Source organism: Schistocerca cancellata, chromosome 1 (genome assembly GCF_023864275.1).
Source record: "Schistocerca cancellata isolate TAMUIC-IGC-003103 chromosome 1, iqSchCanc2.1, whole genome shotgun sequence".
Taxonomy (NCBI): domain Eukaryota; kingdom Metazoa; phylum Arthropoda; class Insecta; order Orthoptera; family Acrididae; genus Schistocerca; species Schistocerca cancellata.
Window position 1 is genome coordinate 62,159,498 of NC_064626.1, and position 288,358 is coordinate 62,447,855.

Below are 288,358 nucleotides of genomic sequence, written 5' to 3' on the forward strand. Positions count from 1 at the left end.
GAACGGTAGCAAGGACAGGGTCGGCAGCTGTGGCTGTAGCTACACGACGAAAATCAATGGGAAACGATTCGACCACGTCATCGGTTTCCGAATCAATGAACATGCAAGCAAGTTCGGAGGAATCGAATGCTCTATCCTCAGCAACGGGCAAACGGGACAACGCATCGGCGCTTCCGTGCTTAGCAGTGGACCGATACAAGATATCGTAGCGGTACTGCGAGAGGAAAATAGATCAGCGAATGAATTTCTGCGCTGTATGTGGAGGTAAAGGCATGTTGGGATGAAAAAGCGATGTCAAAGGTTTGTGGTCTGTGATTATGGTAAAGTGACGACCATACAAGAAGTCATGAAAGTTTGTAACACCAAATACGAGCGCCAATGCTTCTTTCTCGATCTGTGAATAATTTCTTTGCGCAGACGAGAGCAATTTGGACGCAAAGGCAATAGGGCGATCGTGGAGCCATCTTTGCGCGCAAGCACAGCACCGATCCCGAAATCCGATGCACCCACCATCAACAAAAGGTGCTTCCGTGTATCGAATGGCGTAAAGCAAGTATTGGAAAGCAGCACCGATTTCAACCGGCGAAAGGCGCGTTCGCATTCCGTCGTCCAGACGAACGGAACACCTTTACGGCGTAAGCGATGAAGCGGAGCTGAAATGGAAGAGGCATGCGGAACATATCGGTGATAATAGTTGATTCTTTCCAGCACACTCTGTAGCTGCTTCAAATTCCGCGGCGAAGGCAAGTCTTGTATGGCACGGAGGTGCGTGAGACTGGGATGTATGCCTTGGGCATTGAGAACATGTACCAGGTATGGAAAGACACTAGCAAAAAAACACACATTTGTCCTTCTGTAACCGAATACCATTGTGTCGCAAGACCTGAAATAATGTTCTGAGATTGGCTAAATGTTCTTCTTCCGTCTTTCCGGAGATCGCAATATCGTCCAGATAGTTTGTTGCAGTAGGGATAGATATCTAGTTAGGGATAAATATCTAGTTTGTAGATATTGCTGAAACAATGCAGGGGCGGATGCACACCCGAATGGCATTCATTTACATTGATACAAACCAAGATGCGTGTTAACCACCAAAACGCGCTGGGATTCTTCGCCCACCGGTATTTGCAAGTACGCATCTGCCAGGTCCAACGTCGAAAATTAATTGCCCGGGCACAGTTTGTGTGGACTTCAAGGCAACAGTGAATCCACACGTAGTGATTGCTACTTTTTTGACAAAGTCTCAATTTTCCCGAAGGTTTTGGCAAAATTACTAAGGGTGATGCCCAGAGAGAAGCCTGCACACGTTCAATTACTCCTTGTGATTCCAATTCGTGTAATGTTTTTACAACCTAATCACGCAATGTGTGGGGATTTGTGCGCACTCTGAAAATTTTCGGTTGTGCGTTTACTTTCAGTTCCAAATGTGCTTTATATTTCTTAGCGCAACCGAGACCCGGTGCAAAAATGTCTGCAAATTCTTCACATAGACGAGAAACACTGTCTGAAGGCACAGTCTGGTTCACTGATAGGACCTGATTTATTATAGACAAGTTAAACAACTGAAATAAATCGAAACCAAACAAGTTCACTGCAGAAGAAGAACGAAGGATGTAAAATGACACAAGTTTAGTTTGTCCTTTGTATGTTGCAAAAAGGCTGCACTGTCCTAACACAGGGATTGGTTGATCTGAATAACTAGTTAACTTAACATTTGTGGCATGCAACGGAGGTGTGCCCAGCAGTTTGTAAGTGTCTTGATTGATTAGTGAAACTGCAGCTCCAGTATCGAGCTGGAATGGTATCACTTTGCCATTAATGTCCAAGTCTACAAAAATCTTACTGTCTTGCTGATGACAAAAGCGACTGTCTCGTGCAATGTGAACTTACACTGGTACAAAATCACTTGCGACTTTACGGGAGTTCCATCGATGTTGCTGCACACTCTTTGTGGGACAAACACAGTCACTGTTAGAGAGAGTGGCACTGGGAGGAGTGGAATGAACGACATGAATTTCCATGGGCGAAGTTTGACGAGCCTGAATATCCTTGGTTTGATATCGTTTCCAGCGCGAAACAAAGGGCCTGGAATGGTTTTCAGTTTCCGATCTGAACTTTTTCTGGCAAACACTATGAACATGTCCTTCTTTATTACAGTAAAAGCAAATAGCTTGGCGTGACGGACAATTCTCACGCGAATGTTTAATAGCGCACCGTGGGCATGATTTGAGCACTGCATTTGCTTGCTGGCGCAGTACACGTGGCTGCGAGCCTGGTGGCAGCGGCGCGGCCGGGTGCGAGGGCTGTTTACTGTTCCATGCAGCTCACGCGGCGGACCGGTTAACCTGATACACGGCCGGCGACGATTCAAATGATTCCTGAGCAAAGTCAAGTGTGTCCTGCCGTTCCAGTATGTCCATCACTTGTTGAAGGGAGGGATTGACTAGTTTCAAAATCTGTTCCCTTATACGAACATCAAAAACGTTCTGTGGAATTGCATCACGTACCATAATATCTGAATATGGGAGTCCATACTGACACTAAAAAGCACAATCCCTAGTAAGGCCTTGCTAGGTTGCAACCCACTCCCGATTAGTCTGACCTGCCATACGTTTTGTACGAAAGAAGGTATACCGTTTCACAACTACATTGACTGATTCTTTGAAATATGCATGTAATGCAGACAAAATTTCTTCGTAGATCAGAGTTGCTACGTCGCGCCGGGGAAATAATTTGACTATCACACGGTAGGTTTGCACACCGATGGACAACAAAAGAAAAGGCTGCCGCTCGTTACCTTGAATTCTGTAGGCGGCGAGATGGAATCCAAATTGGCGTGACCACTCCGTCCAGCTTTCCAGTGCAGCATCAAAAGGTCTTAAGGTCGGTGCAACTGCGTGTTGCGGCTGCGTTAGCGGTGGAGCAGCGGCTGCCACATCGTTTTGCATTGCACGTTGACCCTGGACGAGCTGTCCAAGGGCATCCAGTAAGGCCTGTGTCTGCTGATTCTGTAAGCGATAAAATTCGGACAGTACATCTGGAGATTGTGGCAAAGCCATTACACAATTAAATCAGGGCAGTATAGATAAGAAGACCGTTTTTACACTCGTCGCCAATTGTTGTGTTGGCAGAAGAGCCAACACTGTGTTACTAGAGGAGGCCGAAATGCACACGTCTTAGCTCACACAGGCTGGCGTGAGGAGGGAAGAACTATACTGACGTGAGGTGTGGAACATGACAAGGAATTAGAATTCAGAAAGCGGACGTAATTAGTTTGATACTTAACTTTAATCCATTAATGATGAACGTCGTTCTTGATGGTACATTAGTCACAATAGTATCTGTTCAGAATACATTCTTGAATATAGTGATTGAATATGGCGCCTTACTAGGTTGTAGCAAATGACGTAGCTGAAGGTTATGCTAAACTGTCGTCTCTGCAAATGAGAGCGTATGTAGACAGTGAACCATCGCTACCAAAGTCGGCTGCACAACTGGGGCGAGTACTAGGGAGTCTCTCTGGACTAGACCTGCTGTGTGGAGGCGCTCCGCTGCAATCACTGATAGTGGCGACACGCGGGTCTGACGTATACTAACGGACCGCGGCCGATTTAAATGCTACCACCTAGCAAGTGTGGTGTCTGGCGGTGACACCACACTTTCCAGAGAAAAAGAGTTCTTAAATAGTGGGACAGACGACAGACGGACACGAGAGAGTTCCAATAAGAGTTCCATTTGTACAGATTGAGACACAGAACCCTAAATATGGTATCATAGTGGTGCAAACTGTAAATACGTAATTGGAAATGTAGAGCCTCAAATGCTACCTCGCAGTTGCAAAGCAATTCTATAGATTCTCATTTGTGTGTTCGAGGGAGAAGAATACGAGGTCTGTTCAAAAAATTCCGGAACTTCGTCCACAAAATTTTTCTACAGTTACCTTTTCACTTGTTATGCATGTTCTCCTTCGAAATACTCTCCTCCACATTTGATACGCCGCTCTCAACGCCGTTTCCACTTCCGGAAGCAGTCTCGGTATGCCTTTTGCTGGATCGCATGAAACGCCGTCACCGAATTTTCATTTATGTTGCCTACCGTTGCAAATCTTCATTATTTTAACGGCGATTTCACCAATGAAAATAAAAAAGGTCTGGAGAGTGCGGAGGATGAGGCAGCACAGTGATTTCATTTTTTGTGCAGGGATGAACTCGCGGGTGCGTTATCGTGATGCAAGAGCAATGAATTGTCTCGCCACGGTTCAGGCCCTTTCGTTCTGGCTTAACCACAAGCGCCGGAACGAAGATGAAGAATGCAAGAGAAGAGAACAGAAGGCGGTGAAACGACGTCGGGCAATGGAGCGCTGCTTAGGACCGCACCACGACAAGAGCGGCCTCTGCATGAGGAAAATTCACAGTTCAAAAGAAGTTCTGCATCACCTCGGTTCTGAGGGTTCCGGAACTTCCACAGAAAATTGGAATAGAGATCAACATAAAAATCATTTCCGCCCTTTTTATTGCTCGTGAGAACCACTCAGTTCATGTTGAACCACCATACAGCAAGACCTTCATAGGTGGTGGTCCAGATTGCTGTACACATCGGTACCTCTGATACCCAGTAGAACGTCCACTTGCATTGATGCATGCTTGTATTCGTCGTGGTATACTATCCAGAAGTTCATCAAGGCACTGTTGGTCCCATTTGTCCCACTCCTCAACGGCGATTCGGCGTAGATCCCTCAGAGTAGTTGGTGGGTCACGTCGTCCTTAAAGAGACATTTTCAATCTATCCCAGGCATGCTCGATAGGGTTCATGATTGGAGAACATGCTGTCCACTCTAGTGGAGCGATGTCGTTATCGTGAAGGAAGTCATTCACAAGATGTGCACGATGGGGGAGCGGTTGTCGTCCATGAAGACGAATGCCTCGCCAATATGCTGCCGATATGGATGCCCTGTCGGTCGGAGGATGGAATTTATGTATCGTACAGCCGTTACCACTACCGGCGTACGTCGGCGCTACATAATGCCACCCCAAAACAGCAGGAACCTACTCCTTGCTGCACTCGCTGGACAGTGTGCCTAAGGCGTTCAGCCTGACCGGGTTGCCTCCAAAGACGTCTCCAACGATTGGTTGAAGGCATATGCAACACTCGTCGGTGAAGAGGACGTGATGCCAATCCTGAGCGGTCCATTTGGCATGTTGTTGGGCCCATGTTCACCGCGCTGCATGGTGCCGTGGTTGCAAAGATGGACCTCGCCATGGACGTCGGGAGTGAAGTTGCGCATCATGCATCCTATTGCGCACAGTTTGAGTCGTAACACGACGTCCTGTGGCTGCTCTAAAATCATTATTCAACAAGGTGGTGTTATTGTCAGGGTTCCTCCGTGCTATAATGCGTAGGTAGCGGTATTCCACTGGCGGTAGTAGCCCTTGGGCGGCCTGAGCGAGTTATGTCATCGACAGTTCCTGTCTCTCTCTGTATCTCCTCCATGTCCGAACACTATCGCTTTGGTTCACTCAGAGACGCCTGAACGCTTTCGTCGTTGCGAGCCCTTCCTGGCACCAAGTCACAATGAGGTATTGAGCGTCTACGCATGGTTGAACTACAGACAACACGAGCCGTGTACGTCCTTCCTGATGGAATGGCTGGAACTGATCTGCTGTCGGACCCCTGCGTCTAACAGGCGCTGCTCATGCATGGTTGGGTACATCTCTTGGCGGGTTTAGTGACATTTCTGAACAGTCAAAGGGACTGTGATACAATATCCACAGTCAACGTCTATCTTCTGGAACTCTTGAAACCGGGGTGATGCAAAACTTTGTTTGACGTGTGTATGAGTGCCACTCTTGCCAGCTTCGGCCTCTCAGTATTCGGAGAGTGTTCGTGTAAGTAGACTGTTTAGTTTTGTATGTTGGTAATGCCACGTAGTGCTGTGTATGAAAATCGCTGACTGCGCTGTGTGCAGTCTGTATCTGTTTGGACTCTTGTTGGAATATTCGCTAGTGTAGTGTTGGGCAGTTGGAGATGAGCCGTCAGCGGTGGTGGATGTGGGGAGAGAGATTCCAGAGTTTTGAGAGCGGACAATCTGGACGTCTGTTCGTCAGAAAAAGGAAATTTGTAAGACTGAATGTCAACAACTGATATATATTATGACTTTTGAACACTGTTAAGGTAAATACATCGTTTGTTCTCTATCAAAATCTTTAATTTGCTATGCCTATCAGTAGTTAGTGCCTTCAGCAGTTAGAATCTTTTATGTAGCTGGCAGTATTGGCGCTCGCTGTACTGTAATAGTTCGAGTAACGAATATTTTTGTGAGGTAAGTGATTTGTGCAATGTGTAGGTTTTTGTTAGTCAGTGCCATTCTTTTGTAGGGATTATTGAAAGTCAGATGGCATTGCCCTAAAATATTGGGTGTCAGTTTGTAATGTTGATGCATTAATTTGTTCTGAAAGCGGTGCTGATATCCATGACAATAAAAGCGGGTTAAAAGCTGTGAGCTATCTGGGGAAGTTAACCTTGCATTACTGAGCAACTGTTTCACCAGGTATCCAGTCTAGCTTACCAAATTCCCAACCAGACTAACATTAATTATAATCTTTTAATAGTCATCTTACGACAACCAGTGATATATATATATATATATAGATGAGAATTTAAATAAGAACAAATAAATCAGTTTATATTTCGACATTTATTTTAACATTGATCATTGTTCCGTTAAAATTTCAGCATATTAAACTTGATTCGTAACTAAACTGGTGCCTTATATAGGATTCTGAAAATGTGAGTTTGTAATCTGACGGAGCACATCAAATATGGAGCCAAGATTGGGAGACTGCATACAACACTGCATTCATAAAATAACAGACGAAGAACGTTGAAACATATGCAAGAGGAAATTAACCACAACCAACCGATTCAATTTTCACCCAAAGAAGTTACGTTCGTAGCACAATCCTGTCAGTCATGAAATTACCACACACTGGTATACTAAATTCATACTAACTCTCTGTGAAATCTTCCCGAAAAGAATAGCTGAGGGCTACTTTGATGATTACACCACATCCTTCACGTGGTTAGCTTGGTTTACGCAAAGAGTGTCACTTCACAATAATTCTGATAATTAAAATAAATTACATCACAACGCAATTTACAAAAGAAAAACCTCGAACTGGTTACTATCGTCTTACTATTAACCTGATGGGTCGAACAATTGTATAAAGAAAAGTTGCTATATTGATAAATATTGTCAAGACGAGACGTTATAATCTCACGCACATTTGCATTTCAGATTGATAATCTTAGTTAGTTACAGCTCACAACACGTGGTTCCACTTTACTCACAAAGTAGTGACAAAGCAACTACTGGAAGATATTCTGAACTTCACATTCGAATTACACTGCGTTACAGTTTAAGATAACATTAGATATTTTAGATCTAAACCTGAAATGAAGGTGATTAAATTTTCAGTTAGGCTTAACTTAAGAAATCCTACAGACTTAGCGAGACGCGCTTAGCCAGAGATCTTACCACTTCAGACGATCGCCGAGGACAGACTGGCCTGGAACCCTACCGAGAGTGCTTCACAGATGCAAACGGAAGTGACCAGAGAGGCAGCTTCCTATACCAACATGACAAGGGACGGACAGGACCGTACCAAGAATAGAAACCTCTTTGCTTTTAGAAAGCGTAGCTACCTGTTGCGACGTTGGTCCTACTGTTCTCTAGCAGACAGGATTGTATGCTACCATCGAGCATGCAACTAGAAACACATTTGTTTATTCATCCTTTCACACAGAAGGGAAGGGGCATGACAGTATCTTATAATACGTGGTATATAAAAGAAAGCGGATGTTGGTTCCGTATGAGACTGTGTGACATGAATTACGTGTATACTATGTTTTAAAGTGTAGTAATGCGACAGATCGTTCTTGTTTATGTGTAAAAGTAACACGTTCCACTGCTTAGTCTCCTCCTAGATAGTCCGAAACACCACAGTAAATTTAGAAGTGGAATGTATGCCATAAATGACAACAGCTTAAAGAAATTAACATGAAAGGAATCCAACAGAGACCTTTCAAGTTTAGTGATGATCAGAATAAGTAAAGAGAAAACTGTCTGAGTACGTTGAGTTTTACTCGTCTGTTTCTGTACCAAATAACGTAAGAGTTTTTCCAGCACTGTCATTCTTAATTTTCAAAGGGGAAGTTCCATTCGCACAGGAATAGGTATGGCGCTGCAGTTATTAGTGATCCAGAAACTTGCATCAACATTGCATATAGCAAACGACTCTAATTTATGCAATTTTAATAAACATTTTTGGAACAGTGATTAAAATTTTTAAATTTTTTTTTTGTTTTTAAAATTCAGTCTTAATGACACCACATATGTTACAAGAACATAGGTGACCGGTTTCGGTCATATCACATGACCATCATCAGATCCATGGCACCCTTCGAAGATGGTAGGTGGAGCACTCTTCTCAGCTGCTGTGATGTCAACTCCATCTTCGAAGGATGCCATGGGTCTGATGATGGTCATGTGATATAACCGAAACGGGTCACCTATGTTCTTGTAACATACGTAGTGTGATTAAGACTGAATTTTAAAAACAAAAATTACTCTAATTTATATTGCATGTCTTCCATCGCTTGCGACAACATGTTGTCAATTTTCTTATTTGTAATAGAAACTATTAATGTTATTTTGCTTGAACCTCTGTATAGCATTCGGAGAACGCATCATCCTTTAGGCAGGGCCGAAAACGAATCCTTCTCACATTTTTCTGCAAATTTCGCAACATGTCCCGATAGTACTATCGATTAACTATTTACCCCTGTGTCACGAATTAATGATGAACTACCCTTCAAAGTGAAAGAAAACTATCACCATGGCTTCGAAATTTGACCTCACACGCTTTTTGCCGATCCCGTGTGAAGACCGAACCTTAGTCTCAAGATAATAACTGTAGATCCACGTCTCATCTGCAGTCATATTTCTCTTAAGGCACATCTTGTTTTCATTGCGTGATCCAAAAACTTCTGACAGATTTCGAGGCGAAGGTCTTTCTGGTCGTGACTCATGAGCCTGGGACTAACTTGGTGGCAATACGATGCATTCCATGATGCTATGTTAGGATTTCTTGACATGATCCACCTGAAATGTTATATTCTTATGAAATCTCTCCAGTCGTCTGTCTTAGATTGGTACGCACAGTTTCGTTGACGATCCTGACATGAGCGTTGTCGGTAGACGCGAAGGGAGCCCTAAACGAGTGTCAGCTTTAACTTCCGTCAGGCCATTTTTAAACCATGTGAACCATTCGTAACACTGATTAAGGCGTAAGCACTCATCACCGTAGGCTTCCTGCATCATTTCGTGTGTCTAAGTGTCCCTTCAAAATTTAATGCTGTCGCATTGCTCCTCTAACTGCATCTCGAAATTCGCAGCATGTGTGACACAACGTTATACGCAACGCAGCACTGAACAATAACTAACGGACATGGAACAGTGATACTTCAGGTACTTACATATTAAAAATAGACGATGCCAACCGCATTTCACTCCATCATACTACTGGCGCGAATTTACGAATGCTCCGGATTTTTATTGTTATGACCTCGTATTGGCGTTTCACAGACACACACAAGTGTAAGTGTACATTGCTTCTATAAAACAATGTGTGATAATTATAGGCAAGCACTGAGGGTGGGAAAGGTCTACAAGTAAAACTGTTGCAGTAAGAAGAGTACAAATATACTGCGAAACTTGTGTTACACGTGGTGCTGCCGCCGTTAACAGTACGCGCTGCATTTAACACTGTTGCAACGTGTACAAGACTGAAAGTACACGAGCCTTTTAAGGGGCTCCGAAAAGGCTCAAAATCATGAAAAGTTCAATTTTTACTTTTTTGCGTTTTCTGAATCTGCAGACTATTACCTTTTAATAGATATATAATTTATTCCATTCCGAAGACTACAACTATTTTTAATTTTTTTTTGAAATGTGTTCTACATGGGCGTGACCCACTGTGGCGCTGTTAAACTGCTGTCAAATGGTGTTATTATTAACGTCCGTGTTCATCAGGTACATTTTAGTGATGTGAGATAATGTATGTGTTGTGGCTAACCTGTGATGGTTCAATATATATCGCTGGTGTGATTGTCGATTGTTTCATGTTTATTTACTCTGTCGTTATCTCGAAAATATTCGTAATTAATTCTGTTCCCTGAGTCTCTGTTTTGTTGAAGTATAATAATGAGTAAAAGTAAAGTTATTAGAAATCCTCTGAAGGCTTTTGAGAAAAGGAGAAACGTTGGAAAGCCAAAGGTGTAAGGTATTTAGAAATATGGGAATGAAGATAGGTTCTAACATGGTACGAGCGATGCTTGCTTTAGACAAGGAACGCCTTCGGGCTCCAGACAGGGCTGTAAAGAGTCTAGAAATACAAGCAAGAGTAAACAGGAGGAGGAACAAGAGGAAGCTGGAGGAGGAGTTTGCAGAGGATGAAGATAATCCATCCTATGGACCTGGAATGCACTAAAAAGTTAATCCAATCTTTGTCGCTCGATTCCCAAAACTTTTATTTTCTCATACTAATTACATGTTTTCTAAGGATCTTCCAAACGTATTTGTTTCAAACTTTCAGTAAATGTTACACAGTACCTTCTGCATAATTTAACACAGCCTTTTTCCAAAAAACTGTATATTTTTGAATATGTAAATAAAAAATTGCAAAAAAATGTTGTGAATTTTCATTACAATTGAAAAAAAATCATCTTTAATAACTGAACTAAAATTTTGTAAAATCCCTGTGTTAAGTTGTAGCCCATATTCCAATAAATAATCTGTAAAAAGTTCAACTTCCTACCTCAAATACTTTGTGAGGAAAGATGTAATTATTTTAACATTGCAAGTATAGGGCGTTCCGGAGCCCCTTAAACCATGTGACCAGTTTTATGGGGTCGACTGTAGATACAGCGGCTGTTCATTTGCCACACCTTTACGGACGATCGGAGAGCCGCTCGATGCCGCGCCTCGTCGCTGTTGATCAGCTCCGTGGCCTCCACCTGCTGTGTACGACGGCGCTCTTTTGCAGACGAGGTGAATCGCCGGCTGCCCTCGGAAAGCCGCGCACCGGGGCTATTCAGGAGCCGCGCACTTCATCCGCGGCATGAAAGCGGGGATCTGAAAGTAGCGAGTTGTCCGGCCCCGTGAATGGCCGGCACAGAACCTCCGCTCTGCAAGCGCCGGCACCCCGGATACCGCGGCTGCTGGAGCTCCAAAAGAGGCCACGCTCTGAAAGGCCAGTGGTTGTCAGGAAGCAGCTGCGCAGCGGATAGTTCTTGTTTGTGCAACTTTGACTTCAGATTGCTTCTTTTAAAGGTCAGGGCAAGCGAAAGCTTACAACGATTCAAGTTGGAAAGCAGAATATCTCACGCCACTACGTCTGTCTAGTTACAGGTAAATCACAACGTGGTTGCTTTTAGTTCGGTGGATGTTAATCTCGAGAAAAATATGGAATAAATGTCCTCCTTCAGTACAAAACTATAGTTTTATCAAAATGACACGAAGTCTTGTTGTTTTTTTTATGATGGTAGTATGGATATGACGATTATAAGTAACTTACTTAACATTTGTGTAGTCATATGACCAACGTCATTGACCAGAATTAGCTCACTGACCTTGACCTAGGCCATTCACTTCTCAATGGCATCATTAACCCATGCACCCTTTTCGATGACGTAATAATAATTATGAGGTCACAAATGGCTCCATTTTTTGATGAGGTTATCAAGAGACGAATGTGGGGAGTTGGCAGGAAATTATAAAAAAGTAATTAAAGATGGCATTTGTTTTCAGTATTTTACCTTCTGATGGATCATATTTTGAATAAATATTAGCATTTGAACTCACTGCATTTTAAATTTCACAATAAACTTAATTGCTGCTGTAACAACGAAGTTATTAATCAGTTATTAAAGTGTTGATTCATTTTCTCATACAATAGAAATTCCAGGATGCAGGATGGAATAACAATATTGAAAGGATAAATTGATACTCACCCTACACAGAGGAGGGCTTTTGACTCGGTGCTTCCTCTAACAATAATTAAGCTTTCAGATGAAATCCTTTTTCTGAAGACTGTTGGTTTATTTACTAACTGTATTTCATTAATTAATTATGTAAAATTAAAAAGATAAGTGAATGTTACTTGTTATATTATCAAAATATTATATATTTATATAGCTGACATTATTGTATGCTCCAAAATACAAAACTCTGAGAGTAGGATTGAAATGCTGCAAGACTTAATACATACTTGTTATTGTTTCTGTTGTTGTTGTTGCTCCAAATCAGTTTCTTAGCAGTAAGATCGCCATTTTTTCACCTTTTAAACACCACTACTGTTTATACAATTATTATTAGTATTATTATCTTCTTTTTATTTAAATTATAACTGCTACTGTTATCAACATTGTTTACTTCAGAACGGATTCTTGGTGGCACAGTAGACCTATCTTTCTGTATTAATGAAAAAATGAACATTTGCATTGTCATTTACTTGGTGACTGTCTCATATGCAGTATTCATTCAAATTCTTTTGCTATCACATAGGTTTGTATCTTTTGTGTTCCTCGATTATGCCATGCTCTCATGTTCAATCATTGAAACTTAAACCCATGACAAACTTAAGATTTCCTTCTTTCGCTAAGGCAGTCCCTAGCCATCGCATTTGTGATAAAAATTGTTCACATTTTTATTTACAATTATGTGATGAAGCTTGATTAGTGCAATTTACCCATACATGCTTACCTGTTTACATCTACCAATCTTTTTCATTATTGCCTGGAAAAAGATAGGCAAGCATATTTTTGCATTTTATTTACATATTTTACTCTTGATTAGTTTTGAGGAACTGCATAACAGTAACTATAAAAAATAAATGAAATAATGTTTAATTAAAAGTAGCTGTGTAGGGGTATGTGGTGGCAACATTGTCACATTTTCTTTTAATTATACACCACTTTCTTCAAAATATGCGTTTCATTAGGATACCTAATAACGGAATGTCGTTGACAGTCAGGATGTACTAAAGAGTCTCACTGGGATGATGTACCAATATTAAAATGTTTCCTTATCTCATGTATTCCCGAAAGAGAGGGGTTACATAAAACTTAACAAATCTTTGTTAAAAAAAAGAGTTTTATTTTGCTCATTTCTTTCAAAAAGAAATTTTAACATGCCAATAAGTAAATAAATAAATAAATAATAAATAAATAAGTTCGAGTAGGACTAGCACTTTCAGGGTTTTCTACAAACTTAATTATGGATATAGACAGGTCATCTACAGGTTTCCGTTTGTGAGTTAGCGAGTATTAACGATGAAGTGTAGACCTTGGTATTTTACATAATTTTCAGTTTGAAATCTGTGTCATTTGCTGAGTAAAGGGTCTTAAGACGAACTGAAAGACAGATGGGCAACAAATGGAAAAAAATCAACAAATGAGAAAAATATTTTTTTTCTGCGATATAATTACATATCAGCAACTTTTCGATATTTTTTCGTTGCTTGTACTGTGAAACCTTGCTTCTTGCCAAATTACGTGATTCTGGGTCAACGGGCAGTACTGCATACATTTTGATGAGTAAGTTTGCGAGTGTGACAATATGAGATATAAATAACCCTATGTTTCGATTGCATTGACTTAAAATCTCAAGTATTTTCCACCATTGAAAGACCGTAGACCTTAGTATTTCACATGAATTTCAACTTGATACCTGTACGCGTTCCTGTGAAAAAAGGGGTCTTTACAAACGGACAGATAACTACAAAGTGATCCTATAAAGGCTACGCACGGAACCATAAAAACACATTTCTTTCCTTTCATTTTTCAACATCGGGTCCGTTCCGCTCACTGCTGTCATCTGGGAATCCTCGCAACTTGCAATCACGCCACCATTGTTAGAGCAACCTCACATTTTACTCTTTAGTCACAGGATCATATTTTTCAACACACATTTTCGGTCGGAATGCAGGAAGTGTGGGGGAACTCTTGTCCTCAGTGTTATGCTCGTCACATTCTGGTAACAAGTGTGGTGTCACCGCCAGACACCACACTTGCTAGGTGGTAGCCTTTAAATCGGCCGCGGTCCGTTAGTATACGTCGCACCCGCGTGTCGCCACTATCAGTGATTGCAGACCGAGCGCCGCCACACGACAGGTCTAGAGACACTTCCTAGCACTCGCCCCAGTTGTACAGCCGACTTTGCTAGCGATGGCTCACTGACAAATTACGCTCTCATTTGCCGAGACGATAGCCTTCAGCTACGTCATTTGCTACGACCTAGCAAGGTGCCATTACCAGTTACTATTGATGCTGTAAAACATGTACCGTCAAGAGCGATGTTCACCATTTATCGATTGAAGTTAAGTATTCCACAGCTACGTCCTTTTTTGCTAGTCCAATTTCCTTGACCTGTTCCAGACCTCACGCCAGCCTGCGTGAGCTAAACGCATGCCTTTCGGCTTCCTCTAATAACACGGGGTTGGCTCTCCTGCCAATCCACAACAACAAGTCTTTATACCACTTAAAGACATCACAAGCCATGAAACTTGAAAAATTGGTAGGAAATTTAAAAAAAAAAACTAAAGATGGTGGTGAGCGGCAAATTAACCCCCCCCCCCCTCTCTCTCTCTCTCTCTCTCTCTCTATCTCTCTCTCTTTGCCTAACGTAATGCGTCCCTCTTCTCTTCTCAAACCACGATGAAAATTCAAACGTGGGTGTTTGGATAGGGGACGAAGGGGATGACAAGTATAAGAAATCGAATAGTACTGACACTAGTATCATATGCATAGTATTTGAAATGTGTCATTCCCTTTCATTTCTAATATCAGCTTCGGCTACAAATATAAGAAAGCAGTGCAGTGAGTGATATTAACAGATTAGTCTATCGGCTCTTTCCGGACTTGTTTCGTGCAAGGCATATGACTACCAAGCAATAAAAACTGTGATATATGCAAATATACAGAGTAGACGATGTATCGTCATCACACCAAATAGCTTTTTGCCCTGAAGGAAAGGAAATAATGCATCAAGAAAATGCTTAGCTAGAAGGGGACATTAACTAAAAAGATTGCCGCCACTGATCTAACTTCCTTCGTTACGAATATATGAATATCAGTGCGACTTTTTAAAATAGCGTCCTATATAATTTACTTAGTAATTCCCTTTCTATGCTTAACACCTGTTCAACAGCATATCACAATAGCATTCACATGAATATGACGTTATTTAGAAATTTAATAAGAAGCTGACTTAGACTGTCGTGTCCTAACATAGGGTGCAGGTACCCGTTGTTCACTTGCTGACGCTAAACAAATGGAAGCACAAGGAAAATGTATGCTGCCAATTCAGTGAACCGTCTCCATGAAGGTTCGTGTGAGTACAATGCACACCAACAAAGAGAAGGTAGAAATTTCACTCATCTATGGGGTACCTTAGTGAGGAGAACAGTAATTGCAGCAATATCTTGTTAATTACCTTAGAGGTACATTTGTAATACTTTTAAACTTCATGTTATGTACAGTAAAAACAGTTCTAGATTAAAAACTCCACCATCATTACTTGTCTTTTATTATGGTTGAATGCAAGCGAAATGCTAAGCGCGCAGAGGAACTCTACATAGATCGATGTCTTTGTAAGTCCTCGTCTTCGCAACAAATTTTTTTCGTGTCTTGTGGTGACGTTTTAGGAAGCGGTAAGCTACAATCAAAGGCAACGCAGTAGTCGTAGAATTCGCACAGAAGAATCAGTCGAAATTTCTGTTCTCGCTTTTGATGCAATGAATTCACATGCGAACAGACGACAGTTTCAACGGGAGATTGACATTCCCAAAACTAGTGTACGTAGTATTCCGACTTAGTGCACTTAGACTAATAATTGTATAGAAATGATTTCCAGAATCGTGTAGAGATGTGTCAGTGCTGACAGCAGCAGGTTCCCTACAACCAGAACAACTTCTCCAATGTTCTTTTACTAATGAATGTTCCATTTCAAACAACGGGCAGGTAAATACAAAAAATCGTAAATCCACGATTGCGTAGACAAGTGGAACATCAGCGTCAGTGGAGAGTTAATATATCTTACGTGGAATGCTAGGTGCTTAATCATGGCCCTTATTTCATCAGTGGTAACCTATATGGCAGGGCACGTGTGAACTTTCTCACAAGAATTCTTCCTCATCTTCTGGGTGAAGCGCCGCTGAGAACCGAACTGCTTACCATTACCAAAATTATGGATGTCCAGCACCTAATGCCTCACGTCCATGTCGAATTCTGAACCGTAGGTATCTTGCTCGACGGATTGGTCGTGGAAGAACAGTGGATAGGCCCTCATGGAATTCTGACACCTATGAACTTCTTTAATGCAGAATGCATAAAAGACTGTCTACCTCGATATTACAACTACTCCATAGAACATCGTCTATCGCAATATTCCGACAACGCCAGAGAACAGCCAGGAACGTATTGTGCTTGCACTTAATTCTCTTCAGAAGGCACCAGTGGAAGCAGCCACGAATTCTTACAGTCAACACATGTACCAATGTATCGCTGTCAGTGGTCATCACCATGAGCACCTTATAATGTTCTACCCGCGTCTGTGACCACAATGGCCTTTGGTGCTAGTGGTATGAAAGATCCGCGTTTCAATTATTTGTTAACGAACTTTCAGCATGCTGGAGTAATTGCAGAGCAGCAACTTGTGTTAATCAATGCAACGGAAAAATATCAAAAGTTACAAATTTCAGTTTTACTTACTTAATGAATAGTGTCGGGTCGGGACTCATTTTCGAATCATCCACGTAGAATTTCCCAAAATATAAGATACACGTTAAGATAACAAACATACATATGTAGCAAAGTATTGTACGTTCTGTAACTGTTTATTTTCAATTTTTTTTTAAATCTTGGATGTTTGTTATATTGAAATGGTTCTCATATTTTGGGAAATACGATTTTGATTATCTGGAGGATCTGAAATTGGATTCCGACCCGAAACTGGTCATGAAGAAAATAAAAGTGAAAATTTCAACTTTGGCTGTTTTCCGTTGTATTTCTTATTAAGTTGAATGTCGGGCTTGCGGAAAATATGGTTCGTTTCTGTACAGATCCTGAGAAGATGTAGTGGATTACCGAACAAAAAATGTGAAGTGCTATTTAAAACAGACGTGTATGTCTTCGTAATGATTAAAGTCACAAAAGAGGCCGTCATGCTGGTTAATCCTTCTCTTGTAGGTAAATATCATTTGCATAATACTTTTGTTATTTTTCTTGCGGAGAAAAAGTTATGTGTGCCGGCCGAGATGTATGGAATAACTCATTGTTGTAGTAGTTCACTCTCTGTTCTGTCGTTTTATGAGGAAATATCATTATGTTATCAACGTCGATTTATATCGACTGAGAAGAAGGGCTTCACTACGAAACTGATGGTGATGTTCCACTAGATTTAAAAAAAGCTTTAGAGATCAAAAATTGAATTACACAACTGGAAGACAAAGAGTTCTCCAAAACTTGATATTGGTATTGTTGCGGTTTCCAAATAATTGAAGTATGATTAAGCGGTTAATTGAAATATTTAGGAAAGATTACTGCATGTAAAAGTGATACCAAAAATATGTTGGTGTTAAAGATATTTAAACAAAAACTACTTTTGTAAACTATTTGGAAGAGAACGACGAAGCATGTCTGTGACATTATACAGGACATATCAAAGATATGGAATCACGAGTGCAAAGCAAGCAACAAATACTAGAAGGGAATGTGTGTAAAATGCTTAGTTTTCGAATTATCATTGAAAGAGCAAATTAAGTAACGCGGTGCAAGTCATCCAACAGCTTTGCTAAATGGTGAAGTGAGGTCAATATGGAGTTTGACATTCCAGTTAACTGGTAAATAGTTGGCTTACAACTTGTAATTTGTGAGTTGCTAATGTTTCGTCAAATTAACTTGCCAAAACTGGATCATGGCCCACAGGTTCGGCACATTACATGTTTATCGTGTCTGTAAGCGTTTCTAATTTGTCTCTACGATTAATGATACGAGACGAATATTTTTTCGCTAGGCAAACAGCTTATAGACTGTGAAGCGACCGTCAATACTGTCCTCTAATACATCTTGTGTCCACTGCGAGCAGCCTCAGCTTTTACGTTCCAGAGTGACACGGCATATCTGATGAATTTGTCATGAACATTTAGAGACCCATCAATGAGAGCAATCCCCATCCTTGAATAGCTTGAGAGGTATTAGCCCAGCGAATCCCAAACACTTTCAATGGGATTAAAACCTCGATGGCTGACTGTTGATGGAATTCCAGTGAAATCTTCACATTGTGCAACAATTAAGCTGCTTCGAGCCGCCTATTTTCACCGTAAATGGGAGAAAATACTCAGTGAGGCAGGACTATAGCGAAAGAGAAGAGAATAAAGGAAAAAGAAAGTATCACATACGTCCATCGGAGCTTATTGCTGACCACACCAGCAGTCCGTCCCCGTAACATCACGATACTGTGTAGTCAAATTTGAGGTTGTTTTATGTACCACGCGTTAACAGTGTAAACATACATTGGTAGTGAAGTTGGACACCAATTTACGACTCGACAGGGAACGAAATATGATTGCACTTACTGAGAACCCTACCTAAAGATAGGTTTATTATTTGTGATATTTTCCTCAAAAATTTTGGATGCTTAATGAATTTTTTTAACTGTCACATTGCCAACTGGAAGACTGCAACTTCTGCAAATGTTTGTGTAATTATTTATTACATCACGATAGATTAAATATACATAAAATATTCACTTGCTGAATCCGGCTAATGTGAATATTTTATATACATTCAAACGATGGTGACGTAATAAATTATTACACAAATTAATATACAGAGTACTCCTCATCTTCACCTCGCGGGATATCCAGTGGTCACTTCATTATATACGGGTGACTAGATGCTTTTGGTCAGATAGTGTATACAGGTTATCCCAGGAGGAATGGTAACTATTTTAGGGATACGACAGCAAAGATCATTAGAATATAAAAGTGCAGTAAACATGGGCTCTAAAATGCTTACCTTGCGAGAAATGGGCACAGCATCGTCTTCAATTCTGTGATCAAATCTCTTCTATTGCAAGATCTTTGTTTTCCATATATTAGTAGGAGTAATGTGGACCGAAACCAAAGTAAATTGTCTAGTAAACGTGGGCTGCAGTAGTTCGGTAGACCAGGAGCAGATGCTTATAGCTCTTGAAGTATGCACTTGAGGCCGTGTTTACTGGACTTTTTCGCTGTTTTGGTCCATGCTGTCACCTCTCAAAATAAGAAAAGCTAAGAGCTTGCAGTGGAAGATATTTGTTTCACACTACCGAAGATAAAGGAAGTGCTTATAGCTCTTAAGATATGCGTTTTAGAGCCCATATTTAGTAGGATTTTTGCCTTAGACTGGTCCTTCCTGTCATATCCCTTAATACGATTCTTTCGTGGATAACATACATTTCGCAAGCCACTGTACAGTGCATGGCGAAGTGTACTTTTTAACAACGTTACCTGTTTCCTGCCTATTTCATTTCTGTATTAAGAGAGAAAATGACTGTCTATGCGCCACTGTACGTCTCCTAACCGCTCATTGCCCCCACGTGAGATATACTGTGATATCAGCGTGATAGTCACAGTCATCTTCGAATAAAAGTTCTCAGAACTACCCAACAAGGTTTCACTAGAACTACGTCGTCGTCTTCTAAGGATTTCAATTTAACTTCCCAGAACACTTCAGTTACACTTACGTAATGGCTCTGCCGACCTGTTACGGTCGTAACAGCTCGTCTCTGAAAAGGCCCAATGTCTGCTGTCACGTCTGCTTACACTGGAGCAGCAGACCATGTCTTGTAGGAGACTTTCTTTACAGATGCACTGCATTTTGTCAGACCCGTTCCAACTAATCCCAGTCTTCTATTCGCATTTCTTAGTGATGATTTACGTAACCATCCCATTTACTATCGCGTCTTACAAGGAAACATCACAATCTTGACCTCATATATTCAGGAGAAAAAGCACATTGCAAGACATCAGCCTCATAAATTGATACTGCGTGTAAATTTCGGCCATAATTCAGACTGAGTGCAGCTTTTAAACTTAGGCGCGCACTGGATGTTTTTCACACGCTGCGCCCCACTGCAGCCACTTGATGCACGGGCGCGAATAAGTAAGAAGAGCGAGTAAGAGGTTTGTCAAATACTGCTGTGACATGGGTAAGACGCTTCCTTCACTGCATGAGAGTGCGCAGTTCCTAACTTGTAACTGGTGCCAGAGATCTCTGACCTTGGAAAATTTTTAAGTTGCGATTCATAAATGCAGTATAAATGAATGAAAGGAATGAGTGTGGCATTAAAGAATTAAGTTAAGGCTATTTAATTATTGACATCACTGTTGACCGTAATTTTCTTTGGGTTTTAAACCTGACACTGTCAAAATGAGCTACGTTTCAAGGAGATGGCCTAATCTTACACATGACTGACCTGATTAAATTGTAAATCGAAAATTACGAATATATGTTTGAAATGACGTAGATCTGGGGGCGATGTGGAAGTTATGTTGTGCTTGAAGTATCAAGTTAGTCAAGATTGTTAGCGATTTTTTTTTATTCCAACGACCACGTACGACAGATCTACGCTGTTATCATCGGATCTTGTAACCATATTAGTTGTACATGACTGTTACAACACTGAAATTAACATAGCGATGTTGCATCAAATAAAAGGTGGTAGGGAACATCAACATGCTACCAAAAAGGAATAAAATAACACAAATTAAAACAACATACAGCATGTTGTGCTAATATCCCACCACACTGGCGACCTAGCCTTTGTAGTGCATACTAGCCATTCTGGTGTCAAGCGGTTAGTGTATGCTGGGATATTAGCACAACATGCTGTATGTTTTAATTTGTGTTATTTTATTTGTGACATGCTAATGTTCCCTGTGACGGAAACTTACTGGCGGATTATAACTGTGTGTCGGACCGAGACTCGAACTAGGCACTGCTCTGCCAACTGAGCTACCCAAGCACGACTCACGACCCGTCCTCACAGTTTAAATTCCGCCAGTACCTCGTCTCTCACCTTCCAAACTTCGCAGAAGCTCTCCTGCATACCTTGCAGAACTAGCACTCCTGGAAGAAAGGATACTGCGCAGACATGGCTTAGCCACAGCCTGGGGGATGTTTCCATAGTGGAATATGACGTTTTATTTGACACATCATCACTATGTGAATTTCAGTGTTGTACTATAACAAGCACGTACAACTAGTAATGGTACAAGATACGATGACGACAGCGTAGATCTGCCGAAAGTGGTCACAGTAACAAAGAGAGGCGCTAGCGATCTTGGTTAGCTCGAAATTTCAAGAATAATACGAAAATCATTAACATAGTAGTACTTCGGTTGCTTAGCTTTATTCATTTTGATTTTGAGCCGTATATATACAGGGTGAGACATACTGAACTATATGAAATAAAATCTTCATAACTTCTGAACGGTCTACGTTCGGACGTTCAACTGCACGTTTGGCCGCGGGGCATGATGGGAATTGGCATGCGCAGTATGGTTTGGTTTAGCGACGAAGCACGCTTTCATGTGGATAGGTTGATCAATAAGCAAAATTGGCGCATTTCGGGGACTGAGAATCCGCATTTCACCCTCAATGGGTGACACTGGTGTCTAATGTCCAGTCAGGCAATAATCGGTGCGATGTTTCTGGATGGCACTGTGACTACCGAATGGTACGTGATTGTTTTGGAAGATGACAGTCTTCCGAAGTAAGAGTGATTTCAGGTGTGCCGCAGGGGAGTGTCATAGGACCGTTGCTATTCACAATATACATAAATGACCTGGTGGATGACATCGGAAGTTCACTGAGGCTTTTTGCAGATGATGCTGTGGTGTCTGGAGAGGTTGTAACAATGGAAAATTGTACTGAAATGCAGGAGGATCTGCAGCGAATTGACGCATGGTGCAGGGAATGGCAATTGAATCTCAATGTAGACAAGTGTAATGTGCTGAGAATACACAGAAAGATAGATCCTTTATCATTTAGCTACAAAATAGCAGGTCAGCAACTGGAAGCAGTTAATACCATAAATTATCTGGGAGTACGCATTAGGAGTGATTTAAAATGGAATGATCATATAATGTTGATCGTCGGTAAAGCAGTTGCCAGACTGAGATTCATAGGAAGAATCCTAAGGAAATGCAATCCGAAAACAAAGGAAGTAGGCTACAGTACGCTTGTTCGCCCACTGCTTGAATACTGCTCAGCAGTGTGGGATCCGTACCAGACAGGGTTGATAGAAGATGTAGAGAAGATCCAACGAAGAGCAGCGCGCTTTGTTACAGGATCATTTAGTAATCGCGAAAGCGTTACGGAGATGATAGATAAACTCCAGTGGAAGACTCTGCAGGAGAGACGCTCAGTAGCTCGGTACGGGCTTTTGTCAAAGTTTAGAGAACATACCTTCACCGAAGAGTCAAGCAGTATATTGCTCCCTCCTACGTATATCTCGCGAAGAGACCATGAGGATAAAATCAGAGAGATTAGAGCCCACACAGAGGCATACCGACAATCCTTCTTTCCACGAACAATACGAGACTGGAATAGAAGGGAGAACCGATAGAGGTACTCAAGGTACCCTCCGCCACACACCGTCAGGTGGCTTGCGGAGTATGGATGTAGATGTAGATGATTTCATCTACATTACCCAGAGTGACCTGGTTTCGACAAGATCTGGTCCGTGCAAGTTAGAGCTCGACCCCATTGAAGCAGGAGAGTGTCTGATGTCCTGAAGGAACACTTTGGGTGCCGTATTCCGGCTCTGGGATACCCAGAGACCACTGGCATGGGCCTCGATTGGCTGTCATATTCCCCGGATCTGAATACATGCGACTCCTCTTTGTGGTGCTATGTTTAAGACAAGGCGTACAGTAATAATCACAAAATCATTGATGAGCTGCAAACAGCCATTCAGGAGGTGATGGACAGCATCGATATTCTGACACTTCAGCGGATCGTGGAGAATTTCTATATTGGTCGTTGTCATATATCGCCAATGTTGTCAGGGATATCGAACATGTCATAACCTAAATGCGAATATCTGTAGTGACGCTTACTTGTTGAATAAAGTGTGTACACGCCGTAGTTTGTAACGAATTTACGTTTTTTCCATATATTCAATAATTGTCACCCTATACCTGCACATCAATCCAAGAATATTCTTAAAAGATATTAAATAAATTTGTTCGTGAGATTGACATAGTACGTACTTACATTGCTCTCCTATTTTTCCAGTAGGGAGATGTGTCCACCTCCCCCTCCTCTTCCCTCACCTTCGGAATTCCGCGAATAGGACTACTCTCACTTTACTTCAGCAGTACAGTACTCCGCGATCGGGTATTACTCGGTTGAAGTGGGCGGAGAGAGAGATAAGCAACCGGTGCGCGCGAAGTTTAAAAAGCTGCTCATTCAGAGTGTCGTAATTGCATACTATCAGAACTGCGGCCCAAATTCTCGGGGGGTGGGGGTGGGGGTGGAGGGGGTGGGGGGTGGATGAGGGGGGATCGGTGGCTAGGACCGGTGTCGTATAAGTGTACTTTTTTCTCCTTCAAAATATGTCCAGTTGCCGATGTTTCTTTGTTAGTAGTACCCTATACACTGTCACACCTCCTAGTATCGTGTCTAACATCCTTTCGCCTGGCCTAGTGAAGGAACTTGACGTGGCATGTACTCGACACGTCATTGGAAGTCCGCTGCAGAAATATTCAGCCATGTGGCCTCTATAGCCGTCCATAATTGCGATTGTGTCGCGGGACAGATTTTTGGGCACGATCTGTGTGGTGTCACCGCCAGACACCACACTTGCTAGGTGGTAGCTTTTAAATCGGCCGCGGTCCGCTAGTATACGACGGACCCGCGTGTCGCCACTGTCAGTGATGGCAGACCGAGCGCCGCCACACGGCAGGTCTAGTGAGACGTACTAGCACTCGCCCCAGTTGTACAGCAGACTTTGCTAGCGATGCTACACGGACAAATACGCTCTCTTTTGCTGAGACGATAGTTAGCATAGCCTTCAGCTACGTCATTTGCTACGACCTAGCAAGGCGCCATAGCATCTGATAATTAATATTGTGAAGCCTGTGCAGTAACGAGAAATGTTCTACAATTGTGGATTAAAGTTAAGCATTCTACCAGTTACTCTTGTTTTGCTAGTCTTATTTCTCTGACCTGTTCCAGACCTCACGCCAGCCTGCGTGAGCTTAATCGCGTGCCTTTCGGCTTCCTCCAAACTCCGTGAATTGGCTCCGGCCAATTCACAACAATCTGACCTCTCGATTATGTGGCATAAATGTTCGATGGGAAAGTCGGGCTACGTGGGTGGCCAAATTACTCACTCGAACCGTCCAGAATGTTCTTCGAACAAGTCGCTAACAATTGTCGCCCGATGACATGACTCTTTGTCATCCATAAACATTCCATCGTTGTTCGGGTACATGAAGACCATGAAGGGCTGTAGATGGTCTCCGTGTAGCCGAACATAACCATTTCCAGTCAATGATCGGTGCAATTGGACCATAGGATCCATTTCATTGCATCTAAACAGAGCTAACACCATTATGAAGCCACCACAATCTTTTGCAGTGCATGTTGACGACTTGGGTTCAGGTCTTTGTGGGGTCTGAACCACACTCGAACCCTACCATCAGCTCTTGCCATCTGAAATCGGGCCTCATCTGACCACACCACGGTTTTTGCAGTCGTCTAGGGTTCAATCGATATGATCACCAGCTCATAAGAGGCGCTGCCATCAATGTTGTGCTCAGGGCCGGCCTTAGCCATCCAGGTGCCCCGGGCGAGTCGTCCAGTTGGCGCCCTTTATTGTATAAATAGCGAACCTGGCAGTGCTTTGCAACACGGTATTTGACTGTTTTCTAGAAATCGTCTTAAGTGGTTAATGGCGTCATCTTATGATCATAACATGGTTTTTTCCATCGTAAATTTGAGTATTTTATTTTTTTAAATGGAAATGAAATCCAAATAATCTGAAAGCCCGCTAAGACGCTCCATGTGAGTCTTGTGTAGCCTGTGACGTCAGTCCAGCCTGCTGCTGTCGCTGCCGTAACAGTCAGTATAGCAGTGATATATTGTTTGGGCATTCACGTTTTGGGAAATTGTCTAAAAATATTGCGTAGTACTGCACTGTACATCTACAAAAACTCCAGAAAATTGTTTTTGCGTGTTCCAAACAAAGAAAAGATGCGTAAAATGTGGTTGAAACAGGCTCGTATATCCCAAATATTTCTTTTCTTTTCTGAAGCACCCCTGTACTAAAGGGAACAAAACAAAACAAAAATTATTCAAATTGGTCAAGCCATTTCTTTGTTTTGGTGAGACTAACACACAACAATTGATTTTTATATATAGGAGGTAATATGTATAACGGAAAAACACTAATTTTGAATTGGGTACCATATTTTTATTGAATTTAATATAACTGTAAGCCATAAACCTATATTTTCTGTCAGTCATTTGTAATGTATATTTCACAGTCTGTATTTTCTTTTATTTGGAGCGACCGGTAGTTTCTGTTGTGAACGAGAGATGGTGCGGCTGCAGTTGCAGTTCTTGAAACAAATAAGAGAGGCGCTTTGGTAGAGCCCGTGCTAGCCCGCGTCAAACATGGATGGTTGCAGACAATACGAAGATTGCATTCAGCATGATTTCTCTTCTGCTACCCCGAATTCATCGCGCATTCGTGAGATTAGCGACGTATGTTGAATGAGACTGAATAATATTTTAGTTTCGCGAAATGGGTGATTGTAAATTGTAATTTTTTTTTTTTTTTTTTTTTTTTTACATGCGTTTAGTATGTGGCGCCCCTTGGGACCCGGCGCCCTGGGCGACCGCCCGGGTCGCCCCACCCTAAAGCCGGCGCTGGTTGTGCTGTTAGCAAAGGCACTCGCGTCGGACGTCTGCCGATTAACGCAAAATTCCGCGCGCATTGTCCCAATGGATATGTTATTCGGACGTTACGCATTGATTTCTGGGGTTATTCCACGCAGTGTTACTTGTCTGTTAGCACTGATTGCACCACGCAAACGCCGCTGTTGTCGGTTGTAATGTGAAGGCCGTCAGTCACTCCGTTGTCCAGGGGAGAGATAATACCTGAAGTCTGGTATTGTCGGCACACATTTCACATTCAGATATGGAATTCCCATGCGTCTAGCTCCAACAACCAATCCGCGTTGAGTCTATTAATGCCCGTCCTGCGGCCATAATCACGCCGGAAATCTTTTTACATGAATCAGCTGAGTATAAATGACAGCTCCGCCTATGCACACACCTTTTGTACCTCGTGTACTCTATACTACCGCCGTCTGTATATTTTCATATCACTATCCCATGACTTTTACCATCTCAGTGTATATCGGATGGTTATAATTAAACTGTGGCTACTCACAGAGCTCCAGTGTGAGCTGTAATTATCGTATGGCAGTGAAACTTCTTAGATATTCTAATGCATTAATGCAGAATCTACACTCGTGGAAATGGAAAAAAGAACACATTGACACCGGTGTGTCAGACCCACCATACTTGCTCCGGACACTGCGAGAGGGCTGTACAAGCAATGATCACACGCACGGCACAGCGGACACACCAGGAACCGCGGTGTTGGCCGTCGAATGGCGCTAGCTGCGCAGCATTTGTGCACCGCCGCCGTCAGTGACAGCCAGTTTGCCGTGGCATACGGAGCTCCATCGCAGTCTTTAACACTGGTAGCATGCCGCGACAGCGTGGACGTGAACCGTATGTGCAGTTGACGGACTTTGAGCGAGGGCGTATAGTGGGCATACGGGAGGCCGGGTGGACGTACCGCCGAATTGCTCAACACGTGGGGCGTGAGGTCTCCACAGTACATCGATGTTGTCGCCAGTGGTCGGCGGAAGGTGCACGTGCCCGTCGACCTGGGACCGGACGGCAGCGACGCACGGATGCACGCCAAGACTGTAGGATCCTACGCAGTGCCGTAGGGGACCGCACCGCCACTTCCCAGCAAATTAGGGACACTGTTGCTCCTGGGGTATCGGCGAGGACCATTCGCAACCGTCTCCATGAAGCTGGGCTACGGTCCCGCACACCGTTAGGCCGTCTTCCGCTCACGCCCCAACATCGTGCAGCCCGCCTCCAGTAGTGTCGCGACAGGCGTGAATGGAGGGACGAATGGAGACGTGTCGTCTTCAGCGATGAGAGTCGCTTCTGCCTTGGTGCCAATGATGGTCGTATGCGTGTTTGGCGCCGTGCAGGTGAGCGCCACAATCAGGACTGCATACGACCGAGGCACACAGGGCCAACACCCGGCATCATGGTGTGGGGAGCGATCTCCTACACTGGCCGTACACCACTGGTGATCGTCGAGGGGACACTGAATAGTGCACGGTACATCCAAACCGTCATCGAACCCATCGTTCTACCATTCCTAGACCGGCAAGGGAACTTGCTGTTCCAACAGGACAATGCACGTCCGCATGTATCCCGTGCCACCCAACGTGCTCTAGAAGGTGTAAGTCAACTACCCTGGCCAGCAAGATCTCCGGATCTGTCCCCCATTGAGCATGTTTGGGACTGGATGAAGCGTCGTCTCACGCGGTCTGCACGTCCAGCACGAACGCTGGTCCAACTGAGGCGCCAGGTGGAAATGGCATGGCAAGCCGTTCGACAGGACTACATCCAGCATGTCTACGATCGTCTCCATGGGAGAATAGCAGCCTGCATTGCTGCGAATAGTGGATATACACTGTACTAGTGCCGACATTGTGCATGCTCTGTTGCCTGTGTCTATGTGCCTGTGGTTCTGTCAGTGTGATCATGTGATGTATCTGACCCCAGGAATGTGCCAATAATGTTTCCCCTTCCTGGGACAATGAATTCACGGTGTTCTTATTTCAATTTCCAGGAGTGTAATTTGTTGACTATGAGCACTGGGCACGTGGACGAGATGCTATACAGCGCCAAATTTGCACCTGGCGGCCAATATTGAAACTAATTTTTTTGCAGTGTAAATTGGTTCTAGGTTAATGCATAAGCATATGCACTAACTTGCTCTTCCATTTGATGGTTGCAGCCCACACTGGTCCTCCGTGAGTAGCAACGCTATAATTATAACGACCGGGTACTTTTACAGTGTAACGTGCTCAAGTGTCACCACTGGTACTGTCTGCTCTTCCTCATTATTATAAGCGTCAAATGGCTCTGAGCACTATGGGACTTAACTTCTGAGATCATCAGTCCCCTAGAACTTAGAACTACTTAAACGTAACTAACCTAAGGACATCACCCACATCCATGCCAGAGGCAGGATTCGAACCTGCGACCGTAGCGGTGTGCGGTTCCAGACTGAAGCGCCTACAACCGCTCGGTCACTAAAGGAGTCATTTTACCTTTAAAAAGAGCTTCCACCCATTACACCATTTGCTTCACCTTACTATCGCCTAATTGCGATATTTTCTTTTTCTCTACCACATGGAACTGTTGTGGCTTGGCAAGACAGCCAAGCCACTATGACCGGTAGCCGAAAGGCACGCGTTTAAGCTCACGCAGGCTGGCGTGAGGTCTGGAACAGGACAAGGAAATTAGACTAGCAAAAATGGACGTAGCTGATGGAATACTTAACTTTAATCCATAATTGGTGAACATCGATCTGACGGTACATGCATCACAAGATAAATAGCAAATGATAATGTCGCCTTGCTAGGTCGTAGCAAATGGCGTAGCTGAAGGCTATGCTAACTATCGTCTCGGCAAATGAGAGCGTATTTGTCAGTGTAGCTTCGCTAGCAAAGTCGGCTGTACAACTGGGGCGAGTGCTAGGATGTCTCTCTAGACCTGCCGTGTGGCGGCGCTCGGTCTGCAATCACTGACAGTGGCGACACGCGGGTCCATCGTATACTAACGGACCGCGGCCGATTTAAAGGCTGCCACCTAGCAAGTGTGGTGTCTGGCGGTGACACCACAGGAACCACTGGGCGGATGATAATGTCGGCCGTACTCGCACTTGGTTCACTGACATGCCCTCTGATTCCCTCTCGAAAGATTTGTAAATAAAATGCTGCCGTTCTCACTCCTGCGTCTCATATTTGCTGTTTCCTTTATTTGACAGCTTATTAGGAAGTACAAGCTCCTCGCGCAGGCCGTGAAAGCTCACGGGGTGCCGGCCTGCCGCCGTGTCATCCTCTGCCTTGTGGCTGCGTGTGGATGCGGTATGGAGGGGCTTGTGGTGAGCGAACGACTGTCTCTGCCGTTTTGCCTACTTTCCAGGCCGTGGGGCCGCTGTCCCTTATTCAAGCAGCCCCTCGGGGCCGAGTGCACTCCGTACTAGTCCTCCCGCGAAGAAGAAATACACTCCTGGAAATTGAAATAAGAACACCGTGAATTCATTGTCCCAGGAAGGGGAAACTTTATTGACACATTCATGGGGTCAGATACATCACATGATCACACTGACAAACCACAGGCACACAGACACAGGCAACAGAGCATGCACAATGTCGGCACTAGTACAGTGTATATCCACCTTTCGCAGCAATGCAGGCTGCTATTCTCCCATGGAGACGATCGTAGACATGCTGGATGTAGTCCTGTCGAACGGCTTGCCATGCCATTTCCACCTGGCGCCTCAGTTGGACCAGCGTTCGTGCTGGACGTGCAGACCGCGTGAGACGACGCTTCATCCAGTCCCAAACATGCTCAATGGGGGACAGATCCGGAGATCTTGCTGGCCAGGGTAGTTGACTTACACCTTCTAGAGCACGTTGGGTGGCACGGGATACATGCGGACGTGCATTGTCCTGTTGGAACAGCAAGTTCCCTTGCTGGTCTAGGAATGGTAGAACGATGGGTTCGATGACGGTTTGGATGTACCGTGCACTATTCAGTGTCCCCTCGACGATCACCAGTGGTGTACGGCCAGTGTAGGAGATCGCTCCCCACACCATGATGCCGGGTGTTGGCCCTGTGTGCCTCGGTCGTATGCAGTCCTGATTGTGGCGATTACCTGCACGGCGCCAAACACGCATACGACCATCATTGGCACCAAGGCAGAAGCGACTCTCATCGCTGAAGACGACACGTCTCTATGCGCCCCTCCATTCACGCCTGTCGCGACACCACTGGAGGCGGGCTGCACGATGTTGGGGCGTGAGCGGAAGACGGCCTAACAGTGTGCGGGACCGTAGCCCAGCTTCATGGAGACGGTTGCGAATGGTCCTCGCCGATACCCCAGGAGCAACAGTGTCCCTAATTTGCTGGGAAGTGGCGGTGCGGTCCCCTACGGCACTGCGTAGGATCCTACGGTCTTGGCGTGCATCCGTGCGTCGCTGCGGTCCGGTCCCAGGTCGACGGGCACGTGCACCTTCCGCCGACCACTGGCGACAACATCGATGTACTGTGGAGACCTCACGCCCCACGTGTTGAGCAATTCGGCGGTACATCCACCCGGCCTCCCGCATGCCCACTATACGCCCTCGCTCAAAGTCCGTCAACTGCACATACGGTTCACGTCCACGCTGTCGCGGCATGCTACCAGTGTTAAAGACTGCGATGGAGCTCCGTATGCCACGGCAAACTGGCTGACACTGACGGCGGCGGTGCACAAATGCTGCGCAGCTAGCGCCATTCGACGGCCAACACCGCGGTTCCTGGTGTGTCCGCTGTGCCGTGCGTGTGATCATTGCTTGTACAGCCCTCTCGCAGTGTCCGGAGCAAGTATGGTGTTCTTTTTTCCATTTCCAGGAGTGTACTTGGCAGTACCGGAAATCGAACCCCCGTCCCCCGCACAGTAGCGATGTACCGTGAACACAAAAATATTAGCATATTAGCATGTAAAGAGATGCGAACCTACATCCTTGGACTCGCTACTTTATATCTTCATTGCGCAACTTTTGGTATTTTTTATGATAAAGAAGAATGCTTGTAAAAGCAGGAACGAAAGGACACAGTCAGCTTCAGGCAGGGGGGAGGCAAGATGTGCAGGGGTCGAGTCCCGAAGCCTGGCCTTTTTTATATTTTTAGTTTTATTTTCTCATTTTTATTTATTTTTTTAATCCTCACAACTTGGCACACAAAAAATGAAACAGAATCGGAGTTCATCCAGTCGTTTCCTCCAACATTTTTTGTTTATCTTATTTTTATTAATTTAAAAAGGAAAACAGGACCAAGAGGGTCGCAAAAGTGAAATAATCAGCGCAACAATTTTCGTGAACGGGACCACGACGAGAAAACCACGTGAAACCGTTAGCTCAACCGATACCTTCGTTAAAACCGTGAGCTGGACCGAGACTCGAACTCGGAACCTAAGCGTTTAGTGGGAAAGTGATCTTCCAACTTTTTTCCTTTTTTAATTCCAAGCAGTTCTGTACATATGGAAAAACAAAAACAAAAAAAAGTGCTGCACCCATGTAGGAATCGAACACGGAATGTGTGCTCACGAACCAGGTGTCTTGGCCACTGTTTTATCCAGAGCAGCCTTCGCTTCACAGGTGACCACGCTACTAATTCTTTTTTAATAATACAGAAAACGTATGTACCGACAGGACACTGTCAGATTCCGGTTGGGCGGAAACACGGTGGGCAGCGGTAGAATTCAGAGGACTGACACCGATGCCTCTTTCCCGCGTTTCACTGTGCTGATCCTTCACATTGTACTAGCCTGTTGTTTTTATCTTTAATTTTATTTTTTTATTTTTTAAACCTTACAAATTCCTGCTCAAAAAAATTGAAACAAAATCGGAGTAGGACCACGAGGATCGGTTTACTCAGTCGACACCTTAACAACTAAATACAAGGTGCAAATTACTGGCGAAAAGCCGCGACATCGTGGCAGGCGCAAACACTTCTACCATGCAGTGACCATATATTGATGGAACGCCAGTGGGTCCCCGTCACCCCCTCCATCTACATTATAATAACCATAGCGGCCCAAGAACCGTGCAGTGGTATTTGACTTTGCTCTCGGAAAGTAGGTGGAGGCTAAACGCAATAGGATATCAACCGAAAAGGCAATCTCAGCGGATCGAATTACGAACGCAGATTGTTTCTTAACCCGATGCCAGGTAGCACTGGTAGGTAAATCTACGACGTAGTTTGTCTATGGTGAGACAGTGACTACACTGATCCGTGACACTAAGTCCAATTTGAAATAAGCGCTCATTGATGGATAACAGATCGTGTATGCTTGTTACCACGAGGATGTCATTGATAAACATGGAACCTACGATGGATCCACAGCGTCTTGCAAGACGTTTGCTGTTGTGCCCGTCCCTCGGCTACGAAGTACAGCAACAGAAGGTACCTAACCTTCGTGATCTAACATCTACATCAACAGCAAAGCTGGTGTTCAGTGCGCATTCGAAACTCACATCACAGACAAATGCGGCATAACGCTGTTATTCGTTGATTGATGCCCATAACCACTGTGCATTGATGCACCACCCTACTTGTACAGATTTCTAGTATTCATGCCTGGTTGTAGTTGGTAATGGACGGGCTTCCTCATATGGCTGTCGAATAATTATTATTTAACTTACACTATAGCTTATACAGTCATGAAATCAGAGGTCAAACTGAAACGGAACAGAAGCTGTCAGAGGTAAGGACCAAGTATTGATTACTGTCTTCCGTAATATTTTTCACATTTTTAAATTACACCAAGGCGCCCATACTGAGATAATTGAAAGAGAAGTAAGGTAAACTGGACGTGATACCTGCACGATTCTATACAGTTCGTAGGAAAGAAAGCGTTCGTCTTTCAGTAGCAGGTCGATGGAGCATCGAAGGCCACGGGGTGTTACGAGGAAGGTGCAGATCATTAATGTTTCCAAATGTGTCATCGGGCAGACGCACGTCGTCGGTTTGTTGTATAATTATGGAACTCTGATTCTGCTCAAGCTTTTTGCCGATATTGCAGAAATAAAATCATTTCTATACGAATCTACAACGATTCCGCAAAAAGAAAAGCAAAGTACGTCGTGAAATTAAACTCTCTATGTTCGTGTGACTGAGATCCAGATATACACTCCTGGAAATTGAAATAAGAACACCGTGAATTCATTGTCCCAGGAAGGGGAAAATTTATTGACACATTCCTGGGGTCAGATACATCACATGATCACACTGACAGAACCACAGGCACATAGACACAGGCAACAGAGCATGCACAATGTCGGCACTAGTACAGTGTATATCCACCTTTCGCAGCAATGCAGGCTGCTATTCTCCCATGGAGACGATCGTAGAGATGCTGGATGTCGTCCTGTGGAACGGCTTGCCATGCCATTTCCACCTGGCGCCTCAGTTGGACCAGCGTTCGTGCTGGACGTGCAGACAGCGTGAGACGACGCTTCATCCAGTCCCAAACATGCTCAATGGGGGACAGATCCGGAGATCTTGCTGGCCAGGGTAGTTGACTTACACCTTCTAGAGCACGTTGGGTGGCACGGGATACATGCGGACGTGCATTGTCCTGTTGGAACAGCAAGTTCCCTTGCCGGTATAGGAATGGTAGAACGATGGGTTCGATGACGGTTTGGATGTACCGTGCACTATTCAGTGTCCCCTCGACGATCACCAGTGGTGTACGGCCAGTGTAGGAGATCGCTCCCCACACCATGATGCCGGGTGTTGGCCCTGTGTGCCTCGGTCGTATGCAGTCCTGATTGTGGCGCTCACCTGCACGGCGCCAAACACGCATACGACCATCATTGGCACCAAGGCAGAAGCGACTCTCATCGCTGAAGACGACACGTCTCCATTCGTCCCTCCATTCACGCCTGTCGCGACACCACTGGAGGCGGGCTGCACGATGTTGGGGCGTGAGCGGAAGACGGCCTAACAGTGTGCGGGACCGTAGCCCAGCTTCATGGAGACGGTTGCGAATGGTCCTCGCCGATACCCCAGGAGCAACAGTGTCCCTAATTTGCTGGGAAGTGGCGGTGCGGTCCCCTACGGCACTGCGTAGGATCCTACGGTCTTGGCGTGCATCCGTGCGTCGCTGCGGTCCGGCCCCAGGTCGACGGGCACGTGCACCTTCCGCCGACCACTGGCGACAACATCGATGTACTGTGGAGACCTCACGCCCCACGTGTTGAGCAATTCGGCGGTACGTCCACCCGGCCTCCCGCATGCCCACTATACGCCCTCGCTCAAAGTCCGTCAACTGCACATACGGTTCACGTCCACGCTGTCGCGGCATGCTACCAGTGTTAAAGACTGCGATGGAGCTCCGTATGCCACGGCAAACTGGCTGACACTGACGGCGGCGGTGCACAAATGCTGCGCAGCTAGCGCCATTCGACGGCCAACACCGCGGTTCCTGGTGTGTCCGCTGTGCCGTGCGTGTGATCATTGCTTGTACAGCCCTCTCGCAGTGTCCGGAGCAAGTATGGTGGGTCTGACACACCGGTGTCAATGTGTTCTTTTTTCCATTTCCAGGAGTGTATGTAACTAACGAAACCCGACCTCACGGCGTATCATTCGATACAGGAAGCCACTGACATTTTGTAAACAAAATGTGTGGGCCTACAAAATACTGCACGACCTATGTGACTGGACTCATAACTATTGGTTCGGCTGTGTGTTATATTTAAGCGTGAAGTTTATGTTGCACAACTTGAATTTTAATATACGGTTGTTGTGAACCCGGTTTCATGTTCTTTGTTATTATGTTACATCGGCATGGTGCTTTCGACACGTAACTTGGAAAGTAATTCCTTGTAATTAATTGTGATTATATTGTGCTTTGAGGTAGTAAGTTTGTGGAGACTTAAGGCGCAAGTGGCATGACTTACTGCTGTTGACAGTTGACATGCGAATAAAATTTGAGGCTGGTATCTCATCCATTGCCATGTGACTATAATTGTCCACGTTAAAGTGAATATTGTGGTATTAACTTAAATTTCAGTCACTAGGAGATAATTTATGCGTGGACTGTTTCAGTATCACAACTTTTTGTCATACTGAAAGAGACCCAGGGTTTTCGATCCCCTTTCACAATTTGGGAATTTCGTGACTTGTAATGGGACTGGTTTGTTTTTATTATTTCGAGCACATGATGGTGCTTGGAGGGAAGCTCACGAATGTAATTACTGTTTTATTTTGTTTTTGCTTGCAAACGACAGCCTCTTTCCTGTGCCTTTCCTTCTTCCTCAAATAGTAGCACCAACGTTTATCTTGATGTTCGGCTGAGTTTAAAAAAATCTACAACTCGAACGGCTTCGCGGTTTTTCCGTTCCTAAAGGCAGAGTCCTAGGGGAGCCGTGTACCGGACTCGGCTGGGGAGCATGTTTGTTCCTTGGGACGCGTTTAGTGAGCTAGGTCTTTCAAGTTCTGCTATCGACTAATTAGGTCGTTTTGATAATATTTTCATGTTAAGATCAAATAACTTCTGAGTAACGGTAAATCTTGTGCCCAGGTGACTATCCATGTGGTGATACCGTGTTCCTTGTTATAACTTTCACGTATCGTGTCTCGAGTTCGCTCTTAATTTCCCAGCGTGTCCATGTGGACACAACTGTTCAATAACTTTGATCTTTCTCCATTGTCAGCTAATAATTATTTTTCACGTTAGCACAAATTCATTCTTGTCAGATTGGATTTGAATTTTTCATTCATTGTTTAAAGATTTATTGTTAACATTCCCATTGTGTTTGTGACAGTCTGTATTGTTAGTACTGCTTTGACAACAGCACTTGAGCAGATTGATGTGAATGTTGTTTTCTGAAGAACTACTCCGTTTTCCCGAGTGAATCTGTTTGCACTAACTCTAAATATGTTCATTGGCAGTTTCGTTTTGGAGAATTTTTATCCATCGATTCACTTTCTGTTTATGAATTGCGTATTTCAGTTGTTTCTATGTTTACACTGTGGGTCAAAAATGATTTCGTCTCTTTTTTTTCTTTTATGTCTCCACAGGGGCCTCGCAGAATTTTTACAACCAAGTTTGACTGTGTAGGATGATTTAGATATCCTGTTTGAGGAAACAAACACTCCTCAGGCTGAAGGAATTTACAGAGCGCTTCCCGATCCAGCAGTTTTTCCTTTACCGGGATAGTTTCATTATTGTCACTAAATAGACGGACAATGTTGTAGCATCCATCTCTGAAGGAGTAGAACTTTTATCATCTGCGAACAGAGAGTCTGCAAAGAAGAAAATAATTCAAGTAAAGCTCCCTGTGATATTACAGCTTATATTAAACACATGGGGACAGTGGACAGGATGGATGAAAATATTGTCGTGAACAGGAAAGGAAAAAGAAATACCTTGGGCTTCACTTTCTTCGTTGATTGACGCAAATGTACATAATGTCAGCGAGTTAAAGACAGGCATAGGAGGTAGGGCTACTCAGCTTACATTCAGGAGAGACATTGTAAAAGTATACCTGAACAGGTTTAGAGGGTGAAGCGAAATTCACGCATTTGGGCATCGCGGTGCGACTCCTCACATGTTAGTGATAAGAAAATGTCTCTCACAAAATTTCGTCTGGCGAGTAGACCCGGCAGAAAAACGACGTTACAGAGTGGCAATCTGGCAACACTGTAACCACATGTATGGTAACTACCTGTGTCAGGAGACGTTAGTCGTGGTGCAGTGGATAGAGTTTTGAGTTAGCATGTAGGAGGTCGATGCTTCGATCCTGAGTTATATATATATAGTAAATGTACAGCGATTGCACCGTGTCCTCTCGAAAACGTTTGCACGTACATACTGCAATCGTAGAAATCGTCAGCTTTGAAAGAAGCCCTTTCCACGTCGTGGACGTGAATTTATTCGCACCAGTTCACCTACTAGATGCGAAACGTGTTTTCTGTGTACCCTCCTCCAGTGGTCCCATAGATTAGTACCAACTACTATTCTTGCTTCGTTCAGGTCCATTACATTTTGTTAGGGCCTTACATTACCAGTAGGACTAGCAACGTACTTTGCGAATAATGTCCAAACTCGGTTACTATTTGTATGTGTTTTTACAATGGTCCCACTAATTATGCCTTTAAACATTGAGTCTGGTAACCGCATGCTGTTTCGTACGTTACTCAATGCATTATTACTTTTATTATTATTATTATTATTATTATTATTATTATTATTATCATCATCATCATCATCATCATCATTATTCTTTCTATGAAATTGTCTATTACCTTTAGGGGAACAACGTAATTCGAAACCGAACATTCCACAATTAGCAGTGTCGGGATGAATCATGAGGGATAATGCGTGTTAGGGGGAATAGCGTGCAGGACTGATGGCGTGTTTATACTGTATGCGCTGTCCACCAGAAAGGGACTAGTTGCTTGCGGAGAAACGCGCCCGTGGCAGACTCCAGTGTACATACCTACACGTATCGAATTTTCTCACTGTAAACCTCTAAACCAGTGTGTAAGACGTATGGCATACAAAAACGATGAATATGTGGATGTTCTTCTGATCCTTGGTGCATCTGATGGTTCAAATGGCTCTAAGCACTATTGGACTTAACATCTGAGGTCATCATCAGTCCTCTAGACTCAGAAATACTTAAACCTAACTAATTGAAGGACATCACGCACATCCATGCCCGAGGGACGATCCGAACCTGCGACCTTAGCAGCAGCGCGGTTCCTCACTCAATCGCGCAGAGCCGCTTGGTCACAGCGGCCGACGGTGCATCTGATAACTGGGCTGGTGTTGCCACTCGTGAATATGCTGCTAGATATCCTCGTCGACGCCATCTAGATAAAAATGTGTTTCGTCATCTGGAGTTGTGTTTTCGAGATCACGTTCTCTCCTTCCACCATCATGTGAAAGAGGTCATCCACAAACTCCCCATACTCCAGCAACTGAGGAAGCTGTTCTGGAGGTCACACACCAAGAACCTCAGCGAAGAAGACGTAGCTTAGCAAGGCAGCTGCATGTCTCGCAACGCACGGTCATTAACGTGGTGTACGAGCATGGGCTGCACCCCTGTCGTTATGCCTTCACTAAACTCCTGCACCATGCAGATCGCCATCAGCAGATGAAATTCTGTGGATGAACAACCGGAAGCCAACGCTGACTTAATGAGCACTGTAATATGGTCGGATGAAGCAGCATTCACTCATGAGGGTGTCTTCAATATGTACAATGCCCACAATTGGTTTGAGGTTAACCCGCACGTCACCCACGACCGTGGATGTCAAGTTCGCTTTGGTATCAATATCTGGACTGGAATATTGGGTGACAGGTGTTTGGGCCCCTACATGTTGCCTGACCAGTTGACTGCAGGAAGGTATCATGCATTCCTCTCAAGCTACATGCCTGATGCGCTGGAAGATGTTTCACTACATGTTCGGTAGAGGATATGGTTCCAACATGATGGTGCACGTCCACACTCTTGAATTAATGTTTGACAGTATTTGGGCAGATCACTTCCAGGGAAATGGCTTGGACGTGGAGGTCCAGTTATATGGCCACCGTGTTCACCAACGTAAATCCCCTGGATGTCTTCCTTTTGCGACACCTGAAGGAGCATGTGTACTCTATTCCGCCGAAAAATGTGAAAGAATTGGTAGCGCATGTTCATGGTGCTCTTGTTACTGTGGATGCAGCTTTGCTGCGAAGGGTCCAGAGCTTTACGATCTGGCGGGTTGCGCAATGTTTGGACGTGCAGGAAGATCGGTTTGAGCATCCGTTGTTCTGAGGACAACTTATTCTGCTCTGAAGGTCATGCACTGCATCATATGAACATTATGATCACTGGTTGCTAATGTGTGGCATCTGAGCGCTCATATTACATGTAGTATACGTGACAAGTAATTGCTGTGTTACTGTACTGTGCTATCATCTTTAGCATCTCCAAATTAATACTGTTTTTGTAGTTATTCTGCCCTATAACAGGTCATTTGTTTCAACTGCCTATTTCTTATTTGTCGAATCACGTATTTCTTATGTTCAGCGTAACAAAATGTTGTAAATTTAGAATACAAGTGATCTAAGAAACAGTGTATATTACAGTACGAAATGTCGGAATGAAATTATCAAATAAAAAAAAAAAAGTGTTCCAACCCAGGAATGATACCTCGATCTCCTGCATGGTAACCCAAAACTGTCCACTGCACCGACTGTAAAGCTCGAATATTATGTGCTGACAGAGGTAGTTATCAGACATGTGGTTACAGTGTTGCCAGATTGCCACTCTTTAACGTTCTTTTTCCGATGGATGCAATCGCTGGACGAAATTTTGAGAAAGACTATTTTTCTATCGCTGGCATATGAGGAGCCTCGCTGCGAAGCCCGAGTCTGCGAATTCGTCCATTCAGTAAAGATCAGACACTGTAATTTAAATTTCTCATTCTTTAAGACTCAGACGATTCTTGCACGTGCACTGGGTAGAGTCCATATGAAGGGACTCAGAATAGCAAACAAATTTCCTTTTATTAAAATAAATTAATAGGACTGTTTCGTCAATCGGAACCAAACCAAAAAAGAGTAGAGACTCTCAAACAAGGTGGTACTCAAACACTAAATTTTTATAAACCTGAAGTTAAAATGATTCCCCAGTCAATAATCAAGGAATAAGATGGTAATCATTTTTTGATACAACGACTGTAGATGCTTAGTGATTCTACAGTACATAGCCGTCCGGAGTGGCCGAGCGGTTGTAGGCGCTGCAGTCTGGAACCGCGCGACAGCTACGGTCGCAGGTTCGAATCCTGTCTCGGGCATGGATGTGTGTGATGTTCATAGGTTAGTTAGGTTTAAGTGGTTCTAAGTTCTAGGGGACTGATGACCACAGAAGTTAAGTCCTATAGTGCTCAGAGCCATTTGAACCAATCTACAGTACATACATCTCAGTAATGCTTTTTCTGACAACTTGCATCACATTTAAGATGCCTGAAGGTAGACCACCTGTCCTCCGAAACTGGTGGCATTGTCGATAGAGGTCATTGTGACAGAGGTGTAATTTTATGTAATACCTACATTTTATTGCTCACAGTTTCCTTTACGGCGTGTCGAATTACAACAGAAGTGACGAGTGGAAGATAGGCATACAAGATTGCCAGAGACCACAAACAAATGGGGTGTGTGTGTGTGTGTGAGTGTGTCTGTGTGCGTGTTAGACAGACAGACAGACAGACAGACAGAGAAAGAAAGAGAGAGAGAGAGAGAGAGAGAGAGAGAGAGAGAGAGAGAACGTCCATGTGGGTGACGATGATAAGGTACGTTGCGTGCCACGGGGCAACATTCGCACACAGCTGTTCCTCACGTGTCGGTAATCTAGTGTGGATTCCTGCATGTGGCAGCACGCGTCTGTGACGCAGCCGAGGCAGTTAACGCGATGAATATGCAGCGAGGGATGCATATTACCATTTCCAAAGAGGGGGAGACCTGCGGTCTGTGCCCACGTACTCCGCACGGAAGGAATGAGAAAAAAGCTTACAATGTCACTGTTGTCTTCGTGGTACCTCCCAACAGTCGGATCTCTGCTTATTCATCTGTTTGTATTTCAACTAATGACGATAAATTCTCTGCGCATTCACTATGATACTTCTGCAAATGGGCACAGCTGAGATATTGACCTGTCCAAAACCACTAATAAGCACTGGCAGGATAGAAAAAGAGCTTCCCATGAACATTTCTCACTGCAAGTGGAAAAGCAGGCTACACAGTTTTCGGACATTCTGAAGATGCTAAAATTGCTATTTTACTTCGTATCTCCTTACACCTTCCCATCTAATAGCAGTTTATTAGGAGCCCTGCCACTTCGTCCCCGATTCCTTAAACGAACGAACGATCTCATTACGTTATAGATAAATTAATATGTTAAAATTTGTCGTTAAGCACGTAAAATTTTTGTAGCTGGAGACGCACAACCCTAACTACGTTGGTTGTGTGAGTTTTAGTTTAACCAACCATAGACTAATCAAGAGCCGAGGGGCATGAAAGGGAAGCAGTGGTTGGGAAGGGAGTAAGACAGGGTTGTAGCCTATCCCCGATGTTATTCAATCTGTATACTGAGCAAGCAGTAAAGGGAACAAAAGGAAAATTTGGAGTAGGAATTAAAATCCATGGAGAAGAAATAAAAACTTTCAGGTTCGCCGATGGCATTGTAATTCTATCAGAGACAGCAAAGGACCTGGAAGAGCAGTTGCAGGGAATGGACAGTATCTTGAAAGAAGGATATAAAATGAACATCAACAAAATCAAAACGAGGATAAAGGAGTGTAGTCGAATTAAATCGGATGATGCTGAGGGAATTAGATTAGGAAATGAGACGCTTAAAGTAGTAAATGAGTTTTGCTATTTGGGGAGCAAAATAACTGATGATGGTCGAAGTAGAGAGGATATAAAATGTAGACTGGCAATGCCAAGGAAAGCCTTTCTGAAGCAGAGAAATTTGTTAACATCGAGTATAGATTTAAGTGTCAGGAAGTCGCTTCTGAAAGTATTTATATGGGCTGTAGTCGCGTTTGGAAGTGAAACATTGGCGAGAAATAGTTCAGACAAGAAGAGAATAGAAGCTTTCGAAACGTGGCGCTACATAAGAGTGCTGAAGATTAGATGGGTAGATCACATAACTAATGAGGAGGTATTGTATAGAATTGGGGAGAAGAGGAGTTTGTGGCACAACTTGACTAGAAGAAGGGATCGGTTGGTAGGACATGTTCTGAGGCATCAAGAGATCACCAATTTAGTACTGGGGGGGGGAGAAGCTTTGAGGGTAAAAATCATAGAGGGAGGACAAGAGATGAATACAGTAAGCAGATTCAGAAGGATGTAGGTTGCAGTAGGTACTGGGAGATGAAGGAGCTTGCACAGGATAGAGTAGCATGGAGAGCGGCATCAAACCAGTCTCTGGACTGAAGACTACCACAAAAACAACAACAACAAGACTAAACAAAAAGACCAGCACTATTTACATTGTTCTTAAAGTCTAATTTTTTCCTAAACTATGTGTTGTACAACGACATAGTTTTAGCATGGTTTTGTGTCCTGGCACTGGTCGTATCGTCAGTTTCGGACGAAGCTGTGGCCTGTGTGCTGCAATCAGGACGTCGACGACGATGTAGGCTGACGTCTACTGACTTACCTTCATCGGAATGAGACAGAGAAAGTCTTCTAAGGTGCTTTTCACAAAAGATTTTGGAACGAACAGCAGTAGTTTTTGGCTTCGTAGTAAGTGAATAACGGCGCGAACGCTTGAGGATAGAATTTAAGAATTTATTTCCCTGTAATTCAAACATATTCGGAGAGGTGTCTCACAGTGGATTTATAGCTTAGCAAAGTGAAGAACACACTTTATATGTTAGTCTCTTCCAGCTACTCCATTGGCCTGAGTTCTATCTTTTGATATCGGAAACAAGTTCTCCGCTTGCGACTCTTTCTGACAATACACAACCAAATACTTTAACCCAGTCAGTGGCAAGTGAAGGAAAGCATTTGTTCTTTCCTATACTGTGTCACACAGAAAACATCGAATATTACTCGTTGCCACTACTAGCGACAAACTCTACAGAGCTTGTTCTTTCCTTACAAGTAGAAAACTCAAGATAGTAACTGTTGATGGGTACTTATCGAAAACTCAGTTGTCCTCCATCGAGGGTGTACAGACTTCTCATAGTTTTTACTGCGTGAGTATCAAAGTGAACACATTGACTGCTCCCAACGATTCGACTGTTGTACTACTCATAGCCGCTTCCTGGTAATGACCCCTCTGACTCACTGTACTGACTAGGATTGCTTTGGTCCTGTGCAATAGTACTGGGAAGTGCTATTCATGTGCGGTTTTCACATGCTGGACTGGTAGTAAGGATGTCTCATTGTTAGCTAATCACAAGTTGTAGTAATACATAGAAAATTATCCACATTATGCTCGTCTAGTGTTTGATAATGAGGACATTAGCGGCTTCCTAACAACTTGGCCGCCATATTCTCCAGATCTGAACACAAGCGAGTCCTTTTTGTTGGGCTATTTTAAAGTCAACAGGTACAGAAATAATCCCGAAACCATTTCTGTGCTGAAAACAGCAAATCAGGAGGTCGTCGACATCATCGATGTCTGCGCCACATCATCGACAATGATGGCAGGCATATCGAACATACCATAACCTAAATTCGAATATCTGTAGTGACACGTCGAATAAAGAGTGTGTGCACCACGTACTTCGTAACTAATTTATGTTTTTTTTTCATATAGTTCAATAATTGTCACCTTGTTTGTTGGAAGTTGCTAGGTGATCTCATTCTCAAGTACTGGATAAATACAGCTTATGTAATTCGCTCGCCATGATTTACGTATCTCAAGACACATATACAGTTTCTAACTGTAATATCTGAATTATTGTTACATACTTTTAGTAACATCGATCGTTTATTAAAATAGATTTAAGTCCCTGGAGCAATTAACCGCTCCAAGGATATGGAAAACGACGCCAGTCAGTTCGTTTTCTAGAAGGTTCTTCAGGTGGATGCCCATAGTTATCGCTTACACCGGTGTCATTAATCTATTGTAGAATTATGGAACATGAACATGTGTCTGACATTTTTGGTGACTTAAGGGGCTCCGGAAAGGCTCAAAATCATGAAAAGTTCAATTTTTACTTTTTTGCGTTTTCTGAATCTGCAGACTATTACCTTTTAATAGATATATAATTTATTCAATTCCGAAGACTACAACTATTTTTAATTTTTTTTTTTTTGAAATGTGTTCTACATGGGCGTGACCCACTGTGGCGCTGTTAAACTGCTGTCAAATGGTATTATTATTAACGTCCGTGTTCATCAGGTACATTTTAGTGATGTGAGATAAAGTATATGTTGTGGCTAACCTAATTTCAGAGACTTAGCAGCACCTGAACTGTTGAAAAAGTGTATTCACGGAAAAACTCAAAACCCCAATGAAAGTGTAAATAGTGTTATATTGTCGAGAATCCCCAAGACTGTATTTGTTGGAATAAAAACACTTCACTTTGGTGTGTATGATGCTGTTGCGACTTTCAATGATGGCAACATTGTAAGGTGCAAGGTATTTAGAAATATGGGAATGAAGATAGGTTCTAACATGGTACGAGCGATGCTTGCTTTAGGCAAGGAACGCCTTCGGGCTGCAGACAGGGCTGTAAAGAGTCTAGAAATACAAGCAAGAGTAAACAGGAGGAGGAACAAGAGGAAGCTAGAGGAGGAGTTTGCAGAGGATGAAGATAATCCATCCTATGGACCTGGAATGCACTAAAAAGTTAATCCAATCTTTGTCGCTCGATTCCCAAAACTTTTATTTTCTCATACTAATTACATGTTTTCTAAGGATCTTCCAAACATATTTGTTTCAAACTTTCAGTAAATGTTACACAGTACCTTCTGCATAATTTAACACAGCCTTTTTCCAAAAAAACTGTATATTTTTGAATATATAAATAAAAAATTGCAAAAAAATGTTGTGAATTTTCATTACAATTGAAAAAACATCATCTTTAATAACTGAACTAAAATTTTATAAAATCCCTGTGTTAAGCCCATATTCCAATAAATAATCTGTAAAAAGTTCAACTTCCTACCTCAAATACTTTGTGAGGAAAGATGTAATTTATAAGCGTTATTTTAACATTGCAAGTATAGGGCGTTCCGGAGCCCCTTAAAATCTCCCGTGTAAGAATAACACATGCATTCCGCTAAGCACGGACGTTTTCAAACTTAAAAAGGCCGTTCCGTTTGTACGTGAGGCATTAATGTAAAGGCGCCCAGTTAGCGCAATGAAACTTAGTATCCGGAAAGTGTTCGGCACAGCTCCAACCTGTCCGCTATTCCTCGTCGTCGCAGTGTTACTGAGATACCTACCTTGGGACGTCTCCCGGCAGACCAATGTCTTGTGTGCTATATCTACCACACAGGCGATGGAGATGTTGATTTCGTGTGGAGACTGTCTCGGAAGACTATCGGACTGAATCAATCGTTCGACGTGTCGTTACCTAACCCGGCTGGCCAGACGAGCGGTTCTAGGCGCTACAGTCTGGAACCGCGTGACCACTACGGTCGCAGGTTCGAATCCTGCCTCGGGCATCGATGTGTCTGATGTCCTTAGGTTAGTTGGGTTTAAGTAGTTCTATGTTCTAGGGGACTGATGACCTTAGAACAGGGGCGGGCAGGAATCCTGCACATGTGCGGTGCACTTGCACGCGTGCGGTTAACAGGTGTTCCCCGTACACACAGGGGCAAGCTGGCCACCCGCTTATCTCTCGTCCCCACCATACCTTCTGTACGCTCCTTCCACTGTAATGCGTTTTGTTTCATAGCTTGCTTTATTGAGTGAATGAATAAGGTTAGTAGGAGTGCTTGAAAGAAATCATGGTTTGAAAGAGTACCTATTACCTACGATACGTTTTATTTAACTATCACAGGTGGAGTTTACAATACGTTTAATATCTGGATCACAATTTCTACATACAGACAAACACAAACAGTTACGTAAATTTTCATCACTGATGTTTGCTCTTAACCGAGACTTATTAATTCAGCAAATGGTTTTCCAGCTCACGCTACATTATGCGTAGTCTTATAACTTGCACATACCGCTGGGCTATTATTGTTGTCGTCCTGAAAACTTGAAAACAGTGCTCCATAAAATGTTAAATCAGTTAGATGAGAGACATGACGAGAGAAAGTCGCAGATCTCTCGTGACAACAGCAACTACGACAAATTCAAATGGCTCTGAGCTCTATGGGACTTAACTGCTGTGGTCATCAGTCCCCTAGAACTACTTAAACCTAACTAACCTAAGGACATCACACACATCCATGCCCGAGGCAGGATTCGAACCTGCGACCATAGCGGTCGTGCGGTTCCAGACTGTAGTGCCTAGAACCGCTCGGCCACTCCGGCCGGCCAACTACGACAGATTCATCTGGTATCGTCAGATCGCTCTTCTTAAGCTCAGTCAATTCCCCATCCGCTCAGAATCCGACAATAAATTGTACTCGTCCTTGTGAAATTTATTATAATAGCCTTCAATACTAAACTTCCGTTGACCAGCGAGAATACTGCCACATATTAAACATTTCGAATTTTCACGTTTTTGCACAAAGAAAAAATGATTCTACCATTACTTTTTAAAAGATAGTAAATCTCCACTTCTCCGTTTCTTGAAATACAACGTTCACTACATAGTGCTCGCTTCGCATCAACGTCCGCAGCTTAGCCTGGCACTACACTGCCGCAACCTGCCGGCTGTCGCCACAGCCCCGGTCGACGCCTGCACGCGAGCAGCACACGTGCAGCGCTGTGCGCTCATGAGCCGCGTGCAACGTTTGCCCGCCCCTGCCTTAGAAGTTAAGTCCCATAGTGCTCAGCCATTTGAATCGGCCGGCCAGACCTTAGCTCGTCTCACACATCTTTCCTGCCTTTATCAATTACCTGACACCAAAAGCACGTATGTTTTCGTAACATTACATTCAGTCCGCAAATTTCCACGATTTGGTGACACACCGTTAAGCACTTATTAAGTTTTTGCACGATATTCGCTGACCACCGGTGAACGTTACCTTAATGTACTCGCGGGAAGATATCAAATCTGAAGAGAGTTTTAGGAGCTAAAAAGGAAGTAGTATAATACTGATACCGTTCGTGATATATACTGCCGACCTGCCGAATAATTCCGGAAGATGTGATTGTTCGCGGATGAAACTCTTGTGTATAACGAAGTCGCATTGACGGAAAACTGTCCCAATCTTTCAGTCATTCCAACGATCCCTTCTGCTCCAACTTAACATTTTCATACCCTGGTGCAGTCAGTGGTACCTCTCCAACAATGCCGCAAGGAGTCAGTCTCAAGTATCATAGGAAAAATCACTCAGACGTTCCGTCCTCCAAACCTCTACCTTGCAGTCGGCAACCGCCCATACACTCTAGCGATAACAGTAAAATACCTTGAGTTTACACTCGGCCCGATATAACCTGGGATCTCCACCTCATCAGAATCCAAAAGAAGGCCCAAAACAGACTAAAACTACGAACAGTTGGACTGGATCCCTCTATTATCTTCATACCTATACAACTCTCCTACTTTCATCTGTGGGAATGTTACGTGGATCTCACTCTCTCCGAAATTTTCCCATTCCTACAAACCCTAGAGCGGCAAGCTCTCCACCTTGTCTTTCATATGTCATCACCTTTTGCAACTCATCCGCTATACCAGTTAATCAATTCTCCACACCTGCTCCAATATTTGCAACGCCTTCGTGTATCCTGAATTTATCGTAAATTTGGGTCCCAACATCATGTAGTCTCCACCGTCCTCGACAAGAGTGTCCTGTTGGCTCGCACCTCTGCCAACAGGTGTCACGTTCCTTTCATCTTCATGTACACTTTCCGATCAGAAGTATCCGGACAAACCACTCTGTAATGCAGAATTGACCACTAGATGCAACCGAAAGTAGCAGTATGAAAGGATGCGGCATTTGTTGCGTTGTCAGCAGACAAGCGTCGCAGCAGAATAGTACGGTCAGGAGACGTCAGTGACTTCGGATGTGGAGTAGTTCAAATGGTTCTGAGCACTATTGGACTTATCTTATGAGGTCATCAGTCCCCTAGAACTTAGAACTACTTAAATCTATGTAAGCTTTCATGGCCGTTGTCACTAGAGATGGGGGATCCGCTCTTGAACTAATTCATAGAGTTGAATCTTTCAAAGGAGTGAACAATCAGTGATTCAGAAAAAAAGAACGGTAGCTCCAAACGTTTCCCACGGCAGAGAGAGAGCGAGAGAGAGAGAGAGAGAGAGAGAGAGAGAGAGAGAGAGACGGAGCATATCAGCAGCGCCTCTGCTGGTCACAGCACAGTGCACGCCACACAACACAGCCAGCGCCGGCCTCTGCCCTGCTTCTTCCTTGGCTGCCTGCATTGTGCAGTGCCCCATTGGATTTTGTGTTTCACATATGCCGTGGCGTCTCTGTGTGTCGTCTGCCGCGTGCAGTGTGGCGCAGCTTAACTTCGCATCGCACTCTGTCGGCGATCGTTTCAGTCGTACGTCCTGCCCTCTGGGCAGTTGATGCGAGCAACAGGACAGAGAGCCACCTAGCGGATAACATAGGAACTACTTGCAACAACCTGCTCGCAAGGGAACGGACGATTTGTCTCGGAGCGGGTGAGTTCACCGCTCCCCCCACCCTCGGAACTCGCCCGCTCAACGCTCACCCCACCGTTCTCGACTCTAGCCAGAGTGTCGAGCAAAGCAACTCAGGTGTCACTCTGGTCTCTGCAGTCTTAGCTCACGCAGTAATACAGCTCGCGGCTCGACCTGCTCGACTCAGTGCTTCTGAATCGGAGTTCGTCTCTACTGGATATTGTTCTTCGTAGTAATAGCGCTATGTATATTACATTATTATGTTATGTATACATCATTTGTTTTTATTTTATTTTTATTTGTTTAAACTGATCAGGTTAGGTTCCTGATGACTCCTCTTACTATAGGATTTTTACTATGGACACTCGAATTTACGCTTTAATTACGAGCGAACCGATAAACGTATCGCGAAATGTGATACACCAATATTTTCCTTGTTTTATTCTGCGTAAGGCTATATGCAGCACTTTCGTTTTACAGTCAAATGTATATATATTTTTCTTATTCTGGTACGGATTTTGCGATTTTAGGCGTCTTCGGAAGGAAACGTTCACTTTAAAAATATATGGCTTGCGATGTATTTGTATGAGGTTAATGAAATTTTAATACATTATAGCCAAATATATTGTTAATGTAAATCTCAAGTTACAACATGTTCCGATCACCCAAAAAACCGCGATAGTGCAAAATAAATCAATAATCAAAAACTTTGTCATATCGTGGAAATTTCAATAAACAATACAAAATTCTTACTCATTATCTGTGTTACTTCAAAATAGGATCAAATAAGATCAAAATACAGGTATAGTACTGGAATAAACCAAGTTTAAAGGGCAATGTGCCTTCCATTTATTTTCTATTGTAAATGAGTGGTGAGTCTTGAAAAAGAGCTAATTCATTTCAGGGAGTGAACAGTTCTGATCCGATCTCTGAAAAGAACAGTTTTGCCCATCTCTAGTTGTCACTGAAGTTAAAATCTTCTGGGTTATTAGGCCGCGTCATGTTTCTTCTAAAATTTTAGAAGAAACATGACGTGGCCTAATAACTCAGAAGATTTTAACTTCAGTACTTTAATCTAACTAACCTAAGGACATCACACACATCCATGCCCAAGGCAGGATTCGATCCTGTGACCGTAGCAGCAGCACGGATCTAGACTGAAGCACCTAGAACCGCTCGGCCACAGCGGCCGGCTGACGTGGAGCTGTGATTCGATGTCATCAGAGTAGCAAATCGATAAGACATATTTCAAAGCTTCTACAGATGCCAATGTAATCTGTTGAGGATACGACTGCAGAAACGCGAAGGAGCAGCCACAGCTAAATGAAGACAAGCCAGACATCATGTACTGAGAGACATGGACAGTAGAGCATTGCTGAGTACGGTTGTAAAACCACTCTGGGATTCCACCATGCACCAGCAGTCCACTAGCACAATGACGGTGCCTTGGGAGTTACAAATAATAGGGTACAACGGTCGAGTAACTCCATATAAACGTCAGGTTTCTGTTGTCAGTGCTGAGCGCATTTGAGGTGTTGTGAAGAGCGACGTTACTGACCAGTGAATGACTTGAAATGAGTGATCTGGAGTGATGAAACACTCTATACCCTATGGCATTCCGATGACACGGTTTGGGTTGGCTAATGCCTGGAGAACCTTACATACCGTTGTGTACAGTGCCAAAAGTGCAGTGCGGAAGAGACGTTACGGTGTGTGGCTGCTATTTGTGGTTATGGTGTGGTCCCCTTAAATGTGGTTAACCAATTACTAAGTACTGAAATACATGAAAACTTCAACAGCATTTGTACTGCGTACATTATAGGGCCATTTCAAAGACGATAACTGTATCAGCATAAGAATGCACCATCTCATAAAGCAGCAAGTATGGGGCAATGGTTTGTGGACAGTAACATTTCGGAAATTAAATGTTCTGCCCGGAAGCCTAACCTGAACCAAATGGAACACTTTCAAAGGAGTTACAGCGTCGACTTCGCTCCAGACCCCAGTGTCAAACAACCTACTCTGGTTTCAGCTAATGATGACGAATGTGCTGCCATTTCTCCAAACATTTAGTAGAAGTGTCCACACCGGAGTTGAATCACTGATAACTGCGAAGAGTGGACACCCCTACCTTAATGCCAGTGACACCTGATCGTATACTTTCTATCAGATACAGTGCGCCGTATCAAATCTTACTTTCATGAAAATATGATTTGTATCCTCAATAATAGTTTTCCTTTAATCCGAACTATTTGATAAAAATTAATGGCTGAGGAACGGCAACATCGGGGTGCGGAGGGGAGAGGGGTGGGCGCCATTGGGTTGCTGATCCCGGGCAGAAATTTTAAACAAATAAAAATAAAATAAACCAGAAAATATAGCAGCAAAACTGAGAAAGCCCTACAAAGGAGGCCCGCTGCATGAAACTGGCAAAATTACCAGTAAACCTTTCAATAACTGAGAGTAAGTGAACTACGGACACACAAACTGGGTGCAAATGTAAAAAGAATGTAAAAATTAGGCAAGGAAAAAGAAAACGGCAAAAGAGGACGGAGCCCTTTAACAGCACCAAAAGCGATTTGGCTCCAGTCAATAGCTGCTGCTTTCGTTTGACTGGGAAGAGCAACGGAACTCTGAAACCTAATACCTTCAACAGCAAAGCAAAGAAAACAGCCTGCAAATATATGGCTGCTGCTTTTCGTTGTTCGATCGCGTCGGTGTTGATATGCATGGGCATGGATGAAGCGGAAGAAGGCGGCAAATTCACATCTTTATACGGCACGGATAGTAGGATATGAGTGTGTTTCACAGCCCGTAATAGAAAGAGATGTTCCCTTCAGAACGCCAGCTACTCACACTAGTGTGTCTTCACTCACTATACAGTCAGTGCTCACCTTATGAACATGAAACGCAAGCCCACCCCTACATCACAAGCAGCAGTCCCTCCAGTAATGGTTCATTGTAACAGCAACTGGGTGGCTTTCTAACGCAGCGCAGATTACAATGTAATTCCAATGAAATATTTATGATCACAGCTCCAGTGTGATACATAGGCTAATGAAACATTAATGGATATTGAAGAATCTTAAACACATTCACAGCGTTGTTCAAATGGCTCTGAGCACTATGGGACTCAACTTCTGAGGTTATTAGTCCCCTAGAACTCAGAACTAGTTAAACCTAGCTAACCTAAGGATATCACACACATCCATGCCCGAGGCAGGATTCGAACCTGCGACCGTAGCTTCACAGTGTGTCTCAATTCCGTTACGGCTCTTCAGTTTTATTGAAGTTAGCACTAATACACTCCTAGAAATGGAAAAAAGAACACATTGACACCGGTGTGTCAGACCCACCATACTTGCTCCGGACACTGCGAGAGGGCTCTGTACAAGCAATGATCACACGCACGGCACAGCGGACACACCAGCAACCGCGGTGTTGGCCGTCGAATGGCGCTAGCTGCGCAGCATTTGTGCACCGCCGCCGTCAGTGTCAGCCAGTTTGCCGTGGCATACGGAGCTCCATCGCAGTCTTTAACACTGGTAGCATGCCGCGACAGCGTGGACGTGAACCGTATGTGCAGTTGACGGACTTTGAGCGAGGGCGTATAGTGGGCATGCGCGAGGCCGGGTGGACGTACCGCCGAATTGCTCAACACGTGGGGCGTGAGGTCTCCACAGTACATCGATGTTGTCGCCAGTGGTCGGCGGAAGGTGCACGTGCCCGTCGACCTGGGACCGGACCGCAGCGACGCACGGATGCACGCCAAGACCGTAGGATCCTACGCAGTGCCGTAGGGGACCGCACCGCCACTTCCCAGCAAATTAGGGACACTGTTGCTCCTGGGGTATCGGCGAGGACCATTCGCAACCGTCTCCATGAAGCTGGGCTACGCTCCCGCACACCGTTAGGCCGTCTTCCGCTCACGCCCCAACATCGTGCAGCCCGCCTCCAGTGGTGTCGCGACAGGCGTGAATGGAGGGACGAATGGAGACGTGTCGTCTTCAGCGATGAGAGTCGCTTCTGCCTTGGTGCCAATGATGGTCGTATGCGTGTTTGGCGCCGTGCAGGTGAGCGCCACAATCAGGACTGCATACGACCGAGGCACACAGGGCCAACACCCGGCATCATGGTGTGGGGAGCGATCTCCTACACTGGCCGTACACCACTGGTGATCGTCGAGGGGACACTGAATAGTGCACGGTACATCCAAACCGTCATCGAACCCATCGTTCTACCATTCCTAGACCGGCAAGGGAACTTGCTGTTCCAACAGGACAATGCACGTCCGCATGTATCCCGTGCCACCCAACGTGCTCTAGAAGGTGTAAGTCAACTACCCTGGCCAGCAAGATCTCCGGATCTGTCCCCCATTGAGCATGTTTGGGACTGGATGAAGCGTCGTCTCTCGCGGTCTGCACGTCCAGCACGAACGCTGGTCCAACTGAGGCGCCAGGTGGAAATGGCATGGCAAGCCGTTCCACAGGACTACATCCAGCATCTCTACGATCGTCTCCATGGGAGAATAGCAGCCTGCATTGCTGTGAAAGGTGGATATACACTGTACTAGTGCCGACATTGTGCATGCTCTGTTGCCTGTGTCTATGTGCCTGTGGTTCTGTCAGTGTGATCATGTGATGTATCTGACCCCAGGAATGTGTCAATAAAGTTTCCCCTTCCTGGGACAATGAATTCACGGTGTTCTTATTTCAATTTCCAGGAGTGTACATTAAGCTGTGTCCCTGGAACATGGTGGAGAGTAGACCCTTACATTTTTTCGATCATATATAAGGGCCTTATCTGCACCGGATTAGGGTGCTTCATACAGCAGAACGTTGCAATATGCGAATTTCTGAAGTAAAATGAAATGTCCGTATGGAAATTATTGCCGTGAGCCCGATTTGGGGAGTTCGAATGCCTGGTGAAATTCTTTTTATTTGACGCCACTTCGACGACTTGCGCATTGATGATGATGATGATGATGATGATGATGAAGACCCCGACCGGAGAAAACCCCGATCCTGTCGGCAATCGAAGCTGGGGCCTCTTCATGAAGAGTCAGCAACGTAACCACAAGACCGCGAACCGCTGTCACACTTTAGAAAATTCTTCGGCACACTCTGATGCCTCCCGAATTGTTGCAATGCGATCCACTCCAATAAAGTACTTGTAGTGGATGCCGAACCTTCGTTGAATGTTCGACATCAGTAGTTGGCGGTAAAATTTGTTTTCTTCAGAAGTCAGAAGACAACCTTCATCTCACTATGTCCGTGTCGGAAATGCGGAATCTCTGGCCTCTGAGATGGAAACACCAAATTCCCCGATCACTGTGGATCGTTGGATTCAGTCGAATGCTCACTAGCCCATTTGGTAGTTCATCCAGATACCACCCGGGCGCTGTCCACTGCTACAGTTAAAGGCAAGTAATTCCATCGCAATTAATTGGAGTTTGAGCTCTATTTAATGTTTATTGAGGACACCTTTTTTCTAATTTTTACTGATGTCCGTCGGAATAAAGATACTTCAGTGGTATGATGTGTGCCATTTACTCCCAAGCAGAGGTATCCCTCCACTATTCTCCACACATACAAAACCCTGATCCAACGCATCCTTTGCTATGCAAATGTTGCACACATTCCCGCCCCACCAGTTTTCTTTAAGTCCCTCTAAATCTTCGAACGCCATGTACTACGTCTCACTTCCTGCATTATTTTACCTTACCCCACATGAATCCTCTACCATCAAATCCCACCCCTTCTCACCTACATCGAACACCTCCACATCTCCTATACTATCCGCAAACTAGATTCCAATAAGCCCAGTGCCTACCCTATACTGCCCACTATACTGCCGCTGCTTTACAAACACGTCGCAACGTCGCTACAACTACACACACTCCACATCATATACCAACGTAGCTTGAACCAACTCCTTCTTCCAGACAAAGAGATCCGCCCCTATGTTTATCCCTCCAGCTTTAACGCTTCCCCATCCATCCCACTCCACGTCACGGCTCCCCTCCCTGCCCCTCTCAGTCCATTCCCTAATCTTCCCTCTTGTTACCACTACCCACTACCCTACCCACACACCATACTCCCCCTCCCACCCTCTGTCTTCCCCACTATCCACCCCAACACCTACCTTAATCTCTATAGTGCTCCTACCTCTCACGCCTATGGAACATATTATCTTCTCCAGAAACGCTTTCCTTCTTCAGCTTTTAAGAGAAAGTGTAGTGCTTCAGTGCTTTTTCTTAGAAGAATTTCACCATTCTGCATACTAATTTTTGAATGTATATAATATCGTTTTTTAGATGTCTTTCTTCGATTTTTAATTTGAGAATAAAATCAGTCCGCGTGTTGTTTTTCTCAATTTTGTTATATTTATAAAAATTGCTCTTCGTTGAAGAGTGTAATATTGTACCGCCGACAGCCTCCCCTCCCCCCCCCCCCTCCCTCGATAAGGGGCTACATGGATGAAAAAAACAAACAAAAAAGGCGGAAGTATTGCATGAAACTTCGACACCCCACACATTTTCTGCTTTTGCTTTGGAAACGACAGCTATACAAGAAGGCTGTAGTCTTCAGTCGTCATATTGTGTTCCAAAGCCTTTTTAAACAGCGTATCTGAAAACCATCGAAAACCCGAAGTGGGACACTAAAATGAGTTTTCCATCTTGTAGAAGTTTTAAGAGTAATACAGCAGGTTAAAAGAAGACAAACGTCTAGGTGTCTGTTACGGGCAGCAGCTCGTTTTATGACATCCTTCCGAACCGATTGGTGGGCTGATATTGTCAAGTTATTTGTAAATTTTACTCGATATTGTAATCGCTGAAGTAACGTCACATACCCTCTCAACCCATGAAGTTTCATTTCGTTCCCTTCTCTCCTTCCAGGTGATTTACTTTTTTTGTCAAGCATTGTATGACAGTCAATCACGCTGTGTATTAACGTTAGTAAAGACATTTGGGGCACTATTTATCGAATGATACTTGTATACAAGGTGATCAGTATCAGACTGAAATGCTTCTAATGATGTTTCGCGGGAGGTTGCGATGAGAAATAATTTTTAAGGAAAAAATCGATACGTTGTGTCTGAGTCAGGCTGCGGCTCGCGTTGGTGGTGTCTGTAGGTTTCAGTCTTCTGTAAGAGGCCAGACGGTATCGTTTAGTTGGCATCGTTCTGGTTCTGGTTCTTCGTCTTCTTCTCGTGTTGACTGGCGCTACTCGGTTTCGCAAGCGTTGCCTGTCCGCTAGTGGCAGCAGCGGCGGTTATCGATATGTAGTAACTGTTGCCCTATCTTTGGGGCGAAGTCGTCGTTTTCTCCGGGTCGTGTGAGTGGAGCAGTTCGGTTGGGGACTCAGGAGGAGCCAGGTCCCCACAATGCGAGGACATGCAGGGACCGCCGGCAGCACGTGTGGACTACCGGATGGAAGGGCTGTGGTCACGAAGGTGCACGACCTCGTCGTAAACCCGGTCCAGCAAGCTTTAAGATGAGTGCATCACAATCCAAAAACAGAAACCTCCTCCACTGTGATATCTCGCGATTCTCCAGTGACTTGGATTCGTGTATTGTTCCATGGTTGCAACTGGTTTATCGGACGTCAGGCAGCTTCAGCAAGGATATCTGTGGTGTCACCACCAGACACCACACTTGCTAGGTAGTAGCCTTTAAATTGGCCGCGGTCCGTAGTATACGTCGGACCCGTATGTCGCCACTATCAGTGATTGCAGACCGAGCGCCGCCACACGGCAGGTCTAGAGAGACTTCCTAGCACTCGCCCCAGTTGTACAGCCGACTTTGCTAGCGATGGTTCACTGACAAAATACGCTCTCATTTGCCGAGACGATAGTTAGCATAGCCTTCAGCTACGTCATTTGCTACGACCTAGTAAGGCGCCATTGCCAGTCACTATTGAGATTATGAATAATGTACTATCAAGAGCGACGTTCACCATTTATGGATTAAAGTTAAGTATTCCACAGCTACGTCCTTTTTTGCTAGTCTGATTTCCTTGACCTGTTCCAGACCTCACTCCAGCCTGCGTGAGCTAAAACGCGTGCCTTTCGGCTTCCTCTCAAAAACGGGTTGGCTCTCTTGCCAATCCACAACAATATCATTACTTATTCGTTAGACTGCCACTAGTCTGAGTTACCATCTTGTCAAGTAAATGCAACTGTTGGCTGCCTATCGCTGGCGAAAGTGTTTGTTGCGGGACCTTCTCAGAGGTTGATTCCTGGAGCACTGTCTGGATGAGTTGCTTGTTTTTTTAATTTTTTGCTATATGCTGTTTTACAGCAGGTTTTAGATATTTTTTATATTATCGCCGTTCTTGGTGTCTAAGGTCTTCAGCCGTGATTGTGGTTATTGGTTTAAAATTGTGATATCGTATTTGTATTTCAGCACTAAGCTTTAAAACCTTATTTACTGCCATTCCTGGCATTCTGCTGTGTGTGGCGACTTACCTAAATATTTCAACACCTGTAAGTTGTAAATTGCAGCGAGTTCTTAAACGATTCTTAATTTATTGCCATTGCTGGCATGTAAGGCCTTCTGCCCAGACCACATAGTCTTGCTTTTAAAACATTATGTGTTGTATATGTATTTAATGGTGATTTGCTAATCGCAACTCACTGGAAACACTGTTATTTACACAATTGTTCATTCCTTCATTAACAACGTGTGGTATTTTTTTATTTATTGTTGAGCGTGGAATTATTGGTTTAAAATAAATTGTGTGTAACTGTAAAGGCAACCAATAGTAACTGATTACGGCCCCGACTACAATCGAAACCGAATCCTGCCTTCCCTTGCCTACCAGGTTTAGGTGTCGTTTCCGAATTAATTCGTATTGAATTTAGGCAGTCACCTAGTTCCGCGCCCGAATTTAATACAGGTGCAATTAGTGTCAATCTTTCTCATACCGTAGATGATAGTGTGGTGTCACCGCCAGACACCACACTTGCTAGGTGGTAGCTTTTAAATCGGCCGCGGTCCGCTAGTATACGTCGGACCCGCGTGTCGCCACTGTCAGTGATCGCAGACCGAGCGCCGCCACATGGCAGGTCTAGAGAGACGTCCTAGCACTCGCTCCAATTGGACAGCCGACTTTGCTAGCGAAGCTACACTGACAAATACGCTCTCATTTGCCGAGACGATAGTTAGCATAGCCTTCAGCTACGTCGTTTGCTACGACCTAGCTAGGCGCCATGACCAGTTTATATTGAGATTATATAATGTATAAACAAGAGCGATATTCTCCAATTATGGATTAAAGTTAAGTATACAAGAGCTTCGTACTTTAATTATTAGACTCAACTCCGTTAACTGTTCCAGACCTCACGCCAGTCTGCATGAGCTTAAACGCGTGCATTTCGGCCTCCTCTAGCAACACGGAGTTGGCGCTTACGCCAACACTACAGATAGCACACGAGAATGCTCAGGCTATGACTCGGGTTCCATCCATATCGCTGTACGTCTTGTTCGGTTTTAGGAAACCACGCGAAGATCTCGTTTGGCGATACCGTTTCCGGCTTCGATGCTAAATAGCTGCGAAACTGCGCGATGTATATATTTTTTTCTTAACAATTATTTCCCAGAACAACCTACCTCTCATCATCCACAGAAGTTTTTAAGACTGCTTCTGACCAGCCTGTATGTGGTCACAGGCTTTCTCAGTGTCAGTGTCAAGTGATACAAAAATTATGCATTTCTTTCTGGATAAGCTGCCGTGATTGGTGGATGGGTCACATGCAGAATTTGTCATAGGAAGAATGGTTGACAGTGAAGTCACACTGACTGACAGAAATAAATTTGTTAGCAACAGAGAAAGATGGTAGGTTATTGTCGACGGAAACGAAGGTGTCATTATTTTCTGGAACACCTGTCCATGCGGTGTGTCGCTACTCACAGTAGGCTTTTTCATTAATGCGACTCACGGATTTGACCTCAGCTGTGTCGGTCGGGCACGCAGTAAGGGAGCCGACGCTTCGGGGGGCGGCGTGACTGATGGCCGCAGCCCAAACATTTGCAGAGCGCAGCCGCTGCCCGCTTTCGGTCGCTGGCTGAGTTTACAGTGTGCGCCACACCAGCATCCCGTGGGCGTCCTTTCACCTGACCTACAGGGACATGCTAACGACCAGTGACCAGCACCCTCTGTAGCTAAGTGACTAAATTTGGAATTCTTTAGCAATCGAAGAGCTGGTAGTAGTACGGTGCCACGTCACGAAAAGCACATTTCAAACAGAAATGTGGAACTTACACTAAAAGGGACTCCAACAGTTGTTATGTGCTTCACTAACATGTACGCACTGAGAGACTCAAATGAATGCAATGAAAGCAACAACATAGATTTAGAATTAGAAATTAAGCGCCTTAACTGGAGATTACAAATCGTAACATTGTTGCTCAGACTTTCATTCCATTCCTGTCGTTCTGTTTCAACACAAATAAAGCACAGTATCAACTTAGGTGTTACTACATCAGACAGGAAAAAGTTCAGTTGACAACTACTTAATGACAATAGAGTCAATACAAATAAAGATTTAGGTTATAGATCAGAACACTCAACGAGCCACTATAACAGGACTGTGAAATTAATGGGCAACTGTAAAGACTGTAGAAATGAAATTTGAAGAGCAGCGCCCATCTGTCTTCAACAAAAATTACTAAAATTAACCGTTCGTACCAAAATTGGGAGAGTCCTTAGAAAATGTAGTCCATCAACAAAAGAGGTGGCTTACAAAACACTCGTTCGACCTATACTTGAGTATTGCTCATCAGTGTGGGATCCGTACCAGATCGGGTTGACGGAGGAGATAGAGAAGATCCAAAGATGAGCGGCGCGTTTCGTCACAGAGTTATCTGGTAACCGTGATAGCGTTACGGAGATGTTTAACAAACTCAAGTGGCAGACTCTGCAAGAGAGGCGCTCTGCATCGCGGTGTAGCTTGCTCGCCAGGTTTCGAGAGGGTGCGTTTCTGGATGAGGTATCGAATATATTGCTTCCCCCTACTTATACATTCCGAGGAGATCACTAATGTAAAATTAGATAGATTAGAGCGTGCACGGAGGCTTTCAGACAGTCGTTCTTCCCGCGAACCATACGCGAGTGGAACAGGAAAGGGAGGAAATGACAGTGGTACGTAAAGTGCCCTCCGCCACACACCGTTGCGTGGCTTGCGGAGTATAAATGTAAAAAAAAAAAAAAAATTATACAAAGCCAGCACGAATGCTGCTAAATTACAAATTGGACCCAAACCTAGTAGACAGCTGAATAACAGTAGCATAGACAGACTGAATTTAGCAATGTATATAGAACGAATTGAAATTGAGACTACTGAGGCTAGTTCCACAAAAGACGCTTAAATAAATTTTAAGCAGTAACGCCAACAAGGCTTCAGCTAGAAGCAGCAAGCTGTAAAATTAATCCTCAGAGCCAAATAAAGTACTGAAGCAGCTAAAATAATAATAGAAAGTTATTAACACAGCTTAAAACGGACAGAGAGAATTTTCTAATATAGGTTAGTCCAACCAGTAAACCCTTCACATTACAGAGGGGGTGACTCAAGCCTGAAGCACATAGTATAAAAGAACCTACTGTACAGCGGATAACTCCAAATAGCAGCTCCTACAGTCCGCACATTAAGACCCTCACGAGACAAGTGCATCGAACTCTCAGCAGTTCCTCTTTCAGCAGATACCGAAGTAGCAACTCCGCCTTCTACCAAATCCGAGCGACACGCTTCTCAAACACGTAAGTTGACGGAGCAGCTCGACACGATACTCAGTTCTGGCAGTTACTTGTAGCGGCCATGTCGCACGTCACTGCCCGCACTTGTGCTTGGACGCCCATACTCCAGTTATCGACTGAGAGGGACCTCCCCCAGATCTCTACTAGGTCGGCACTGCACGGTGAGCGCCCGCCCCACTGCGGGACGAGAAAGAAGCGGCTGCTTGGCTACAGACGAAGAGGTTGTATCGTGCTTTCGATTTCATATCGAAACAGTGCACTAGTCAGAAGTTGCTTCAGTCTTTATGTTTCGATGTACAGCGCAATTCCCCTGCCCAACTTGTGGGCTCCACGCAACCCACAACGCAATAAGATACCACAAGCAAGATTTCCATATATAGGGCTATTACAAATGATTGAAGCGATTTCATAAATTCACTGTAGCTCCATTCATTGACATATGGTCACGACACACTACAGATACGTAGAAAAACTCATAAAGTTTTGTTCGGCTGAAGCCGCGCTTCAGGTTTCTGCCTCCAGTGAGACAAAATGGCGACAGGAGCCGAGAAAGCGTATGTCGTGCTTGAAATGCACTCACATCAGTCAGTCATAACAGTGCAACGACACTTCAGGACGAAGTTCAACAGAGATCCACCAACTGCTAACTCCATTCGGCGATGGTATGCGCAGTTTAAAGCTTCTGGATGCCTCTGTAAGGGGAAATCAACGGGTCGGCCTGCAGTGAGCGAAGACACGGTTGAACGCGTGCGGGCAAGTTTCACGCGTAGCCCGCGGAAGTCGACGAATAAAGCAAGCAGGGAGTTAAACGTAGCACAGCCGACGGTTTGGAAAATCTTACGGAAAAGGCTAAAGCAGAAGCCTTACCGTTTACAATTGCTACAAGCCCTGACATCCAATGACAAAGTCAAACGCTTTGAATTTTCGGCGCGGTTGCAACAGCTCATGGAAGAGGATGCGTTCAGTGCGAAACTTGTTTACAGAGATGAAGCAACATTTTTTCTTAATTGTGAAGTGAACAGACACAATGTGCGAATCTGGGCGGTAGAGAATCCTCACGCATTCGTGCAGCAAATTCGCAATTCACCAACAGTTAACGTGTTTTGTGCAATCTCACGGTTTAAAGTTTACGGCCCCTTTTTCCTCTGCAAAAAAAAAAAAAAAACGTTACAGGACACGTGTATCTGGACATGCTGGAAAAATTGGCTCATGCCACAACTGGAGACCGACAGCGCCGACTTCATCTTTCAACAGGATGGTGCTCCACCGCACTTCCATCATGATGTTCGGCATTTCTTAAACAGGATCGGTCGTGGTGGAGATCATGATCAGCAATTCATGTAATGGCCTCCACGCTCTCCCGACTTTACCCCATGCGATTTCTTTCTGTGGGGTTATGTGAAAGATTCACTGTTTAAACATCCTCTACCAAGAAACGTGCCAGAACTGCGAGCTCACATCAACGATGCTTTCGAACTCATTGATGGGGACATGCTTCGCCGAGTGTGGGAGGAACTTGATTATCGGCTTGATGTCTGCCGAATCACTAAAGGGGCACATATCGAACATTTGTGAATGCCTAAAAAAAACTTTTGAGTTATTGTATGTGTGTGCAAAGCATTGTGAAAATATCTCAAATAATAAAGTTATTGTAGAGCTGTGAAATCGCTTCAATCATTTGTAATAACCCTGTACTCTCGCTCACTACATGCAAAATATTAGTCCTACATAGAAAATGAGCAGGACCTTTTAGTAGGTAATTTAATCTACATCTATATATCTACATCTACATATCTACATCTACATATATACTCCGCTAGCCACCAAGCGGTGTGTGGCGGAGGGCACAATTCGCGCCAAATATCAGCCCCCCCCCCTTCCCTCTGTTCCACTCGCGGTTCGCAAGAGGGAAAAACGACTGTCTGAACGCCCCAGTACGAACTCTTATTTCCCTTATCTTTGAATGATGATCATTACGCGATTTTAAAGTTGGTGGCAATGATGTATGCTCCACACCCTCGGTGAGGATTGGATTTCGGAATTTAGTGAGCAGCCCCTTCTGTTTAGCGCGTCGTCTATCTGCTAGTGTGTCCCACTTCAAACTTTCTATGAGATTTGTGACGCTCTCGCGATAGCTAAATGTACCAGTCACGAATCTTGCCGCTCTTCTTTGGACCTTCTCAATTTCTTGAATCAGACCCAACTGGTAAGGGTCCCATACAGACGAACAATACTCTGACTGGACGAACTAACGTATTGTAAACTATTTCCTTTGTTGAAGGACTGCATCGCTTCAGGATTTTACCAATAAACCGCAATCTAGAGTTCGCCTTACCCGTTACTTGTGTAATCTGACCTAGTTTTCCCTAGGCGCTGTAATTTTGGAGCCGGCCGCGGTGGTCTCGCGGTTCTAGGCGCGCAGTCCGGAACCGCGCGATTGCTACGGTCGCAGGTTCGAATCCTGCCTCGGGCATGGATGTGTGTGATGTCCTTAGGTTAGTTAGGTTTAAGTAGTTCTAAGTTCTAGGGGACTGATGACCACAGCTGTTAAGTCCCATAGTGCTCAGAGCCATTTGAACCATTTTTTTGTAATTTTGGAATTATTCGAGAGAAACATACAAAATTTACCTTAAAATGCGTTTTTCTTGATTAACTGTAACCCATGGCCTCTATCGAGAACGTTTACCAGTACAAAATTTACATTAAAATACATTAAATTTCCTACAAAAATACCTGTTAACTTTTTTTACGTAGGACTAATACACACATCAGAACAAGTTTTGCATCATCTCGGTTCCGCCAGTTTCGGAACCTGTACAGAAAATTGGAATAGAGATCAACATAAACATCATTTCCGCCATTTTTATTGCTCATGAAAACCACACATTGCATGTTGTACCACCATATAGCGAGACCTTGAGAGGTGGTGTTCCAGATTGATGTACACACCGTTACCTCTAATACCCAGTAGCACGTCCTCTTGCATTACTACATGCCTGTATTCGTCGTGGCATACTACTCACTAGTTCATCAAGGAACTGTAGGTCCAAATTGTCGCACTCCTCAACGGCGATTCGGCGTAGATCTCTCAGAGTGGTTGGTGTGTCACGTCGTCCATAAACAGCCCTTTTCAATCTATACCAGGCATTGTCGATAGGGTTCATGTCTGGAGAACACGCTGGCCATTCTACTCGAGCGATGTCGTTATCCTGAAGGAAGTCATTCACAAGATGTGCACGATGGCGGCACGAATTGTAGTCCATGACAACGAATGCCTCGCCAATATGCTGCCGATATGGTTGCACTATCGGTCGGAGGATGGCATTCACGTATCGTACAGCCGTTACGGGCCCTTCCATGATCATCACCGGCGTACGTCGGTCCCCACATAAAACCAGCCCAAAACAGCTGGGAACCGCCACCTTGCTGCACTCGCTGGACAGTGTGTCTAAAGCGTTCAGCCTGACCGGATTGCCTCCAAACACATCTCCGACCATTGTATTGTTGAATGCATACACACTCATCGGTGAAGAGAACGTGATGCCAGTTCTGAGCGGTCCATTCGGATTGTTGTTGGGACAATCTGTACCGCGCTGCATGGTGTCGTGGCTGCAAAGATGCCATGCACGTCGTAAGAGAAGTTGTGCATCATGCAGCCTCTTGCGCGCAGTTTGAGTTGTAACACGACGTTCTGTGGCCGCACGAAAAGCATTATTCAACAAGGTGGCGCTGCTGCAACGGTTCTTCCGAGCCATATTCCGTACGTAGCGGTCATCCATTGCAGTAGTAGCCCTTCGGCGGCCTGAGCGAGGCATGTCATCGACCCTGTCTCTCTGTATGTCCTCCATGTCCGAACAACATCGCTTTTGTTCACTCTGAGACGGCTGGACACTTTTCTTGTTGAGAGCCGTTCCTGGCACAAAGTAACAATGAGGACGCTATCGAACCGCGGTACTGAGCGTCTAGACATGGTTAAACTACAGACAACACGATCCGTGAACCACCTTCCTGGTGGAATGACTGGAACTGATCGACTGTTGGACCCCTTCCGTCTTATAAGCGCTGGTCACGCATGGTTGTTTACATCTTTGGGCGGGTTTAGTGACATCTATGAACAGTCAATGGGACTGTGTCTCTGATACAATGCCCACAGTCAACGTCTGTCTTCAGGAGTTCTGGGAACCGGAGTGATGCAAAATATTTTTTGATGTGGTTAGTTCGTGCGTAGTGAGCGAGAGAATATGAAAAATCTCACGTGTCCTTTTTGAAGGCGTTGTGGGTTGTCTAAAACCTGTCAGCAGGAGCAGCTGAATCAACCTGTGTAAGAGGCTTCCAGAAGGAAACGAACCAGAGGCTGTGACATGAAAACCACTGAAGGGATCATAGTGCCACCGCATACAGAAGGAGTGGCTCCTACAAGAACGCTGAGCCCCAAAACTCGCCGTTACAGGCACGTGGGCATACAGCCACGTGACAACCCACGTGACAACATAATGAACACGTGTGCACGTCGACTGTACACTGGAGGCAGTAGTACTGAAATCTGTGAAATGGAGACTTCAAAAAAATGGTTCAAATGGCTCTGAGCACTATGGGACTTAACATCTATGGTCATCAGTCCCTTAGAACTTAGAACTACTTAAACCTAACTAACCTAAGGACATCACACAACACTCAGCCATCACGAGGCAGAGAAAATCCCTGACCCCGCCGGGAATCGAACCCGGGAACCCGGGCGTGGGAAGCGAGAACGCTACCGCACGAGATGCGGGCAAAGGAGACTTCAGTATAAGAACAAAGGTATGTAGTCCGTTTAGGTAACGGCCTTACCGCAGTGGTTACACCGGTTTCCGTGGGATCACCGAAGTTAAGCGCTGTCGGGAGTGGTCGGCACTTGGATGGGTGACCATCCAGACCGCCATGCGCTGTTGCCATTTTTCGGGGCGCACTCAGCTTCGTGATGCCAATTGAGGGGCTACTCGACCGAATAGTAGCGGCTACGGTCAAGAATACCATCATAACGACCGGGAGAGCGGTATGCTGACCCCACGCCCCTCCTACCCGCATCCTCCTCGGAGGATGACACGGCAGTCGGATGGTCCCGGTAGGCCACTCGTGGCCTGAAGAAGGAGTACTTTTTTATGTAGTCCGTTTGGTGGCAGGAGAATGAGTGTGGGGAACGGAAATTCATTTAATAATGGTTTAAGTGAACGGAGAACTCCCATGACAAAATGAATAGCTCTCTGGCCTCTCCGGTCCGCTGTAGAGGGCGTAGGACTGGTACCAGAGGATCACGTGACTCTCCACCACTGGCTGAAGTCGTCGTATTTAAATGGAGTGAATTTACCAGTCGCTTGCATGATTTCTACACAGTACACAAACGAGCTACCGTAGAGATGATCACACCGCGAATGAACTTGCTCGATATATTGATATATCAGTGCTGAATTGGTTCAGAAGGAATGGTGTACGACATACAGCCAGACGGGGTAAGAAAGTTGGTCTTAAAAATATCCCAGTCTAAAGGAACCAGCGATAGGTATCATGCCTTGCCAATGACAATCGGTTTCAAACCAGACAGCAGTTGCTGCTGTTGGTGTATGCAGTTACACCTCAAACAGTTTACGGGCGTACATTGCGAATGAAGTTACATCGACATCTGGAGTAGAGTTCCTTGCAAGAGGCCAAACCTCTTAGTGACACGCAGGCTGGTCAGTAACAGCCTGCAGGCGCTTAGTGCAGTCACGACTATTGTTTTTTTCAACTGATACAATGCGTCGAGTACTCTGACAGCCATAGAAGGCGTTAAATCCACAGTGTGTGGTGAGTAGTATTAAAGCTGTATGTGTCTCTGTGATTTATTTGAATTGATTTGTGTACAGCGATGTGGGAGTAGAAATTCAGGCTTCCATGAAAATTAAAGAAGTTGTTTGTTTCAACACATTCAGCGACCAAGTGTTCCCCTCTATTTATGCTCTGGATACTCCAGCGTACCATAAAGGCAACAGCCGTGTACACAAGGCTGCTCGCAGACGTTTCTAGATTTGCATGACATTCAAGCATCCTTTTGCCCGGCTGGTCCGAATGGCCCGACAGTTAACCAGACCTTAATCCCATAAATACGCTTGGAACTTATTGGGGAAAGTGGGTGAAACGCGGCAGTCAAAGTCTCCGTCTTTATATATCACTATGCGTTCTAATAGTCAGTGAATGGCTTCTGTTGCATGTGGCGTACATTCAGAAACTTGTCGACGTTCTTTCTGCCCACATTGAGGGCATCCTCAATGGCATTTGTGTGTGATGTCCTCTTGCCATGAGTAATGCTTGGCATAATTACTTCGCACATTAGTGTGGTGAAACTGCTTTAGGAAGCAAGGAAAGTCAGTGTCTAACGTGAAAAGTGACCAGAGACGGAACGAAAGTTCAGATTAGACTAGGATAGGAAAGCAAGTCAACTGTCTCCATTTGCTAGGAGCCGTCCCAGCTCTGCCAGAACTGATTTCAGAAAAGCGTGTGAAACTCATACGTCCTCGTTTGAGGAACTGAACATCACTTACGTTGAATGTGAGCTCTGTATCTTAGTCACGGAATTCAGTAGTCAAGTTAAAGGCTCCGGCTGGACTTCTGCTGCTGGAAAACAAGTCCACCTCCAGTGTTTCACAGGAAAGTGGAGGAGGCGTGTTTCCGATCAGTTCGTCATCGTCTGACTGTGAATCAATGTGCGGACTTGAGTCTAATCTCGTCGCAATTTGTCAAGAAGTGGGGAAATATAACACTCTTCTAGATGGAGTACGACTGCAGCTATTCGAGGCCAGTACAGTGCAATATGCATTACAGTTGTTCGACAGTTTCCTCAAAAGCAGGTGTTAGTTCTCCACCTGTGAGTTTGTCATCACGGAGATCCACAGTCCGTTTCTGTTGCTCAGTGGCCAACGTATCTGGCTGCTGTGCAGAGGACGCGAGCTCGATTCTCAGTACTGCGAGGGATTTATCCTTCATGGGAGATTCGGAGCGGGATGTATTCGGCCATACGACGATGTATCTTATTAACCAGTAGCAGTCCCAAGGTCAAGAAAACCAACATCGATCTTGAGTGCAATGTGCTGACCCCATGCGGCCCCATACCGCATGCAAATGACCCCTTCGGCAGAGAATGACCTGACGTTCGATATTTCCCGATTGGCCCGTCTGAGCAGAGAGAAGCACAGCTTTGGAATTCTACAGGGTTCCGTCTATCGTTCATTGGTTTCCTCGTTGTATGACGTTGATATTCCATCGCGCATCACTGTTGTAACTACCACTTACATGCACACTATATCCGGTTGTACGTGATATCAGACACCTGCCATCATTCCACAGCATCATCTGTGCTGCATCTTTTCACAACACTAAATATGTCTCTGTTTCTCTCTCCATTTCAGTCTTACGGCTATGGAACAAATTAGCCTGTAACAAGCGTCTTATCAAAAAACACTCTGCACTTAAGGAGAGATCATCGACATAACTTCCCTCTGTATGCTTTTCTCATGCCTTTCTCTTTCTGCCTTCTTCTTTCCGACTCTGTGCTATCCTCACCCTATCATTTCTCGTTCATTCTCTGATCAAACAACTTCTTCTCCACATTAATTCCATCTGTAGCGTTGTCATATGCTTCTGCTAGATGTGATTACTCAACTGAACAAGAATGCAATGAGGGAATTAAGTAATATTCATATGACTGGTGTTCCTTAAATTATGAATTTTCAGTACTATATTGTACTGTCATTATTAGTGTGGTTATTTATTATTATTATTAGTAGTAGTAGTACTATTATCATTATATTATCATTGCTGCTAGCCTTCTCGCCACCACCTTGCTCTCATATGTGTTTGGCATATAAGATTCACACATTTCCTCCTCCAGCCCTTTCTGTGTCCAGTTCTTCCTCCCTCATTCGCTCTGTCCACATCATCCTCCGCCTCTGTCTGTTCATCCCCTCTTGACCACCTTCTCTGTCTCATCACCTCTGCCTGCCACCTCTCTTTGTTCAACTACTCCACCCCCTCTCTTCAACCATATCTTCCTCCCTCTCCCTCTGTACATTTTCTCCATTCCGTATATCTGCCTACAATCTCCAGCAGCCATCTCTCTTCCCGTCTCCTCCTGATCGCCCTACATATCTCTTCATCTCTTGCTGTCCATTCCCTCTTCCCCCCCCCCTCTCTCTCTCTTGCCCCTCTCTCTCTCTTGCCCTCCTCTCTCTCTCCTGCCCTCCTCTATGCCTATCCATCCCCTCCTGTCCCCTCACTATGTCTATCCTCTTATTTATCCATTTCAACCATTACCCAGCCAAGCTTATTTGCATGTGTAGTCCCTTCGAAATAGGTCAATAAAGCAGGCCAATACTACTTCCATAACACACCTTTCATGCGTGTTAGCCTGCACATCAGGGGCTGGAAAAGAGTTTCCAAGTACTGCCTGGGACTTTTCCTTAAAGAGATGTATGTAATAGGGTGCACTTGGCCTCATGAGATCAACTGAAGAGCTGTTTGACTGGCAAATAGCAGCTCCAAGGTCAAGAAAACCGACAACAATCTAGAGTACTGAACACATACCACGCCCCCCACCCCCAATGCCACATGCAAATGACGCCTTCGCTAGAGGATGATACAGTGGTCAGTAGGTCCCAAATGGCCCCTTTAAGGATAGAGTAGCAGATATTTGGAGTATTACAGGTTTCCATCTTTCATCCACTGCATTCCTCATTGTCTGACATTCCTCTGAAAACCAGGTCGATAAGGCAGGCTGAAATTACTCGCAACATATTTGTCATGCAGTACAGTGTACATGGCAGGGGCTGAGGAAAGTCGTTCTTGGCCATATCTCTGCTCCTGTTGGAGCTAGGAGGTTATAAACCCTACAGTGCTGATATTTCAGAATCTGGCTGTTTTTGTGACAAATTTGTTTTAAATCGATCCAGAGATTTGAGAGGAGATCCCTGACATTCATAAATAGATGATGAGTTACATATGCATAAGTAGATTATTACTATTGTGACTATTAACTTATATATTGCTCATGTACCATACAATAATAATGTTAACTAACTGAGGTGGTCTGGTTCAAGGTAAGAAAGAATCATATTGCCAAACGAAAAAAACTGCATTTTCAAATAAGTAACCTTTGTCATTTGTATCGTTTGCAGACCCAATTACTGGAGAACATCAGATAGAACATCTGCTTCGAAGGAAAATACAAGCTACCTCATTTTAAGCAAAGATGTGAGAATGATGAAAGTAAAAGTCAAGAAAAAGAGGTTCATGTTCACAACATCATAATCCCGAATTGCAGCTTATCGTCATTATTTTTAAGCTTTTGACTCAGGGGGAAGAAATATAATACATAACAATCTGGACACCCATCTCCATCGCGAATTAGACCACTGGATGTCACAACAGGGCCGGCCACTGTGACCGAGAGGTTCTAGGCGCTTCAGAACCGCGCTGCTGCTACAGTCGCAGGTTCGAATCCCGCCTCGGGCATGGATGTGTGTGATGTCCTCAGGTTAGTTTGGTTTAAGTAGATCTAAGTGTAGGGGTCATAGTGCTTAGAGCCATTTGAACCATTTGTCACGAGAGACAGAACCACCGTTATAAAAGTGGGCAGGGAAAGGTGTTATCAGTAGAGAAGCGGTAACAGCAGTCTGGATTCATCAGGACAGCAACTTACTTCGAACATAGAACAGTCTCTAAACGTCACCTCAGTAGGAAATTTATCAGTGACATTTCAAGCCTTCTTAACTCGCCCAGGTCGACTGTTAGTGATGTGCATGTGAACTGGAATCGCGAAGGAACAAAGTACAGCTAAGACAAGACAGAACAAGTAGAGCTAAGACAAGCCAAGGCAGACTTCATGTACTGACAGACGAGGACCGACGAGAACTGTGGTGAGTGGCTGTAACTTTCTACGGACAATTACCAGCACCTTGATTCAACTGCAGCAATTATTATGCACTACTAATAATTATGTTACAAATACTAACATTACTATGCATCTACGATTCCTTTAGATTATGTTTAGGTCGCTTATTTTCGGAGCACAGTCAAGTCATACACACACACACACACACACAACACACACACACACACACACACACACACACACAACACACAGTTTACTGCTCCTGTAGTATTCCCTACGCTCTGCACCAGATCTGCCTCGCTGTCAGATTCAGCAATACCTTGCTCCCTCGGGACGACATGGCGACAGATCGCAACGCATCGCGTGTTATTGGCTGATTCTTCTCGGGAACTTCCGTGTCCATTTACCTCCACTGTTCATTTACTGAGCCGTAGTAAAATCTGCTGTTTTGAAAAGCGCGCCGCAGCGCGTAGTGTTAAGTTACGTTGTGCAAGACGCGACAGTTGGCTGCGACTGCGACGCTGCCCCCTCCTCTTTTCCCACCCTGGCAGTCGGCGACACGGCCGCAACACGACTGGAGTCGTCCTGTTTCCCAAGCTCCGGTCGGCGGCGGCGGATTCAAATACATAAGAAAAATAAGAATTCCGATTTTCTTGCTGTAAAAAATACTGTATGTTAATGCAACAAAGTTACATCGGCTCCCAGAGTTAGTTTTTCGATACAGATTCTCCTTTTACTTTAAAAAATTAAAAAGTATCTCTTCCGGTTTTGCGTGTTTTTTTCGCTGTATATTACTTCTCTATCAATTGTGAGGAAAGTAAAAGGCACAAAAAATTGATGTTTGCGTATCTTACAGTTTCACATCACAGCTTGATAATGAGGTGTCTATTTTTCCGATATTCGTCACAGTTATCCCGATACTTAATTTACAAGTAACCTACTGCATAAAATTTGAATTGTGTACAGTGAAAAATGTGGTCGCTGTCTACTTTACGAAAGGTTTACGTTAGGTCATATATCGTTGCCGATGAAAAGAAGCTAACATATCGAAATTATTTTTAAAGTTGAGATCAGAATGATATCGAACTCCGTTACCGAGATTTGGGCTCATATATCTCCGGGAGCGTCGCGACTAGCCGCCGGTTCTGTCGACGCGCAACGAGAATCGTGTGGTCATCACACGATAGAGTGCATGTTTCGCTGACACATTTGGACCTAATGAAACCATTTTATGTCATATTTCTCCGGTATGAGTTACTAATATTTCTCCATATGCTCTTGACAATTTCATTTAAAATGCCACGAAGTGTAGGTTTCTTAAACCCAAGTGATCAAGCAGAACCCATTTTCGTGGTTTTGCTGAGGCATCTGAACCTGTTCCAAGCTTTCTTTCTCGTTTATTTCTCTGATACGAGTCCCGAATATTCCTCCATCTGTTTTTGCACATTTCACCTAAAATTCCAATGAAAGATAAGTTTATTAACAATAAGCGCACGCTTGCGTCATTGCATTGTTTCAAGTTCTTGACAACAAGATAGGGTTACACCTTAAACATCTCTAGAATTTTCATTCTGAACGTCTACAGTATACACTGGCAGAAATGTGGAAGAAATAATGTCCGTGCTTGTTCACAAAATTTCCCCAAATTATACTTGTCACTTTCTCCCATGCAGAAACTTTTGGAACAAGCTAAGGCAACTTTCATAGCCGACTGAGTCTTTATTCCCATCCAAATGAACTTCCATATTCTTATATTCTGACAGCATACATCGTTATGGATGACATGAACATTTAATCTTGCCAAGCTGCACTCAAAAGATGACTCCAGGATTTACAAAAGACGAATTTCAATTGTGAATTGAGTCAGACCAGAAGGGCCTTGTAAAACAGTAGTGCACTTTTGGCACAAGTTTATTGAGCACCATCTTCTATCAATGAATTGAAGTGAATGTGACAAATTACTTATTGCAGCATACTGTTTGCGCAATCTGTTGAGAAACGCCTTCCTCAAAAACGAGCATCTATTGATTACTGAAAGCTGTACAACAATCTGGTGGTGGTTTTTCACAACTAGAAGGTATCATCAAGACACCAATCTACCGTTTACTTTCAAAGTGAAGGTATTGTAAAATGTAACTTTCTCGTTGTACTTTAGATTGTTCATTTTATAATGTACTTGCCGTTTTCAATTTTTATCGTCACAAAAAAGAGTAATGCGAAAATTGACCTTAAAGTTCATTTTCATCATTCTAATTCTACATCTGCATGGATTGTACTGATTTTCATAACTGGCCTGAAAAATTTGCATTAATGGGAAAATATTATATATTTCACTCACCTGCCAGTTTCAACTGTGCACCAATTTCTTCCCAAATTCTGTCTCTGAACATAGTGTCTCTATATTTAGGGTTCTTCAAATCGTAAAGGCAAGGATGTTGCGAGACCAGCTCACAGAGAATCACATCCTATGAGTGGCTCATTTCAGTTTTCCTTGACTGGCTCGACATCTTTCTGGCAGCCGTACGTCTTTGTGTCGTGCGACTTCCATCGCAACACTGCTCACTGATGCAGTGCTGCGGCAGCTGCCGCAACAGTCTCGCGTCGCATCCCAAACTCGAACTGCGCATGCGCCAGCAAGCAACTTCTGACGTCACGTAGCGAATCGTCGCAGTCGCTAGTGTGCGTCGCGTCTTGGACAACGTACCTTAAAGCAGTCGCCTTCCGTTCCTGGCGGTGACACCGCAGTGACAATCGCAGCTTTAGTGTCTCCCTCGGGTAAGAAAGGGGAAAAGTTGCCTGTTGACGTGCATTTAACGGGAGCTTTGAGCTCGGCAGTCAGTCAGTCGTCAGCTAGGGGCGAGTCTCGAGCAGTTGGTCAGCCGGGTCAGTGTGGGGCAGTTAGTGTCTGTCGGTCGTCTGGTACGTTAGTATGTGTTAGGCCGCAAGTCTGGAAGGAGGTCAGCCTGTGAGACTGGGCGAGTCTGGTCAGTTGGTCATCCAAGTTAGTCTGGGCAGTCTCTCGTCCGCATTGGTGAGGCGGTTAGTGTTGTTGTGGATTGGCAAGACAGACAACCCCTCCATGACAGGAAGCCGATAGGCACGCGTTTAAGCTCACGCAGGCTGGCGTGAGGTCTGGAACAGGTCAAGTAATTGAGACTAGCAAATAAAGTACGTATCTGCTGGAATACTTAACTTTAATCCATAACTGGTGAACGTCGCTCTTGACGGTACATGTTTTACAGCATCGATAGTAACTGGTAATGGCGCCTTGCTAGGCCGTAGCAAATGACGTAGCTGAAGGCTATGCTAACTATCGTCTCGGCAAATGAGAGCGTAATTTGTCAGTGAACCATCGCTACCAAAGTCGGCTGTACAACTGGGGCGAGTGCTAGGAAGTCTCTCTAGACCTGCCGTGTGGCGGCGCTCGGTCTGCAATCACTGATAGTGGCGACACGCGGGTCCGACGTATACTAACGGACCGCGGCCGATTTAAAGGCTACCACCTAGCAAGTGTGGTGTCTGGCGGTGACACCACAAGTGTCTGTCTGCGTCCGGAGTGCTAGTATGTGTTAGGCCGCCAGTCTGCTGGAGTTTGCTCAGGCAACGGTCATTGGCGGTTGGATCGATCGGTTGGTCGGTCGCGCACTGGGAAACAAGATGACTTGTCCGCCTGGAGCGTCGGCGCATGTGAGGTCGCCACGTGAGTCCAGTGGCTGCACCGTATAGCGAGGCGTAGTGGCTTTGCGGCCGGCACGAGAGCGACAGGAGCCAACCTAAATCAGACTGGCCGGCGCGAGCTGCGACGCCGTGAGACGGGAGATCGGCGCGCCTTCCTGCGTCCGTTGAAGCGGCTGGCAGCGGACGGTTCGGCCTAGCGTTTTGGGGGTGCTGCGCCAGGTCTTCGCCAGGCATAGCAGTTCTTTTAGAAGTTTAGTGATTCATGATATGTATTTTATTTACTTGTTAAATTATACTTGTTTTCTTGGTCAGTCTGTCGTCCGCAGCTTGCCCGCCTGTCTTCCGTCCGCATATGTTAGGCAGTTAGTGTCTGTCTGTCGGTCGGTCTGCCGTACGTTAATAGCTGCCTCTGTCATAGTTGTCGGCTTCGGTGTTAACGAATTTATTGCTTAAAGGCCGAATTCTTGAAATATGTTTCTATCTTGCCTATCATCTTGCGAGGTGGTATATGGGTAATGGAGAGCATGTTGTACATTTTATGTAAGTCTGCATTTTATGGGTTTTATTTAAATAGTCATTTTAGGTTATGAACTTGCCACCCTTCCACCGTAAGAGTCCTTTAAAAAAAATTGCACTTTCGGTGGCAAATAATTTGAGGGTTGTACCATTTCCATTCCTCTTACGGTGCACATTGTTACAAGTTTTTGTGAGTTGTTAAAATTTTTTAGTTTAAAGTAATCTGGTGTGTTGCAGATTTGCACCAGTGTACTCTTTCAGAGGTTGTTGTGAGCGGTCATGACTACGGCCATGCTGAAAGGGAGCAGGCAAGCTTCTCAGCCCGAAGGCTCCTACTGTTAATATTGTTCTTTGCCTCTAAATAAAACTGTAACTTGACATTTGGAGTGTGCTTTTCTGCTTATAATTTTAAATCTGTTTTGAAAAAGCTTTTGGGAATAAATTCACATTTTTTCAAAGTAATTTACCATCAGTTACTTCTTGGCAACTACTTACACGCTCACCTAGTGTAATTAAATGTGTCAATGTTCTTGGAGAATCGCCGGTAGATAAAGTAAATTCCTTAAAAAAAATATTTTGAAAGTTCAATTCACGGTGCAGTAGGGTTATCGGGCATCTTTATGGTTCCGTAGGATCGTCTATTTGACCTACTCCTTTAACTGTGGTGTCAGTTTAGTCACACTTTGCTTTTTCTAAGACTGTATTGCGTAGATGATTTGGAAAATGAAAGTCCTCTTGTATTCTGTTTATGTCTTAAAGTTTTCTGCTATTAAAATCTTTTCATTGATCCTTTCTACGTCTTCACTCGGTTATATATATCCATAGGACATAATGTGGTGTGCCGGTATCGACAGGGTTACAGGGTGACAAGACTGGAACTCGACAAGGACGCTAGAAGCTTGCTTTCTCTACACCTCCGATTGGCTTCCTATCTCTCGGAACACACATGGGACTGGATAGAAGGCAATACCTTTGCCAATGGCGAATGGTCCAAGAAGAAAGCCACCGAAAGGCAGTGCCAGAAATTCCTTCGACTTCCGGAAGTGCGACAACAGAAAGAAAAACCATCTCCCAACAAGCTGGTCATTAATCTAACAACCAAGTAACTGGATGGGCCAACACAAGAGGTGCTGTCCAAGGGCCTAAACTTCGACCCGGTTCCGAGGACCCTGCCGAAACGGGACATCATAAGTGGGGTGAGCAAGCCATAGGGAGACTACCTGAAGAAGCTGCAGAAGAAGTAAAAAGAGACGTCTGCAAAGTACTAGGCAAGGCGATGATGCCGAAGAATAACATTTCGGCGGCAGAACACAAGGCACTACGGGCACTCAGGGAGGACCAGCACACAGTGGCCACCGCCACCACCACGTCTCTATGGCCTCCCGAAGGTCCACAAAGAAGGCGTCCCATTACGGCCTATTTTGAACAACTCGCCGACACATGTTATTGCTAAGCATTTATCACAGATGATGGGTTACGGTCGACATCACGTGAAAAACTCGGCTGAGTTTGTGAAGGTACTACAGGTCATGCGGCTGGAAAATGAAGACCTACTAGTCAGCTTCGGTGTGACATCCTTATTCACACGAATACCGATAGAAGACTCTCTTGCTTTACTCGAAGAACACTTTGAGGAGGATATCATCAACCTCTTTCTCCATGTGCTAACCACTACCTATTTCAAATTTGGTGGGAAGTTCAACGAACAGATAGATGGTGTAGCTTTCGGCTCCTCCCTAGCACCAAGCATAGCCGACCTATGCATGGGGCACTTCGAAAAGCTAGCTCTGGACACGGCTAAACACAAGCCAAAAGACTTCTACAGGTACGTTGATGATATTTTTGTAGTTCGGCCGCATGTCAGGGACAATCTACTAGAGTTCCATCAACAGCTCAATGGTATACATGGAAATATCAAATTTTCCATGGGGATAGAAGAGAACAGAAGCCTACCCTTTCTGGATATCCTGATCACAAGATACGTCGACGGCGTTCTGGGACACGCAGTGTACAGAAAGAAAACACACACGGACCTCTAATTCCAACAGTTGCCACCACACTGCGCAACGTAATTATGTACTCAACACTTTAGTGCACAGGGCCAGGTCCATCTGCGATAAGGCAAATTTGCCAGGAGAATTGCAACACCTCAAGGATAGCTTCAAGAAAAATGGATACAGTGAGACACAAATAAGGAGAGCTCTGTAGACCGACCACAAGATGAGAGAAGAGAGGCCGGGTGAAGACGAAGCAATGGGCTCTGAGTTCTTGCCATACGCGGGTCCTCGAACGGCCAAGATAGCGAGAATCCTCAGGAAACATAAAGTGAAGACCGAATCCTCGCAGCGGGAAAAATCGGACCTTCTCGATTCAACCAAGGATTCACTGGGTCTGACGGCATCTGGTACGTACAAGATCGGATGCGAATGTGGGATGCAATATACAGGGTGATTCAAAAAGAATACCACAACTTTAGGAATTTAAAACTCTGCAACGACAAAAGGCAGAGCTAAGCACTATCTGTCGGCGAATTAAAGGAGCTATAAAGTTTCATTTAGTTGTACATTTGTTCGCTTGAGGCGCTGTTGACTAGGCGTCAGCGTCAGTTGATGCTAAGATGGCGACCGCTCAACAAAAAGCTTTTTGTGTTATTGAGTACGGCAGAAGTGAATCGACGAGAATCCGCGGGAAACAACTCAGTATGAACGTGACTCACCTAAGGTGAACGTTTTCTGTGCCATTTCAGCCAATAAATTTTTTGGTCCCTTTTTCTTCGAAGGTGCTACTGTAACTGGACTACAGTATCTGGAGATGTTAGAGAATTGGCTGTTCCCTCAGCTCGAACAAGAAGCACAACAATTCATATTTCAGCAGGATGGAGCGCCACCACATTGGCACTTATCTGTCCGTAACTACCTGAACGTCAACTACCCGAGGCGATGGATCGGCCGCCAGGCAGCCCGTGGCAGAGCACTTCATCACTGGCCTCCAAGAAGCCCTGATCTTACCCCCTGCGATTTTTTCTTTTGGGGGTATGTTAAGGATATGGTGTTTCGTTCACCTCTCCAAGCCACCATTGATGATTTGAAACGAGAAATAACAGCAGCTATCCAAACTGTTACGCCTGATATGCTACAGAGAGTGTGGAACGAGTTGGAGTATCGGGTTGATATTGCTCGAGTGTCTGCAGGGGGCCATATTGAACATCTCTGAACTTGTTTTTGAGTGAAAAAAAAACTTTTTAAATACTCTTTGTAATGATGTATAACAGAAGGTTATATTATGTTTCTTTCATTAAATACACATTTTTAAAGTTGTGATATTCTTTTTGAATCACCCTGTATAGGACAGACGCAGCGTTGCATCTCACAGCGCCGCAATGAAACACATCGGGCGTGTACGCTTGGGTCAGAGCAACAAATCTGCTGTGGCGGAACACACAAGAAACACACCTTCGATTTCGAGGAAACAAGGAAAATATGCAATACAAACGGTGAACCGTAGTAAAGTTAGCTTTGATAAGCGCGCCGCAGCGCGTAGTGTGAAGCAGTCGCCCTCCGTTTTCTGGCGGTGGCGCCTTTGTCGCAATTGAAGGCTTCGGTGTCTCCCTCTAGCGGGAAAGCGGAAAAGTGGGCTGTTCGCGTGGGTTTAAGCAGTGGCTGAATGGGCTCTGGTGGAGCGTTGGCAGTCGGAGCATCAAGAAGCGACTTCTCTGCCATTGCTAGAGGGACAGCACGCAGACCGCGGCATCAGCGTAAGCGACGCGAGCAGCGGCTCCGTGGTATGGGGCGTTAACTGCTCGTCGCGAAAGGAATCTTCCTGAGCGTGGGTCCGCAAGGGGCCTAATCTGCAGTTCGGCCGTATGCTGTCGACCGGCGAGGAGGTTCTGAAAATCGGCGCGCCTTCCTGCGTCCGTTGAAACGGCTGGCAGCGGGCGGCTCGGCTGAGCGTTTGGAGGTGCTGCGTTGGTTCAGTCCTGGGAGTCGTAACGCACCGGAAGTTGAGTATTGATTGTTAACAGATTTTACGAAGTTTAATTGAATTCAATTTACTTATTTCTTGTTAATTACACCAGCCGTTTTTTTGGGGGGGTTTCCCGCCATTCATTCTCGTCTGCCCACCCGCGGGAAGGTGGTAATATTAGGAAGGGTGGTCCGTTTGTCTCCTTTTGAGGACGAAAAGGGAGGGGGGGAGTCAGAGTAAATCCGTGGTTCGGATTGCTTCTTTCCCCTCCCAGCTTACCTACGGGTTTATTCGACTGTTACTCTCTCCGATGTCTGTGGATGTCTAAGGCACCAATGACTGTACTGTTTAAAATGCAAGGCACTGACACCTGATCCATTCTCTCGCGTGCCATAACTAGTGTTACTAGACTCACGTATAAAAGGTATTCTAGGAAGGAAGAAAAAATCCTTTTCCCTCGTGGTAAGAACTAGTCAATTTCATAACAAATTCCTGCTCATCTGGAAGCTGTAACGTACGTAAATTTGGGTTTTGTATATTTTGCTATAGGTAAGCAAGAATGTTAATGTACGCCGTAGTGGAATTTTTATATTGTCTCTAGTCAGCAAAAACTGTTGTGTGTTTTTCGAATTCAATACATTGTAAGGCTTTTACTCAATATGCTTATGTGTTTTATACAGCTAGTTGGTTATTACTGTGTTAACTTGTCATGCAAAAGTTCGCCATTTCATTACGGGTAGAAATTGTTGCCTTGAAAGGAGAATGTTATAAAAGTTCGCAAGTCCTACCTGGCGAGCGTGTGTGTTTGCCGTAAGTTAACTGGCAGAAATTTGTAACATTTGTTATTTTATATACTTTGGAAATGTTAATATTATTAACTGTGAGTATCCTCCGGTGTGCATGTCTCATGAGTTCTGGTTTTTCTATTTTGAGAACTTTTGTAAACAGGATTGTCTTTAGATGTTGCAGACAAGTTAGATTGTGCGTCATTTAATGAATGGAGTGAAATTCAACAGTAATTTAGCTGAGCTTGAAATATTATACGGCGTCGCGTTGTATACGTTAAATTTCTTGCCTCTACTTGCTTCTTACTGGCGAGAAATTTTTTTGTAATGTTTTAAAATTCCTTTCCTTTCGTAAATTGTGACTTATTTGTTAAATGATTGTAGGTTTTTACTTAAATATCGTAAAGTCTAGCACCAAATTTGAATAAAAAGTATTGTTGAAAATTGTGTGTAATTTCTCCAGTTATTCCTAGGCACCTAGTTCCACTTTACATTTTTTGTGTATTGATTGAGATTAATAACCTTTGGTGAAGCAGTAGTAATTTTACGTTTCAAACGGGTTTTGGGGCTCAGTAATCACCGAGTCCATAGAAATAAGGTTACACGACAACCTAATCAACCGCAACAGTGGCTACCGTCTCGACACAGCCTGGGAGCCTGCAGTCAGGAAAATCAGAGAAGAACGTTCCGTTCCACCAAGGGCCACGGACGGAGCAGACAGACGGACGCCGGGACACGAACCCGCGCACGCGTTCCCCCCACCATCGGCCGCTCCAGGCGCATCGGACGATTCCGCGGGCGCTTGATTGGCCGGCGGCGGGAAGCGGAGAGTGGTCCAGCAGAGATATCAGCCCGCGACCGACGATATCCCGACTAAAATCGAAGCAGTGGCGGTGGAAATAGCCACTGCCACTGGACCCCTAACAATCGTTGCAATCTACCGACCACCACAAGACCAGATAGATGAGGAAGACATAGCCACTCTAGGGCAAATTGAAGGCAAACTCATAATAGAGGGTGACTTCAATGCCAAACATCCTGATTGGAATTCTAGACTAACCTCCAGAGCAGGCGCCAGATTGCAACAACTAGCGCGCAACCACCATTTCGAAACATGGGGTCCAGTCGAGCCCACACATTTTCCAAAAAATGGAGGTAGGCCCGACGTGTTAGACATAGCTCTCACTAGGAGGATTACGGGGTTTGTGACCGCAACGACAATCAACAGAATGTCGTCCGACCACAACCCAGTGATTCTAGAGGTCGACGTGGGAGAATGGGTAGCACTCCCACGGTACCAGACGTCTTACAAACGTACAAACTGGGAGCCATACCGAGAAACTGTCGCCTCTGATATCGCTCGCGCTCCGCCACCTACTGCCGAAACAGTAGAACAAGCGCTACAAGACCTAACAGGTACCATCCTACAGGCAGCAGAAGAGGCCACCCCTCCACAAAGGGATGGCCCGCCGCCGCAAATACAGCTCCCGGAACACTTGCTAGCCCAAATTCGACATAAGAACAGAGTGGCAAAAGAGTGGAAGATCACCAAAACCAGGCCACAAGGAGGCTGCTCAATCGTCTACAGAGAGAGTTGAAGGTAGCGCTCAATGAGCACAGAAACGAGCAATGGCAAAACCGCCTCACAGCCCTCAAAGTAGACGATCACACACTATGGCAAGAAACCAAACAATTCACAAAAAGACGCGCCAGGATGCCGCCACTGCACTGCGAGCGGGGTATGGCCTACAGCCATGCTGAAAAGGCCAACGCCCTCGCCGACACTTTCGAGAAGCAGTTCCAAGCGGCAGAACCCCAGGATGACGAGCATGAAAGAGTGGTCCGTCGTCAGCTGGCTGTCTTCCTCAATGCTGAGGAGGACCCAGAGGACGAAACCACAGTTTTTGCCCCTGAAGACGTGGCAAAAGTAATTAGGTCTCTCCCCTCCAAAAAGGCGCCAGGACATGACAGTGTCACCAACCAGTTGGTGAAAAGCCTCCCACCCACGGCGATCGAACACCTAGCGAACGTCTTCAACGAAATTACTCGTACTCGCGAGTTCCCAGCTTGCTGGAAACACGCGGAAGTGGTCGCGATACACAAACCAGGAAAAGACCCTCTATTCTCGCAGCACTACAGGCCGATTAGCCTCTTGCCAACTCTCAGCAAGATCTATGAGCGCCTCCTGCTAAGACCCATACAGGAACATATTACCAGAGAGCAACTTCTGCCGGATTTTCAATTCGGATTCCGGCGGAACCACTCTGCCCCACAACAGATCATGAGAGTGGTTGAAGCAGCCACAGAGGGCTTCAACCACAGAGGCTACTGCGGGATAGTGCTACTAGACGTAGCCAAAGCCTTTGACTCAGTATGGCATAGAGGGCTACTCTACAAATTGTACACACAAGGGTTCCCCGGGAGCATAGTTAAGCGGATCAAAAGCTATCTCTCGAACAGAACTTTCTCTGTCAAAGTAGAAACAGCCACCTCCACCAAGAGGCGTATTCGTGCTGGGGTGCCACACGGATCGGTCCTGGGGCCCGTTTTGTACAGTCTGTACACTGCGGACACACCAACGGCCCCCCTGGTGCACACCGCCCAGTACGCTGACGATACAGCCTTCTACACAAGAAATGCGAACAAGGACCTGGTCATCCGTAGGCTACAAAGGGTCTTAGATGACACAGAAACTTGGGCCCGTCGCTGGCGAATCACCATCAACTCCGAAAAGACGCAGGCAATGCTGATTACCCGTAGGCTCGAAAGGCGCGAACCTCCTCAACGCCCCCCCCCCCCCCCGCCTCCTTCACCTAAACGGAACCCAACTCCCCTGGCGCAGAACCGCCAAATATCTTGGCGTAACCTTGGACTCTCGTCTTACGTGGAAACCCCACATAGACGAGGTCCATAGGAAGGTCTGCGCCAGAATGTCCATCCTGTACCCAATCCTCAACTCATCCAGCTCCCTTCCCTGCTCAGTAGGAGGGAACGTATACCAGGCCCTGATCCGGCCAGTCATGGAATACGCGTGTCCTGTCTGGGTATACGCGGCGAAGCAGCACCTGGACAAACTCCATAGGCTGCAGAACCGCGCCCTCAGGAGGGCACTGCGTTTACCTCTTGGATTCCCCAACGACGATTTGCATGCCGCTGCTGAAATCCCACTCCTGAGAGAGCGTTTTCAAGACCTGGCAAGGGCCTTCTGTGAAGGTTCTTCCAGGTCGGGAAACGCCCTCATCCACTCCCTAGGTCGGTATGACATGACCCGCGATAAACACAATCGCCCCATGACGATCTTCAACGACTAAGTTGAAGAGAAAATCCCAATATCCATTCCCAAATCCTGCTCCTACCCAAATTACCACAACTATCTCGCCAAACCTCAGGCAAGTACCAGACACACACAGAACAATCATCACATCTCACAGACACCAAAAAGTACAGAAATAATCACACACACAAGTACACAGGGGAGTAAAAGCCGAAAGGCTACAAACTCCCCCTCACACTTCCCCAAAGAGGGGAAAGTAATAGATGAGAGCAGCAGGGATATCCCGACATTCTCGCTCGCCGCGCCAACATGTCTGGACGCCAGAAGGGAAGACGAGGAGAACAAGTTGCCGCAATCGTTAGCCTCCTGGGCCAAGCGCTTCGACTGGACAGCAAGCAGAAGAGGAAGAATCCTCTACAGTGCTTCCGCTGTCAGAAGTTGGGGCACTTCGCCGCGGATTGCACAGGAGTACTCGCGTGTTTGAAGTGTGCAAAGCCGCACCTCACTCGCGACTGTACGAAGCCCAGGGAAGCCGCTGCAACATGTTGTAATTGCGGCGGTTCCCACGCCGCCAACCACCGTGGCTGCAGTTATCTCGAGAGCCGTGGCCGCGGAAGGGAGCGGAACACACACCGACGGCGAACCACTGCGCGAGAAGAGGTGACAAGGAATCGAGAAGCGGCAAATTCTCTACCCGCGCATCACGCCACTGGCACTTCTGCCGGTGCTGGCGCGGGTGGAGGGCTGTGCTGCTGCAATCCCAACAGCATTCACAAGATCGACGATGCTGTCGCCAACGCAGTTGCTGCTCTCAAATCTGCCATGGCAGGTGAGACGGCTGCACTGCGGGACGAGGTACGCCTCCAGCTCGCGCAGCTTCGCTAGTTGCTGGCCTGCAAGTCTCGCAAGGGGCGAGAAGTTACGACTGCCACCATCGCCACGCAGACGGACGCTCTCCCGGCTCCTGCGGTAACAACGCAGGGCCCTGTGGGGGTGCCCGTGGAGGTGGCAAATGAGATGTCTGGGAGGGCCAGCGGAAACAAGATTCCGAACCAGCTCCACCAGCAATACGAGATGACGTGACCGAGGGCCTCGAAACGCCCGCCCGCCCTTCCGAGGACAAGGCGGGCCTGCCGCTGCTGGGAGATGAAGTCACAGCTGCTGCGCCCATCCGAGAACAGGACACAGAAGAGGCGGTCCACACGCCGCCAGCAGTGACAGAGATCACTGCGCCAGAACTTCGAGTATAATGACTTTTCTGGAGACTAGAAATCTACTCTGTAGGAATCAGCATGGGTTTCGAAAAAGACGGTCATGTGAAACCCAGCTCGCGCTATTCGTCCACGAGACTCAGAGGGCCATAGACACGGGTTCACAGGTAGATGCCGTGTTTCTTGACTTCCGCAAGGCGTTCGATACAGTTCCCCACAGTCGTTTAATGAACAAAGTAAGAGCATATGGACTATCAGACCAATTGTGTGACTGGATTGAGGAGTTCCTAGATAACAGGACGCAGCATGTTATTCTCAATGGAGAGAAGTCTTCCGAAGTAAGAGTGATTTCAGGTGTGCCGCAGGGGAGTGTCATAGGACCGTTGGTATTCACAATATACATAAATGACCTGGTGGATGACATCGGAAGTTCACTGAGGCTTTTTGCAGATGATGCTGTGGTGTATCGAGAGGTTGTAACAATGGAAAATTGTACTGAAATGAAGGAGGATCTGCAGCGAATTGACGCATGGTGCAGGGAATGGCAATTTAATCTCAATGTAGACAAGTGTAATGTGCTGCGAATGCACAGAAAGATAGATCCTTTATCATTTAGCTACAAAATAGCACGTCAGCAACTGGAAGCAGTTAATACCATAAATTATCTGGGAGTGCGCATTAGGAGTGATGTAAAATGGAATGATCATATAATGTTGATTGTCGGTAAAGCAGATGCCAGACTGAGATTCATTGGAAGAATCCTAAGGAAATGCAATCCGAAAACATAGGAAGTAGGTTACAGTACGCTTGTTCGCCCACTGCTTGAATACTGCTCAGCAGTGTGGGATTCGTACCAGATAGGGTTGATACAAGACATAGAGAAGATCCAACGGAGAGCAGCGCGCTTCGTTACAGGATCATTTAGTAATCGCGAAAGCGTTATGGAGATGACATACTCCAGTGGAAGACTCTGCAGGAGAGACACTCAGTAGCTCGGTACGGGCTTTTGTCAAAGTTTCGAGAACATACCTTCACCGAAGAGTCAAGCAGTATATTGCTCCCTCCTACGTATATCTCGCGAAGAGACCATGAGGATAAAATCAGTGAGATTAGAGCCCACACAGAGGCATACCGACAATCCTTCTTTCCACGAACAATACGAGACTGGAATAGAAGGGAGAACCGATAGAGGTACTGAAAGTACCCTCCGCCACACACCGTCAGGTGGCTTGCGGAGTATGGATGTAGATGTAGATGTAGATGTAGAACTGCTGAAGATGGTCGCAAAATCATTGCGTGACAAGACGTTCGCGCATCTCAATACCCCGTACCGTTTTACCGCCTCCAGTGTTCCTAAACCACCTCTACCCCATAAGGCTTATGATTTCGGCTGGGCAATTACAAATCTGACCGCCGTCATTCCTAAGAGGGACTTGGACCTTATAAACCGCTTCCCTATTTTTACCGATCATGACTGGCAGCGTATAATCGCTCCTATTCCGAGAGTTAAGCAGAAGAAGAACAAACATTCCTCTTCCTCTCGCCGCTAGTTTCCTAGCACCAATTGTATTTTATTCTGTCGAGCTCAGACAAAATTTAGCAAACCATTTTTAATCCCAGCAAATTTTACCTTTATACTTGTGGAGTAAATGTCAACTGACAACAGACTCCGATATTGTAGACCACCTCAGGGGAGGTTGTCCATAGCAGAGATCTGCAAGCAAGATATCCCGACACTTCGCCTGAAGATCACGGAGACACATTCCATCGAAACGCTGCTACGAGACGACGACGCTACTCGGCTGACAACCCGTGGAGACTTCATATAGGGTTACAGCAGGTCGTTGCCCTCCTACCACATATATATATAGGATATGTCCAGAAAGGTAGTGGATCCGTACTTGTCTCAAAATACGCTGTTTGAAGCCTTTCGTTTACATGAGGAACCAACGGAAACATTCTCCTTCCTGTGTTTGCTATCACTCTCTAGATTCTTTATTACTTCCTGGTTTATCGATGGTTTGCGAGGAAATCCGTTTCCTTTCTTCTTCTTCTTCTTCTTCTTCTTCTTCTTTTTCCAGTAGATGGTAGCCCATTTTCTTATTTGTAGATCAAGGGGCATGCTCCTATTAGTATAGTTCGAACATTTTTGACTCTGTGAGTATATACACCACATGAAGAGTGAGGATGTTAAGAAACTCCTACAGAGTACAGACGGAAGGAAAAAAAAACTGCGTCTGTAGACTTCAGTTCAGGTGCAACGAAAATAGGTACACATTGCGGAGTTCGCCTCTGCGAACCGTCACTTCACCCGCCCGAGCACTGCCGGGAAGTGCAGATGACAAGACGCGTGTAAACACGCCGTTGCTCCCGGGAAGTAAGCATTCCTACTGCAGCGCCTCTGGTGTTGACAGCTGGTGTCCTGCTCGGACGCAAACGACGCTGCCTGCCTGCGGGGCAAACACCTGACGCACACTCAGTACGCTCCGCCGCGGTCACCTAAACTTCCCCTGCTGCTTACCCACATTATTCAGTCCTCGTCGGCAGCTACACACACGCACTGCGGCTATGGCAGGCTTTGCGATTCACATCGGAAGCGAACGAGCCGCGAAATACACTGTCTATTCCACCTATTACTGGACGTCAGTATGGGCAGCGTTGACCTTTCGCCTTTAGGACAATGGGATGTTTCGAATGAGGTATCAGAATGTTTGTGGAGGAATGGCCGCCCATTCTTCCTCACTAGCTGAAAGCAGAGGCGGCAGTGATATTGGACGCTAGAGTGTGGATCCAACCACGGAAAACACCCACATACCTTAAAGCAACCTTCGTACTTCACTGTTTGCAGTAGAGATTGGTTCTCTCCGCCAAATCATCCAACCACTACGTATAATCGGGCGTTTACAGAATCCAAAGGCTTCTCTCGGATTTTCACACAGTGCGTGTGTCACCACCGCATATCATCCGTTCCCAGCCATCTACTGTCCAATGGTGTCCCTTATATCACCTCAAGCGTCGCGTAGAACTGATTACAGAAATGTGTGTGTTATGAAGACCTGCTCGACCATTCTATCCCGCTGTTGTACCTCCTCAACATAGTCGTTTTGCTAGATGGACTGCTAATAGCTCTTTACAACTAACGAGTCATTTCTCCGGAATACTCGACGGTCCCTGTACTTCTGAACGTGACTTGTTTTGGTTTACCTGTGGTGTGTGACCACTTCACAGTCACATCACCAACAGTTGGACAGTTTTAGGAGGCTCGAAGTATCACTAGTGGAGCTCTCATTCACGTGATATCCAGCGACTGGTCGACATTGGAACTCACTCAGCGTCCCTGAACGATCCATTCTTGTGTTACAACTTTTCTTCTGACAACACAATACTTCGTCTCCTTTTATACCTCCCGATCCTCTTCTCGTGGCATTTAATGTTCATAAGTATCTCTGGATACTTTTGATTAGATATTTTAAGTCACGTGGGGGAATCTTCGTGGGTAGTACTTCCTATATATCCCTTGCGTCGACTGAGTAGGAAGTCTGGGGTCTAAATGTGTTGTTGCATTGAGTGTAAAGTCCAATTCTGGCCACATCGACAGGATGCATCCTCATCTGTTGTGTACAGTCGTGGACAAAACGAGCGAGACCCCTCGCCTTTTCGTTATGCTGATCCGCACAGATTTAAAGTCTGCTACACGGGATACAAGGCAAGGCGACGAAGTGCTACCAACATACTATGCACAGGCGTGAAATTGAAAAACTATCAGAACTTTATCAGACAGTTTTCTCTCACGTGTAAGACAATATTAATCCTGGTTAGCGTGTTAAACAACACGTAAGATATAAATGAAAGAAGAAAAGCTAATTAGTATGAACTGTACTAATAAAAATGAATGTTTTACACTACCAAGGGACCTTATACCGCAGGAAGACTGATAGACGGTCAAGAAAGTGAGGCTAATAGGGTTCCATTTTTACCAATTTAGGTGACGAAATCCTAACAACGAAAATAGCTACAACAGTTACTGAAGATGAGAGCCGTAAAATATTTCCCTCTACTCTTTATTCGAAATGTTCTAGTTGCAATCGATACATCAGCATATTAATCATAGCTACGCTTTCGATCCAAATCACGTTTACAGGAATGCAAATAAAATCCATTTGACTATACACGTGGTAATTCAGATCCCAGTATTAATGCCACGGCTTTTTAGAAGTGCGAGCATTCCCATTAAGAAACACTTTGGCTAATGAACATTTTCTGGCTGTGGCAAGTCTAATGGAGAATTCGAAACATTGTAGAATACGTTTAGCAGCTATGTAGCCGTTTATTTCCTGGGTTGATGGAGAATTATCCTACTAAATTTACTCGCTAATAACAGTATTTTGTTATTTCACCAAAACTCCCGAATGATTGTCACATAAGCGGTGACATAAAGGTAGAAAATTCAGTTTTTGAGTCCAGAAAGCTCTATGCAACAGAAACTGCAGATCATTTTGCCATTTTCAGTGCGAAATTGCCGGCTTATTCATGTGTGGGGTAATAAAAGAGGGCTGTTTGCCTGGGTTGTCTGCTAGCGTAGTGAAAGATGTTTGCTACTGCAAGGGAGGTCTGGTTTATTTCCGGCTCTAATCTCGATGGAGCCAGATAGACTGTCAGTGAAGCAGTTGTAAGAAATTCTTGTGCCCCGAATACGTTTTTTGTTACCTTAATTACGTACCGGCGTAAATATGAAAATCTTGCAGAATTCCATACTTGTTACTGCCTACCTTTTCGCTTCTGTCAATAAATGAATTGACATAAGTGTGGCACTGAATGATTTTTAACTGAATTTCGTTATGAATCTTCACGCATTGCTAAATTTGCACACTTTCATGATAGTTCAGCAACGGTAATCCAGTATGACTGGCCTGAACGTTGACATAGACCGTTTTGCGGCCGAATGCGCGTAATATTTTGCTAATTCGTAACCATCTGGGGTACTTTGTCTTACTAAAACAGTAATGTTATCTCGATAAGCTGAAATTCATTTTTATTAGTACAGTTCATACCAATTAGCGTTTCTTCTTTCATTTATATCTTACATTTACGTGTTGTGTTTAACACACTAATCAGCATTAATATTGTCTTACACATGATTGCTAACAGTCTGACAAAGTTCAGATAGGTTCTCAATTTCACGCCTGTGCATAGTATGTTGGTAGCACTTCGTCGCCTTGCCTGTTATGCTGTGTAGTACACTTTAAAGCTGTGCGGATGAGCATAACGAAAAGGCGAGGGGTCTCGCTCGTTTTGTCCACGACTGTACGTCTGACAAGGGGACCGTCTTACTAGTAATCTAATCATCGATTTGGAAGAGACTTAGGTATGTTGCAGAGAGACCTGTCCTGAGTATCTGGCCAGCAGCTTTTCATGTAACGGATGCTAATTTCCAAGAAAATTGATACTGAAGCTGTATGCGTATCTCCCATGGCCATAATGTCGGTCATTTTCCAGTTAGCGAACATAGTGCAGGCGATAAGGTTCACGGCTGTCAGACAGGTGGTTCTGGTTCTCTTGTTTTCAATAAGTAATTTCATTCATAAATCGATCACTGCAGCAAACTTCCTGCAAGTATGTACTCCGTTTTTAGTTCGAATTTCCAAACATTTGGTTCCCTGCCTGTCGTGCACATGACTTCGCCTGTTATTGTCTCGTCTCCCCCGAGGACCGTTAGGGGACTCCCAGACCCTGTAGACAGCCAGCACGCATTTATCGACAGCGTCAGTTGTTCGCAACGCATCATCTACATCTACATCTACATTTATAGTCCGCAAGCCAGCCAACGGTGTGTGGCGGAGGGCACTTTACGTGCCACTGTCATTTCCTCCCTTTCCTGTTCCAGTCGCGTATGGATCGCGGGAAGAACGACTGCCGAAAAGCCTCCGTCCGCGCTCGAATCTCTCTAATTTTACATTCGTGATCTCCTCGGGAGGTATAAGTAGCAGGAAGCAATATATTCGATACCTCATCCAGATACGCACCCTCTCGAAACCTGGACAGCAAGCTCTCTTGCAGAGTCAGCCATTTGAGTTTGCTAAACATCTCCGTAACGCTATCACGCTTACCAAATAACCCTGTGACGAAACGCGCCGATCTTCTTTGGATCTTCTCTGTCTCCTCTGTCAACCCGACCTGGTACGGATCCCACACTGATGAGCAATACTAAAGTATAGGTCGAACGAGTATTTTGTAAGCCACCTCCTTTATTGATGAACTACATTTTCTAAGGACTCTCCCAATGAATCTCAACCTGGCACCCGCCTTAACAACAATTAATTTTATATGATCATTCCACTTCAAATCGTTCCGCACGCATACTGCCAGATATTTTACAGAAGTAACTGCTACCAGTGTTTGTTCCGCTATCATATAATCATACAATAAAGGATTCTTCTTTCTATGTATTCGCAGGACATTACGTTTGCCTATGTTAAGAGTCAGTTGCCACTCCCTGCACCAAGTGCCTATCCGCTGCGATTCTTCCTGCATTTCGATGCAATTTTCTAATGCTGCAACTTCTCTGTGTATTACAGCATCATCCGCGAAAAGCCGCATGGAACTTCCGACACTATCTACTAGGTCATTTATATATATTGTGAAAAGCAATGGCCCCATAACACTCCCCTGTGGCACCCCAGAGGTTACTTTAACGTCTGTAGACGTCTCTCCATTGAGAACAACATGCTGTGCTCTGTTTGCTAAAAACTCATCAATCCAGCCACACAGCTGGTCAGATATTCCGGAGGCTCTTACTTTCTTTATCAGACGACAGTGAGGGACTGTATCGAACGCCTTCCGGAAGTCAAGGAAAATAGCATCTACCTGGGTGCCTGTATCTAATATTTTGTGGGTTTCATGAACAAATAAAGCGAGTTGGGTCTCACACGATCGCTGTTTCCGGAATCCATGTTGATTCTTACATAGTAGATTCTGGGTTTCCACAAACGACATGATACGGGAGCAAAACACATGTTCTAAAATTCTAGAACAGATCGATGTCAGAGATATAGGCCTATAGTTTTGTGCATCTGCTCGGCGACCCTTCCTGAAGAGTGGGACTACCTGTGCTCTTTTCCAATCATTTGAAACCTTCCGTTCCTCTAGAGACTTGCGGTACACGGCTGTTAGAAGGGGGGCAAGTTCTTTCGCGTATGTGTAGAATCGAATTGGTAATCCGTCAGGTCCTGTGGACTTTCCTCTGTTGACTGATTTCAGTTGCTTTTCTATTCCTTGGAGACTTCATCATTGCACTCTGACTGATAAGAGTACAGATAATGAAACAATTAAGCGTTTGTACGGAAGGACAGCCACAAGATGATCCATCAGAAGCGCAGGAGCGTGATACGTAATCGAAGAGCGAACGCACTAGGGCCATCAGATACACCGAAAGCTTACTTCACAATTTGAACCTTCTTACAAATACAACAAATTCATCCCTAAGCACGTTTCCCGCCTCTCCCAGTCCAGCTACCGAAGCTTTTGGCCGTCGTCTGGGATTATTCAGAACGTGAATTTCGCTCCAGACCCTATCGTCTAACTACTGGTTTGGGCTCTTCGGGAAGGATGGACTGCCGTCCCTGAACACACTTTTAGAAACCTCATTGAAAGAATCCCCAGCAGAATCCCGACCGTCATAAATGCGAAGGGCGGACTCACTCTGATACTTTAGATCGTATGAAGTAAGTTCTTAATTCGGTCTTCATTGTGTACGTTCTTTCCATGTATTTCACGACTTCTTCATCTATATATACGTTCGACAAACCATTGTGCAGTGCATGTCGCAATATGCTTCGCACAAACGATATAAATTATACACTCCTGGAAATGGAAAAAAGAACACATTGACACCGGTGTGTCAGATCCACCATACTTGCTCCGGACACTGCGAGAGAGCTGTACAAGCAATGATCACACGCACGGCACAGCGGACACACCAGGAACCGCGGTGTTGGCCGTCAAATGGCGCTAGCTGCGCAGCATTTGTGCACCGCCGCCGTCAGTGCCAGCCAGTTTGCCGTGGCATACGGAGCTCCATCGCAGTCTTTAACACTGGTAGCATGCCGCGACAGCGTGGACGTGAACCGTATGTGCAGTTGACGGACTTTGAGCGAGGGCGTATAGTGGGCATGCGGGAGGCCGGGTGGACGTACCGCCCAATTGCTCAACACGTGGGGCGTGAGGTCTCCACAGTACATCGATGTTGTCGCCAGTGGTCGGCGGAAGGTGCACGTGCCCGTCGATCTGGGACCGGACCGCAGCGACGCACGGATGCACGCCAAGACCGTAGGATCCTACGCAGTGCCGTAGGGGACCGCACCGCCACTTCCCAGCAAATTAGGGACACTGTTGCTCCTGGGGTATCGGCGAGGACCATTCGCAACCGTCTCCATGAAGCTGGGCTACGGTCCCGCACACCGTTAGGCCGTCTTCCGCTCACGCCCCAACATCGTGCAGCCCGCCTCCAGTGGTGTCGCGACAGGCGTGAATGGAGGGACGAATGGAGACGTGTCGTCTTCAGCGATGAGAGTCGCTTCTGCCTTGGTGCCAATGATGGTCGTATGCGTGTTTGGCGCCGTGCAGGTGAGCGCCACAATCAGGACTGCATACGACCGAGGCACACAGGGCCAACACCCGGCATCATGGTGTGGGGAGCGATCTCCTACACTGGCCGTACACCACTGGTGATCGTCGAGGGGACACTGAATAGTGCACGGTATATCCAAACCGTCATCGAACCCATCGTTCTACCATTCCTAGACCGGCAAGGGAACTTGCTGTTCCAACAGGACAATGCACGTCCGCATGTATCCCGTGCCACCCAACGTGCTCTAGAAGGTGTAAGTCAACTACCCTGGCCAGCAAGATCTCCGGATCTGTCCCCCATTGAGCATGTTTGGGACTGGATGAAGCGTCGTCTCACGCGGTCTGCACGTCCAGCACGAACGCTGGTCCAACTGAGGCGCCAGGTGGAAATTGCATGGCAAGCCGTTCCACAGGACTACATCCAGTATCTCTACGATCGTCTCCATGGGAGAATAGCAGCCTGCATTGCTGCGAAAGGTGGATATACACTGTACTAGTGCCGACATTGTGCATGCTCTGTTGGCTGTGTCTATGTGCCTGTGGTTCTGTCAGTGTGATCATGTGATGTATCTGACCCCAGGAATGTGTCAATAAAGTTTCCCCTTCCTGGGACAATGAATTCACGGTGTTCTTATTTCAATTTCCAGGAGTGTAGCTCCTACAGGGGTTTATCACAGTGTTTATTACCATACACAAACGAATTAGCAAAGAGGTAAAATGATAAGTAACTTTGCCACACATTGCCAGGAGTGTAGGTGGACATGTATAACTCCCCCATTAATACTGACAGCATTCTACGAATTTGCTCAGACAACGGTCTTTAAAATGGCTCAAATGGCTCTGAGCACAACGGGGCTTAGTATCTGAAGTCATCACCCCCCTAGAACTTAGAACTACTTAAACCTAACTAACCTAAGGACACGACACACATCCAAGCCCGAGGCAGGATTCGAACCTGCTACCGTAGCAGTCGCGCGGTTCCAGACTGAAGCGCCTAGAACCGCTCGGCCACACCGGACAGCAGAAAACGGTCTGCTCGACACTGTTTAGAATATTCCGCGCTAACGAGTACAGCACCGAAGAAAAGTCATCATTGGCCTCCGCGTCAACGACAGCTGTTCGTAAGAACAGGTGGCACAGTGCAGTGGGCCCCAGCGCCGCTACGATGCTGTAAGGCCCTCAGCGCTGGTCGGCAGCACATTTTGCAGGCGGAGGGCGTGGCACAGGGCAGCGGCCGCCCGCCCTCCCGCCCGCCCACGCCGCAGCCACAATTTACGGCCACGCACAGTAGCCGCTGCGGCGGCGCTCCGCGAAATTAATTACGCGGGCCCTGCAGCCCGGCAGCCCTGCCCAGTTACGCGAGTTACTGGCCGGCGCCGTGCTCCAGCAGCCCTCGCAGGCGCTGCCGGCGGAATGTCATTTCCGGCACTCTGTCGCCGTGTCTCCCCTCTGAAACCGCCACTGGACTTTGCTCTGCTGTCGCGTGTCTGCCGAAATTGTGACAAATGTGTAACAGAGCCAAACCGTCACGTAGTGCGCCTGTCCGCACAGTATGTGAAAATAAGGGTTACATATAGCTCGCGGCATTCTTACCGAGTTTCTCTGAAGTCCGGCTGAAAGCATAAAGAGCTAGGAACTGGGAATAGACGGACGAAACACAAAAAATACTGAGCCCAATCAGTTCTTTTCAAATTTGAGGCCGGTGCTGCACATACACACATACAAACTACACAATATACACTCCTGGAAATTGAAATAAGAACACCGTGAATTCATTGTCCCAGGAAGGGGAAACTTTATTGACACATTCCTGGGGTCAGATACATCACATGATCACACTGACAGAACCACAGGCACATAGACACAGGCAACAGAGCATGCACAATGTCGGCACTAGTACAGTGTATATTCACCTTTCGCAGCAATGCAGGCTGCTATTCTCCCATGGAGACGATCGTAGAGATGCTGGATGTAGTCCTGTGGAACGGCTTGCCATGCCATTTCCACCTGGCGCCTCAGTTGGACCAGCGTTCGTGCTGGACGTGCAGACCGCGTGAGACGACGCTTCATCCAGTCCCAAACATGCTCAATGGGGGACAGATCCGGAGATCTTGCTGGCCAGGGTAGTTGACTTACACCTTCTAGAGCACGTTGGGTGGCACGGGATACATGCGGACGTGCATTGTCCTGTTGGAACAGCAAGTTCCCTTGCCGGTCTAGGAATGGTAGAACGATGGGTTCGATGACGGTTTGGATGTACCGTGCACTATTCAGTGTCCCCTCGACGATCACCAGTGGTGTACGGCCAGTGTAGGAGATCGCTCCCCACACCATGATGCCGGGTGTTGGCCCTGTGTGCCTCGGTCGTATGCAGTCCTGATTGTGGCGCTCACCTGCACGGCGCCAAACACGCATACGACCATCATTGGCACCAAGGCAGAAGCGACTCTCATCGCTGAAGACGACACGTCTCCATTCGTCCCTCCATTCACGCCTGTCGCGACACCACTGGAGGCGGGCTGCACGATGTTGGGGCGTGAGCGGAAGACGGCCTAACGGTGTGCGGGACCGTAGCCCAGCTTCATGGAGACGGTTGCGAATGGTCCTCGCCGATACCCCAGGAGCAACAGTGTCCCTAATTTGCTGGGAAGTGGCGGTGCGGTCCCCTACGGCACTGCGTAGGATCCTACGGTCTTGGCGTGCATCCGTGCGTCGCTGCGGTCCGGTCCCAGATCGACGGGCACGTGCACCTTCCGCCGACCACTGGCGACAACATCGATGTACTGTGGAGACCTCACGCCCCACGTGTTGAGCAATTGGGCGGTACGTCCACCCGGCCTCCCGCATGCCCACTATACGCCCTCGCTCAAAGTCCGGCAACTGCACATACGGTTCACGTCCACGCTGTCGCGGCATGCTACCAGTGTTAAAGACTGCGATGGAGCTCCGTATGCCACGACAAACTGGCTGACACTGACGGCGGCGGTGCACAAATGCTGCGCAGCTAGCGCCATTCGACGGCCAACACCGCGGATCCTGGTGTGTCCGCTGTGCTGTGCGTGTGATCATTGCTTATACAGCCCTCTCACAGTGTCCGGAGCAAGTATGGTGGGTCTGACACACCGGTGTCAATGTGTTCTTTTTTCCATTTCCAGGAGTGTAATTGCCATTAGGCATACAAATAACACGCGAATCAATCACATGATCCAGAGCCACCAAAATGTGAATTAAAATACGCAACATACACCCAAACGGCAAAGATACTGGTATGGGATTGGTATTCAAATAATTCAAATACAGAGATATGTAAACAGGTAGAGTACAGCTCTGCGGTCGGCAACTCCTCCGTAAGACAACAAGTGTCTGGCGTAGTTGTTAGATCGGTTACTGCTGCTACAATCGCAGGTTATCAAGATTTAAGTGAGTTTGAACGTGGCGTTATAGTCGGCGCACGAGCTATGGGACACAGTATTTCCGAGGCAGCGATGGAGTGGGGATTTTCCCGCATGACTATTTGATGAGTTTACCGTGAATATCAAGAATCCTATAAAACACCAAATCTGCGACATCGCTGCGGCCTGAAAAAGTATCTTGCCAGAACGGGGCCAACGACGACTGAAGAGAATCGTTCAACGTGACAGAAGTGCAACCCTTCCTCATGAATCCATGGACCCCGTATGTCACCAGGGGACTGTTAAGGCCAGTGGAGGCTCTGCAATGGTGTAGGGCGTGTGCAGTTGGAGTGACATGGGACCCCTGATACGTCTAGATACGACTCTGACAGGTGACGCGTACGTAAGCATCCTGTCTGATCACCTGCATCCATTCATGTTCGTTGTTCTTTCCGACGGACTTGGGAAACTCCAGCAGGACAATGCTACAGCTCACACGTCCAGAATTGCTACAGAATGTCTCCGGGAACACCCTTCTGAGTGTAAATAATTCCACTGGCCACCAAACTCCCCAGGCATGAACATTATTGATCATATCTGGAACGCCTTGCAACGTGCTGTTGAGAAGAGGTCTCCATCTCCTTACGGATTTATGGACTCCGTGCAGGATTCATGGTGTCAATTCCCTTCAGCACTACTTCAGACATTAGTCGAGTCCATGCCACGTCGTGTTGCGGCCCTTCTGCGTGATTGCGGGGGCGCTACACGATATTGGGCAGGTGTACCAGTTTCTTTTGGTCTTCAGTGTAAAATTAGTAGCTGGCCGTTCTCACGTAAGTGTAGTGTCAAAGTATAAAATGCTTATTTGTACACAGATGAGGGGCATACACTATGTCATATCTATAAAATGGACGTCCAAGACGTGGTATAAACCGAATGTAGGACCCACATACATTATAGATATGACGTAGCGTATGCCCCTCATCTGTGTACAAGTAAGCATTTTATACTTTGACACGACACCACAACACGTAGGTCAAGTTCCTTCTTTTTACTTCTTTGTGAGGTATTGTTTCCTTCCATTCATCACCTTTTACAGTTATTTTGTCTTACAGTAAGTTATTTCAGGGTTGTGCAGATAATGCATGTCCGACTGTCAAATTAAAATTTAAAGAAGTTTTATTAGATAGTATAATTGTACAATGTATTGAGTGGAAATTCGTGATTTTACACTTTAGATATATGACAATGGATGTATCTGTTATTTTTGTCAAATGTTCTGTGTAAATTCCTTGGTATAGTCTTGCCATTGTTCTCATTCTGCTTTAATCTGTTTCTATGTAACGTGACTAATAAGTTGATAGTGCTATCTTTATTCTTTTATGCATACAGACCTGAAGGTGACCCAATGAAGCGTTGAAAATGGTAGCGACGAAATAAAATAAAATCGTAAGGACGGCTGTTGGTGTTTTTATTTTTTTACTAAGATTCCGTGTTAGAGGCAGAAATGGAAGTTTTCTACCGGTGCATCATTTACTGTACATCATTTCGTGCGCCATTCAAAGGTGCATCAGATGTTTCATCTATTAATTTTTTTTCTTTTAGGAGCATCATTCCGCAAAGCATGTGATCGTTTTTTAAATCTTTTTATGATTTTGTTCAGAAAACATAAAATATTAATACCGATCGCTATTCTATAATTATTAAGAGTATATAGATCAAGAGAACAGAGAAGTTTCCTTTTTTGCAGTGGTTTTATAATTATGACACATCATTTACTTAGCTGGCGTATATTTCACTTTTCTCTCAAGTCTCTAAGTTTCTCTTAGTTACCCTGATGACGTTCAAGATTTTTTTTTACAATACTAAACCTCATTTGTCTATTTCCCGATGAAAATTGTAACAGTTTTCCTTCAGATAACGAATCAAGTTTTCTTTTCAATTCCTTCGATTACTTTCAAGCAATTAAACCTGTTTTCAAAATTACACCTCACGTTAACTGTACGATATTGCAGTGCCAGTGTTGTTCAGAATTGTGATCCAGTGTTCCTTCGGGATTGTTTGCATGTTAACACAATGATGAGTGTGATATCGCATTTGTCCATTTCCTCAATATTCGTTTTGTTATGAAAATAGTGTAGTTTCCAGAAAGTTTTATTTTCGTTCCACTCAAACATTTGCCCCAAAAGATGTTAGGTTGTTATAATGTTTGAGATCTTTCATTAGTAACTCCGTGTCCCTACGTCACAAATTGGGGTGGAGGAAGAAATAAAATTACGTCGAGTGTAATTATGTCAGCACAGAATATGACCTGATATTACAACCTTTGCTTCACAGTGACAACGTGATTCCAATATTTTAGGGTGTGACCTCCTCTCTTAGTCTCTCGCAGGAGAGCTTCTGCAAAGTTTGGAAGGTAGGAAACGAGGTACTGGCAGAAGTAAAGCTGTGAGGACGGGGCGTGAGTCGTGCTTGGGTAGCTCGGTGGTAGAGCACTTGCCCGCGAGAGGCAGAGGTCCCGAGTTCGAGTCTCGGTCCGGCACACAGTTTTAATCTGACAAGAAGTTTCATATCAGCGCACACTCCGCTGCAGAGTGAAAAACTGATTCTGGAGGTCAAAGAGTGTCTGAGACCAGGAAAAAAGAAAAGAGACCCATTTGCAGCGTCGGGAATATACCCGATACCATGCACATGCGAAAAGTGTATGTTGGAATGACTGGACGATCAGTCAACACCAGGATCACAGAACGTGAGCGGCATTGCAGATTGGGGCACCTAGAAAAATCGGCCATGGCAGAGCACGCGCTGTGTGAGGTCGACCACATCGTAAAATTCGCCGACACAGAAATCATGACTATTTAGGAGAGCTATCACACCCGCTTGTTCAAAGAAGTTATAGAAATACACAAACATGAGAATAGCTTCAACAAGAAAAAAAAAGAGCGCCTGAATTTCCGTGCTGCAGCGATGACTGTTGCAGGTAGCAAGAGGAGAACCGCACCGGAAATGACCACGGAAAAGCCCTTGTACGTTGGACCGCCAGGTACACATAATCTGCGGCAGTGAGCTCTACACCAACCCACCACCAGCAATGGAGCATGAAGCTTTGGCAATGCCAGCCACTCGTGCTGGCGAAAGATCAGAAAAAGCATCCAACAAACGTCGGCCGAAGAACCCGAGAGAGAAACTAACAGGCAGTTGGTCAATAAATGGCCACGAAAGTCTTAACAAAATGGCTCTGAGCACTATGGGACTCAACGGCTGAGGTCATTAGTCCCCTAGAACTTAGAACTAGTTAAACCTAACTAACCTAAGGACATCACACATATCCATGCCCGAGGCAGGATTCGAACCTGCGACCGTAGCGGTCTCGCGGTTCCAGACTGCAGCGCCAGAACCGCGCGGCCACTTCGGCCGGCAAAGTCTTAACAATTTTGTTTCTGCAAAAGGTCAACACAACATTCAAACAAATATAAAGCACATTAGAATGACAAGCAATATAATCCAACACAGTTACAAGAAACCGTTTACAGTGTCTGATGTGAAAGTTCATTAATTCTCCATAGAGATAAGATGCTCCAAGTGTCGAGGTGAAAACCTTATGGTCTTCTCTGACGTCGGCACTTTGAAAGTCATTACTCTGGGGAATATTGTGGCTGGATGTCCTTGGAAAAATTTGGAAAATCCTTTTCTGATTCCCTTTTTTCATGGAAATTCTCTTTTAAAGCATTTTTGATCTTTTCGGAGAATGGTTTCCTGTGTTCTTTTAACCATTCCAGTAAATAAAATTCTCCTTTTTATGGTTACATCCTGTACCGCTCTTCTCAGTCTTGCCATCTTTCGCTTTGAAGCTGCATATATTTTCCTTAAAATTTTCTCAAAGTCTTTAACTTTTCACTGTCTCTCTTTCACTGGCCTATCTTGATCTAAAGCATATTCATTAAACTTTCTTGTGTCGTTCTTCTTCTTGAGGACTAGTTCTTTATGTTTAATTTTTGCAATTTGAACGTCTCAAATTACAGCTTTTAACTGCCCCTTCTCTCCTATCCATTCTCTCTCTCCTCTTCGTTCATTTTCTTCACTTTTTTGCTTTCTTTCGTTTTATATTTTCTGCACTTGTAAATTTTCTTTGCAGTTTCATCTAACTTTTCTCGATTAAGCATTATCTTTAATCTGAACAACGTAAACGGTTCCTCTGTACTGACAGTTAAAATGTTGCTTATAGAAACAGAAAGCTTTTCTAGCCAGAGTGTCTTAAGCACATTTTCCAATCAAGGCTTGCATCTTGTGTAACAACTGGCAAGGCTTTTGGGCCCCAAAATCAATTCCAATAACTAATCTCTTAACACGTTTACCTCGAACTCAAATAAAACCAAAAGATATAATAGCAAGCTTAATAAAAAATATAAAAGAATAAAAATCTCCAGTTCAGTTTCTGTGAATGTATTCAGTACACTTTACCCTCAATGGCGACTGTTCATCAGAGACAAGGGTTTCGTCAGGAGTTCCTAAGGGAAGCGTGATACGACCGCTATTACTCGCTACATACGTAAGTTATACGGCGGACAGGGTGAACAGCAATTTGCGGTTGTTTCCTGATGGTGCTGTGGTGTACGGCAAGGTGTCCAATTTGAATGGCTGTAGGAGGATACAAGATGACTTGGAAAGAATTTCTTGTTGGTGTGAAAAATGGCATCTAGCTTTAATGAAGAAAGATATAAGTTAATGCGGATGAGTAGGAAAACAAATCCGTAATGTTCGCATACAGCATTAACAGTGTCCTATGAAATATCTGGGTCTAACGTTTCAAGGCGGTACGAAATGGACGAGAATGTGAGGAATGTGGAAGGAAAGGCGAAAGGACGACTTCGGATTATTGGGAGAATTCTAGGTTTACCTGTAAAGGAGACCACATGTAGGACCTATTCTTGAGTAATGCCCGATTGTTTGGGGTCCGTGCCAGGTCGAATTAAAGGAAAACAACGAAGAAACTCAGAGTATGCTGGTAGCATTGTTACTGGTAGTTTCGAACAACACACAACTGTTATGGAGCTGCCTCGGGAAATCAAATGCGAATTCTTGGAGGGAAAGCGATCTTTTTTCGAGGAAAACTATTGATAAAATTTAGAGAACCAGCGTTTGAAGCTGACTGCAATATGATTCTGCTGCTTGCAACATATATAGTACGTAAGGACCACGAAGGTAAGATGCGAGAAATTAGGACTCATGCCGAGGCGCATATATAGTACTTTTTTACTCTTTTATTTGTGAGCGCAACAGGAAAGGAATTGTGGTACGGGATAGGACTGTTCCGGCGTAACATTAAGCGCCGGCACGTCGCCATGGAATGTAACAGCAGAGAAGGCTGTGAGACGACATCAGCTAATAGAATGCTGACTAGGACGACACCACGACAGAAGCGGCACCTATACGAAGAGAATATAAGCGCCGCTCCAGCTAGACGCGGTCTCATCCCCTTCCCCTACCTTCTCCTTTTCCTTGAAAGGATACGGATCCTGTACACCTCCCGTAAACTCGATCCTCCTCACCCGCTAGTCTCCCCGATCCTCTCCCACCCCCGCCCACTGCCGCGCCTGTACTCCCACGTCCCACCCGGTCTCCATCTCTCCACCCTCCTTACCCTCTCCCAAGGTGGCTTCCACCAGCTCCCCCTCCCTGATGATGTCCTCCTCCCCTCCATCTACCCCTCCTACCAACTTTGATCCTCCCCCTCACTTCCTGTGTCCTTTCCTTTCGGCACCCTCCCTCCCTTCCCTGCCGTTCCCTTCTCTTTCGTTTTCCCCTGTCTCCTCCCTCCTCCCCTCTTCCCCCGGGCTTCCCCTTCCCCTTCCTCCCTCCCCCCCGTCTCCCCTGCCCTTGGCATCTGCTCTCCCCTCTCCCTCTCCCTCTCCCTCTCCCACCCCCCTCCTCCTTTCTTGGCAGGTCCCCAGACTCGTACACGGTTAGTGAACATTCGCGCGCCGGAGATCTACGCCTCCTCGTGTTCTGTGTGTATCGTCGTTTTGTGCTTAAGTGGTTCTGTATTATTCGTTTTGTGCACCTCCGTTCACGTGTGACAATATTCGTCTCTGTCCAAGTGTCTGAACAAATTTTATCTTGGACTCTACGCCCGTGAACGGCTCCATGTACTTTGAATAGTGATTGTCTCCATTTCTATGTCCACCATGTTTTTTCTCTCGATGTCTTCCTTTATGTCTTGTGTGTATCTCTGAGGCGAAAGAGCGGCGTAGCATGCTGCTGCTGGCCTGCCTGTACCCAGGTTTGAAAATAAGAATAAAGAGGAAAAAAAAAAACTAGACTCGGCTGTACTAGAAGACGAGCCGCGATGCAAACGATTTAGCCGTGACTCGTGATCTACATTGCTTTCATGGAAATTGTATATATCGAAGGACATTGATTATTTGCATGTCGCCAACTGCTTGCGACGCTTCTCTCTAAAAATACCAAATTAAGCATTGTAACTTGTTGTAGTAAACTCCGTTAATAAGATTTCCTTAGATGTTGTCTAGCTATCCGAGAAAACAGCTTCCTAGTCGCCCTATATCACACGAACGGGCAAGATCCTACAAGGACTGTTGATTTTTTTTTTTTTAAATATCCGAAATCAGATATATAGGTTTCAAAAGAATATCATTATCGGCTCTCGACATGTCGAAAAACGTATCGATATATGGGCGGATAAAATAAGAACGTAACTGGAACTTGCTGGCAGATTAAAACTGTGTGGGTGGTCTAGCGGTTCTGGCGCTGCAATCCGGAACCGCGGGACTGCTACGGTCGCAGGTTCGAATCCTGCCTCGGGCATGGGTGTGTGTGATGTCCTTAGGTTAGTTAGGTTTAAGTAGTTCTAAGTTCTAGGGGACTTATGACCTAAGATGTTGAGTCCCATAGTGCTCAGAGCCGTTTGAACCATTTTTTAAAACTGTGTGCCGGACCGAGACTCGAACTGATGGTAGAGCACTTGCCCGCGAAAGGCAAAGGTCCCGAGTTCGAGTCTCTGTCTGGCACACAGTTTTAATCGGCCAGGAAGTTTCATATCAGCGCACACTCCGCTGCAGAGTGAAAATCTCATCCTATCAACGTAACTGCTTACAAAAATAACGGCTGCATATTGTAAAAATACTGCTTTAGAGCTGTATATTTAAGTTTCGGTTCATTATTAGTCGCCGGCCGGAGTGGCCGTGCGGTTCTAGGCGCTACAGTCTGGAACCGAGCGACCGCTACGGTCGCAGGTTCGTATCCTGCCCCGGGCATGGATGTGTGTTATGTCCTTAGGTTAGTTAGGTTTAATTAGTTCTAAGTTCTAGGCGACTGATGACCTCAGCAGTTAAGTCGCATACTTCTCAGAGCCATTTGAACCATCATTATTAGTCATATTGTAAATCAACAAGCTAGCTGTCTTACTATCCCCCTTAGATCAGGAGTTAAACGAAAAGCGATGCGCTTTCACGTTTGGCGAAAATCACTTTGCTAATAGCGGTAAATGCATGTAAGTGGTACAATAAAAGGTGTCTGGCGGGTCCATCTGTCGGTTTCGTGACATATCGGATTTGTCCGGAACACTTCACGTCGTCTTTCTTTTCGCTTCTGTAATAGCCAGTTGTAGTGTCAAATGGCTCTGAGCACTATGGGACGTAACATCTGAAGTCATCAGTCCCCTAGAACTTAGAACTACTTAAACCTAACTGCCCGAGGCTGGATTCGAACCTGCGACCGTAACGGTCGCGCGGTTCCATACTGTAGCGCCTAGCACCGCTCGGCCACACAGGCCGGCAGCTGTAGTGTCAAAAATGTGTGATGAAGCTAGGCGTTCCATCTTGGGTATTGGAGACAACGTTGTAGGTGGGGCAACCACAAATATGAGTATTCCTCTTCGGTATTAATAACGGCTTCAGCTGTATTTAGTCCTTTATTACTGGGTCACTACAGGTTTCGTGGCACTAAAAGCCACATCTTCAGGTGAACATCTGTGTAACAATAAATTCAGAAGGAATAACTACCCTGACAACACACACACACACACACACACACACACACACACACACACACATAGACACACACGCACACACACACACACACACACACACTGTGATATGGTAAGGTTTTAAAATTTTTGTGAAAAGTGTCACGTTTTAGTTGCTTGCGCCGAGCACGGATTATGTCACCACTTCCCCTGAGACGTCTGCGCCCACCGCAACGACCAATCTTGTCATTCAGACTTTCGTTCATCATTTTCAGCAACTGTTTTTGAAGACTGTGGATATGAAGAAATAGCGCACTAGTTGCATTGAAAACTGCTTTTTATGACAACTGGTGTACCGTTCCTTGACATCAGAAATCTTGTTATTTCATTCACACCGGCACACCGCAATACAATCGCAGTTCTTCTTTTTTGTGTCACACACACTTGCTTCACTCAGTCAAGGAGAAATACTGGACACCATAAAAGCTCAAAAAGTAGTAAGATCCCCTGACACACTGAAAGTAAAATTATGTACTACTACAATTTCAAAAGAACAACTTAATATATTTTTCTAAAATTGTGAAAAAGATATATTATAAAATGAAAATAACGGCTGTCGAAGTTGTCCTTACGATACCAATATATCTATATGTCGAGGTAGAATTGCCACCTTAATATATCGATATTTTTGGCAAAAACGTCAATATACCGATATATCAACATTTGTTGGTCACTTGTGGGCTATTTTCCGACATTTGTGGCCGCATGTGTCTTGTATTAAATTAGACTACTGGCCATTAAAATCGCTACGCCAAGAAGAAATGCAGATTATAAATAGGTATTCATTGGACAAACATATTATATTAGAACTGACATGTGATTGCATTTTCACGCAAATTGGGTATATAGATCCGGAGAAATCAGTACCCAGAACAACCACCTCTGGCCGTAATAACGGCCTTGATACGCCTGGACATTGAGTCTAACAGAGCTTGGATGGCGTGTAGCGGTACAGCTGCCCATGCAGCTTCAACACGATACCACAGTTCATCAAGAGTAGTGACTGGCGTATTGTGACGAGCCAGTTATTCGACCACCATTGACCAAACGTTTTCAATTGGTGAGAGATCTGGAGAATGTGCTTGCCAGGTCAGCAGTCGAACATTTTCTGTGTGCAGAAAGGCCCATACAGGACCTGCAATATGCGGTCGTGCATTATCCTGCTGAAATGTAGGGTTTCGCAGGGATCGAATGAAGGGTAGAGCAACGGGTCGTAACACATCTGAATCCATTGTTCAAAGTACCGTCAATGCGAACAAGAGGTGACCGAGATGTGTAAGCAATGGCATCCGATACCGTGACGCCGGGTGATACGTTAGTATGGCCATGACGAATACACGCTTCAAATGTGCGTTCACCGCGATGTCGCCAAACACGGATGCGACCATCATGATGCTGGGATGCTGTAAACAGAACCTGGATTCATCCGAAAAAATGACGTTTTGCCATCCGTGCGCCCAGGTTCGTCGTTGAGTACACCATCGCAGGCGCTCCTGCTTGTGATGCAGCGTCAAGGGTAACCGCAGCCATGGTCTGTGAGCTGATAGTCCATGCTGCTGTAAACGTCGTCGAACTGTTCGTGCAGATGGTTGTTGTCTTGCAAACGTCCCCATCTGTTGACTCAGGGATCGAGACGTGGCTGCACGATCCATCACAGCCATGCAGCTAAGATGCCTGCCATCTCGACTGCTAGTGATACGAGGCCGTTGGGATCCAGCACGGCGTTCCGTATTACACTCCTGAACCCATCGATTCCATATTCTGCTAACAGTCATTGGATCTCGACAAACGCGAGCAGCAATGTCGCGATACGATAAACCGCAATCCCGATGGGCTACAATCCGATCTTTATCAAAGACGAAAACGTGATGGTACGCATTTCTCCTCCTTACACGAGGCATCACAACAACATTTCACCAGGCAGCGCCGGTCAACTGCTGTTTGTGTATGAGTAATAGGTTGGACACTTTCCTCATGTCAGCACGTTGTAGGTGTCACCAACGGCGCCAACCTTGTTTGAATGCTCTGAAAAGCTAATCATTTGCATATCACAGCATCTTCTTCCTGTCGGTTAAATTTCGCGTCTCTAGCACGTCATCTTGGTGGTGTAGCAATTTTAATGGCCAGTAGTGTACTTTCCTCAGCTGGATGTACGTCGCTTCCTGGGTTATTCCAGTTTAATAAGAATCAACCGGCATAAGAATTTTAGAAATAGAATAGCAGTTGTGTCGCAGGCGCCCCAATAATTGTGTGAAAAGTGGCGTAGCAGCACCCAACAGCCAACAGCGGGTGGCGGTGTCGGAGGGCCACTTACTTGCTCTGCTGTAATTGGTGCGCCCGGGGGCACAGCTCGAGCGGGAAGACAGAAAGGATGGGGGGGGGGGGGGGGAGAAGGGAGCACAGAGAGGGCAGGGCAGGGAAGGGCGGCCCTGTTCTGCGGAATGAAGGGCCGGCCTCGGGCGTCGCGCCCCAGCGCGCCGTGTCGCGTCCGGCGGCGGCCATTAGCCGCGACTTCCACAAAGGCCGGGCCTGAGCAAAGGCACCCCGACACACACAGCTGTCGCCCCGGGGCCTCCAGCTGACACCCACTGTGTGACGTCAGCCGACTTCACTTGGCCACGCGGTTAAAGTGAAAGGTAAGAGGTCTTTCCTTTGTGGGGCCGAAGCGGTTATCCCTTCCTGACGTCTTTCTACACATTTTGAAGCGTCCCACTGTGAAACTACATTCGCTGACAGAAGTAGTTAAGGGGGGTACGACGTCAAACGGGCCGTCTTGGAGCAGGAGAGACACCACAGGACATTTTGATTTCCACTGTCTATAGTTTTACGAATAAATTCCTAAAACTTGTTCAGCATGACCAGGAAGTATTCAGGATTCACACTCATAGCAGTGAAAGTTCAAAAAAATTAACAAAATTAATTTTGTTTTATATGTCGTTCATCATTTTTTCACTTACTATTGGCTCCGTTTGTTGCCGTAGGTACACGTTTTTTCACAAGTAAGACAGATTCTTCGATGAATTTTGCACAGCATTCGAACCATACTTACAGGTGTATGAAACTCTAGAAATTATTTAATTTATGAAAAAATCAATGTGCTGTTACGTTTTAAACTTCATGTTTAGAAAAAGCTCAATTTTATAGTTAATTATCTCAATTTTTACCACAGTTTTTAATAGATTTGGAAAATTCTAGAGTTTCATACACCTGTAAGTATGGTTTGTATGCTCTGCAAAATTCATCGAAGATTCTCCCTTACTTATGAAGAAAAGTGTACCTATAGCAACAAATGCAACCAGTGGAAAGTGATCAAAAGGTGAAACAGAAATGTAAAAAAAATATATTATTTTCTTATATTTTTGAACTTCCACCACTATAAGTCTAAATCCTGAATCCTTTCTGGTCATTCTGACAAAGTTTTATGAATTTATTTTTAAAAGTATAGGCAGTGGAAATTAAAAATTCCTGTGGTGTCTCTCCTGCTCCAAGTCATCCCTTAAGCAACGACAAGGAGAGGAGATACTCTGTAATCCACTACAACAAAATATTTCTTTTTTTTATTTATGAATTTGGCCAGCTATGGACCGCATACAACTTAAGACTTATGGTGTTTCTTTTTCTTCCGTTCTTCCCAGTACTTCATTTTCTCGCCAACCGCTCATCTCTGCTCATCTGTCCACACTCTCTTGGTCGAGATTTTGGCTCATCTTCTCCATAGTTAGCGTTTTCTATCATTAGCCTGAAGTGATTCCTGTCATGTATTATTTCTTCTGTAACACCTGTTTTGTTGGCGTCTTTCTTCACTGCTTCTATCCATCCTACAGTTTTTTTCAGCTTACTAGCTAACATATTTGATTATACAAAATTTCACAGCCACACCCATTTGTCTCTGTGTCTGATCATGCCGTAACGTCCGAAAACCGGTTTGTAAAGTAATAAACATTGTAGGATATTACGTCAGTGGCGTGTGTGTTTCATTCATAATGTAGAAAATATTCTATCTAGAACTGGCAGCGCATTTCCACAATTATCTTTTCAATCTCACTTGCCTCACTCATGGGTGGATTATCATGATGTATACCACCACACGGGGCAATATTATTTTTTTTTACTACTTGTGTTACCACGCAATGTATTATTGTCAACTCAGAATTAAGATACTTAGAGATTAGGAAGCCTTCGCTGCTATCACTGACATATCGAAACCATAATTTTGGCTATAATTTGATTCATCATTTTATACACTTTGAAAGGGCGGACAGGAGGTACCAAATAGTAAAAATGCCCCAGTGTAGAGATATTTTCCATAATTTTTGCTCGCCGTAACTGCAGTTAAATTACAAGTTAGTAATTTTCGCCAATATTGCGTTTTCCGTTGTAAGAGAGCCCTCTATGCTTAGTTTAAACGGCCATGTGCACGTGAATGCATCAGAAAGCTTTCAGAGAAGAGTTTCTGACCATGACGAAAAGTGCCTGGCAGCCTAAGGTAACTAGGCAGGCAGTAAAAACAATAAATAAAATAAAAAAAACTGTGCGGATGAGCATTGGTTGTTTAGGAAAGGTAGACCCATTTGCGCAGTTGGCCGTTTCGTTCGAAACATTGCTGTGAGAACGGATTTCTGTAGCTGCTACAGTTAGTCTCAAGTTGCAACGATCATATCATCGGGAGTTATTTCGTACGGTGTGTGTAATATTGGATGTGAATTCCCCAGTAACAGTGAACATTAAAGTTACTTGGAATTATCCTGATTAATGATGCCCTCATTACAGATCAATAAAGACCGGAGGAAATAACAGCATTACCGATCGAACTGCCCTCCGGAACGATTCGTCACGGACACGCATTCGCAATGCAACGGAAATTGTCTTGGCACTACATGTAGTGTATCATTTGCTATCGCATACTTTGCGCACTTCTCCTCTCCCTTGAAAGCTACAACTTTTGTGGTGTTTAAAGTCGTTTACCACCACGCGTATTCACTCGCTGACTTCTAGTAATTAAAAGCGACGTTCAATAAGTAATGCAACACATTTTTTTTCTCGGCCAGTTTCGGTCGATTACTTGTGGTCTTTATTATGGGCATTGCGGAATATTCCCGCTTGAGCCCCTAGAGTTTCATTAAGTTCCGATAGGTGCCGGCCTATACGTAGCCCTCAAAATGGCAGCGAACAAGACGACGGTAAATCGCTGGGCGAGACGTCTGTAATAATCGCAACAAGGTCTCACAAATCTGTTTCATCTGCTAAATACACACACCTCTCACTCCTGTGCTGTTGGAACGTGACAACACCCTTATTCAAAGTCCAGAGTGAGATTTTTCACTGTGCAGCGGAGTTTGTGCTGATATAAAACTTTTTGGCCCATTAAAACGGTGTGTTGGGCTGAGACTTGAACTCGGGACCTTTGCCTTTCACGGGAAAGTACTCTAGTAACTGAGCTACCCAAGCACGACTCACGGCTCGTCATCACAACTACATTTCCGCCAGTACCCCGTCTCCTGCCTTCCAAACTTCACATAAGCTCTTCTGCAAACCTAGCAGAACTAGCACTCCTGGAAGAAAGGATATCGAGAGACATGGCTTAGCCCCGGCCTGGGGGATGTCTCCAGAATGAGATTTCCACTCTGCAGCGGAGTGTGCGCTGATATGAAACTTCCTTATCCTTTCTTCCAGCCGGCCGCGGTGGTCTAGCGGTTCTGGCGCTGCAGTCCGGAACCGCTGGACTGCTACGGTCGCAGGTTCGAATCCTGCCTCGGGCATGGGTGTGTGTGATGTCCTTAGGTTAGTTAGGTTTAAGTAGTTCTAAGTTCTAGGGGACTTATGACCTAAGATGTTGAGTCCCATAGTGCTCAGAGCCATTTTGAACCTTTCTTCCAGGAGTGCTAGTTTTTCTAAGAGCTTATGTGAAGTTTGGAAGGTAGGAGACGAGGTACTGGTAGAAATGAAGCTGTGAGGAGGGGTCGCGAGTCGTGTTTGGTGAGCTCAGATGGTAGGGCACTTGCCCGCGAGAGGCCAAGGTCCCGACTTCGAGTTTCGATCCGGCACACAGTTTTAATCTGCCAGGAAGTCTCATTCGAAGTGATCGGTGGGTCACAACCAAACATAACTGTACATCTCTGTTGGTAGTACTGACACGCTAGTCCACTACTTGGGGTACTCACAGGTGTGTGCCAAATGGTTCAAATGGCTCTGAGCACTATGGGTCTCAACTGCTGTGGTCATAAGTCCCCTAGAACTGAGAACTACTTAAACCTAACTAACCTAAGGACAGCACACAACACCCAGCCATCACGAGGCAGAGAAAATCCCTGACTCCGCCGGGAATCGAACCCGGGAATCCGGGCGTGGGAAGCGAGAACGCTACCGCACGACCACGAGATGCGGGCAGGTGTGTGCCTGCTCGGTCCCTCGCCGCCTGACGGATAATCACAGAGAACAACGAAGGTACATCTGTGCGAAATTGCTTGAGCATTACGAGCCTGATTGTGACAATTTTTTATGGAACTTCGTCACAGGTGATGAAACATGGATTTGTCACTTCCAACCGGAAACAAAACGGTAATCCTTCGAGTGACACCACACCAACTCTCCTCCGAAGAAAATGTTCAAAGCCGCGCCCCTACCCGGTAAAGTTTTGGCGACGGTCTTCTGGGACTCTGAAAGAGTTACTCTGTTGGATGACTCCCCTTGTGGTGCAACGATCAACTTTTAAGTGTGTAGTGCTACCATCAGAAAATTGAAGAAGCGACTTAGAAATTCTTCCAATCCATATGTGGCATACACCAAACCAGTGGTTAACAGTACTGGTTAAAAACAGTCTCGGTTGCAGTGTTAGTTTTTTATTTTTCAACGACGCGTTTCGCCTTATTTAGGCATCTTCAGGTTATCTTTTGTAGATGGACGCGAGAGGAACCAAGATCTACATAACGCGTTCCCGTTCACAGGAGCGAGTAACAGAGTAAGATGGGGGCTCAGGTAGTAAGCATTATGGTTACATTTTACTGCAAATGTTAGAATCTGAGATCCGTACTTTGTAAAGAAGGCTAAGGTAACGGCGTTCCTGTTCACTAGTTGCCCATTGAATTCGATCCGGCACCTCTCGCCCGCTGTGTGCTGCCATTTTCATCGAGAGAAAACAAAAGGATTCCAGAATGTCCTTCTACATCTACATCTACATTTATACTCCGCAAGCCACCCAACGGTGTGTGGCGGAGGGCACTATACGTGCCACTGTCATTTCCTCCCTTTCCTGTTCCAGTCGCGTATGGTTCCCGGGAAGAACGACTGTCTGAAAGCCTCCGTGCGCGCTCTAATCTCTCTAATTTTACATTCGTGATCTCCTCGGGAGGTATAAGTAGGGGGAAGCAATATATTCGATACCTCATCCAGAAACGCACCCTCTCGAAACCTAACGAGCAAGCTACACCGCGATGCAGAGCGCCTCTCTTGCAGAGTCTCCCACTTGAGTTTGTTAAACATCTCCGTAACGCTATCACGGTTACCAAATACCCCTGTCACGAAACGCGCCGCTCTTCTTTGGATCTTCTCTACCTCCTCCGTCAACCCGACCTGGTACGGATCCCACACTGATGAGCAATACTCAAGTATAGGTCGAACGAGTGTTTTGTAAGCCACCTCCTTTGTTGATGGACTACATTTTCTAAGGACTCTCCCAATGAATCTCAACCTGGTACCCGCCTTACCAACAATTAATTTTATATAATCATTCCACTTCAAATCGTTTCCCACGCATACTCCCAGATATTTTACAGAAGTAACTGCTACCAGTGTTTGTTCCGCTGTCATATAATCATACAATAAAGGATCCTTCTTTCTATGTATTCGCAATACATTACATTTGTCTATGTTAAGGGTCAGTTGCCACTCCCTGCACCAAGTGCCTATCCGCTGCAAATCTTCCTGCATTTCGCTACAATTTTCTTATGCTGCAACTTCTCTGTATACTACAGCGTCATTCGCGAAAAGCCGTATGGAACTTCCGACACTATCTACTAGGTCATTTAGATATATTGTGAAAACCAATGGTCCCATAACACACCCCTGTGGCCCGCCAGAGGTTACTTTGTCTGTAGACGTCTCTCCATTGATAACAACATGATGTGTTCTGTTTGCTAAAAACTCTTCAATCCAGCCACACAGCTGGTCTGATATTCCGTAGGCTCTTACTTTGTTTATCAGGCGACAGTGCGGAACTGTATCGAACGCCTTCCGGAAGTCAAGGAAAATAGCATCCACCTGGGAGCCTGCATCTAATATTTTGTGGGTCTCATGAACAATAAAGCGAGTTGGGTCTCACACGATCGCTGTTTCCGGAATCTATGTTGATTCCTACATAGTAGATTCTGGGTTTCCAAAAACGACATGATATTCGAGCAAAAAACATGTTCTAAAATTCTACAACAGATCGACGTCAGAGATATAGGTCTATAGTTTTGCGCATCTGCTCGACGACCCTTCTTGAAGACTGGGACTACCTGTGCTCTTTTTCAATCATTTGGAACCTTCCGTTCATGTAGAGACTTGCGGTACACGGCTGTTAGAAGGGGGCCAAGTTCTTTCGCGTACTCTGTGTAGAATCGAATTGGTATCCCGTCAGGTCCAGTGGACTTTCCTCTGTTGAGTGATTCCAGTTGCTGTTCTATTCCTTGGACACTTATTTCGATGTCAGCAAGGACATGTTATCAATGATGTAGCAATATCATAACATTACCCGCATACGCTTGTATCGAGAAGGTTTCTCCCAATATCTTAAAGCGACATAACTGAGGAGCAGTACGGGGCTGCAATGGTTTTAGGCCCAAGGCAAAAGCGACATGGAGAGGAAGCTGCCCCGCGGCAAGCCCTGTCGGTTGGTGATCTGGAGGATAAGTTGTCTATTCGCCATGACAGAGGCTTCAATACCAATAAAAAGACTGGACGGTACCTGACACGCAGTTCATTAGCACCGGTCTGTTCGAACACCTGCAGCAAGAAATTGCAACTGACCTGCTGAAATGCCTTTTCAAAATCAATAAGATGTAATAACACAGAAATACACTGAAGCGCAAAAGAAATTGGCATAGGCACGCGTATTCAAATACAGAGATATGTAAACAAGCGAAGTCGCTGTGGTCCACACACACACACACACACACACACACACACACACACACACACACGAGGGAGGACTCGAACCCTTGGCGGGAGGGGCCGCGCAATCCGTGACATGGCGTCTGCAACCACGCGGCCACTCCGCGCGGCTCTGGCACAGTTGTTAGATCGGTTACGGCTGTTACAACGGCAGGTTATCATGATTTAGTGTATTTGAACGCAGTATTACAGTGGGCGCACTTGCGATGGGAGACTGCATCTCCGAGGTAGCGATCAATTGGGGATTTTCTCGTACGACCATTTCACGAGTTTACAGTGAATATCAGGAATCCGGTAAAACTTCTAATCTCCGACATCGCTGCGGCCGGAAAAATATCTTGCAACAACGAGACCAACGACAACTGAAAAGAATCGTTCAACATGACAGAAGTGCAATCCTTAACTTCTGCAGATTTCAACGCTGGGACGTTGGGACATCAACAAAGCGTGCGAACCGTTCAACGAAACATCATCAATGTGGGCTTTCGGAGCCGAAGGCACACTCGTGTGACTGCACGACACAAAGCCTTACACCTCGCCTGGGACCGTCCACACCAACACTGGACTGTTGACTGAAAACATGTGGCCTTTTCTGACGAGTCTCGTTTCAAGTTGTATCGAGCGGATGGGTGTGTCTGGGTACGGAGACAACCTCGTGGAACAATGGAACCTGCATGTCAGCAGGGGACTGTTCAAACTGGTTTAGGCTGTGTAATGGTGTGGGTCACGTGCAGTTGTAGTGATATGGGACCCCTGATACGTCTAGATACGACTCTGCAGGTGACACGGACGTAAGCATGCTGTTTGATCCTTTGCATCCATTCACGTCCACTGTGCATTCTGACTGACTTGGGCAATTCCAGTAGGACAATGCGACACCCCACACGTCCAGAATAGCTACCAATTGGCTTCACGAACACTCTTCTGAGTTTAAATGCTTCCGCTTGCCACCAAACTTCCCAGGCATAAACATTATTCAGCGTATCTGGGACGCATTGCAACGTGCTGTTCAGGAAAGATTTTCACCCCGTCGTACTCTTACGAATTTATGGACGGCCCTGCAGGGTTGATGGTAGCACACGCCTCCAGCACTATTTCAGACATTAGTCTGCTTTGAACGTCGTGCTGCGGCACTTCTGCGTGGTTGCGGGGGCCCTACACGATATTAGGCAGGCGTACCTGTTTCTTCTGCTCTTCAGTGTAGAAGTAGCTGCAAGCACCGGGTCAAAGTCTCACCATTCGACTAAAGAAATCAGGATCGTGGGCCTAGGCAAACAGCTTTGGGGAACGTCAAGAGTATTATCTAGCAACATCTACTACTGGCTGTTAACCACCCACGCAACTGTTTTTGAGGAATGTGAACGGCGGGATTTATCATTGTATGGATGTCCGGTTGTCTTCGAAATTAGGACGACTTTACCAACATTGAAAGGGGGCAGGAATCAAACCGTCCATTTATCGCCTCATTTATCAGCGACGTAATGGTATCACTTACGAGAAGGCAAAAATGTGAATAATATTTCTGAGGAATGTCGAGTCCCGGAGATTTTTGCGATGAGGAACCAACGATAAGGCGATGTATATCATCTCGTGTAAAGTCACTTACGAAGTCCTCATTTAATGCAGGAGTAAATGCAATCTAGGAGCCAAATAAATGCATCAACGAAGATCGTATCAGTAACACTGACGTCATGAAGGTCGGTAAATACAGATCGCTCTGGAAATCTCACATTGAGACGTCAGTTTCTGACTAACGGTGCAAGTAAGAGATGCGATACACGCTCTTTTACGACGGTCATGCAGCAAGATAAGATGATATACTGTATTTATGCACTGTCTCTCTAACTGAAGAAGCTTCGCAAGACATGGCGGGTATCCACAATCCGTAAAAGAGCTTGTCTGGCACCTTCATAAAGTTGATGTTAGACTGAATAATAATATTCCTGAATCTGCCAGAGATCCCTCGCCCTGTCAGCGCAGTAACGCTTTAACGCTTTCCAGAGCACGGATTTGGAATGCCCTGACCAACATTCCATTAGAGAAGGGTAACGGACCTTTGAACGCAAGCTACGGGTCCAAGCCTCTCAAGCGATAATCTCGAGGGAAGGGTTCTTTAAGAGATGCGTTCAACATCCAGAACAGACGATACAGTTTTACTGGTTGCGGCGCGTGACATGCAAAAATAATTGCTCTTGGATCGCAAATAAATCGTCACAGTTCCGCAAGTCTGTTCTAAACTAATTCTGCTCTCGTTCAAGGTACTATTACGAAAACAATTCAGACGATTACTTGCACGTGCCATTTAAGCTCGTGTATCGCAGACTGTGGTAAAGTCATTGGATGAATCTGAATGTAAAATCCTGGATCCCGCTGCTACACTCCCTTTAAGTTTTTCTTTCTTTGCAATGCCGCACGTTGAAGTTGAAAACGCTGTTTATTGTGGCTTCGCGGGAGCGTGACTGCCTCATGCCGTTACGTGTGGGGGAGGGCCTCCTACGGAAATTCAGTATCAAGCGAAGAGGAAGTAGTCGGCACACCCCACTCCTCCACAGATGTGCGGTGTCTCTCCTGAGAATCGATAGGAACGGAAGCTGGCGGTAGGTATTTTAACGTCACCACGGTGTTCCAAAGGAACGCTTGTGCCGAAGTGAGTCTGATCGGCAGCGGCCTGTGGCGTTCTTTCACCTGCCGGGGGCGCAGAAGAAGGCTGGCAATACGTGATAGACTTAGGAATGCCCGTCAAGTCCGTCGATTTAGTAGGGAGTTCCAGACAAGTCTATGCGATTCAGATGAGACAGTCTCGGTCTCGGAAGATGCACTGGTGCGGGACGCTTTCGGATTCTGAGCAGCAGTTGACTTTTTATCATCCGGTGTGTACTAGGCTAGGAGAGAAGCACCCCCCAACGGAATATTTCCAGTAGCGCGGAAAAGGGAAGAGGTACTATCATCCGACTCCTCACCGTCTCGCGTCGTTTACGCTTGTTTTGAAGTGGAAGTGGCAGCGACGCGGAAGCCGCAGTGGCGACGTCGCTTAACGAGGTTAACGGTGGAAATTCACCTGGGCCAACAAGCAATAGCTCGCATTGCCCGTCAGGAACTTGGTTAGGCACAGTGGTTGAAGTTAGCCTTTTTTTATGTTAGTATGTTGATATTAAGACCGTGAGATGACACGGGCAGTTTGTGCACTTACGTATGAAATAGGTCTCTACTCGTCCTGTGTAAATTGCATGTGCTCGGTATCCACACACCTGCAATCGTGATGGAATATTCCATTTTACCACCATGCCCAGGATTCTAACACCATTATAAATCTGTAAACGATGCTGAACAGATCAACGTTCCCGCATTGCATTCCGTGTGCCCCAAAATGGAAGCATGATGGTACTGAGAAAACCGTCATCTACTTCGGGCAGGAGGTTAAACACACTGACATTGGTATGTTCCACACTCGCATTGACCAGAATGACCACACTATTAGGTGCGTGTGTGCGTGTGTGTTTTAACGAAATTGCTTTTAATTTCGTTAAAGAAGAATTATTAATTATTATTGCTTTTAGTTAATTAATTTGCCTCTGTTTAACCGTCTTCTGTAAGTACGACCTTTGTTGTAGAACCTCTCTCTTATTTACGTGTGGTAATAAAAATTTCACTTTCAAAAGAATTACGTACATTTAAGAATTACGTGAACTCATATTAACTGATTAAGAATATTTAGTTGAGAATTAAATCCTTTACATAATTCGGCCTTGGCACACATTTTCTAAATGCAGTGGTTTTTTTGTCAAATATTTACTGAATTCTATCCCGGCGTTAGCTATGGAACACAAGATTATCTCTATAAGCAGAAAATGGTTAATTATTGCCAAGCCGACATTTAATTATCACTGATCAAACCTACTTCGCTATACATTTAAGTTATTTGAAAGAACCAAAATTGTTAAATTTCAATGTTAACTAACATTAACTATCCGCCTACGAATGCACAAACGTATAATTAGTTTAAAAATTCATCAGTCTCAGGATCACTGTAACAGAAGAACATTTTCTTAATTCACTGTTAATTTTTATCTGTTCCCGATTTGCGGGTTTGGTCGATTTTTCCTTTAGCAGAACAATTTTTTAAATGTGCCGCCGCTGCAAATCGATCGGTCGCGGCACAGCCCAGCAACACCGCTAAAAATGCTGAAAATTCTTTAAAGAAATTTTATAGATGACCTGGGCAAGCTAATTTACATTAATAATACACACTTTTGATAAATCCTGATATATTTAGATCCAACAATAATTCAACTCACATTAATTTGTAACGCCTCCTCTAATGGCGGCTAAATCTAGACAGAGACAAAAGAAGTCTACCCATTCATAAATCGCTTCGACACAGCTTCCTCTCGCATTCAGCTCTACAAAGAGAAGACCAAAGAATACGCTGTACATGGTTCTTTTATACTACTGCTGACTATTAATATTTCTTTGTAATTTGACAATATTATTCTCCTCTGGCTAAATTTCACATCTCTGTTATCGCAGATACTGACACATTTCACAATCACATAACAAATATAGAAAAATTACTATCCTAAATACAGAGAGAATATTACTACAAAAAATATTACGATAATAACAAATGTCTTTTACACAAAATTCAATAATATTTTTTGTTCAATAATTACGGTATATACAACTTGCTCAGAGCGGCGTATATGGTACAAATAAACTCTTGTTCATTAATAGCGTGAGTTTGCCAGGGAACGTTACAGTGTGTGTGTGTGTGTGTGTGTGTGTGTGTGTGTAGTTTGGGGATCTTATGGGCGCCCAACGCCGAGGTTATCAGCGCCCTAACAAATAAACGAATGTGGATAAGAACGAAAACTGTCGTACACGCTTTCCACGAAATGACCACACAATTACTCTATTGCACTGTCACTGTCACGTGCATTAAAACCAGTGAGGAGCCGAGATAGCTAATAAAGAAATTAAAACAAAAGAAAAACAAAACACAGAAGAGCTAATACAACAGCACAGGGAAATGTAACTGGCAGACCACTTACAGAAAAACTTGGGTGACACATTAAAAACATCTCCCCAAAAACATGTTAAAAACGTGGGACAACTCAGAAAACTTTAAAACGCGGACCACATTCGTTTCAGCATTGCATAAAATAGACTGCAGATCCGCCGGCAAATCCGCTGCAGTCCGCTGGTCAGCAAATACACTCCTGGAAATGGAAAAAAGAACACATTGACACCGGTGTGTCAGACCCACCATACTTGCTCCGGACACTGCGAGAGGGCTGTACAAGCAATGATCACACGCACGGCACAGCGGACACACCAGGAACCGCGGTGTTGGCCGTCGAATGGCGCTAGCTGGGCAGCATTTGTGCACCGCCGCCGTCAGTGTCAGCCAGTTTGCCGTGGCATACGGAGCTCCATCGCAGTCTTCAACACTGGTAGCATGCCGCGACAGCGTGGACGTGAACCGTATGTGCAGTTGACGGACTTTGAGCGAGGGCGTATAGTGGGCATGCGGGAGGCCGGGTGGACGTACCGCCGAATTGCTCAACACGTGGGCCGTGAGGTCTCCACAGTACATCGATGTTGTCGCCAGTGGTCGGCGGAAGGTGCACGTGCCCGTCGACCTGAGACCGGACCGCAGCGACGCACGGATGCACGCCAAGACCGTAGGATCCTACGCAGTGCCGTAGGGGACCGCACCGCCACTTCCCAGCAAATTAGGGACACTGTTGCTCCTGGGGTATCGGCGAGGACCATTCGCAACCGTCTCCATGAAGCTGGGCTACGGTCCCGCACACCGTTAGGCCGTCTTCCGCTCACGCCCCAACATCGTGCAGCCCGCCTCCAGTGGTGTCGCGACAGGCGTGAATGGAGGGACGAATGGAGACGTGTCGTCTTCAGCGATGAGAGTCGCTTCTGCCTTGGTGCCAATGATGGTCGTATGCGTGTTTGGCGCCGTGCAGGTGAGCGCCACAATCAGGACTGCATACGACCGAGGCACACAGGGCCAACACCCGGCATCATGGTGTGGGGAGCGATCTCCTACACTGGCCGTACACCACTGGTGATCGTCGAGGGGACACTGAATAGTGCACGGTACATCCAAACCGTCATCGAACCCATCGTTTTACCATTCCTAGACCGGCAAGGGAACTTTCTGTTCCAACAGGACAATGCACGTCCGCATGTATCCCGTGCCACCCAACGTGCTCTAGAAGGTGTAAGTCAACTATCCTGGCCAGCAAGATTTCCGGATCTGTCCCCCATTGAGCATGTTTGGGACGGGATGAAGCGTCGTCTCACGCGGTCTGCACGTCTAGCACGAACGCTGGTCCAACTGAGGCGCCAGGTGGAAATGGCATGGCAAGCCGTTCCACAGGACTACATCCAGCATCTCTACGATCGTCTCCATGGGAGAATGGCAGCCTGCATTGCTGCGAAAGGTGGATATACACTGTACTAGTGCCGACATTGTGCATGCTCTGTTGCCTGTGTCTATGTGCCTGTGGTTCTGTCAGTGTGATCATGTGATGTATCTGACCCCAGGAATGTGTCAATTAAGTTTCCCCTTCCTGGGACAAAGAATTCACGGTGTTCTTATTTCAATTTCCAGGAGTGTAGAATGCAGTCCAATAAAATGCCGTGCACCGTGACCTGAACGCGACAGCTACCACACATCGGAGGTTCGTCTCTCCGGAGTAGAAATCCGTGCGTCATAGGGCTGTGGCAGATGCGAAGACGAGCAAGGAGGACCTCGTCCTGTCGACGTGGCTGGAAGGAAGTACGTCACGGCCGAGTTGTGAGCCTGACGACACGACACACTATTAGGACCACTACAATGAGTGAAAGGGAGTTGTTGCGCAAGCCACAAAAGGAGCCTGTCAACCTAAAGTGTAGAAACTTTAAATAAACCACCTGCTACTCAGAATGGAAATAAGCTGTATGGATCTGTCCTAGCTTGATAGTGTCTAAAAGCCAATCATGAAACTGGCTGCAGATGCCACGTGGACTTGAAAGAACTAAAACTGACGGTAGTTGTACGTGGAATAACGCTGGGAGTCATGGACGACATCAGGGCACAAGACAACGCCACAACAAAACTGATTCACAAACACGAGACGCTGTAAGACAGACAACGATGCGACGTGCACACACAACACTAAAGGGAAAACTAATAAGCTCACGTGGCGCTGCGATAGAAGCGGAACCAGTCGGAACCAACTCGCCCGACATGCAAAGTGACCGCTATAGCAATAGGCCCAGTATGTATGTACGTACGTAGTTCATATACAGGTCTTGATGGGTGAGTTTGCAAGTATCCAGATACGTCACAAAAAATGGCAGTATCTTTTGGCTGCACTGATGTAGAAACAGTATACAAGACAATACTGGCAGGAACTGTAAAATTTTATACCTGTGTTTGAACTTCTTATCAAGAGAGATTGCTCATTTTTGTTTAATATCTAGTTTCCAGCTGTGTTGCAGCATCGGTTTTATAAAATAAAATGAAATACATTTACTAATGTGAACACTTTCTGTCAACTACTTTCTCTGATAATGAACTAATTTCCTCCATGTGTCTTTCTGAACCAAGTTTCAGAGTATCTACTCTGCCCTTTTAAGTTTTCCTGAGTTTTTGCAAGTTGCGTAACCGAATCGGTAGATAAAACTGAGTCAATTTTAGCTTGCAAGGTCTCATGATTTTCATGAAGAATAGTTTGCAGTTCTTTTATGGCTGCTTCGTGATTCTGTAATGTATTTTCATGCCGCGAAAAAATAGGTTGAAAATGCTCATAAATTTGTGTTTTTACGTCATTACAGACTTTTTGACATTTCGATTCAATGTTATGTAACTCAGTAGTTAAATATTCACGTGTTTGTTCAAGCATGGTGTCTAACTTTTGAAGCTTTTGCTGTGCTTGTCTCTGATTTTGTTCCATTTGTTGCATTAATTGTAATTATAATGTACACTCCTGGAAATGGAAAAAAGAACACATTGACACCGGTGTGTCAGACCCATCATACTTGCTCCGGACACTGCGAGAGGGCTGTACAAGCAATGATCACACGCACGGCACAGCGGACACACCAGGAACCGCGGTGTTGGCCGTCGAATGGCGCTAGCTGCGCAGCATTTGTGCACCGCCGCCGTCAGTGTCAGCCAGTTTGCTGTGGCATACGGAGCTCCATCGCAGTCTTTAATACTGGTAGCATGCCGCGACAGCGTGGACGTGAACCGTATGTGCAGTTGACGGACTTTGAGCGAGGGCGTATAGTGGGCATGCGGGAGGCCGGGTGGACGTACCGCCGAATTGCTCAACACGTGGGCCGTGAGGTCTCCACAGTACATCGATGTTGTCGCCAGTGGTCGGCGGAAGGTGCACGTGCCCGTCGACCTGGGACCGGACCGCAGCGACGCACGGATGCACGCCAAGACCGTAGGATCCTACGCAGTGCCGTAGGGGACCGCACCGCCACTTCCCAGCAAATTAGGGACACTGTTGCTCCTGTGGTATCGGCAAGGACCATTCGCAACCGTCTCCATGAAGCTGGGCTACGGTCCCGCACACCGTTAGGCCGTCTTCCGCTCACGCCCCAACATCGTGCAGCCCGCCTCCAGTGGTGTCGCGACAGGCGTGAATGGAGGGACGAATGGAGACGTGTCGTCTTCAGCGATGAGAGTCGCTTCTGCCTTGGTGCCAATGATGGTCGTATGCGTGTTTGGCGCCGTGCAGGTGAGCGCCACAATCAGGACTGCATACGACCGAGGCACACAGGGCCAACACCCGGCATCATGGTGTGGGGAGCGATCTCCTACACTGGCCGTACACCACTGGTGATCGTCGAGGGGACACTGAATAGTGCACGGTACATCCAAACCGTCATCGAACCCATCGTTCTACCATTCCTAGACCGGCAAGGGAACTTGCTGTTCCAACAGGACAATGCACGTCCGCATGTATCCCGTGCCACCCAACGTGCTCTAGAAGGTGTAAGTCAACTACCCTGGCCAGCAAGATCTCCGGATCTGTCCCCCATTGAGCATGTTTGGGACTGGATGAAGCGTCGTCTCACGCGGTCTGCACGTCCAGCACGAACGCTGGTCCAACTGAGGCGCCAGATGGAAATGGCATGGCAAGCCGTTCCACAGGACTACATCCAGCATCTCTACGATCGTCTCCATGGGAGAATGGCAGCCTGCATTGCTGCGAAAGGTGGATATACACTGTACTAGTGCCGACATTGTGCATGATCTGTTGCCTGTGTCTATGTGCCTGTGGTTCTGTCAGTGTGATCATGTGATGTATCTGACCCCAGGAATGTGTCAATAAAGTTTACCCTTCCTGGGACAATGAATTCACGGTGTTCTTATTTCAATTTCCAGGAGTGTATTAGTGTCTGGAATCTGTTTCTCTATGCTTTTTGGCAGTGCATTTTCACCGGCAACATTCACATTTTGACAAGCAGAAATTGTATCTTGACTCATTTGAGAAAACGGTGAGGATCGAAAACCTAAGTATACAGTATTTGCAATATTGCGTTCTGTCATTTCGGATTCCTGAGGCGAGCTGTTGCCGACCGATCGATCGATAATGCTTCCCTGTTCACTACTTGTTTCATTGTCTACACCATTATTTGCCGCTCGCTGCATTTCCCTATGCACAATTACCAAATTACTACTTCGAATGTCTGTTAATTCACTACACAGTGGTGCTGATAAGCTACGTTCGTCGTCACTATTATTTCTCAGTTTACTTTGGAGCCTAGTGTTACGTTTTTCACACGCCATTATTGTCACAATATTTCACACGATAACACAGAAAAGCACAATTTGAAGAGCAAAAATAAGAGAACACATTAACATAGCACTGAAAATAATATCTAGTTAATTGCAAGCGCAGCTGCGAAATATTTGGTGCAAATCTACATGCATGCCACAACTGTTTTACTGTACAACAATGAAAGACTGCAACTACAAAGGAGATTCTCTCTACAGGTGCACGCTAACAATAAACAAAAGCTACACTAATTACACAAACTACAAGTAAAAAATCAGAAGATTCCAGTGAGGTATCCTCGGCTAAGGATCGACATATTAAACGTCCCCTTAGATCAATTATAAAGGACTGAGCTTAAACTGACATACAATATTTTTAGCGCAACGCAATCTGACTTTCAAAAATCCCTACAAAATAATGGCCCTGACTAACATCAGCCTATACGTTTCACAACTCACTTACCTCACAAAAATCTTGGTTACTCGAACTACTGCAATACAGCGAGCGCCACTACTGCCAGCTAAATAAAAGATTCAAACTACGGAAGGCACTATCTACTGATAGGCATAGTTAGCAAATGAAAGATTTTAATAGAGAACAAACAATGTATTTACCTTAATAGTCATCAAAAGTCATAATATATATATAGCAGTTCATGACATCCAGTCTTACAAATTTCAAAATTCCGCCATTTCTCTCCCCACATCCACCACTGCTGGCGGCTCACTTCCAACTGCGCAACGCTACGCGCTGTTAACATCCAACTGCCCAACACTACAATGGCAGACAACAATGCAAACTAGCCACAGACTGCACACAGCAAGCCAGTGATTTTCATAATTTTCATACAGAGCGCTACGTGGCGTTACCAGTATAAAAACTTAAACAGCCTACTTACAAGATGAGGGCAGGTAGGTAGGCATATAGTCAGTCATTTTTCCCCTCACTCATTACGTAAATGGAGTACGGATTTCTCCCCACATCCTACCGATGACATTAGTACTATTCACCATAGGCCATGCACTGTGCAGGGACTTGCAGAGTGTATGTATGAATATGGGTCCCCCATTTCTGTGTACTTACAGTCTTCAGCATATTTAAAAATTGAGAGATAGGTGCAAGTAACTGATCCTTATCGTCACCGACCCAGTCAGAAAGTGGTAGACAGCATATTTACACTGCTTGATAATTGCTAAGGAACAGAGACATTGTTGGAAACGCGTAACCGAAGGCAATGATCAACGATATGAAACACAGTACATACGTTATTTAGGTGAGATGGTATGTTTATGGCGAAGAATGGGACAGATTTCACCACATGGGAAAGCAGCAAAATAGACATAAATAACGTTCATGTCTGACACAGGTCAGACTCTCGGAATGAAGATCGATATCGGACTCTTAGTAAGGAATATGCCCTCCCAGGGCACTGACGCACATTTTGCACCTGTTATTGACGCTGAGTAACAAAATGTTGAGTCCTTGGGCGATATTGTTCCATTCCTCTGTCAAGGCGGTTTTCAGTGCTTGCACGGTCGGGCATGGTGGTATCCGTTGAGAAAAACGTCTGCCTAGGGCATCCCAGGCATGATCTATAGGGTTTAGGCCGGGGAGTATGCAGACCATTCCACATGTTCAATATATTCACTTTTCAGTGTGTCAGATAGCTTATCGGTCCTGTGTGGGTGGGCATTGTCCTCTATAAACAGAATGTCGTGGCCTACCGCACCCCTAAACAGACGGACATGATCCACTATAATCTCCCTCCAATAGGTCTATGTTGTAACGGTACCTCGCGCAGGGATAATGCACCTGTGTTCGGCTATTGTGCATAACGGCTGCCCACTCCATAATTCCTAGACCATACCGATGACGTTCATGAACATTCTGTGGTGTGTAGTGTGTTCCCCTTTCCTTCCCTTCTCACTAACTGGTGACCAGAGCACTTGCCACAGTGAAGCACTGGACCACTGTTGCTGACCCCAACCACTGCGCTCCCTGTCCCAAAGAACTTCTGGTATGATTTTTTTTAGTAATTTAATTGAAAGCTTTGTTGCTTTGGTAAAAATAAAATTGGTTCTTTTTGTCGTGACAGAATAAATTACTATTAATCACACTAGATTTGCCGGAGAACAGCAGCAACATGTGTAATTGATCCAGCTTTAAGAAATTCTATTACCTTTTAGCGGAAAATTCGTGCGGTACTCTCCGACGTTAGAAAAGTCGTGGTGTTCCGTTCGGAGCAGGAGGCGGCTGTCTTTTCTCATTCGCGATATCGAAAATTACTAAAAAATGAACAGAAATTTTTTTCGGAGGAAGATCGCGCGGAGAAAACAGACAGAAGTTACATGAAAGAAACCTAAGGGACCAACTAATTGGATTTTTACGAACGTATAAACGGAACTGAAAGAACTTGGAATAAATACTATAACGATGTCGTCACGACAGCCTCCTGTTCCGACAGAACACACGCTGGATCATAAGCTGCATAAATCTTTTAAACAGAAAAGATTATCACAAGTATAATTAATGAAAATAAGGTTGAGAGATTTTCTTTGAAATTAAATAAACTTCAAGGCTTCAAGTATTATAATTATGAAACGGAAACTTACATTAACATGGCCACCCATTGTGGCGGTGGAGCGAATTTTCATGATACACATTCTCGCTTGTATGTGGCTACATATATTTTTAATCACTTAAACTCTTAAATTTACAATAAAATGATTATATCAGTATGGAGCACAATACTTTTGCGTCCGACTCGCAACACATTCACAGAAGAACAGCTAGAGAGCGGCGCGGCTCCCTGCAGAAGTAAAAATTGGCAATTGTTATTTTGAAACATAGGTGCATCGTTTTTTTACTGATCGATAGCAGCGTATAACAGTTTATAGCTATGGTGATATTCTGCGCTTTTCAGGAGCGCGGCAAAGACATCTGGTTACAACATTCATTGGTATATGTTAAAAGTTCGCACATACTGAAGCGAATACAGAAAAAAAACTTTTACATATTAAAAATCGCAGTGATAAAGGCTGTAATGTCACAAACTCTTTCTCGACCATGGCGTGATTGATTTGGAATGCATTTAACAGGCTCCCGAGAGAGCAAACCAGCCTGATTTAATCGGTAGGAAATGGTTCTGGGAAAGACGTGCAACAGCAGCGTTTGCAAGGTCGAGTAACGATCTGCCTATGAGTGACACCCTGCTACTCTTCGCCACTAGGGCTACATACTGATCCTTTTACGGTGTGGTGGTTCGCCTACAGTCACCGGCACGTTTTCGCACAGTATCGACACTCTGATCGGCTTCGAGCCATTCAACTGCTCGTCTAGGATAATAACTACTCATATTTTTTCCTGCAGGCACGTTGGCGTACAACACGGAATGTCGCACTAATTAGTTCCGCCACAACTTTTGTCGAACACCTTTCTGCATGAACTGTAGTATGCATACAGAGCGTTGGTACACAGGCTTCGCTGCAGTTAAGACGTCCCGCCACCGCCATACCAATGAATCTACATTTCCTTTTACTAGCACTGCACGAGTGTCCTGTAGGAATTGTCAGTTGTTCCGTAGCAATTGGCGGTTGTTCCTTACCAAGAGTCAAAAAATGGTTCAAATGGCTCTGAGCACTATGCGACTTAACTCCTGAGGTCATCAGCCGCCTAGAACTTAGAACAAATTAAACCGAACTAACGTAACGACAACACACACATCCATACCCGAGGCAGGATTCGAACCTGCGACCGTAGCGGTCACGCGGTTCCAGACTGAAGCGCCTAGAACCGCACGGCCACACCGTGCGGCACCAAGAGTCAGATATTCCGTAGCAATTGTCTAGAAGTGTACACGCTGGTATCCGGAGTACTCACACCCCGAAAGGAAGTCGCTCGTGGATGGCAGGGCTTCAATGATGACGTCAGCATAGGGCGGGCAGCCACTGTGCGGAGCCACTGGGGTGTCGCCAGCTGCCGGTCGGTCCCAGCTGCCCCGGCGGGCCCGAACCGCTGAAACACCATTAATAAAAAAAATTAATCTAGCGGTAATGGATTCTCCGATGCAATAACGGCCCCGCTATACTGTACATTATAATTTCAGGCGGCCTATTTAAGCTTCGAGGCAAATGCGCCCAGTATATACCCAGCGGCTCTCCCCTAACTTGGCTGCGTGCGCGTTCGCTAACTTCTACGCCAGCCACTCCCTCCTCTTCAAATCTCGCCACCCACAACGCCCCCGCCCCCCCCCCCCCCGCGCGCTTGCTCACGACCATATTAATAATGTCTGGGAGCACGACCCTCAAAATTCAGTTGTTCGAAGAAAAGTACAGTACTCACTGCAAAATGAATTGCTTTCTTTATTGACAGTGGCATATTTTGGAGAGTAGCAGCACAGATTTCTGTTCCTTTACACTAACTTCACTAGCTACCTCCTCTGTTTGCCATAAGCTTGCCCACTACATGGCCTACACGCTCTACTGACGCCACGTAGATGGGCTCTGATGCACACGTCATAAAGGGAGCCACTGTTTGCATAACGCATTCAGCTGAAGTGGACCCTGAACTCGTTTCGTCCTTCGCAACACAAGTATCACACTGTTTCTCTCTCGTCTTCCAGCAAAAGATGTGGCACACGTTGGCTCCCACTTCGTAGCGCAACACAATTAATGAATTATATAGTTTTAAGCATGGCTATTGCTTAGCAAGCATACACCAAACTGTTTTAATCTGGCAGGAAGTTCCATATCGGCGCACACTCCAATGCAGAGTGAAAAATTTCATTCTGGAACCGTATACCACTTCAACGTAAGATTATACAGCCAACCAGTTGTAAATAACTGTTAGTTACATTCACCTAGGTGTCGACACCTACTAAGAGTGTCTTCCTTTCTTAGCAATATAGTTTTACTATTAATCAAAATTTCATTCTCATGAAAACATCTTTAGTAGGAGTCGAAACCTATGTCAGCTTACCTAACAATTATTTGGAACCAGTTGGCTGTGTAATCCTGAGTTGAAATTAACGACTCACTTTTTCGAAAACTCCTAACTCTCCATTATTGCGACGCTTAAGTTTGAAATTAGTCTCAAAGGTGCCTACAACTTTTCTCTGCAGTGGTGAAAAAGCTTGGCGCCCTGCGACGCTTCAAACAGAAAGATGTCGACACATGCGAAAATAAGGCCACAGCTGAGAAGCTGGCGTAAGGTGTAATGTGTGTTAGTGATGTCACATTGGCAACAGAGTTCATTGCAATTATGTCCAATGCAACCGTGGTCGCCACAGTCCCTCTTACCCACATTTCGAATCTTCCTCCGACGCCTCTGTCACGGAGGTCAGGACCGCGACTCACATCGTTAAAATCAGGCGATTTTGTTATGATTGGCCGAGGAAAACATTCCAGACGCAATGACGCTCACAATGGGCACGAAAAGATCGCAGGGGTGGCGTAAATGGCATTTTTGACTACACTCTTTGCCCTCGGTATTTGATTTCAACACATTTCGCGGTCGAAATCGACAGTTCGCAGTGCGATGACCAACGGGAAGACGTTCTTACAACCTTTGACATTGCTGAGGCTCTTGGGCATTTAAACCTGTCTATGACGACATGTGGGGCTGCATCCTATTACGTTTGGAGCTGTGCGACTGCTATTTTTTGCTCTAGCGTACATGTCGGAACCACTAGGATACATTCAAAACCATTCGACGGAATCAGAACGTGATCCGAAACAGTAAAGGGTGCTTATGTTTTTTCATCCTTCCTATTTTCTGTTTCTATCACAGAAGGATGCCCCCAGGGGGCTCGCCACTCTTTGGCGGGTTCGTGCTTTGCTACCACAGAGCCCCAGCCTTTGCAGCACTTCTTCCCTTCCGTGCTGCGTGTCTATCTTCCTATTCTTTTTCCAGTCGCTTGGGGAAAAGGTCTGGGGTATTATTGGGAATGTTCTGCATTCAGTCGCTGACGAGCGAACAGTCTCACCTTCCCCCCCAGGGGGTCCACAACTCTTTTGTGGATACATGCGTAGCGAGCACAGGACCCCGAGCTAATGTGGCACTCCTCCCTTTCTGGGCTGCATCCTTCCTTTTCTGCATCCTTCCCCATCCCCATCCCCCATCTTCGCCCCGCCTTTCCTCCGCCTCTTTCCTTCCCTTTCTCCCCCACTGGGAGTATGTTTTGTGCCTACGACCAGAGACGAACGCTCGAAAATGTAAAACACTCTCTCTTCTTTGCTTTCTCTGCTGGCAAGTCTTTGTCCTTCCTTGGTCCTTCTCTTTTCATTACCTCTTCTCTTTACCCTTTTCTCTGCTGCGGCGTCAGAGACCTCTCTTCTCTCCTTTCCCTTTCTTTTTTTCCCCCTTTCTCCTTTTTCCTCCCTGTGCGTGTCTGAAGGCCGACCCACGCATTCCCATGTGTAGCCGGTGACGGGGTTACGCGTAATTCCCCGCCCCGGGTAGACGGGTAGGGCACGTACGTACCCCCTGGTAATGGCCAGGCCCAGAGAGGGGTGATTACCCGAGCTGATACCTTCCGAAATCGCCGATTGTTCCCTCCATCCGTTTCTCGGGAGGTGTGACCTGAGGTGTGAACAATCACCTAAGCCGGGAGTGCCCTCAGAGAGGGCACCCACAAGGAAGGAGTTCGCCATCGCAGACGCTGGTAATCATGGGGGATACTTCCGCAATGGTTTCCTCATCATTTACTATGTCTGCTCACAAGCGTAAGTTCAATGAGTCTCAGCCACAGACAGTTCTTCCATCGTTGCCACAGTTCCTTGTTGTTTCTCGGTCTGACGAAGGTCGAGACTTCTCCACGGTCAATCCTTTCATTATTCAGAAAGGTGTCGACACAGTTTCAGGTCCTGTCAACTCTTGTTCCCGATTACGAAATGGCACCTTGTTGTTACAAACAGTCAGTGCCCTCCAGGCACAAAAATTGCTGCATACTTCAATGCTCCACAACATCCCTGCCCGGGTGAAATCGCACCGCACTTTAAATTCATCATGTGGGGTCGTTCATACACGCTCCCTCGACGGATTGTCCGATGAGGAAATTCAAAACTACCTGCCTGACCAGGGCATCATGGCTGTTCATCGAGTCGTGAAAAGGGTTGACAAGAACATCATTCCAACCCGTACTGTCTTCTTGACATTTGACAGAGATCAACTCCCATGGAACTTAAAAGCGGGCTATGAGATAATTTCCGTTCGTCCTTACATCCCAAACCCTACGCGTTGCTATCGGTGTCAGCGGTTCAATCATACCAGCCAGTCCTGTTCCAATCTGGCCAAATGCGTTACCTGTGGCAAGGATGCCCATGAGGGTGCTTGTCCACCTCCACCCCTCGTTGCATCAACTGTATGTGTGACCACGCTGCTTCTTCTAGAGATTGCCCCATTTTTAAAGACGAACGGCTAATTCAGGAAATCAGAGTGAAGGAAAAGGTGTCGACAATTGCTGCTCGAAAGTTATTCACCAGTCGAAAGCCCACTGTGCCTCACACAGGTAAATACAGCACTGTCCTTGCCTCTCCTCGGCCAACAAAGGATGCGGCCACTCAGACTTGTGATCTAGTGCCACGGTCGTGAGATTGGCCAGCGCAAAGATCGCCCATTCAACCTCTCCACTCTCAACGGCTCCCTCTATGGCTCACCCTTCATCGGGTTCTGCTAAGTCTCGAGCCCCAAACTCAGACACCCAGACTTCCAAAAAAGAGCCTATTCGTGAAGATTTTTTTGCGTACCCCAATTTCACAACCATCGGTTCCTCCTTCATCTCAACGTTCTGTTTCCAAAAAGGCTAATAAGAAACCCAGTTCCTCTCCTTCTCCGCCATGGCGTGTCTCATCTCCAGCACCGCCTGGCGGTAACCGCCCTCGGCTGACTTCTGTGTCGCCGAGGCACACTGCTGGCGGCAGATCAACCGGCCGATCGCTGGTGGCAGGAGCTGCTCCTGAACAACCTATGGATCAGGATCTTCTGCCTTCGGGTGAATGCCGTTCCACGCTGTCAGTCGCAAGCTCTGAGCAGTCGTCGAGTTCAGGGCAACCTTGTTCATATTCTTCCATTTTCTGTCCACCCTATGTCCATTATCCATTGGAATATCCGCGGCATTCGAGGTAATCGGGATGAATTGTCGACCCCCTTACGATCCAATCGCTGGTCATCTTCTGTCTTCAGGAAACAAAGCTGTGTCCCCACGACCCCTTTGTTTTCCCCCATTTTCAGTCAGTCCGATTTGATCTCCCCTCTGTTGAAGGCCTCCAGCACATGGAGGACTCATGATTCTTCTCCATGATCCTCTCCATTATCACCTAATCCTCTTAAACACTTCCTTCCAAGCAGTCGCTGTCCGTCTTTCCCTTTCTGGATACACCTTCTCTCTTGCTACTGCCTACATTCCATCATCCACAACAATGGCACGAGCTGATCTCCTTCATCTTCTTGGTCAGCTTCCGCCCTCCTATTTGCTGGTTGGGGACTTCAATGCCCACCACCCGCTTTGGGGATCTCCGCATCCTTGTCTGAGCAGCTAACTATTGATAGACGTCTTCCACCAATCGGATCTTGTTTGCCTCAACTCTGGGGACCCTACGTTTTTGTCTGCCTAAACGACAAATTTCTCTCATTTGGACCTTTCGGTCGGTACCGTTCCGCTAGCTCGGCGCTTCGAATGGTTCGCTCTTGCTGATACACACTCGAGTGACCACTTTCCATGTGTCCCTCGATTGCAGCCACGACTGACATATATGTGCCCGAGACGCTGGAAGTTTGCCCAAGCTGATTGGACACTTTTCTCGTCTCTAGCGACATTCGTCACTTTCCTAGCGTCGACGATGAGGTCACTCATACTACAGCAGTTCTTCTTACAGCCGCGTAACGTTCAATACCTCGCATCTCCGAATTGCCCCGGCGCCCCCCCCCCCCCCCCCCAGTTCCTTGGTGGAACGAGGCATGCCGTTACGCAATACGTGAGCGGCGACGTGCTGGTTCAAAAATGGCTCTGAGCACTATGGGACTTAACATCTGAGGCCATCAGTCCCCTAGAACTTAGAACTACTGAAACCTAACTAACCTAAGGACATCACACACATCCATGCCCGAGGCAGGATTCGAACCTGCGACCGTAGCGGTCTCGCGGTTCCAAACTGACGCGGCCGACGTGCTCTTCGTGTTTTCAGACACCATCCTACTTTGGCCAACTGTATCCGCTATAAGCAATTCCGTGCGCGATGACGTCGCGTCATCCGCAGTAGCAAGAAGGCAAGCTGGGACTTCTTCACTAGGTCATTTAACACCTTCACACCCTCCTCGGAAGTTTGGAGTCGGATTCGGCGGTTATCTGGAGCGCCTAGTTTCTCCCCGGTCTCTGGGCTCACTGTCGCGCATGATAAATTAGTGGGCCCCGTCGCAATTTCTAACTCATTGGGTCAACACTTTGCTGAGATTTCGAGCTCTTAAAATTACCCGGCCGAAGAAACGTGCAGCGGAAGTGCAACCTCTTGCCTTCTCCTCTCAACATCGCGAAAGCTACAATACTGTTTTCTCCATGCTGGAACTCCAACATGCACTCTCTTCTTCTCACTCCTCCGCCCCAGGACCGGATGGTATCCACATCCAAATGTTGCTGCATTTATCATACTATAGTCTGCGTTACCTCCTTCGCCTTTATAATCGAATTTGGACCGACAGTACTTTTCCCAGACGATGGCGGGAAGGTATTGTCGTTCCTGTTCCGAAACCTGGGAAGGACAAACTTCTCCCTTCTAGCTATCGCCCCATTTCTGTCACGAGTAGTGTCTGTAAGGTTTTGGAGCGTATGGTGAATTGCCGTTTAGCCTGGTGGCTGGAGTCCCGCAGTCTTTTAACACCTGCCCAATGCGGTTTCCAAAAGCATCGTTCTGCAGTTGATTATCTTGTTGCTCTCTCCACTTATATCATGAACAATTTCCTCCGGAAACGCCAAACAGTAGCGATATTTTTTGATCTGGAGAGAGCATACGATACCTGTTGGAGGACAGGCATCCTCCGCACACTGTTCTCTTGGGGCTTTCGAGGTCGGCTGCCCTTTTTCTTCGTGAATTTATGGCAGAGCGAACATTTAAAGTGCGGGTGAACACTACTCTCTCCCGTACCTTCACCCAAGAAAACGGGGTACCCCAGGGCTCCGTGCTAAGTGTTGTACTGTCTGCCATTGCCATAAATCCAATTATGGATTGTCTCCCTCCTGATGTCTCGGGCTCCCTCTTTGTGGACGATTTTGCGATCTACTACAGCTCTCAACGCACCAGCCTTCTTGAACGACGTCGTCAAGGATGTCTCGATCGCCTCCACTCTTGGAGCATCGAAACCGGCTTCCACCTTTCTCCCAGTAAGACCGTTTGTGTTAATTTTTGGCGTCGTACGGAGTTTCTTCCGCCTTACTTACATCTAGGCCCTGTCCAATTTCCGTTCGCGGACGTCGCTAAATTTATGTTTGACAGAAAACTGTGCAGGTCCTCCCACGTATCCTATCTTTCGAATCGCTGTCTGCGATCCCTCATCACCCTCCGTGTCCTTAATGGCACCTCCTGGGGAGCGAACAGAGTGGTCCTTCTCCGCCTCTATCGCGCCTTAGTGCGCTCGAAATTGGACTATGGCAGCATAGTTTACTCCTCTGCTCGACCGTCTATTCTTCGGCGTCTCGACTTTATCCACCACCGTGGATTACGTTTAGTGTCTGGAGCTTTTTACACCAGCCCTGTGGAAAGCCTTTATCCTGAGACTTCTGAACCTCCGCTGTCCAATCGGCGAGCTGTCCTCCTGAGTCGTTATGCTAGCCATCTGTCTTCCATGCCTGCAAATCCGGCCCATGACATTTTTTTTTTTTTTTGACGCTTCTTGGATTTAGGGTACGCTAGCCGGCCTTTCTCCCTACTACCACCGGGAGTCGGCTTCCGTCAACTGCTCCATTGTCTTTCCTTCCACATTCCTATAACTTTCTTGACAACTTGGGGTACAGCACCGCCTTGGCTCCGTCCTCAGACTTCCCTGCTCCGTGACCTTTGTCAGTTTCCCAATGATGGTACCCCTTCACTTGTTTATCGTCGGGCATTTGCTGCTCTATGCGCACAAATGAAGGATGCCACATTTATTTACATTGATGGCTCAAAAACATCGTAAGGTGTAGGGAGTGCCTATATTGTTGGCGACACCCCAAATCGATTTCGGCTTCCCGACCAGTGTTCTGTTTATACTGCGGAGCTTTACGCTGTTCTCCAGGCTGTCCAATACATCCGTCGCCATCAGCGGATACAGTATGTTATCTGTTCAGATTCTCTCAGCTCTTTCCTCAGTCTCCAAGCTCTCTACCCTGTCCACCCTCTGGACCACCGGATTCAGGACTGCCTACACTTGCTCCACTTGGGGGGCGTCTCTGTGGCGTTCCTCTGGCTCCTAGGACACGTTGGTATCTGTGGAAATGAGGCGGCCGATATAGTGGCCAAGGCTGCAGTCTCTCTTCTTCGGCCAGCTATTCGCATGATTCCCTTCGCCTATCTACGGAGTGTTTTATGTCGTCGTGTTGCTCTTTTATGGCACGCATATTGGTCGACATTTCCCAATAATAAATTGCGGGACGTGAAAGCTCTTCCCTGTGCTTGGACCTCTTCCTCCCGAACTCGTCGTCAGGAGGAGGTAATTTTAACTAGACTCCGGATAGGGCACTGTCTTTTTAGCCATCGACATCTTTTAACTGGCGATCCTCCCCACTCTGTCCCCACTGCTCTCAGCTGTGGACGGTAAGACACCTTTTACTTGAGTGCCCCTATTTTACTCCGTTACGCGCCCGTCTACAGCTGTCGCCTGATATATCTTCCATTTTAGCAGATGACGCGCGCTCAGCCGATCGTGTTCTCGAGTTTATTAGTGCCAGTGAGATGACGTCAGTCATTTGAAGCTTTTTTGGGGACAACCAACCCCCTTCTATAGTGGTTTTTTAAGATTTCCTTCTGTTTTTGGTTTCCCCACTTTTTTGAGTTTTGCTCCCATTGCTGCTGGTTTCCAGTTTCGTTTTTTTTTTAGCTTTTCCTAAGTCACAGACCGGGCGCTAATGACCGCAGCAGTTTTACGCCCTAAAACCCCACTTTACGGCCTGACAGTAGCAGACGATGTCCTTGCGGACCCTATTGCTCTCCCCAACAACCTGGGCCGCCATTTTGCATAAGTTTTTAGCTCTTCCATCAACATGCTTTCCTCCACCGGAACAGAGCGGAGGAGACTCGGGCGATACCGTGCTCTTCACCGAATCGTGAGTGCCACTCGATTTGAACGCTGGGTGTCGCGGTTCTGATGTCCTTCGCAGAGGCGTCGAAGGGTGGGTGGAAACGTGGGTAAGACGAGATATGACGACTGTAGTGAAGTCTGGTGACAATGTGACGTCATTAACCCACCTTATACGTTACATAAAGTTCATGCTTTTGCACCATTACAGAAGAAGTTTGTAGGCACTTTTGACCCAAATTTCAAACTTACGCGTCCCGGTCGGTGGGGATTATGGGTTTTCGAAAACGTGATCCTTTAATTCATTTGCGCCGTATATTTGGCAAGTCTTGGCAAAATCGTTTCGAAATAAGAAAGCGATCGTCTTTAATTCCATTAACTTCCGTCAACCAACTATATTGCTTTCCGAGTTATTGTACAGATGATTCAGCCTCATTCCTAATCTAATCACAAGACTAAACTGCTAATGTTATCATGCCTACTACCTTCCTCTGTAATGGTGCAATAATGCTGCAAATTACAAAATGTGTGTCCCCATCTAGACCCAAGAACCGACTGGCTATAGCCTACATACATTCACGTAAATAGCTAGGAATTACGATTACGAACAACCTACATTGGAAGGAGCACACAGAAATGCTGTCGGAAAGGCTCACCAAAGAGCGCGTTTTATTGGCAGGGTACTTAAAAAATGTGACAGGTCTACTGAAGGGACTGCCTGTCCGTCCTGTTTTAGAATACTGCTGCGCGGTGTGGGATCTTTACCAGAGAGGGTTGACGGAGTACAACTAAAAAGTTCAAAGAAAGACAGCACGTTTTGCATTATATAGTGTTCCAGTATTATGTCACAACCATTTTTGATATCTTCAGATTTTCGGATTGTCATGAGGCCGGTAATTGCTTTGCAATGTATCGATTTTGTTGCAGTTTCAACTATTGGTTATATAGGAGCAGATCAATAGATCAGTTTCTCAGTCTGCCATTGTTACCATTTGCTAGGAAAATATTTAATTTTCCACCTAAACAGCCGGCAGCCCCCACTGAATAGAGTACCCTACTAGCTCGATGTGTTCGCCTAATCATCCCGTTGCCCCATTACTGCAGTGTCTGAGGCTCACACCGTCTCTCGCATAAGTGGAAGCTGGCACTTCCTGCTGCCTCTCAGCTGCAGCTGTGTTTGCGTATCGAAGCGCTAAGTCTTTAGAATACGCGTTCGAACGTTTCTTTAATTCACGTAAAGTGAGAAAAACTAATTTAAAAAATGTGGAGCTTCATGTCGGGAATCTAAACAACTTAATTTCTTGTTTATGTGGGTGTCGGTTGTCCTTTTTGCACACCGCTATCATACTAAAGTTACATGTCTGGTGATCTACTGAAAGGGAGCAGAACATATGATCATGCAGATTAATTAAAGGAAACAATAATGCCAGAGAACAGAAACGTCTTACTGAATAAAATTAGAAGCGGTGGCCCAATCGAGCATGGAAATACGGCAACCACAACATGTACTTAGACATACTACAGAGAGGCGGGATCACCTAATCTATAACAGAAACATCACATTCATTATTGCAAAGTAAAATACATGAATTACGTATTGGGATAAAGTTTGAACATTAAATACTTGGACAAGGAGTTCTGATAGTGAAATGTAACTTCGGCATAGGTGGGTGGGCAGTGTAAATGCAAAGTTATACAGATAATATACATCTACGACCAGTGAAAAAGAGAAAAAACAAACACTTGTGATATCGCCAAAGCGAATATTGAAAGCAAGCTAGCTGGGCGCTGAGAATTAAAGCGGAATATCTGGCTGCTGAAGGGAGCGACCTGATATTGCTTCCCTACGGCATGGCAGATCGCAACAATGATGCCGAAGACAGTGGCAATCGCCACTGGATACTTCGAGTTCAGCTCACTTTCCATAATCAGCACCATAGTGGATACGTCCTTCTCTGAGACTACAGGGCTAACCTCGTCAGTCATCTGGCAACAAGTCACCCAGTGGCAAGTGTACTCTTCGGTCCCCTAGCATGAAGAGTCAAATGTTAAATTATCTCCTGCTTTTTCCTGTTTCCAACCAATAGTGTTCTGAAGTTTGGAGGAAGGAAGAAAATCTCTCCCACAACATGGCACAATTTTGAGACAGATCTGTGAGATGGCTGACACGTAAGCACGACCGAGAAACTGCATGCAATATGGAAAATAACAGTAAGAACCTACGAGAACGCTGCATTCTAACTGTTTAATCTGTATATTATATGTATTACTTCGTGGCGTCGCTTCTGAGGTATCGGAGATTCACACGTAGACTGACGTTCTGTGTGGAAAGTATGAGAAGATGGAACTTCATGCCGGCGACTTAGCCTCAGATTTTAAACATTTATATGGTAGCCAACTCCACTTTGAAAGATTCTTGTCTTTCGATAGCCAGAATGTTGACATCCAGCTGTGCAGACCATGTTGTTGTGGTCTTCAGTCCTGAGACTGGTTTGATGCAGCTCTCCATGCTACTCTATCCTGTGCAAGCTTCTTCATCTCCCAGTACCTACTGCAACCTACATCCTTCTGAATCTGCTTAGTGTATTCATCTCTTGGTCTCCCCCTACGATTTTTACCCTCCACGCTGCCCTCCAATACTAAATTGGTGATTCCTTGATGCCTCAGAACATGTCCTACCAACCGATCTCTTCTTCTGGTCAAGTTGTGCCACAAACTTCTCTTCTCCCCAATCCTATTCAATACTTCCTCATCAGTTATGTGATCTGCCCATCTAATCTTCAGCATTCTTCTGTAGCACCACATTTCGAAAGCTTCTATTCTCTTCTTGTCCAAACTATTTACCGTCCATGTTTCACTTCCATACATGGCTACACTCCATACAAATACTTTCAGAAATGGCTTCCTGACACTTAAATCTATACTCGATGTTAACAAATTTCTCTTCTTCAGAAACGCTTTCCTTGCCATTGCCAGTCTACATTTTATATCCTCTCTACTTCGACCATCATCAGTTATTTTGCTCCCCAAATAGCAAAACTCCTTTACTACTGTAAGTGTGTCATTTCCTAATCTAATTCCCTCAGCATCACCCGACTTAATTCGACTACATTCCATTATCCTCGTTTTGCTTTTGTTGATGTTCATCTTATATCCTCCTTTCAAGACACTGTCCATTCCGTTCAACTGCTCTTCCAGGTCCTTTGCTGTCTCTGACAGAATTACAATGTCATCGGCAAACCTCAAGGTTTGTATTTCTTCTCCGTGGATTTTAATACCTACTCCGAATTTTTCTTTTGTTTCCTTTACTGCTTGCTCAATATACAGATTGAATAACATCGGGGAGAGGCTACAACCCAGTCTTACTCCCTTCCCAACCACTTCTTCCCTTTCATGTCCCTCGACTCTAATAACTGCCATCTGGTTTCTGTACAAATTGTAAATAGCCTTTCGCTCCCTGTATTTTACCCCTGCCACCTTTAGAATTTGAAAGAGAGTATTCCAGTCAACATTGTCAAAAGCTTTCTCTAAGTCTACAAATGCTAGAAACGTAGGTTTGCCTTTCCTTAATCTTTCTTCTAAGATAAGTCGTAAGGTCAGTATTGCCTCACGTGTTCCAGTATTTCTACGGAATCCAAACTGATCTTCCCCGAGGTCGGCTTCTACTAGTTTTTCCATTCGTCTGCAAAGAATTCGTGTTAGTATTTTGCACCTGTGGCTTATTAAACTGATTGTTCGGTAATTTTCACATCTGTCAACACCTGCTTTCTTTGGGATTGGAATTATTATATTCTTCTTGAAGTCTGAGGGTATTTCGCCTGTTTCATACATCTTGCTCACCAGATGGTAGAGTTTTGTCAGGACTGGCTCTCCCAAGGCCGTCAGTAGTTCCAATGGAATGTTGTCTACTCCCGGGGCCTTGTTTCGACTCAGGTCTTTCAGTGCTCTGTCAAAGTCTTCACGCAGTATCGTGCAGACCCTAGACAGTACTAAAGAGAGAAATGAACAGAAATCAATAAAGGAGGCAGTCACTGGAGGTAGTTAACCTAGCCTGTAATTATTACGTTGTGTCAGTGATTGACTATTTGATTAAAGGGGATTTACATAACATATTCTGAAGTACGTTCAGAGATACAGCCCACCTAGCATTTATCACTGACATAGATGGTGCAGCAGTTGGCTTGGTTCAAATGGCTGTGAGCACTATGGGACTTAACATCTGAGGTCATCAGTCCCTTAGAACTTAGAACTACTTAAACCTATCTACCTAAGGACATCACACACACCCATGCCCGAGGTAGGATTCGAACCTGCGACCGTGCGGTCGCGCGGTCCCAGACTGTAGCGCCTAGAACCGCTCGGCCACCACGGCCGGCGATGCAGCACTTAAGACAATCGACTTAAATTCTAGACAACTGGGGCTTTATAACCTGTCTTCTCTTCTGTGGTAGGATCGGCAGCGTCACTTCACGTTCATAATCCTCTGAGATGAAATCTGTCATCATTAAAGAGTTTCTTAGGCCGAAACTCATTGTAGAAGACCTGCTTTTGCGTTGGTGAATTAGTGAAATTCGCGGCACGCAAATCAACCATAAATATAGATCAGCTGCTGGTAAAGCAACACATTAACTACGAGTACAGTACAAGATTTATTAAGTAAGAGTCAAATTGAACAATTAGCAGAATATAGTTAATCATATTTTCACCAAGCTTGTGAACCAGCTCGTGTTTAAACGTTAGAGTGCCCTTCTCCAGGCTGTTATGGTAATCTTAGGTAGCTATTTGCACGGAAGCCTTCTATATTACTACGTGTGTTTCTTCACCTCAATGCGCTTGTACTTCCTACTCTTCAACACTCGTCTAATTCAGATGAAATGTCATATTTCTAATACGGACCCATACTCCCTCAGTGCCACATAATTTGTAGTTTCTCTTCTATATAGCGAATTACTCATGGTATGCAAGTGAAAGTCAGTTGAAAATTACTAACCACAGATGAAATAATTGGGTGTGTTACGGCATTCTAAATGGAACGCTGCTCTCTACTCGAAGATGAACCCATCCACTGTTGTAGCCCTGCCGTCTCCCATTGCCTCTGAGGTGCACAAACCAGGCTAATTCACTTCCTCTTCCACATTTTTGGCCATATCCGACTTTCACCTATCCATCACATGCCCTCCTCCTTGAACAGTCACGTGCTTACTTTTCTCTACAGTAAATTTTCGCTGTCGACTACCTCAGACTCCTAAAAACTACACTGCGCAACAAAGTTAAAGCATCACTTCTCTGAAACGCCTTAATTTTCTCTTAATGCGACGCATAACTTTCAAATTTGGCTCAAAGGTGCGTACGACGTTCCTTTGTATTGGTGTAAAAGTTTGGCACCCTCCAACTTCACCCTGCGGCTTGGCGGCGCTTCAGACTACATAATAAAGACACATGCGAAAAAAAAAGGCCACAGCTCAGGAGTTTGAAAGAATTGCCAACCCTCAGGCGCTACATTTTTAGAGCACACAATGTGCGTGGATGCGCCGAGGGTATTGCAAAACTACGTGGACTTGGAGAAACGCTTTACCATTTCATTCAGGCTTGCGTCAATGTCGAACCTCCACTGATCACGGCACAGCATGCGAAACAGGAGGGATGCGTTTACACACGTTTCTGCTTCGGATCACGTTCAAATTTCGTCGAATTCCACTCCTGGAAATGGAAAAAAGAACACATTGACACCGGTGTGTCAGACCCACCATACTTGCTCCGGACACTGCGAGAGGGCTGTACAAGCAATGATCACACGCACGGCACAGCGGACACACCAGGAACCGCGGTGTTGGCCGTCGAATGGCGCTAGCTGCGCAGCATTTGTGCACCGCCGCCGTCAGTGTCAGCCAGTTTGCCGTGGCATACGGAGCTCCATCGCAGTCTTTAACACTGGTAGCATGCCGCGACAGCGTGGACGTGAACCGTATGTGCAGTTGACGGACTTTGAGCGAGGGCGTATAGTGGGCATGCGGGAGGCCGGGTGGACGTACCGCCGAATTGCTCAACACGTGGGGCGTGAGGTCTCCACAGTACATCGATGTTGTCGCCAGTGGTCGGCGGAAGGTGCACGTGCCCGTCGACCTGGGACTGGACCGCAGCGACGCACGGATGCACGCCAAGACCGTAGGATCCTACGCAGTGCCGTAGGGGACCGTACCGCCACTTCCCAGCAAATTAGGGACACTGTTGCTCCTGGGGTATCGGCGAGGACCATTCGCAACCGTCTCCATGAAGCTGGGCTACGGTCCCGCACACCGTTAGGCCGTCTTCCGCTCACGCCCCAACATCGTGCAGCCCGCCTCCAGTGGTGTCGCGACAGGCGTGAATGGAGGGACGAATGGAGACGTGTCGTCTTCAGCGATGAGAGTCGCTTCTGCCTTGGTGCCAATGATGGTCGTATGCGTGTTTGGCGCCGTGCAGGTGAGCGCCACAATCAGGACTGCATACGACCGAGGCACACAGGGCCAACACCCGGCATCATGCTGTGGGGAGCGATCTCCTACACTGGCCGTACACCACTGGTGATCGTCGAGGGGACACTGAATAGTGCACGGTACATCCAAACCGTCATCGAACCCATCGTTCTACCATTCCTAGACCGGCAAGGGAACTTGCTGTTCCAACAGGACAATGCACGTCCGCATGTATCCCGTGCCACCCAACGTGCTCTAGAAGGTGTAAGTCAACTACCCTGGCCAGCAAGATCTCCGGATCTGTCCCCCATTGAGCATGTTTGGGACTGGATGAAGCGTCGTCTCACGCGGTCTGCACGTCCAGCACGAACGCTGGTCCAACTGAGGCGCCAGGTGGAAATGGCATGGCAAGCCGTTCCACAGGACTACATCCAGCATCTCTACGATCGTCTCCATGGGAGAATAGCAGCCTGCATTGCTGCGAAAGTTGGATATACACTGTACTAGTGCCGACATTGTGCATGCTCTGTTGCCTGTGTCTATGTGCCTGTGGTTCTGTCAGTGTGATCATGTGATGTATCTGACCCCAGGAATGTGTCAATAAAGTTTCCCCTTCCTGGGACAATGAATTCACGGTGTTCTTATTTCAATTTCCAGGAGTGTATTTTGGACCTACTTATTCCACGCTCTACGGCACAACAGAGATTGTTATCGCGCTATATTCCAAAGAGTTGTGTTCACTTAGTGTGCCTGTAACACCTCATAATTGTCAATAGAGAACGGTTCACATGTCCAGGGGCCGGAAACAGTGGCCAAATTAGTGGAGCCCGTCGTGCAGATGCGTATCGCTCCACGAACTGTCGTTTCCGACTGCTAAATATGTGGAAATCAACGGGCCAATGGAAGTGCTGGTTCCACTGACGCTCTTTATGCCATCCGCTGTGGCCCTCTCATCTCGATTTTGGGCGACCGTGTGTCTCAGATGTTTTTCTCGTCCATCTATAACAGACCCCCGTGATCTCGATGCTAGGTTCAAAATGGTTCAAATGGCTCTGAGCACTATGGGACTTAACATCTTAGGTCATCAGTCCCCCAGAACTTAGAACTGCTTAAACCTAACCAACCTAAGGACATCACACACATCCATGCCCGAGGCAGGATTCGAACCTGCGACCGTAGCAGTCCCGCGGTTCCGGACTGCAGTGCCTAGAACCGCACGGCCACCGGGGCCGACTCGATGCTGGGTGTCAAGTTCTTACGTGCATGGCAGTGGCGTGAAAAGAAGGGGTGAAGTGTGGGAAACTGGGGGTGTTACCACTTTCCATCGCGTGACACGTCCACGGTGCAGTTGGGCTGAACTGTGGTGAAATTCAGTGCCAATGTAACAACATTAACCCAACTTGCAGCTCATATGAACTTCTGAGCTCTGGCCGTTTTCTCGCATGTGTCGACACCTTGCTGTTTGCACGTCGCCGGGCGCCACGCTTTTGCGCCACCACTGAGGAAGTTTGTAAGCGCCTTTGCGCTGAATTTCAAATTTATTCGTTGCAGTGGGAGACAATTGCGGAGTCTCGAACAAGTTATCATTTAAGTTCGTAGCTTGCGCAGTGTATATTCCAGGATTGTAGTACATGTTCTTCTCTGTTAATTTTCCAGGACACTAGAAAAGATTTTCGGTCGTCTCGAGTGCAGGTTTTCCGCTGCGGCTAGAGAACTCTCTAGGCTACCTGTTAATGCGCTTTGAACTCCCGGGTAGATAGATCATCGGTTCCCTTCTAGTCCAGTTTGTATGTATAGAAGTAGGATTTTCCTGAAAAAAGTATTTTTTATACCAGATAATCGCGTTACATTGGAATCGGGCATACGCCCATTCAAGACGCGCTTCTCTGTATAGCTGTTGTAACATTCTACGTCAGAAAAAAATCTATACAGGTATTGTACTTGCCCTCCAGATGTATGACGTGTATGTTTTCGACAAAATTCCACAAAAGTCAGATGAAGATTGCGATTACGGCGACGTGTTTATTACAGCAGTTCAACGAATGACAGTGCGGAACAGGGTTACTGTTCTGAAAGTTGGTGTAAATGGAGACCTTTGATCATAAACAAGCGCCGACGAATGGAGTTCAAATCAAATGGCTCCAAGCACTATGGGACTTAACATCTGAGGTCATCAGTCCCCTAGACTTCCAACTACTTAAACCTAACTAACCTAACGACATCACACACATCCATGCCCGAGGCAGGATTCGAACCTGCGACCGCAGCAGCAGCGTGGTCCCGGACTGAAGCGCCTAGAACCACTCGGCCACAGCGGCCGGGAGGGATGGAGTTGTTGAAGATATCGTAGATGTCTACGAACATTTGACTGACGACAGTTTTATGGAGAAATGCCTTGTAGCCTATATTCGAAGCAAAAATGAAGCAGTGAATTCATTAACTTTGACTTATGCTCCAAAACACACGGTTTCCAGTGAAAAAGTCATCCAAATTGCTAACAGTTTGACGTGCGTCATTTTCAGTCACGGATTTAAGAGTGTCCTGCGTAACATGAAAGTCAGAAGTGTCGTTGTCACATCCACGATTTGCTCATTCGCCACGAAAAGCGACCAGAAATGTCTCAAGCTTTCGCAGGAAAGGCAATACCTTCAGCTAGAGACGTGCACTATTGAAAATGAGATCTTCGAAGAGCAGGACGAGTATGGCCCAGGATTATTGGATTACCGGTAAAATGATAAATGTTATTGTTATGTACACAAATATCGAATTAAAAATTATAATGCGTATTTTTCGGGACAATTTTTTTTTCTGGTTGGCATTATTAAAAAAACTACTCTATAATATCTGATGCAGATTTCGATTTAATAAAGTAGCCAGTTGTAATGTTAGCCATGAACCTCATAAAGAACACAATAATCGTAATGAGTGTTTATTTATTTACATTTAAAGGCAAGAAAATAGATCGCTCCAAGTGGCCGCCATTTTCAAATGCATTTCACGAAATTTGATCTTCGAGGTTCATGCCGTAGAGAATTTAATCCTGATAGTGTACATATGTTTAATTTTGATTGCAGATCTATTCACACCGTTTAGGTGTGCAGTCCGCCAAGAGGTACTTTGGTTACAGCCCAGCAATTATTTACATAGAATTTCAGAAATCTACCTTTGTTCATTAATAAAGATTTACATAAAAAATATATTTGCACAGAAAAATGTTGAACATGAACATAAGGCTCAGAGACCGAAAAACCACCTTAACCCTATGGAAAACCTCCGGAAATTTGCTAGCTGTGAAATATCTTATGATCAACTACACGTGACTTACCGAAGGACTTTTTGGATTTTCTCCGTCACCAAACTGAGGCGTGTTACAGGCTGCGTTACACGTTTTATCTCCTGCGAGTGGCAAATTTCTTGTCGAGGGTTAACCGACTGACTGATTATTTCTTCACGAGTGACACATTTGGCAGTCGCTTATTCTACCCAGGCTTTCGTGTCAAAACAGGGCTGGAGTCTTATGAAAACTGGATTAAAAGTGTGTCAGTGCAGGAAGCTAATCCGTATCCTTCTGTAAACGCTTCGTGGTCAGTCAGAGGGCAACACGTAATTTATCTCGCGCACCGCATATTGCTAGGAGCAGGTGGATTCGAAACGCGCATGCGACAGTGCGACGCCACGGCATCAGGGAGGACGTAGTAAAGGGAGCATTTCCATCTGGTTACAGGAATGCGTGGTGTCTGTTCTTTTGAACATCTCAGAAAGAACAGACACCACCCATTCATATAATTTGATTGGCCTCGCTGGGCAACGGATCTACATTATTCAGCGCGGATGCACAAATACTTCCCACCACCTGTCGGAATCTCAGAGAGCGAACATGGAGGAAATAAACAGAAGCTGTAGACAGGGGGCCCTCGATGGGACTGTGGATCGGCTGTGAGGTGTGCGGAGATAGTCCGCGCACTCGCGGTAACGCGGAGTAGCGGATGGCACAATGATCAAAGCAGGAGATCCCGGGTTCGAATCCCAATCTGGTGCACGTTTTCACTCGTCGCCGCTGATTCCGCGTAATTTCCCGATGCAGCTGTCAGCAGTTATCCCCTCCCCTCCGCTCCCCTCCCTTTCCTTTCCCTTTCCCTTCACCACTTTCAATTTACATATAATCGATTTCCATCTGGGTTACCATTAACAGCTGAGGACAGAAGTGAGCAGATCCAAAAACGCTTTGGTTAAATGAGATGTTGACCCCCCTGCATGAATGTGGAAGAACTTAGTGTGGCATATTTTAACCTCAAAATTTGTTGCAGCATGACACGACGGACAACGGAGTTATGCTGCCAAACTGCCAGTGTACAACTCTTTAAGTTGTTCTTGAAAATTTCTTAATTTTTGCGAATTTAGAAATTAATGTTTTGAGAAATTATTCTCGATTCTTCTTTGGAACCCATAAAGTGTATTGCTGCAAACAAGAAATAATTAAATAAAATCCATCCCCACGTATAAAAATCACAAGTGCAACATTGTGCCGGCCGGAGTGGCCGTGCGGTTATAGGCGCTACAGTCTGGAACCGCGTGACCGCTACGGTCGCAGGTTCGAATCCTGCCTCGGGCATGGATGTGTGTGATGTCCTTAGGTTAGTTAGGTTTAAGTAGTTCTAAGTTCTAGGGGACTGATGACCACAGTAGTTAAGTCCCATAGTGCTCAGAGCCATTTGAACCATTTTTTTTTGCAACATTGTACAGCCGCGAAGCATATCACCCCCTCGATCCAGAAAGCCACTTCACAAATTACTGGGTGGTTCATGGAAGTCACTGTGTACGGACTTCACTAGGACCTAGTGCTGAAGCTCAACATTAGCTACGAGACTTAAAATGGCCATTCTGCTATATTGATTCATGAAATCAGAAGTGGATGACCTTTGAGTAAAAAATTGCCAATTTTCTCTTGTTTTGGAAAGTATTTTATTTTCTAAATTTTACGTTTAATGGAACTTGGCAGATATCAGAAGTATTTCTCTGCTTTAGGCAGCGCTGCATAAAACGATGGCAGCGATTATTAAGCTGCTTCTCACGGAGGTGGTAGTGACGTGTGGACCATATGGGGAAGGGGAAGGGACAGTAGTGTACGGGTGGGGGGAGAGGCGAAAGCTGTCTGATGGAAAGTACAGATACTAGACTCCAAGAAGCACAGCATCAGGACGTTGTGGGACAGGGACATGGGAAAAAAGGAACAAAAAAGGAGAGGAGTGGGGAAAGGCGAACGGATGCGTTGCCAGAGGGCTAGAAATAGAGTGGGAGACGAGAATGGGGAGGAGATGATAGGACAGAAGGGGTGGTAACTGTTGGGTCGAAGGTCTGGGAATAGTATATTACTATAGAGTGAGGCCGGGTTAGTTGCCGGATCGGAGAACGTGTTGTAAGGATACTCCCACCTCTTCTCCCCTTCCCCAACCCCTCCAGATAGCTGCTTGCATCATTCCATGTGATGCTGCATTCCGGCCTGAGGTGGTTGAGTTGGCGGTCACGTGTGCGTAAGGTGTGCTTTCTTCTCTCTCTCTCTCTCTCTGTCTCTCTGACTGTCTCTCTCTCTCTCTCTCTCTCTCTCTGTGTGTGTGTGTGTGTGTGTGTGTGTGTGTGTGTGTGTTTACTGACGAAGGCTGCTGTGGCCCAAAGCTATTTGTGAGTGTCTTTTAATCGTGGCTGCCTGCAACCTAGTGTGTCTTCTTTATGGTAAGTTGAAATCTATCTTTCCTACATTGTTGATATCCCTACCTGGAGTTCGCATTGTTGGAAGCAATAAATTGTTAAATTATCAGAGACGTACAGAGAGCTACAATGTTTTACGATGTAGGCCATGGATTCCGGCTGCGCGCCAGTCAGCGATAGGATGTTCTCAGACCCTGGTTTTATGTGATGGTCGGATTTACCACGCTCTCAAACTGTAGTGACTTTTTGAGATAAATCGTTTCAGGCTATTAAACTGTTGCTGTCCTAGGGCGTTTCCTAATAAAGGCATCGTAATGGTAACCTGGGACTTATTTCCAGTAAATTAGCTATCCGCATGTGTGCGTATAATAACAGATAGCCCACCTTCATCTTCTGAAGAATACGATGTGCCACAGGAACTGCACAGAAGGACCATATCTATGAGAGATTCGCTGAAAACAGGTAGGAAGAAATCCTACGTGCGGATTCATTAAGACAATCCAGGAAGGGGTTAGCATAACTAGTGACGTCTCGGGTTGGAAAGCTTGATCAGTTATATTGTAGGTCACGTATAGCACTTTTTACAGAACTGCAGTAAAAACTGAGAAACGTATATACCGCTTTAGTATAGAGTGGCGATTTTCCAAGATGTGTTATCAACGTCTTTGTGCACACTGACAGACATTTCTATACTGTCACGTAGACGATCAATCAAGCTATGTGGTAAGATGGCAATATATGTTTTAGAAAATAAGCTTCATATTATCGGAGATTGTCTAAAAAACAGACACAGGTGTAAATATGGTCACCTCCGCAAAGGGGCACGGGAGGTGCTGCACACAGGTGGTCCGGACTGTAAATGGTACCACTTGCTGAGAGAAGATAACAATGAGCAGTTGGAACCTTTCTTTCAAGTAGCGAGGGTGCAGCATCTGTTATTGTGGGAACTGATGTTTGTTCTAAACTCCAAACCTTCAGAGCAGGTGAGTGTAAACGTTTTCTTTTCATGTCTTTCTGGTTAGTTTAAATTAATATCCAAGTGATAGTCATAAAACAGAACTCTAAGCTACTTTTAGAAACACGTCTTTAGTCATCCAAGTGTTTGGGTTTCGTGTGATAGGGGCCATCTTGTTCAGGTGGTATCAGTGTAAATATGGGACCCTACTTAAACACCACAGTTTTTCAAGAGGACTTCAAAAGTAGTTTCCCTCTTCAACACACATCCTTTCCCCAACTTTAAAACAGAATCATTGCGTGAGGCCTCAAAGCTACAAGCACCAACGTCATCACTGGATTCCATACAAGCATCAGTTGACCGAAGAATTAACCAAATGGCTTGACAAAGGTACTGTCAAGAAGGCTTCCTTGAGTTTTTCTGGGGCTGGAGACCGGCTAGTGCACAGTGGTGGTAACGCCAGAGGCCTTCAGAAAAAGAAAATTCCACCCATGAAACGATACGATTCTTCATCAGATTCGTGTTACTCTCTCCATGTGCATAGCAGTAATAGCCTGGATATGAACGCCAGGAATACACCAGAGCTGAGCAATGCAACCTGCCCCTCTAGTGGCGATCAGTTCCTTCAAGACACTTGCAGACAACTGTGGGTTCCACGTGTCACATGCCAAATGTGGATAAATGTAGATTGCGCCAGAGCTGAAGCAGCCATTTACGTTTGCGATTACCATAAACAATTTTTGATAGGAAATGCTTAAATAAACAAACTACTCTTCATAGACTAGCCTACTGTTTTGCAATATTTTATACACTCCGTCTTCTGGCCACGAGTAGCCTACCGGGACCATCCGACCGCCGTGTCATCCTCGGTGGAGGATGCGGACAGTAGAGACATGGGGTATGCACATCGCTCTCCCGGTCGTAAGATGGTATTCATGACCGAAGCCGCCACTATTCGGTCGAGTAGCTCCTCAATTGGCATCACGTGGCTGAGTGCACCCCGAAAAATGGCAACAGTGCATGGCGGCCTCGATGGTCACCCATCCAAGTCCTGAACACGCTCGACAGCGCTTAACTTCGGTGATCTCACAGGAACCGGTGCATCCACTGCGGCAAGGCCATTGTCCAATATTTTATACAGCTATATTAAAAGTTTTTAAAGATTTTAGTTACTTTTTGGGTAAGATCCATATCTGCACTAGACATTTTTTATTAAGAAGACATGTTAAGTTGCAAGCAGGCACAATTAAAAGACACTTACATAAAGCTTACGACCACAACTCATGCATACACAACCGCCAACTCCAGCAGCCTGGGCTGGAATGCAACTGTCACATGGGGTGCAAGCAACCGTCTGGAGGGGGCGGGCAAGGGGAGGAGAGAGTAGTGTACAAGTGGAGAGAGAGAGACGAAGTCTGTCTGATGTAGTGCACAGCGACTAGGCTGTCAACAGGTGCAGTCTGAGGGGGTTGTGGGTCATGGAGGAGGGGGAAAAGGAGCAACAAAGGAGAGGAGCGGGAAGGACGGGCGGCTGTGTTGGCAGAGGACTGCAAATAAACAGGGTCGTAGATGAGAATGAGGAGGAGATGACAGGACATCTATCTCCTATCATCTCCTCCCCATTCTCATCTACGACCCTGTTTATTATCAGCCCACTGCCAATGCATGAGTCCGTCTTTCCCCACACCTTTTTTGTTCCTCCCCCCCCCCAACTCCCTGCCCCTCCTCCTGACGCTGCGCCTGCTGGCAGTCGAGTCCCTGCACACTCCACGTCACGGTTGCATTCTGGGCTTAGATGCTGGAGTCGGCGGTCGTGTGGGCTCGAGGGGTGCCTGCTTGTGTGGTCTGTAGTGTGTGGCTCCCTCTTCCTGACTGAGGCTGTTGCCGAAAACTTTACTTAAGTGCCTGTCTGTAACTTGACATGTCTTCATGTTCAGCAGCAATCTGTCTTTTCCTACATCGTTGATATTCCTACCTGGAGTTTCCATTGTTGAACCTCTTTAGTGTTATTTTACAAGCTTTTTGTGAATCTTGGTTTTCGAATAAATTAATTGGTATAGTTCTACGCTTATTAAATAAGTTACAGTTGTTGGTGAATGTAAAAAATCTAGAATTCTCCAAAAGAAAGCTGCTTTAATTCGAAAAAAGATGATCCCTATGTTTACTCCTCTTCTTCCAATGTTTTAGATATTTCAAGAGCTCCACTGATAACAGTAGGTGTTCTTTTCGTAGCAACAGTTTTCGACTGTCTGAAATACCATACTTGCTTTGGTAAGGTCAGCACAGCACAGCACTCGATCAGTTGTAAAATCTTGGAACACGTGTTATGTTAGAGTATAATGACTTTTCTGAAGACTAGAAATCTACTCTGTAGGAATCAGCATGGGTTTCAAGAAAGACGATCGTGTGAAACCCAGCTCGCGCTATTCGTCCACGAGACTCAGAGGGCCATAGACACGGGTTCCCAGGTAGATGCCGTGTTTCTTAACATCCGCAAGGCGTTCGATACACTTCCCCACAGTCGTTTAATCAACAAAGTAAGAGCATATGGACTATCAGACCAATTGTCTGATTGGATTGAAGACTTCCTAGATAACAGAACGCAGCATGTCATTCTCAATGGAGAGAAGTCTTCCGAAGTAAGAGTGATTTCAGGTCTGCCGCAGGACCGTTGCTATTCACAGTATACATAAATGATCTTGTGGGTAACATCGGAAGTTCACTGAGGCTTTTTGCGGATGATGCTGTAGTATATCGAGAGGTTGTAACAATGGAAAATTGTACTGAAATGCAGGAGGATCTGCAACGAATTAACGCATGCTGCAGGGAATGGCAATTGAATCTCAATGTAGACAAGTGTAATGTGCTGCGAATACATAGAAAGAAAGATCCTTTATCATTTAGCTACAATATAGCAGGTCAGCAACTGGAAGCAGTGAATTGCATAAATTACCTGGGAGTAGGCATTAGGAGTGATTTAAAATGGAATGTTCACATAAAGTTGATCAACGGTAAAGCAGATGCCAGACTGAGATTCATCCTAAGGAAATGCAGACCGAAAACAAAGGAAGTAGGTTACAGTACACTTGTTCGCCCACTGCTTGAATACTGCTCACCGGCGTGGGATCCGTACCAAATAGGGTTGATAGAAGATATAGAGAAGATCCAACGGAGAGCAGCGCGCTTCATTACAGGATCATTTAGTAGTCGCGAAAGCGTTACGGAGATGATAGATAACCTCCAGTGGAAGACTCTGCAGGAGAGACGCTCAGTAGCTCGGTACGGGCTTTTGTTGAAGTTTCGAGAACATACCTTCCCTTCACCGTGGAGTCGACCAGTATATTGCACCCTATTACGTATATCTCGCGAAGAGTCCACGAGGATAAAATCAGAGAAGTTAGAGCCTACACAGAGGCATATCGACAATCTTTCTTTCCGCGAACAATACGAGACTGCAATAGAAGGGAGAACCGATAGAGGTACTCAAGGTACCCTTCGCCACACACCCCCAGGTGGCTTGCGGAGTAAAGATGTAGATGTAGATTAGGATGACATAAAGACAGCACCCAAATCTATAAATCGAGACTCTCAGTGTAAAGCGATGACTGCACCAATACTAAGACAGAAAATTTACCTTTATAATGGTAATATTGAAACGTCCCCTTAGAACAATTTTACATGTGAAACGTCCACTTAGAACAATTATACAAGCCTGTGCTTAACCTGACACACAATATTATTTAGCGCAACGCAATCTGACTTTCAATAATCCCTGCAAAAGAATGGCCCTGACAAACATTAAACTATACCTTTCACAAATCACTTACCTCACAAAAATCTTCGTTGCTCGAACTACTGCAATACAGCGAGTACCACTACTGCCAGCTAAATAAAAGATTCAAACTACTGAAGGCACTAACTACTGATAGGGATAGTTAGCAAATGAAAGATATTAATAGAGAACAAACAATGTATTTACCTTAATATTCATAATTGACATTCAGTCTTACAGATTATCAAAACTCCGCCATCTCTCTCCCCACGTCCACCACTGCTGGCGGCTCACCTCCAACTGCCCAGCGCTACGCGCTGTTCGCATCCAGCTATAGCAGTTCATGACAACAATGGCAGACAACAATGCAAACTAGCCACATACTGCACACAGCACAGCCAGTGATTTTCATACAGAGTGCTATGTAACGTTGCCAATAAAAAACATAAACAGCAAACTTACATAAAGAAAACATAAACAGCCTACTTACATAGCCCCCATGCTCCCCACAAAAATTTTTACAAATGGTGTTGGGCACTGGCCAATACAGATTTGACAAAAATTTTTCATAGTTACAGTAAGAAAGATATCAAATGCGCACACTTATTAATACAATGTTGGTCAACAGCTAAAATTTTCTCACAGTCAATAAAGACAGTCCTGATCATTCACCACAGTAAAACTGCCATTTCTTTTATCAAAGTCTGAGCAATAAAAGGCAATGCACACGGAAGTAGTGGATGTCCATGCAGTCTTGAAGAAGTAGTTTTGTCCTTCCAACGGTAAGATAGTGCTGACTCTTGACATGCTGACATGTAATGGGCCACAACAGAGCAAACCCACAGCAGAGTCATTCGACATTTTGAAGAAGATTGGTAGGTAGGTCATCACAGAGCAGACCCACTGCAGTCCTGGTAGAGAGTGTGGACAGGCCCACTGTAGTCCTGGTAGAGATTGTGGTATTGGTGGGCCACCAGAGATGCAGACCCACTGTAGTCCTTGTAGAGACGGCCAGCAGCCATCTGCTGCGACTGTGCAGGTGCACAATCACCATCGAAGAGTCTTGCAGAGAAGATAGCAAGTCCATAAACAACCACTTGTGCACTCACAAAGTTTGTGGAATTGTCCTTAGAACCAGCAATGCTGTTATCCAGTCCCTTGCTGAATTATTAACACACGTGCAAACACTAGCAGTCCCAACTTCTCACATATTGTCCATATACTATGACCAACAGAAAAGTGTGCAGTGAAATGTAACTAACAAGTTAATAATATGATGAACTGGTGTCAATTACAATTTTATAACATAAGAATACAATTACAAAGATACAAAATACAACATTAAAGACATAACAATACAGATAATATTTGTAGTAATAGGGGCTTTACAAAAGAATAGAAATAAACATATACATCAGTGTTACAGGAATGATAACATGAGTACATACATAAAAGATCAGAATCACTTTTGAAACGTCAACTTCACACATGAGCATGAAAACAACACAGAATAAATAATGTCTAAGCATCTTTACAAAGTAAATAACATATTATTAGAAAAAGTCTACAACAGAGCTCTCATCAGCTAAACACATAAAGACAGGAAAAACACAAATACACAAGGGTACACAAACACATAGTGGGATAACACCAAAAGGAAAGGACAACACACAATTACATATTTGGAAAAAGCAGCAAAGAGGAAAGGACAGGGTTTGGTTTACTGCAGTATTTTGCTTGGAGATCTCCCTTCATTCCATAGATCGTTCGTCTTATTTCAACCTTTGCTTCCACCAAAAAAAATCCTATCCAAGCATGCTTTCTGTATTTATGTGTTCACATATTTCTTACCTCATTATTTATTTCCAAGATAATCCTACCTATACCTCCTTCCTGTATTCTATTCATATTTCTTTCAAAATAATTATTTCTGATTGTACAATACTCATTGGGGCCCAAATCTTTCTTCGCAATGCATTCTTTACCTATTCTCCATAGTCAGTTTCTTATATAGTCTACCCCCTCTTAAGCTAACTTAAATCTACTGAGCTCAGATATATATACCAAGGGACGAGGCAATGCAGCATCACAACAAATCAACACAAACAGAAATGACAAAAAATGCAAATTGGCAAAGCTAGCAGCATAAATTAGCAAAGCAAGTGCAATATTACAACTAATATAAGGCAATGCAGGAAACAAGAAAAACTAGCTTAGAAGAGTAACACAAAGTCAAATTCAGTAACACTATGCCTGACAAACAGCAGCAACTTATACCTAAACATGACATAGCTCAAGCAGAAAAATATTACAGTAAAAACAACAATGCAGACAAGGGAAATGTCTATTCAAATCTTAATGTCTATGTAATTAAAGTGGTGCACCACAACAACTGATTGTAAAAAATATTACCATGTACCTGAAAAGAAAATTTTGTTTTACTGTTGCTAGTTCCTTCTTATTGTTCTTTCCTTTCCAAGTGCTCCTTTTTTTAAAGAATGTGGATTACAAAATTATTATTTAACAGATCTGTTGACAGAAAGTGTTCACATTAGCAAATGCATTTCATTTTACAAAAGCAATGCTGCAACACAGCTGGAAACCAGACATCAAATGAAATAAGCAACTAGGAAAAGCAAAGCATAAAAATTTCATTCAATAGTCATGTGACATTTCATAAGTCAGTAGCTCTCAACTCTCGTACAAAGACACTTGTCATAATCAGGTGTGCAGATGTACGAATATTTCCCATCAATTCATAAGCATTTCAGTAATTAGCACAAAGTGCGAGTAATCATATGTTTTTAAGTAACGAGGGTGTCGCATTAGCGATGAAAGGCACACCCTAATGGCTTGTTCTCCAGGTGTTTGACACAGCTGTGTGCCCACAACGCATTACAAAAATCATATGTTTTCAAGTAACGAGCGTGTCGCATTAGCGATGCCCTCTACAAAGGAATGTCAAAGGCACACCCTAATGGCTTGTTCTCCAGGTGTCTGACACAGCTGTGTGCCGACGACGCACGTGCAGGTGGTCACTTAACTTTCTTTCATTATTCATATACATATAAACACGTAATCACATTCCTCATATATGGTAGCATCATCTTATTGACATAAACATACCTCAACAGCATAATACACATCGTCGTCGTAAAAATAACATCATAACACCTCAGTCAAATCTCAAAATCGTCGTAGCTTTCTGCAATAATTTCAAAACCTAAAGAAAATTCTCTGCTCATGTCAATAGTGTCATCTACCTCAAACGTACTTTAAAATCATGCTCCCTTACCAAATACATCATTCGAAGCTCTCATAGTATCACAATGGTACCAAAAAAATATGAACAGTTCACACAGTACAGACAAAATACAATTTCGTAAGTGTGAAGTTATCCAACGGTGTAATTGCGTAAATATGTGTCACTGACATAGAAAAAAAATGTTTGTTTCTCTGTTAAATGATCAGATAGCTGTGTAATTTATGTGTTAGAGAAATATGGTACCGATGTGTAAAGTTGTATAAGCAAATACCATATTAGCTAGGGCTCCTTGTGCTCGCCAAACACATGGTACACAAAGTAGGCGTGTACCCCCCTGAGGTTTATTGTAATTATACCCTCAGGTGTTACAGATTACAGCAATGGAATGAAATTTATCACGGAAAACTTTCTTTGTAATTCAAAAATCTTAAAAAATAAATGTCTTAAGTACAAAATTAATCACTCAAATACGTGTCCAGTAGCGCTAAATGTGCGTCTTGCTCTAAGATAATCTCTGGGAAGTGTCGTAGTTATTGTCCTCCGAAAGCTAAGTTCTGCAGAAGTCAATGTACTTACCTCATGATAAACAAAAGTGAAATGCTTTGCGTATAGATAACTTAGTTATTATGCTTATTGTTGCGATGAAGAAATTACTGTGCTGTAAAGTATTGTTGTGCTACGGAAAAGGCTGTCTCCTTGTAGCAATAGCACAAAAGTCACCACTAAAACATGTTTTACTTTACAGAAGAATTCAGAAAAACTGTGCAGATATCAAACAGATACACCGCAAAAGCAACATTGTAAATTGTCACTCATTAGTAACGTCGTGATATAATCGTGTAGCTGTCACATAAACTAACCACTGTGTCATCTGGCATTTCACAGAAAGCACCAAATCCAGAATCCACTCGTAAGCAAACCAAAATGTTGCATGTTAACAGTTTCTTAAGTCTGACAAATTGTACAAGTAGCGTGAAGTGAAAATTGCAAAGACTAAGTTAAAAAGCAGATTATCTGTCAATAAATGGTTTTACATGAGAAATGTGGTGCAATCTTTTACCCTTTGCTCTTCTCAGTACGCAGAGTTTCAACTTGAATGCAAGTATCATGCGGTATTCGTCCGTAAAGAATACGGGAATTTTGCTCAAGGTTAGCGTCAATGTTATTTTTCTCGGAGCCAGCCGGCGCACGCAGCTGCCTGCGGTGCGAGTCATTGTCTGTTTCTTTGTTGGCGCGCGCCGTTACTGGGATTAGGAGGCCTAACTTCCACAAATCCGCCTTGCCGAGACGGCCCAGCTCTGTTTAAAACTCGCCAGTTCTGATGCAGTTCAGGTCTGTCGTTACGATCATATCGTCTGTCGTCATGTCGGTAGTTTCGATAGTTTCTTTCTTGTCGGTCATGTGGTGGAGAATTTCTGCCTGAGTCGTAACTGCGTGCTGGACCGTTGCGTCTAAAGTTATTCTGTCTCCCTTGATAATAGTTATTTTGGTTCCCATATTGTCTGTTTCTCTGATTGTCTCTGTGATAGTCATTACCGCGGAAAGGTGATCTTTCCCTGTAACTATTACTCTGCCAGTGGTTGTCATATGGGTGGTGTCTGTTTTGGTCACGATTTACGTTGTAAGAATAGGTTTGTCGTGGCCATTTATTGTTTCTGTCGTCACGGAATTGTGACGGATGTGACCTGTAGTGATTGTTTTCCTGTTTTCGCATCCCGCGACTGTCTGTGTCAATTTCCAGTTCTTGTAACAATCCCTGAAAAGCTTCAATGTCGTCTTTGCAACGTCCTGCCAAAATAATATGTCGTAAATGTTCAGGCAGTTTGATTAAGCAAATGCGGATGAGTTCTGAGGGGCTGTATGGGTTTGATAGGTACTGATTCTTGTGCAACATGTCTTCAAAATATTTGACAAGACTGGAAAATTCAGATTGTTCAAAGTGTTTCATCATCATGATGCTATGTTTTACGCGGTCTTGTGTGGCTTGAGACCAATATGCTGAGAGGAAGGCATGGTAAAATTCTCCTTCACTGTGGCAATCGTGAATGACCGATCGCATTCTTACAGCTGGTTCATTCTCTAAGTAGCCACACATAAATTCTAATCTGTGTTCTAATGACCAGTTGGGAGGAAAACAATGAGAGAATTGATGGAGCCACGCTTGTGGATGAATGTTGTTGGCAGAATTCTTGAATGTTTTGAATTTACGTGTAGTAATGAACAGCTTATAGTCAAAATCATCATGTCGGCGAGTCACATATCGGTCATTGTTACGTCGTGTCGGCGGTTCCATCTCAAAATTCGGTGCACCTTGCCAATTTCTTTCATAATTACCGAAATGCTCTGTGTTATTATATTGTGGCTTTTCCGTATTTCTATGTCCCTCTTCCAGTATTGGGGCGCGAGTGTCCTCTGAAATACGTAATTCTTGTATCACCTGCGTCAACTGATCTTGTACTTCCCGGATTTCTCTTTTATACTGTGTATTAATTTGATTTTGATTTTGTTTGAATTTTCTTATTTGTTCATAGTCTTCTGTGTCAGTGAAGGCTACGGGTCTTGTGTCATTCAGATCATCATCTACCTTTGTAGATAAGTTAGTGACCTGATCCGAAAGTTCAGCTACTTTCTCCGATAGTGAACACATTTCCTCAGTGTGTTTTTCTGAACCAAGTTTCAGAGTGTCCATTTGTGTTGAAATCGAATCTACTGTGTTCTTTAAGTTTTCCTGAGTTTTTGCCAGTTGCGTAACCGAATCGGTAGATGCAACTGAGTCAATTTTAGCCCACAAGGTCTCATGATTTTCATGAACAATGGTTTGCAGTTCTTTTATGGCTGCTTCGTGATTCTGTAATACATTCTCATGACGCGAAAAAATAGGTTGGAAATGCTCACAAATTTGTGTTTTTACGTCATTACAGACTTTCTGACATTTCGATTCTATTTTATGTAACTCAGTAGTTAAATCTTCACGTGTTTGTTCAAGCATATGTTCCACTGAGTCTAACTTTTGAAGCTTTTGTTCCATTGTGTCTAACTTTTGAAGATTCTGTCCCATTTGTTTCTGATTTTGTTCAAGCGTTGTGTCTAACTTTTGTAGCCTTTGTCCCATTTGTTGCATTAACTGTAATAACAATGCACTGGTGTCTGAAACATGTTCCTCAGTGCTTTTCGGCAGTGAATTTGCACCGGCAACATTCACATTTTGACAAGCGGAAAATGTGTCTTGACTCATTTGAGAAAACGGCGAGGACGCAAAACCTGAATCTACAGTATTTGCAAAATTGTGTCCTATCATTTCGGATTCCTGAGGCGAGCTGTTGCCGACCGATCGATCGACAATGCTTCCCTGTTCACTACCTGTTTCACTGCCTACGCCATTGTCTGACGCCCGCTCCATTTCCCTATGCACAGTTACCAAATTACTACTTTGAATATTAGTTAATTCACTACCCAGTGGTGCTGATAAGCTACGCTCGTCGTCACTATTATTTCTCAATTTAGTTTGGAGCCTAGTGTTACGTTTTTCACACGCCATTATTGTCACAATATTTCACACGACAACACAGAAAAGCACAACTTGAATAGCAAAAACAAGAGAACACATTAACATAGCACTGAAAATAATATCTAGTTAATTGCAGCAGCGAAATACTTGGCGCAAAGCTACATGCATGCCACAACTGTTTTACTGTACAACAATGAAAGACTGCAACTACAAAGGAGATTCTCTCTACAATTACGCGCTAGCAATAAACAAAAGCTACACTAAATACACAAACTACAAGAAAAAATCAGAAGATTCCAGTGAGGTATCCTAGGCTAAGGGTCGCCATATGAAACGTCCCCTTAGAACAATTTTACATGTGAAACGTCCACTTAGAACAATTATACAAGCCTGTGCTTAACCTGACACACAATATTATTTAGCGCAACGCAATCTGACTTTCAATAATCCCTGCAAAAGAATGGCCCTGACAAACATTAAACTATACCTTTCACAAATCACTTACCTCACAAAAATCTTCGTTGCTCGAACTACTGCAATACAGCGAGTACCACTACTGCCAGCTAAATAAAAGATTCAAACTACTGAAGGCACTAACTACTGATAGGGATAGTTAGCAAATGAAAGATATTAATAGAGAACAAACAATGTATTTACCTTAATATTCATAATTGACATTCAGTCTTACAGATTATCAAAACTCCGCCATCTCTCTCCCCACGTCCACCACTGCTGGCGGCTCACCTCCAACTGCCCAGCGCTACGCGCTGTTCGCATCCAGCTATAGCAGTTCATGACAACAATGGCAGACAACAATGCAAACTAGCCACATACTGCACACAGCACAGCCAGTGATTTTCATACAGAGTGCTATGTAACGTTGCCAATAAAAAACATAAACAGCAAACTTACATAAAGAAAACATAAACAGCCTACTTACAATATATACGTTTATGGTGCTGGAAAAATGTAGAAAAATGATCGGTTTTTTTAATTTGCGACGGAGTCATTTCATGACTTATATGGTTCAGCTTTTAATGGAACCGTGTTGCACTGAAGCGATGCGAGAGATCAGCACTTACCGAGCCAACAGTAGCCCAAAAGATATGCGTGACCAGTCGTGGATTGCGTTACAGCGAGGAACGATATTTGTTCGTATCTGAACTGACCATCTAGTTAACGTAGAATACGCCGGCAGGTCAAGGAAACATTCGTGTTAGGAGCGAGTTTCTGAAGATTAATGATTACGTGACTTTTCCAGATACGCGTATCTGTACCCCGAAAGTATAGTTGGGCGTACGAAATCCAGGCCATCAGTATCCGATACAATCTGTAAAAAACCTATTCTCGTGAATTTTATTAAACTCATGGAGTGGGGCACTAATCTTATGTAGCTTCACGGAAAGCAAAATTGCAAGCGTGGTATACTCCTGCCAGGAAAACGGAAAGCTGTATATGCATTGGAAAGACCAGTAATGAGTTGATTAAATGTACAATAATCCAAAAAACAAAACTTTTTTGTGCACATTTCGTGTGCACACTGTAGATTTTTCGGGAAAACGTTGGGATTAAATCATAACAAATATTCCGTATTCGTATTTATGTGTAATCAGTCTCTTTAATACAATGGTTACACAGAGTAGTATAACGATTACAGAATAGATAATTCACGAATTTATCGGTTGCAACACAACGATATTTGGCGGTCGCGGTACCTACTCGTCCGGCGCTGTAACGTTATCATCTATATTATCATTGTTCTCTCTGTTGCCTTCCAACAATGTTTGCACACGATCCGTAGACGTTTCAACTGTTTCCGGCCTCTGAATGGCCGATGGGCCAGCTACGTAATCGCTTTAAGCCTTTTTTTTCCCCATGCTACCATCGATCTCGCAGTTCTTGGACACTCTTAGGCCTCCTGGATTCCTTTCGGTGCGAAATTTCCTCGGAACTGCGTTTTATGTACACTACTGGCCATTAAAATTGCTACACCACGAAGATGACGTGCTACAGACGCGAAATTTAACCGACACGAAGAAGATGCTGTGATATGCCAATGATTAGCTTTCCAGAGCATTCATGCAAGGCTGGCGCCGGTGGCGACACCTACAACGTGCTGACATGAGGAAAGTTTCCAACCGATTTCTCATATACAAACAGCAGTTGACCGGCGTTGCCTGGTGAAAAGCAGTTCTGATGCCTCGTGTAAGGAGGAGAAATGCGTACCATGAGGTTTCCGACTTTGATAAAGATCGGATTGTAGCCTATCGCAATGCGGTTTATCGTATCGTGACATTGCTGCTTGCGTTGGTCGACATCCAAGGACTGTTAGCAGAATATGGAATCGGCGAGTTCAGGAGGGTAATACGGAACGCCGTGCTGGATCCCAACGGCCTCGTATCACAAGCAGTCGAGATGACAAGCACCTTATCCGCATGGCTGTAACGGATCGTGCAGCCACGTCTCGATCCCTGAGTCAACAGTTTGGAAGACAACAACCATCTGCACGAACAGTTCGACGACGTTTGCAGCAGCATGATCAGCTCGGAGACCATGGCTGCGGTTACCGTCGACGCTGCGACCGGAGCGCCTGCGATGGTGTACTCAACGACGAACCTGGGTGCACGAATGGCGAAACGTCATTTTTTGGCATGAATTCGGGTTCTGTTTACAGCATCAAGATGGTCGCATCCGTGTTTGGCAACATCGCGGGGAACGCACATTGGAAGCGTGTATTCGTCATTGCCATACTGGCGTATCACTCGGCGGGATGGCATGGGATGTCATTGGTTACACGTCTCGGTCACCTCTTGTTCGCATTGATGGCACTTTTAACAGTGGACGTTACATTTCAGATGTGTTACGACCTATGGCTCTACCTCTCATTGGATCCCTGGGAAACCCTACATTTCAGCAGGATAATGCACGACCGCATGTTGCAGGTACTGTACGGGCCTTTCTGGATACAGAAAATGTTCGACTGCTGCCCTGGCCAGCACATTCTCCAGATCTCTCACCAATTGAAAACGTCTGCTCAATGGTGGCCGAGCAACTGGATCGTCACAATACGCCAGTCACTACTCTTGATGAACTGTGGTATCGTGTTGAAGCTGCATGGGCAGCTGTACCCGTACACGCCATCCAAGCTCTGTTGGGCTCAATACCCAGGCGTATCAAGGCCGTTGTTACGGCCAGAGGTGGTTGTTCTGGATACTGATTTCTCAGGATCTATGCACCCAAATTGCATGAAAATGTAATCACATGTCAGTTGTAGTATAATAAATTTGTCCAATGAATACCAGTTTATCATCTGCATTTCTTCTTGGTGTAGCAATTTTAACGGCCAGTAGTGTAATTCCGAGCATAGTTGCGGGTCATATGAGACGACATCTTTAATTATTTTGTAGTTTTCAACTTAATACCGATTTTCAGTTATATCCTGACGAATATTTATATTATCTCATTTCGGGTCTTAATAGCGATCCGCAAGATCTTCCACAATGACACCCGAACCAATGTCGTAACTAAACGCGTTTCCAATGTACACTGATTTAAAACTTCACACGAAGCTAATTCGTAGCAATCGCGCGCTTCCGCCAACACTGGTGGGATAACGTCACTGTCAAAAGAAATACTGCTCAAGAAAACCACATACACACATTTAAAATTTTTTGTAACTTTTACCCTGTGTCTATTGGAAAGTGAGCAGTTATAACAAATGACTTCATAATAAAGACAGCCCAAACCGCATAACGATGCTTGTTTATTTACTGGTGACTGGTTTCGACCACTGTTTGGTTCTCTTCAGATCGCTCACTCAGACATGGTCATTTCGTTGTTGTCTCTACCATTGTTCACTCATTATTAATGTCGTTGTTACTAGCGATTTATCATATCCGACAGTAGTTTGCCACTTGAGAATGTTCAACTGGCGTGTAGGTGTTTTCATGTCACTATTCACACCTAAACGGACGCTTACAAAAAGAGTTAAATCTGAGCGAAACGAAACGGTAATCGATAATTTAAAATAATTATCTTCCTGAGAGTATTTTCGTTCTGTCATTGCAACTACAAGGAATTGCACGTTTGTTTGTTGTTTTTCTTTTTTTTCACTAGATGCGTTTCGCTTTATTGAGGTAGAGCGTCATCAGTAGTCTGCAGTTAAAAATTTTATTTGTTTTTAACATTGAAAAACAGTTCGTTAACAATAAATTGCCTTTTGCTTGTTTTATCTCCTACATCGTGAAATGCCGATTGCTAGCACATCTTTGGTGTTTTTCTTCATTACGCACTGATACTTGTAGTGTAATTTTTAGTTTCTCTGCTGAAATATGCATTTCTTTTAGTTTACACAGCTCACTTTTTCACACACGACCATTTCCTGTTCATTTTTATTCTTCCAACTGTGTATTGTGCTTTGTATTTTGTAGTGTTACTAACATAGCTTTGTGACTAGTTTGCCTTTGACCTACACTTTTTGTAATTTTAGTTGATTATATGTGTGTAATTCTATTTAATTGAGTGTCTCTGTATTCATATGTTGCGTAAGAGTAGTAAACGGATAGTGAAATAGTGTTTCTTTATTTCTCTAGGTGAGGGTGGTAGAAGCCATGATCAGTGGTGTAAGTTATAGTACTGTGATATGTGATCGAGTGTGAGTTGGAGGAGAAGGTGAGGAACAAGAAGTGAAGTGAAATGCAATTGAGGGGGCGGGGTGGGGGGCAAGGGGGGGCGGAGGTGGGGGTTTGGGAGAGAGACGGTGGAGGATGGAATAGACTATTTTCTTTTTAGTGTAATTTCTTCAGTTATTTTATGTAGCGTGTGGTTTCCAATATTTATTTGGTCATTGAGCAACTGTTTATTTTGTTTTAACGGTTTGTGTATGTGGAAATTTTCTTGGATTTGGAGGTGTATGTCGTTACTGATTCTTACGATGTTCTTACCTTTTTCAATATTACTTGGTCTATGGTATTCCTGTTTTAGATGAACTGCAGATGTTGAATGGTTTACACCATATTTAAATGTGTTCTTTATACCTTGTGTCGAATATCCTGTCAGTCATTCCAGTGTACGTCAATTTTTTCACAATCTCTGCAATTAAGCTGGTAAATACCATATTGTTGGATTCTGTCTGGTTTTGATTTCAGTTTTGAGAGGTGCTTTTGCACTGAGTAGTATGTTTTGTAAATTACGTTTATGCCCTGTTATTTCAGTATGTTACTTAATTTATGTGTGAATTTCTTACGGTAATTGTGCCATTTTTTGTAGTTGGACAGGTTGTATGCCATAGTATGATTTAGTTAGCTTTTTCATTATTAATGTCTTAATTTTTCTGTTTAGTTGGCCTACCATTGTTTCTTTGTGTCCATTTTAATGCTATTTGCTTCATAAGGGCTAGCTCTTTCTGATAACCAGATGTGACCACTCATCATGGATCACAGCTTCTGCCTCCCCCGGCTTAAAGAAAATACTCCATCACTATACATTCACTACTCTTACACAGTAAATAAATACACAGACACGTAATTAAATACAATTACACACGTATCATGAACGAAAATTAAAAAAAGTATAGATCAAAGACAAACTAGTGACAAAGCTGTGTTGGAAACATTACAAAACACATAGCACAATACACACTTGAGAGTATAAAAATAAACAGGGAACACGTGTGTGGGATAAAGTGTTTTGAGTAAAATACAAGAAATGCATGGTTCTGCAAAGTAACTAATAATTAGACTACAAGGATCAGTGTCGAAGAAAAACACTAATGATTTGCTAGCAGTGCAGACCACTGATGATGCTGTATCTCAATAAAGCGAAACGCTTATGGTGAAAAAAAACACGCATTTTCTTGTTGTTTCAACGACAGAACAAAAAATACATTCAGGAAATGTAAAGGAACTACGGACAGTATGGGCATTCAACTTGGAAGCAACGATACTCCTAGCAAATTACGCTGTCAAATCTTTGTAATTCGCAACGGAGAGTAGACTAGCAACTGCTGTTGGCGCTGAAATAATTCGAAAGCTGCACTTGAAAATTTGTGCTGGACTGTGAGTCGAACCGGATGGCCTGCTTCTTTTGTTGTTTTTCTTTTCTCACCTCATTTTGTTCGTTAATGATCGTTGCATTTGTCCGGGGCGGACGTCGCATGACACTTGTTCAAGTTCATCATTGATCAATTCACTTAGTATTTTTAATTTAATTTAATTTAATTTATTTTTTTATTGCAGAGGGCAGCTAACCCTCTGACCGAACACGCTGAGCTACCGTGCCGGCTACCACCTCGGCCATCGGGACACGCTTGCCCTCCGACCCAGTTGCCAAGTGCTGCTCACGACTGATGTTGCCACCCCGATCATTTTCCCCATTGCTCGTATCCTAACTGTATCCCCGCAAGCTGTGAACGATAGTTTGCATCCTCATTGAAATAGCCGTATGCCCGTCGAGGCGTATCTGTACAATTACATTCACGTATCTGTTCTTTCGGACATAATATAGAACATTGTACGTCATTATGATTATTGAATGTGTACGATCCATTTAGAGTTTCGAGATAACATGTCTAAAATTCGTGGAAGAAACTGAATTGAATCAGAAAAATTCAAAACAAGTTTGGGTTCAGAGAGGGCAAAGGCACCACAGAAGCTCTTCTATGCCTTCGTAGTACGATTGAAGAATGCTTTAGAATCAACTGAAAAAAGTATGTATCTTTCGTAGACCTCATAAAAGCATTCGTTATTGTCACTGGAATAAACTACTGGAAATTCTATAACATTAAACCAGTCGGTAGAGGTAGAATAATAATTAAAGAATGATACAAAGAACGAAAAACATTAGTAAAGGTAAGAAATATACAAAAGGAAGCTAGAGTTCTTAAAGGCGTTAAACAAGGGTGCAATCTGTCACCATCCTTGTTCCGTATCTACATAGAACACTTAATAAATTAGTGTAAAGAATACTCTGCAAGCTTCAGAAAAGCTGTAGAAAGAACACAAACGTCCCAAAGAATCTTACAAATTATGGATGCAGTACCAAGCGATAAATACAAAATGGTCATTAACACAAAAATGACCGAAATTTTAGAGTGCTCCAAAAGCACTTTACAATTATAAATTATAGAAATAAATAGAATTATAGTAATAAATAGAAATTATAGAATAAAATAAAACAAACAAGAACACACAAATATTTAGGAAGTAACAGAACCAAAGACGGAAGAAGCAAAGAGGAAATAAAACAAAGAATCAGAGCAGCAAAGCAACGTTCATGAACAAAAGTAAATGGCTTGGTTCAAACAACTGAGCAAAGACGTGGTTAAGAGCTGCATTTGGAGCCTGCTATTTTATGGCTGTGGACAAACAGGCAAAAATGAAATGGAATCCCTTGAATTACTTTAGGTGAGGTGCTGGGGATGGTGATAAAGGGAACTTACAAAAACACTAATGACGAGGTCTTGAAAAACTGGTGAAGGAACTTTATCCAAGAAAACAATAAAGTGAAGAAGACACAGTGTGTGTGTTGGTCACAGAACATGACACACTAAGTTCCCTGTAAAAGTCCTACAAAGGCACACAAGAAAAAAATAACCCGAGGAAGACCGTTACACATAATGCAGGTGTTTATAATTTTGCAGAAGTGAAAATGTCTTTCACTAAAGCCAGATGAACAGTATCAATAAATCGGATGACTGATGATAGGGTCGGAATGATTCTTTAAAGAAGTCAGTATTCGCCACTGTAATGCGCTTAAACGTGACTCAGTTTCGGAATTAACGTCATTTTCAAGCAACTCTAATGTTAGTGACAGGGATCAAGCACAAGCGAGCTATATCGTCATCATTTGTTTTCTTATGTAACATGGCGGACATCAAATTCTTGAAATGCGATGTCAGTTTATGGCTCACCATCTACGCTGGCAATATACACTCATGCTCATAAATTGAGGATAATTGCAGAATGTGGTGCCACACAACGCGGTACTACACAAAACTGGCGCCAATAGCATAGGCACATAGGGAACACACACAACACAGGTCTGTAAGTCCACGGTATTGGTGATGTTGAGAAAAACCGTCCAGAAACACATGTGTTACAAAACGTCACTGTTTCCTGCGCATGTAACCCGACATAAATGTGGGATATGATCACCATCCACACGTACACAGGCCGCACAAGGGGTTGGCATATTGTGGATCAGGTGGTCGAACAGCTGCTGGGGTATAGCATCCCGTTCTTGCACCAGTGCCTGTCGTAGCTCCTGAGGTGTCTTAGGGGATTGAAGACTTGCAGCGATACGTCGACCGAGAGCATCCCAGACTAGCTAGAAAGGATTTAGGTCTGTAGAACAGGCAGGCCACTCCAATCGCCTGATATCTTCTGTTTCAAGGTACTCCTCCACGATGGCAGTTCGGTGGGGCCGTGCGTTATCATCCATCAGGAGGAAAGTGGGACCCACTGCACCCCCTGTAAAGGCGGACTTACTGGTGCAAAATGACGTCCGGATACACCTGACCTGTTACAGTTCCTCTGTCAAAGACATGTAGGGGTGTAAGCCCGCATCTCGTGGTCGTGCAGTACCGTTCTCGCTTCCCACGCCCGGGTTCCCGGGTTCGATTCCCGGCGGGGTCAGGGATTTTCTCTGCCTCGTGATGGCTGGGTGTTGTGTGCTGTCCTTAGGTTAGTTAGGTTTAAGTAGTTCTAAGTTCTAGGGGACTGATGACCATAGATGTTAAGTCCCATAGTGCTCAGAGCCATTTGAGCCATTTTTTTGCAGGGGTGTACGTGCACCAATCACAATCCCACTCCACACCATCAAACCACGACCTCCATACAGGTCCCTTTCAAGGACATTAAGGGGTTGGTATCTGGTTCCTGGTTCACGCCAGATGAAAACCCGGCGAGAATCACTGTTCAGACTGTACCTGGACATGTCCGTGAACGTAACCTGGGACCAATGTTCCAGTGACCATGTACCATGTACTGTGTTCTTGACATCAGGCTTTAAGGGTTCTCCTGTGACCAGGGGTCAGTGGAATGCACCTTGCAGGTCTCCGGGCGAATAAACAGTGTCTGTTCCGTCGTCTGTAGACTGTCTGTCTGGAGATAACTGTTCCAGCGGCTGGGGTAAGGTCCCGAGCAAGGCTACCCGCAGTACTCCGTGGCCGTCTGCGGGCACTGATGGTGAGATATCGGCCTTCCTGTGGTGTTGTACACAGTGGACGTCCCGTACGGTAGCGCCTGGACACGTTTCGTGTCTGCTGGAATAGTAGCTATAAACTTGAGATCATACTTTGTGGAACACGGAGGGCCCGTGCTACGACCTGCTGTGTTTCACCAGCCTCCAGTCGCCCTAGTATTCTACCCCTCACAACGTCATCAATATGCGTTATTTGAGCAATTTCCAACACACAGTAACCATTGGCACATCTGAAAACGTCTGCACACTTACTCGCTATACCGTACTTTGACATGTACCAACACACCTCCGCGTGTGTGGACTGCTGTCAGCGCCACCGTGTGACGACCGCAGGTCAAATGCACCGCATGGTCATACACCGAGGTGATTTAAACCAGTAAACCGCCGACCAGAGCGTTGTTTCACCATGTATCAGCATTATCCTTAATTTACTATCGCAACCACTTGTTACGTGAACTGACGAACGACACATTGCATAAGAAGAAAGATGACGATGACGACACAGCACTTAATCTCGTTAGTATTTCACCGATCGTATGCCCTAAAAGTGTTAAAAAAAATAGCTTAACATGCTCGGGTGTGGTATGTCGTATTTGTGCCAACTTTTAGCGCAGTGTTTAAGTGAGTGTTCGGTGTTGTGCGTCCTTCCACAGTGTTGCGAACAGAAATCATGCTGTCGCTGGGTGTGCTTTTTATATCTCTTGCGAACAGTACTCAGATTGTCGCCGTGTTTTTTTAATTGTCTGTCTATTGTTTTTCTGCTTCCTGTGTGTTTTATTAGCTTCATCAACCCTGTGTTTTATGTTTTACGCTCCTGAATTTTCTGCCATTTTTACCTTTAAGTCACCGATTTTAACGCCAACTGTTATTATTTTTTATTATCTTCATCTTTTTAAAACAAATTCTGTAGGCTGAAGAGCGGCGTAATAAGCTGCTGCCAGCCCGCCCCCTTTAGGGGGAATCGAAACCCAATAAAGGAAAAAGAAAAGCTTAACATGCCTTTACTCTGTCACACATGAGAATAAAAAGAAGTTTGCTTGCGTGGCCATCCGCCGCAGCAAGTGAACATATTCGGTTTGCAAATAAAAACCGCCTTTTCCTGCTGCACTGTAATTTATTCCTCCCAGACGCGTTTCGCTCTTTTTTAAGCTCTAAGGAGTTTTCAGTGGGATCTAGAATGATACAGTTTTGTTTTGATATGTGCTGTTTTTAGATTATAAAAGTTCACATCGACATTTTATGCAAATATGTAATTTATCAGGTTGCCTTCCATGGGGTGGGTGCACGCAACGACTGTGGTTATATTGGGTTAGATAGAGCGGCAATCAGTCGTATAATTAAGTTGCTTTAATATGACATTTATAGTCACAACGCAGATCACATTTCGACCTGTGGTGTCCGTACTGTAAGACCTTCGGTACACACACCATCAGATTATTTGACTTGTCACTCTAACGAAGTAGGCTAATGTCAGCAATATGTCTCGTGGTCTTATCGTGTCGTGTTTATCTTCTGCCGTTAGGTCAGACGATAGAAATGCCACTTGCACGCTTAGAGTAGCAGATTGACGGTGACCAACTTTGAACAGAACTTGATTAATTTTCACACACATTTATTAAAATAATAAAAGCGTAGACATTACGTAACTTGATTCTGGATGCTGTTTACAATTAACAATCTGAAGTTCCTTTGGTCTTGGTACGTTAATCGTATTCTCACATATCTATGATACTTGACAAAGTGTCTATTCATTTATCTTCATGGCTATGTACAGGAATATGATAATCTTATTAGGGGCAGACTGAATCTTGACTACAGGCTAATGCAGACTGAGTAATCGGAGGTATTTTTTTTTCTTTATTGTGATTTTAATCACCTCATACAGGCGGGCTGTCAGCAGCATATTACGCTGCTCTTCAGCCTTAAGTGGTACAATAATATGACATATAGGTGACACAGACAACACAATAAAAACGGCGGGCAAAAATGGAGATACAAAAAACAATAAACATGAAGCCGTTCACGCTGGACGCGAAAAAACAGTAACACTCGGTGACACGGCGCACATAACACGGATGACTGCGACGGCACACGTGAACAGTGGAGGCGTGACGGCGACAGAACACTAAACACAAATCGAGGCACACACACGACACACAGATGGCGATGATCTCCGGCGCGCGAAAGTCCACTGAGCGTGTACTAATCGGAGGTCTGTACACTCGTTATAATACCTCGCGCGTTCAGGTATCACTGCGCGAGTGTGATCCGCGAGGAGAAAAGGTTCTACGTTAGCAGTAGTTCCATTGGCTGCGTTACATATTAGTACGCGGATCGGCGGAAGCAGAATTTGGTCCGTCTTTATGACAGCTCCATCTCGTAGAGCGGAGACGGACGAGCGCTGCGCCTGCGCTGTTGTGCTTAGCGGGGCGCGCTCTAGTGGGAAAGTTGTGTACGCGCTGACTACGCGGAACTATGTACACAACACGGCACAGGTCGAAATCTGATCTGCGTTGTGACTATAAATGTCATATTAAAGCAACTAAATTCTACGACTGATTGCTGCTCTATCTAACCCAAATAAGTAATTAGTTACAGTTATTCGCGTTTTTGTTAGCATCTGCGTTTCCTCTCATCCGGTCTGGAGCTGCACTACCACTACATTTATGAAACATAAGCACATTTTTATAATTGGCTCTGAGCACTGTGAGACTCAACATCTGAGTCATCAGTCCCCTAGACTTAGAACTACTTAAACCTAACTAACCTAAGGACATCACACACATCCATGCCCGAGGCAGGATTCGAACCTGCGACCGTAGCAGCGGCGCGGTTCCGGACTGAAGCGCCTAGAGCCGCTCGGCCACAACGGCCGGCACACATTTTTATATTCCGATCTTTTCCCTTCAGACTGTTGATCTTGTTTACATTTATTTTTGTGGTGGACTATTACTCTTCTGCCACTAATTATGGATACGTGTTCGGCAGCGCAGTTTTACACAAAAAACGCCACGTGAATTGTTTTATAATCTAAAAATAACACTCTATCCACCTCGTCCTGAGTGTGAACGCTGGTTTCCGCAACAGGCTAATGAACGCTCTTGTTTCACTGAAGTTGTTACGTTTACAGATGAGGTTCAATTTCATAGGGAAGACATTTACAAAAGTGAATTCACTAGTTTGGTAGGATGAAAACCCATGTATTACAAAAATGGCTCTGACCACTATGGGACTTAACATCTGAGGTCATCAGTCCCCTAGAACTTAGGTTAGGTTTAAGCAGTTCTAAGGACATCACACACATCCATTCCCGAGGGAGGATTCGAACCTGCGACCGTAGCGGTCACGCGGTTCCAGACTGAAGTGCCTAGAACCGCTCGGCCACTCCGGTGGCATGTATTACAATTGTGCGAGAACGTTAGAGAAGTTTCGACGTAAACATGTTGGCCACTATCATGGTCGACTGTTTACTTGGGCCTTACAGGTTGCCTGCTCGACTCAAGTGGCCAAAGCACAGCGTGTTCTTGGAAGGTTACCTGCCGACGTTATTGGAAGAGGTAGCCCTAGAAATCAGGAGGAGGCTGTGGCTTTAGCCTGATAGGGTGCCACTGCATTTTGCTAAATCAGTTCCAGCAGTAATAATCAATACTTCTGGCAGTCGGTGGTTTAGTTGGGGAGGACCCTTACATTGGCCTGCAAGATCCAACACTAGACTTCTTTCTCTGGGGATACACGAAAGCCGACGTGTTTTTTACCCTTGATAATTCGGAAGCGGAACTGGTTGCAAGAATTTTTACTGCAGCCACACAGACACAGAACACACCACGCATTTTCGAGCGAACAGTGGCACTCTACTAAGTCGACATTTGCTCTGCCCCAAGGTTAATGGTTGCTCATTTTTAACGTCTCGTGTAATCTGATGGGAAGCGGAAAAACAAAGCAATTAAGGACATTTAACAGGACTTTCTTCTCCATCACACTCAGTAACCTGCTGCATACTCACTGTTCCTACAATATGCGTTTCTGTCACATGGTCGCTTTAAGAATTATATATATTTTTGTCTCCGTCATCATCCCTGTTAGTTTCGGCACTGAATTTTTAGGACCCTGCATAAGAAAAAGAGTACGGAATAATGATCTCTATAAAATATTGTATCAGCTGAGGAGTCAGCAGCACCAAAACTAAATAAAAGATTCATTTTCTCACTTGTCAGAACGATTAGTTTACCTGGGAAGAAATATATCTTAACGGCGTGATCATGCGGACATAACGTTTTCGGTCAGGATCCAACATTTTTCCACAGCACGGCTGCGTTCTTCTAGGCAGCAGGCGATCCGAGGTGAGACCGAAATTCGTGACGTATTACACAGCGATAAGCTCCGTGTAGCACTAAAGTAAAATATATCGCCCCGGAAGAGAAAAGTTGGCCGCGTTACGCGAGGGGACGTGGTCTCGAGAGTCCGGAGAGGTGTGGGGGAGCGATAGCGGGCGAGAGAGGAGGAGAACTGCAGGAGGGGGAGAGAAGGGGGAGAAGAGACGTGTAGCGGCGCTCAATCAGGAAATGAAAGCGCCTGCCGGGTGCGGCAACACTCAACTCTGATGAGACGGAAGGCGAGCCGCGGTCCGCTGAGAAACGCCCGCCGAGCGCACTTCCAGAAAGCGTCCGAGGAAAGCGCTGTTTAGGACAGATCCCTGGGAGCGCCAGCAGGCGTTATAGGCGGCACTATCAGCGCCAAGAAGGAGAAACAGAAAGGTGGAAGGAGTATATAGAGGGTCCATACAAGGGCGATGTACTTGAGGACAATATTATGGAAATGGGAGAGGATGTAGATGAAGATGAAATGGGAGATACGATACTGCGTGAAGAGTTTGACAGAGCACTGAAGGACCTGAGCCGAAACAAAGCCCCCGGAGTAGACAACATTCCATTGGAACTACTGATGGCCTTGGGAGAGCCAGTCATGACAAAACTCTACCATCTGGTGAGCAAAATGTATGAAACAGGCGAAATACCCTCAGACTTCAACAAGAATATAATAATAATTCCAATCCCAAAGAAAGCAGGTGTTGACAGATGTGAAAATTACCGAACAATCAGTTTAATAAACCACAGCTGCAAAATACTAACTCGTATTCTTTACAGACGAATGCAAAAACTAGTAGAAGCCGACCTCGGGGAAGATCAGTTTGGATTCCGTAGAAATACTGGAACACGTGAGGCAATACTGACCTTACGACTTATCTTAGAAGAAAGATTAAGGAAAGGCAAACCTACGTTTCTAGCATTTGTAGACTTAGAGAAAGCTTTTGACAATGTTGACTGGAATACTCTGTTTCAAATTCTAAAGGTGGCAGGGGTAAAATACAGGGAGCGAAAGGCTATTTACAATTTGTACAGAAACCAGATGGCAGTTATAAGAGTCGAGGGACATGAAAGGGAAGCAGTGGTTGGAAAGGGAGTAAGACAGGGTTGTAGCCTCTCCCCGATGTTATTCAATCTGTATATTGAGCAAGCAGTAAAGGAAACAAAAGAAAAATTCGGAGTAGGTATTAAAATCCATGGAGAAGAAGTAAAAACTTTGAGGTTCGCCGATGACATTGTAATTCTGTCAGAGACAGCAAAGGACTTGGAAGAGCAGTTGAACGGAATGGATGGTGTCTTGAAGGGAGGATATAAGATGAACATCAACAAAAGCAAAACGAGGATAATGGAATGTAGTAGAATTAAGTCGGGTGATGTTGAGAGTATTAGATTAGGAAATGAGACACTTAAAGTAGTAAAGGAGTTTTGCTATTTGGGGAGCAAAATAACTGATGATGGTCGAAGCAGAGAGGATACAAAATGTAGACTGGCAATGGCAAGGAAAGCGTTTCTCAAGAAGAGAAATTTGTTAACATCGAGTATAGATTTAAGTGTCAGGAAGTCGTTTCTGAAAGTATTTGTATGGAGTGTAGCCATGTCTGGATGTGAGACGTAGACGATAAATAGTTTGGACAAGAAGAGAATAGAAGCTTTCGAAATGTGGTGCTACAGAAGAATGCTGAAGATTAGATGGGTAGATCACATAACTGATGAGGAGGTATTGAATAGGATTGGGGAGAAGCGAAGTTTGTGGCACAACTTGACCAGAAGAAGGGATCGGCTGGTAGGACATGTTCTGAGGCATCAAGGGATCACCAATTTAGTATTGGAGGGCAGCGTGGAGGGTAAAAATCGTAGGGGGAGACCAAGAGATGAATACACTAAGCAGATTCAGAAGGATGTAGGCTGCAGTAGGTACTGGGAGATGAAGAAGCTTGCACAGGACAGAGTAGCATGGAGAGCTGCATCAAACCAGTCTCAGGACTGAAGACCACAACGACAACAACAACAACAACTCTCATCTATCAGTGCTGCCGTACCAACAATGCCTCTGCTCATCAGTTCATCTAAAAATCAGGGCCCACTTCTGCACCTCTCAGTTTTCATGGCTGTACGTTACACATGTGAAAACACGAGGTCATGCTGGGAAGTAATGCCTCCGAATTTGTTATGCTGTTCCCAATACGCCTTTTGGTATTAAATGTCGTGCGTAATACTCGATAGAGTGTCCCGCTTCGCTGACCCAAGTTGCAAATCTCTACCGCTAGGTGGCTCCGAATTCTAGCCTGTAACATGGCGGTGTGTAAGATAACTGAAAGCACAAATTGGAAGAGTTCGTCGACGTATGCAGCACCCTGACAGTCATCGACTGTCCTTCACAGAATGCAGACTTGGGCTTATCCAATACTCAGCTATTTCTAAAACTTAAGAGATTACCTTGAGAGGTTCCATGTCCTCTTTTGCATGTCGCCTCTCATTTTCGTCAATTTTATTAATTTTCTATGTCATTTCACGGTAGTAAAATACCGAATTAGGTTATTGTAATGAGAGTATTTGTACTGAGAGCTCAAAAAACACTTTTCACTTGATTCCTAAACATGTTGTTTTACTTCCGTGGGTGGCCTGGGCGAGGCGAGCATCGGAAGACGCGGCACACTGCGTTTCCGATTGGGAGTTGCACTTCCGTGAATTCTGAGGGGTTCGTACGACGGGCTTAAGTGCCTGACGGAACGACTGACTTCAGTCGGTTTCGACTATTGTATGCAGGGCGAAACGACCTGCGAGTGTCGCCGCATTTTGTGTTTACCGTTCCGGCGCGCCCGGAACGAAGTTTCCTGGCACCGACTGACTGCATTGTCCTCATGATTCTGAGAATACTTGAGGTCTGTGCCCTGCTGTGTGCAGCTGTCTGGCACCGGATGGCCGGTGGTCTAGACAGGTTGTTTTCGTAGCCGGTCAAACGGCAAGTTCAGTGCCCTCAGCTGAATAGCAGAGGCATTATTGGTCAACTTAAACTGAGGCTAGTTGACGTCATAAAGCCCTGGTCTAAATTGGAGGGAACGGTCGCCATTGGTGCAAATTATGTTCTGAGACAGTGTGGGGGAATTTCGGAATCGGAACTGAATACTGATTCGCGGTTTTCGATGAGAGTAGGGAATAGAGCAACGCTGGCTTCGCTCTTGCATCGCATTACAGAGGGAATTCGGGATCTGATCTTCCTCTGAGTCGGACGGTCTTGCGACTTGGTCGCTCGTTTTCCGTAGAACTTAGAATTTTCAGACAGCCTTCGCGGCCAGAGGTTGACACAGAGTTGCTGCACGGCAGAAGTCGGCTCCTACATCATCAGGACGCTGCCTACCGAGGACGTGCTGGAGATTTCAGTGCTGGTACAGTATTTTGCGGCTCCGGCATTGTAGGACCTTATCAATTTTATACTGAATCCCTCAGCAGCGCGCGCGCTCGCTTTGCTACAAGACCACCTTGCTTGTTTCTCCATGTGATCCCACTTGAGCTCTCGCTACCGATTGCCATACTGCTATATAGCCAGGTGATTAACATACGATTCATTAGGACCTCCAGTCATTATCGTCAATCTATTGCATCACATAGAGTAGGAGCCCCTTGTTCTCGAGCCAACTCTTATTCTCATAATATTTCAGTATACCCTATCCTTTAACCTACTGTGAGTGTCTACAATCATGTGCATTTATGTTCTGATATATAATAAAACTCATTGTGATGTTTAATCCGCTTATAATTTCGTAGATATAGGCAGAATCCTAATTCCTGTTGTTTATTATGATAAAGTTCTCCTTTTTTTTGAGTAAATTACAAGTTTTATTAAATTATTGTGAGTGTGCACTCCTATTTTAGCAACTAGCAGGGTCCACCATCATTTCCTTCCGTTACCGTTGTGCGAATAATTAATTACCTGGTAGATAAGGAGGGGGTCGAGTGCATGTCTCGTTCTCATGCAAAATTCGTCTGAATTAAAGAGGTACAAACTCTTTTCCACCCTGGCACCTCGCAACATTCGACGACTTCGCTTTGATAATGAAGCAGTGCAAACAGAGGTGAGGTTGTGGCACCATCAACAAAGTCGAAGCAATATATCCGCTGGAGACGGCACAAGGAAAACACACCTAGACAGAGCATTCGTAAATAGTTTATTTAACTTGTACCATTAGCTCCGAAAGGAGGAAACGTTAAACACGCAGACTTAAGGTTAAGTCTTGAATATTTATCTAACACAAAAAACCATCTTACTTTGATTCTTTTAAGGCTTGAATATTTAACGAACAAACTGACTTCAAAAAGTTGACAGAAGAACATCAGGCTGAAAGCTGGTAACTGCCTTTACGTAATTTTGTGATGAAACAAAACGGAAAATACTTCTAGTGTAAAATGAAGGATACACAATATAATGTTATTGCGTGTGAGACTGTTACAGTATCTTGGATAGTTTCTCATCGTGAACTTTCCATGCAAAGACTTCGATTAGAATATCACACAAATACAGTCAGCGAGGAATTTACACTTGGTTAAGTACCCGAGTGAACGAGTCACAGTCAATGTCGTCAGTTAGCAATACAAAATTTCGTGAAACTGATGTCGTACAATTGAAAGATTGTCATGATGATCTCTCCATTGGCAAAAGATTCCAGAATAGACTCCCATTGGGGTCTCAGGGAGGGGACTGCCAAGGGTAAGGTGACCATGAGAAGAAGATTAAATAACGAACGAAAAGACAGTGTTATACGAGTCGGAGCGTGGAATTTCATAAGCGTGAACGTGTTAGGGAAGCTACAAAATCTGAAAAGGGAAATGCAAACGCTCAGTCTACATACAGTAGGGTTCAGTGAAGTGAAATGTGAAGAAGACAAGGATCCCTGGCCAGATGAGTGTAGGGTAATATCAACAGCAGCAGATAATGGAACAACGGAAGTAGGATTCGTTATGAACGGGAAGGTAGGACAGAAAGTGTGTTACTGTGAACACTTCTGTGATAGGGTTGTTCCTATCAGAATTGACAGTAAATCAACGCCGACAACGATAGTTCAGAAATACGTGCCCACGTCGCAAGCTGAAGATGAAGAGATACAGGAAGTATGTTAGGATATTGAAGTCTAATAGTCACGGGAGACTGAAATTTATTTGCGGAGGAAGAAGTAGAAGAAAAGGTTATAGCAGAATACGGGCTTGGGACAAGGAATGAGAGGGGAGAAAGATTGAGTTCTGTAACAAATTTCAGCCTGTAACAGCAAATACTCTGTTCAAGAATCACAAGAGGAGGAGGAATGTTTGGAAAGGGCCGGGTGTACGGGTATATTTCAGTTAGATTATATCATGGTCAGACAGATTCCGAAATAAAATACTGAACTGTAAGGCGTATCCAGGAGCAAATACAGACTCAACTCACAATGTAGTAGTGATGAAGAGTAGGTTGAATTTTAAGAGACTAGACAGGAAGAAGTGGAAAACAGAAGTACTAAGGAATGACGAGATACGTTCGAAGATCTCTAAGGCCTCAGATACAACATTAACGAATAGCTCAGTAGGCAGTACAGTTGAAGAGGAATGGACGTTTCTAAAAAGGGCATTCACAGAAGCTGGAAAGAAAAACATAGGTACAAAGAAGCAAATTGTGAAGAAATCGTGGGTAACAGAGGAGATAATTCAGGTGATCGATGAAAGAAGGAAGTGCAAAAATGTTGACGGAATTTAGGAATACAGAAGTCGCTGAGGAATTAAATAAACAGGAAGTGCAGGGAAGCTAAAATGGAATGGATGTATGAAAAATGTGTAGAAATCACTGTCCGAAGGTCGGACTCAGCATATAGGAAAGTCAAAACAATCTTCGGAGAAATTAAAAGCAGCGGTGGTAACATTAAGAGTGCAACGGGAGTTCCACTGTTAAATGCAGAGGAGAGAGCGGATAGGTGGAAAGAGTACATTGAAGGCCTCTATGAGGGGGAAGATTTGTCTGATGTGATTGAAGAAGAACCAAGTATCCATTTAGAAGAAATAGGGGAACCGGTATAAGAATCTGAATTTAAGAGAATATTGGAGGGCTTCAGATACATAACGTTCGATCAGAGTTTCTAAAATCATTGATGAAAGTGGCAACAAAACGGCTATTCACCTTGGCGGAATACCAACCGACTTGCGGAAAAATACCATCCACATAATTCTGAAGACTGCAAGAGCTACAAGTGCGAGATTTATCTCACAGTCATCTTAACTGCTCATGCATCTAAGTTACGTAGAAGAGTAATATACAGAAGAATTGAAAAGAGAACTGAGAATGCGTTAGATAACGATCAGTTTGGCTACAGAAAAGGTAAAGACGCCAGAGAGGCAATTCTCACGCTGCGGTTGATAACGGAAGCAAGAATAAAGAAAAATGTCGACACGTTCATGGGATTTGCCGAGCTGGAAAAAGCCCTCGACCTTGTAAAATAGTCTAAATTTTGAGAAAAGTAGGGGGTAAGCTATAGGGAATGACGGGTAATATCCAATATGTACGAGAGCCAAGAGGGAATAATAAGAGTGGACGAGTAAGAAAAAATTTTCGGACTAAAAGGTGTGTAAGACAGGTATGTAGTCTTTTTCTCCTACTGTTCAAACTGTACATCGAAGAAGCATTGATGGAAATAAAAGAAAGGTTCAGGAGTGGTATTAAAATTCAAGGAGATAGGATATTCGCTGATGACATTTCTATCCTGATTAAAAGTAAAGAAGAATTACATGATCTGCTAAATGGAATGAGCAGTCTAATGAGTGCAGAATATAGATTCAGAGTAAATTGAAGAAAGACGAATGAAAGCCAAGTAAGAGATTTAGGATAGGAAAGGATCAAACATCAACACGTGGAAGGGTCCCATCGGATAGCTCGTCGTTTCCACCAAATTAGCATTTATTAAGAAAAACATACTGATCATTTAAATTCCAGATTAATAAGAACATGAAAACCATCAGAATTTTAGTGACGAATAAAGTGACAAACTGGTGAAACTTACCAATATAAGCAAAAGCAAACAGTATTCAATAAGCACAAAACATCTGAGTTTATGAACAGTAGGAATGGATACGCCTTGAATCGTTCAGTAAACGGAAACTACATTTATCGAATACAGTGCACATCCGATTTTATTAAGAACAGTTACAAGAGAGTTTGAATAGTAAGAAGATAATTTACAAAGGTTCATGAGTTAATCCCGTTAAACGCCACAGCTTACAACCCTGGCGGCAGTCGCTCAACCCAGGTAAATCTCCAAGGCCTCAGCCGGCCGGAGTGGCCAAGCGTTTCTAGGCGCTACAGTCAGGAACCTCTCGACCGCTAAGGTGGCAGGTTCGAATCCTGCCTCGGGCATGGATGTGTGTGACGTCCTTAGGTTAGTTATGTTTAAGTAGTTTTACGTTCTAGGGGACTGAAGTTAAGTCCCATAGTGCTCAGAGCCATTTGAACCATGTTTGAACAACTACTCAACTTTGCTAGGTATGACAGAGAGGACGCGGCAAAGACCTCCCACGGCAATAACTGGCTTTGGGCAGGATACCGCCAAAGTAGCGGCCCAGAAATCACGGCTGCAAACACCGAGGCAGACTCGCTTGTTTCGCAATCAACTTTGAACATAAATCACACGCGAAGCAGCACCCTCACACAGTAACAGAATATACACTAATAAATGATTAGACCCGCTTTAAGAAGATAAATAGAACTCGTAACCTTAGATAGAACAAATAGTTAAAGCCATACTTAAATAATATATAAACTAATTATATATAATATATAGTGGTCCGTTGATAGTGACCGCGCCAAAAATCTGTATATGGATTTTGTCATACACAATTAATACATACGCGTCTGTCTAGGTAAGATGATAAGCGAGCACATGTAATTGGTGGCAAGGTGCAGGTACAAACAGGGCAGTCGCAGTTAAAGCCCCTGACGCATGAATAAGCATTGCTAAAAAGCTTTAAGAAACACCATTTAAGGTGAGATTAAGCAAAGCAGAAAATTTCACAAAGTAGGAGCCCTACATAATTATGATAAATCACATCATCATAGGTTCGAGCAAATACACTTACTACATCACAATTAGGTTTCAAATTCATAGCCAGTACCTGATACAATTGGCTCTGAGCACTATGGGACTTAACTGATGTGGTCATCAGTCCCCTACAACTTAGAACTAATTAAACCTAACTAACCTAAGGACATCACACACATCCATGCCCGAGGCAGGATTCGAACCTGCGACCGTAGCGGTCACGCGGCTCCAAACTGTAGCGACTAGAACCGCATGGCCACTCCAGCCGGCTACCTGATACAGTGCTATGATGTTGCCACCGGGTGTAATGCCACTCACCGGTGATACCACTTCAATTCATAACATCGTACCCCAAGCGGGTGCACGCTACCGGTTTACCAATTAACAGAATCACATGGCTTCAAAGAAGACGCACTCTCAAGCCAAGGCACACTGCAGGACCAACAAATACATACTGTTCACTGAAAAAGACACAATAATATTGCACCAGTTTACCTTTAAACAATAAAACCACATGGCCAGAATGTCAATAGCCAGTATGTTTCGGTGCACTCTCCCCACCGTCAATTATCCTTTTTAACTCCTTCTCAAATATCAGGAGGCGGCCCCCGTCACCAGATCTCCAGAGCAAGACCTGCGTCACCTTCTCTGGCGTCTGTCCAACATTCGACAAGTCGCTCGGCGATCCGGCTGGGCCCGCATCTCGTGGTCGTGCGGTAGCGTTCTCGCTTCCCACGCCCGGGTTCCCGGGTTCGATTCCCGGCGGGGTCAGGGATTTTCTCTGCCTCGTGATGGCTGGGTGTTGTGTGATGTCCTTAGGTTTACGTAGTTCTAAGTTCTAGGGGACTGATGACCTAAGATGTTAAGTCCCATAGTGCTCAGAGCCATTTTTTTTATCCGGCTGGGTACATGCTTTGTCCCACCCAAATCTGCCCAACGAAACCCCGCCGCCAGACACTGCTGCTCCAGTCCCCCTCCTTCCATCACGTGCCATTCCCAACGCATTCCGCCGCGCCGGTCCTCCACACCTCATCCAAGAAAACCAAAGTCAACTCATAAGGGAGGTGACTATCGATACCGGTGCCAGAGTCAGCAAACCACCACGGTCCAACGAAAGTAATGAGAAGTAGCAGAAATAGGAGACAACAGCAAGAAACTTAACATAAAGATTGATGGTCACGAAGTAGATGAAGTTAAGGAATTCTACTACAAAGGCAGCGATATAACCAATGACGGACGGAGGAAGAAGAACATTAAAAGCAGACTACCACTGTTAAAAAGAGCATTCCAGGCCAAGAGGAGTCTACTAGTATGTCACATAGGCCTTGATTTGAGGAAAAACTTTCTGAGTATATACTTTTGGAACACAGCGTCGTATGGTGGCGAAACATGGTGGGAAAACCGAAACAGAAGAGAATAGAAGCATTTGAGACGTTTCCAGAATGAGATTTTCACTCTGCAGCGGAGTATGCGCTGATATGAAACTTCCTGGCAGATTAAAACTGTGTGCCCGACCGAGACTCGAACTCGGGACCTTTGCCTTTCGCGGGCAAGTGCTCTACCAACTGAGCTACCGAAGCACGACTCACGGCCGGTACTCACTGCAAGGTTCGCAGGTGAGCTTCTGTAAAGTTTGGAAGGTAGGAGACGAGGTACTGGCAGAAGTAAAGCTGTGAGTACCGGGCGTGAGTCGTGCCTCGGTAGCTCAGTTGGTAGAGCACTTGTCCGCGAAAGGCAAAGGTCCCGAGTTCGAGTCTCGGTCGGACACACAGTTTTAATCTGCCAGGAAGTTTCATTTGAGATGTTGTTCTACACATGAATGTTGAAAATTAGGTGGATTGATAAGGTATGGAATGAGGAGATTCTGTGCAGAATCGAAGGGGAAAGTAATATGTGGAAAACACTGACTAGAAGAAGAAACAGGATGACAGGACATCTTTTAAGACATCAGGGAATTACTTCCATTTCACTAGAGGGAACTGTAGAGGAAGACATCCAGCAAATAACTGATGGCGGTGGTTGCAAATGCTACTCTGAGTTGAAGAGGTTGGTACAGGAGAGGAATTCGTGGCGGGCCGCACCAAACTAGTCAGAGACCAGATGACTCAAAATGGGGAAAAAAAGTCCTTTCTCGGTGATGGGGTCTGTCTTCCACCGGGAAAGCCATGTCGTAGGTTCCGGGTTGCGGAGATTCTCATGTATGACGTTGATGGTGAAGCGCTGGCTCTGACTGAGTTCCTGATGAATGAAATGCCAATCTGTTCGGCACTCACTCGGAGTACCAGGTCCAATGCGCCAGTCTAAGTAAACACCCGGTGCCGGTGAACAGTCGGTCTTGCTGTCTGTCACGTAGCCAGCCTAAGAAAGAGGTCTGCAGTGCCAGCGACCCCTGCCGGCGCACAGGTCGCCGTGTATCACATGGCCGCCCTCGTGTGTCGTCAGCCTGGATGCTGGCTGCCTGTGTAACTTGGGTGTAATGTGGGTTGCTGGCAGAGTAGGCGTAAGCACGTGATAGAGCGCAAACCTTCTGTTGTGACGTTACCAACAAACTTCTCTCTCTCTCTGGGAGAAATGTATTCGTCAGCAGGGTGACTATGTTCAGAAACAAATGTACAGGCGTTAAGATTACATTGTCAAGAAAATTTTCCTGGTCTGCTGATCACATTGTCAATGTACGAGGTGTTGTGGGTTGGCAGGAGAGCCGACACCGGTTTACTAGAGGAAGCCGAAAGGCATGCGTTTTAGCTCACGCCGGCTGGCGTGAGGTCTGGAACAGGACAAGGAAATTAGACTTTAGAAAAAGGGACGTAGCTGGGGGAATACTTAACATTAATCCATAAATGGTGAACGTCGCTCTTGACGGTACATTATTCATAATCTCAATAGTAACTGAACATGGCGCCTTGCTAGGTCGTAGCAAATGACGTAGCTGAAGGCTATGCTAACTATCGTCTCGGCAAATGAGAGCGTATTTTGTCAGTGAACCATCGCTAGCAAAGTCGGTTGTACAACTGGAGCGAGTGCTAGGAAGTCTCTCTAGACCCGCCGTGTGGCGGCGCTCGGTCTGCAATCACTGATAGTGGCGACACGCGGGTCCGACGTATACTAACGGACCGCGGCCGATTTAAAGGCTACCACCTAGCAAGTGTGGTGTCTGGCGGTGACACCACACGAGGGCTGTCCATAAAATAAGTTCCGGTTGATCGCGTTACGGAAGCCACAGCGAAAATCAGAAATGTTTTATTTGTAACAGTTAACTACACCTTCCAGCTACTTCTCTACGTAGTCGCCGTTCTGACATAGACATTTGTCGTAGCGTTGTAACAACTTTCCAATACCCTCATCACAGAAGACAGCCGCCAGTGCTTTCCGCCAATTCCCTACGCTGGCCTACAGCTCATTGACAGTGCCAAAATGCTGTCTTCATAGCCAGAGGTTCAAGTGAGCACAGATGAAACTCTGAGGGAGACAATTACGGGCTGTATTGTTGGTAACCAAACATTTCTAATTGAAGACGATGCAGGAGCATCTTCATTGCCCCTACCGAATGCGGCTGAGAATTGTCTTGAAGAAACCGCACGACAGTTATGTAATGTTGGCTGCATAGCTTCAGGCGAAATTTCTCACCAGCTCTCGTACTTGGCGGGAGACGGTGTTTTCTAGCCTTCATTACGTTCTCACTATGAGCTCAGGAATGAGAGGAGCGACGTGTTGCTATCTAGGGTCAGACTAGAGACACTGCCCAACACATCTGCGCCAAGCTTTATCCAATTTTCATAGTCGTTTCCATTTCGCGACCGATCGGAACTTACTTTCTGGACACCCCTCGTATAAAACAGTCCGACGTTTCAGTCACTTACAATAGTGGCCTACACGTCGGACAAATTTATGTACTGACAGCACGGTCAACAGCCCAGAAGAACTGTATGAAGAGTGACAACGACCGCAAAAGCCTATGCTTACATGAAGAATACTGACATAGAATGTTGATAAAGATTCTAGTATTTACAAAGCCTTAAGAGTTTCCTCTTAAAAAATTCGGAGGCATTACTTTTCTGCACGATCTGAAAATATAGAATCATGTTGATGAAGAGTTTAACCCGTTCTGACCGGTGGCCCGCTAAATCACTCGATTGTAATTCTGCATGAAAATGTCTGGGATAATGTGGCTGCGATCACTGTTTCCACATTGTAACTAAGGAAACTTGGTGCAGGTATGCTTGGTCGGGCGAGAGGAGTTGGCATGTTTCCTTGTAACAACACAAGAATACATCACACAGTGCAGGAATTGTTCCATTTCATTTCGTACAAGTTATTTCATTATTCTCTGTCATAACTTTTAAAAAAATACGATCAATATCAGGCCAGCTGTAAAAACCCGTATAAAGCAAGCAGTCAGATGATACAGCGATGACTTCGCAAATGTCATCTAACGGCAGCAGGGTAAAGTACGGCAGCTCGCCCCCTGTAAATTGCTGCCAGCTGCCTGCGAAGCATGCAACATATAATCTGTAACTGTATTTTAAATGTGTAGCCGTAAATAATTTTTGTATTACTCTCTCTATACAGGGTGGTCCATTGATAGTGACCGGGCCAAATATCTCACGAAATAAGCATCAAACGAAAAAACTACGAAGAACGAAACTCGTCTAGCTTGAAGGGGGAAACCAGACGGCGCTATGGTTGGCCCGCTAGATGGCGCTGCCATAGGTCAGACGGATATCAACTGCGTTTTTTAAAAATAGGAACCCTCATTTTTATTACATATTCGTGTAGTACGTAAAGAAATATGAATGTTTTAGTTGGACCACTTTTTTCGCTTTGTGATAGATGGCGCTGTAACAGTCACAAACGTATAAGTACGTGGTACCACGTAACTTTCCGCTCAACTCTGATCCTCCCTCCCCCTCCTTTCCTCTGTCCTTTCCCTGGGCTCCCTCTTCCCCCCCCCCCCTTCCGTCCTGTTTCCTCCCCACTACACCTCTCCCTACCTCCCTTCTCCCCCCCAGTCCTTTTGTATTCCCCTCCTCTGCCTACCCTCCTCCCTGTCGCGTCTGCCCCCCACCCCTCTTATGGGTCCTCATCCTCCATCAGCTCCTTTCCCGGTTCCCCCCCCCCCTTCGCTTTTACTCTCCTTTCCCCCCCTTTTTGTTTTCCCATCTCCTGTCCAGTTTCCCCCCACCTGCTCTCGACTGTGGTGTCACCTTTGCCGACTTTTTCGTGCTGTGTTCTAGTGACTATTCGGTGTTGTGTTGCGAACAGAAACCATGCTGTCGCTGGGTGTGCATTTTATATACTTTGCGAACAGAATCCAGACTGTCGCCGTGTTTTTTTTAATTGTCTATTGTTTCCTCTGTCTGCTCCGTATGTATTTTTATTCGCTTCATCATCCCTCTGTTGTTTGTTTTAATTTCCCCATTTTCTTTTCACCTTGTTACTCACTAAGTCCCCGATTTTATCGCCTGTTTTTTTATTATTATTTATTCTCCTACTCTTTGTCAGAAAATCTGTAGGCTGCAGAGCGGCGTCCTAAGCTGCTGCCAGCCCGCCCCCTTCGGGGGGAATTGAAATTCAATAAAGGAAAAAAAAAAAAATAACTTTCCGCCGCCAGTCGAGTTCGCGATGCCGACGAGCGAGGACGATGCGCGCGCGGCCGGGGCAGCCGCTTCGGACGCGCAGGAGTCGGCCGCTGGTCGGTCGGTTGGGCCTGGCCCGCCGGACGCTTCCAGCGGCCACTCCACACAGGACGGATCCCAGGTTGACGACCCAGGCTACGGCACCGGTTCATGACAGGACAGAACGACGATCGACAGGCGCTATTCGACCGCAGAAGACTACACACCACACGACGAAACCGTATTCGGACGTCGGCCATACATCACATCACGACGGACGCAGCAATGTAGACGACCGCCAGGGCTACGCCAGAAGACTCGATATATGTCGGGAGGAGGACAAAGAAACGCTGAAGGACATAAAACGCCTTATTCGCTATTCACGGGAAACGCAAGAGCAGGATAACGACGCCTGTCTGGCATCTCCATCTGTGGACTCAGATGTCGAATCACAGCACTCCCACCAAACGGTCGACGACGCGGAGATGGCAGCGGCCTTTCCAGCAGAAAACGACAACTTCCCACACGCAGAGGGGGACTTTACGCTCGTACACAACAAACGGCGCAGAAGCAACGCATTAGCCAAGGAGTTAGCCAACCCGGCTAAGAGACCAATTGAGACCATCCCCACAACGAACCGATTCGCCCCACTGACACCTCAAGCTGCGCCTCCATCAACCACCAACAAGCCACAGGCACAAACTTCTAATGCCGCAGAAGCCGTGGACAGAGACAAGAATGTGCTTCGCAAAGTGCCCCCAGTCACAATTTATTACACAAAGGATTACGTTCACCTCAATGAAACGCTCAACGGACTTCTAGTGGGCAACCTTTAAGCTATATACCAAAAGGACCGCATCAAATACCACTTTGAGTCCTTCGAAGACCAAAGACGTGCAATAAAATTCTTCACGAACCACAGCTTCTCCTATTTTACGCATCAAGCACCAGACGACAGGGAACTGAAAGTAGTTGTCAAACGCCTTCCGGCGGAAGTTACCGAAGAACAACTTTACTATGCCCTCAAGGAAAAAGGTTTCAAAGCGCTACAAGTCTACCAATTTAAGGAACGCGACGAGAAGACGAAACAATTGGTACCGCAACCTGTGTACCGAGTCACCCTCCCATCCGGAAAAGACATTGACAAGATATATGATGTCAAATACCTGCTCTACACACGAGTGATAATAGAAACCTATAATAGTAGAGAAGGACCAGTCCAGTGCCGACATTGCCAACGTTTCGAGCATACAGCGAACTACTGCAGCATGCCAGCACGCTGCGTCCGCTGCGGTGGATCCCATAAATCATCGAATTGTACCCATCCTAGGACGGCGCCCCTAAAGCGCGCCAATTGTGAACAAGAACATCCAGCGACCTTCCGTGGCTGCCCCAAATTTCAAGAACTCCTACGGAAATATACTAGAAGGACACCAAAGAAGTCGACCCCATAACGGACTATAATTGTTAAGAACTCGGCCATGGCAGCGATTCTGGCCACCCAACAACAAGCGGCACCTCTCCCTGTGGAAACAATCGCCTCTCGACCACAACCGGCACCCAGAATGACTCTACGACAGACAAGACAACAGCGCTCGTACTCCGAAGCAATACATGCCCATCCACCGACGCCAACACCAGCGGAGACATCATCTGCTTGGTCGACCACCTTTACACCAGCGTTAACAGATATTCTTCAACTACTCTCCGCCCTCCAGCAGAAGCTGACGTCTATCCTCTCGCTTGTAGAAAGCGTATTGACAGCTTTTCAAAAACCCTAAATGGATAGACGGCATCACACGAGGAATCTTAACTTCTGCATTTGGAATGTCAACGGCCTGAAACTGAACAAAACAGAATTCACGGACTTCTTACATCGCCACAAGATAGACGTAGCTACTTTGCAACTCCCACTGCCGACGACAAGAACTTACGACTGGCAGCAGTTCCAAACGTACCTCAACAACAATGTGCGACCAACCCAGGTTGTTACTACCAGTGAAGCGATTGATCTGGCAGTCGCAGTACTCACGAAGAAGATTAACAGTGCGAAACAACGAGCACTCACGGAGCACCTGCAACCAGAAGTCAATTATGACGAGTTTCCACCACCACTGCAGGAACTTAAGACAAGGCGCAATCGATTTCGGAAACGATGGGTCCGTTACCGACATCCGGACGATAGACGGGAGACTCACAGACTAACCCGAGAACTCCGGCGGAAGGTTCAGGACTGGAAGCAACACACGTGGGAACTCAAAATGGACAACTTTCTATTACGCACCAAAGATGAATGGCGAATAGTTAAAAGTCTCAGACAGCAACAGCCCCCCCAAAAGGGCAATTCGAGGACCCCATGGCCTCTTGTACGACTCACTGGCGCAGGCGGAGCTGTATGCGGATACATACCAACAACAGATGACTACGCCCCCCACGGAGGATGGAGATGATGCACTCCACCGTGCAGAGGAGGACACAGCGGCGAAATGGGATGCTATGCGGGACGCCCCGACTACCGCTATGCCCCGGCTGACAACGCTGGAGGAAATTCGGAGGATTATCAAGTATAGCCAACACACCTCACCTGGAGCAGATAGAATCAGCAACACGGAATTGAAACACCTCCCGAGAAAGCCTGTTGTGCTTCTCACCCGGATAGTGAGCAGCTGCCTCAGGACTGGATACTTCCCAGAGGCATGGAAGATTGCCAGAATAGTGCCAATACCAAAACCGGGCAAGGATCTCTCACACTCTGACAGCTACAGACCCATAAGTTTACTGCCGTCTCTGGGAAAGGTACTGGAACGTGTCCTACTGAAACGCATGCTGGACATCCTTGTGGCACACAACATCATCCGACCGGAGCAGTTTGGCTTCCAGGCGAAGCTATCGGCTGAGTTACAACTGCTGCGCATCACGGAATCTATCCAAGACAATTTCAACAAGAAACGACATACTATTGGAGTCTTTCGCGATATAGAGAAGGCTTACGATAAAGTATGGCGACGCAACTTGATCGACAAGCTCCGACGTACCACTCCCCTACCAGACTGCTATTTAAAACAACTTCTCGACAATTTTCTTCAGGATCGCAGATTATATGTTCGCATTGATGACAAGAATTCAACAACACGGCCTGTCCTTGAAGGACTTCCACAAGGATCGGTCATATCTCCACTGCTGTTTAATTTATACATTAACGACCTCCCGACGGTGACACATGTTACTGCCAGTTTCTATGCCGACGACACAGCGCTCCTGACTGCAGGCACCAGAATGGACCACCTCGTCACACGGATGCAGCGCCAACTAGATTTAGTGGACCACTGGACCCACATGAACAAAATAACGGTCAATGCAGAGAAAACCAAAGTTATTGTCTTCACACGTCGGAGACCCATCGTCAATGAACGCCTACGGATGTCAGACCAGCCACTCCCCTGGGCAACAACTGTAAAATACCTGGGAGTGCATCTGGACGCCAAACTGTTGTATAGTCATCACATTATGGAGAAGAAGACGTCTGGCCTCAAAATGCTGGGAGCTCTCCTCCCATTTCTGAAGAGCTCATACCTCAGCCAACGCACGAAACTCCAGTTGTACCATGCCACAATCGAACCATCTATTTTGTATGGATCGACCTCTTGCGATACTACTACGTGTGCCACTAACTACAAGAAGTTACAGGTTGTACAAAGCAGATGCCTACAATGGATCACAGGAGCCCAATGGTGGATCCGAAATCATGACATTCATCGAGCCTTAAGCGAATCTTACCTCTCAGACAAGGTCAAGGAGAAGGCACGAACCTTATTTCGGAAGTTGGACATGATACGTGACAGTACACCTCAACTCACAGTAGGTACGGTAGAAACCTTACGCAACCACAAATATAAAGTACCGAAGGCGATAGTATTTGAGCCTCCGTAAATGATATCCCTACGTAATTCTCCATAATTTAAGGACATATAGTCCTTTAGCACTTCTACACACAGGTTTTCAAACACACACCAAAAGCAGCGAGTTAAAGGACCCTTCTGTGTGCCCAAACTAAAGCTGAAAGAAGAATAAATAAATAAAGAGAAAATTTTTACCCCTTCCATTCCCTACAGAAGTCAAAATCAACGAAGTTGATCAGACTTCAGCACCACCACCAAAAAAAAAAAAAAACCACTTTCCGCCAGTAGGGACGTTATTTGCTTCGTGATACATTATCCATGTTAAAATGGACCGTTTACCAATTGCGGAAAAGGTCGATATCGTGTTGATGTATGGCTATTGTGATCAAAATGCCCAACGGGCGTGTGCTACGTATGCTGCTAGGTATCTTGGACGACATCATCCAAGTGTCCGGACCGTTCGCCGGATAGTTACGTTATTTAAGGAAACAGGAAGTGTTCAGCCACATGTGAAACGTCAACCACGACCTGCAACAAATGATGATGCCCAAGTCGGTGTTTTTGCTGCTTTTCCGGCTAATCCGCACATTAGTAGCAGACAAATTTTCGAGAATCGGGAGTCTCAAAAACGTCGGTGTTGAGAATGCTACATCAACCTCGATTGCACCCGTACCATATTTCTTTGCACCAGTAATTGCATGGCGACGACTTTGAATGTCGTGTACAGTTCTGCCACTGGGCACAAGAGAAATTACGGAACGATGACAGACTTTTTGCACGCGTTCTGTTTAGCGACGAAGCGTCATTCACCAACAGTGGTCACGGTAAACCGGCATAATATGCACTATTGCGCAACGGAAAACCCACGATGGCTGCGACCTTGGCGGGAAAATGTATGGTGCGGCATTATGGCAGGAAGGATAGTAGGCCCCCATTTTATCGATGACAATCTAAATGGTGCAATGTATGCTAATTTCCTATGTAAAGTTCTACCGATGTTACTACAAGATATTTCACTGCATGACAGAATGGCGATGTACTTCCAACATGACGGATATCCGGCACATAGCTCGCGTGCGGTTGAAGCGGTATTGAATAGCATATTTTATGACAGGTGGATTGGTCGTCAATGCACCATACCATGTTCCGCACGTTCACCGGATCTGACGTCCCCGGATTTCTTTCTGTGGGAAAAGTTGAAGGATATTTGCTATCGTGATCCACCGACAACGCCTGACAACATGCGTCAGCGCATTGTCAATGCATGTGCGAACGTTACGGAAGGCGAACTACTCGCTGTTGAGAGGAATTTCGTTACACGTATTGCCAAATGCATTGAGGTTGACGGACATCATTTTGAGCATTCATTGCATTAATGTGGTATTTACAGGTAATCACGCTGTAACAGCATGCGTTTACAGAAATAATAAGTTCACAAAGGTACATGTATCACATTGGAACAACCGAAAGAAAATGTTCAAACGTACCTACGACCTACGTCCTGTATTATAATTTAAAAACCTACATGTTACCAGCTGTTCGTCTAAAATTGTGAGCCATATGTTTGTGACTATTACAGCGCCATCTATCACAAAGCGAAAAAAGTGGTCCAACTAAAACATTCATATTTGTTTATTTACTACACGAATATTTAATAAAAAATGGGGGTTCCTATTTAAAAAAAAACGCAGTTGATATCCGTTTGATCTATGGCAGCGCCATCTAGCGGTCCAACCATAGCACCATCTGGTTTCCCCCTTCAAGCTATATGTGTTTCGTTCTTTGTAGTTTTTTCGTTTGACGTTTATTTCGTGAGATATTTGGCCCGGTCACGATCAGTGGATCTCCCTGTATAGTTAAGTAGATCTTAGTTTTAAAAGAATTATGATCCCTTGTAATTAAAACTGTAACAAGTCATGGTTTTAGGCTTAAGTTAAAATCTAAAAGTACTTACCTGCGGAAAGGTAAAGCGGGAGAAACGTTGCGACTGGAAGACTCGCACACGCTCAGTGAACATTCGCGCGCCGGAGGTCATCGCCATCAGTGTCTCGTGTGTGTGCCTTCGTCTGTGTTTAGTGTTCTTTCGCCGTCACGCCACCACTGTTCACGTGTGCCGTCGCCGTCATCCATGTTATGTGCGCCGTGTCAACAGGTTTTAGTGTTTTTTTCTTGTCCAGCGTAAACGGCTTCATGTGTCTTGTTTTTGTGTCTACAGTTTTTACCCGCCATTTTTATTGTATTATGTGTCACTACTTTATGTCATTTATTGTACCACTCGCGACTGAAGAGCAGCGTACTATGCTGCTGACAGCCCACCTTTGTACAAGGTGTTTAAAATAACAATAAAGAGAGAAAAAAAGCGACTGGAAGTTTCGGAGTAGTGGTCTTTGTGAATCGGAAGGGTCATGGAGTAGTGCGTGGTGATTAAAAGGAGCACAATCTTGTTAAACAGCCTCGGATGGACAGTAAATTATTGTTACACTTAATTCAACAGTGTTAAGCAGCTATTTGTCAATCAAGCAGAAGTGGTAATGTTATTACGAGGGCTATCGGGAAGTCGATGTTTGCTGTGAAGTAGACAGACATTACACTGCACCATTACCCACTGTACTGACCAAATATTACGATTGGGATTAGCACTTGGAAGCCACTGTGAAAGCAGCTAACCCATCCATCAGTAGCAAAATCTCATCAGAGATTGCATTACGTTGAAGGACCGACATATTTATTACTATGGTGAAGTTCAGGATATTCTGTTCTTCATAGTGGCGTCCGCCCCGACAGCTGAGCCGTCAGCGCGACAGAATGCTGAGCAAAGGGGCCCGGCTTCGATTCCTGAATGGGTCGGAGATTTTCTCTGCTCAAGGACTGGCTGTTGTGTTGTCATCATCATCATCATCATCATCATCATCTCATCCCCCATGGACGTGCAAGTCGCCGAAGTGGCGTCAACTCAAAAGACTCGCACCAGGCGGACGGTCTACCCGACGGGAGGCCCTAGCCGCAAGGCATTGCATTTCATTTCATAGTGACGGACATATTGTAAAAGTTCATGATTCGTTGTCCTCCTATTTAAGTGTTTAAAAGTGAAAAGCCTTATCATAGTGTTGTTATTTCAGTAGATGTTTAGAGTGTCCTTTTCACATACTGCGATATTTGATCAGCAACATATTCAGATCATAAGTTGGTTTTACGTGAGCCTACATAAAGTGGTTAAAATTATTATTGCCATACTAAGCAAAGCATTAGATTGTGTACAAACTGCTGGCCGTTTTATTACAATGGCAAGCATAATAAAAGCAGTTTCAGAAGAATACGACAAATGGTATTGTGCGCATTTTCATTACTACTACAAAAATTATTGTTGTGGTGTTTCAGAACATACGAATTTACTGATTCGTGGCGCGTGGAAAACTAAATTTATGTTTCAACGAAAGTTCAGTGGACAATTCCGTGCAAATATAACGTTAATGAAAGATGTTTATTAGTTACAAAAATCAGAAATAACACCACCACAGTAGCTATGCATATTAAGTGCTTAGCTGGATCTTTTCACTCAATATTTCAGTGTTATTTTAAATAAGTGTGTCAAGTTTAAAACACATTTATTCTGTAGTAATGAAAGTGTCTTTTGCTGCAAAGCATGTGTGGGAGCCATATTTCCATATGCAGGCTATTTCAAAGTGGTTATGACTTACATTGTCTGTTCTCCTCCCCCTGGTTTGCTTGTGAGTTTACTAGATCGGTTCCAATTATTTAAAATTAAAGATGGTGTATTGGTGGTTTAGCATCTTCTGTTCTGTTGGCGTTTGTCGTGTATACCTTGCAGCCAGTGCCATATTATGTAAATGACACACCTGATTGTTAAATCGAATTTAATGAAAGCTGTCTGCTATAACCCAAGTTCCTGCCATGAATTTATTCACGAATTGCTATTAACTTACGTTACACACACACACACACACACACACACACACACACACACACACACACACACACACACAAACAAACAAACAAACAAACAAACAAACACACTCCACAGTCAAGATTCCCGATTGTTAAGAACAGTTTAATGTTAGATCATGTAGTGCAGAGCATTTGCGTGCCGAGTACACTGAACGTTGAGTCGGGCCGAGATTTAAGTTCACTAGGGGAACGAAGACGGATAAACAAGGCTCCGTTCATTTCTGCCTGGAGATGTGAAGGTCTTCTACCCGGTCTCTCTCTCTCTCTCTCTCTCTCTCTCTCTCTCTCTCTCTCTCTCCGGATTAACACTATGCAAGGTTGTAGTGGCACCAAGTGGTAATGTCTTTGATGACCTGTCTCCAAGAACCTCTGTCTTGGGCATGGCGACATGCTTGCTGCAAGCCCATCTCATTCAGGCATTTAATCTGATCTACCCACCGTAATAGTGCGCGTCCTTTAGGTCTTCAGGCGTCAGCTTTTCCCTGTATCATTGTTCTTGACATTGCATCTTGCGTTTTGGCAATGTGACCAAAATATTTCAAGTGATTTTGGTGGTCAAATGTCGACAGTGTTGTTCTGATGCCGAGCTGCGATCGATTCATTAGTTCGATGTGCTGCCCACGGTAATCGTAGTAATATTCTATAGCACCACGTTTCTGGAGTATCAATCCCGTGACGATCCGCCGCCTTCACCTCCCAAGATTCTGCCGCATAGTTTGGCCGAGGGTGAGCTACCGACTTTTAAGTACAAGTATTTCTCTTGTGATACTGAGGTGGATGTATTGAAGGTACATCATCGAGGAGTATTGGCGAGACACTTGCTGCACTAGCCTAGTTGTATGTTATGTGGCTCTTCAGATTTATTTATAGGACATTCGTAGAACTGTGGTACACGTAAGCGGTGTTTGATTTTTGTTTGATGTGGGTATCAACATCTACTCTTCATTGGGTCATCCAAGTATGTCATTGGCTTACCACCTTAGTTCTCAGTCATTAAATAAATGGTTCATATGGCTCTGAGCACTACGGGACTTAACATCAGTGATCATCAGTGCCCTAGAACTTAGAACTACTTACACCTAACTAACCAAAGGACATCACACACATCCATGCCCGAGGCAGGATTCGCACCTGCGACCGTAGCGGTCACGCGGTTCCAGACTGTAGCGGTTAGAACCGCTCGGCCACCCCGGCCGGCAGTCATTAAATAACGTTAGGTTTATTGATATGAGTATAATGTTACATACACTATGTAATCAAATGTATCCGGAAAACCGGCTGAAAATGAATTGCATGTTCGTGGCGCACTCCATCGGTGATACTGGAATTCAGTATGTGTTGGCCGACCCTTAGCCCTGATGACAGTTTCCACTCACGCAGGCACATGTTCATTCGGGTGCTGCAAGGTTTCTTGGGGAATGTCAGCCCATTCTTCACAGAGCGCTGCACTGAGGAGAGATATCGATGTCGGTCGGTGAGGCCTGACACGAAGTCGGCGTTCCAAAACATTCCAAAAGTGTTCTATAGGATTCAGGTCAGGACTTTGTGCTGGCCAGTCCATTCCAGGGATGTTATTGTCGTGTAACCACTCCGCCACAGGCAGTGCATTATGAGTACGTGCTCAATCATGTTGAAAGATGCAATCGCCATCCCCGAACTGCTCTTCAACGGAAGCAAAAAGGTGCTTACAACATCGGTGTAGGCCTGTGCTGTGGTAGTGCCACGAAAACAACAATGGGTGCAAGCCCCCTTCATGAAAAACACGACCACACCTAACACCACCGCGTCCGAATTTTACTGCTGCCACTACACACGCAGGCAGATGACCTTCACCGGACATTCGCCATACCCACACCCTGCCATCGGATTGCCACATAGTGTACCGTAATTCGTCACTGTACACAATGTTTTCCCACTGTTCAATTGTCCAATGTTTACACTCCTAACACAAAGCGAGGCGTCGTTTGGCATTTACCGGTGTGATGTGTGTCTTGTGAGCAGCCGCTCGACCATGAAATACACTCCTGGAGATGGAAAAAAGAACACATTGACACCGGTGTGTCAGACCCACCATACTTGCTCCGGACACTGCGAGAGGGCTGTACAAGCAATGATCACACGCACGGCACAGCGGACACACCAGGAACCGCGGTGTTGGCCGTCCAATGGCGCTAGCTGATCAGCATTTGTGCACCGCCGCCGTCAGTGTCAGCCAGTTTGCCGTGGCATACGGAGCTCCATCGCAGTCTTTAACACTGGTAGCATGCCGCGACAGCGTGGACGTGAACCGTATGTGCAGTTGACGGACTTTGAGCGAGGGCGTATAGTGGGCATGCGGGAGGCCGGGTGGACGTACCGCCGAATTGCTCAACACGTGGGGCGTGAGGTCTCCACAGTACGTCGATTTTGTCGCCAGTGGTCGGCGGAAGGTGCACGTGCCCATCGACCTGGGACCGGACCGCAGCGACGCACGGATGCACGCCAAGACCGTAGGATCCTACGCAGTGCCGTAGGGGACCGCACCGCCACTTCCCAGCAAATTAGGGACACTGTTGCTCCTGGGGTATCGGCGAGGACCATTCGCAACCGTCTCCATGAAGCTGGGCTACGGTCCCGCACACCGTTAGGCTGTCTTCCGCTCACGCCACAACATAGTGCAGCCCGCGTCCAGTGGTGTCGCGACAGGCGTGAATGGAGGGACGAATGGAGACGTGTCGTCTTCAGCGATGAGAGTCGCTTCTGCCTTGGTGCCAATGATGGTCGTATGCGTGTTTGGCGCCGTGCAGGTGAGCGCCACAATCAGGACTGCATACGACCGAGGCACACAGGGCCAACACCCGGCATCATGGTGTGGGGAACGATCTCCTACACTGGCCGTACACCACTGGTGATCGTCGAGGGGACACTGAATAGTGCACGGTACATCCAAACCGTCATCGAACCCATCGTTCTACCATTCCTAGACCGGCAAGGGAACTTGCTGTTCCAACAGGACAATGCACGTCCGCATGTATCGCGTGCCACCCAACGTGCTCTAGAAGGTGTAAGTCAACTACCCTGGCCAGCAAGATCTCCGGATCTGTCCCCCACTGAGCATGTTTGGGACTGGATGAAGCGTCGTCTCACGCGGTCTGCACGTCCAGCACGAACGCTGGTCCAACTGAGGCGCCAGGTGGAAATGGCATGGCAAGCCGTTCCACAGGACTACATCCAGCATCTCTACGATCGTCTCCATGGGAGAATAGCAGCCTGCATTGCTGCGAAAGGTGGATATACACTGTACTAGTGCCGACATTGTGCATGCTCTGTTGCCTGTGTCTATGTGCCTGTGGTTCTGTCAGTGTGATCATGTGATGTATCTGACCCCAGGAATGTGTCAATAAAGTTTCCCCTTCCTGGGACAATGAATTCACGGTGTTCTTATTTCAATTTCCAGGAGTGTACAAGTTTTCTCACCTCCCGCCTAACTGTCATAGTACTTTCAGTGGATCCTGATGTAGCTTAGAATTCCTGTGTGATGGTTTGGATAGATGCTTATTACACATTACGACCCTCTTCTAGCGTCGGCGGTCTCTGTCAATCAACAGACGAGGTCATCCTGTACGCTTTTGTGCTGTACGTGTCCTTTCACGTCTACACTTCACTATCGCAACGGAAACAGTGGACCTAGGGCTGTTTAGGAGTGTGGAACTCTGGTGTACAGACGTATGACACAAGTGAGCCCTAATCACCTGACCATGTCCGTGTGTTTCGCGGAGCGCCCCACTCTTCTCTCACACGATGCCTAATGACTACTGAGTCGCTGGTATGGAGTACCTGGCAACTGGTGGCAGTACAATGCACCTAATCTGAAAAATGTTGTTTTTGGGGGTATCTGGATACTTTTAATCACATTGTGTATCTGTCTCTTGTAAATGGTGGTTCCGTACAGCTATGTGGTCTGTAAAACGACACTCGCTTGTGTTTACTTTCTGAATAATTCTCATAAATTATGTCCGTCAAGAACTCATATTTCAGCCCTCTGATCTTTGATGCCCGTGCGCACATATGCTAATTCAAGATTTGGTCATGACAGCACCATGGTCACATGACATATATTTGAAATATTTCCTGACCTGCATTCATCATAGGCGAACTGCCTTCGGGAGCAATATTATTTTCTGATTTTATATGTGATTTTCAGCTGAGACGAGCTGCTGTTGCAATGATCTTTAAGGCACGTGTTTCAGCGAAGAATACTTAGACTTCGCTTCCAAATGAATCAGTTGCCATTCGTTAAGTAGTAGAAAATTACATTGAAATTACATGTGCTTAGCACGTATCAGTTCTACAAGGAGTCTGACTTAGACGCTGATGATCTGTAGCTGAACAGTCGGAGATTTTGGATTCAATTTATTTTAACTAACCTTAAATCTTCCTTTATTATTCGATTTCGCTTTGAAAATTTATTCTCTATTGCATATTTCACTAAAAGTAGTGAGATGCCGCTATTCTTCGTTCATGGGGAAAACTTCATACGAACAGAAGTGTTTGCAGGGAATTAGACCGGCGACATAATTTGCTGTATACCCATAGATTGAAGTTACAAAGTAGTCGCCGTTTTCAATGTGTACGCACAAAGTATTAGGAACATCCTTAAAAGAGCATTGTGGTCGCTTTTCAGTAGTGTTGATGGTGTGAATCGACTACAAGGCAGTCACATAAACTTTGACCACTCGCGTAACTCATGGCAAAGAGGTGGTGTACGGAATCAGGTCGACTTGCACACGGGACCGAGAGGAGGTATCATGTTTGGACTTGCCCACAACAACGCCGTGAATTTAAGTTACCCGATTTCTTGGTACATAAACACAGACTGTCCAATGTGTCTTCAAGTCGCAGCTTGGAACATGGTGTCAGAACAGTGTTTATAAAAATACACGCCAAAGAAACTGGTATGGGCATGCGTATTCAAATACAGAGATACGTAAATCAGAAGCGGTCGGCTACACGTATATAAGACAAAAAGCGTCTGACGCAGTTGTTAGATCGGTTACTGCTGCTACAATGGCAGGTTATCAAGATTTAAGTGAGTTCGAATGTGCTGTTATAGTCGGCGCAGCAGTGATGGAACACAGCATTCCAAGTTAGCGATGAAGTGGGAATTTTCCCGTTCGATGATTTCACAGGTGGGCCGTGAATATCAGGAATCTGGTAAAACGTCAGATTCTATGCGGCTGGTAAAAGATACTGCAAGAACGGGACCAACGACGAAGGAAGAGAATCGTTCAACGTGACAGAACTCCAATTCTTCCGCAAATAGCTGCAGATTTCAGTGCTGGGCTGTCAACAAGTGTCAGCGTTAGAACCATTCAACGAAACATAATCAGTATGGACTTTCATAGCCAAAGGCGTGTACCCTAGGTGACTGCACGACACAAAGCTTTACGCCTCACCGGGGCCCGTTAACACTGACATTGGATTCTTGATGGCTGGGAACATGTTGCCTGGTCGAAAGAGTCTCATTTCAAATTATATCAAGGTGATGGGTGTGTACGGGTATGGAGACAACCTCATGAATCCATGTCCACTGCGTGTCAGCAGAGGACTGTTCAAGTTAGTGGAGGCTCTATAATGGTGTGGAGGATGTACAGTTAGAGTGATATGGGAACCTTGATACGTCTAAATATAATCTGACAAGTGACATGTACGTAAGCGTCGTGGCTGATCACCTGCATCCATTCACGTCCATTGTGCATTCCGACGGACTCTGGCAATTCCAGCAGGACAATGCGATATCCCACACGTCCAGAATTGCTACAGAGTGGCTCCAGGAACACTCTTCTGAGTTTAAACACTTGCGCTAGCCACCAAACTCCCCAGACATGCACATTGTTGAGCATATCTGGGATGCCTTGCAACGTGCTGTTCAGAAGAGATCTCGCCACCCTCGTATTCTTACGGATTTATGGACAGCCCTGCAGGATTCGTGGTGTCAGTTCCTCCACCACTACTTCAGACATGAGTCGCGTCCATGCCACATCGTGTGGTGGAAGTTCTGCGTGGTCGCGTGGGCCCTAAACGATATTAGACAGGTCAGCAGTTTCTTTGGCTCTTCAGTGTATACTAACCAACAGCGACCAGGGAAGAGAGACAAGCCTTGTCAGCGACAATTGGTTTCTATCCCGGCAACCAGTGCTACTGTTATTGAATGGAGGTTCACTGAACCATTTTTCGAGAACACATTGCAAATGACATGGAGTAGAAGTTCAGAGTCTGGTACATTGCTTACAGAAGCACACAAAACTGCACGTCTTCAGTGGACCATACAATGCAGAAAGTGTACAGCGGCTACTAGAAGCGCGTACTGAGGGCCGACGAATCACTGTTTCACCTCTTCTCAACTGATCCAATGCGTAGAGTGTGGCGACGACCTGATGAGTCGTTTAACTGGCAGTGCTTGGAGGACGTGGTTCAGACTAGGGGTGGTTCCATGATGACTCGGACCTGCTCATTCATGTTACTGTGAAGATGCAAAGTTCTCGATGACCAGGCAGCGCCTTCTCTCCGTCATCTTCATGATGAGTACCGTAGGAGCACCCATGGCTCCGAAGAAAGCAGCATGTTCAGAGGATTACACCCATACACTACTGTATCTCCGTTGACACCCAAAATTATCCCATCTTAGTTCTGCAGACAGTGTCTGGGGCCGTTTGCAGTGACGGGCGAAATGCATCAATCAACATCCCGGCATACTGGTAGCTCTAGTAATCAGCCTGTAGCTTCAGCTGGATATGACGTTCCTGAAGAACCGTTCTTGCCGCACTGACACCATTGCTAATCCTAGAGACAGTGTTAGACGGCCTGGAGTTGAGACATCTTGGTGATGGGAAATAAATAAATTTATTCTGTATTATTGAAGATGAAAGGATAAGAAGGAAGGATAGCGAATATCAGAAATCTACAAATTTTGCTCTGAAGTACACTCCTGGAAATGGAAAAAAGAACACATTGACACCGGTGTGCCAGACCCACCATACTTGCTCCGGACACTGCGAGAGGGCTGTACAAGCAATGATCACACGCACGGCACAGCGGACACACCAGGAACCGCGGTGTTGGCCGTCAAATGGCGCTAGCTGCGCAGCATTTGTGCACCGCCGCCGTCAGTGTCAGCCAGTTTGCCGTGGCATACGGAGCTCCATCGCAGTCTTTAACACTGGTAGCATGCCGCGACAGCGTGGACGTGAACCGTATGTGCAGTTGACGGACTTTGAGCGAGGGCGTATAGTGGGCATGCGGGAGGCCGGGTGGACGTACCGCCGAATTGCTCAACACGTGGGGCGTGAGGTCTCCACAGTACATCGATGTTGTCGCCAGTGGTCGGCGGAAGGTGCACGTGCCCGTCCACCTGGGACCGGACCGCAGCGACGCACGGATGCACGCCAAGACCGTAGGATCCTACGCAGTGCCGTAGGGGACCGCACCGCCACTTCCCAGCAAATTAGGGACACTGTTGCTCCTGGGGTATCGGCGAGGACCATTCGCAACCGTCTCCATGAAGCTGGGCTACGGTCCCGCACACCGTTAGGCCGTCTTCCGCTCACGCCCCAACATCACGCAGCCCGCCTCCAGTGGTATCGCGACAGGCGTGAATGGAGGGACGAATGGAGACGTGTCGTCTTCAGCGATGAGAGTCGCTTCTGCCTTGGTGCCAATGATAGTCGTATGCGTGTTTGGCGCCGTGCAGGTGAGCGCCACAATCAGGACTGCATACGACCGAGGCACACAGGGCCAACACCCGGCATCATGGTGTGGGGAGCGATCTCCTACACTGGCCGTACACCACTGGTGATCGTCGAGGGGACACTGAATAGTGCACGGTACATCCAAACCGTCATCGAACCCATCGTTCTACCATTCCTAGACCGGCAAGGGAACTTGCTGTTCCAACAGGACAATGCACGTCCGCATGTATCCCGTGCCACCCAACGTGCTCTAGAAGGTGTAAGTCAACTACCCTGGCCAGCAAGATCTCCAGATCTGTCCCCCATTGAGCATGTTTGGGACTGGATGAAGCGTCGTCTCACGCGGTCTGCACGTCCAGCACGAACGCTGGTCCAACTGAGGCGCCAGGTGGAAATGGCATGGCAAGCCGTTCCACAGGACTACATCCAGCATCTCTACGATCGTCTCCATGGGAGAACAGCAGCCTGCATTGCTGCGAAAGGTGGATATACACTGTACTAGTGCCGACATTGTGCATGCTCTGTTGCCTGTGTCTATGTGCCTGTGGTTCTGTCAGTGTGATCATGTGATGTATCTGACCCCAGGAATGTGTCAATAAAGTTTCCCCTTCCTGGGACAATGAATTCACGGTGTTCTTATTTCAATTTCCAGGAGTGTAGTACTGGGAATTAGTCCTCTGGTTTAACTGTGACTTGCACATCGAACAGTACACTATCGGCTGTCAGACAGTCCATGATATGGTTAAGTCCATGGTGGCTGTGCGAGGTTTTACATTTTCTGATGCGGGGATAGTGCAGACAGTAGTGGAAATTATTATTTCAAGTTACTTAGTCTCTTGCACAAGGTTACTTGCTGAATCAGAGCAGAAATCACAAAAAAGTCAGTTTGACGAAAATCACTGTTTCATTCACAGCCAGACAGAGAAGTTGGAGAGTCCCCAAACTCTGCGCTTTGGGAGTGACAGGCAGACCAGTGACCTGAGCTCGCTTTGGGAGTGACAGATACACTTGTGACTTGAGCTGCCTTGCTCATAACATTGCTTAAAATGCACTCACCTCCACAGCGCGGACTTCAACGCGAGATGCCTATAACAGTTTCCACAGCGAAACTTCGTCTCGAAACCTGTCAGAAAATCCAAAGAGATTCTGGTCGAATGTGAAGTATGTTAGCGGCAAGAAACACTCAATGCCTTCTGTACACGATAGCAATGGAGATACCGTCGAAGACAGCGCTGCCAAAGCAGAATTACTAAACACAGCATTTCGAAATACCTTCACAAAAGAAGACGAAGAAAATATTCCAGAATTCGAATCGAGAACAGCTGCCAACGTGAGGAACGTAGAAGTAAATGTCCTCGGAGTAGTGAAACAACTTAAATCACTTAATAAAAGCATGTCTTCTGGTCGAGACTGTATACCAATTAGGTACCTTTCGGAGTATGCTGATGCATTAGTTCCATACTTGACAATGATATACAACCGTCCGCTGGACGAAAGATCCGTACCCAAAGACTGGAAAGTTGCACAAGTCACGCCAATATTCAATGAAGGTAGTAGAACTAATCCACTAAATTACAACCCATATCATTGACGTCGGTATGCAGAAGGATTTTGGAACACACATTGTGTTCGAACATTATGAATTACCTCGAAGAAAACGGTCTATTGACACACAGTCAACATGGGTTTAGAAAACATCGTTCCTGTGAAACACAACTAGCTCTTTATTCACATGAATTGTTGAGTGCTATTGACAAGGGATTTCAGATAGATTTCGTATTTCTGGATTTCCGGAAGGCTTTTGACACTGTACCACCCAAGCTGCTCGTAGTGAAATTGGATGCTTATGGAATATCGTCTCAGTTATGTGACTGGATTTGTGATTTTCTGTCAGAGAGGTCACAATTCGTAGTAACTGACCGAAAGTTATCGAGTAAACAGAAGTGATTTATCGCGTTCCACAAAGTAGTGTTATAGGCTCTTTGCTGTTCCTTATCTATATAAATGATTTGGGAGACAATCTGAGCACCCGTCTTCGGTTGTTCGCAGATGACGCTATCGTTTATTGACTAATAAAGCCATCAGAAGAACACAACAATCTGCAAAACGATTTAGAAAAGATATCTGAATGGTGCGAAAAGTGACAGTTGACCCTAAATAACGAAAAGTGTGAGGTCATCCAGATGTGTGCTAAAAGGAACTTGTTAAACTTCGGTTACATCATAAATCAGTCAAATCTAAAGGCCAAATTCAACAAAATATCTAGGAATTACAATAACGAACAACTCAAATTGGAAGGAAGACATAGAAAATGTTGTGGGGGGAAGGCTAACCAAAGACTGCGTATTATTGGCAGGACACCTAGAAAATGTAACAGACCTACTAAGGAGACTGCCTACACTACGCTTGTCCGTCCTCTGTTAGAATACTGCTGCGCGGTGTGGCATCCTTACCAGATAGGACTGACGGAGTAGGTCGAAAAAGTTGAAAGTAAGGCAGCACGTTTTGTATTATCGCGAAATATGGGAGAGAGTGTCACAGAAATGATACAGAATTTGGGCTGGACATCATTAAAAGAAAGGCGTTTTTCGTTGCGACGGAATCTTCTCACGAAATTCCAATCATCAACTTTCTCCGCCGAATGCGAAAATATTTTGTTTACACCGACCTACATAGGGAGGAACGATCACCAAGATAAAATAAGGGAAATCAGAGCTCGTACGGAAAGATGCAGGTGTTCATTCTTTCCGCGCGCTATACGAGATTGGAATAGTAGAGAAATGTGAAGGTGGTTCGATGAACCCTCTGCCAGGCACTTGAATGTGATTTGTAGAGTATCGATGGAGATGGAGAGGTGGTGAGTTCCCATGGGACCTAACTGCTGAGGTCCCTAGGCTTACACACTACTTAATCTAACTTAAACTAACTTATGCTAAAAGCAACACACACACACACACACACCCATGCCCGAGGGAGAACTCGAACCTCCGACGGGGGGAGTCGTGCAAACCGTGCAAGGCACCTCAGACTGCACGGCTACCCAGCGCGGCTCACCTCCAGAGTACTCACTCACAAACAGGTGTGGAGAAACCTTTTTCTTTATTTGTTTATTACTCGTACTTCGCATCTGACTAGGGACTATTTTTTTGTTTTTCTGAGTCCACAGTCCAACATGATTTTATAAATTACAACATTTGCTGTCTGTGCTGTTAGGAAAAGCGTTCTTGTACTGTTGCGATTCCAGGTAACGTGCCATTCTCAAGAAATAGTCCACTATGAAGGGTACCGATGCAGATTCGTTGGTAAGACATCGTCCTCACGCCAGCGAGCTATTCATGTTTCATGTTATATGCATAAAAAACAACAAATTCCTTGTCTTCTGTATAGTAATACAGTATTATATAATTCGTGTCGCGATCATGATTGTACCGTTCTCTTGTTTATCAATATGTGTGCACTGTGTGTGCATTGACAACTTGAAAGGCGTCTTCCATGCCATATATTCTTGCGCACATCCGTCTCAAATTAGTAGTCACCTACACGTCTGACAAGGTAATACGTTTCTTGGTGGAAACCGCAAGACCTGTGAGTTACGATGGTACTCAACCAGTTGGTGGCGTAATCAGCTCGCTAGGGTAGACGAAGACCGTGTATTGCTTTCTGCTAGCAGCGCGATGTCGAACATCTGCATCTACATAGATACTACGCAAGCTACAGTACGGTGAGTGGTGGAGAGTTCCGTGTACCACTACTAGTGATATCCTATCGCGCTGCACTCGCAAACAGAGCGAGGGAAAAGCGATCATCTACGTGCCTCCGTATAATCCCTAGTTTCTCATATCTCATATTTGTGGTCATTACGCGTAATGTACGTTGGCGGAAGGAGAATCGTTCCGCAGTCATCTTCAAATGCCGGTTCTCTAAACGTTCTGAATAGTGTTTCTTGAAAAGGACGTCGCCTTCCCTCCAGGGATTCCCATTTGAGTTCCCGAAGCATCTCCGTAACACTTACGTGACGTTCGAAGCTACAGGTGACAAACCTAGCAGCCCGCCTCTGAATTACTTCGATGTCTTCATTCAGTCCGACCTGGTACGGATCCCAAACGCCCCAGCAGCACCCAGTCAAGGAATGCCGCACCAGAGACCTACATTCGGACTCCTTTACAGGTGAACCACTCTTCTGTAAAATTCTCCCAATAAACCGAAGTCCTCCATTCGGCTTCCCTTACCACAGTTTTCCACATGCTCGTTCCTTCTTGTGTTGTCACCGCCAGACACCACACTTGCTAGGTGGTAGCTTTAAATCGGCCGCGGTCCATTAGTACATGTCGGACCCGCGTGTCGCCACTGTCAGTAATTGCAGACCGAGCGCCACCACACGGCAGGTCTAGAGAGACGGACTAGCACTCGCCCCAGTTGTACGACGACTTTGCTAGCGACCACACTGACGAAGCCTTTCTCTCATTTGCCGAGAGATAGTTAGAATAGCCTTCAGCTAAGTCCATGGCTAAGACCTAGCAAGGCGCCATTAACCATTTCTAGAGAGAGTCTCACTTGTATCATCAAGAATGCTGTATACAAATGATGGATTAAAGTTAAGTATTAAAGAAGCTACGTACTTTTCTTTATAGCAATCATTACGTATCCCGTTTGAGACATCACGCCAACCAGCGCGTGTAACGCGTGCATTTCGGCTACTTCCGAGTGGCGTGGCTGTCTTGTTACGCCACAACACTTCTCATATTGCTTTGCAACGTTACGTCCAGATATTTAAAATACTTGACTATGTCAAGCAGGATACTGGTGACACTGTAACAGAACATTAAAGGTTTATTCTTCTTATTCATCCGCATTAACTTACACATTTTTCCACAATTAGGGCTAGCTGTCATTCATCACATCGAACTGGAAAATTTTTCTGTCTTGTATCTTATTACAGACACTCAACTTCGACACCACATCGTACACCACGGCATCAGCAAAGAATAGCAGATTGCTGCCCAACGTGTCCGCCAAATCATCTATGTATATGGACAACAACAACATCATATCGCACTTTCCTGTGCCGCGCCTGACGATACTCTTGTCTCTGATGACCGCTCGCCGTGGAGGAGATCATACTGGGCTTTATTACATAAGAAGTCTCAGAGGCTCTCACATATCTGTGAACTTATTCTATATGCTGGTACCTTCATTAACAGCCTACAATAGGCACCGAATCTAATGCTTTCCGTAAATATACACTCCTGGAAATTGAAATAAGAACACCGTGAATTCATTGTCCCAGGAAGGGGAAACTTTATTAACACATTCCTGGGGTCAGATACATCACATGATCACACTGGCAGAACCACAGGCACATAGTACAGGCAACAGAGCATGCACAATGTCGGCACTAGTACAGTGTATATCCACCTTTCGCAGCAATGCAGGCTGCTATTCTCCCATGGAGACGATCGTAGAGATGCTGGATGTAGTCCTGTGGAACGGCTTGCCATGCCATTTCCACCTGGCGCCTCAGTTGGACCAGCGTTCGTGCTGGACGTGCAGACCGCGTGAGACGACGCTTCATCCAGTCCCAAACATGCTCAATGTGGGACAGATCCGGAGATCTTGCTGGCCAGGGTAGTTGACTTACACCTCCTAGAGCACGTTGGGTGGCACGGGCTACATGCAGACGTGCATTGTCCTGTTGGAACAGCAAGTTCCCTTGCCGGTCTAGGAATGGTAGAACGATGGGTTCGATGACGGTTTGGATGTACCGTGCACTATCCAGTGTCCCCTCGACGATCACCAGTGGTGTACGGCCAGTGTAGGAGATCGCTCCCCACACCATGATGCCGGGTGTTGGCCCTGTGTGCCTCGGTCGTATGCAGTCCTGATTGTGGCGCTCACCTGCACGGCGCCAAACACGCATACGACCATCATTGGCACCAAGGCAGAAGCGACTCTCATCGCTGAAGACGACACGTCTCCATTCGTCCCTCCATTCACGCCTGTCGCGACACCACTGGAGGCGGGCTGCACGATGTTGGGGCGTGAGCGGAAGACGGCCTAACGGTGTGCGGGACCGTAGCCCAGCTTCATGGAGACGGTTGCGAATGGTCCTCGCCGATACCCCAGGAGCAACAGTGTCCCTAATTTGCTGGGAAGTGGCGGTGCGGTCCCCTACGGCACTGCGTAGGATCCTACGGTCTTGGCGTGCATCCGTGCGTCGCTGCGGTCCGGTCCCAGGTCGACGGGCACGTGCACCTTCCGCCCACCACTGGCGACAACATCGATGTACTGTGGAGACCTCACGCCCCACGTGTTGAGCAATTCGGCGGTACGTCCACCCGGCCTCCCGCATGCCCACTATACGCCCTCGCTCAAAGTCCGTCAACTGCACATACGGTTCACGTCCACGCTGTCGCGGCATGCTACCAGTGTTAAAGACTGCGATGGAGCTCCGTATGCCACGGCAAACTGGCTGACACTGACGGCGGCGGTGCACAAATGCTGCGCAGCTAACGCCATTCGACGGCCAACACCGCGGTTCCTGGTGTGTCCGCTGTGCCGTGCGTGTGATCATTGCTTGTACAGCCCTCTCGCAGTGTCCGGAGCAAGTATGGTGGGTCTGACACACCGGTGTCAATGTGTTCCTTTTTTCATATCCAGGAGTGTATGTATATAGAGAGCACTTTCCTGTGGCTCGCCTGACGACACCCTTGTCTCTGATGACCGCTCGCCGTGGAGGAGATCATACTGGGCTTTATTACATAAGAAGTCTCAGAGGCTCTCACATATCTGTGAACTTATTCTATATGCTAGTACCTTCATTAACAGCCTAAAATAGGCACCGAATCTAATGCTTTCCGTAAATATAGATGTATGGAATCTACGTTGCCCTTCATCCGTAATTTGCAGTATATCGTGTGAGATAAGGGCAAACTGAGTTTCGCATGAGCGATGCTTTCTAAAACCATGCTGATTCGTGAACATAAGCTTTACGGTCTAAAGAAAGGTTATTATTCTAGAACTGAGAATACGTTCAAGGATTCTGCAGCAAACGTAAGTTCAGAATATCGGTCAGTAACTTTGCGGGTACCCCGTAGTATATACGCTTTGTTTCCGGTAGTGAATTTGGTATATTCAACCGACTTCGTTCTGGTTACTGGTGAGCTTATTGCTTGCTTGCACACTAGCGCTGCGACTACGTGACTCTACATTACGTGGTTTTTCCAGACTATAGAGTATTATATGTCTTTCCGCGATACCATTTTGCAGTCGAGTTTAACGTGGGATATGCAAGATCTTTGTTCAGACGCCAAGGTAGCCGAGAGCGCTAACGCGCTGCTTCCTGGACTCGGTTTGGCGCGCCGGCCCCGGATCGAATCCGCCCGGCGGATTAACGACGACGGCCGGTGTGCCGGCCAGCCTCGATGTGGTTTTCAGGCGGTTTTCCACATACTCCTAGGTGAATACTGGGCTGGTCCCCACGTCCCCACTCAGTTACACGACTCGCAGACATTTGAAACACATTCACTTTATTTCACGATTTAAACTAGACGCAGACAGGTGGGGTCCACTACTTCCGTCCCAGGGGTATGGGGTGACGGAAGGAAGGGCATCCGGCCACGCCTTAAAATTAACCATACCAATTCCGTGCTTAACCCTGCCGACCCTGCGCACAATGCGGGATAAAGGCAGTAGCGAAAGAAAGATGCAAGGTCTTAGTTCGCGCACTCAGCTTTTCCGTTCTATTTTAATCATCCCAGGCTTCAATGGCTTGTCTAATTGCTCTTCTACTCATCAAATAATATTCCGGGCATTAATACTTGTATGTGGTGGTCTGAAGCCCGCTCCACACCCGAGTGCTCAGCGAGGCTGGCTGCCATGGGGAGGACCCGCGTTCGATTGCCGAGACCACCACTGATTTTTCCTTGATAGTAGGAGTGTAACAGGGTGCACTCAGCGTCTTGTGCCCAACTGAAGATCTACTTGATTGGGCAGTGCTGGCGCCAGGTCACGGGAAAGCGATGTGCTGACCGCCACGCCCCTTCATAATGCATCCAATAATAGCAGGTGAATAAGACAGCAAACCAGTTGCAATAAACAGTGGTTTTCAGTTAAACTTATTTTTGGTTTCAGTGTGTTTAAACGGTCTTCTTCAGAAGGACAGGAAACGAACTTCAATTTAGTAGTCAGTTAGTGATGCGATCTAACATCTCCACATGAAATGTGACGGCAACGATCTGTACAACCATTTGTAAAAGTCACATCAGTAAAATCGATCACATAAAACGCCAGATAATGTTCAGAGCTACATGCCGACTTGTAGGTTTTCACATAGTCTGGCATTTTATGCGATAGTGTGAGGTTTTTGTGGTGTCACCGCCAGACACCACACTTGCTAGGTGGTAGCTTAAATCGGCCGCGGTCCATTAGTACATGTCGGACCCGCGTGTCGCCACTGTCAGTACTTGCAGACCTAGCGCCACCACATGGCAGGTCTAGAAAGACGGACTAGCACCCGCCCCAGTTGTACGGACGACATTGCTAGCGACTAGACGTACGAAGCCTTCCTCTCATTTGCCGAGAGACAGTTAGAATAGCCTTCAGCTAAGTCCATAGCTACGACCTAGCAAGGCGCAGTTAACCATATCTGGAGAGAGTCTTACTTGTATTCACCATAAACGATGTATACCAAAAAGGATGGATTAAAGTTAAGTATTCCCAAAGCAACGTACTTTTCTTATTAACATTCATTGAGCATCCTGTTTCAGACTTCACGATATTCTGGGTGAGCTTATAGCGTGCCTATTCGGCCCTTCTAAATAACACTGTGTCGGCACTTCTGTCGACACATAACAGTTTTTTTCTTGTCCTTCTAAAGAAGACTGTTTTAAATCCCTTGCATAAAGTTAACTCAAGACCATCATTTATTGCAAGTGGACGGCTATCTTATTCACTTGCTATTCTGTAACCGTTGCTGAAGTGCAGCCATGTTCCACTTATTACATCTCCAGCCTGTGGACGGGGTTCATGTTTATCTAGATGGCAGTGTAAAGGGAGATGGTCCTTCGATAAGAATTTGTTTATGAAATATATCTTATATCGTTTTCAAGTATTAAACATTATGCTAGGTGTCCGCATATTTTCCGTCCTAATCTGAGTTCAAGTAAACATTCCATGAGTTCTGTAACTCCACTACATTCTCGAAACGTAGTACATTAATTTTATTTCCATTTGAAGCCGTGAAGCAATAACTTGTATTAAATAGTGGTTAGAGCTCTGTTCAATGACATTTTAGCCATACATGTAAGTTTATGACGATTTTGAAATCAGAGGTTTTCGTATACACTTAGCAGAAACTTTTGCGTAGCATAAATTACATCTATAAAATGGAGTTCTTTCACATGCACAGTTAGTAACTGCATGAGATCAGTTGAAAGGATTATATTTTGTTCCGCTTAGGTTAACTGTTGTTTAACCCCTTTCAATCATTATTTCATTGCGCTTTGTCAAACTGGTTGCTACTACGAAACTTATGGGTGATACTCCAGGACATAAAAAGTCGGATAGATAGTCTCCCATGAACTCACAGATTGAGGTAAAAATTGTGTCAGAGTTTTAAACTAAGGCCCATATCCTACGAAAATATGAGAATGTGGGACACTTCTTTTAAACACTCTCTGTAAGAAAGATAAGTGAGCGTGATTCTGCACGCTGTAGCACTATTTTCGTGACTTCCCCCAAAGTTTTCTATCCAGTTTCCACTGCCATTAATCCTGTTACTCACCATACTTAATTCCTGGCCACATACTGACCCCAGACACTGCTATTGCACTACTGACCATTAAAATTGCTAAACACGAAGATGACGCGCTACAGATGCGAAATTTAACCGACAGGAAGATGATGTTGTGATATGCAAATGATTAGCTTTTCAGAGCATTCAAACAAGGTTGGCGCCGGTGGCGATACCTACAATGTGCTGACATGAGGAAAGTTACCAACCGATTTCTCATACACAAACAGCAGTTCACCGGCGTTGCCTGGTGAAACGTTGTTGTGAGGCCTCGTGTAAGGAGGAGAAATGCGTACCATCACGTTTCCGACTTTGAGAAAGGTCGGATTGTAGCCTATCCCGATTGCGGATTATCGTATCGCGACATTGCAGCTCGCGTTAGTCAAGATCCAATGACTCTTATCAGAATATGTAATCGGTGGGTTCAGGAGGGTAATACGGAACGCCGTGCTGGACCCCAACGGCCTCGTATTACTAGCAATCGAGATGACACGCATCTTATCCGCATAGCTGTAACGGATCGTGCAGCCACGTCTCGACCCCCTAGTCAACAGATGGGACGTTTGCAAGACAACAACCATCTGCACAAACGGTTCGACGACGTTGGCAGCAGCATGGACTGTCATCTCGGAGACAATGGCTGCGGTTACCTTCGACGCTGCATCACAGACAGGAGCACCTGCGATGGTGTACTCAATGACGAACCTGGGCGCACGAATGGCAAAACGTCATTTTTCCGGATGAACCCAGATTTTGTTTGCAGCATCATGATGGTCGCATCCGTGTTTGGCGACATCGCGGCGAACGCACATCGGAAGTGTGTATTCGTCATCGCCATACTGGCGTTATGGTGTGGGGTGCCATTGGATACACGTCTCGGTCGCCTCTTGTTCGCATTGACAGCACTTTGAACAGTGGACGTTACATTTCAGATGTGTTACGACCCGTGGCTCTACCCTTCATTCGATGCCTGCGAAACCCTACATTTCAGCAGGATAATGCACGACCGCATATTGCAGGTCCTGTAAGGGCCTTTATGGATACAGAAAATGTTCAACTGCTGCCCTGGCCAGCACATTCTCCAGATCTCTGACCAATTGAAAACGTCTTGTCAATGGTGGCCGAGCGACTGGCTCGTCACAACACGCCGGTCACTACTCTTGATGAACTGTGGTACCGTGTTGAAGCTGCATGGGCAGCTGTATCTGTACACGCCATCCAAGCTCTGTTTGACTCAATGCCCGAGCGTATCAAGGCCGTTATTACGGCCAGAGGTGGTTGTTCTGGGTACTGATTTCTCAGGATCTATGCACCCAAATTGCGTGAAAATGTAATCGCATGTCAGTTTTAGTATAATATATTTGTCCAATGAATACCCGTTTATCATCTGCATTTCTTCTTGGTGTAACAGTTTTAATGGCCAGTAGCGTAGTTCCGAAACGCCAAGTAAGCTCAACTGCGCCTCTGTGCTGCGAGCCGGCGGCCACTTTGCGCGCCCTGTGGGCCGGTGCCGCCCCGAGGCCCGTGCCCCGCGCGGCCAGTACCAGCCGGGAAGCGGCGCCTCCGCCTTAGCGCCGCTGAATCGATTGCAACAAACGCCGCCCCCCGTCTCTGCCCCCCGCCTCTGCTCTCCTGGACTGCAGCTGAGCCGCACCGCACCACGCCTCCCAGCAACGCCCCCAGTAACGTCTCCCTAGGTCGTACACATGTGATTAATGTACAGGCTTATTACAAATGACTGAAGCGATTTCACAGCTCTACAATAACTTTATTATTTGAGATATTTTCACAATGCTTTGCACACACTTACAAAAACTCAAAAAGTTTTTTTAGGCATTCACAAATGTTCGATATGTGCCCCTTTAGTGATTCGGCAGACGTCAAGCCGATAATCAAGTTCCTCCCACACTCGGCGAAGCATGTCCCCATCAATGAGTTCGAAAGCATCGTTGATGCGAGCTCGCAGTTCTGGCACGTTTCTTGGTAGAGGAGGTTTAAACACTGAATCTTTCACATAACCCCACAGAAAGAAATCGCATGGGGTTAAGTCGGGAGAGCGTGGAGGCCATGACATGAATTGCTGATCATGATCTCCACCATGAGCAATCCATCGGTTTTCCAATCTACTGTTTAAGAAATGGTGAACATCATGATGGAAGTGCGGTGGAGCACCATCCTGTTGAAAGATGAAGTCGGCGCTGTCGGTCTCCAGTTGTGGCATGAGTCAATTTTCCGCGGGCTACGCGTGAAACTTGCCCGCACGCGTTCAACCGTTTTTTCGCTCACTGCAGGCCGACTCGTTGATTTCCCCTTACAGAGGCATCCAGAAGCTTTAACCCTGCTGTTCTGTTCGGGTCTATATGACCCGAAACGAATATGAACGTTATTTTACATTATGTAAATACCAATATATATTTATGAAACTTTGTGACTTTGTCTGAAAATGGATGAGCAGCATGTGTTTTAAAAGGTTTTAAAAAAGTTTAAGAAGTTTGGGCTTCAACTGTAATAGTTGCATATGTAATGTTCGGGTCATAATGACCCGACACAAATATGTTTAGTGTAACTCGTATTTATTTCTAAAATCTGGAAATGGCGAAAATTATTTTTGTTGTGTTGTGTGGGAATAGTGACTGCATCATTCCAACTTACTCTCAACAATCACCTAAAGCTCCATGCGTTCACAACAATGGGCTTGTTTGTTGCTTTCCCCAGGAAATAATAATTGGCAGTTCTCAATAATTGGAATGCTTTGTTTCTGCCCAGTTTGACTTGTGACACCATGGCGATGAGACCATTGAATGATCGTGAGTTGGAAGAAATAGTAAATGCCTCACCAGATGAAGGATCACTTTCTGAGTTTGAAGATCACATCAGCAATGCATCTGAAAGCGAGTGTTCCGATGACAGTTACGACAGTCCACAGCCCATACAAAATAGTGTAGAGACTTTTCTTTCTAAAAATGGGAATATAGAATGGCAGTTGCATCCACCAGCACAACATGGTCGCCTACCAGCTTCGAACATCATCAAGAGTACCCCAGGAGTTACCAGGTATGCAGTCAGCAGAATATCTGATGTAAAATGTTCATTTGAAGCAGTATTTCACACAGCGCTTCAAAATGAAATAATAGAGATGACAAATATTGAAGGGCAGCGAGTTTATGGTGAACAGTGGACAGATATTGATGGTTCTGTTTTCCATGCATACTTAGGACTCTTACTCCTAGCGGGTGTATATCGATCTCATGGGGAGTCTACAAAAAGTTTGTGGGATAAAGATACTGGGCGAAACATATTTCGAGCAACCATGTCTCATGAAACATTCTGTAAGATATCACGTGTCCTGCGATTTGACAAGAAATCTACTAGAGAGGAAAGACGACGTACTGACAAACTTGCCGCAATTCGTAGTATTTGGGAGAAGTGGGTAGAGGTCCTTCCTCAACTGTATAATCCAGGAGAAAATGTTACTGTTGACGAGCAGTTAGTAGCATTTAGAGGTCGCTGTCCATTCAAGCAGTATATCCCAAGTAAACCGGCAAAATATGGGATCAAAATATGGACCATGTGTGACAGCAAAACTTCATACGTACTGAAAGCCCAAATTTATACAGGAAAGGTGAGTGGAGCGGCACCAGAAAGAAATCAGGGAATGAGGGTGGTATCTGATCTCACTTCTGAGTTACGTGGTCAGAATATCACGTGTGACAACTTTTTTACGTCGTACAATTTGGGGCAGCTGCTTCTGAAAAGGAAATTGACTATGTTGGGAACTATACGGAAAAATAAGCCGGAGCTTCCACACAAAATGACCAACAAGGAGGTACACAGCTCTTCATTTTACTTCACAAATGACACTACTGTGGTTAATTATATTCCTAAGAGACACAAGAATGTTGTACTTATGAGCACTCTCCACCATGATGCGGAAATCAGTGACAGGGCTGATAAGAAGCCAAAAATGATTTTGGACTATAATTCAACCAAAGGTGCTGTAGACACGCTTGATCAGTTATTAGGTACATATACATGCAAACGAAAAAGTAATAGGTGGCCAATGATAGTTTTCTACAATATTCTTGATGTTTCTGCTTATAATGCATACGTTTTGTGGATTTCGGTTGACCCTAATTGGAATGCAAGCAAATTGACTAGAAGGAGAATATTCTTGGAGGAACTTGGAAAGTCACTGATAAAAGAACATATTGCATCAAGAACGCATTTCCCAAGAACAGAAGATTCTTTGAGAATGGTCACAAGCATCCAAAACCCGAATGATGTGGGTGGTGTGTCAGAATCGGTAACAACAAGAAAATCTACAAAACGTGCACGCTGTAAGTTCTGTCCATCAAGTAATGACAATAAAACAAACATGGTGTGTGGAAAATGTAGTAAACATATTTGCAAGAAACATGTAACCTACTTGTGTCCACAGTGCAAGCAGTAAGAAAAGAACTGTAGTATTTTATAAGATGATTGTATTGAAAATTCTGTTGTTTCAAATTTATGTGAATACTTGTGCCTAAACTACAATCAGTAAGAAGAGAGGATTCTAAAGTTGTAGTGCTTTCTATGTTGGAATGTAATAAAAAAACTGTAGTGTGTTCTGTACTGTAGTGTGCTCTAAGATGAATATCTGTAATGACAACTGTCTGTTGTTAGAAAATGTCAATACTTACGTCTAAACTGTCAACAATAAGAATAGAAGTATGGAAAAACTGTAGTGCTTTCTAAGTTGAATGCCTGTAATGGAAACTGTCTGTTGTTTCAAATTTATGTGCATATTTAAATGAAAAATATCCCTCAATAAAGTTGTATGCATTGTTATTATTATTATTATTACCATTATTATTATTATTATTATTATTATTATTATTACTAACAAGGTACTGGAATAGAACAACAATGTCGATAGCTAAAACTGTACCAAAATTTATGTTTCTAAAGCATTTTGATATGTCGGGTCATATTGACCCGAACAGTATATATGTCAAGTAAAAGTGAACAGAACAGCAGGGTTAAACTGCGCATACCATCGCCGAATGGAGTTATCAGTTGGTGGATCTTTGTTGAACTTCGTCCTGGAGTGTCTTTGCACTGTTATGACTGACTGATGTGAGTGCATTTCAAGCACGACATACGCTTTCTCGGCTTCTGTATCCATTCTGTCTCACTGCGCTCTCGAGCACTCTGACGGCAGAAACCTGAAGTGCGGTTTCAGCCGAACAAAACTTTATGAGTTTTTCTACGTATCTGTAGTGTTTCGTGACCATATGTCAATGAATGGAGCTACAGTGAATTTATGAAATCGCTTCAATCATTTGTAATAGCCCTGTAATTCTCCATACTGACAAGAACTAACTTCGGCTGCGATAGTCGGTTTTTCGTACTGCATAGTAGGATTACAAGCCCCTCCGAAAACGTGATTAGGAGGTCGCATGGCATTTTCTGCATCACGGTCTGACCAAAAACGATGTTCGTCTTCATTTCCTCTCCCACAGAACACCTGACTTGTGAACGCAAAAAACCAAAATGTGAAACCTGGCATCATATAACCTAAATACCTGTTATTGAGAGGTGAACAGTATTGGTTAAAACGTATCAAGTCTATCAAAGGCAGACACAGGATAAGAGCTGGATTTCGAGGAATAGCGGGGCAACTCGTGTCAGCAGTTTATTTTTTTGGCGAGTGACGAAATAATGACAACATTTCATGACTGATGGATCTAGGTAGTCTTGCTACTAGTGTGCATCTATTGTCTGTTCTGGCTTTCTCCAAGGTGGTACTGAATTAATTCGTCTGTCTGGTTGGTAGAGCAAGTGGCGAGATAGGTTTGCAAAGAATTTTTTTCTAGCATGTGTATGTGTATGTGAGATGAGCGGATGATGGGAGGGAGTAGGGGGTAGGAGGCAGGAGGCAGGAAGAAGGCTCTCGATCCCACTCGTTGAGTACATTCCCAATTAAAATTTTATCGTACCAATACAAAACTAGCTGCTTGCCACAACTTTGTGTGGACAGCAATAAGTACGCACAGCCAGAAGACTGACGTAGCAATAATAAACTGTGTACACAAATCTTCCTCATGAAACAGTCGATCTCTTAGTAACAACCATATAAAAACTCTTCAGTGGTTCCTGAGATTAGCCATAACATACAGACACAAAAACACGGCGGTGCGACTTTATAAAATGTATACAAACAGTATGTAAAGATTCTGGTAAAGCTTCTCTGCTGCATAGGGTTGCACGAGCTGTTCACTGATTTTCCCGCCATACTCCGCCTCGTCCGAGTCTGACAGACTTGTAACTCCCAGCAATTACAGACATGTCCCTCAAAACGCCAACTGAATGCAGGAGAGAGAACAATATGTACAGAAAAGTTGATTCAGCTGCCCATACCAGAGGGTTTTATGCAACCCGCAACCTCTCCAAACGCAACGCACAAGATCTTCGCATTCTCTCGCTTGCTGTCCACAAATTGTTAGTTCTACAGAAAAAAAATGAAGTGGACTGTTTAGTAGAAAATTTAATGTAGTTCAATTTTATACTAGTGTACGTTTTGCTAGAGGCTTTAGTTTCCGAAGCGTAAAAAAAGTAAAAAATAAACCTAGAAAATTGACCTTCAAAAGCGGTTTTTTAATTTTTTTTTTTTTACTATCTCAAAAACAGTTGCCTCCAGCGGAACAGTCTGCAAGTACAAAATTTAACCACGCTAAATTTTCTACAAACAGGTAATGTTCATTTCTTCTGTAGTGAGCGAGGGGATATGAAAAGCTCCCACATGGTTTCTGAAGGTTTTGTGGCTTGCATAAAACTCATCGGTAGGAGCCGTTGACTCACCCTGAATACTACGCACTCATCATTACTATTATTATAAATTATGTTCAAAAATCTTCCTCGTGAATGATTCTATCAGTGAAAACTACATTACAATACTTTATAAGATTAGCCTTTGCATACAAACATAAAAACGGAAATGAGGACTTTACCTGAGTAATATGTGTACACAGCACTCTCTAAACAAAACATTTTAAGCACCCACCCACGGATCAGACATAAAGCTTGCAAAATATCCACAAGACGTACTTCTTTACGCACACTCCAAGTGCATGCTACGAAACAGTCAGGGAAACAATGTCAAATTTGGATGGGAGAAAGATGAGCTTGACATTTATCTTTTGTGTGTCTTTTGCCATTTGAAAGCTATGTGTTCAGTCAACTTTTCTGTGAGGGCACATTCCTCAATGGAAACGGACAAAAAGAGAATGCACCTGGTCCCACGCAAAATGAAATATTTGTATTTATTAACTTGTATTCCACCCGTTATGTAGCAAAACTTAATAACCCAACAGATAGCGTATTCTAGTTTCATTTACTGGAGCAACATTAGATAGTGGAGCGACACAAGAAAGGAATATATGTTAAATTTTAGGTTTTTTTGCGTATAGGAATGTAGCTTAGTGTGTGTATAAGAATACTATTTCTTCTTTTTTTAATCATTTTCGTTACGTGTTTAGCATCCTTATTACAGCAGACGTAATCTAGTTCAAGCAGGGATGCAGTTGTTATTTATTATTGTTTGTTAAGTTCTCAGTTCATTTTTAAATCCTCACATGCGTGTCAAATATACTACCTATCTTAGACGAATGCCATAGGGAGGAGTGGAAGAACACTATGCCTAGTCAAAACATCCACCTTTGCACTAACATTTGTTCAAGAGGGTACGGGTGATGACATAGGATTATAACAGAAAACAGTTCACAATCAATTAGTTAATACAGACTTGCAGAAAATGCTCCAGTTAGTAACTCCAGTCACCTTCCGCGGATCAGAGTATCGAGTGACTTGGCCTCAGCGTAGATTCACTGCCGATTAATACTTGTGCTCAACTTCCCACACCTTATATTGGGATAGTGCGTAAGTTCGTAGCTTTTTTCCCTATGTTTAATACACACAACGTTTAAGGGGGACTTTAGTCATCAATAATATATTCGCCTTCGTTATTTACAACAGTCCGCCAACGCCGGGGTAAACTTCTGTGAATTTCAAATTCATGTGGATTTGAGACGAAGAACTCGTCGAGCCAAGTTCGGAGCTCATTTACATCCGCAATCTGAGAACGCAAGATAAGGTCAATAAATAGGGTGCGGAATAGCTTCGCAACCCATCACCTACTTAGTGCTTTTGGTCAGTCTAGCACGATAGCAATGGAGCTACTATCGACGACAGTGCTGCCAAAGCAGAGTTACTAAAGACAGCCTTCCGAAATTCCCTCACCAAAGAAGATGTAGTATATATTCCAGAATTCCAATATAGAACACCTGCAAACATCAGTAACGTAGAAATTGATATCCTCGGAGTAGTGAAGCAACTTAAATCACTTAATAAAAGCAAGTCTTCCGGTCCAGACTGTATACCAGTTAGATCCTTTCAGAGTGTACTAACGGAATAGCTTCATACTTAACAATGATCCGTACCCAAACAGTGGAAAGTTGCACAACTCACACCAATATTCAAGAAAGGGACTAGGACTAAATCACTAAATTACCGGCGCATATTATTAGCGTCGATATGGATAAGGGTTTTGAAACACACATTGTGTTCTAACACCATACATTGCCTCGAAGTGAACGGCCTATTGACACACAGTCGATATGGATTTAGAAAACATCGTTCTTGTGAAACACAACCAGCTCTTCACTCACACGGTGCTATTAACAAGGGATTTCGAACTGATTCCATATTTCTAGATTTACAGAAGGATTGTGACACTGTTGCACACAAGCGGCTTGTAGTGAAATTGTTAGCGTATAGAATATCGGTAACAATTCATAGTAATTGACGGAAAGTCATCGAGTAAAACAGAAGTGATTTCTGGCGTTCGGCAAGATAGTGTGATAGGCCCTTTGCTGTTCCTTGTCTATGTAAACGATTTAGGAAACAATCTGAGCAGCTGTCTTAGGTTGTTTAGGGTGATGTTGTCGTTCATCGACTAGTAAAGTGATCAGAAGATCAAAATAAATTGTAAAACGATTTAGAAAAGATATCTGTATGATGCGAAAATAGCCAATTGATCCAAAATAATGAAAAGTGTGAGGTCATCCACATGAGTGTTAGAAGGAAGAATTCTAAGAGCCGTAAATTCAACTAAATACCTACGATTTACAATTACGAACAACTTAAATTGGAAGGAACACACAGCAAATGTTGTGGGGAAGAGTAACCAAGGACTGCCTTTTATTGGCAGAACACTTATAAAATATAACAGACCTGCTAAAGAGACTGCCTACACTAGGGGAGTACATCGAAAAAGTTCAAAGAAGCACGGAATATTTTCTATTGTCACGAACTATGGGAGAGAGTGTCACTGAAATGATACAACGTGTGGGGTGGATATCACTAAAGGAGAAGCGTTTTTCGTTGTGGCGGAATCTTCTCACGAAATTTCAATCAACAACTTTCTTCTCCGAATGCGAAAATATTTTGTTGACGGCGGTCTATATCCGGGGAAACGGTCATCATAATAAAATAATGGAAATCAGAACTCGCACGGAAAGATGCAGGTGTTCGTTTTTTTCCGCGCGCTGTCCAAGATTCGAATAATAGAGAATTATTGTGAAGGTCGTTCCATGGACGCTCTGCCAGGCACCTAAGTTATTTGCAGAGTATGAATGGAGACGCAACAGGATGCAGGAAGGCGTTATCATAGAGTAGCTCACTTCATGCTGTCTTCCTAGTCGTTGTTCTTGCACTGCGTCTGCAAGACATCTCAGCTGTTGGCAATAAATGTCAGCAGTGGTAGTTACACCTTGGGGAGGCCATTCCTAGAGCACCTCATCGACTGTGTTCCACCACTTTTGTGGATATGAACAGGCTTTGTTCATGGAGTTGCAGCTTCGTTTTGGGCTGAACTATTCTTCTCACGTGTTTCCATAATGACACCATTTCTCGTCACCAGTAAACATTCAGTATAGGAATGATCGGTATTACTCAGGAACCAATTGATGACGAGAAAACAGAAATGCATATATGCCAACCCGCCGATTTTTGTAACTTTGGCCCAGAGCATGCAGTACCCACACACTCGATATTTGAACCCCATTATATGCTAATGTCGCACGTATTCCCCATTGCACCCAAATGTCTCAGGATGGTGGACTGATCACATTGGATAGTTCTTGTGTACAATAACATGGATCATTTGGATTAATGCGCTCTTCATCAAACCTCGAAGTTCTTGCTGAATGCGCAGAGCCACTTATCTCGAACCGATCCTCCTTAAAATGAGAGAACCATTTTCTTGTCCCCCCTGGGAGCCCAACACTCTTCGGCAGCTTCGTGCTTGGCTATCATGAGGCCCAAACCTCAACAGCATTTTTTCCTTTCTGTGCTGCAAGTCTATCCTCTTGCTGTTCTTTTTCCCCTCCATTGGGTAACATGTCTGGGGTATTATTGGGAATGTTCTGCATTCTGTCACTGATGTGCAAACAGTCTGCCCTCTCTTTTTCGCTCCCATTTCCTTTCCTTGTTTCCCTTCTCCTCTCGTTCCTCCACTTCTACGTTTGAGGATCCTCTTTTTTTCTTCCTCCCTGTGCGCTCCTGAAGGCCAGCCCACATGTCTGACGTATAACAGATGACTGGGTAACGCGTAATTCCCAGCCTCATGTCGACAGGTAGGGTTCGCATGTACCCCTGGTACAGGTCAGGCCCATGGAGGGGTGATTACCTGAGCTGTAACCTTCCCAAATTGCCGATTAGTCCCTCTGTCAGGTATTCGGGAGGTGTGACCGGAGGTGTGAACAGTCACCTAAGGCGGGTGCGCCCCCTTGTGAGGGGGCCCCCAGGTGGAAGGAGCCCACCATCAGAGACGCTGCAATCATGCAGGATTTCCTCGAGATGAGTCAATCATCTCCCCACTCAACGTCTACCAAACGTAAACGCAATGAGTCTAATGATTCAACGACCCTTCCCGCTGCACCACAGTTCTTCGTGGTCTCACATACTAAAGATGGTCAGTCCTTCGCCACAGTAAATCCGTTTATTATTCAGAAAGATGTAGATGCAATTCCAGGCCCTGTGAAATACTGCTCTCGTTTACAGAATGGCACTTTGCTTTTGGAGACCACTTCTGATTCTCAAGCACAAAAGCTGCTTGCTGCCTCACTTCTCGATGGTTGTTACCCTGTTCGTGTCGAGGCACTTAGGACTTTGAATGCTTCCCATAGTGTAATTTACACCAGGCTGCTCGACGGTCTGAGGCCGAAATACAATCTTACCTCTCTGATCAGGGTGTCATTGCTATTCATCATGTCATGAAGAAGGTAGATTCCACCTTAGTGCCCACCCACTGACTCTTTCTCACCTTTGATATAGTGGTGCTTCCGTCCAAGCTCAAAGCAGGCTATGAAATTATACCGTCTGGCCATACATTCTGAACCCAATAAACTGCTACTAGTGTCATCGTTTCAACCACACTAGAACATCTTGCCGAGACCCAGCTAAATGTGTCACCTGTGGTAGGGATACGCATGAGGGCGGTTGTCCACTTCCTTCTCCCCACTGTATCAACACCAATGGCGGCCATGCCGCCGCCTCCTCGGACGTGTCCAGGGTATCCTGATGAGCGGGTTGATCAAGAGATCCAGGTAAAGGAAAAGGTGGCTTATCTAGGCGCTTGCAAGTTACTGGCTAGTCGCAAACCCTGCGTTCTCCCCACTGGTACCTACAGTTCTGTTCTTGTTATCCCTCGCCACATGAAGGATATGGCCACGCTGACATGCGACCTTTAATTCAGTTCTGAGGTTGTGAAATCGCCCAGTGTCAAGATCACATCCCCATCCCTCCATCCAGCTGTGCAACAAGCCGTCAAACTCTCGCTGTAAGGGGCGAAGCCACAAGCTTCACAACTGGTTCCAGCAAAACAACACCCGAATCTTCATCTAACTGGATAGGTTCGAAGTCCACCTAAAGTAGACCGTCTTCTCCTTCGCCACCTTCGATCGTTTTGGCCCATGACACTTTAGCCCGGCCAGCCTCCGTGTCGCCAGTGCGCACCAACAACCGATTTTCGGCGTTGGACTCCACAGACTGTCCGCACAAGTAAGGTGATGCTTCTGTAGACCCCATGGAGCAGGATACTCCTGCTTCTGTGCCCTGTAGTAGCGCCTCTTCCCCAGTTTTCACTCAGCAGCCACCGAGGTGACACCCCTACATCTCTTCCTCATTACGACTCTCTTCCAATGGAACGTTCGTGGCCTTCGGTCCCACAAAGAGGATTTACAGCTGCTTTTAGCGTCTTTAATGAAATGCATGAAATTTTTCATTAAAGAATAATAATAATCAGTTACCTTTTTTTTAATTTTTGCTTTTAGTTAATTAATTTGCCTTTCTTTAACTTTCTTCTGTAAGTACGAACTTTGTTGTAGAACCTTTCTCTTATTTACGTGTGGTAATAAAAATTCATTTTCAAAAGAACTACGTACATTTAAAAATTACGTGAACTCATATTAACTGATTAAGAATATTTAGTTGAGAATTAAATCCTTTACATAATTCGGCGTTGGCACACATTTTCTAAATGCAGTGGTTTTTTTTTTTAATATTTACTGAATTCTTTCGCGGCGTTAGCTATGGAACACAAGACTGTCTCTATTAGCAGAAAATGGTTAAATATTGCCAAGCCGACATTTAATTATCACTGATAAAACACACTTCGCTATTACATTTAAGTTGAGAGAACCAAAATTGTTAAATTTCAACATTAACTATCCGCCTACGAATGCACAAATGTGTAACTAGTTAAAATTCATCAGTCTCAGGATCACTGTAAAAGAAGAACATTTTCTTAATTCACTGCTAATTTTTATCTGTTCCCGATTTACGGGTTTGGTTAATTTCCCTTTAGCGGAACAATTTTTTAAATGTGCCGCCGCTGCAAATCGATCGGTCGCGGCACAGCCCAGCAACACCGCTAAAAACGCTTATAGATGACATGGGCAAGCTAATTTACATTAATAATACACACTTTTGATAAATTATGATATATTTAGACCCAACAATAATTCAACTCACATTAGTTTGTAATTTCTCCTCTAATGGCGGCTAAATCTAGATACAGACAAAAGAAGTCTACCCATTCATACAACGCTTCGTCACAGCTTCCTCTCGCATTCAGCTCTACACGGAGATGACCAAAGAATACACAGTACGTGGTGCTTTTATACTACTGCTGACTATTAACATTTCTTTGTAATCTCATAACATTATTTTCCTCTGGCTAAATTTCACATCTCTGTTATCGCAGATATTGACACATTTCGCAATTACATAATGAATATAGAAATATTACCATCCTAAATACAGAGATAATATTACTACAAAAAATATTACAATAATAACAAATGTCTTTTACACAAAATTCAATAATATTTTTGTTAAATAATTACAGTATATACAAATTGCTCAGAGCGGCGTATATGGTACAAATAAATTTTAGTTTATTAATAGTGTGAGTTTGCCAGGGAACGTTACACGTCGCAGAGTCCCCTTGTACTGTGTCTTCAGAAAACGAAATTGCGCCCTCACGAACACTTTGAGCTTTCACATTACTTACCGATTCATTTTGACCTTCCCCGCCGGCCGCGGTAGCCGAGCGGCTCTAGGCGCTTCAGTCCGGAACCACGCGACTGCTACGGTCGCTGGATCGAATCCTTCCTTGGGCATGGATGTGTGTGATGTCGTTAGGTTAGTTAGGTTTAAGTAATTCTAGGGGACTGATGACCTCAAAAGTTAAGTCCCATAGTGCTCAGAGCCATTTGAACCATTTGACCTTCCCCCTGAGAACGGCAGTCCGCCTCATGGGGGCGTCATGCTGCTCATACGGGATGACATTCACATTCAACCCATCCATCTGACTACCAGTCTTCAAGCTGTTGCAGTTCGACTTTTCCTTCCCCACCTGACTTTTTCCCCGTGTGCCATATATGTCCCTCCATCTTTCGCTGTCACGAGATCAGACTTCCGTCAACTTATTGGGCAGCTACCTCCCCCATTTCTGATACTCGGTGACTTTAATGCACATCATCCGCTTTTGGTCCTCACAGGACCTGTCAGAGAATTGCCTTCTCGGCTGACCTTAACCAACTTAATATATTTTGCTTTAGTACTGGGCACCCAATTTCCTTTCTGATCCCTCGCACAGCTATTCATTTGTACTTATCCTTCTGCACTGCCGGACTTCCCCGTCGTCTTGAGTGGTCCGTCCTTTCTGACACCTACACAGCCGACCATTTCCTGTGTGCTACCCGATTGCTGACTTCTACCCCATCTGCATGCACGCCTAAATGGTAGCTTCCTAAGGCTGATTGGCAGCCTTACTCTTCCCTGGCGACCTTGGTACGACAGGATCTGCATGCACACCTAAATGGCAGCTTCCTAAGGCCGATTGGGAGCCTTACTCTTCCCTGGCGACCTTGGTACGACAGGATTTCCCCAGTTGTGATGACCAGGTGGAATATCTCACAAACGTTATCCATACTGCTGCAGAAAGTACCATCCTCTCTACCACATCGTGTCCCAGTCCCTTGATGGACTGAGGCATGCCGCGACGCAATTCACGCACATAGAGTAGCTCTCCGCGTGTTTAACCACCACCCAGCACTGGCGAACTGCATTCATTATAAACAGATGGGAGAAAAGTGACGTCGCGTTCTTCGGGATAGGAAAAGACCTAGCTGGCTTTCATTCAATAGCTCTTTTAACAGTTCCACACCTTCCTCTGTCGTGTGGGCCAACCTCCCACGGCTCTCTCGTACCAAGATCCATTCCCCAACTTCTGGGCTGACAGTCGCTGACGATGTCATCGTGCACCCTATTGCTATCTCCAACACCTTGGGCCGCGATTTTGCGGAAGTTTCAGGCCACTATCATCCTGCCTTCCTACATCGGCAATGAATGGAGGAGGCTCAGGCGATACCCTTCTCCGAATCGTGAGTGCTATAATGCCGCCTTCACTATGGAGAGCTAGATCATGCTCTAAGTCCATCCCGATTCTCCGCCCTAGGGCCAGACGCCATCCACATTCAGATGTTGTAGCGCCTTTCTCTTGCGGGCATGCACTTTCTGCTTAACACGTACAACCATGTCCGGGCAGAGGGCACATTTTCTGGACGCTGGCGTGTAGCTACCGTCAAACCCATACCTAATCCTGGTAAGGACAGAAACCTTCCTTCTGGCTACCGCCCCATCTCTCTTACCAGCTGCGTTTGCAAGGTGATGGAACGTATGACTGCTGTCTGGCTGGTGTTGCAGCTCGAGTCTCGCCATTAATGAATGAACATTGTGGATTTCGAGCGCGGCGTTCTGTAGTTGACCATCTCGTTACTTTGTCGACCCATGTCATGAATCGTTTTCTGCGGAAATCTCAGTATGTGGCCATGTTTTTAGATTTGGAGAAGGCCTACGACATCTGCTTGAGATCTAGTATTCTCTGCACTCTTTACGCGTGAGGCTTCCAAGAGCGCATGCTCTGTTTCCTTCGGTCATTTTTACAAGACTGAGTTTTCTATGTGTGTGAGGGTTCTGCGTTATCGGACACCTTTATCCACGAAAATCGGATGTCTCAGTGTTTTGTCCTGAATGTCGTCCTCCTTGCTATCGCCATAAACCCTATAATGGCCTGCCTCCAGCCAGGCAACTTTGGCTCTCATTTGATGACGATTTTGTCATCTATTGCAGTTCTTCATGAACCTGTCTCAATGAGAGGCGTCTCCAGCGCTGTCTTAATCGTCTTTACTCCTGGAGCATCGTCTGTAAGAATTTATGGCGGCGCAAATGGTTTGTCCTACCATCCCCTGCATCTTTGGCCTGTTTGTAAGTAGGCTGTTTATGTTTTCTTATTGGCAACGTTACGTAGCGCTCTGTGTGCTAGTTTGCATTGTTGTCTGCCATTGTAGTGTTAGGCAGCGGCAGCTGGATGTGAACAGCGCGTAGCGTTGCACAGTTGGAGGTGAGCCGCCAGCAGTGGTGGATGTGGGGAGAGAGATGGCGGAAGTTTTGAAATTGAACTGCTATATATATTATGATTATTAAGGTAAATACAGTGTTTCCCTGAGCCAGCGGGCGCAAGTGGCTGCCTGCAGTCCGAGTCATTGTCTGTTTCTTTGTTGGCGTGCGTCCTTATTGGGATTTGGAGACCTAACTTCAACAAATTCACCGTGACGAGAGGGCTCTGCCCTGTTTAAAGCTCGCCAGTTCCCATGGAATTCAGGTCTGTCGTTTTGTCGGTAGTTCCTGTAGATTCTTTCTTGTCGGTTAAGTGGTGGAGAATTTCTCCCTGAATTATCACTGCACGGTGGACCGTTGCGTCTGAAGTTATTCTGTCTCCCGTGATAATAATAGTTCTGGTTGCCATATTGTCTGTTTCTATGATTGTCTCTGTCATATTCATTACTATGGAAGTGCGATCTTTCTCTGTAACTATTATTACTCTGCCAGTGGTTGTCATATGGGTGGTGTCTGTTTTGGTCACGATTTGCGTTGTAAGAATAGAATTGTCGTGTCCAGTTATTGTTTCTGTCGTCACGGAATTGTGACGGATGTGTCCTGTAGTGATTGTTTTCCCGTTTTCGCATCCCGCGACTGTCTGTGTCAATTTCTAATTCTTGTAAGAGTCCCTGAAAAGCTTCAATGTCGTCTTTGCAACGCCCTGCCAAAATAATATGTCGTAAATGTTCAGGCAGTTTGATTAAGCAAATGCGGATGAGTTCTGAGGGGCTGTATGGGTTTGACAAGTACTGATTCTTGTGCAACATGTCTTCAAAATATTTGACAAGACTGGAAAATTCAGATTGTTCAAAGTGTTTCATCATCATGATGCTATGTTTTACTCGGTCTTGTGTAGCTTGTGACCAATATGCTGAGAGGAACGCATGGCAAAATTCTCCTTCACTGTGACAATCGTGAATGACCGATCGCATTCTTACAGCTGGTTCATTCTCCAAGTAGCCACACATAAATTCTGTTCTGTTCGTAGAATCTACCAAATTTCTGGGGCTCATACTCCATAGGAAACACTCATGGTCCTCCCATGTGTCTTACATGGCGGCCCGCTGTTCGCTGTCCCTCAATATCCTACTCGCGTAGCTTGAGGCTTTCCCGACAGACATGTTGTAATATGGTTCTCGGGCGAGACGTCGGATGTCATAGTGACAACTCCACAATATTTCATCAGCGCAAGTGGCCGACATCTTCAGGTGAGACGAACACACTGCTAAGGCATGACTAGAGCCCCCTATTTATGCCAGTCTTAGGCAGGAAGTGCGCAAGCGTGGAGGTGCCAAATTCGATGCCCAATAGCGACGATATCAACCGATAGCTGGAAGGACAGCGACGCCACCTACGGGATGAAGAACCAAAGACTTCGGCGCACGCGCGGAGGCTGCCGCTGCCGCTGCTGCTCTGCGCTGCCATCTGCCGCCCCAGCGACCTCTGTCGGAAGCCGCAAGCAAAAATGCGCGTTCGCGTAGGCGCGTGACCATCCACCCGTTGTCAACAGAATATTTATGACGCTGGCGAATCGTTATCCGTCGTATGACCAATAGTACTCCTCTCTGCTCGATGCGACTTCAATGTGGCCACTGCTGGATCCCAAGCTGTACTGAGCTGAAAGCCCGTGTCTCTGTTTACAAGATTCGTCGAGCTACGTATTTCCAATGCTTCCTTAATAACACTGTCCCAGTACGAACTCGTCGATGCGAGAATTTTGGTGTGTTGATAATTCACAGAATGGCCTGTACTGAGACAATGCTCGGCCACTGCATAATTCGTTGGTCCAGACGAGTGTAGAGTCGGTGTCCAGTACATCTCTCTTCTACAGTGCGACAAGTTTGTCCGATGTACGACGTGTCGCAGCTACAAGGAATCTCGTAAACACCGGGTCTTCTTAGGCCAAGGCTGTCCTTAGATGAGCCCAAGAGAGCTCTGAGTTTTGCCGGTGGACGAAAGACACATTTAACTTTATGCCTCTTCAGTAATCTTCCTATTTTTGAAGAGAGACCGCCGAAGTATGGCAAGATGACCATTCCCCTTTGTTCTTCGTCTTCTTCCAGTTCCTCACGTTGGGTAACCCGCTCCGGGTGTGAGGCACGGCGAATCTCTCGTGCGGAATATCCGTTTTGTTGGAAAGTGGTACGCAGATGGAGTAGCTCATTGGATAAGCTGTCCGAGTCTGATATTGCTCGTGCTCTGTGAACCAACGTCCTAAGAACGCCACTTCGTTGCGAAGGATTGTGACAGCTGGCGGCCAGTAAGTGTAAGTTCGTGTGTGTTGGTTTACGGTACACTGCGTGACCTAATGTGCCACCTTGGGCTGATGAAATATTGTGTTTTCACTATGACATCCGACGTCTCGCCCGGGAACCATATATACAGGGCTATTACAAATGATTGAAGCTATTTCATAAATTCACTGTAGCTCCATTCATTGACATATGGTCACGAAACACTACAGATACGTAGAAAAACTCATAAAGTTTTGTTCGGCTGAAGCCGCACTTCAGGTTTCTGCCGTCAGAGCGCTCGAGAGCGCAGTGAGACAAAATGGTGACAGGAGCCGAGAAAGCGTATGTCGTGCTTGAAATGCACTCACATCAGTCAGTCATAACAGTGCAACGACACTTCAGGACGAAGTTCAACAAAGATCCACCAACTGCTAACTCCATTCGGCGATGGTATGCGCAGTTTAAAGCTTCTGGATGCCTCTGTAAGGGGAAATCAACGGGTCGGCCTTAAGTGAGCGAAGAAACGGTTGAACGCGTGCGGGCAAGTTTCACGCGTAGCCCGCCGAAAATTGGCTCATGCCACAACTGGAGACCGACAGCGCCGACTTCATCTTTCAACAGGATGGTGCTCCACCGCACTTCCATCATGATGTTCGGCATTTCTTAAACAGGAGATTGGAAAACCGATGGATCGGTCGTGGTGGAGATCATGATCAGCAATTCATGTCATGGCCTCCACGCTCTCCCGACTTAACGCCATGCGATTTCTTTCTGTGGGGTTATGTGAAAGATTCAGTGTTTAAACCTCGTCTACCAAGAAACGTGCCAGAAGTGCGAGCTCGCACCAACGATGCTTTCGATCTCATTGATGGGGACATGCTGCGCCGAGTGTGGGAGGAACATGATTATCGGCTTGATGTCTGCCGAATCACTAAAGGGACACATATCGAACATTTGTGAATGCCTAAAAAAACTTTTTGAGTTTTTGTATGTGTGTGCAAAGCATTGTGAAAATATCTCAAATAATAAAATTATTGTAGAGCTGTGAAATCACTTCAATCATTTGTAATAACCCTGTACAATATCCTACTTGTCGTCAATGGTACTTTCTGGCGTACCGATCGAACCACCTTCCTCCGTTTGTACCGCTGTCTTGTCCGTTCGAAACTCGACTATGGGTGCTTCGTGTGTGCGTATGCACGCCCGTCCGTCGTACGCCATCTCAACGCTATCCACCATCGCGGCATCTGTTTGACCACGGGCACCATTTACACTAGCCCGGTTGAGAGTCTGTATGCTGAAGTTGCTGAACTACCACTGCCTTACCGCTGTGACTTTCTCCTCAGAAGGTATGCATGCCGTTTGTCTGCCATGTGTGGCCACCCTTCCAGTGCCTCGTCCTTTGATAATTCCTTTTATCGTCAGTATGGGGCTCATCCCTCTTCTTTGTTACCTTCTGGAGACCGCTTTCGCCGTTTGATACAGTCGCTTAACTTCGCACTGGTTGCAACAATCCCAGTGGGTGTGAACCCTTCACCGTCTTGGCTTCGCGAGGTGGCCCATATTAACTAGCCATCATTCGCTTCCTAAGGACACTACTCCAGCCTTGGTCCATAGCCTTCACTTTCACGATCTTCGGATGGAACTTCGCGGTAATACCTTTGTATATAGTAATGTCTCTCGGACTGACTATGGTATCGGGTGTGCCTTCGTATTGGCACCCGTGTCTTTCGATATCGGCTTCCGGCACACTCCATAGTTTTTATAGATGAGCTCTTCGCCCTGTATTAGCCCACAGAGTACATCCGGCGACACACATTTCCAATGTATCCTCTGCTCAGACTCACTCAGTGCCCTTCAAAGTCTATGTGCGTTGTACACCACCCATCCCTTACTGCAGTGGGTACAGGAAAACTGTAACTTGCTCACTCTTGGTGGAGCCAGTGTCATGTTTCTGTGGGTTCCTGGTCATGTCGGTCTGCCAGGAAACGAAGCTGTTGACGCTGTTGCCAAGGCTGCAGTCCTCGTACCTCAGCCCGCGAGTACCTATATTCCCTTCGATTATCTGTGCGTTGCCGTCAGGAGGTTGTGTCCCATTGGCATCGCCAACGGTCCTCCCTTCACTGGAACAAGCTTCGGCTTATTAAGCCTCTCCCAGCACCTCGGACGACCTCCTCTCGGCCCTCCCGCTGGGAGGACATTATTTTAACTCGGCTGCGTATTGAACACTGCCTTTTTAGCCATCGTCATTTGCTCAGTGGTGCCACCCCAACACTTTGTACACATTGCGCCCAAATTTTAACTGTTCGTCACTTCCTGATGGAATGCTATTTTTTTTTCCGACCATTTACGTTCCAGCTTGGGTTTGTCACCTGCTTTATCAGCCGTCGACTGCTTCTTACTTTCTATCCGCCAAAGCAATATGGCGAAGGCAATTTAATTTTTAGTTTCGGACCTGCATTTCTGTATGGTGTTTTTTTTTTTTTTTTGCCTTTTTCTCACCTGCCTATTTTTAGCTTTCTCTTATTCTGTCCATTGTGCCTGACGTATAGTCGTTTAACTCCTCTCTTAGTTAGTGTTCTACAGTTTTGACATGGGCGCGTATGAGCCCAGTTTATTTTTTATTTTTTTTTTTTGCGTCCTAAAGCAAAACAAACGAACAACATTTTCTTGTTCTGAATGTCTCCGCTACTCACACCCCTCTACTAAACTGAAACAGAAGAATGTGTAGTAAATGTTACGATTTCTCCACTTGGCACTCTATTTTCTAGCGTCCACCGCTCCACTCACTATCTCCAAATGAGAAAATGACTATATGTCAACTCAGATGGCAACAGTGAACTACAAATTAAGAATAAAAACTATAAGTAAACCCGTAACAACCGCAATATCTACATGCAAAACAAAATCGCTACGAACGTAAACGAGCCTAATATACTATAGCGTGTCCCATGATGTTAAGTCCCATAGTGCTCAGAGCCATTTGAATCATTTCTGAAGGCACGGAATGGCAGCACCGTAGGCGTCACGGGTGGGGGCGTGTTGGAGGCGCCGAGGCAGCTTCAGTTTATAGTGTGACAAGTCCATTCACAGCACCAAACAGCTGCCTCATTTGCTGAGCCTGAAACCGTACAATATCGGACAGCGAAACCTGTTCCTGTTGCGAAGCCATCGTTGACATAAAACTGTTTCTTAGAGCGAAGAGTGGGAGCGCACATTCACTCAGTCACACGGAGATAGCACAAAAAACATAAAGCAGTACCGAGGAAAAAACGCAGGTAAGAGGAGAAAAAAATTCATCCTATCCGCTTCGCCACTTTTTTGTATCCTTCCTGGATAGGCGGTGCTTGGGTCTGCTCCTGTGAACTGCTTCTGTAATGTAGGCCGAGGGCGAAGGAAGCGCGTAGGAGCGGGAGAGGTGAAGCACTTCGATACTGCACACAACTTTAACACTTTTAATAGAGTCAAAAACACAAGCAAATTTCAAATGCATACATAACTTTGGCTAGGATGAGCACGTAGGTGTGAAGCCGTAGTCAGTGTCTAACCCTGTGAAGTTAGGATGACTGTTCTGTGTAATCTCAAAGCGAACAAATATTCGTTGCTCTTCAAACTTGAACTGAACGTAACTGATACAAAGTCTCAATTGCAAGCTAGCCCACTCGGTAGTAGAAGTGATATCTCCAGTCCGTCTGCTCTTGATGAAAAGCGGCAGAAATCATGACGGCAGTCCCTGAGCTCCACAGCGTCGGCTATAAGGCACTGTGGTCGGCGTAGTCAGTCTTCTCTCGTAGTGCCATCTTACGAGAGCGTGCATCTACGTTGTGGCATCGTAACTATCGACGCAACATTGAACGTAGAGGTTGACGACACTTCTGCTTCCTGCAATTACATTACATGGATTAATTTTACAGCTTGCAGGCTTCATCATGACAGAGCGAAGTGAAGGACTGAAAGAAGAGTAGGTTCAGGAGCCTACCTATCATTAAAGCTACTCTCAACAGTTCTTCCTGCGGGGTCACGTGAAAGGGCTTGTCGACAAGACACTGGTCGAGATTATACCTCCTGGAAAGATTTCAGGATGCCTCTGAATTTACATAAACAATGCCAGTACCGTAGAAATATTGCCTGCACTGGAACGACAAAAGGGGTACACTTTGAACAACTGTTGCGAAAGTAGTAACACTTTGTCCAAATTGTGCAAATAAATAAAATTATCAAGAAATATTTGCTTGCATTTTTACGATTGTCAGCAGACCTGTGGCAAGTTCGACGTTTTCATTTTCACTCGTAATTAACGACTCAGTACCGAGCGAGGTGGCGCAGTGGCTAGCACACTGGACTCGCATTCGGGAGGACGACGGTTCAATCCCGCGTCCGGCCATGCTGATTTAGGTTTTCCGTGATTTCCCTAAATCACTCCAGGCAAAAGGGCACGGCCGACTTCCTTCTCCGTCCTTCCCTAATCCGATGAGACCGATGACCTCGCTGTTTGGTCTCTTCCCCCAAACCAACCAACCAACCAACGACTCAGTTGTTTCTGCGTTATTAATTCTTAACTTCAAAATAATACATTTAGCCCTAATGACCACGCTCCAAAGATTCTGTTGTCACAATGGAAATAAACTGTATATAAAAGTTCTGAAAAGAAATTGTGATGTTTCTAACTACAGATCCTACAATTTTGTGCTGCAATCCGATGTTTAACATTGATACCGTTTAGAAGCCTTTCCCTTTTCAAAACAAATATACAGTCTATAGTCTGAGAGTCTAATTATTTTGTCGTATCTTTCAGTCTAAGTATGACATACTTCCGCAATACAAAGAATGGCTTTGGAACTCTGGCGATCATCCACCACGAAATTTTATTCAACTACACTTGGCAGTTCGTAGAAACAGTGGCTTTCGCCTACAGAGAGTTACTGAGTAGCCACTACAATCAGCGGTATCACATAAATACCTAGAAGCGACCGGACACATTAGAAACAGTATGGAAACAAATCTTCAAAAATAAATAATGTAAATTACTCTCTGTGGTCAGTCGGCGAACTAAGACCTGATCTTCGTTGCATTTCACTAGCTTTTTGAGTTCATAGACGTTTAGAATAACTGGTAATATCGGGTAATTTACGCGCCATGAATTACGCTGCCTGAAGACATGTGCACAGTCCTGTCTTTCGTATTTGAGTCACTGTATTAAATTTGTAACATAACATTATATATCTTAACGAGTAAATTATGAAAGCATTCTAAATTTTTAAATCCGGTCAACACTTCCATGAAAAACTGAAAGCCAAATGTTTCTTGCCCCTGGAAGCCGTTAGGTGGATAACCAGTCACAGGAATTGTACTTTTTCTACCCATTCAATAAGTAAAGACGCTTAGCTTGGTCTGATGATCCATTATAACGTCTACTTCAATTTTTTTTGTTGCAGGTAAGACCAGACTTTGAGGAACAAGATATTTCTGAGAGCAGCAGAATCTCTTCCCATGAACGTTGAGTGAGATTTGCAGCGAATCCTTCATCTGCTGCGTAGATCGTAACATGAATACAGTATGTAACGTATTCACAAAGACGGAGGTGAGTTGACATTTTTAATTTCAGATGAGTGTTATCTCTATGGTACTATTTGGCGTATCACAAACGTTTCCACAGTACTCACAGAATGTCACACAGCTGAGACTCCTTACAAGAGACCCACTTTCTTTGTTTTTACTCTCTGGTGGAAATCTCCGACAAGCGTTCGGATTTATTTGTGTGCTTATAGACAGAAAAAAAAATCGTTTCAGTAGAAATCAGTTGTGTACTCTGGAAATTCTGGCGACTGTTGAGTATATCTTTACAATATACTTCGGCTTTAGTGCTCCATATGACATCACTAACAGGCTACTTCTTGCCGTGAGCAATAGCAAATAATCAGTTTGTTTATACACTTTCGTGGGCGGCCTCTCGTTAAGGGGCTCCGGAAAGGCTCAAAATCATGAAAAGTTCAATTTTTACTTTTTTGCGTTTTCTGAATCTGCAGACTATTACCTTTTAATAGATATATAATTTATTCAATTCCGAAGACTACAACTATATTTAAATTTTTTTTGAAATGTGTTCTACATGGGCGTGACCCACTGTGGCGCTGTTAAACTGCTATCAAATGGTGTTATTATTAACGTCCGTGTTCATCAGGTACATTTTAGTGATGTGAGATAAAGTATGTGTTGTGGCTAACCTGTGATGGTTCAATATATATATCGCTGGTGTGATTGTCGATTGTTTCATGTTTATTTACTCTGTCGTTATCACGAAAATATTCGTAATTAATTCTGTTTTTTGAGCCTCTGTTTTGTTGAAGTATAATAATGAGTAAAAGTAAAGTTGCTGTTGCGACTTTCAATGATGGCAACATTGTAAGGTGCAAGGTATTTAGAAATATGAGAATGAAGATAGGTTCTAACATGGTACGAGCGATGCTTGCTTTAGACAAGGAACGCCTTCGGGCTGCAGTCAGGGCTGTAAAGAGTCTAGAAATACAAGCAAGAGTAAACAGGAGGAGGAACAAGAGGAAGCTGGAGGAGGAGTTTGCAGAGGATGAAGATAATCCATCCTATGGACCTGGAATGCACCGAAAAGTTAATCCAATCTTTGTCGCTCGATTCCCAAAACTTTTATTTTCTCATACTAATTACATGTTTTCTAAGGATCTTCCAAACATATTTGTTTCAAACTTTCAGTAAATGTTACACAGTACCTTCTGCATAATTTAACACAGCCTTTTTCCAAAAAACTGTATATTTTTGAATATATAAATAAAAAATTGCAAAAAAAATATTGTGAATTTTCATTACAATTGAAAAAAATCATCTTTAATAACTGAACTAAAATTTTGTAAAATCCCTGTGTTAAGTTGTAGCCCATATTCCAATAAATAATCTGTAAAAAGTTCAACTTCCTACCTCAAATACTTTGTGAGGAAAGATGTAATTTATAAGCGTTATATTAACATTGCAAGTATAGGGCGTTCCGGAGGCCCTTAATGAATACGGGAACGTTGCTTCGGTCTGCCAGGATGGCACAGACGCTGTCGCACCTAATTATTGCGGATTCGACCAGCGAGCGAAGAATTCAGGAGTCCGTGGAAGGTGAGACTGGCCGTAGGTAGAAAGATAGGCTCCTAGTGTAGAACTTGTAAATGATCCAATGTGTTGTAACGGACAGAGGTCTGCGAGGTTGTCAGCGGTGCAGTTTGGCGACCAACAACACCATCTTTGTACCCAATATGGCGGAGGAGGCTGTGTCTAAAGGTCCTGCATGCTGCTAAGAGACAGCACGCTGATGACGCGGTGCAGCAGCGGCCAGCGTGGGTGAGATGGTTAGTGCGGGTGATGGCGCCTTGGCGAAGACCCTCTGTATTCACAGAATCCCATGGACAACTCGATGGAGTCGAACCTCGGACCTTTAAAGGCGTGGCTGCTCGCTGTCTGGTGGAGGCTACCGCTCCCGATACGCACGTCCTTTGAGCTCCATCGCAGGATCATACAATGAAGCCTTTCACGACCGGATGTTTCAGCTGCTGAGAATTTTTCCGGGTTGTATGACAGTGGTCCATGGAACTCTTCAATCCATGACGTTTCGTCCAAGGCTACGTTGGACATCTTCGGAGGTGCTCCTGCTTGTGCTGAGTCTTGCCGACTGACGAGTCGGACGTCAAAGAGCGGCCTAAATACCGTGGAAATTGGCCGTGGTCTGGATTTCACGTGACAGCAGAGATAAACCTTGTCAAAGATAAAAAATTTTAACTATCGATTACAGTAAGTCAAAGATAAAAACTTCTCATCGATTCTGTAGCGCCACAGTCCATATATCACTGAGTTTTATGGCATGCTTTTTTTCTGTTGAAATTATCCCCATGTTCGTATATTTGGATGGCTTCTCTATATAGCCGTGGATAATAGTCCGTCATAGTACATAATACTTCAGTTTCCGAAAATTCGCTACGTGATCACCTGATTGAAGAGCATGTTCCGCCACGGCTGATTTGTCCGTTTTCCCTAGTCGGCAAAGACTTACGTTCCTTCAACCGTGTATTCACACTTCTGTTTGTAGTTCCATTGTAGACCTTTCCACACGTACACGGAATCTTATATACACCACTTGCAGACAGAGGGGGACGTTTATCCAGAAAATCGGTCGAACGTCATCCGGTCGTGAAAGCCTTCATTGTATGATTAGACGACTCAATGGGGAGAATGATTCAAAATCAGTCAGATGTCTGGAAGTTTCACATAAGAAGAAAGCACATTTACTTTGTACTTTAACCTTTCTGTTGCGTTGCAGAGACTCATCGTCCATACCGAAATTCTTGAAACTAAAGAGAATGTTTCGGACAGCCCGTGTACAACGGATTTACGATTATACAGAAGTATCGTTACTCCGTGAGAGGATACATTTTACAAGACGAGAGATGGATTCTGCTGACCGTAAGTTACTGCAACCACATTTACTCATGGCTAGCAAGGTATTCGTAGATCTGTGTAATAAAACAGATCACCTGACGTTTAGATCGGTGGAATCTATAATGGATTAACTACCAATAGGCACAAGAAGTAGTTTGTTATTTAACACCTAATGTGCAAAGTACTAGTAACGTTGTCATGTCAGATAGTGTTATTAATAAATCACAGAATTGTCTCAGGATGAAATTTCGGTCCTTGCAAAAGGAGGAAACTTTGCTAATACACCTGAGAATGTACCAGTTGAGGAGATAATTGAGAACGTAGAAGCAGGCATACGAACCCCCCCCCCCCAAAAAAAAAACTGCAAATGCAGTTCGAATTGAAGCCACCAGTGTCTTGTGCCGCAGGAAACCTTTGGAAGGTAACCTAACGAAAGGTGAGGGAAGGGCTCTCACAGATTTAAATGCAGATGGAGGGATAGTGGTTCTTCCTTCTGACAAAGGCAATGCAACTGTTGTTATGAATAAAGACGATTATAGAATTAAGATTTTTGATCTTTTAACGTCAGGACAGTATAATAAACTTAGTAAAGATCCTACAGCTAGCATATTGAGAAAACAAATACCCTGATAAAGTCATCTATTTCGATTCCAAAGGAAGATAAGGTTTTGTTGAAGAGTGAAGCTATGTGTCCCAGACTTTATGGCCTACCTAAAGTTCATCAGATTAACCATCTTCTGAGACCCATTGTCAGTGCTATTAATTCCCCAACGTACCAAACAGCAAGATATCTGGCTACTTGTTTACAACCACATATTGGCAAAACTGTTTCTTATGTAAAAGACTAGCGTCTTTTTATTGAGAAACTTGAGGGGCTAACTTTGGCTCCTGAGGATATTCTTGTCAGTTTTGACATAGTGTCTTTATTTACTATGATTCCGTTTAACGAAGTTATGGTTTATATAGCGGATGTTTTCCCAGCGGATTTAACTGCTCTTTTCAGACACTGCCTTACGTCTAGTCAGTTCCAGTGGTAAGATGAGTTTTATGAGCAGGTTGATGGCCCATTGAGTCTTACGATTGCTAATTTTTACATGGAAATATTGGAACAATTAGGTTTGAAAAAAGCGAGTAAGAAACCATGTGTATGTTATCGATATGTGGATGATACATTTGTTGTTTGGTCACATGGCAAAAAAGCTTTAGAGGAATTCTTTTGTTATTTAAATAGTATAAATCAAAAAATCCGGTTTACCATGGAAATGGAGAAAGACAATGTAATATCCTTCTTGGATGTCTTCGTCATGAGACAGACGGATGGCAGCTTGAAACAAAGTCTTTCGGAAGGTTACACATACCGACAGATACTTGCATAAGGATTCCTATGACAATCCACAACTTGGACGTCCGACTCGTTAGTCGGCAAGACTCAGCAGAAGTAGAAGCATCTCCGAAGATGTCCAACGTAGCCTTGGACGAAACCTCGGGGATGGAAGAGTTCCATAAACCACGGCCACACAACCCGTAAAAATTCTCTGTCGCAGAACTCTTGGCTGTTGGGTGAGTCATCGATCCTGCCTAACATGGCGTATCCCTGTTGAGTTTTTTTGCTGTCTACTGCGGAAGCCATGTATGGGCGATTGGTGCGATGCTGCTTCGGAGCCGAGTTACAAGTGTCTTGCTACATGGTGACGTAACATCTCGCAAGGGTAGCAGATCAGATGTAGCGTCAAGTGTGTCCATTCAGGGATGTTATGTAGGTCACCGCACCTCACTGTGACACTACGTGTCCACAACCTGATCAAAAGTATTGAGATACATGTTAGTGGACTTTAACATAGGGTGCGTCCATCCTCGCCTTTATGTATTTAAAACGGCTGGGACGCTTTAAGATGTCTCAATGTCTGTGGAGGAATCGCAGCCCATTCTTCCATAAGAGCCGAACCAAAGAAGGCAATGATGACGGATAGCATTGCTAGAAACAAGAGGAAGGTTCAAGAGTGGGATTAAAATTGGAGGTGAAAAGATATCAATGATATCATTCGCTGATGGCTTTGCTGTCCTGAGTTAAAGTGAAGAAGAATTACATGATCTGCTGAATGGAATGGACACTCCAATGAGTACGGTATATGGGTTCAGAGTAAAATCGAAGAAAGACGAAAGTAGTGAGGAGTAGCAGAAATGAGAACAGCGAGAAACTTAACATCAAGACAGACGGTGACGAAGCAGATGAAGTTAAAGAATTCTGCTACCTAAGCAGCAAAATAACCAACGACGGACGGAGCAATGAGGACATCAAAAGTAGACTAGCACTGGCAAAAAGGCATTTCTGGCCAAGAGAAGTCTAAGAGTATCAAACATAGGTCTTAATGTGAGGAACAAATTTCTGAGAATGTGCGTTCGGAGCCCAGCATTGTATGGTAGTGAAACACAGGCTATGGGAAAACTGGAGCAGGAGACAATCGAGGCATTTGAGATTGAGTTGCTACAGACGAATGTTGAATATTAAGTGGAGTGATAAGGTAAGGAATGAGGATGTTCTGTGCAGATGCGGATAGGGAAGGAGTATGTGGTGTGGAAAACACTGACAAGGAGGGACAGGATGATAAAAATGGTTCAAATAGCTCTGAGCACTATGGGACTTCACATCTGTGGTCATCAGTCCCCTAGAACTTAGAACTACTTAAACCTAACTAACCTAAGGACATCACACACATCCATGCCCGAGGCAGGATTCGAACCTGCGACCGTAGCAGTCCCGCGGTTCCGGACTGCGCGCCTAGAACCGCTAGACCACCGCGGCCGGCGCGATAGGATGATAGGACATCTGTTAAGACACGAGGGAATGACTTCCATGGTACGATAGGAGGATGATGATGATGATGAGTAGTGTTTGAGGGCGCACATACGATAGGAGCTGTAGAGGGCGAAAACTGTAGAGGAAGACAGAAAATGGAATACATCCAGCAAATAATTGTGGACGTAGGTTGCAAGTGCTACTCTGAGACGAAGAGATTGGCACAGCAATTCATGGCTGGCTGCGTAAAACCAGCCAGAAGACTGATGGGTCAAAAAAAAAAAGACGCTGGGGTCTGCAGCAAAATCTACGTTCTAAGTCCCCCCCACCAAAGCTGTTCCCATCGGTGTCAGGTGGGGACTCTGCGCAGGCAGTCTATTCCAGAGATGTTACTGTCCATAACCCATTGCGTGACAGATGGTGCATAATGACAGTACATTGCCCTGTTGATACAAAAAGCTGTCGTGTCTGAAACGTTTTTCTATTGCACGCAATAGGCAATGCCGTAAAATGTGTTCGTATCCTTCCGCATGTAGAGTCTTCTTAGGCGCAAGGATGGAACAACATCTTAGCTAGGAAGAAAAAAAACCTCATACCGTAACAACACTTCTTCCGTACTTTACTGTTGGCTCTAGATACGATGGCCCGTAACGTTCTTCAGGCATTCGGCAATCCCAAACTCTTCCATCGAGTTGATACAGTGTGTAGTGTGTTTCATCATTCCATATTACTCGCTTCATGCACTGTGCACTGACATCGCTCTTCATATAAAGTACTGCTTGGCATTGACAATGGAAATGTATGACGTAGCAGAGTTGGGCGAGGTGGCAGCAGTAAAGTCCGGTGGAACGCTCTGCGACGGCGAATTCATGCGGCAACCGGATGGCCCATCATGCAGGGCTGACCGATGGGCAATTCCCCAACTTCGCTCAGTAGCAGGGTATATTGTCCTTCCATTGTCTGCTTCGTGGCCATTTAGCGTGGGCGGCGGTAATGATAAAGCGGTGGGATCACGGAATTCCCATTAACACTAATGGCGACAGCCATAGCTGACAGGGATATTATTCTTTTTCTGAGTCCTTGAATGGAGCAGTTGCTGGTCGAACCAGTTGAAAATGCTTTACAAAAATATACGATCCGGAAGAACGATTAAGGAAAGGCAAACCTACGTTTCTAGCATTTGTAGACTTAGAGAAAGCTTTTGACAATGTTGATTGGAATACTCTCCTTCAAATTCTAAAGGTGGCAGGGGTAAAATACAGGGAGCGAAAAGCTGTTTACAATTTGTACAGAAAGCAGATGGCAGTTATAAGAGTCGAGGGGCATGAAAGGGAAGCAGTGGTTGGGAAGTGAGTGAGACAGGGTTGTAGCCTATCCCCGATGTTGTTCAATCTGTATATTGAGCAAGCAATAAAGGAAACAAAAGAAAAGTTCGGAGTAGGTATTAAAATCCATGGAGAAGAAATAAAAACTTTGAGGTTCGCCGATGACATTGTAATTCTGTCGGTGACAGCAAAGGACTTGAAAGAGCAGCTGAACGGAATGGACAGTGCCTTTAAAGGAGGGTATAAGATGAACATCAACAAAAGCAAAACGAGGATAATGGAATGTAGTCGAATTAAGTCGGGTGATGCTGAGGGAATTAGATTAGGAAATGAGACACTTAAAGTAGAAAAGGAGCTTTGCTATTTGGGGAGCAAAATAACTGACGATGGTCGAAGTAGAGAGGATATAAAATGTAGACTGGCGATGGCAAGGAAAGCGTTTCTGAAGAAGAAAAATTTGTTAACATCGAGTATAGATTTAAATGTCAGGAAGTTGTTTCTGAAAGTATTTGTATGGAGTGTAGCCATTTATGGAAGTGAAACGTGGACGATAAATAGTTTGGACAAGAAGAGAATAGAAGCTTTCGAAATGTGGTGCTACAGAAGAATGCTGAAGATTAGATGGGCAGATCACATAACTAATGAGGAGGTATTGAATACAATTGGGGAGAAGAGGAGCTTGTGGCACAACTTGACTAGAAGAAGGGATCGGTTGGTAGGACATGTTCTGAGACATCGAGGGATCACCAATTTAGTATTGGAGGGCAGCGTGGAGGGTAAAAATCGTAGAGGGAGACCAAGAGATGAATATACTGAGCAGATTCAGAAGGATGTAGGTTGCAGTAGGTACTGTGAGATGAAGAGGCTTGCAACAACAACAATATACGATCTGAAGTGCACAGTTCCTGTAGCAGACCGGATACCGCCTTTCCATATCACGTGGATACCATAATCGATTTACGGTTTTCTAACGTTGGTAACATCAAAAACTGAAGTGGCAACAAAAGTGTGCCCACCGAAGTATATCAGTGAAGTGCATTTTTAAGTTCTGTGTGTTGAGTCATTTCACCCATGCACTGTGAGAAACAAAATGCACTTTTTTCCGATTGTACAGCGAACTCGTAAGCAAGATGTTGCTCAATCACAAAAGGAATCACATACAGAAACCACGCTACACAAGCGCACCACCATTTCTCCAGATTTCTACCGAGATGGTCTTGCCGGACCCGGTTTGTGACGAAAGTAAATTTCTTCACGAATATTCAGTGACACATCATGTAAGGACAGCATCAGCACTTTTTGCAGGAACTAAGCTAACCGGACGAAGTAGTGCTCGGCATCTTCAAACGGCACACTTGTCGCCTTCGTAGGTGGTGTGAAACTGCTATCTGAAGGTCATGTCATGCTGTACTGCTGACGTAAATCATGGCAGTATATGCAATAGAATTACATAGCATTAGGTTTTTGAAATTTTTTTACAGAATTTTATCCGAATATTTGATGAAATGCAGCAGTTAAATGTTTCAAATAATGGCCCAGACAGTATGTTATTATTTGACATTTCCAACGACCTGACCAACCTTCTGACTACTTTAAACTGTAATGCCTGTAAATAATCGTATTTAAAGTCTCCAGTTTATAGAATGGCCTATTAAATGACATGACGTATGCAAGAACATAATTTGCAAGTTTGCAAGAACAGTGACACAACTGATATATGCAATACGTGAGAGAACTCGACTTAAAGAGTTAATTCTATAAAATTTATAGTAAAATGGTAGAAGATCGTTTTAAATTTGAAGTAAGCATTGTTGGCAGTAAACTCCATTATATTTTTTTTGCATGTTGAGGCACATCAGACGCATTTCCCAGAGACAAACTAAAGATAACCATTTTCCGACTTATCACCTTTGTTGCCGAGTTGCGATCATTTCTGTGGACGATGTGGATAATTTTACACGCCGACGAGAGATAACTAATCGCAAGGCACCAGGTCACCGGCACACGTTGATTGGCACGATCAGATGACTGTGGGCACTGCTTGTCGTCATATACTTCAACAGCTACTTTCTTTAAACTGGACAGTGTAGAATCAAAGTGGGTAGAGATATACTCTGTACCGTATGAGTTCTACGTTTACGTTCGTACGCGACTACGGCAGCAGTGTCGTTTTACAGCGTCACCAAATAGGAAAGATGTTCCTGCTGGTGATTGCTACGACGGTGGTTACGTATTGGTCAGATTTACTTCTATTATGCGCCCAGAAAGAGTGACGCTTTACATATGCGAGGGTGGGACTACGCACTTGAAAATGGCAAACAACCGAAATAAGCTGATCTTGCTATGAATGGTGCTGATTATATAGCGGTCACTTTGGAAAATGGAATACTATTTCAAAGAAGCTTCGTGTGATCATTGTCATTGCGATTCCTAGCATTTTGCCAGTGCAACGAGGTAGCAATCTGTGGGTAAAACTTTCTTTGAGACTCTTGTTTTCTTTTAAAATTTGTTCAAGCAGCCAATAGCGAAATTTTGCCTGCAACGTTACATTACGGCAAAATAAGAGTTACCACTAATGATGAAATCGTACTACCTGAAAGGAGTATTTAACAACAGTCTTCGCAATGTTTTTTCGGTGTAATTTTTGGCAGTCATTGAGAGACGTTTTTGCTTTTTAAAGTTGAGAGTATTTTGTATCTAATAACCTGTTCAATGGCGAACATGACAAGGTAGAGCAGAGCTTGTATCTTTGACAAATAAGAGCGACTTGAGATATTAGGGAACATTCTGTGTTATTTTACAATCGGATATTAAGTATTGTTCACGATGTAGCAAAAGTTTGTATGAAAAGTTGTTGTAAATTCATAAGTTGAAACTGATGTCGGAAACTTCTGCTTCAGTGCTGGAAGTTACTGTAACCAATATTTTCTGCATTTCATACCTAGGAATTGCACAACTGGTGTACCATCAATCCTCGACGATGTTTTAAGATAGTGAAATGTTTGAGGCTAAATTTATGCTGGCGCTGCCGAAGTTCGTAGCGCCAGCAGAAATCGATGTTGAGTGAACTGCATTGCACTGCGCTGTTTTCAACTTCCTGGAGACAGCGGCATTTATCATCCACGTGTTCCTCAGTAGGCAGCAAAAGTTTATCTCTCCAGGGAAGCAAAAAACTTTAGCCGCTGCGATGGGGAACTTTCTCTTACTTCTGTACGAAGACTGAATTATGATCTTCACCGCAGAAAATATAAAATGTTATTTACAATGTTATTAGACGTTATCAAATGTCTGCTGCAGATATCTGTTAAGTTTCACAACTTACGAAGTTACAGCATTACGTTACACCCAGATCGTTTCTGTTTCAAGTTCCTGTTCACTTATAACAAGGCGGCATCATACATTTTTATGTGGCAAATACTAGGAGAGCTCTTGTGTTTTGAATTGCCCAGGGTGCGGTAAGGTATACAACGAGCCCGTCACGGAAGAGTGGACTGAGTGTGATAGTTGCTCCCAATGATGGAATTGGGAATGCACAGTTAATGAAGGGCATGGTGAATTTTCTTGTGATTTATGCTAATGCGTACTCTTAGACTACATATCGAGTACTCTTACCAGACGATACGGCTATGAACAGTGTTGGCAGCAGTCTTCGCAGAAGCATGGAAGTTATTTGTTTAAAGTGCCTTTCTCCATAGCTCAAGGTTCTCCTTTATGTGCTTTATGCTATCCGATATAGCATACAACAGGATCAGTGGTGTTGGCTTCCGTAACTTTGAAATTTTATGATTCATTATAACCTTAGCACACTTTTCTGATGGACATCAGCATTAACAGGGAATCTCTGCAGAAATTTTGACGCATTGCTGTACGTTCCAAAGAGGAGTCGAGTATAGTACTCAGGAAAATGATGCGCACGTAAAGATTCGCGTATTACAGTTCTTCGTATTATTTCAAAAGCATTTTCTAGGTATGTAAATACCGACCAGAGATATTGCTTGTTCTGTCAAGATTTTTCCATCACTAGTCATATTGCATTAATAGTATCCGTGCTTTCCTTTCCTGTTTGTAACACGCCCGGGGATATAAATGGTGGGAGTTCCTTAAGGGGCTCCGGAACGCCCTATATTTGCAATGTTAAAATAACGCTTATAAATTACATATTTCCTCACAAATTATTTGAGGTAGGAAGTTGAACTTTTTACAGATTATTTATTGGAATATGGGCTACAACTTAACACAGGGATTTTACAAAATTTTAGTTCAGTTATTAAAGATGAATTTTTTTCAATTGTAATGAAAATTCACAACATTTTTTCGCAATTTTTTATTTATATATTCAAAAATATACAGTTTTTTGGAAAAAGGCTGTGTTAAATTATGCAGAAGGTACTGTGTAACATTTACTGAAAGTTTGAAACAAATATGTTTGGAAGATCCTTAGAAAACATGTAATTAGTATGAGAAAATAAAAGTTTTGGGAATCGAGCGACAAAGATTGGATTAACTTTTTAGTGCATTCCGCGTCCATAGGATGGATTATCTTCATCATCTGCAAACTCCTCCTCCAGCTTCCTCTTGTTCCTCCTCCTGTTTACTCTTGCTTGTACTCCTAGACTCTTTACAGCCCTGTCTGCAGCCCGAAGGCGTTCCTTGTCTAAAGCAAGCATCGCTCGTACCATGTTAGAACCTATCTTCATTCCCATATTTCTAAATACCTTGCACCTTACAATGTTGCCATCATTGAAAGTCGGAACAGCATCATACACACCAAAGTGAAGTGTTTCTATTCCAACAAATACAGTCTTGGGGATTCTCGACCATATAACACTATTTACGCTTTCATTGGGGGTTTTGAGTTTTTCCGTGAATACACTTTTTCAACAGTTCAGGTGCTGCTAAGTCTCTGAAAATAGGTTAGCCACAACACATACTTTATCTCACATCACTAAAATGTACCTGATGAACACGGACGTTAATAATAACACCATTTGACAGCAGTTTAACAGCGCCACAGTGGGTCACGCCAATGTAGAACACATTTCAAAAAAAATTTAAAAATAGTTGTAGTCTTCGGAATTGAATAAATTATATATCTATTAAAAGGTAATAGTCTGCAGATTCAGAAAACGCAAAAAAGTAAAAATTGAACTTTTCATGATTTTGAGCCTTTCTGGAGCCCCTTAAACTGGCTGTCGCTTCTTGTCCGTGCGCCCCGTGCACACCACTCACCTGATACTCCCGCGGCTGTCGTGTTGTTCTGCTCCACACTGCTGCTGGCTTGCCTGAAATTATGAATCTACTTATGCAAGCGGGTTTAGGGGAGCCACTCAGCATCAAACACAACACTGTCCTACATCTGGTACGAACAACTATATTCTGAGACGATAAGAAAATCGCAGTTTTGGACTGTTTACATTCTAAGTCACAAGTGTTTATGCCAGTAACATTCTTGATTATTATCTGTCCACCGTATCGCTTGGACGAGCGTACGCGTAACAAACACGAGGCAGTTGATTGTTGGTGATGCGGAAGCCGAATGATCGAACGGAAGTTCTTAAGGGGCTCCGGAAAGGCTCAAAATCATGAAAAGTTCAATTTTTACTTTTTTGCGTTTTCTGAATCTGCAGACTATTACCTTTTAATAGATATATAATTTATTCAATTCCGAAGACTACAACTATTTTTAAATTTTTTTTGAAATGTGTTCTACATTGGCGTGACCCACTGCGGCGCTGTTAAACTGCTGTCAAATGGTGTTATTATTAACTTCCGTGTTCATCAGGTACATTTTAGTGATGTGAGATAAAGTTTGTGTTGTGGCTAACTTGTGATGGTTCAATATATATCGCTGGTGTGATTGTCGATTGTTTCATGTTTATTTACTCTGTCGTTATCTCGAAAATATTCGTAATTAATTCCGTTTCTTGAGTCTCTGTTTTGTTGAAGTATAATAATGAGTAAAAGTAAAGTTGCTGTTGCGACTTTCAATGATGGCAACATTGTAAGGTGCAAGGTATTTAGAAATATGGGAATGAAGATAGGTTCTAACATGGTACGAGCGATGCTTGCTTTAGACAAGGAACGCCTTCGGGCTGCAGACAGGGCTGTAAAGAGTCTAGAAATACAAGCAAGAGTAAACAGGAGGAGGAACAAGAGGAAGCTGGAGGAGGAGTTTGCAGAGGATGAAGATAATCCATCCTATGGACCTGGAATGCACTAAAAAGTTAATCCAATCTTTGTCTCTCGATTCCCAAAACTTTTATTTTCTCATACTAATTACATGTTTTCTAAGGATCTTCCAAACATATTTGTTTCAAACTTTCAGTAAATGTTACACAGTACCTTCTGCATAATTTAACACAGCCTTTTTCCAAAAAACTGTATATTTTTGAATATATAAATAAAAAATTGCAAAAAAATGTTGTGAATTTTCATTACAATTGAAAAAAAAATCATAACTGAACTAAAATTTTGTAAAATCGCTGTGTTAAGTTGTAGCCCATATTCCAATAAATAATCTGTAAAAAGTTCAGCTTCCTACCTCAAATACTTTGTGAGGAAAGATGTAATTTATAAGCGTTATTTTAACATTGCAAGTATAGGGCGTTCCGGAGCCCCTTAAGCTCGTCACGCATACACAGGTATCTGGTACCAGTCCTCCTTGACACTAGTAACAATGTAACACTGTTCATGAAGTTAAATTTTCAGTTCTCACTCGTACGAGCCTGCGCGTAACCTTCGCGGTGCGGCTGATCGTTGATGATGCGGAAACGCGATGACCAAACGCACGTCCTCACGCTCCCTGCGAGACACTGGCATCTGAATGATCTCTTTTGTGGTAGACTATATTGCTGATTGACACGAGCTCGAACACGACGCAGATGATTGATGCTATACGGTACGACACGCAAACGAACGGATACTAAAAAACGTTATCGGCGGCACTGCTCATATTTAATTACTACTTTGCGCGTTTTTCACTGAATCCGCTTCCGTATCTCGTTACGTCACTGTAACAGCACTTGTAGCAACACTTGAACTTCCATAACAATAACTTTCGCATGTAGAGCTACACACAGAACAACATGACAGCACCGTGTCCCGTGTCCCGCGCTCAACTCTGCAGAAAGCGGCCGCTCGCGAAGATACTGCGCAACCAAAACCAGCGATATGACAATACGGTTACATGCTGTGAATTAAAATTTTCTATTAATGAGACTGGGTGAGCAAGGTTGTCTTCAAGGACTTTTTCCAGGTTTTACGGATATCAGCTATGAGTTGCATGCCCCTAATGATTTCACAGGTGTGTACGTCTCCTTTGCTTTAGTGAAAAGGAATTAGCACACTGCTTCTCCACGCTATTCGCATGTTCCCGCTTTTCGGAAAGTCGTTAAACGGCTATGCATGCCGTTCTTCTCCAATATCTCCACTGCTTTCCACAAATCTGAGGCTACATGGTCAGACCCACTCACTTGTATGATCGTAGTTTCCGAAAACGTCGACCTTCTGAAATCCTGTGCATGCTCTTTACGTTCAACATCATCAGTGCCATCGGAACAGGGAACTTGGTTGAATCAGCTTTTCTAGACTTTCGCTAGTTTCTGATTCAGAACCACTTCGAAGCCTTCTACAAAATCACTCTTTACATTCACGACTTAAGTCGCTATCCCGGGAGGAGAGCCATGTTGAGCCAGCTAGTGTGCCCGTAGGAAGTGCAATACTACTGTTACAAAGTTGTGAACTTGCCGAAGCCTAAAAGCCTTTGTATTCTCTAACAACAGAGCTAATGAATTACAGTTAGATTCAGTCCAGTTATGTTAATATTTGGGAGTAACAGTGTGTGTGGAGATACGAAGTAGAAAAACCACGTAGGTTCAGTTTTAGGTAGAGAAAACGGCGGATTATGATTCATCGATACGACCCTGGAAAACTGCAGTTTATCTGCACTTAAACGGAAAATTCCTAGAATAGCTAGATCTATGGGACCCAGATCAGATCGGCCTAAGACGAATGGTGGGCGTACACGATGAAGGGCGATATTAATGGTAACATACAGTCTGAATAGTTACAGAATGTAACATTATGTTGACAAATCTTCACTCAAAGGAAGACCCATTACGTGATGCTAAACCCTACTTAGGAAGCTCCAAGAACCGGTTTCCAGGGCAAAATCTTCGGTTATTCTTCCTTCCGCAGTATATCGATCCGATGCAGACCATAAGAGCAAAAATAAGGAAGCAGCAGCTGGCGCAGAAGGGCACATCCTCCCCCTCTCTCCTTCCGACGACAGAACGGCAAGAAACTTTAATGTATGGCGATATTAAAAGTACGTTCTACCACATATTTCACAGTGACTCGCAACGTGCAGATACAGAAGTAGAGACGATAAAATTTAATCCTTTCTCACCAGACAGGACGCCAGAGTACCAGTTATATTTGATGCTATACCTCCAACACATGACATCTTTTTAGTCGTTTAGTGTCAGTTGGACCTCTCTGGTCCCTTCCTCTGCATGCTGGATTTTTTTTTTTTTTCGAAGCACGTAGCGATTACAACAGCACAGTTGCACGTCTGCGAACGCTCCTACTACACTGGGAAGGAAAAAAGGTCAGGCACCCAAAATGGAAGGAGGGAAGGAATGAAACTTCGCGTTTTGACAGGATATATGATATTATTGGAGCAATTACAAAACAGAGTCAAATTTACAAAGAAGTTGACAGTGTAAGCACATTTATCAGTATCGCGTTGCCCCACTACTGAACTACAAGGGGGACCACAATGTTTGAATCACGGATTTACTTCGAACTCTGTGCACCTTCAGGAGGCCATTGGAACGACATAATGTGCAAGAGGTATGGTGCACTACTCTGGCAATTCCGAGAAAATCGGAAGAGAAGTTTTATGGGACTGTCATGTGGTTTATGTATCGGTGCGTAGTTGCCGGACTTTATAGTTCATGGCGGTCAATTGATTAGCGTTCGATCTTCGAATGAGGAACGTGTATGAGGCGACGGTTCCATTCCCTTTCAGACTTAATAATTAACGTATTTTTCTCATCACTGGTCATACTATTTAATTTATGTGATATTTTGATATTTGAGAAGTTCCATTCCCTTTCAGACTTAATAATTAACGTATTTTTCTCATCACTGGTCATACTATTTAATTTATGTGATATTTTGATATTTGAGAAGTAATATAATGAAAGAAAGCACTGGTATTTGCATGAAGTTTCAGTTTATGGCCGGCCGCGGTGGTCTAGCGGTTCTGGCGCTGAAGTCCGGAACCGCGGGACTGCTACGGTCGCAGCTTCGAATCCTGCCTCGGGCATGGATGTGTGTGATGTCCTTAGGTTAGTTAGATTTAAGTAGTTCTAAGTTCTAGGGGACTTATGACCTAAGATGTTGAGTCCCATAGTGCTCAGAGCCATTTGAACCATTTTTTTCAGTTTATGTTTTCCATGTCTGTATGACAAATACCATCCTGCAACGTGTGACTTCGAGGGCACATCCGACGAGCAGTTGCACATCACTCTCGCGGTCTGTCACATTGTGACTTTCTGTATTACTGATTCTGAACAACGTCATTCGCATCATTATTTATCGAGGTTTGAGTTGACCTCCCCAAGCCTGTCTTTCGTCCTTGAACATTTAAATCTAAATAATGAAAAGTCCAATAACATATGAAATTCACTAGAACTTCATGAAAATGCCGGTGGTGTTTTTCATTATATTTGTTGTGGATTGGCAAGACAGCCAACCCACTATGACAGGAAGCCGAAAGGCACGCGTTTTAGCTCACGCAGGCTGGCGTGAGGTCTGGAACAGGACAAGGAATTTATAGTAGCAAAGAACGTACGTAGCTGCTGGAATACTTAACTTTAATCCATAATTGGTGCACATCGCTCTTGACGGTACATGTTTTACAGCATCAATAGTAACTGGTAATGGCGCCTTGCTAGGTCGTAGCAAATGACGTAGCTAAAGGCTATGCTAACTATCGTCTCGGCAAATGAGAGCGTAATTTGTCGGTGAACCATCGCTAGCAAAGTCGGCTGTACAACTGGGGCGAGTGCTAGGAAGTCTCTCTAGACCTGCCGTGTGGCGGCGCTCGGTCTGCAATCACTGACAGTGGCGACACGCGGGTCCGACGTATACTAGCGGACCGCGGCCGATTTAAAGGCTACCACCTAGCAAGTGTGGTGTCTGGCGGTGACACCACAATATTACCTTTCAACGTCATATAAATTAAAAAATGTGATCAGCGATGAAAAAGATATAGACTAAAAGTGTCAGCGGGATTCGTACCATCGCCTCGTCCACGACGCTCTTGCAGCGAGCGAACTCTAACCACTTCACCAGAATCGTTTCTTACGCCGGGAAACTACGCACAGATACATCAGCTTGTAATAGACACGCCCGCATCTCGTGGTCGTGCGGTAGCGTTCTCGCTTCCCACGCCCGGGTTCCCGGGTTCGATTCCCGGCGGGGTCAGGGATTTTCCCTGCCTCGTGATGGCTGGGTGTTGTGTGCTGTCCTTAGGTTAGTTAGGTTTAAGTAGTTCTAGGGGACTGATGACCATAGATGTTGAGTCCCATAGTGCTCAGAGCCATTTGAACCTTTTTTTTTTTTGTAATAGACACGCAAAACTTCTCTTGCGATTTTCTCGGAATTTCCAGAGTAGTGCACGTCACTACTTTCACAAATATGTATGTGTGTGTGTGTGTGTGTGTGTGTGTGTGTGTGTGAATTCCTAAGGGACGAAACTACTGAGGTCATCGGTCCCTAGACTTGCACACTACTTAAACTAACTGAAACTAAATTATGCTAAGAACGACACACACACACACACACACACACACACACACACATGACCGAGGGAGGACTCGAACCTCCGGCGGGAGGGGTCGCGCAATCCGTGACATGGCGCCTCAAACCGCACGGCCACTCTGCGCAGCTGCTACCTGCACATTGCGTTACTTTAACGGCCTGCTGAAGGTGTAAAAAGTATGAATTAAATCCGTGATCTGAAGGTCGTGGGCTCTGCCTGTTAGAAGCATGCGCTAATTCGGTTGCGAAGGTGTCATAAAGAGGTTGTACCCTCTCCTGGGGGAAGCTGGGTCGCAGCTGTTGCAACTGGACCTCTATATGCTAAATACTGGAAATGCGACGGAGCTAAGGTCTAAAACTGGTCCTGCTAAAGAAATGGCATGACAACACTGTACCACATGAGAAGGCCTGTGACATACGGTTGTACCGTCGAAGCGGTGACCGTGAAGGTCAATAACTTAAAACGCAAGCATAATCCGAAATTTAAACGGCAAGGTTTATCGTAAAACAGTTCTTTAGTTAGGCTGAAGTAAACAAGTTAAATTCAAATCGGCTGAATGCCGAACACTTAAAACACCAAAACATTAATTTTTTTGAATACCAAAGTCCTTACGTGAAACAGTTGTTTAATTTAGGCTGAAGGCCTTAACAACAAACTCAAACCGGCTAAAGGGCGAAGACTTAAAAATTTAAAAAAAAATTTCATTATTTTAAACATAGCTGCGCAACAGCAACGGTTCCACGTAATTAGATTAAAACCAGCCGACCTAAGCAAAGGATAAAGTAATCTTTACCTAGGTTTCGATAGTTTTAAATCTATCTTCTTCAGAAGGCGGCAGTATTAAAAAAATTTAAAATGCCCAAGGGCTTACGTGAAAAAGTAACTTAAACTAGAGCTGAAGGTCTTAAAACAACTCTAATTTAAAACACACAACCGGCTAGAAGCCATACGAGTACAAACAACAAGAACAAATTTAAATAAAAAAAGGCAGTACACACAAGGGCGCGCAGATGTTCGAGGGTCGGCCTGTAATTCAAACACTAACGCTCGTTTAGGTGAGACAGGCAGTAGGGCCAACCATTCGCGATCCGACGACAACCAAACCGACCGACAGTCAGCGGACCCACAGACAAGATAACTTCCACTTCACCCGACCAGGGCACAACAGGGAGTTCAACGGAACAACGTAGAAGATACTGGGGCCCATAACCAATCATACACCGAGCTGTCAAACTACACACCGTGCTGGACAGCAACAACACTATGAGGAAACTACTCTGCCTGAAATTTACGTCAACGCCCAGGGCACGTAACCGGAACGTTAACGGCCACAAGGCAGAAGATTCCGCTGGTGCACTTCAATTCAAATAACCAAAATACAGTGGACTCCACCAGAATTTTCCAACTTAAAAACAACGTTTTTGCTAGCTGGAATATCCCAGTACGCCGACAACATTTAAAATAACCTGTATATCAAAATCACACAAACTGCACACGGCTTCACGAAGACTGCACTAAGAACTAGACAATGCTAACGGCAGCGACTGTACAATAAAAGGGACGAATCACGAGTCGGCACACACAGCGCAACTCAGTGACACGTACGGCTCTTATAGGTGTAAGTAGGCTGTTTACGTTTTCTTATTGGCAACGTTACGTAGCGCTCTGTGTGAAAATCACTGGCTGTGCTGTGTGCAGTCTGTGGCTAGTTTGCATTGTTGTCTGCCATTGTAATTTGTAACACTGGATGTCATGAACTAAAATATATATTATGACTGTTAAGGTAAATACATTGTTTGTTCTCTATTAACATCTTTCAATTGCTAACTATACCTATCAGTAGTTAGTGCCTTCCGTAGTTTGAATCTTTTATTTAGCTGGCAGTAGTGGCGCTCGCTGTATTGCAGTAGTTCGAGTAACGAAGATTTTTGTGGGGTAAGTGATTTGTGAAAGGTATAGGTTAATGTTAGTCAGGGCCATTATTTTGTAGGGATTTCTGAAAGTCAGGTTGCGTTGCGCTAAAAATATTGTGTGTCACTTCAGTGAATGTTTGAGTACGTTCAGTTTTGCTCAGTTGTTTGAAAATCAAATAATGTAAGAGGTATATCAACACAATAATTCAGAAATTGTTCTATATGAAACGTCCCCTTAGAAAAATTTATACATGACTGTGCTTAAACTGACACACAATATTTTTAGCGCAACGCAATCTGACTTTCAGAAATCCCTACAAAAGAATGGCCCTGACTAACATTAACCTATACCTTCCACAAATCACTTCACCAAAAATCTTCGTTACTCGAACTACTGCAATACACCGAGCGCCACTACTGCCAGCTAAATAAAAGATTCAAACTACTGAAGGCACTAACTACTGATAGGCATAGTTAGCAAATGAAAGATTTTGATAGAGAACAAACAATGTATTTACCTTAATAGTGTTGAAAAATCATAATATACATAGCAGTTCATAATATCCAGTATTACAAATTTCAAAACTCCGCCATCTCTCTCCTCACATCCACCACTGCTGGCGGCTCACCTCCAACTGCGCAACGCTACGCACTGTTCACATCCAGCTGCCCAACACTACAATGGCAGACAACAATGCAAACTAGCCACAGACTGCACACAGCACAGCCAGTGAATTTCATACAGAGCGCTTCGTAACGTTGCCAATAAGAAAACCTAAACAGCATACTTACATAGGCTTTTCCAAATGGCACAGAACACTGTAGACATGAGGCTTACTCAAACCCAAATCACCCTTCCCTGAGCCCAGCAGCTCTCTTCTCTTAGCTGGCGGACGGAATACACTTTTAATAAAAATAAAATTCTTCCTATTTTTAAAGATATGCTTCCTACGAAAGGTAGGAACGCCACCAATTTGCTAGTATTCTCTGTTGGTTTCCGCTAAAGTCTAATCTGTAGAGCCGGCCGCGGTGGTCTAGCGGTTCTGGCGCTGCAGTCCGGAACCGCGGGACTGCTACGGTCGCAGGTTCGAATCCTGCCTCGGGCATGGGTGTGTGTGATGTCCTTAGGTTAGTTAGGTTTAAGTAGTTCTAAGTTCTAGGGGACTTATGACCTAAGATGTTGAGTCCCATAGTGCTCAGAGCCATTTGAACCATTTTTTTTCTAATCTGTAGAGCATGACGGATCAGATGTCGGTATAACCATTCTGCTTTTATATGATCCAGTTCCGGTGTCACGCTATCTGCATCCGAGATGGCTCAAGCTCTTTATACGAGCGTACGTAGGACCTCTCTGCGTTGGTACGATGGCTGACAACTTCATGCATGGAGATATCGGTCCGTATGCGTGGTCTTACGGTAAACATTGTGTCCTAATATCCCACCATTCCTCCTGTAGACCTACATATTTAAAAAGTTTTCGATAATTTTCAGCTTCTAACGTGAATTTAATATTGGGGTGCAGACAGTTAAAATGATTTAGGAAACGATCCGAAGCATCCCTTCCATGTGGCCATACCATAAACGTTTCGTCGACGTATCTCCATTATCCCAAATAGTAGCCAATTTTTATATGCGAGTGCAGGCTTTCTCGGCGAATTTCATATATGAAGTCTTCACGGGTTGTGAGCCGAGTAGCATCGTCGTCTCGTAGCAACGTTTTGATGGAATGCGTCTCCATCATCTTCAGGCGAAGTGTCGGGATATCGTCGGTCGCGGGCTGATATCTCTGCTGGACCGCTCTCCGCTTCCCGCGGACGGCCAATCACGCGCCCGCGGAATCGCCCGATGCGCCTGGATCGGCCGGTGGTTGTTGTGGTGGTGGCGGGGGGGGGGGGGGGGGGGGGGGATGAGTGCGCGTGGTTCGAGTCCCGGCGTCCGTCTCTGTTTGCTCCGTCCGCGGCCCTTGGTGGAACGGATTTTCCTGATTTTCCTGATTGCCGGCTCCCAGGCTGTGCTGAGACGGTAGCCACTGTCGCGGTTGATTAGATTGTCGCGTAACCGTATTTCTATGGACTCTTTGATTACTGAGTCCCAATATCTGTTTGTACTGCATATTTTCTTTGTGTACTCGAAATCGAAGGTGTGCTTCTCGTCGATACTATGTTCCGCCACAGCAGATTTGTTGGTCTGACCAAAGCGTACATGCCTGATGTGTTCATTGCGGCGCTTTGAGATGCAACGCTGCGTCTGTCCTATATAATTCATCCCACATTCGCATCCGATTTTGTACACTCCTGGTGCTGTCAGACCTAGTGGATCCTTGGTTGAACCGAGAAGGTCTTTGATTTTTCCCCAATACCCAATCCGTAATCCTGCTCCTTCCCATATAACACCAAACATCTCGACAACCTCAGGCAAGTACCAGACAAAAACACAACAGTCATCACATTTCACAGACACCAAAAAACTACAGAAATAATCACACACATACGTACATATGGGAGTAAAATCCGAGAGGCTACAAACTCCCCCTCACACTTCCCCAAAGAGGGCAAAGTAACAGATGAGAGCAGCAGCGATATCCCGACACTTCGCCTGAAGATAATGGAGACGCATTCCATCGAAACGTTGCTACGAGACGCTGACAACCCGTGAAGACTTTATATATAGTCCCCAATTTGTTTATGGAAGATTTTGAGGACGTAGCACTGAAGGTTGCATTCTTAAAACCATGCCAGGTTATCTCCAATTGGCCCTCTGGATCGTCAGTATCCTGAGTTGGTTGTAGAGCCCTGTCCATAACGTTCCAAACATTGTCAGCTAGGGAGATATCCAGTAACCTTACTGGCCAGTGTAGGGTTTGGCAAGCACAGACAAGCACTAGAAACTGTTGCTGTGTGTGAGCGGGCATTATCTTGCTGAAATGGAAGGTCAGGATGGCTTGCCATGAAGGGCAGCAAAACGGGGTATAAAATGTCACCGATGTGCCGCTGTGATCTAGGGGTGCCGCGGATGACAACCAAAAGGATTCCTGCTATCAGAATAAATGGCACCTGAGACCGTCATTCCTGGTTGTCGGTGATAGTCAGGCTGGTAGTCCACCGCTGCCTGTAACGTCTCCAGGTACGCCTTCGCAGATCATCAGCGATCAGTTCAAAGCGGAACTCATCGTCGAAGGCAATTCAACTCCAGTCAATTGGACTCCAGGCAGAAGACGAGTCTGGAGGTGCCCCAGTCAGCGGTGCCATACCAACCTCACTGTTGCCTGACATACGGTCCGACAACCAGGAGTGATGGTCTACGGTGCGACAACCAGGAGTGATGGTCTGGTGTGCTGTTTCTTTCCATAGCAGAACCCCTTCAGTTGTCATCCACGGCGGCCTTACAGGATAGCGGTACGTCGACGATATTCGACGCCCCGTTTCATTGCCCTTCATCACAAGCCATCCTTGACTCACGTTTCATCAAGATAATGCTCGTTTGCAACACGCTAACTGTACAGAATGTGGTAAGATATTCCGCAGGAGGACATCCAACGAGTCTGTCGATCAGTGTAAGGTGGGATAACTGCTCACACAAAGCGCCAGAGGTGGACCAACTTGTTATTGACTAGCCTTTGTTTAAAACAAAGGATAACGATAAAAAATATATACAGGAGAAACAATTTGTCTAATGGTTTAAATGCCCTGATATAGTTGTAAACTGTGAATGAGACTATATTATTCATGACTTAAGTCTCTTTTTGTGTGGTGTCACCGCCAGACACCACACTTGCTAGGTGGTAGCTTTTAAATCGGCCGCGGTCCGCTAGTATACGACGGACCCGCGTGTCGCCACTGTCAGTGATGGCAGACCGAGCGCCGCCACACGGCAGGTCTAGTAAGACGTACTAGCACTCGCCCCAGTTGTACAGCCGACTTTACTAGCGAAGCTACATTGACAAATACGCTCTCATTTGCCGAGACCATAGTTAGCATAGCCTTCAGCTACGTCATTTGCTACGACCTAGCAAGGCGCCATAGCATTTGATAATTAATATTGCGAAGCCTGTACAGTAACGAGAGATGTTCACCAATTGTGGATTAAAGTTAAGTATTCTACCAGTTACTCTTGTTTTCCTAGTCTTATTTCTCTGACCTGTTCCAGACCTCACGCCAGCCTGCGTGAGCTTAATCGCGTGCCTTTCGGCTTCCTCCAAACTCCGTGAATTGGCTCCTGCCAATTCACAACATTTTGTATGTAGCTGTTGTGTTTAGTAAACTTATGGACAAACGCTACGAAATTATGCACCAACCTAATACTATTTTCGTAATTTGTGACGGTGGAAGTTGTTGTTACATTTTCCTTCTGAAAGACGACACAAACTTCAGACTTCAGTCGGTTTGCACATGTTTTACAGACAGACAGAAAGTCATATATAGAGGAAAAGAACGTGCAGCCACTCCAACAGACCTACCACTGCAGCTTAAGAATTCACAGTGACTCTAATCTTTCTTTCAGTACCACAAATTTTTAACTAAAATCGTTTGAAACAAAATTTAACTATTTGTCACGGATGCAATGGAGCAATTAATAACGTTTTCATACATCAAGGAACGTTAGGAATTTCTCGTTTCTTAGGTTTTCGGACGGTAATTGAACCTCTTCCTGTAACATGCTCTCATATTTTTCCTTTAAAGTGAACGTAGTGTTTGGAAGATAGCTACCTATTGACAGTCTTCCATATTATTTGGGTAATAGCATAGTAATAAACCACTGTGATAAAAGTCCTTATTTAATCTCTCGCCATCAATAGGTTCATAGCTACGAAGAGAGAAAGACTGTAATACGAACAATAATAGTATTTTTGAACACAATCTTATGCAAAACACAATGTTCCTCTTTCTCTGTTTACTCACACAATTTTCGACACCTATGTGTCATGTTGTATGGATGACGATTTATTTCTGTATAATATCATACAAAGTTCACTGCTGTTGTTGTTCTGTTTTAGACCTAGAAGAATACCACGTGCATTTTGTTTAATTTGTTCAGTTTGCTGATTTGAACTACATTCAGTTATTATTGGTTTTCCTCTTGAGCGTACGGCAGTTTGATTGAACTTAACATCAGCCGCGTTTTGCTTTTATTTATAAAGCATCTTCCGTGGTTATTGGTGTTTCTTTACATATTCTCAAACCACTGCTTTTTCACTCCTTGCCGCAAGACGGAAGACCAATAATAACTGATTCTAACAGCTGCTGCGGAACAGGGTAATGCAAACAAACGCATTATAAAACTATACTACTTGTAAAAATGTATTTCTACAAGTCGGCTTAGTTCTGTACTTTTCATTGTTTTCACAGCGTGTAATCTGCAAAGTATTCGTAAAGAAATTTGGTTATTTTTGGAAATACTTTTTCGTGAGTAGTGGTTGTTTCTCTCATCGTACTTACGATCTTGGTCCAGTTGTGCAGCTTTGCTACGTTTTTTTTTCTGTTGCGAATATATACACTGTGCTCTGCACCTTTTTATGTTTCACCTTCACCTATTTTCACATGGTTTTTGAACTTCTCTAAGTGATGCTGATATGCAATTTTCATTATATTTTCACGTAAACAACTAACTACCTGAGTATTTTTTATACATTCCATACTCAGATTTTTCGTAATGCAAACGCTGGATGATAAATTAGGAGTATCTTAAAAGAAAATGAAGTTCTGAGAAGCTTTTTATTTCCTGGAACTTGGACATTATGAAGTTTACGCGGGAGCAATAAAAGGTCAGGTACCCCGAAGTTTACCTTATTAAATTACGCTGAAACCTGGATGGGAGTGGAAACTATTGGGCCAGCAGATGCTAAACGTATTTTGTGTGGGTAAACGGTGAAATTTAGCAGCCGTGGCATTTGCGTGAAATATGCGCATTTTTTTAACTCGCCGCCGCTTGAATATTTACGCGTGTTCTACCGACCCGTCGAGCAGAATACTCGAAAAACTGAGCGAGTCAGTTCATGCAGTGGGCGGTCGCACAAAATTTTTGTTAAACGGTCGTTAACCATTATAACGAACGTGTGTAAGATCAGCTTCCAAGAATCTTTCTTGCTGCAGTATAAACGGTCTGCAGCTGGCAGTTGAGGAGGACACATGGAGCTTTTTCGCGTCCCACTAGTCAAGGAAATAGTCATTACCTTTTGATCATCGCGTATCTATTACAGTTTCGATAACTTGTTGATTTCGCCTTTTCTTTGAAACTTGGACCAGATGCTGTTCAGTGTTTTGAAAATTTTGTTCAATAATACTTCTCTCGAAATGAAATAAGTCCCACCAGGAGTATAAATCTATACTATTTTGTAAATACTCGTCCAACTCGTAGTTTATCATTGTTACCAAAACTCGCGATAGTTCTTGACCGACTTACTTCAGTTTTTACACTGTTTTACTAAACGTTCAGACTACAGTTTTTAAAATATGTATAGTATAAAAATATATTTGTAATATGTAAGGATATGGCGTTCTTACCAAAAGTCTTGAAAAGTACTTTACCAATTTACACTGCTGGCCATTAAAATTGCTACACCACGAAGATGATGTGCTACAGACGCGAAATTTAACCGACAGGAAGAAGATGCTGTGGTATGAAAATGATCAGCTTTTCAGAGCATTCACACAAGGTTGACGCAACTGGCGACACCTACAACGTGCTGACATGAGGAAAGTTTCCAACCGATTTCTCATACACAAACAGCAGTTGACCGGCGATGCCTGGAGAAACGCTGTTGTGATGCCTCGTGTAAGGAGGAGAAATGCGTATCATCACGTTTCCGACTCTAATAAAGATCGGATTGTAGCCTATCGCGATTGCGGTTTATCGTATCGCGACAGTGCTGCTCGCGTTGGTCGAGATCCAATGACTGTTAGCAGACTATGGAACCGGTGGGTTCAGGAGGGTGATACGGAGTGCCGGGCTGGATCCCAACGGCCTCTTATCACTAGCAGTCGAGATGACAGGCATCTTATCCGCATGGCTGGAACGGATCGTGCAGCCACGTCTCGATCCATGAGTCAACAGATGGGGACGTTTGCAAGATAACAACCCCCTGCACGAACAGTTCGACGACGTTTGCAGCAGCATGGACTATCAGCTCGGAGACCATGGCTGCGGTTACCCTTGACGCTGCATCACAGACGACGAAACTGGGTGCACGAATGGCAAAACGTCATTCGGATGAATCCAGGTTCTGTTTACAGCATCATGATGGTCACATCCGTGTTTGGCGACATCGCGGTGAGCGCACGCTGGAAGCGTGTATTCGTCATCGCCATGCTGGCGTATCAACCGGCGTGATGATATGGGGTGCCATTGGTTACACGTATCCAAGCTCTGTTTGACTCAATGACCAGGCGTATCAAGGCCGTTATTACGGTCAGAGGTGGTTGTTCTGTGTTACTGATTTCTCAGGATCTATGCACCCAAATTGGGTGAAAATGTAATCACATGTGAGTTCTAGTATAACATATTTGTCCAATGAATACCCGTTTATCATCTAGATTTCTTCTTGGTGTAGGAATTTTAATGGCCAGTAGTGTACTTCATATTTTCACACGTTACTCCAACAAAATTTGGACAGCCATAGACTATATTTCCTAAGTACATTTAGTATATAAATATATATAAAATACAATAGGCAAACGTTGTTGGCAAAGATTTTGAAAAATTCTTGATCGATTTACTTCAAAATTCGCACAGTACTCTAATACACATTCAGACAGATATAGCGTATATATTTCTTAACCAAGAGTGTACAGATTTTCTCTTACAACCGACTGTGAGAAAAAAATGCTGTGTTATGGAAACGTGTTGTTTAATTTTCTTTCTTATCTTTTGTAATAGTTAATATACACTGACGGAAAAAACTCCCAACACCAAAAAGGAGTTTTCTGTTGAAAGCTGGTCCTACTTCGGTGCCAGTGATGGCCTTCTGTTGGTTTGGAGGGGCATGAAAGGGAAGCAGTGGTTGGGAAGGGAGTGAGACAGGGTTGTAGCCTCTCCCCGATGCTATTCAATCTTCATATTGAGCAAGCAGTAAAGGAAACAAAAGAAAAATTCGGAATTCGGAGTGGGTATTAAAATCCATGGAGAAGAAATAAAAACTTTGAGGTTCGCCGATGACATTGTAATTCTGTCGGAGACAGCAAAGGACTTGGAAGAGCAGCTGAACGGAATGGACAGTGTCTTTAAAGGAGGGTAAAAGATGAACATCAACAAAAGCAAAACGAGGATAATGGAATGTAGTCGAATTAAGTCGGGTGATGCTGAGGGAATTAGATTAGGAAATGAGACACTTAAAGTAGAAAAGGAGCTTTGCTATTTGGGGAGCAAAATAACTGACGATGGTCGAAGTAGAGAGGATATAAAATGTAGACTGGCAATGGCAAGGAAAGCGTTTCTGAAGAAGAAAAATTTGTTAACATCGAGTATAGATTTAAATGTCAGGAAGTAGTTTCTGAAGGTATTTGTATGGAGTGTAGCCCAGTATGGAAGTGAAACATTGACGATAAATAGATTGGACAAGATGAGAATAGAAGCTTTCGAAATGTGGTGCTAAAGAAGAATGCTGAAGATTAGATGGGTTGATCACATAACTAATGAGGAGGTATTGAATAGAATTGGGGAGAACAGGAGTTTGTGGTACAAATTGACAAGAAGAGAGGGACCGCTGGAGGATAGCGTGGAGGGTAAAAATCGTAGAGGGAGACCAAGAGATGAATACACTAAGTAGTTTCAGAATGATGTAGGTTGCAGTAAGTTCTGGGAGATGAAATAGCTTGCACAGGATAGAGTAGCATGGAGAGCTGCAGCAAACCAGTCTCAGGACTGAAGCCCACAACGACAACAACAACAACAACAAGTTCTAGGGGACTGATGACCTCAGATGTTAAGTGCTCAGAGCCATTTTGTCTGCGAGCCAGACGCAGTGCACCTACATCTGGAGTTATTGTCTGGGGTCCGATTTCCCACGGCAGCAGGAGCACTCTCATGGTCATCCCACGCAACCTAACTGCGTCACAGTGCGGCTGGTCCTGACGGAGGTTCGAGTCCTCCCTCGGACATGGGTGTGTGTGTGTGTGTTTGTCCTTAAGGTAATTTAGGTTAACTAGTGTGTAAGCTTAGGGTCTGATGACCTTAGCAGTTAAGTCCCATAAGATATCACACACATTTGAACTGCTTCAGTGTGGTTATTCGGCCTCTTGTGCTGCCATTCATGAACAGCATATTCCAGACTGTGTTTTCAAACATGATAACGCTCCCCCAACATACCGTTGTTATAACGACGTGTTGCCTTGGCTTGTTCAAGCACCAAATCTGTTCCCAGTCGAGCAGATATGGGACATCATCGGGCGGCAACTCCAGCGTCACACACAAGCAGCATGAAACTGTCCTTATATTGATAGACCAGGTGCAACCGGCATGGAGTCCCAGCCCACAAACAGACGTCGGCGTCTGTACAATATAATGCATCCACATTTTCAACCTTGCATTCAACATTATTACACCGGTTATTAATGTACCAGTATTTCCAATTTGCAATGGCTTATCCAGGGCTTACATTAACCGATGATCTTGCAATGTTAAGCACATACGTGACCTAGACAAGCGTATTCCCGATATATGATTACGCTACATTAATTATTTTATGGTACTACCATTTTTCCGTCAGTTTGCGTTAAGCACGTGTTTCACGCGCAATTTTTTTTTTTTTTTTTTTTTTTGGAATGTGCGTAGTTGTCGTTATAACAGTGTGTCTAAGCAGCTCCGATATAATTAACTGCACTTGATACGAGTGCGTTATTGGCTCATTTTGTGTTTACAGGCTGTTTCAAAAATGACCGGTATATTTGAAACGGTAATAAAAACTAAACGAGCAGCGACAGAAATACGCCGTTTGTTGCAATATGCTTGGGACAACAATACATTTGCAGGCAGACAAACTTTCGAAATTACAGTAGTTACAATTGTCAACAACAGATGGCGCTGCGGTCTGGGAAACTCTATGGTACGATATTTTCCACATATCCACCATGCGTAGCAATAATATGGCGTAGTCTCTGAATGAAATTACCCGAAACCTTTGACAACGTGTCTGGCGGAATGGCTTCACATGCAGATGAGATGTACTGCTTCAGCTGTTCAATTGTTTCTGGATTCTGGCGGTACACCTGGTCTTTCAAGTGTCCCCACAGAAAGAAGTCACAGGGGTTCATGTCTGGCGAATAGGGAGGCCAATCCACGCCACCTCCTGTATGTTTCGGATAGCCCAAAGCAATCACACGATCATCGAAATATTCATTCAGGAAATTAAAGACGTCGCCCGTGCGATGTGGCCGGGCACCATCTTGCATAAACCACGAGGTGTTCGCAGTGTCGTCTAAGGCAGTTTTTACCGCCACAAATTCACGAAGAATGTCCAGATAGCGTGATGCAGTAATCGTTTCGGATCTGAAAAATGGGCCAATGATTCCTTTGGAAGAAATGTCGGCCCAGACCAGTACTTTTTGAGGATGCAGGGACGATGGGACTGCAACATGGGGCTTTTCGGTTCCCCATATGCGCCAGTTCTGTTTATTGACGAAGCCGTCCAGGTAAAAATAAGCTTCGTCAGTAAACCAAATGCTGCCCACATGCATATCGCCGTCATCAATCCTGTGCACTATATCGTTGGCGAATGTCTCACGTGCAGCAATGGTAGCGGCGCTGAGGGGTTGCCGCGTTTGAATTTTGTGTGGATAGAGGTGTAAACTCTGGCGCATGAGACGATACGTGGACATTGGCGTCATTTGGACCGCAGCTGCCACACGGCGAACGGAAACCCGAGGCCGCTGTTGGATCACCTGCTGCACTACCTGCGCGTTGCCCTCTGTGGTTGCCGTACGCGGTCGCCCTACCTTTCCAGCACGTTCATCCGTCACGTTCCCAGTCCGTTGAAATTTTTCAAACAGATCCTTTATTGTATCGCTTTTCGGTCCTTTGGTTACATTAAACCTCCGTTGAAAACTTCGTCTTGTTGTACCAACACTGTGTTCTAGGCGGTGGAATTCCAACACCAGAAAAATCCTCTGTTCTAATGAATAAACCATGTTGTCCACAGCACACTTGCACGTTGTGAACAGCACACGCTTACAGCAGAAAGACGACGTACAGAAAGGCGCACCCACAGACTGCGTTGTCTTCTATATCTTTCACATCACTTGCAGCGCCATGTGTTGTTGAAAATTGTAACTACTGTCATTTCGAAAGTTTGTCCGCCTGAAAATGTACTGTTGTCCCAAGAATATTGCAACAAACGGTGTATTTCTATCGCTGCTCGTTTAGCTTTTATTCCCATTTCAAATATACCGATCATTTTTGAAACACCCTGTATCTCCAGTGTAAGTAATGTAAAAATAGGGTTTCGACACGATGGCCAGTGGATTGGAGCGTTGTGAAGTTGAACGATCTCACAAAACTAGTTGCAGGAAAATACACTCCTGCAAATTGAAATAAGAACACCGTGAATTCATTGTCCCAGGAAGGGGAAACTTTATTGACACATTCCTGGGGTCAGATACATCACATGATCACACTGACAGAACCACAGGCACATAGACACAGGCAACAGAGCATGCACAATGTCGGCACTAGTACAGTATACATCCATCTTTCGCAGCAATGCAGGCTGCTATTCTCCCATGGAGACGATCGTAGAGATGCTGGATGTAGTCCTGTGGAACGGCTTGCCATGCCATTTCCACCTGGCGCCTCAGTTGGACCAGCGTTCGTGATGGACGTGGAGACCGCGTGAGACGACGCTTCGTCCAGTCCCAAACATGCTCAATGGGGGACAGATCCGGAGATCTTGCTGGCCAGGGTAGTTGACTTACACCTTCTAGAGCACGTTGGGTGGCACGGGATACATGCGGACGTGCATTGTCCTGTTGGAACAGCAAGTTCCCTTGCAGGTCTAGGAATGGTAGAACGATGGGTTCGATGACGGTTTGGATGTACCGTGCACTATTCAGTGTCCCCTCGACGATCACCAGTGGTGTACGGCCAGTGTAGGTGATCGCTTCCCACACCATGGTGCCGGGTGTTGGCCCTGTGTGCCTCGGTCGTATGCAGTCCTGATTGTGGCGCTCACCTGCACGGCGCCAAACACGCATACGACCATCATTAGCACCAAGGCAGAAGGGACTCTCATCGCTGAAGACGACACGTCTCCATTCGTCCCTCCATTCATGCCTGTCGCGACACCACTGGAGGCGGGCTGCACGATGTTGGGGCGTGAGCGGAAGACGGCCTAACGGTGTGCGGGACCGTAGCCCAGCTTCATGGAGACGGTTGCGAATGGTCCTCGCCGATACCCCAGGAGCAACAGTGTCCCTAATTTGCTGGGAAGTGGCGGTGCGGTCCCCTACGGCACTGCGTAGGATCCTACGGTCTTGGCGTGCATCCGTGCGTCGCTGCGGTCCGGTCCCAGGTCGACGGGCACGTGCACCTTCCGCCGACCACTGGCGACAACATCGATGTACTGTGGAGACCTCACGCCCCACGTGTTGAGCAATTCGGCGGTACGTCCACCCGGCCTCCCGCATGCCCACTATACGCCCTCGCTCAAAGTCCGTCAACTGCACATACGGTTCACGTCCACGCTGTCGCGGCATGCTACCAGTGTTAAAGGCTGCGATGGAGCTCCGTATGCCACGGCAAACTGGCTGACACTGACGGCGGCGGTGCACAAATGCTGCGCAGCTATCGCCATTCGACGGCCAACACCGCGGTTCCTGGTGTGTCCGCTGTGCCGTGCGTGTGATCATTGCTTGTACAGCCCTCTCGCAGTGTCCGGAGCAAGTATGGTGGGTCTGACACACCGGTGTCAATGTGTTCTTTTTTCCATTTCCAGGAGTGTAGATCCAGGCTGAGATCCGAATGAATCCCAGGATAGTAGCAAAGCATATTCTTAAATATAGCTTATCATTCGCGGACTCTGACCAGGTTGAAGCAATAGAAGAGTTACAGAAGATCCGATAGTGTCCGAGGTGATTCGGGTGCCCCGCCTATCCCGAGTATCGACAGAGAGAACACGTCAGAGGTACTCGGGCTCCTGGTAACAGTCCCCAGGAAGCACGTGAGTCGGCGCCGCCCTATGACGAGTGTTTACCGCTAAAAGCCGCAGCAAATACTACTGCAGCCAGTCCCACGCTATTGTTGGAGTCACGAACGATGGCGGACGAGTTCAGGCTCGTTCTGCGCACCTACGTCACACATACTCCGACAGCCAATTAGTGTTGAGTAGTGTTCTGAGCGCTCTGCTCTGAATGCTGTAGCTAATGTGAGCATTAAAAGTGATCTCTGGTGGATTTCTATTTCATTTGTTGCTAGTTGCCATCGCTGATGGTGGTAAGAGATACACCACTGGCCGTTAAAATTCCTACACCAAGAATAAATGCAGATGATAAACCGGTATTCATTGGACAAATATATTATACTACAACTGACAACTGTTTACATTTTCACGCAATTTCGGTGCACAGATCCTGAGAAAGCAGTACCCAGAACAACCACCTCTGGCCGTAATAACGGCATGATACGCCTGGGCGTTCAGTCAAACAGAGCCTGGATGGCGTGTACAAGTACAGCTCCCCATGCAGCTTCAACACGATACCACCGTTCATCAACAGTACTGACTGGCGTATTGTGACGAGCCAGTTGCTCGGCCACCATTCAGCAGACGTTTTCAGTTGGTGAGATATCTGGAGAATGTGCTGGCCAGGGCAGCAGTCGAACATTTTTTGCATCCAGAAAGGCCCGTACAGGACCCGCAACATGCGGCCGTGCATTATCCTGCTGAAATGTAGGATTTCGCAGGGATCGAATGAAGGGTAGAGCCACGGGTCGTAACACATCTGAAATGTAACGTCCACTGTTAAAAGTATCGGCATTGCGAACAAGAGGTGACCGAGACGTGTAACCAATGGCACCCCATACCACGACGCCGGGTGATACGTCAGTATGGCGATGACGAATACACGCTTCCAACGTGCGCCCACCGCGATGTCGCCAAACACGGATGCGACCATCATTATGCTGTAAACAGAACCTGGAGTCATCCGAAAAAATGACGTTTCGCCATTCGTGCACCCAGGTTCGTCGTTGAGTACACCATCGCAGGCGCTCCTGTCTGTGATGTAGCGTCAAGGGTAATCGCAGCCATGGTCTCTGAGCTGATAGTCCACGCTGCTGCAAACGTCGTCGAACTGTTCGTGCAGATGGTTGTTGTCTTGCAAACGTCCCCATCTGTTGACTCAGAGATCGAGATGTGGCTGCACCATCCATTACAGACATGCGGATAAGATGCCTGTCATCTCGACTGCTGGTGATACGAGATCGTTGGGATCCAGCACGGCGTTCCGTATTAACCTCCTGAACCCACCGATTCCATATTCTGCTAACAGTCATTGGATCTCGACCAACGCGAGCTGCAATGTCGCGATACGATAAACCGCAATCGCGGCGGACAACAATCCGACCTTTATCAAAGTCGGAGACGTGATGGTACGCATTTCTCCTCCTTACACGAAGCATTACAACAACATTTCACCAGGAAACGCCGGTCAACTGCTGTTTGTGTATGAGAAATCGGTTGGACACTTTCCTCTTGTCAGCACGTTGTAGGTGTCGCCACCGGCACCAACCTTGTGTGTATGCTCGGAAAAGCTAATAATTTGCGTATCACAGCATCTTCTTCCTGTCGGTTAAATTTCGCGTCTGTAGCACATCATGTTCGTGATGCAGCAATTTTAATGTCCAGTAGTGTAAATTTTGCGTAATCAGGCGAGAGACATAATTTGTTGGATATACGCTTCCTTCAAGCGGGAATCACGCGCATGCGCTTTCCGCAACTGTCGCTTGGAATCCTCAACAATGCCACTCCCGTCCGTGCCTCGACATGCACGAACCGCCATTGTTCGTGGACCGGACTATAGTCACTGAAGCCTTAGTTATGCTCCACTGGACAGTAGAGTTTCGACCGTGCCTGATCTGCATTTGTGGTTGGATTTTTGATCCTGGATAAGTGTATGTGCTTCCAGACGACTTGGCTACGCTCTGGAATGGTGCTGGCTGTTCAGCCTGGTCTACACATAACATTTTGTTGCTAGTCTTATATGATCAAGCAAGAATGATGACAAGCTTCACTATTGAAACTTTCGCTCAGTCTTTTCCTCACTCGTGGAGGAAGAACAGCTAGTGAGAACCGTCGCTCTGTGTGCTCTTAAACTGAAGAAGGGAACAGTCTACACGTCATTCACCATGGTGCCGGGACTGTTGACTGAAATACTCTCTTTCAAATTCTGAAGGTGGCAGGGGTAAAACACAGGGAGCGAAAGGCTATTTACAATTTGTACAGAAACCAGGTGGTAGTTATAAGAGTCGAGGGACATCAAAGGGAAGCAGTGGTTGGGAAGGGAGTGAGACAGGGTTTTAGCCTCTCCCCGATTTTTTCTCCGACAACCACAGCAGGAAGAAGCAAATGTGCGCAATTACTTATGTATGGACATCAAAACGTACTGTGAACTCTGGACGGTTGTAACCGCAAAACTGAAAAAGAAGAAAGTGCCACGAGGGTGGGTACCATCCAGGACGAAAGACTCACCACAACGTTAAGATTTTTACCAACTAGCATGAACGAGAAGGATCTTGATTCTGTGTAATTTCATATGAGGGATGGAATAAATTACGGCTGCTGACCAAGAAAATTAAACCTGAGTTTCATTACTCTATTCGTTCTCGCAGTTTTTATTAATGACCGTGATTTTCGAAGTTCAAGAAGGAAATTAGATCAAAGTACCACAAAGAAGGTTTATAAATTTCTTCCGTCCCACCTGCAGATCTTACAGACGCTTTTATTTTCGTATTCTCGTTCATCTACATCTACATCTACATTTATACTCCGCAAGCCACCCAACGGTGTGTGGCGGAGGGCACTTTACGTGCCACTGTCATTATCTCCCTTTCCTGTTCCAGTCGCGTATGGTTCGCGGGAAGAACGACTGTCTGAAAGCCTCTGTGCGCGCTCTAATCTCTCTAATTTTACATTCGTGATCTCCTCGGGAGGTATAAGTAGGGGGAAGCAATATATTCGATACCTCATCCAGAAACGCACCCTCTCGAAACCTGGCGAGCAAGCTACACCGCGATGCAGAGCGCCTCTCTTGCAGAGTCTGCCACTTGAGTTTGTTAAACATCTCCGTAACGCTATCACGGTTACCAAATAACCCTGTGACGAAACGCGCCGCTCTTCTTTGGATCTTCTCTATCTTCTCCGTCAACCCGATCTGGTACGGATCCCACACTGATGAGCAATACTCAAGTATAGGTCGAACGAGTGTTTTGTAAGCCACCTCCTTTGTTGATGGACTACATTTTCTAAGGACTCTCCCAATGAATCTCAACCTGGTACCCGCCTTACCAACAATTAATTTTATATGATCATTCCACTTCAAATCGTTCCGCACGCATACTCCCAGATATTTTACAGAAGTAACTGCTACCAGTGTTTGTTCCGCTATCATATAATCATACAATAAAGGATCCTTCTTTCTATGTATTCGCAATACATTACATTTGTCTATGTTAAGGGTCAGTTGCCACTCCCTGCACCAAGTGCCTATCCGCTGCAGATCTTCCTGCATTTCGCTACAATTTTCTAATGCTGCAACTTCTCTGTATACTACAGCATCATCCGCGAAAAGCCGCATGGAACTTCCGACACTATCTACTAGGTCATTTATATATATTGTGAAAAGCAATGGTCCCATAACACTCCCCTGTGGCACGCCAGAGGTTACTTTAACGTCTGTAGATGTCTCTCCATTGAGAACAACATGCTGTGTTCTGTTTGCTAAAAACTCTTCAATCCAGCCACACAGCTGGTCTGATATTCCGTAGGCTCTTACTTTGTTTATCAGACGACAGTGCGGAACTGTATCGAACGCCTTCCGGAAGTCAAGGAAAATGGCATCTACCTGGGAGCCTGTATCTAATATTTTCTGGGTTTCATGAACAAATAATGCGAGTTGGGTTTCACACGATCGCTGTTTCCGGAATCCATGTTGATTCCTACATAGTAGATTCTGAGTTTCCAAAAACGACATGATACTCGAGCAAAAGACATGTTCTAAAATTCTACAACAGATCGACGTCAGAGAGATAGGTCTATAGTTTTGCGCATCTGCTCGACGACCCTTCTTGAAGACTGGGACTACCTGTGCTCTTTTCCAATCATTTGGAACCTTCTGTTCCTCTAGAGACTTGCGGTACACGGCTGTTAGAAGGGGGGCAAGTTCTTTCGCGTACTCTGTGTAGAATCGAATTGGTATCCCGTCAGGTCCAGTGGACTTTCCTCTGTTGAGTGATTCCAGTTGCTTTTCTATTCCTTGGACACTTATTTCAATGTCAGCCCTTTTTTCGTTGGTGCGAGGATTTAGAGAAGGAACTGCAGTGCGGTCTTCCTCTGTGAAACAGCTTTTGAAAAAGGTGTTTAGTATTTCAGCTTTACGCTTGTCATCCTCTGTTTCAATTCCATCATCATCCCAGAGTGTCTGGACATGATGTTTCGAGCCACTTACTGATTTAACGTAAGACCAGAACTTCCTAGGATTTTCTGTCAAGTCGGTACCTAGTATTTTACTTTCGAATTCACTGAACGCTTCACGCATAGCCCTCCTTACGCTAACTTTGACATCGTTTAGCTTCTGTTTCTCTGAGAGGTTTTGGCTGCGTTTAAACTTGGAGTGAAGCTCTCTTTGCTTTCGCAGTAGTTTCCTAACTTTGTTGTTGTACCACGGTGGGTTTTTCCCGTCCCTCACAGTTTTGCTCGGCACGTACCTGTCTAAAACGCATTTAACGGTTGCCTTGAACTTTTTCCATAAACACTCGTTGCTGTAAACTGTTCAAAATGAGGTGATCTTTTGTGTGTCCCGTTCTTCTGTTGCTTTACGATCCAGTTTTTCTTGTCTGTGTAGCTGTAATCCTTAGGAAACGCAAACTTTGGTACAGATCCATGAGCTCCATGAATTCCGTGAAAAATTCGTGAACCCAGTAGTGCAAGTCTGCCATTTTCTTTCAGCTCCACACTCACTAAAACGACAATTGGAACCTCTAGCGTCGCCGAGTGTAAGCCGGAAGCAGAGCTGACGTGCGTCTGTATGTACGGACTTGTAGACACTCTTACATCCACACAAAGCTCCAGCCCAACAGTCTTTTTCGACTTCATTCAATTATGCAAGACAGTCAAACTTCCATACACATGTACCATTTAATTCGACATATCTGGCATGTTCGCGCAAGACCGACGACAAAACGTAGGGTGTAGATCAGGCTTTAGTTTGCCTCGCGATCTCTGCTGTCATTAGTCTTCAGAACTGTCTCTTCGGTTGCGCTGGTCTCTACGTGACCATCAGTGCTACTCATCGTAAACGGTGTGTCTACCTACACGGAGCAGGACAGAAAAGATGCAATGAAGATCAGCACGTTTCTTCGCGGGGAGAAGCTACAGTGGCAGAAGGTACAAGAGGGATTTTGTCGGATATTGACAGGTTCACTGACAAAATTCCGAGTGTGTGGGTTGCGAGAAGAATCGGAAAAAGTGCAGTGGCAGAAGCTACAAGAGGGATTTTGTGGGATATTGACAGGTTCACTGACAAAATTCCGAGTGTGTGGGTTCCGAGAAGAATCGGGCAATCTGGTATTGCTCCGGCCCATATGAATGACGCAAAATAAAGACGACAATAAAATCAGATAATTTAGAGCACATACGGAAGTATGTCCTCCCACGCACAATTCACGAATGGCGCGGGGAACAGAAGAAATGACGCTGGCTCGAGAATTGCCCTTCACTAAACACGGCAAGGGGGGTTGTAGAGCATAGATGTAGATGAGGACGCAGGTAAGAATATTACCTGTATACTCACGTCGGCTTCCATAACCGCAACACAGAGACCGCGCCTACTCGTCATCACCGATTTCGTTCAAATTTGTGGCATATGGAGAACTTGAGCAGAAATGAAAATGACATAAGTGGGTGCTCCAGACGGCCAAAAGATAATAAAAAAAAACTATTTTATGCCCGGGTCGCGGAAGCCATGGTTAATGTATCTTACACCCAAACCTCCAGATGTGAGACAGTCAGATCGGTACCAAACGTTGTATGTCGATAGTGTATCAACAGAAGCTCCGATTTGGTTCGTAGTGTGCTGTCGTCCAGTAGAATTGGCGTAAACGTTGACTGAAACTAACACCAGATCTAGGGAGCACAACAAAAGCATAACTGTGAGTAACTGACACATTTTGCTTCCGTTGGGAGGTTGGTAGAGCAGTAGATCATAAAAAATGGTTCAGATGGCTCTAAGCACTATGGCAGTTAACATCTGAGGTCATCAGTCCCCTAGACTGAGAACTACTTAAACCTAGCTAACATAAGGACATCACACACATCCACGCCCGAGGCAGATTCGAACCTGCGACCGTAGCAGCAGCGCGGTTCCGGACTGAAGCGCCTAGAACCACTCGGCCACATCGGCTGGCAGCAGTAGATACCTAGCACCAAGAATCTCGGATCCAAACCCCAATTGTACAGGGTGATTCAAAAAGAATACCACAACTTTAGGAATTTAAAACTCTGCAACGACAAAAGGCAGAGCTAAGCACTATCTGTCGGCGAATTAAGGGAGCTATAAAGTTTCATTTAGTTGTACATTTGTTCGCTTGAGGCGCTGTTGACTAGGCGTCAGCGTCAGTTGATGCTAAGATGGCGACCGCTCAACAGAAAGCTTTTTGTGTTATTGAGTACGGCAGAAGTGAATCGACGACAGTTGTTCAGCGTGCATTTCGAACGAAGTATGGTGTTAAACCTCCTGATAGGTGGTGTATTAAACGTTGGTATAAATAGTTTACAGAGAATGGGTGTTTGTGCAAAGGGAAAAGTTCTGGACGGCCGAGAACGAGTGATGAAAATGTAGCACGCATCCAGCAAGCATTTGTTCGCAGTCCAGGAAAATCGACTCGCAGAGCTAGCAGAGAGCTGCAAATTCCACAATCAACTGTATGGAGAGTCCTACGAAAAAGGTTAGTTATGAAACCTGTTCGTCTGAAATTGGTTCAAGCACTGTCTGCAGATGATAAGATTAAAAGAATCGATTTCTGTGATTTTATCCTTGCTCAAATGGAAACAGATAAATCTTTCGTTTCAAAGATTGTGTTTAGTGATGAAGCAACTTTCCGCACTAACGGGAAAGTCAACCGTCACAAAGTCTGTATATGGGGCACTGAGAATCCGCGGGAAACAACTCAGTATGAACGTGACTCGCCTAAGGTGAACGTTTTCTGTGCCATTTCAGCCAATAAAGTTTTTGGTCCCTTTTTCTTCGAAGGTGCTACTGTAACTGGAGATGTTAGAGAATTGGCTGTTCCCTCAGCTCGAACAAGAAGCACAACAATTCATATTTCAGCAAGATGGAGCGCCACCACATTGGCACTTACTTATCTGTCCGTAACTACCTGAACGTCAACTACCCGAAGCGATGGATCGGCCGCCAGGAAGCCCGTGACAGAGCACTTCATCACTGGCCTCCAAGAAGCCCTGATCTTACCCCCTGCGATTTTTTCTTATGGGGGTATGTTAAGGATATGGTGTTTCGGCCACCTCTCCCAGCCACCATTGATGATTTGAAACGAGAAATAACAGCAGCTATCCAAACTGTTACGCCTGATATGCTACAGAGAGTGTGGAACGAATTGGAGTATCGGGTTGATATTGCTCGAGTGTCTGGAGGTGACCATATTGAACATCTCTGAACTTGTTTTTGAGTGAAAAAAACCTTTTTAAATACTCTTTGTAATGATGTGTAACAGAAGGTTATATTATGTTTCTTTCATTAAATACACATTTTTAAAGTTGTGGTATTCTTTTTGAATCACCCTGTATTATGCGTGAAAGTATTATATGGGATACCGTGTTTATGACATGTAAAAGGGTTTTTTGGCGTTTACAGCAGTGCTGCCTTGGCAGTCTGCTTTCGCTTCATTTCTTTGAACGTAGTGAACCTATAGAGCACATTTGTAGTTTCACAGAATATACAATAGGAACAGAACCCGCCACCACGCCGCAGCTACTCTGCCCGCGAGCCTGAGCTGGCACGAGAGCTCATGCACAAAATCAGCAAGCTGTTAAGCCCTGATTTACAGTGATGGATGTCTTGTTCGCAGTATGTGTAGCCGTTCTAGAGGAGTTTTTGCTTGGATACAGATTTGAATATCGTCCAAAGTAATGTCCCTTGCAGGAACCCCCCCCCCCCACTCGTACTAAACCTACACCTACAGAAATGTCTCAGTTTAGCCAATGTAAATGTCGTGTGACTAGGGCATCCCCTCGTGTAGACCGTTCGCCGGGTGCAAGTCTTTCGATTTGTCGCCACTTCGGCGACTTGCGCGTGCATGGGGATGAAATTATGATGATTAGGACAACGCCCAGTCCCTGAGCTGAGAAAATCTCCCACCCAGCCGGAAATCGAACGCTGGCCATTAGGACTGACATTCTGTCTCGCTGATCACTCAGCTACCGGGGGCGGACAGTTTAGCCAATGACTCGGTAGAGGATGGTATAAGAGCCATACAGTATGGCTGGCCATGCTTTTCCATCCGAGTTTTAGGGAAATCAAGACAACCCGTCCTTGGGCTATCTTACTGAGTCCTCATGTAAGATCTTTGCTATCTGTTTTGCCAAGAAGCTCTCAAATTTTCTGTCCTTCGCAGAAGCAATATCAAGGCCGTTGGGTTCTATGTAAAGTGCAACTCCACATCCAGTGATTCCAAGTGATGAAGCGGGAAGCTACATTCCTCGGAATAATGTTGAAGAAAGATGCCATTATTTATTTAATAAACACCAGAAACTTATAATATCGACACAATTTATAATGATTAACTGAAAACTAACAAGTTCCTAGGAGCATGGTCTTACGACACAACTAGATCGGAAGGCATGCTATCGGCCACTGATGACTACGGTGCGGAGATTGTACCTCGTACTGAGACTGACTGCGTGGCCGTCCGTACATTTTCATTAGCTTAAACATTATTGATTTATTTACTAAGATCATCGACTTCTACTGTTTCTATATTATTGTAAGATAGTACGAGGGTGAGTCAAATGAAAACCTTAAATTTGTAATAACAAATCGAAATTTCGCGCCGTTATCCTGTAAGTTGGTAAGCGTGCTACAAGCAGCGCGAAGAATGGCCTGTAGATGGCAGCATAGTGCCGATGCACACATACCGTCGCAGTATCAGTATAAATATGGCGACTTGCACCAGGGAACAACAGCGTTCTGTTATTCGGTTTTTGCGTGGTGAAGGTGTGAAACCTATTGAAATTCATCGACGAATGAAGGTTCGGTACGGTGATGCATGTGTGGCACAGCAGCAAGTCTACGAGTGGAGTAGGAAGTTCGCAAATGGTGTGACTTCAGTGGAAGATGCTCCTCGTCCAGGTCGGGCACAACGAGTTGTGACTCCACAGAGCATTGCAGTAGTTGAAGACATAGTGAAGGAAAACTGCAGAGTGACACTGAATGACATTGCAGCATGTTTACAGATTAGTCATGGGTCAGCACACCACATTGTGCACGATGTGCTCCAGTTTCACAAAGTGTCTGCAAGATCGGTGCCATGGCAGCTGACTCCTGAAATGAGACAACGACGTTTTGATGCTTGTTAAGAATTTCTTCGGCGCTTTGAAGAAGAAGGTGATGGCTTCCTTGCAAGAATCGTTAATGGGGACGAAACCTAGATTCACTTCCACCAATCGGAAACGAAGAGAGCGAGTAACCCAGACCTTGCCCCAAGTGTTTTCGATATGTTTGGACCACTCAAAGACGCAATGGGAGGGAAGAAGTTCCGTTCTGATGAAGAGGTACGCCACGCGGCGCATGAGTGGTTGCGCAGACTACCAAAACAATTTTTTTTCTACAGGAATTTATGCACTTTGTAAGCGCTGGAGGACTTGCATTGAGCGTGTGGGAGATTATGTTGAAAAGTGATACAGCTTTGTACCACTTCTGCACAATGAATAGTATTTTTTTAAAAAATTTGAAGTTTTCATTTGACTCACCCTCGTACTTATGACCTGTAGGCTTCTCCTAATATCAGTGTTGAAAAAAGCGACTTTTACTAGCAAATATTTATTAAGAAAGATTACTTTCTTTTCGCATGAATAACTGTATGCCCTACGTACCTCCGGGACCAACGAAATATCCGGACCCTGCTGGGAACTTGTGACGTCACATGAGTCGGCTTGTCCGCCACACTTCGCGAACGCTCGATTCCGTGCAGGGCCCAAGGGAAATCAGTATTTAATTGAAAAGCTATCCACTAAAGGTCTTAATTATTACATGTGCTGTAGAGAACTTGTATGCATTTAAATTATTAAACTCGTCTTAAACAGTCACTCGCTCCCCGACTCCTTACAACCTTCAAGAGTTTTCTGAGTCGGGTGAATGAACCGGAAGCATGTCGATTGAGATACCCAGACCATGAAAAGAAAAGGAAATCATTGATTTGATATTAGATTGGTGAAAGTTGACAAAGTGCCAATTGCAACTTTAGCGGTTAATTTCACTATTGTGTTGGAAAATGCATGATTCATAACGTATGATAACGCACGTGAACAATTCTGGGTCTCTGTGGAGTCGATCCAGAAGACTAAGACTTTTTCTCCTCAGGACACCTCCTCTTGACGGAGGTTGGCGGTCCACGTAACATGCTCGGGACGTGATATTGCAGCATGGAAGGCATTTGCATCTTATGACATGAAGTTGTACCATCTCCGAATGCCCTTCAGCAACGAGATTCTTCGTCATCCAACTACCCTTTTATTTTCCTTTCAGTGATGAGCATAACTGGTATCTTTCACATAATATGCCCTACACACCCTTGTTTTCTTGTGAGCCATAGCGTTTTTTTCATCTGATGAAGCAATTATCTGAAATTTTTAGCACCAAAGGAATGCTCAAGAAACGCCGACACGGCTACATTTCAAAACCATCAATTCTGTTTCCTAGATACTGGTCAATGGTCCAACTTTCGCATCCATAGGGAAAAATAAAGAACACTTAGCAACGAATCATTCACATGAATTGTCTCCTGCCCTGTTCTGTTCTGTTCTAGATATGATCTCCTTCTTGCAGTCACACTGCTTATCCATCATCGTGGCCAAGTACCTCTTGTTCAATCTTGTTACCTTTTATTGACAAGGTTGCTTGGATTCGTCTCTTAGAGAAGATAACAACTTTGGTCTTGGAAGTTGACAAAGGCCAAGAGACACAAGCATTCCTTCCGAGTCCGGTTCTGACCAACGTGATTCCAACCTGTGTTTTCTCTTTCATAACCTCGCGTCGCTGTGATCTGATGAGGTGACACAGCTGGAGCGGTCGCGGTGTCCACAGCAGCAGTTCTCCACGCCATCGCTAGCAGATTTTTTTATTTTTTTAGAGGTGGAGCCCCTCCACGCCCACACCGGCATGATGGCCAACACAAAAGGTCTACTGCCATCTATGCATAAGGGTTAGTATTCACTAAAGTGAGGTGTCGCAGGATGTGGGTACTGCGATGTTTGCGTACGTCTGGTTAGGATTAACCATTAATACGCGCTCATCTGGAGATAGATTGGTCGAAATCTGACGAAGGGTAGCGGTTTGAAGGGCAGAGGAAAAAAAGTGCCAAAGCAAGAGCCAAGGGAAAAAAACCTCTGCGAAAGTTAGGTCGGGCGGCAAGAGCAGTAGCGGTTGTCTTGCTGCCTGCGATAGGTTGTGCAAGGATAGGCTTTGTTAGTAGTGGGTATCATGCATGTCGATACCTTGACGTTGTGCGTTTGTGCTGCTCGGCGGCTGGCGCTGGGTGCTGGTACAGAGTCCTCGTTCAGCGTCCTGCAACCTGCAACAGTTAGGTTTGTTATCGGTCTTGTGTCCGATAGGTCATATACCGGAGGCACAGTGTGAGGGAGTGTTGGCAGATTGTTCGTGCGTCTGTGGGCGAGCTCGTCGGTGTCCCTGCTGTGGCCTGTTGGTCGGCTCTAATAGCAGCTGGTAGTTGCCAGTCAGTGTTGCTGATATGCAGGGGCTTACCGACGTTTGTCGCTGTTTGCGTATGTTAGTTTACCATAGGTGGTTATGCCCTAGCTAGCAGTGTCTTTGGTCGCTTGTGTTTCCACCTGTGGTTGTGATCGTAGTTTCCCAGAGTGAGGATGAAAGGATTGTTAGTCTCGAGTTCCTGTATAGTCGTGTGGCGTGTTTCTTGAATACTTCCTTGAGGGTATCAAGGCGGTATTCATGGTGAAGATCCACGGTGCGTGTGGAGCGTGGAGCATTGCTAATGATTCGTAGCACTTTGTTCTGTATGATCTGCAGGCGGCGCAGTCGTGTGGGAGCTGCATATCCCCAGACGGGAGCTGCGTACGTCATCAGAGGTCTAATCAGTGTCATGTATAAGGACCTCGACACCCTCCTATTCAGTGTGCTTTCCCTGTTGAGCATTGGGTAGAGCTGTTTGAGCCTCGCGTGCGCTCGGTTGGCAACGTATTCGATGTGGTCCCCCCATGTAAGTTTCCGGTCCAGCCAGACACCAAGGTATCTGACTTTCTCTCGGAAACGTATTGGGCGAGTATGTAGTGTTATCGGTTTACAGTGTTGGTGTTTGCGCAGTAGTTTCGGTCTGCGTGTGAACAGAACTGCTTCGCACTTGTCGACGTTTACTTTAATACGCCATCGCTCCAGCCAAGGCTCAGCTGTTTTGAGTGCTGTCTGTATTCGTGAGTTGATGTTCGACGATTTCCAGTCTTGCGCGAGGATGGCTGTGTCATCCGCGTAGACGGCTAACGTCGTGTTTCGTGTCGCTGGGAAGTCATTAATCGCTAGCAGCAGGCCGTCCGAGCATTTAAGGGTGCACGCACAGGGCAGGCCCTAGCCCTAGCCCTAGCCCTAGCGCCGGCACGACCGTTCACCGGCCGCCAATATCGTGGGGAATGTCGCCGGCCGCACGCCGCGCCGCGCCGCACCGCTCCCTTAAAGGTCAGAGGTCACCGCCGCCACCGGTCTGATTTCCCAGCGCGCCTACCCCGCGGCTGCTGCTGTGACGGGATAACGTCTCGCGGAGCACGTTGTGTCCGCGCCCACGGTCTGAGCATCTGGGGCCCCCTACTGCCAAGCCAACCGGCGGACACTTCCACAGCGTACTGCAGTTAGAACGAAATAAGCCCGACGGACGAAACGCGAAAGTTTGTTTACACAGTGCATTAGCGAGCCCGGCAATGCATTGCAGTTGCTAAATATGTATAGGAATGGCATATACTCCAGCCTAAACTCGTCCCTCTGCGTCTCTCTGCACATCTCCTCCTTTCCTCTCTCTTTGTCCATCTACGGGGTGTTTCAAAAATGACCGATATATTTGAAACGGCAATAAAAACTAAACGAGCAGCGATAGAAATACACCGTTTGTTGCAATATGCTTGGGCCAACAGAACATTTTCAGGCGGACAAACTTTCGAAATTACAGTAGTTACAATTTTCAACAACAGATGGCGCTGCAAGTGATGTGAAAGATATAGAAGACAACGCAGTTTGTGGGTGCGCCATTCTGTACGTCGTCTTTCTGCTGTAAGCGTGTGCTGTTCACAACGTGCAAGTGTCCTGTGGACAACATGGTTTATTCCTTAGAACAGAGGATTTTTCTGGTGTTGGAATTCCACCGCCTAGAACACAGTGTTGTTGCAACAAGACGAAGTTTTCAACGGAGGTTTAATGTAACCAAAGGACCGAAAAGCGATACAATAAAGGATCTGTTTGAAAAATTTCAACGGACTGGGAACGTGACGGATGAACGTGCTGGAAAGGTAGGGCGACCGCGTACGGCAACCACAGAGGGCAACGCGCAGCTAGTGCAGCAGGTGATCCGACAGCGGCCTCGGGTTTCCGTTCGCCGTGTTGCAGCTGCGGTCCAAATGACGCCAACGTCCACGTATCGTCTCATGCGCCAGAGTTTACACCTCTATCCATACAAAATTCAAACGCGGCAACCCCTCAGCGCCGCTACCATTGCTGCACGAGAGACATTCGCTAACGATATAGTGCACAGGATTGATGACGGCGATATGCATGTGGGCAGCATTTGGTTTACTGACGAAGCTTATTTTTACCTGGACGGCTTCGTCAATAAACAGAACTGGCGCATATGGGGAACCGAAAAGCCCCATGTTGCAGCCCCATCGTCCCTGCATCCTCAAAAAGTACTGGTCTGGGCCGCCATTTCTTCCAAAGGAATCATTGGCCCATTTTTCAGATCCGAAACGATTACTGCATCACGCTATCTGGACATTCTTCGTGCATTTGTGGCGGTACAAACTGCCTTAGACGACACTGCGAACACCTCGTGGTTTATGCAAGATGGTGCCCGGCCACATCGCACGGCCGACGTCTTTAATTTCCTGAATGAATATTTCGATGATCGTGTGATTGCTTTGGGCTATCCGAAACATACAGGAGGCGGCGTGGATTGGCCTCCCTATTCGCCAGACGTGAACCCCTGTGACTTCTTTCTGTGGGGACACTTGAAAGACCAGGTGTACCGCCAGAATCCAGAAACAATTGAACAGCTGAAGCAGTACATCTCATCTGCATGTGAAGCCATTCCGCCAGACACGTTGTCAAAGGTTTCAGGTAATTTCATTCAGAGACTACGCCATATTATTGCTACGCATGGTGGATATGTGGAAAATATCGTACTACAGAGTTTCCCAGACCGCAGCGCCATCTGTTGTTGAAAATTGTAACTACTGTAATTTCGAAAGTTTGTCTGCCTGAAAATGTACTGTTGTCCCAAGGATATTGCAACAAACGGTGTATTTCTATCGCTGCTCGTTTAGTTTTTATTGCCGTTTCAAATATACCGGTCATTTTTGAAACACCCTGTATTTTCCTCCCCTACCTTTCTCTGTGCAACTCCTCCTCCTCCCTTTTTTTTTCGTCTTCTCCTCCCGCTCTTAAGGGGGAACGACAGGCTAATGGACGAAAATATTGCTCAAATTCAGGTTTTTTTTTCCTTCCATACCGGAATGTAGTAGAGTGTTGGGGGTTGATTTTGGGGAGGAGAGCGAACTGCCAGGTTCAAAAAATGGCTCTGAGCACTATGGAACTTAACATCTGAGGTCATCAGCCCCCAGACTTAGAACTACTTAAACCTAACTAACCTAAGGACATCACACATATCCATGCCCGAGGCAGGATTCGAACCTGCGACCGTAGCAGCAGCGTGGTTCCGGACTGAAGCGCCTAGAACCGCTCGGCCACAACGGCCGTCTAAAACTACCAGGTCATCGGTCTTACCGGATTAGGGGAGGATGAGGAAGTAAGTCGGCTGTGCTCTTTCAAAGGAACCATCCTGCTATTTGCCTGAAGCGATTTAGGGAAATCACAGAAAACCCGAATAAGGATGGCCAGACAGAGGATTGAACCGTCGTCCTCCGGAATGCGAGTCCAGTGTGCTAACCACTGCGCTACCTCACTCGGTCAGTGTAGTAGACAATTGCAGTTTGCAGTAATGAATAAAGCATACATTGAAGTTTTTATTGGTATTTTTTATTGGAAAATATTAATACTGTGTTGGCATAAGCTGTCGCAAGAACACCGGTCGGCAAATATGAAGAGCGAAGATAGATTAGTAAGCGCTGGATCAAGTCTGCTTATCACGAGAGGGGCCAGAGACACACCCACAAGCGACACTTCACCAACGCTCTCTCGAAAGCATGTATTTAGGCCGCCGCCGCTGAGCAGAGGGCTTCATTCAATCAACCCGTCTGGCGTCTGCCAGTTTACTCACAGAGTAGGTTTAGTTGATCAGAGGCTACGACAGTACACAGAAACCAGATTAGTGACTATAACGGAGTGAGGAACTAAAGTTTGTAGTAGCAAGAGTACCGATACTGACATTACATCAGTCTGCAAGAGGACTATTACTAATTAGCCCGTGGCACAAAACACGGACACGATTCAAGTTAAGTAAATGTTTCCAGTTCATGTAAATAAAGAACTGTATTAATCTACGTGTGCGTTTGTGTTGTACAAAGATGATACCGGCCACCCATAACATCCTCTCTCTTGGTTCCTACCGATACAAGTCTCTACAAACACCTTGACTGTGTAACTGTGGCATACCCGAGGAATCTCTGAAAGAAGGTAGATCGACGGTTTTCGCTGCAGCTCCGGTTGTGGTTATCTGAAACATGAAATTAACATATCACCCTGATCCTTATAGATGTAAGAAAAAAATTAAAGAAAATAAAAAATGTCAAACTTACAGATATTTGGAAAAAATGGCCATTTATTGGACTCCTCTTTTTTGGCCAAAAAATACTAAATATAAAAAAATTGGCTACGATGAACCAAAGAGAATGCAGTTTGCTGCAAGAGAGATAAAAAATTATTAAATTCGGATGAAAATTGTAGCGTGTACGACCATACCGATAAACACGGTTTTGAAAGGAAAAAAAAAAGAAAACACTTATAAAGTTTGACAAGTATTTATCATATAAAAAAGGGACAAGGCTTGGAACTTACAGGATATCATCGATGCCTGGTCCATAGTGACTATCGCACCGGTTTGTGGATGTTCGCTTTCTGCTTCTTTGAACTGATAAGCCCTCATTTTCATCCTGGAAGCCCTTTCCGTCGCTGATCGCATCGCCGCTGGTGTCTCCATTTTCACAGAATCGGCACATTTCATCGCCAATTTTGATTTGAAGGGGATTTGCCACGTGAATTAATGCAGTATGGCCTACATTCAATAGACTGACGGCCAAATTTGAACAAATGTTGACAGTTTCGCTTCAGCTGGGTGTTACTTTTGGAGCGTATCTCCAAATGAGACTATTGAAACTTTCGTTCACATTTTGAGTAAAACCACCCAAACAACGGTCCAGCAAATCAGATTCACTGAAATCAGCATCAATAGGGATGATGGCATCGCTAACGACTTGTTGTAATGGCGTTTTGCGTTTGAAACGCTCACAGAATAGTTATTTTTGCAGTTCGTTCCCCCTTAATGTCGTTTTCCACCCCCCTGTCTGTCCTCTTACCCCTCTTTCTGATCTTGTGTATTGTTTGTTATTCTTGGAAACTAAACCTTCCTTGGGAATTGAATTCGCTGAAAATGAGTGGTTAAATCGGTTGGGATCGTTGCTATAAGGGGTATGAGAGAGACCTCTCCAACTACTAGAACCGTGAGGATACCAGATTCAGTCACAGTGTTTTGTTTAGTTTTAATCTGCGAGTGGATATCATTAGAAAGTGTCAGGCGATTCAGATTCCGGAGTACTATTCTAATGATAAAACGGCAAGGCTGCGTCCCGAAAAACCGAAAATAAGGAAGAAAACGAAACAATAAGTTACGTGTACAATTTTTGTTCTAGCTTACATGTTGTTGTAGTTGTGGTTTTCAGTCCTGAGACTGGTTTGATGCAGCTCTCCATGCTACTCTATCCTGTGCAAGCCTCTTCATCTTCCAGTACCTACTGCAATCTACATTCTTCTGAATCTGCTTACTGTATTCATCTCTTGGTCTCCCTCTACGATTTTTACCCCCCCAAACTACCCTCCTGAACTAAGTTAATCACTTGATGTCTCAGAATGTGTCCTATCACCCTATCCGATCCCTTCTTCTAGTCAAGTTGTGCCACAGATTTCTTTTCTCCCCAGTTCTATTCAGTACTTCCTATTAGTTACGTGATCTACCCATCTAATCTTCAGCATTATTCTATAACATCACATTTCAAAAGCTTCTGATCCCTTCTTATTTAAACTGTTGCTTGTCCGTGTTTCACTTACGCTCGTGGCTACACCCCATACAAATATTTTCAGAAATTGTTTCCTGACACTTAAATCTATACTTGTTGTTAATAAATTTCTCGTTTACAGCACGTTTTCTTCTTTCCCAGCTGCCAATCTGCATTTTTCGTTGCCTAATCTAATTCTCTCAGTATAACCTAATTTAATTAGACTACATTCCAGTGTGATTGTTTTACTTTTGTTGATATTCGTCTTATATTCCCCTTTAAAGATCCTGTCCATTCCGTCCAACAACTCTTCCAAATCCTTTGCTGTCCCTGAAAGAATTACAATGTCATCGGCAAACATCAAAGATTTTATCTCTTCTACGTGAACTTTAACCCCTACTTCAAATTTTTCTTTTATTTCCTTTACTGCTTGCTCTATGTACGGATTGAATAACATAGGGGATAGTCTACAAACCTCTCTCATTCTCTTCTCAACCCCTGCTTTCCTTTAATTAAATATAAAAGAGTAAGAACATGTATTTGACAATAAACTGTTAATTTTCGCTGCACAACATTTTCCTTCTGCAGTCGGTTTCAACACAAAAGCTATACGTTGTCGTCTCAAAAAAGGTGTAGCCTACGTCGTCGTCTCAAAAACGATATAGCCTACGTCATTCAGAAATTGAATTAGTATACTGTATAAAAATTTGAAGTTAATTGGTCAAGAACTTCTCGAGATTTTTGGTATTAAAGTTTCCGGTTGATGTATTGCATATATATTTATGTACTATACATATTAAAAAATATAAAATTAACGTCCGTCTGAATGTTCATTAGAGTGTCGCGTAAAAAACTGAAGTAAATCGATATAGTACTTTCCGTGATTTATTGCAGTAACATTAAACAACGACTTTTCTTTATGGTAGTACAGATTTTGCACTCCGTCTATACCAGTAAGCGGACACCCTGTCATCTGGTTACCCAATTTTAGTTACTGATTACCTATCTAACAGCTTCGAGGGGTAAAAAAATTTTTTTTCAACGTTTCATAGACGAGGAGTGCTGAGCAGTAACGCCTCAGAATATTTTATTTTGTTCTTAATATCGGTTAAGGTATTACATGCTGTTCGTATTACACGGTCAATTGTAACGCTTCACTGACATAAGTTGTATTCCTCTATCACTAGATGGCTCTGAATTGTACCTTAAACGTGCCGGTGTGTAACGTAAATATGTCGGTCCTCAAAAAACTGAAAGCACGAATTCGAAGAGTTCGTCCACACATGGAATACCGTCTCCTTCAGCATGAAAATGCCAGACCACACACGCGAGCTGCGACGTCTGCAACACTACGACGCACTGGGTTCAACTGTCATCGACCATTCTCTGTACAATTCCGACTTGGTTCCATGCGATTTTCATCTGTTTCCAAAACTTAAAGGACATCTTAGACCGCCAATGCCATCCTAGCATCTCCCATCCTCCTCGGAAACCTCATTGCAGAAGTCCTTGACCCATTTGGAAATGACCACCTACCTGTCCTCCGCCCTATATCCTACACACTACCCCATCTTCGTGCAACCCATTCCAGTCTCTGTCCAAATGTTGCTCAGGTCTATTTCCGTGCCAACTGAAATGCCTAACGGGAATCCATAGATACCCAGATTGTAAGCCACCCAGTAATCTTCCAGCAACATTATATCACCCATCCACAGCTTTTCTGCCACAAACGTTGTCAGATTCTGTCGCCTCTCATATCCCTACTAGAGCCATATATTGCCATCGCCCTATTCTCCCACCACAAGCCATACTACCACTCCACGAATCCTGCCGCTTATATCGCTTCTCCCTACAGACTAGTGACCGGCATTTGCTCACATGCCACTGGCAAACAGAGCGACACATTAGGAATTTACTCAATGCCAAAAAACATCGGTTCTGACGCCAGACATGCACCAGACTCAATCATCTTTTCCAAGTACTGGAAAGCAATCCACTGAGTTACTGGCACCCATCCATCCCTCACTACCCGATCCTTCACCAGAACCACCTTCCCTTACCTGATGACCCGAGCAAAGCCAGTCACTTTGCATCCTATCTCTCCGCCATCCCTGACGACCCTCACTTTAACGACTCTGAATTCCCTACTGTTCATGAATGCACAGATACCAGAGTCCCACCCGTGGCTCACACCTTACAGTACTTGAACAACATACCAGAAACACAATTGAGCACCCCAGTCACAGCAGAGAACATAAAACGAGAAATGCAACACATTCCCTGGTCACGACGGCATTATCTATCGCCACCTCAAATAATGCAGATCTCCTTTATCATAACCCTTGCAATCCTGTACACCACTATCCTCTTCACAGACTATTATCTCGACCCGTGGAAAACCTCCAAAACCTTACTTCTCCTCAAACCAAAAAAATCCCCACTGATCCTCTTCTTACCCCCCCCCCCCGCCCCCTAATCGGCCTCACCTCTGTATTTAGGAAGGTCTTCGAATCCACCTGCTACCGACACATCCACTGCTAACTGTAACAAAACAATCTCGTTCCTGTCAGCCAGTGTGCTTATGTTCCTCCTTCCCTGCTGATGATTAGTTATTCAACCTCACCTTTCTCCTATCCCAGCAGCTCAACAACTGTAAACCCTCTTCATTGTCTCCCTTGAACTCGAGAAATCATGACTTCGTATGGCATTCTCCTTTCCAAACTCAAGCCTGATGCACTTCCAGTCAACTGTGTTCACCTTACTGCATCCTTTCTCTCCACTCACCCACTTTATGTCATTGTTAACAACACTAATTCGCGTACCTTCCACTCAGCTGCAGGAGTGCTCCAAAGTCTCGTTCCTTCACCTCTCCCTTACCTCCTATCCACTGCCGGTACGCCCAAACCACCTCCTCCACCAAGGATTCCTCCCAATCCACCTCAATCAGTGTAACCAATAGCTCTTTAAGATCAAGCCCTCCAAAACCGAGGCAATTATAGGATGCATTTACCACAACTTC